The following is a 223,963-nucleotide window of genomic DNA, read 5'->3' on the forward strand; positions in this document are numbered from 1 at the left end:
AACCCCTTCAACATTTAAATGAATGCTGTGAGTGGACTTCCAATTAAAGAGCAAGCCTTCAATGATACATGTAAATCAGCACGATGATAGCAGCGGTAGAGAGTGGTGCAAAGAAAGATTTCTTCCCTTACATTTATATTTTCACCATGTTTTCAAGTTTTCAAGAGCACCATCTTTAAGTGCCGTTCAGTCTGTTTCTCTCCTGATCAGAACCTAAAGAAAAGCCCCAAAGGAAGGCTAGACACTTAAATACTACATGACAAATAGTAGCCACTGCTGTTGGTGTGTGTATTAGTCAGAGATGCAGGCCATTCAGGTGAGCTGTAGATGTTGGGATATAAGAGCTGGATGCCATTTTTTTTTGTTTTTGTTTTAAAGAATCACAGTTGATGATGTTGGTTTTTAAGCTGTGTGCGATTTTAGAAGAAGGGTGACTACACGTTGGCTTTCGCGTTTGACTGTGCACTGGTTTTGTGAAACACATGCAAACAATCAAAACACAGTATGAATGCACTGAGAGCACAGAATGCTTTTTTTTTTTTAAAAACACATCCTATTTGGTAAAAAAGGCACAGTAGTCCAAGAGACCAATCATAAGATTTCACGTCCTTTTTGTTTTGCCCTCCTCACGATAGCAATAAAAACCACAAAAAAATGTCAACAGCATCTTCCCAGTCACCTCAAAAGAACTGTAGGCCAAACTATGCAAGCGCACAGCAGGTGATAAGCTGCCCAATAAATACAAACAATAAATAGATGCAGTATCAGATCAACACATGAATAAATTAACTGTGTAATTGAATCAATAGACATGTCTTTTAGTGGTCCTTGTTAACTCCATACGCTGGTCTATTAAAAGTCTCGGATTGTAATGAGACTGATTGCCAGTCGGTTTGCCGTCGGAAACATCTGATCCACGGCACGACAGGAAAAGTTATGTGACCACCGGTCGCTGCGATGTCACTCCTGCTCGATGCTGATGATCTGCCAGCCGAGTGTCTAAACAATTCTTGGATTACATTCGTGAGTTGTGATGTCATTTTTCCACCGTCTCCAATGGCTCCGACACGGCGCACACTACACCTCATTTCTCACATCACTAGCAACAAGATTTTTTTAGTTACCCCCAGTGTCGCTTTTTCCTCTTCAAACCATTCAAAAGAATGTAGAGAAAAATGTGTCTTCTGCTGCAAGACTAGAATCAGCTCACTCATCAACCACATCAAAATAAACACTGGAAGGTTTTATTTTGATTACTGACATCGGCTGTTCCATTTTCGAACAGTTTCTTTCAAGTTAGATGTCTGTTGAAACAGTCACCTACATAAATATTTCTTCTTTTTGTATTGATTGCCTTCATGCTGAAGAGGAGCGATCATTTACTCCTCTAAATACTCTAGAATGTCTCTCGTTACCTGTACATTGCTTTTGAACCTTGACAACCACCTTTCCGCACGAGTTTCGATTATAAGTGTGATAACGGTTCTTGTTTATGTCCTGTTGTTTGAAATGTCTGTTTTAACTGTGGTCTGGATGATAGGTTATGTTTTTTATCCGTCATTGTTTTCAACATCTATCACCAACAATTCTTTCCTCACTTCCTCTCATTAATGCAAGTATAATCACAGGCCTTCAGCCTCTTCCCTTCTTCCTGTCGCAGCAGCTTTTAGCCCAGTGGTGTAACAAAGCAAGGCTGCCAGTTCTTTTGCTGATTCAGTACATCAGGTCTTCAAGCTGGTGGGACACGCCCCAGGCAAAGGCTTAAGTGTAACAGGAGGAGACTGGCTCTCACCCGGAGTTGCCTCGGTGGTCCCCCTCTCACTCTGCTGTCCAGCAACAGGCTGGCTTTGGCACCGGATTGGCTTCTTCACATTTTTGGGGTGCTTGTAAGGTGTGGTGGAGGAGATGGAGCTGTCTTGTGTAGCCGGGCTCAACCTCCTGCTGGCTGTGAGGGCATCGTGTGAGAGGCAGGTATTTCGTGGGGACAGGATGGGCGCAACATGAACCCACGTGAGGCTCGGCTTAGAGCTCTGACCCGCTTGGTACTTCGACACCTTCACTGGTTCCTTGCCGTCTCCGTCTTTTCCGTCATTTTTGTCATCAGTTAGCTGACTGCTGCTGGCTGCATGGGCCAAACTCTGATTTGCATCAGCTGCTAGTGATGGGGAGGAAGAAGGTCCACCTTCTCTGCAATCAGACTTCACCCTGTTTTCTCCTGTGCTGATATGGGGGGACTTGAGAGGTACAGGGGAAGCCGTGGGAGAGTCTGTACCCGTCCAGCTGAGTCTGCGCTTCTGGAAAATAAACAGGAGAGTAATTTTCAGAATATGAACGGGAGGTTTTTGTAAAATTTGTGGTGCTGGTGGGGTGGAGAAATGTTTATGTGTATTAGCAGCAAGAAGTCAGAAATGTATGTCCTCACCTTAACGGGAATATGTAACTGATCCCTGTGTTTGTGCGGCGGGGTGGAGCCGAAAGCTTCCTGGAGGGATCGGGCAGGGGATGTGGCGACACTGGAGGCTGTAGACACAGGCTGAGTGAGAATTTGGGGAAACCAAAGTTTTAGCATCATCTCCACCTGGAGCAGAGTGTTCAGATACTTCTCCCTATGATGTAGAAAGAGGAACAAAATTTAGGTGAGGAGCAGATAGGAATACGACTTTGCTGCTGAGTAGGAACAGGCGTGGATATTTATGATCCTGCACAGAGATCTAGGTAAAATTTCATCTGAAGTTTGGTGTTTCTCTGCACTGACAGTGAAAGCTGTAACTCTACCTGCCTGAGGACTGTTCAATAAAACATCCTGCCTCACCGTGCACTGCATATCTAAGATCAACTCACAGTTTAATAAAGATAATAATTCTTAAATGCAGCTAAAACATCTCATGATGGCAGGACTTGATAAGAGTGAGAAAAAGAGGGCTGATGGATGGTGGGACAATTTGGATGACATCCTACCCGCAGTCAGGTCTCTGTAAAACCCCCACAATCCTCTGGATACGATCCATCGCCACGCTCTGCTGGAAACTACTCAAGCCTGTCAATCAAAAGAACATAATCCTTCAGTCAGCATTCACACTGAATGAATGCATATGTGGGCATGCACGGTCTCACACATGCACACACGCTCTAACTCATGATATCGGTAAACTCTTGCAAGCTACTGAGTCAGCGAGAAGACTCGCTTCACACATACACACACACACAGCACTGTGGACTGCATTGATAGGCTACATCAATACAGACTACTGCTTGAAGGAAAACTTACTATTTCAATGGACTGAGGCCACTTAGATCATGTAAACCTGTGTTCAGCCTCAACAACTGCAGAAGCCAGCGAGCGCACACACACACTTGCCTCCCAGAAGACAGTGAAGAAAGGATGCTTACCCCGGTCGAATCGGCCCCTCTTCAGTCCATTCAGCAGCTCTAGCAGGGGCCTGATGAAACCCTGCAGCTCAGCACACTGACAGAGGAGGAGGGAAGACAGATTACGAGTTGGTTTTGGTTAGGCTTGGCTGTCTGAGGCTATCTGCTGGGCTTTCCTTTGCACGCACACTGCTATGTCAGCCCTCTTCTCATCACTCTCCTTTTCTGCCCATCACCTTTCTTACCTTCTGAGCAAACAGCAGATCTCCTTGTGATTTTGCAGTCTGCCTCGCCGGATCAGTCTTCCCCAGGCTGACGTGAGCCGCTTTGCCGCCACTCTGTGACCTGTACGAGTCCTCCTCTTCCTCTTTGTCGGTGAAGCCGTCACACGTCCACTGTGACCCGGGACTGTCTGACCCCCCATTTCCACTTGCTGACGCGCTGCCCGACCCCCCGATGATGACAGATGGAGAGCTGTCTGTCAGGAAGACGTCTGTGTCGTCCTCTGCCTGCTCTGAATCGCTGAACAAGAGGCTGTCACTGGAGCTCAGGGAATCAAAGGAGGGCTGAGAGGAGGTGCTGCCCTGCGACTGCATCCCTATCGGGACAGAAAGAAAGCTCAAAGATTAGGATGACGGAAAGAAACACAAGTGTGGCTTAAGGGAACATTGAAAACCAACACATCTGAAGTGAGAGGAAGTTCAGTTCTTAGCATTTGGCAATACTCCATTTTCCTACCTCGCTACCAAAAATTATAACCCCTATTACTCAAAATGGTGGGTATAGCACTGCCCTAGTTTGGGACTGGGGGTAGGCAGTAGGCACACAATAGTAGTGCATGTCTGGCTTCCATTGAGGAGATTGGAGGCTGTAGGAGAGTAAAATGTGTGAGGGGGATGGGAGCTTGTAGAGTAGTGAAATCGGAATAGGCCTGCTCTCTCTCTTTGCCACAGCCTCCAGTGCTCTCTCTAGCCCCTCCTCTCCGTCTCAGGCTTGCGCTCCATCCCCCCTTGGATTCACACACACACACACACACACACACACACACACACACACACACACACACATGCAAACCACTCTCTTTCCTCTCGGCTGTATTTCTGTATGCTTCTCATCCCTCTCCGCTCTGCCTTCAGCTCATCCTGTTCGTTATGCACACAAGCCCGGTGCCCCCTCTTCCTTTCCTCTCCAAACCAAGCCCTCTTCCTCCTCCTTTTTCTCACATTTTCACATTCTGCATTTCTGGCCATGTGCCTTTCTCTCATCTGTTTGTTTTTCTCCCCCTTTCTTTCTCAGCTTGTTCAATCTCTGATCCCACCAATACTGAGGGGGAGATTTCAGGGGAAACTGAGAAATGCTCAGCAATGAAATACACCAACAGAACTCTTTATCAGCGTCAGAAAAATAAAGTCAAAAGTCACTCACAAATGAAGGAGACTGACACAAACGCAAAAGGAGAAAGAAACGCTCAGACAGCGTGCTTTGCCATTTACATTTTATGTCTGGTGGCTGTCAAACCAAATGGCACGTTGTTAACGTGAAAGAGTCAACAGCTTCAAATACTGTGAGGCAATCTGATGCTATTTCTGTTTATGTACAACCCCTTACTTAGTTTATAGCCCCAGCTGGATGGAGATGCGGTAGGATTGGATTGGTGGATGTGTTGCCACAGCCTGCACAGGTAGACCATGAGGCTGCGACTCAGGTGTTTTCTGCCGGCCTGTGTCTGTGCCCACCACCACCACGCCAGCAAGAGAAACTAATAGAACTGTACATTCAGGCCATCTAAAGCCGTTCAGTCTATCAGACACTAACATAAATCCATAGCAGTTACTTGTCTTAAACATGAAGGAAAATCTGAGCAATCATTATAACGTTTAAAAGCAATTTATCGTTAGGCAACACAGCTTTAGGATATATTAAAATTATACCGGGATGGTACGCACAGGACAGGAAATTCCTTCAGGCTAAGCTGCCAACTTCGGCAAACAAAAAAGATAAAAATGCTTTTGAAAATTCTTACCTTCAGTAAAGCGCTTTTAAAAATAACAGCTGATTCTAATAATAGTGGAGGATGGCTCTGTCTTCTACTTTTGGTCCGTCAGTCCACACTCCGAGGCTGGAGCAGCATCGGGACGCCGAGCATCACCTCTCTGTCACACACACATATACACACACACACACACACACCACCCGGCCTGCCGTTCATCGGTCTGTGCCTGTGCTGCCTCTTTCTCTCGGCAGTTTACAAGCGTCAACATGTGCGCAAATCCACGTGCCCACGCTCTGCGCGCACTCCATTGGCTGCCGTGTCGACGGCGGCGCGCGCCATTGGCTGAACCTTTCAGCCAGTGATCGCAGTGATCTCCGCTGACTGGACGGCGGCCCCGGCACTCACGGTCCTGCCCACTCATGTGTCGCCCGTGAGTGTGGCGTCTGGGCTGGGCTGCTCTACTATAGCGAGCGGGTGTAAACACACGCAGGCACGCACGTCGGCCCGAGATGTGCACAGTATGTTCTATGCACGAGATGTGCGCAAAAATTACTCATACCGAGAGCGTAAGAACGCACGTTGATAACTAAATATAACAAGGGACTTGAGAGGTTTAGCAGAAGGCACGCATGGAGCACGAAAACCGCTTACAAATAAGGCCTCTCAAAGGTAAAATAATAACTAAATAAACAGTGGGCGACGTTTTTCATTATATTGCCCAGAACAGACTAGAAAATCACATTTTTTATAATGATGGTCACTCTGCCTGGACAAGGCTTTGCAATTCTTTCACCCTAAGTTATCTTGGGTTACATAACTTGCAATATTAGACGGATATTGTTTATTTGCTAAATTTCTTGCAGTTTTACATAATCTCATGTGAACATTTTTGTATTTTCCTCAGTTTAAAGCTTACCAACTCGTTTGTCTAGTGTCACAAACTGGAATTCAGAGGATGAAAGTAGGAAGGAGAGCTGAGGTGATAAATTTTCCAAACAATGAAATATCGTATTTAAAGTGTGATTGCCTGCTTTGTGTCAGTGTCATTTCATGTTTAAGTTAAAAACACACACTGCTGCATGCAATCATACAGATAACAAATCACCTCCCAGTACCATGATATATAGCCTTACAGCAGCGAACTCACTGACCCTCCCTCTGAAACTTGCAATGCATTATACCAACGTACATGGATCATACACATGATCTTGTCACATGCTACATACTTATCTTATTGCTGGTCTCTCTCCTCATTGGGCTTTATTGTAAGGCCACGATTTTACTGGCTTTGACTAGTATTTTTAGATCCGAAATCCCCAGCATGTTTCAGCCTATGATAAACGGCCTACCCTTCCCCCACTCCCATGCTTAACATACACATGAACCCACTGACCCTCCTCAACGTACACAACAGGCTGTGTCCTTGTTAGATTGACAATTACCATCTTCGAGGCCTGCAACTATGTCAAGTCCCTCAGTATTTAGTAACCTTAACATCAGGTGCGCAAACAGGACCCTCTTATTGTCAGGATACAATAACAGGTGAACTTTGGCAAAAAATAAACCAGGGGAAAGGTCGTATGTGTGCTACGTGAGCATTCCTCTACAGCACATGAACTCACTGAACCTACTTTGAGTTCATGCTTGCTGAAGACCATCCCCTTCAAATCCCATCCTCCACTTGGCTTCCATGTTTTTTTTTTCTCTTTTCTCATTATCAGTCCTTGTATTGACAAGCTGAAGTATCATCTATGGAAGATGTGTTTGTCAATTAAGTGGGTCAAAGTTCAGTGTATCAAACTGGTCCCTGAGGTGGAAATCAGAGCATTGCTCCATTGGGTTGATTGTAGTAAAAACTGACTATTGCATGAATGTAATAAAAAGGATTCAGCAGATGATTTAGAGGGAAACAAAGAGGGATGTGAGAGCGCTTAATTATAGAAGCTAAATTAAACATTTACACGATTACTTTACGTAGAAGACATTTCTACATACATTCTTACTCAGTGTGAAAGCATTTAAATGTTTAGGTAATGAAAGTTGAAGTTCCTGTTTGGTGAGGTGAGAATCAGACACTAGGACTGAAAAGTCATTGGTCTAATGGAAGACAAAGACACAAAGAGCTGCAATATAAAGTGGAGACAGTTTGCAGTATACACTCTTTGTGCTCTTTGTATCTTTGTCCTCCATCAGAAAGACAAAGATTCAGACCATGTCAGGATAGCTGGGAAACTACTACACACTGCTGCTTTACCCTGCCCTACCTTCTCCTTCAGCTTCCTCTGATTTAGAGGAAATGTCGATCATGTTGCCATATCACAATGAAATAATATCCATAAAGGAACTTGATGAAACACACTGTACATCCCTCTTGTAATTATTATGTGTTTGGGTGCACGTACCTGAGTGTCTAAACAGTATATTTCTTTTCATTGCAGAACAGGCAGAAACTGCTTAGTACTACTAAACTTTGTTTCAAATTTTAAATAAGTTACTATTTGGTTTGAAGCCTGGTACTTTAGCGCCTGCCTCACAATTATTAACTACTATATCTGCTCCTCAGTGATAGTGCACTCACCTTTGGGCAAATCAGACATGCTTTTTGGAATCAGTTCCAAAGTATCACGCAAACTCTTTCACAATGTATTTTGCAACTACAGTGCGATTACAGCTTCCAATGTCAGTTTCAAAAACACTGGCACACTGAGTAAAATGTAAATAAAAACAGGATGCAGTGATTCACAAATCTCATGAACCCTTGTTCTATTCACAGTGGAACACAGAAAACATATCAAATATTTCAACCCAAGAATAATATCAGCTCATTTTGAATTTGATAGCAGCAACATGTCTCAAAAAAGTTGGGATGGGGTGCCATGTTTACAACAGTGTGTAAACCTCTGGGAACTAAGGAGACCAGTTTTTGGACTTCTGGGAGAGGAATAACGTCCCTTTCTCGTCTGATATAGGATTCTAGCTGCTCAAAAAGTCCTGGATCTTCTTTGTTGTACTTTTAATTTCATGATGTATTGACTATTTGTAGAAGGCAGGACTGCAGGCAGGCAAGTTTAAAAACTAGAGTCTTCTACTACAAAGTCACGTTGCTTCTCCTTCTCTGGAGTAGATGTGGTCTGGATGGAAGTATATGGTGCTCTAAAACCTTTATATGTCTTTCAGCATTGATGGTGCCTTTCCAGATTTGCAAGCTCTCAATTCCATAGGCACCAATGCACCCACCATCAGAGATGCAGGATTTTTTGACTGACTGCTGATAACGAACTGGATGTTCTCTCTCCTCTTTAGTTGTGGGATGCTGTGTTCATTTTTCCAAACAGAACTTCAAATTTTGATTTGTCCAACATCCTTGCCTGAGTACATTTTAAATGAGGGTTAGCACAGAGAAGATAGCAGTGTTTCTGGATTATGTTCACATATAAGCCATATGTGGGGGTTTTTTTAAAGAAAAAAAGAAAATTTGTGGATGTGAACAGACAATAATTTGTGGAAGTGTTCCTGAGCTGATGCAGTAATTTCTGTGAAAGGATCACACCTGTTTTTAATGAATTGCTCCCCGAGGGCTCAAAGATCACCGACATCCAACAGTTATTTTAAGCCTCCTGCCTTTAACACGGACATTTCTCTAGACTCCTTTTCATATGTTACTATCACACAAGTGCTAAAGGACACCATTATGGTAGTAATATTTGTTGCTGTTACCACAAACATTACAGTTTCATTCTGAACTAGTCAGAATCCATCTTCTGTTCAGGCTGCAGGCGTACATCTGCGGAGCAGACATGTGTGCCACAGAATAAGCAGAGGGATCTTCACATGTCGGAGAGACGCTCCGCTGCTAGATTTGTGAATGAAACCGGCAGACACGCCCTCGGCACAGACTTGGCAAATGGCAGGTGGAAGCACTTTAGCCACACCTCCAAGTGGAAGACTCAACAGCCAATGGGAGAGCGGCAAGTGTTACCAGTGTTGCATAATTTGGCTGAAGTGCTTCACGTTTGAGCGCTCCGGTGCACTGTGTGAAAGGATGGAGCTGAGAGACAGACAGAGGAGGTGGAGAAAACTAAAATCGCGAGATCAGTGCCAGAGATGTTAGAAACAATAGTCACGAGTCACACAAACCGCTGTCAACAACCCGAGGAAGAGAACAGATCAGAGTTTCACGAAAAAACAACAACAAACATAAATAGCAAATAATTCAAACACTTATGAGCAGACCTGGTGGGATTTTTCCCCCCACACTTTTGTTTATCTTAAGGGATAAATAGTTGCAATCAGTGATTTTATTAATTAAATTCTATATCCTGTTGTTTCTATGCTTGATGCAGTAAGTGATGTAACCTTTTCAGTTTTATCTTTGAAGTTTATCCTTGAATCCACAATGTGATGTAATCTAGATCAAAAGACTCTTGCTTGGATTGACTCTGAGGTTTTAAAGGGAACTGTTCCCTAAAGGGCGATTTATATCCAGTTTAAAAGTAGTTGCGCAGCTAATCAGTGCGTGGAGACTTTAATTGGTGGCGCTTGCGGTTCACAGTGAAGCAGTGGATTCACGTGGGCTCAGTCTTTCTGTTTTCACTAGTTTATTTATTTATTTTTGTGATTCGCTATTTTTCACCTAAATAAATGTCGATGTTTCCTTATTCGGCATCTTTGGAGCAGTTCCAAGATTGTAACGATCTTTCCAGTGTTGCAGGAAGAAGTGACGATAACATTTACTTTTAGGGTGTATTTTCTGCTCGTTAAGCCCAAAATATGTCACATGGATAGGGCTCCCCCTGGTGTTCACACCGAAGATCTTTATTTAATGACAGTTTTTATTGATCATTTTGACGCCATTCTCAATGGCGTGTCCAGCGGGGTGGCCTGGGGGGGCACAGGCCACCCCCCCAACCAGACTGGCCACCCCAGGTGCCACCCCAAAGGCAAAACAATAAAATTCAATCAAATATCAAATGTCCGATTATGTTTTCACGGTGACGCTCAGATATCCGAGTGTAAGTGAATGCAGCATCGGCTTCTGCGCTATGTGCATCACGTTAGCAAAGGTAGGAGAGCCAAGCACGAAAGACGTCACTGCAGGAAACAATTTTTCGGTGAAAGAAAATGAGGACAGAATAAATGTCCCGGTAAGTAATATTAAGTTTGTTGAGTTTAGTAAACTTCGGCGAAATTAGAATACCAAGGAAAAAATAACACTTAAAGAATTATTGCAGCCGTCGAATATTTCAGACAGTATGCTACAGAGGGCAGCTAACATAAGAGTTATGCGTTATAAGATATAATCTAAGTCGTAACATTGCTGTATGGAGCTGCAGATTTGGTTGCAGGTTAACATAGCTGGACTGGCCATCGGGCTTATTTGACTTATTTTTTATTTTTTTTGTAATGGCATGAACAATGAGAGGTGGTGGATTGGCCAGATGCAGGTCGATGTGTAGAAATAACTCCGTTGTTTGGTGGTGGCTATGGCGGGGCTTCCACAGAGGCAGCAGGTGGATGAGGGAAGGGGAGGCAGGAGGAGAGCCCCGAGGCAGCCACCAGTCCGAGTGTCAGGTGAACTGAACTTCAGGTAAGAAGTCATGACCTGCAGTCTATCTGGGTCAGATATAAACTAAGTTTAGGTGGAGTTTATTTTCGTTGTGCTGACTTTTTACTGTCAGTTGCAATAACTCATACTGCGTTCTAGCCAGCTTGACGGAGTTTTTATACAGCTGTTCGGTTGCTATGATGTTACTGATAGTGAACTTTATTTTATTCATAAGGTTAGTTAGTAGAGTTGCCAACGGCTCCTTAAAAAAATGGAATGGTCCCTCAATCAGAGAAAATATTACACGTTTCGTATTGAGCTGAGAAGAGACGCAGTTTGTCCCGAACTTCAGCTAGAATGGAAAAAGACACAAAGCTGGATTTATTCTGTCTTTACGCTGCACAGCTGCCTCTTCTCTCATCCTGCCTCTCCTGTTGCTACTTCAATCATGAAACTGATCGATGATCAGCTGATCGGCTTTTCTCTCTTGTTTGTTTATCGCCCACTTTGCGCCAGAAAGACGAAACCAGCAGATGTTGCGCTAAACAACAGCAGCACGTTTAAGCTTGATCGGCTGTTGTTAGAATTTATTTAATATTAATTTCTAGTATCAGCTGATGTTTGCTGGAGCCACAGCTGTAAAGCTGCTGGTCATGATGTCGGTTTGGATATCTGGTGAGAGGGAAACGTGAAGACCACCCACCAGGATCCTTTTTTATGTAGCTGACAGCTGGTAACTGTGCAGGGGCGGGTCTAGCAAAGTTTTGCCAGGGGGCCAGGTAGGGCATTAACAGGGAAAGGGGGCACAAAGAAATACTTTTCTTTCTTATTCTCATTTAAAATATCTAGCTTTTATTAAATAATTATCTAAATCTTACAACCAAAGTTTTTATCTGACGTAAAATGTATAGAAATCATACATATACCAAAAAGACTGTACATCACTGTCACAACAGGGTTTGTTTTCATTCAAAGGCTTTATGGCTTTAATACCTGGTGGGTCGGTCTGTAGTCAAAATGCCCGATTTTCTGTCCCAGTCCAGCCCTGCAGGTTATACTGGCAGTGTCACCATGCCAGCTGAATGTATTTCATCATCAGCCAGTGTTGTTCTTTATCAATATTACCAAAGTTTACCATAAGGCAGCATAGAAAGTATTTACTTGCTTTCAGGTTTTATTCAAATATTAGTCTTTTCAGTTGTTTCTCCACTTTTTTCCTGTTTCAAAATCAAACACCAGTTTGTGAGAAGATTATCTTCTTTTTTTAACAGGCAGAGAAAGTTTTACATTGGAACTGGCTAATTTGTCAATTGTTTGCTACAAATGTTCGTATTTTAATATTCAAAAATGTTTTTGCCCAAAACATATGTGCAGTATATATCAGTAAAAATACTATGCAAATATTGCTGTCCTTGAATGCTGAGTAAACACTGACAAAGCACTGACTGTATCTCTTGTACTTTATCAACGCAGTATCTAAAAACTTTGCACCGTAGTGGTTAAAATCTCATTCTAATAAGAGTTAAAAGTGCATTTGGTTATTAGGTTTATACACAGCAAATTCAAAAGTGTTAAATGTTTTGGTGTTAATAGTCTTCTTGCAAAAGTAGAGTTAATTTTACTCTAAGCAGAGTCACATTCTTTTAATGTAACTCTGAGGTGTAAAATGATAGTAGTTAAAATCGAGTGTTAAAAATGAGTGTTTCTCTGTCAAATCTGGAGGTGTTACAATGGAAACATTAACTCTTGACCTCTTAACTCTGAACTCCTACAGGGGCTATGACACCAACAGAGTAAATTCACAGACTCCGCCCCCAGCACGGCTCCAATCGAAGCTGAAGTGAAGCCGTTTCGGAACATTTTGCTCTACATATTTGAGTTGTTTGCCATGCTTGGTAAGTCATTCTTTCAAACATTGTTTCAATTATTATTATGAGCTTTTACTTCTGTGGCTCTTTGGAGTTGAGACAAAGCTGTGTGAAAGGCATTAGCCATGTTGCTCGCTGATAGCATAATATTCTGTTTTAGCTAGCTGAAAGGTATTGTTAGCGGGCAAATACCACAGCCTTGAAAAAAGCTTGCATGTGAATTTTCAGTCAAACTTTTGGTCAAATACACCTAAAACAATGTGTAGAATGTGAAATGTTGGTATAATGGTGCTACTTGAAGCCTGAAAACGATCGCCCATAAAAATAAAACAAAAAACGAGCAAACAGCAGTAGCAGACGTCCTGACTGGATTCTACGGTAGCATTTAGATCCCTCCAGAGTTTTGTGCACACGGTTTAGGTAAAAATGAAAAAGGTTGAGGTTTTACATTTAGTTCAGTATTACCTGTTGCCTGTGTATTTGTCTTTTGGGAAAATACTTTACACAAGTAATGGCTCAAAGAGGATTCCTTTTTTTTTTTTTTACTGTGCTGCAATTGTTTACTGGATTATTTGTGCCATTAATTAGTGTCAACTAATTTTTATTCAATCTCTGCACAGGATATGCTTGTGAAGATGGAATATGGGGGAGAGCAGAAGTGCGTTGAAGTTCCACAAAGGGATGAATGAAGGACATGCATATTGTATTGAAGAAATAAGTGATGAGAATGCTGTTATTTGCATTTACCAGCTCACCCATGTCAGACCTTTTGATAAACACAATTCTAATGAAAGTGAGAACATGTATACTGTTACATCTTTCAGAAAATGTTTTGAAATTGTGGTGCACAGTTCAGAATAAATGTTTTTCAAAAACCATTGCGTCTTTTTAGTAAATGTTTATTTCCAAAAGAAATTTCTAGAAGTTCAGAACAGTAAAATTCCCGCTTTTTAGAATGAATTAGAAGATAACTCTTACGTAGTTAAACTAAAATACTCTTTGAGAGTTAATATATAAACTCTTAACACCAAGTGTTAAATTATCAACTCCTGAACAGATTTGGTGTTTAACACTAAATCAGAGTTAACGTACCAACTCTCCAAAAAGAGTTAAATTAACACTCTCTGGTGTGGACCCATATAGACACTTTAATAGTGTTGAAATCAAATCCGACAGTGTTAATTTGGACATGCTGGATTTGCTGTGTAGGATTATTGAATTATGGTTAAGGGTTGGTAGAATTTTTTTTTTAAACATTATCTGCCAATTAAATCTGCCACCCTTCTCCAAATCTGTGCCCCTACCTGGCCCCCCCAACAAAAATTTTCTAGACACGCCACTGGCCATTCTCACATCAATCTCACACCAGTGAGAACCCACATCAGGCTTTCTCATAGTATTTGTACACACTGCTATTGGTTTTACACATACTTCACTGCTAAAGGTGATAGTCATTGTGTGATGTGTTTCTCATTTGAATGGCACAACTGATCAAATTGTTATTTTCCAGAAAGAAATACAGATCTCTCGCTTATGAAACAACGCTGTGAAGCATTGCATTAGTGTTTTCAATCAAATCACTTCTCAAGTTTTTAAAGTATGCATGAAACAGCAAGGCCGTTAAATGCTGTCAGTGGTAGCAGTGAATATGCTCTTCAGTTGAAAGCAAATATAAACGCGGTCTCAGAAGAGGTTCAGTCGAAGCAGCTACAAACACATATTCTCAGTCTTGTGTCACACGTGCAGGTTATGACACTGTTATTACATGCAAGCATGAACTACACACATATGTAGTGTGACTTTGTCATACTATTCAGTAATTGTTTCTGTGTATATAGTATATTTTTGTCTTTGTTTATTTTCTGATGCACATAGTATCAGGACTGATTTACAACAAAAAAGGGATGATTTTTTAAAAATTGCAGTGACTAATATGATGTTACTCTTAGAAAAAACTAGAGGTGTCTAGGTTGATATGATGGGTTGCATTAAATTTTGTATTTTTCTATAAATTTGACAGCTTTTCCTGCTGATAAAGATACTACACCAAAATAGTTACCTAAAAGATAAACAGGAAAAGGTCCAGTTTTTTACTGTCTAATATAAAAATGTCAGTATAAAAAAGAGAAAATGTTCATCAATCAACGAAAACTTGTTCTTTTAAAGCTACAGGATAGTAGTTTACATTTCATACATTTACACATTTGTCATGAAGATAAACCAAGACCTGCTGTAGATACTGCACTTATTTATCTTATACTAAAAGATCTCAGGGATTAAATGTATAATTAAAGATGTTTACACTGACAGAAAGAGTAGTTTCACTCATCTGCCCCACTGAAGATCCAAGTGGGCTGTATGTGGCCCTCATTGTAAAAGGAGTTTGACATCCTTTGTTTAGACTGTTTTACTGACTTGCACAGATGAGACTGTGATATGAGATGTGGTGACAGTGACACTCCTGATGTGAGACTTACACCAACGTGATGAAGAAACACAGTAAAGTCAGAAAGACCCCAGATGAGAAATGGGAATTTTGTGTTCTGGTTTTTAAAAGATGTTTTTCTATTTAAAATTAGAATCCATGAGAGAACCACAAATAAATTACTTAACCTTGAAGTTAATGCTTGGAAATGGATCCAGGAGACCTCCGGGGGTTAAGTTTATTGACCATAACAAAGCAGTCATGTGGGCCTTGAGTGGTCTCTTCAAGTTTATTAGGGGCTTGTAACCAGATCGGCAGATATGGAAACACAGACAAGCCTTGAAACTTTTTTTTTTAGTTCCAAAATGTGTATAACTTTAATATCTTTAAAAGTAAAGATCGCACTGGGATGCTTTTAGCTTGGTTATCTTTTCATGTGGGACATAGAGATAACTCTTTTATACATATATTTTCTTTGCAGTAACATTGAATCTGTTTCTGGTTTAAGAAATTTTACTGGTCATTTTTTTTCAAAGTAGCCAATCTACTCAAAGTGTGTCCACTGACATACTGGGTTGCTGTGGCATTTATGACGAAACAATAAACAAAAGTTTTCTTTACTTTTATCTGCACCTTACTGACTTTGGATGGAGTGCAGCAAAAATGTAGCCCTAATGTAGAGTAAAAACATTTTAGGCACAAAAAATGAAATGTGAACAATGTACTTGAAATTTTACAAAATTGCTTAAATGGAGAAAAGCAAAATGATACTCGTGAAACTATATGCATCAGAAAATAGACAAAGAAAATATGTAGAATCCATGAACATAGCAGCAGCCACTGTATGGTCCATTGCAGTCACACCACATACAGTCAGCAGCCACTTTATACTCATTAATGCAAATACCTAATCAACCAATCACAGGTCAGAAATTCAAATTCAGGCATGTAGACATGGTCAGTAGAGTGATCAAGTTCAAACCAAGCATCAAGAAGAAAGGGGAATAAAAGTGACACAGCTACTGGTCTAATTGTTTCGAATACTGCTGGCCTGCTGGCATTGGGAATGGTCTGAAATGAGAAAATATCAAGCGAGCAGCAGCTGGGTGAAAATATCTTGTTGATGTCAGAGGTCAGAGAAGAACGGCCAGAAGATTTTAAGCAGAACAGCAACAGTAAGTCAGTCAACCACTCGTTACAAACATGAGTGGTTGTGCAGGAGCGCATCTCTCAAATCATAACACATCTGACTTTGAAGCAGATCTGCTACAGCAACAGAAGAGCACAGTGGAGGCCACTCCTGTCTGCCAAGAACAGGAAACAGCTGTCGGTTATATATTGGACGAACATTTGAAAATCAATGGCCCCCAATGTCACCTGCACTGTGAATGACCTCCAAGATGTGACTGATAAAAGTACAAAGCAGAGTTGCATCAATTGCACCTCAATAACAAATATTGTTTGTAGTGAAGCACGAGTAAGTTATTTTAAAAAAGGGCATTATTATTATTATTTCATAACAAAAGTCAGAGTATCAGTTCCAAAGAACTGACAGTGTTGAGAGTAGATTGCATTCAAAGAGAGGCCTTGCAAACCAAAAAAAATCTGTAATTTTCCTATAATTTTGCTGCAGCAGGTGAAAGAACCAGTTTTTTCGTTGTTTGTAATTTAGTTTTGTAATGGATTTGTTGTTGATTCAGTTTGTGATAGGCATTCTTCTATGAAGAAATCATCGAACTTCATGTTTTTTCATGCTCAGAGAAACACTGTGCTACTGTTGCTATTCAAGTCAATCAAGAAGAAATTAATAGAAAACAATAAAACGCATAAATCTGACACCATATTGTTAATAAACTGCAGAGCCTTTAGAGGGTGACCTCCAGTCAAGTATTTGACTGTGGTTAAACCTCATATATGACATGCACATACATACCACACAGTCATGCATGCAGTCACATGTGAACAAAGTCACAAAGACAAGAAAATTGATCACACCTGCAGGCTTCTGACACACACAGTCACAGCTGAGGAAAAAGCAAAAGTGGACGACAACGCTTGACCGGAGTCAAAGAGGAAAGGAGGGAAGAGGATAAAAGAACGAGTGCGGAGTGCGAGGGTGGAGAGGCAGAGTCGTAGGATGGGAGAAGATGGAGGGGTGATGCAATAAAATCAGAACTGCACTTTTATTGACATTTTTGGGGGTTTTTGATAAACGAAACATAGAAGAAGGTTGACTAGCAATACTAGTATGAGAACCAGCGCTTGTTTGTCTTCTCAGCTTTCTGTTTTTCACTCATCCACATCTTCTGACTGTACTAAACACCTTTATTCTTTGCCTGTATGACCTCCTTTTTCTCCTTTCTTCTTCTTTTTAATTTTTTCTTGTCATCTATATTCTTGCCCAAGCAGCTCAACATCATTCATTTCATACAATGTGGTTTTACAGCTGATGTGGGATCATAAAGTTTGTGAACAATGGCATAGCTCTTGTCATTTTGCCTCCTATAGATCATCACAACATCACTAACCCTGTAATGCCATGAAATTTAGCATGGGGAAAAAAAGTTTTGTTAAACACGTTTTTGACAGATTTCTAAAATATTTGTGGTTTCTTGTTTTTATCCTAGTACATCTGGGGGTGGTGGTAGTTTACAATTAGGTCTTACTTTGATATTTTGGGCTTTGAATCTTATTCTTTTTGGTCATTTTTGGACTTTATCTCGTACAATTTGTATATTTTTCATCTGTATTTTCACAGTGTGTATTTGTGTCTGTGGAAACACTGTTGATTGTCCTGCATTAGGCAGGGTATTTTTGCAAAAGAGAGTCACGCTATAACAGATAAATAAAAGTTTCATCATAGAAAGGAAATATTGGTATTATTGACACTATTGATTAAAGTTCAGTAACTAAATGCATCAGAATCTTTACAAGTTTCAGTAGCAAGATCAGTTTAATGTTTGATTAGATGTGCTAAGTAGAAACGTGATTATCAGGCCTCTGGTGAATTTTACATGTTCAAATCAGCTGTTCAAAGAGTTTTCATCTTGCCTAATGACACCAGAGGAAGTTCTTCTGCATCAACAAGGAACTCCACAGACCTGCGTGTTCAGCTAACTGTTGATTCTAAATTGCCTCTGTATGTGACGTAGAATAAAATACTAGTTCATACACAAGCGTGCATGCAGAAGGTGTGGTTAAATGACTCAAATTCAACTCACAGAAGTTCTTCCTACCAAAAAAACTTATGTTTAAAACAGCAGACATCTTTTTTTCCTTCACATATTTCCATTTCTCCTCTTCCCTAATCAGTTAGGTCTTTCATTCTTTTATTTATTTATTTATTTATTTATTTTTTATTTTATTTTTTTTTTCTAAATGACATCAGAAACAGCAGTATGCGACATTACGTGATGGCAGAGCTTCAGTTCATCCTTTGTCTTTTTTTTTTTTTTTTTAATAAATAGGACAGGGGGAATGAATGAGAGAAAGAGGGGGAGAGAAAGAAAGAAAACCAAAGGGGAGAAGAGACGGTGAGAAGGGGGGGGAAGAGAGAGAAAAAAAAAAAGAACTCCTGGGTCACCTGTATGGAGAAAAAAAACAAACAAACAAAAAAAACAAACAGAGGAGACAGCAAACAACAAAGAGCAACATAATAATAGAGAAAACAAAGCACCATCACAATAAACTAGCTGGTCATAGATATCAATATTTACTAAATAATAAACGATATTGTGCAGCACGCAAGATAGACAGCGCACAGTGTGCTTTGAGGCAGCAGCCAAGAAAGCTTTAGTCCGCGTCTGTGAATACCCATGTGTGCATACCTGTGTGGATCAGCATGCTTGCATTCCAAAGGTTTCTCCATGTAATGATCTGCTAGGGAGTGTGGGGGGGCCACAGCCCCGTCCTCCAGGGTGTGAAGCGGGTATGGAGGAGATCAAAACTCCAGACATCCAGAGGCCCCCAGAACACAAGAGACCATGGAAGACCAACAGAGGGGCAGCCGCGCCACTGTTCCAGTAAGAGCTGAGGAGAGTCCCAGATGAGGGCTCGCCCAGCAGCCGCGGAGCAGAAGTCAGGGGGAGTTGCAGTGACGCGCCCGTGAGCTCCGCCGGCCCCCAGCTGTGCCTGAGTGACCGAGCCCCAGGCCGAGAGGCCGGGGGCACCCCACCTCCAAAGGGGCCCGAGCGAGCCCCAGGCCCCAGGCCCCGACAGGCGGCCGCCAAGGAGTGAGCCGGTGTGTACCCGGATGCCCACCCCCAGACACAAAGAACCACCAACACACCGACACCTGAGGGAGTCCGCCACCGGCAGGGGAAGTGGTGGTGGGTGGAGATAGGCCTCCAAACCTTGGAGGGCCTGAGGTGTCCCCAATTTAACCCAATTTCCTCCATCCTGTCTTTTTGTCTTTTTCCGCCTCCAACTCTGAATGAATTCTCACTAACTGATCCCTAAACCGGGCCTTGTCTCGCCCCTGATTTTCTCGTTTTGTCTTCTTTCATACTTTCTGTTCATCTCTCTCTTGCTGAGACCAGTGCACTGTGTGCCTGAGTGGATTCAGCATGTGACATCAACACTCTGGCTGTTAAACAGAGCTGTGGCAGGTGGGATTGCTGGAGCCCGTCACTTTCTCTCCTCTCTTTCTCACTCTCTCTCTTGCTCGTTCCTCATCTCTCAGTCTGCTCTTATTCACTGTGTATGGGCAAAGCGGGATAACATGGACACTTTGGGTCTTTTTATGCTGCTAATACTTCTGTTTTTCCAGTGGATGCCTGCCCTTGCTGCTGGTAAGGTGAAAATTAACATAATAACGGGCATCATGTGAGATTTTTGGCTTTGATTCTGGTATTTGATGGTTTGGGTTTTCCAGTTTGAGCCTTAGTAGAAGAAAAGTAGTAATTTCCTGATCTATCTTTTATCCTCTGCCTTTTCTTTTTTCAAAGTGAATTTTTAAATTTGGTTTAACCAAAACAGAAATTTCAGGAATTTTTTCTCTTTTGTTTGTTTTTGTTTTTTTTCAGAGGAAATCACCTGGACTTACTCTGGTAAGTTCAAGTTCCCAATGTAGCTCATTAAAAAACAGATTATTTTATTGAGTGATAGTTAGCACAACATTGTCTAGATTTATGGTTAGAGTATGTTAGATATCTGGGGCAATTGTTTTTTGTTTGTTTTTTGTTGTTTTTTTAGCACTTTAAAAAAAAGGAGCAAAGTCCTGAAGTCAATTTTGTAATGACCTGAAAACAAATAGAGACATTTCGTACAGTTTAATGTGTAATCCATTACGCAATCTAATCTGATAACATCAAAGACTTGCACAAGTTTTGCATGAAACAACTAAGCAGGGTTTTCACCTGCTTGGCTGCACATGTTAAATCTGGATCTCTAAAATGTTAAAATTCTGGTAAAAGCTTCTGTAACTGGGGTAGGATTTAGGTCTTCCCCTCCCATATCTTCCACCCTTTCTCCCTCTGTTTTTCCCCTTCTCTGTATTAGTTACAGTTCAGCAAACTGGCACGAGGGCAGCAGCCACACAGAGATGATGAAGGGGTGGGTGGAGGCCGGTTGAAAGGAAGAAAGCTAGAAAAAGCCTGAGAGAGAGGCTGACTGGGAGAGAGGCAGGTGCACGAAGATGAGTGTGTTGGACAGAGCAAGGGAGATGGGACGGAATGAAGCTAAAGCAAAGCAAATCGCACAGTGTATTGTTGCAGCGCACAATATCCTATGTGTTTATTGTGTTGTTGAGGCACACTGGCTGCCTATGCTGCAGACAAAGACATTGTGGGAATGAATGGGGTGCACAGATTAGCACCCTTTGCATGTATTCAGGAGAGCAGCACTGATATACAGTACATGCAGAATACACAGCAAACTTTAGAGTCTGTACCAGGAGGCAGATAGTGTATATACATGTGTGTCTAGGTCTTATTATACTGGATATAGAGGCAGACGACTGTAAGATTGTGTTGCAGTACATACGGTGTGTTTACTAATGCAGAAAATCAGTTTTTATTAAGCACAAGGTTGTGAAGTGGAGAATCACTTGATGTCAGAGATTTGTCTTCACAGGAGTTTAGAGACAATTAAGGGAAAGTCGGTGATCTCCTCATCACCCTCTCAATGTGTCTTTGTTTTTAGCTGCATTCAGGCCGGTTGTAGCATGCTTTGAGAGGTAGGGTGGGTGCATGGGGGTCATAATTTTCGCCTCCAGTCACCATGGAGACCTCCATGACAACCAGTTAGGGGGCTGCAAGACTTTGAAGTTCTTTGCTGTGAAGAGTAGCTAGTGAGGGGCAGTGGGCATTTGGCAGATTAGAGAGGGCAAGGTGGGGGTTACATGGAGACATGGAGAAAGCAGTGGGAGTGGACATGTGGTATGCGTTTACATAATTAATGTCAAGTCCCCTCCTCAATTCCTCAATTTCTGTGTGTTTGAGTGTAAACAAAGCCTTCTGAATTTACTGTGTCTATGCAGAGGAAGTGTTGGTTTTGCAGAGGTATAATGTGCTTTTAAACACAGAATCAGTGAACCTACAGCTGCAAATAACATGACAGACCTTGCATTTTTGTGTGTAAAAGGTGTCAGTGGTGTGCCTGTTTTCTAAAGCATTCCTCGCTTTGCAATTGAAATTCAGGTTCTTTGACTCACATGTCGCTCTTTCTCTTTCCTCTTTTCTAAGTTTCTTTTATCGTGCAATAGAATAGACCAGTCTCTTTTTAATTCAGTGAACCCAGGCCTCAACTACCCTCCTCTCCCTCAGTTTCTTTCTCAGCGTATCTCTGTCCATCTTTCCATTAAATTCTTTAAAAATAATTAATCTTAATACTCTTTAATCTTTTATACATTAACAGATATTACATATTAGATATTATGTGAGCAGGGGACCAACATTTCATAGTAATTTCCTATGGAAGCCAGCAAAAATATCTGAATCTTGTACAGGTTATTATATACTTTGTTTTTCATGCTCATCAGGTTATAATTATATAAAATACTGACACTGTCATTCAATAATCAAGTCAGTAATTATCAGTGCCACAACAATGGTTTTTCCAGAATTTACCATCATCTGCGTTAACCATCCAAAATTAAGCATCACATTTTATAAAAAAAAAAAGAAGCAATTTTAATGGGTTTTTTTACATAGCTGTAGGAATTTACTCATAGTACAAATATAGTATTTATGTTTTTTAAAAAGCACTGTATTTTATGAAAAAATGGACTCTCATCAACAATCATAATGCACTTTGTTAAATTAGAAGTAATTTTATAATCTTATCTATCATTGCACATCTATTGTACATGGTTTATTTGTTTATTTATGTTTTGTGTCTCTTTGACCACAGATATCTGCATTAACTAGCTGTTTAGTAGCAAATATCATCAACACATATCATTAGTAATCAGAAAACACATATTACTGCTTTTGTGTTTTTTAATGTTGATATTTTAAATCTACTAAGTAATAAACAGAGTAGCCCCTCAGTAACCTTTGTATTAATATGTTTTGATCAATTTGAGCCTTACGAGGCACCAGCATCACTAGAATAACATTATTTATGCTACAAGAACCAACACTAACACTAAGAAACACACACAAAGCAAAGGTCTAAGAGTCCAAAAAACTAAAAACAAGTCTTTCCAACTCCTCACTCATTCCTCATTCAATATGCGATCATGCCCACACTGATTTATGAGGAGTCTGACAAGTAAGAGCCCAACATGGTTAATGTGGTCATGCAAAATATGAAAAAAGACACTGCGCTACTATTATTTGTGTTAATTAAACAACTACGTAATGTTAAACGAGTGACAAATAAATATATTAGGACAAATAAATATTACCAGACATTCAAAGTTGGGTTAGAATATATCCCCTCAGGTGACAACCAACGTTGATTAAGCAGTTGATCCACTGCTCTGGTTAATAAAAATTAATGCGGTGCTGATTTCTTTGATTCATTGCTTAGATCCATTTCCCTGCATGTTTGGATGTGTGCATGTTTTTGCCACGAGCCTGTGAACCTAAAGAGCACATAGAGGAATAATTGTTCTGCATAATTAGAGATACATCAATAGAAGCTTTTCACTGAGCCAGTGAGCTGTGTGATTGAATGACATCAGTGTAACGGTCTTTCCTCTGTCAAAGGCTTAGTCGGCCAGAGTGAGTGGTCAGAGTATTTCCCGGATTGTGGTGGTACCTCACAGTCTCCAGTTGATGTGATGACCACGCAGGCTAAATACGACCCCAGTTTGATCCCTGTGACTCCGCTGGGCTACAGCCAGCACGGCAACCAACCCTTCACTATGTACAATAACGGACACACAGGTAACTTTGGCAGCCAGCTCATTTCCCGTTCCAGTTTTACGGTCTGCCTGTTTATACTGGAGTCAGATGTGGTCAGCAAACTTTTATAGCTCATTAATTACTTTAGGAGATTAATAAGAGATGACTTGCAACTTTCCATTTTTATATCCACTTTTAAAATTGTAGATTCTCATTATACACTTTCCTAGAAACAAGTCACCAGTGTTGTTTATTTCTCCATCAGTGGTGATTGAACTGCCAGAATGGATGGGACTCGGGGGGCTGCCGTGGTTCTTTACAGCCATACAAATGCACCTCCACTGGGGCAATGACGGCCCAAGTCCCGGAGGCAGTGAACACACCATTAACGGACTGAGTGCAGATGCAGAGGTACATTTAAACACATCTGACTGTTAACTACCAGTAACCACACACATACAGTTAAAGTAAATATGAAACTCACCCACAATACATGATGCGTCACTTAACATAGCATGGACTAAACAGATTTGTAATATAAAAATTAATAATAATAAATAAATGAATAAATAAACAACAAGGACCAGTATAAAGATGTTTATTCATTCATTTATAAATATAAAGACAAATATTTTTATAAATATAAAAGTTTTTTTCAGCTGATTTAACATGTATGTAAGACACACTTGTGTAAAAAGGTTTTCTTGGAATCTGCCATTACATGTGTGACATACACAATTAAGCAATGTGCATGTCACACCAAATTCCGTGGCAGCATGACGGCAGGCAGATTTCTTGGTTACAAATATGTGACTACACACAATATGTATCAACAATTACAGCAGTAAATGTGTGAATTTGCAGATGGAAATAGTCACAAAGAAATTCATCGCTTCCTCTCGCGTGCATAAAACTATGTAAAACGGCTGTGCTACAACTATTACTTTTTAATTAAGTAATAGTCAAAAAGACAGACAAAGATTGATAGAAAAACACTTTGAGAATTAGCAGTCAATTCAGTTATTTTTCTATCAAAAGTGAAAAAAACCCAACTCTCTTTTTAAAAATGTATCTATTTATCTTTGGCACATGCAGTAAATGCAGTAAGCATTTAACTAAAAATTGACACAATTAAATGAGAGACTTTTTATATTCTCTGATAAACTATTTTTGATTGTGTTTTTCATTTTTTAGTGATGATTGAGATTATATAAATATTTGTTTAAATATAACATATTAATAACAAATATATAATATACCCTCCTATAAAGATAAATGTTATTTTAACAAATACAATTATTTATTTTTGGAATTGCATCGGTATATTTAAAGATCTTCTTATATTTTATATTTAAATCTTTGTGTCACTTTTTTGTTGATTTAATTTTGGTTTACTGTGATAATGAAACAGCCCACTGACGAGAAGCTAAGGGGGGAAATGACATCCAAGAAACATTTGTGTTGATTTAATGTTAATTAAAAAAAAAATACAGAATTTAAAAGAGGGAACGACACGAGTAGGTGACCGAATAAAATTTGGAAAGAGTGAACAAGGTAGAAGAAAGAAGGTAAAAGAGTGGAGTAAGGATGAAGGTGAGCTGAATATAGATACACCTTTAAGAAAAGGACAATTATCATTTTTTAAAAATGAACTTGGCATTTGGGCTTTTACAGCATAATGAGACATTTCAGTGCTTTTCAGGACTGAGTTTGCATCCAGCTTTTTCTGTCTGTCAGTTTTAAACCCAAGCCTCTCTTTGCCCCCTTCTTCCTTGTCAGAGTGAATTTTTAAAAATACTGCGTGTCCTCCTACTCCCTCCAGCTCCATGTGGTGCACTACAACTCTGAGCTCTACCCAAACATGTCTGCAGCGATGACCCAGAAAGACGGTTTGGCTGTTTTAGGAATTCTCATTGTGGTAATGAAACAATTTTGTCACACAGCAGCTATCCATATAATCATAAAAAAGTAAAAGGTGTAAATCTTACACTCATTAGCTGGAATATTTTTGAGCATTTTAGTGATCATTTAAGCCCGACTTTTCCCAGACAGGTGAGGAGACAAACCCGGCGTTTAACAACATCCTCAACTATCTGAGTCGCATCAGGCACGCAGGTAAGTCTTCTTCCACTTCCACTTTATTCCTAAAGCACTTTAAAACAAGAAAACAGCTAACCAAAGGGCTTTACAAAAAATACGAGAACAAAAATAAAACAATAAATCAGCTATAAGTGAATACATAGGAGCTGAAGAACATTAGAAATAGTACAGGTGCATACAAAGGGTAAAAGTTTAAGAGAGAAACTCACACTGGGTCAAAGCCAAGGAGAAAAGGTGTGTTTTTAAAAACAGCGAGAGATGGAGCCTGCCTGGCCTCCAGCTATAGCTCATTCCACATTTTAGGAGCAAAAGCTGCAAAGGGTATTTACACATTTCTTCTTCTCCTTTCATCCATAATCAGACCAGAAAGCGTTCATCCCAGCCTTTGACGTGCAGTCTTTGCTTCCTGAGGATCTTGGGCGATACTATCGATACAACGGCTCCCTGACAACACCGCCGTGCCACCAGAGTGTTATCTGGACCCTTTTCCATAAAAGGGTTCAAATCTCAGTAGCCCAGGTCTGCACATCTAAAATCTCTAATCTCTAAACAGTGCAAAAAGAGAACAAACATGCCTCATTTTTTGCCCAGCTAGTTATGTTTTTCCTCACTAATATGAAACAGGTCGATTGAGCATATTGAGTACAACATTAATCCTATTTTTACTTTAAAATCAAAGTGAAATGTATTATTTTTTCATGAGGCGACCGTGGCTCAGGGGGTTGGGAAGCGTATCTGTAACCGGAAGGTCACCGGTTCGATCCCTGGGCTCTCTGTCCTGGTCGTTGTGTCCTTGGGCAAGACACTTTACCCTACCGCCTACTGGTGTTGGCCAGAGGGGCCGATGGCGCGATATGGCAGCCTCGCTTCTGTCAGTCTGCCCCAGAGCAGCTGTGGCTACAACTGTAGCTTGCCTCCACCAGTGTGTGAATGAATAGTGGCATTGTAAAGCGCTTTGGGTGCCTTGAAAAGCGCTATATAAAATCCAATCCATTATTTATTTATTTTTTTTTATCATGATAAATATATGTAAAAACATATCTCACAGAACTTATTATCCCTTTAAGATAACAAAACATTATCTTACCAACAACATATTTACCTGTTTAGACATGTTATGGCTTCCTGTGGATGTGACGAGTGCATCCTGCAGCTGTGCAATGCTCATTGGTTGTATCTGCCTCTGATGAGAACATCAACCCAGCATGTCCCAGGCAGACATATCAGCACTAAATACTGGCCGAGGAGCTGCCTGCATATGGTCCAGAAAATCCTGTCCTACTCCAGCAGTGTTATATTTTCTTTATTTGTAACAGAAAGTGTAAACTTGGAATGTTTTTGTGACTTTGACTTAACTTTCAGCACTACACTATAACTGACAGCTTTTATTCTACCAGAAGGATATAAACTTGCTTTCCGCGTGCAGTCTAGAACTCAGTGTAACTGCTCTTCTTCTCCTTTTTATCTCTCCACTCCAGCTGCTGAAGTTGGAGAAAATCCTTTACTCCAGTAAAGCTGAAGAACCAGACAGGATGCTGCTGCAGGACAACTACCGTGCAACACAGCCACTCAACCACAGAGTCATCTTCACCTCCTTTTCTGCAGGTCAGACAGAGTAACTACAACCAGATAATTAAAAGAGACATGAAATTCTCTCTTTCATGTTGCTGTGGTGCACAGGAAGTCACATATTTGCATATGAGCACTTAGAAAAATGGTACTTGGTTAGAATATTAGCAGAATATTCTTTTTAGCCTTTCAGACTGAAGAAATGCAGATTTGGGACAGGTCGCAGCCAGTCTGCTTTGAAGTGTTACCACACTTTAGCCCTTCTACACTGAGTGATTGTAATGCCAATCTGCTGCTCGTGATACAAAGAACAATGAGTACAATAAAGTCAGTGGGTGACCATGTAGAGCAAAGCAAGCAATTAGTACAATGTATTTAAAGCGTGAAAAGTGAGGAGAAATGTGGGAATACTAATGATTGCCGGTGATTTTGTTTGAGAGACAATAACCTTAGGATGGCATGATTAAAGAGAAAAAGAGAGAGAATAAGGGGAAGTGATGGAAAAGGAAAAAGTGTTTCTTTGCAAGCTTATTGGAGAAAAGGATTTTTTAGAAACTGAACACTGTCTCTATTGTAATCGCAAGAGAAGAGGGAAGAGGAAAAAGAGACAGAGAGAGAAGTGAAAGAGAGAGACAGAGTGGCAGACAAAAACAAAGGAGAAAGAATTTGTGTAAAATGCTCATTGTAATGAGTGGCTGAACTGGAAAGCCTGTGATATCAGCACTCTTGAAAAGGCAGCAAGACTGAGTGGACATAACATTTCACAACACTACGAGTTGAACAGCAGATACTGTCAAGATAAACCGATTGGTTGCTCCGTGTGAGACGAAAAATAACAAAATGATTATTTATTCTGTATTTTGTAGAATCGGGGAAGGAGCTCTCGTCTGGTAAGACTAGCAGTTATTTCCATGCATATCTTTGCTGTCACTTTTTGTAGAATTGCTTTTTTAATTCGCTGAATTGCTTTATTTCTGTATTTCTGTTCACTTTTTATTGCTTTCCTGTTTGTCTCTGTGGTCATCCCTGCAGGAGAAGTAACAGCCATAGTGATAGGAGTGATGTGTGGCTGTGTAGGCCTGGCGGTTATCGTTCGCTTCATCGTGAAGACAATACGGTAAAAGGTTTTTACTGCATTGCTTCGTGATTTCCATAGTCTCGTTGCTGTTTTTTCTTTCCACTCTTTCAAAAGCACATTGTGGTCTTTCTGTTTTTCTTTTTGGTTTCACTTTACTGTTTACCTGTAGAAACTTTGGGGGGGATCGCCTCACTCCAACTCCTTTCTCTTGGCAGATTTTTTAAACTCCTCCAATTTGAAGCAGTCGTGGTAAACAGGTGCTTTACCTGACCTGAATACTGACAGAGCTTTTGGATAGCACTGACTGTGTCGGGCGTCCTCAGCGCAGATCTTGGATCGGCTTATAGACATATTCATTCTGTTTTCGATCCCTGTGAATGAAAACAATGGTGATCTCATAGTAATCTACATATAAATCATTAATTACAGTATGCTGACAAGCAGACATAAATTAGAGTCCAACGAATACACTGGCATGGACAAAACTGTGGATATATTTTGATTTAGTTACAATATCAGATGGTTTTAACTTAAATATGATCATTTTTACCATTACCAGTGTTGGTTGGGCTGTAATAGAAATGTAAAGAAAGAAATGAAAAGATAAAATTAGCACTAAGATCAGTGCTGGGAATAATCCGATCCTTTGACCTCTGCTGCAATAACATGCCTATTTCATAATTCGCTGCCTTCTCTCATGATTACCACTGATTAATGAAAGTATGAGCTCTTCCCATGCCCGAGCGATTTAACTCTTTTCCCCTTGGATGCCTACTATGTGTAAACACTGTCTCTCTTTTTTGTGCTGAACAGTTTCTGTCATATTTGAGGGCTTTCCTCCAGGATGACTGGGTGTTTGTGTCGGCGGTGGTGGTGGTGGTGGTGGTGGTGGTGGTGGGGGGGGGGTGTATATAAATAATATGCACTCAGGTGTCAAACCTCATCAACGATGGTACAGCGGAAGTCGTCAAATGTTGTCTTCATGGGGGAAAGAGCTAACATCTTCACTGCTTTCTTCAGCGCTTCTCAAAATGGATTATTAGATCCCTCGAGGAGTTTGGGAAACCATCAGCTTTCATTTTGTTAATCTGCTTTAAACTTTACATTAAAATCTCATCTCCGGTCCCTCAGACTAACGAGAGCACAGTGGGAAGAAAACACTTGCATACAGCCTCTTTGAAATGTTAACTCTCTGTTTTGTTCTTCTGTTCCTGTCATGTGATTCCATCTTTTGATCTTGTGACAGCTCTACCTCTAGCTGGGATGTCCTGCACAATAACCGGCCTGCTCCCATGCCAAGGTCACTGTTCAAAATTATGACCCCTGACCTCAAAACTTTAATTTCAACCTCTCAGACGTAGTTTATTCTTTTTTTAACCACCTATTCACAATAACTTATCCTCATGAGTTAGACATTCTTAGAGTACCTACTAAAGACTGTGAGACATTTTAACTTCCAAGAAAGCCTCCAGAGTACAGTTAGAATTTCTTAAACATCTGTCATTAGTAAGAAGAGTAGTCCTTAATCCTAAAGTTTTAGGTGTTAGAGTTCTGTCCTCTGTCTTCTAATGTACTCAGTGCTCACTGGATACATACGTGACTGTGTTGGACTGTCTCTTAAACTGTAAATTTACATGGGAAGGAATAATAATATCTGTCTCTACTGGCTAAAGTTTAGTTGATTTAAAGTGGCAACAGGAAACTTTTCATCATTCGCTGCTCTTGCGAATAGCTGATAGCTTTCCATTTTTAAATACTCTTGTGTTTTAAACCAGTGTAACAACGTGAGAACACAAGGATCCACTAGAGTCTGAATGGCACATCAAGGCTTTCTGGGGACACAACCTCTGATTTCTTCTAAATGCACTGACATTTCTGCACAGAAGCTATAAGGGGGCCGACTGTGCATGTTTTTCTAGGCTGGACCAGATTTTTCTCTGCATTATGGTAGGCTCCTTACCTTACGATATAAATCGCCATGAGGCAACTACTGTTGTGATCTGATACTTTATAAATAAACCTGAACTGAACTGAAATGCATTTTACTGAAAGGTGTTAATAGTATTTTGTCAGCCCCAGCAACCTGCTTCAGTAACCTGACACAGCTTCTGTGTTGGATTGCATTAGATCACATGTTTAATGTTTCCCAAACAGAGTAAAGCTGGAAGGAAATGAAAAAAAAAAGACAATACATTTTTATACCATAACTTTTCAACTCTATGAATGCGTTTTATAGTATTACATGGCAGTTGATATGACATGACCAACCTGAAAGACAGGATATATATCCACAGATTCTTAAAGCTTCTGTTACGACATCTGAATGAACTGCCAGGACATTTATATGAATGGGGGCTTGTTTACTCCACCTCTTTCCCTATGACAGCTGCAATAGGCTCCAGCTCCTTCCTGTGACCCTGAACTCAAGTGGAAAAAATGGATAAGGATAGAAGGATATTTATATACATTTAAAGCAAAATGTCATTAGTATATCCAAAATATGTGATGAAAAAAATGTACTCTTGCTGTACTGAAACATGACAATGACACAGTAAATCCAGTGGGCATCCTTTGTTACATGTCATCCTCTGCTAGTTTATTTTCTCTTGACTCTACTAATTTATCCCCTGCCCTCATAGGTTCCTAAAACACCCGTGTTTGATCATTTTTAGTTTTCTTTTTTTGTTTTTTAATCATATAATGGAGCCTTACCGGGGCTGAGCTGTATTTTTGGACAAGGAGCGACCTCTTCTGGATAAACTACACTGACATTTAAAAAAAAAAAAAACTGTCTGAGAAGTTTTGAAGTATGTGCGATTAATCGGTGGGGATAACTCTTCGCTTTGACGTTTCAGGACAAAGGATTCAGAGAAGGAAAAAGAGGAAAAACAAGACATGGCTATGAACTCGACTTCAGAAGCAGAAAATAAAGAAGAGTCCTTGCTGTCACCTCAGAGTGTGCCCTAGCTCACAGCAACATCAAACACTGTCCCTCTCATCAGTGAGTTTATTGCTGATCCACATCTCCTCAGGGGAGAGGAAGCAACATGTTTTTACTTTATCATTTACAAAACGCTAAAAGAAGAAGGAGCAGCTTATGAAAAAAGCGAAGGGACTTGGACACAGGAGAAGCCACCTGCTGCCCGGACCATTTCTGTCTGGCGTATGACATTTCCTCAGTTTGCACAGGGAGCAGTTGGTGTAAATATGCAGTTTTGCTGGGGGGTTTTCAGGTATGGCTCATGCATGGCTGGAATATATGACCGACTCATGTAAATACTTTGGGGGATAAACATTCTGTTGTTTTTATCACAGTGGGGCGGTATTTTATCTGTTCACTTTGTTCTTTGAACTGTAAGCACACGTCACTTGGCACATTAATAATCCTAATTAAAATTATTTTATTTTTCACTAAAACCTAAGAATTGAAGAAAATTTGATAACAATGCACACGAGAGTTGAAGCAGGTTTTATTTGTATAAAATACACGATATCGGAACATTTCTGGCTCTGAACTGAAATCAGCAGATTTTGTTGTAAATCAGTTTTATTTATGTGCATTTAGTTATTCCATCGAGGGTTTGGGTGCTATACGTCCTCTTTATGTGTTTGTTTTCAGCTAACTTGTCAACATGGACACCACATTAAAACACCTGAATGTCAAACTTGCCGATTCTTGATTACATATGACCGCGTGTTAATATCTGGCTCACAAAGTGGTTTTGCATGATTGCATGTGATCAAGTAAGAAGTGTTGAGAGCTGTGGAAGTTTGAGGATGCTGCTTGACATAAAGTTTTCCCTATTCATTCACCTTAACCCTAACCTTAAAAAGTGAATTCCTAACCCAAAATATCATGGCCATTGTGTGTCTTATCTGAAATCATGAGATGGAGCAGTGGGCCAGGACAAAACTGTTCATGATGCAGCAGAGCCACGTGTCATATTCATGTCATACAACCTGACAGCTGCGAGGCAAGGCTGTCTAATTTTGTTTCCTCTGCCTTTCCTACTTGAGGTGGAGGGTGCTTTCACATCTGCAGAGAAAAAATAAAAAGACTGAAGAGGCACTTTTGATATTTGATACCGAAATGTAACAAACTTATTTAGGCATTTTTCTTAAATGAAGTAACATATCAGCAAAAAGAGTAACGTGTGTGTTCATGATGCAAAATACTACACCAGTAAAACACTTAAAGCTGGAGGTGTCTCTGGATTGTAGTGGTTAACATGGTTGCTTAGTAAGCAGAAGGACACTGGGTTGATTCCTGCTGGAGACACAAACCTGCTTCCTGGGCCTTGTGTGTTAAACTCAAACGTGCTGACGAGATCATGATGAGGGTGCAATCCAACGGAGCTTTATTATGAAAGCATACCGTACACGTGACCAGCTGCACATGACATAGATCATTCCTGAAGACTGCAGTGACAACATATGACACCTATGATTTGTTTAAGAGTCATGACTGATACCAGTACTGATACTGGTAGTACCAGTAAATTAGAGGAGATTATGGTCCCCATGTTTTCACTATGGCCTGCTCTCTTTGTGGAACCACAGCAAAATCAGCTGAAAAGACCTTCTTAGCTTTATGTGTATTAATCAGATTTGAATGAACATAAACGTGTGTTTAATGTCACAGTTGTTTTGTGCTCTGGAGGCCTGAAGATTAGATCACAACTCAGATGAAAGCGAGAAAAGACAATGAGGAAGTTTGGTTACACTTCACTTACGAAAGCGAAGCCATTCAAACATCTTCTGATCTCATTAACCCCTTTTCTTTATTTGATGTTAAATTTCATGGATTTAATATAAAAATATAAATGATTTATTTCAATCACATATACAGTGGCTTGCAAAAGTATTCGGCCCCCTTGAACTTTTCCAAATTTTGTCACATTACAGCCACAAACATGAATCAATTTTAATGGAATTCCATGTGAAAGACCAACACAAAGTGTTGTACATGTGAGAAGTGGAACGAAAAACATACATGATTCCAAAACATTTTTTACAAATAAATAACTGAAAAGTGGGGTGTGCGTAATTATTCAGCTGGAGCTGTTTTGCAAAGAAGAATGGGCAAGGATTTCAGTCTCTAGATGTGTAAAGCTGGTAGAGACATACCCCAAAAGACTGGCAGCTGTGGTTGAAGCAAAGGTGGTTCTACAAAGTATTGACTGAGGGGGCTGAATAATTACGCACACCCCACTTTCCAGTTATTTATTTGTAAAAAATGTTTGGTATCATGTATGATTTTCGTTCCACTTCTCACGTGTACACCACTTTGTATTGATCTTTCACGTGGAATTACAATCAAATTTATTCATGTTTGTGGCTGTAATGTGACAAAATGAGGAAACGTTCAAGGGGGCAGAATACTTTTTGCAAGCCACTGTATATGAGATATGATTTCTTCATTTGTAACATATTCTGACTTTTGATGACATCTCAAGCAATTTTAAGTATTCCTGTGTTTCAATCTTAACTATAATTTACGCTGACTATGATGTCAGCTGATTTATAATTGAAAGGTCACGTCTGCAGGAACATAGGCTAGGCTATCAAAACAGAGACAGTGATGTATCGGTTGAAACATGATAATAATCTGCATAATTAAATTAACGTGTTACAAAAAGCAGCCCTTCAATACAGCAGACTCAGACAGTGAGTAGCCAAAATAGCTCACTGGACCTTTAGTATTTATAGCAGTCACTGGATCACCTTCCTCTCCACAATCACTGCTCTGTGGTCGGCCTTATGTAATGCACAAGTTCTGGCCACTCCTACTCCTACGGCACAGAGAACTGAAAGACAGCGCAGTCGTCTCACATCTGGAGCTCTTTCACTTCTATATCTCACAGAAGAACCAGCAGCTGCCAAAGGTAGGAAGTTGTCTCAAATAAGCAGCGGTTTTCTACTTCTGCTCCCGTTTTCATGTTTTAAAAACTGCACAGACAGTCAGCTGTGGCTCTGTCGCTAATTCAGCTGCTTTTTATGTACTGTTCAGCGAAAAGCTGTAACGTGTTTGTTCACGACTTCTTTATAGCTGCTTGATAACTCTTCTCGCTCTCTGCAGGACCGCTGGGTAATGGCTGCTCCCAGGACTTACCTCTCGCTTGCCGTCTGTCTTTTTCTGGGACATCAAACTGTTGCCATAAGCGATGCTCCCTGCCAGCTCTCCACTTGGAAAAAAGGCTTCAAAACCTTCATGGATCGCCACGTTCGCAATGGAACTCCTACGACCCTTGATCAAAATGAGTGGTTTAGTTACATTAAGAATATCGGGGACTGTAGCAGACCCACACAGTCCTTCCTTGATCCAAAGGAACTGAAGAGGGTGAAGGCCGTCTGCTCAAAGAATGGAGGAAAGACGTACAAGGATAACCTGTGCATCAGCCAGCAGCCTTTCACCTTTGTCACAGTGAGAAGTGTTAAGGACACCTGTGGTATCAAAAGTGTCCAAAAGGACACCAAACACCTGATCCTGGCCTGTGAAGTGTTGGACAACGAGTGTGTGCCGGTCCATTTTGAGGGAAACCCCACGAACCTGAAGCCTGATAACAATGCCAAAGCCTGCCAGGACCCCAGGATAAGCCATGCTCCCAGCTTAAAAACGACATGGCTCTGGTTGTTGTTTACTTTGTTATTCCTTATAAGCTTTTTTTAAATTGATTAATTAAATGTTATGGATTTGTTTTTGTTTTTTTATCTGAAGGCTTTTCAATTCAGTTCACATTTCAGTCATGAAATTTGATTTGGAGTTTCTGACTTCAAAGCAATATTAAAACAAACCAAAAAAGTCAAGTATTCAGTTATTTAAAGATGGATTTTTGTAACAAATGTTGCTACTTTTTTATGCATGTACTGCTCAGGTGAGTCTGTCTATGAGTTTGATTTGAATAATTTGATTGTGGACATGGCAGACATGGTGTGCAGGGTTTGAATAACAACAGTGGTCTCTTGAGACTGACTCAAAAATAAAATTATTGGTGCTAAATTATGAGCCCATGAAGAGTAAATTTAATAAAAATTCTCAAAAAGCAACTGCAGGAATTTTTCTTTCATCTTTCTCTGACACAAACTCAACGAATCGCCCCAATCCATCCACGTCTTTTATTTTAATCCACCAGTAGTTAGTGATTCATGTTTACAAATGAGGTAGATGACAACCATGTGAAGATTGTGTCTCTAGATTTGTCTTGTTTTAACTGATTTGCCTGCTAATTAGTCCACAAAAGCTACAGTGAAAGTGCAGCAATTAGACAGCAAACCCATTCAAGCTGCACAGAAGACTGATAATAACTATTGTTTGGGTGAGCTTTGTTTGGAGCAGCTGATATATTTATTATACATTCATAACAAGAAGTCTCGTCACACCAGTAGTTCAGTTTCAAAATTCAAGAAATTAATATTTGCTTTGTTCTTCCTTCCAGCAAATTAACCAAATGGGTTTGTCGTCTGTCAGTGATGAAAGTATCGGTACCTCACTGTGTGTACACTTATTGCATGCGATGCAAAAACCACAGGAAATATCAGACCATGAAGACGCGTGCACTTGAAACTCAAATTGCTCATCACTATGCTGAATAGCTTAACATGCACATGATGGCAGTTTAACTAAATGAAATAAGAGTTTTCAGGTGTGGTTAAATACAGATGTAGTCTGAGATTAAGAAAAAAAAATCAGCATATGAGCTGCTTTCAATCACAATCTTAACACATCTTTGCCACAGTGCCTCTCTGGTCTCTGCTGATTCAGATTAGCACCCTCTGCTGGTTTCTTCTTACGTTCGACCTCCTGAGATGAGAAGTGGATCCATAGGTTTGCCAAGCTGACTTCTTTCTACCTCTTCAGGGGTTTTTTATACTTTTGAGGATGTAGTCAGTGAAGTGACGTATCTTAGACGCAGCTTGTTAATGAAAAGGGAGAAAGGTGTCACAGAAATCTAAAATAAATTGATTTTACACACAAATGGGTTGAGGGGTTCTCAAAAAGAGAACAAGAAGAACCACAAGCACAGAATCATTTATAGGCACGTTATTTACAAGTTCACAGGTTGCAATAGAGATTGTTACAGTTCACAGGCACTGCTATTTTTTGCGAGTGTGTTTGTGCATTTGGTTATGATCTCTGCAATTTGAGTTCTTGGTGTTGCCCTCTGATAATAAAGGAGGGTTGTGGCTATTTATGTGGCCTTCTCTTTAGCGCTGCCCTTCCTTGGCGTCTCTCATCTCATTACGTGTGATGGCTGCACTTACAGCCACACAGTGGTAATATCACCATGTTAGTGTAGAGGCTTATAAGTAATATTGCATTCACATTTCTTTCTTTAAATATAGGAATTTATTTACAGAACAATAAATAACTGGTTTTGGTTTAGTTAATTCATATATCCACATAACACTGCATTCTAAAATAAGTGCGCACATTTTAGTTTACACTGTTATGTATGATTAATCTTTTGTTTTCTGAGTTACCTTAGTTGCAGCTGTTCCAGTCCCTTGATTAAGGAGCCAAGAGGTGGAAAAGGGGCGGAGCGAGGTTTAAAGGAAGGCTACAAATTGGTTCACGCCATAACTCGGGACCATGGGGGGGGAATTGGAGTTCATTATGTTTGGTTTAGTTAGGTTTTGTGTGTTTTACCCCTTTTCCTGTTTTTGTGGGCTGATCAGCCACTATTTAAGTTTCCCCTTTGTCTCGTTAAGTTAGGTCAGCTTGTTTGAGTTATCAGTTGTGTTGTCAACTTTGAGTAGAGTTTTGTTAGTTTGACCTCTTTTTTGGGCCCAAGATTTTGATTCTTTTTGCATGAGTTAACCAATTATGTTTTTTGGGTTAAATAAAAAATCATTTTTTGGACTTTAACCTGTGCCTAAGTTTCCTTCACTGCTCGGTCCATCACATTACGTCTGTGCACTAGACCTCTGTTTTTTCCGGTTGCGTGTTTTCTTTTTTTTGTTACTAAGTGATGTTCATCAGGCAGGCAGTAGCTGTCATTTATGTGTTAGGGCCTTACAAGCCAGCTGTAATAAGTCGATTACATGTTGCATTAAAAGATTACAGGGAATCAAAATGAGACACTATGGAGCCTCCCATTCAGCCAGGTCAGCTTGGCACAGAGATGAGAAGAATGTTAAAAGTTTCCATTACAAAGAGGCACTGCTGCATTTTTACTGCACTTATACTGACATGGGTGTTTGCAAGGGAAAGGTTTAAAGATGGGAAAAGAATAAAGACACTACAGTCCTTGAGTCAGTGATACAAAAGTAGACCGTTTCCTTTTCTTCATTTTTATTTGACTTGTTATCCACCCTCATATGAGACCTTGTGTATTTAATTTAAGATGCACCTTTTCAGCTCTGTCATTAAACATATTTACAACAGGGTGGGTGTTCCAAAATGATACAATATACAGCAACACCAATATTAAATATTGCAAGCATGTATCTCCACTCTGAACTAAACTATGCAGAATAAATATGAAATAGAAACTTACTGAAATAAGATACTTTGTGATATACGAGTCATTGTTGGTGTTGAGGGGTCACCATTTTCCTGAGTTTGCATTAGAATTTCCCCAAATTGCCCATTCAGCAACAAATGCTGTGCCCACGTGTGCACCATATTTACAGTTTTCTACTAAGCCAGTTCACTGACAGTGTTAACTCAGGCTGATGAAGGTTGAGTGGGCTGAAAGCCTGTCTCAAGTCAACCACAGGCCCCGCTGCATGAGCCAACTGTCAGGTATATTGTGGCACATGGCCCACATAAAACCTGTCACAACCAAAGCCTGGCTCAGCTCAATATTTTTGTGCCAGCATTGGCAAACAACACTTTTCCCATAATAGAGCCAGAAATGCCAAGTAGCTCGGATTCAGCTCAAATCTGTCTACCAGCTTTGTGGTGATTGGAGCTGACCTTTTATTATTCGCATTTTGCACTTTGTGGTGTTAAATGAACATTAACAGCATAGGAGCTAACTCGCAGCTTTGACATAGCCTTCTTAAGAAGCTCTTCAACAAATTAAGGCCTGGGTGAACTGCTGCCACTCTGTATCACATTAAAACTGGTTCTCAGAGAGACAAAAACACAAACAAAATTATCAGGATGACTTGTGGGGGTTGGGACTCCACCTGTCCCTGCAGGCGCATGAGCAGGCCTGCAGTCACGCAAAGCCGAGGGCACTAAACTCCTGTAAACACTAATAACAATAGTTTGATTAGTTACAGTAGGCTCACATGCCCAGACATCTTCTACGTGTGGAGCCAAAAGGTTATAAAGAGTTTGAAGACTTAGACACAGCACCGTCAGTTTGCCACCACCAGATGGCAGGAGAGTTGCTCATTAGGCTACTCACCAAAATCCCAGGATCCAAGCAAAGCCTGAGCATAACAGTACAAACAGCCTTCAGGCTTAAATTCATTTAAAAATATATATGGTTCCTTCATCTTTTATTCTAAAAGAGAAAGACTTTTAGTTGTTTAGAGTCTTTTTAGGCACCTACAGCTACATCCTGTGAGATTTCATCGGTCATGTATTTTATTGCAAGTCACATCGTATGAGCCTAATAAACTTGGTTAGAATATAAAGTTTGATGGTAAACTGCAGAATGACAATACTTAAAAAGTCATCTGCAACTCTGCTTGGTTTTTCCCATGCTATGTCTACTTTGTCATGGTCATTATAACGGCCGGCACATGATACATCATACAAACAAATCTTCCAACACACATGCATTTTACTCTTTGCTAGAATTTCGTTTTGGCTCATTTTCGCTTGCTGTTGGTGAGACTAGATTGTTGCAGCGGTCTCTGTGAGATGATCGTCCTAAACTTCCAACATTTGTTTGCAAATTAGTCTTGAAGAGTTTTTAAAGTGCAACAACCTTTTTGGATCAAAGAATCCCACAAATATAAGTAAGATAACAGGTAATATGATACGTTGGGACAGTACAGATCAGATTGTGAATAAACAACTTTGGGATTTTTTTTGTCTTCATTTATTTTTTTATTGTTCAGTTGAATGTCCCCTCTTGTTTTGGGCTCTGTGCAAAAAATAAAAAAATAAATAAAAATAAAAAATTGAACTCTGACCTGGAGACCACCTGACCCCTTTTAAAAGAATGACATAGAATAAAACTTTACTTATATAGCACCTTTCAGGATAAAAATTACAATGTGAATCACAACAAGATACTAAAAACATACAGACAGAACGTTTCTGAAAAACAAGGTGACAAAGACGAGCGTTTAGCTGCTTTTTAAACCACTGAGTCCACAGATCTCAGGCTCAGTAGGGAAGAGCTCCAGAATCTGGGGACCACTGCAAACACTCCTAGTTATGCTGCACAGCAAGCAGGGCCTGAACAAATGACCCCAGGGCCCTGCTGCTATTTTTAAAAACGGTTCCTGATAGAAGATTTAGGAAAAGTCGCGAGGAAACCTGGTGTTTCCATATGTTGGAGGACACAAACAAGGACTTCTGTTTGTAACCTCTCATTATTAAGTTTGAGAACACTGTCAGCCACCCATCTTTTAATAGAGTCTATTATAAACTATGCAGAATTTGTCATTTTAAAACATCTTTGGGCTTAAAAGAGGTATATAACTGAACATAATCTGTGTAGCAGTGATAATAAAAGCCCTTTAAAAAGCTTAAAATGAGCTAAAGAGGGAGTGGATATACAAGAAACTGTAAAGTGCCAGAAACAGAACCTTGTGCCACACAGCAGGCAAGAGATGCAGACGAGGAGGTTAATTTATAAGCCACAGAACCACTCCAACACAGAACCCAGTACACTCACCCAGTATGTCAAGCTATCAAGCTAAAATGACAGTCACGTATAGTATCAAATGTGGAGGTCAGGTACTACGCCAGCAAAAACTTTGTGCTGCTGAGCCATTTACAGTAAAACATGATGAAAAACACTGAACTTTTAGCACCTCTAAAGTGTAAGCATTAGACTCAAATAGCGAAATAAGCAGGATGGAGGTGTTATTATCAAGAGAAAATATTTCTTGCATACTTTAAAAAGTTATGGAGTTCTTATTGAGCTTATTTTGTATACATCTGCTTGTACAAAGCCACACTACACTGATATGAATGAATAGAAGTGCGAATGAAACAATAGGCTCATTGATTTGCAGAAAAGTTAATCAAAAATAAAAGAAGTGATGACTTGCTTGGAATTTGACAAGAAATGACAATTCTTCACTTGGTTTTCTTGTACAGCAACACCGAAAGTATCACAGATGACTCCATCTCTATGCACTGCACCTCGTAAAATTTCATCACACCTTTCCATTTCATGTATAGCTATCTCTCGTAGCTTTCTTCCCCATCATGTTTTTGCAAAGGCAGGTGAATAAAAGCTTTTTAAACCTTATATTGAGCATTTATTTTCTCACACGTCTTTGGCAAAGTCAGAGGATCAGTGAAGAAATCACAGAGCTTAATGCCATTTTCCAGTTTTCTGCCTCAAACTCACTGATATGCAGATCTACTGCTATTCAAAGCAATCGAGAGAACAATAAAGCATAAATCTGACACTGTGTCAGTTAATTGTAGAGTCTTTGGGGACACACTGTGGTCACGTACAGCAACAGTGACCAGAGGGTGACCTGCGCCAAGTATTTAACTATAGCAATTCTTCATCTATGACATCATCGCATGCACACATACTGTCCAGTCGTGCATGCATCCATATGTGCACAAATGCACAGACAAACTTAAACAGATGAGAACATTGCCTTCTGGAGACACTACTGACACACAATCGTGGCTGAGGAAAAAGCAAAAGTGGACAACAATCGTTGACTCGGGTCAAAGAGGAAAGGCAGCGGGAGAATAAAAGAATGAGTGCGGAGTGAGAGGCAGAGCGAGGGTGGAGGGGCAGAGTCGTAGGATGCAAGAAGAAGGAGGGCTGATACGATAAAAGCAGGGATGGACTTTTATTGAACTTTTTTGGGGTTTTCAGGAAAACAAAACAAATAAAATAAGGTGAAAAGCAATAAAAGTATGGGAACCAGCTCTTGTTTGTCTTCTCAGCTTCCCATTTTTCTCCAGTCCACATATGTTAGCTGTATTTCACAAAACCTTCTTCATGAACACCTCAGCCTCCCTCAGTTCCTTTCTTTGCCTCTCTGACCTCACTGTTCTCCTCTTTTCTTCTTCATCCTTCTCATCTGCTGTCTTCTGTTGGCTGCACGACAATTCAGCATCACTCAGTGCAGTTGTCACCTCAGATTAAGTGCAGGTGACAGTGTACACAGGGAAACACAGGGAAAACTTCAAGCATTGAACACACAAGGAGGACCAAATAAAGACAAGCTCGACGTAATCTATTTCTCCAGCTCCTTTTCATTCAGTGCTCACAGTCACAGCCATCTCCTCCCCTTCCTAATCAACCTCTCCCTGCTCTTGCTCTCCTGCTGTCCAGACCGGCTCATAACAAATGTGATAATTAGAAGCACAAAGACGAGGGGGGAGAGAAGAAGAGAAGAGGGGGTTTTGGGAGCGGGGCGAAAGCAGGGAGGAGCTCTGAAGGACAATACGAATAGAGTGTGAGTAATACAGGCGTCTGGCTGCAACTGCAAAGGCATCTAGAGGTTCAGTCTCATGTATGCAACACATAGGCGCACACACACAGTGTCCATTAGTGATACTTTAAATGCAAAACTCCTTGCACGATGATGTGGTGTGTGTGTGTGTGTGTGTGTGTGTGTGTGTGTGTGTGTGTGTGTGTGTGTGTGTCAGGAACAATCTGTGTCTGATGATTTCCATTACCAAGAAAAATAATAAGGAAAGAGTAACCGTTATGTGGGGAAACACACACACACACACACACACACACACACACACACACACACACACACACACACACACACACACACACACACACACACACACACACACAAACTTGTTTTCATGTTTTGACATAATGCTTTCCCTAGCTGCTGCTCCTAACCATCAAAAGTGAACGCTTAACCCTAACCCTTAAACCCTTAAACTGTTGGTCCCCACAAGGATAGTAGAATTCCAATTTTTGGTCCTCACAAAGATATCTAAACATGCTACACACACAGACGTGCGCTCTTAACTTTTCTAATTTCTTATCTTTCCTCTGCTCTTTGGTTTGATCTCTCTGCCTCTCTTCCATGTACACAGTTAAATACTGCCATCTCTAATCAGCCCCATATGGATTGCTGGGTCAGCATGCCAGCAGCCAACAGTGCTGCACACACTTTTGGCTGCGAACATGTGTGTCTGCAACTGTTGTGAAAGTCACACAGAGCAGGGGTTCGCAAATGTTTTAATGCTGTGACCCCCTTTAAACGTATTTATGTCTCGGCATGTAATTTTTAGAGGCTGGAAGAGGTTCAGCTGTCATGCATTTTGTGCAAAAAGTGAAAAGATTACAGAAAAAGACACAGTCTTGTGTCACGTAAATGTTTTGTGTTCTTTCCTGTTCTATTAGTCATCTAAAAGGCGCCTGATTCATCTCATGACTCTTTGGGGAGGTCTCAAGCCCACACGGACCCAGGGTTAAATCATAAAAGAGAGATACGGTAATTTGGGGAATGTTAGTCTGCAGGCATGTGCACTTCTTGCCCAGTGGTTTCCTGTGAGGGTAAAGGCCAGTAATAATGACTTCCAGGAGCTGGCAGTTTGGAAGGCCTGGGTCAAGTTCACATCTGGGATTACTAAGATTAGTGGGTGAGAATTTTTACTGGAGGTCATCGGCATTATAAAGTGGAGAATGCCACTGAAGTGTGGCTTTAACCCGACTGATCGCATTCACACGCACAGGCTCCAACTTGTGCATACATGTCGCTATATTTTTTTATTCTTATTGCAACACAAATACGATAAGGCATCTGAAATAGGACACCCACATTTTAGACATACTTTAGATACAATTTGCATTAAATCTAATATGGTGTGAGCTTTTTTCCTGTTTTCTTTCATGACCACATGAGGAAACTTTGGAACAGTAAATAGTCTGTAGATTGTAACTTTCACAGATATGGCTCAAATCTGTGTCATTTGAATGAGGAGAGGAAATAGGAAACAATACGCAGCATAAGAGGAAGTGAGTGTGGAGATATGGTACAGGTCACCCTAGGGAGGGTGTTGATACAAGGCTCAGTCTGTTTTAAATGTAACACAGAGAAGGAAATACAGCTGGAAATTCTCTGCTGCCAGCGACACAACTGTGAGGATTGCAGGGTATAGAGTGTTTAACCAAATGATTTCGTTTAACTGTTTCATGGTATCACCAAGGATGTCAGTGTCACAGTCGGCCCAGTTTTGTTCTAATTAAACAACTGTGTAAAGGATTCAGATTAATTGTGCTTCTCATCACAGAAATGAACAAACCTTCCTTAATAATAGCATTTGGCAAAGTGCAGCAGGCTCCACATAACCAATTATTTAGCATCCTCATTCCTTTCTGTGTGATCCAATTTCAAGCCATTGAAGTATTAAACTGAACCCATCACTACCTCTGAAACCGCACATCTCCAAATGTTTCCCTTTCTATTAGTTCAAAGAAGTACAAGTACATTCTGAAAAGGTTCTCATTTAAAGAAAGATTAATTTGGAAAACAGGTTTATTATATTATCATGATTATTCACAACCTTTGATGTCCTACAAACTTTGCAGAATTTTTCAAATACGTCAGTTTTCCTGCATTCTTGCTGTCTGTTGTCAAGGCAAAGAAACACTAGTGTCATAAATCAAAGAAATTCTTCAGAACAACCCTTTAGCTAAACTGGTTTACTGGTGCAGCATGGTTAATGTCCTGATCGATAAGAAGGTTGCAGATGAGCAATGTCTCAAAGGTGTCTGCAGGACAAGAGACAGCTAAAACTCCAGTGATGCGTCTGTTCTATGTCTCTGCAGTTTTTACTTTGCAGAGACACAAGACACACAGCCAAGGGGACCTACTGGACCCTTAGTGGCCTGGAAGCTGCATGTGTGTCACCCCTGCTGCTGCTGCTGCATTTGATTTGATGAAAACACTGGCTTAGTTATTATCAGCTTTTGCTGATGTCATTTAGTCACATTAGTTAGAAAGTTTGAAAAATCTGATTGTGCATAAGCTGGAAATAGTAAATATTTTCATTGTCAAAACGAATTGTATGATTATTTCTCAAACAGAACCCCGAATTTTTTTCTGCGTTGTACTCTTCTTCTATGGTATTATTGCTGCTTTATGTTATTGTTTCTATAAATGCTGAATGTTTGTAGCCATGCTGATAAGAGCCAAAAATGACTGTAAACAGGACACAAGAGATTCTGTTTAGATTGCACATGGTGCAGCCTGCCTGTCAGTCTCTGTGATGGCAGTTGGTGATATCGGTTACCAATAATAATCTTGGTATGAGAAAGAACACAGAAAGATGAAGATGACAGAACAAAAGAAGTAAACAGTATATGTGAGGATAATAGCTGGAACATAAGGAAATAGCTTAGATAAAGTTGGCGCAGGAGCAGGAAAATAATACTTCTTACACCTCCGAAGACAGATCTTAATCTGTCGCCTTCATTCATCCACTGCTCTTAACCTCTCCATCGCTGTTGGCTTTTGATCTCCTTGCTCTCTCTTGCTGACTCACTCTCCCTATCCTTCTCCCCACAACAAAGAGACAAAAACTGACATGCACTTCAGTCTCTAACTTTCTCACTAACTAGCCCCCCCTCCTTTTTTCTTCTCCTTTCCATCCTCTCCCCTTCTGTCTTTGCCTCTTCCCTCTCCTCAACATGCTTGAGGAATGTGTCAAAGCAGAACAAAAGAACAAAAGCTTGACAGGAGGAGGAGGAGGTGGAGAAGGTCGAAAAAGAGAAGAAAGGGGGGGAGAAAGTAGCATGAGGTAAAGGAGAGACAGAAAGGAAAAGAGGAATGGAGGGAAGGAATGGGGGGCAAGAGAGAGGCTGAGAGGAGCGGGGCACGGTTGAGTGGATCTGAATGTTGAGCTTTGCTTTGTCATCACGTGCTGACATGCAGCATCACACACATTTCAGAGCTCTTTATCAACCCCCCCATCTGAACAGCACACACACAACATGGGTGAGGCTATCGTCCTATACTGCATGACTGTCTGTTTCATTCAGTGGCTTTTGATGCATTTCTTGTTATGTCATGCTAAAGCGGTAATGGCCTGTGATGACGCTGAAGACGAATTACTCCATGGTAGCCAGCTGTCCTTTGTAACCTTGGTGGTTTGAATCAGCCACCTTTAAACTGGGGGCGTGATCATGTCCTCTTTTCTTAACCATAGACCACCACAGATGCTGTGCTTTAATATAAAGATTCCCATGTGGATTTCGATTGATCTCAGTAATAAACTTCACTTTTTTACTTCACTATCAGGTGTTTTGATTTAATAATATAAGAGAAAACTGTTAAAGAGTTTAAAAAAAGAAGAAGAGGTAAGCCAGCTTACAAAAAACATGAGTGACATAGAAGAAGAAAAAGAGAAGACTGGAGTGCAAATTACACCTCTAATATGGCTGTCTTGTGAGGACATGCTGTGATTGTGACATGGTGTGTGGCCAGTGACTTAGATGTTAGGTGTGTGTGTGTGTGTGTGTGTGTGTGTGTGTGTAGATGAAGGAAACAATGAGAGCAAGCTTTGTTCACATCAAACAGACCCGCCGGGCCCGATGCAAACTGAACGCAGAGCTGTGCGCAAAAGCGCATATCAGGTTACCAAATATCAATCTGACACTGTTATTGACCTCTGTTAGTCACTGTGTCTTTGTTATAACACTGACACTGAGCCGGTGTGTGCGTGAAGCTTATATCCTAAGCCGTGGGGGTATGGGGGCTAATGCCCGCGCCTTAAAGTCGCCCGGGTTACCTCGCGCTAATTCGCCGTGCAGAATTAGCGGATGGGATCATCCATCAAGAGTCAATAGTTAACGTCTGCTTTGTCCAGTTGCCATCCATCATCAGCGCGTGCGTGAGCGCGCATACATACGGTGTGTGTGCGTGTGCATTTCCGTGTGTTCTTTATAGGACTACCTTCCGACCCCGCAGGGCCCCTGACCCCGCCTGACGCGTCTCCTCCCCTCCTCTTTCTTCCGCCAGCGGGGGGCGAAAAACTTTAATAAGGAGAGCCACCGCTGACCTGCGCCAATAATACCTCTTATTTTTAATCCCAGCCCCACGTAATATATTTCCCTCATGGGTTCGGGTTGTTTTTTCCTCTGACGCAGGCTAGCCCACCAGTTGCAGCCGTTAGATGTATCCCATTACCTCTGCTTATATTTTTATGACACAGAACCAGGGCGTACTGGAGGCTGGGAGATGAACTTGGCCCCTCTCTCACTCTCTCTTTCTCTCTCTCTCGCTCTCATCACACACCCACACAAACCGCTCCGCCATCTCTTCAGGTTGGCAGTTGACTTGTTCTTCCTTTGCGCCGCCCTGCCAAGACGACATGTTCTGTCAATACTGACCTGGTTACATCCTTTCTGTTTTGCAATGACAACATTGATGGTAATATGTAGTTAATGTAATTGCCTAAAGTAAGTGGCTAAACACCTAATAAACAGAGCACGCGGGAGTTTCGGGGAGTGGTTAGTTTGGGTGGTGACAGGTGCGCGTATGGATGAGAGGGGTCTCCAAACGGCGTCTCCCTGGGCCGAAGTGCACAGAGTGCTTGCTGGGGTGTTCTCAGGTTAAAGCACTGTTGGCCTGTGCCTGTAATCTGTCGGCCTCCGGGGCGTGTCCGTTCAGAAAGGGGCGTGTGCATCCCTACACAAGTATCTTTGCGCTCCGTGTCATTCATTTGAAGTGCAAATGCTTATAACGTGCACTGCTAGATAGATGAGATAAGAGCTGCTGTCAGTAGGTCTCTCATCCCGGGAAGAAGGCAAAACCAAGTCACGGACAGATCCAAGCCATCTGGCGCACACACAACTTGTTCATTTTTGACGCACAGACGCGCACTGACTGCAGCCCAGGACCTGACAGCTTATCTAGTCCACACCACTAAGCAAACTATCGCCGAACATGGAGCGCAAAATCCCAGATTTCTCCGGCACTTGGGAGATGAAGAGCTCTGAAAATTTTGAGGAACTCTTGAAAGTGTTAGGTAAGTAATGTGAAGCAAGGTTTGTTTGTTTTTTTCTTAAATCATCATCACTGTAAGTGGCAGTTTGAACGTTTTTATGCGTCAGTGGTTCCTGGTGAAGCTTTTAGTTCTGTTCATAGAGACAGATCAGATGTGTCAGCTCAAACTGTAGCTTTCTCAGCACATTGTGAGTCTACCTCTGCGTCCGTGCACCAGCGTACTGCATGGGTGGGGGGTCTTTGTCATTCTGCTGCAGAACCCCAAACTCCGTTCTTGGCCCCCAGCCAGCCCCCCCCCCCCCCCCTCTTTTTTATCCTCTCTCATCTCCCCTTTTGGCCTCCCCTGCTAACACAATAGCGACAAACGGCGACACATCTGTCTGTGTCTCAACCTCAGATTGTTTGCGTGTGTTTTTAAAGAGGACCGTTATGACACAATACAGTGCAGGACAGTGGCATCGTTATCCGAAGTGACAGTCCGAGAGAAGAACAAATACCTGCCGCTGAGATCCACGCTGTTTTTTTGTCTGGCTCATTTGTAAACCGGCCAGTGTGTGCGTGAGCGCGCCTGTAGGGCGCACTACAGGCGCGCATCTGTCGTTAGTAGCCAATTTTCATTAGATGACTTGGCAGTGCACACCTGGAATCCGTTTTATCGCAAAGCGCCAACAACACCGCCTTTATCTTAGTCTCTTAGCTACCTACACATATAGAGGTAACTGAACTACATGAATCCCGTACCACCACTACACAAATGAAAGACCACCGGTTAGTTTTAACGTCTGTTTGATCCAGATTATTCTGACCAAAGGCAAATATGGCACCGTGCGCAATAATGCGAGGACAGGATATTTTATGGTATACTGTCTGTCTAAAAGGACGTTTCTATGACTTTTCGATGAAAAGAAAGGTCTGAGCGCCTGTAGCAACCTTTAAATCTCCTCTTAAGATATACTTTCATCACCTGATTTTTTAAATACTCTTCTTTTTCTTTTATTTCTCCTTAAATGGTTTTAGCATATGTTCTAAAATGCATTGTTCTTGCGATGCGCCTGCTTTGTGCACTTTGTATTTGAATTATTTTATCTCTTGTTATTATTATAAGACAACATTCCAACAGCAGGAATGCTGTGTAACTACCACACACAAACACACACACATCCACACCCTTTACTGCATGTGTTCCTTTAATTTACCTCTACATTGGGATGACTCACATAGGGGAATGGGCTCTGATCCCTGGTTTCATTGGAGGCAAAGCACAGCTGGATGCATACTGTCATCACCTACTACCCTATTCCCTCCATCTATCCTCTCTTCCTTTCCTCATTCCAGCTCTCCTCCCTCTACCCTCGTCTCTCCATGTCCCAAATGCTTCCTCTGCCCTATGATCTTTGACCTCTGACCCTGACCGTCTGTCTGAAATTGTGTTTGTCCCCCAGTGGTGAAACTTGTGTGAATTAAAGAATTTCGGTCACAAAAATTAACAGCGGGGAATACCTTGAGAACCTTCGTATCCCTCTGTGGCTTCCAAAGGTTTTGGCAGGCCAGCAGCGTCTAAGACAAAAAACTGATGGGGGCCACATTTTCACTTCTAGGCTTTTATCCTTGGTCGTGCACAAGGAGTCATTACATATGGTATCTGTGGGGGAAAAAACTGAAAATAGGCTACATTGTGAGTAAAGCTATAAAGCACATGTATAAATGCACAGTAGCAGCTATGATGTGCAGTGATTTACAATAATAAAAAGTAAATAAATAATCACATTTTCAAACTTTTGCCACCCCGTCACAGCATGGAGGAAAAAAGTATTTATATAACCAAATTAAATAAAGCAAGTCGTTCCACAATGTAAACACACACATACTGCAAATGCCCCCTGAAATGTTGAGAATTATTAGCATAACATAATATTTAAGTACTTGGAAGTATTAATAATTACCTGGAGCAAAAAAGGTATAAGTAATTCCTGCAAAATAATGTCTTTCCAATGAGTGGACATTCATCTGCACACCACAAGCTCACAATGCATTTATATATATGAAGCTGCTTGTACAGTGCATACAAATTATACACAGGGCATAGGCTGGACAACCCAATGCATGGCAAATGACTGTGCATTTCTCTCTGTATATATTTACACTTGGTGACAGGTGGGAATGTGTGAGAGGTGAGAAGTGTGAAACCCAACTCGCAGCAGATACACACTGGGCGGCATACACACACTTCCCCTCACACTTGGACAGAGATCTTCGCACACCACACGCAGACCGCTGCCCCTCGTCTGCCCAGGCCCCCAACCTCCCTCCCCCATACCGGTCTTCTCCTTGTTCCCTCTCTTTTCCCACGGGGTAACATCATTTTTTTCCTCCTTCCCCTTTTCAGATAATCACTATTGGACAAACCTTTTCCTCCTTCACATTTTTTAAAACTTTTAAGCACATTTCAGTGGGAAAAAAGGCTGGGGAAATTAATTTTATTAAAAGTAATACTGCAGATTAGTTTATAAATGTGGCTAAAGTTACCAAACACTAACATTAGTTAGATTTTACGTGACTTGTCTTTTTTTTGGGAGTGCTGTTCTGGTCACTCTTTTGTGAAATCATTGTGAAATACAGATGACCAACATACCACAAACTGCCCCCGTATGGAGAAGCCTTTTACAGTCACACAAAATATTGAATGAGTTATGCTTTTTCCCTAGAAACAGAAAAAAGGGGAATAACTGAGATTACACTTCAGGAAGTGCAAATCGCAATCACGGTGTGAGTGTTAAAGTCAGTAAGCGTGTGTTTGCATGGCCGCAACGATGATTAAGTCTGTGGAGGGGGATTGAGGCATGCTTTGTCATATGACCTCATTGTTTCCTGTGCAATCATTATTGGAAAGCACTGTGCATTTCAAGTCTGCTCCAAATTTTGCCCCGTGTGTGCAGAAAGACATTGCAGATAAGCAGCAACACAACAACACTCAAACACAACCACACAGCCGATACAGGGCTTGCTTGTCTTTGTTTGCTTGTGTTTTTGTTTACACTCTAATACACAAGCACAGGAAAAAAAAAGATCCATCTCCATGAACTGAGTTTACCAATGTCCCAGGGAATATTTTTAGTTTTAGTGGAAGCAGTAGTGTTAATTCAAGGCACCGCATTTAGCTGTGGAAGAGCATTGGCACTATGTTTTTTTGTCATTATGTGTTGTCTTTTCTGGAAATCTCTTCTCACACATGCTCTTTCGCATTTTCTGTTGCTTGTTTGTGTAGGTGTGAACGTGATGCTACGCAAGATTGCAGTGAAGGCAGCCTCCAAGCCCCTGGTGGAGATTACTCAGGATGGAGAAACGCTCTCTATTAAAACATCGACCACAGTCCGAACCACCCACATCACCTTCACTGTTGGGCAGGAGTTCAATGAGACCACTGTGGATGGGCGTCCCTGCACGGTACACAAAATATGGACATGAATATATTACTAAATGCACTTCATCTCTTCTTGGACTACACATGGACACACACATACATAACCAAATACACAGTAGATATGGGTGGGAGCTGTGTAGATTACATCAATCTGTTTAATTTGGCTTTTCATCATATTTGGACTGATAGCACAGCTTTACCCCTCCCTTGGTCTCTGAAGGCCTATCATGCTACACTGCACTCCTTCACACACTTTACAATCCCTTTCAACTTCCCATCTTCCCTCCGTTCCCCCTACTTGCCCTTTGCTACCCTCTGTCCCTCCCTAATTCTCCCCGCTACTCTCTCCAATTTCCCATAGATGGCCTCTGTTCAGCCGTTTCCAAAGCAAACACATGCAACCCAGCCAGCGCTTCGCTCTACTAACGATGAGCGCATCACGAGTTATCACCTCTCAGTGATCACCCTGCTAAAGCCTTTTTGTGCTCTCTCTCTATTAGACACTCCCTCATTAAGTTCCCTTCCCTACAAATGGCATCGTATTTATTCGTGTCCATTTATTTGTGCATTCATTCGTGGGTCTAATGGCTTTTCAGAGTTTTCCACGTTGGGAAACAGACAGCAAGATCAGCTGTGAGCAGACTCTGCAGAAAGGAGAGGGGCCTAAGACATCTTGGACCCGAGAGATCACCAGTGACAGCAAGCTGATCTTGGTAAAACACACAAACTATCACCTGAGCAAGAGTTTAGATTTGGAGACTAACAAGTGCAAAGCTTTACCATAGATTATAGTTCACAAATTATTGTACACTATCCACTACTGATCTACTACTAAACTGAATTTTCAGACTTGAAATTAACTAATTTTTTTTTTTTTAAAGTGTGTTTTAAAGATCATTATTAAAAAAGTGGCTAAGGAGTAAATCTTAAAATGAACTATGAACTGTATATAAAAAATGGACATTGCCACTGTGCTGCCTCCAATGTACACTTTGAAGCCTTGACCTTAGCGTTGTGAACATCCCCATTTATCATTTTATAGCCATAAATAATTGCAATTGGACCATAGGACGAGGTGCGAAGTTGTCAGCTAATTTCAGGAAATTTGACATCCCTAATTTATACAGGATCACACACACACAGACATTTGCTAACTGCTGTGCAGCATATAGCACAAGAAACACAGTGACATGGTCCAATTCAGTAACCCAGCAGTCACCAACCAGCAACATCTGCATGAGCTACCAGTCACCTGTCAGTCGAAGAAGCTACACCCTTAACATAGTGGCCATGAAGGGGGAAATTAGCTTGAGAGACCAGTTTGTAAACGTGTTTATTTTGTCCATGTGGATCAACTACAGGCTGTATAAAATAGATGCTCATCAGTTCTAGGACTCGTAAACCAAGTGCAGAAATGCTTTAACCCTGCATTTTTTTTCTAATACCTAATAGCTCATGACTCCTCTGGCTACAAAAAGAAGTCCAGCTGTGTAGAAGTCTATGGGTGCAACAGCTCTTGAGCTCACATGATCTATGACATCATTAAATGCTTCCCCAATAAGTTTATGCGCTCAGTTCGCACTTTTAACTTTAATACACAATAATTATGTTATATCTAAATCATGGTCCTCATTCGAGTCAAAAATGAAGATAAGAAGGTTATCTTCACGTTGGCTATGCCCATCTTTTAATTACAGTCTGTGGGGATTGGCTTACTTTTGGTTCCAGCCTCAAGTGCCCAATCAAAGTACTGCAGTTTGGGGGGGGTTGGGCGCTTGTCCTTTAGTCCAGGTTGTTTCCCCTTATTTAAACTCTGCCATCAGCAAAATTTTATTCAGCTGTCGTGAAGACAGTTCAGTTGTCATCACATGAACAAAGTGTGTACTCCGTGTCACAGCAAGACAACTGGCTGACAAACAGACCACGACAAAAGCTGCTACGTGGATCTTGTTTTACTTGTGAAACCTAGAAATATTCTTTTGTTTATAGCAACGAGGGCTGCATGGGCTGTAGCATTGCACTTCTGACATTAGCTGCATGTGTTTGCAAGACACTCACCACACAGAGTTGAGTTATTGTGCTCAAATAACCTTTTTGGAGTCCACTTATATCTGCTGCCTTCTTACAATAAACTACTAATCTAATGAAAAAATAAACACAGAAGCATAATTGCACTTAATGGGGAACCCCACCCAGCTAGCACTTCATGTTGATTAAAACAAACTTTCTGATGTAATTAAATTAAATTACATTAATTAAAATTCTTATTTGACCCAGTAAACCAGTTCAGCTAGAGATAAGATACCACGCAGGCTTCAGTCTGGAGTGAACTGTTTTTAAAGTGCAGAAATTGCAAACACAGTAAGTATTTATGGGGAGATGCTAGCTTGAGGGCTGGCAGTAAATAGTTCACATTTAAGACTCCTGAAGTCTTGTTAAGCACCAAACCCACAACTGGTTTTTAGAAGCCAGCGTAGTTGTGGTGTTTGTGTGTGTGTAAGAGAGAGAGGGAAAGCAAGCAAAGTGTGTTTACTCTTTGCATACACAGTGATTGGTCAAAACAGTTTGGCACAGTGACATTATGTTAGTCATAACTGCTGGAGGCAATAAAAACTGGACTTTTAGGGTGGATTAACATGAATGGCTGTTCTGTGAAAGCTTTAACTTTTTAAAAATGAATTTATGGCTAACTCCATGCCAGTACTTTCGCCTCAGTGTGTGCGAGTATCCTCATTAACTGCCCTCATTGCCCTGTCTTTCTTTTCAGACCATGAGAGCAGATGATGTGATATGCACCAGAGTCTACGAACGACAACAATGAACAAGAGCACTTCTCACTTTTCGCCCTTTCAGCGCGCCCCGTGTCTACAGCATCACCGCTTTGTGTCATTGCTCCTCTTTGTCAGAGCTGGGAAATAGCAGCCTATAGTTTTATTCCAGCATCCATGTTAGCTTCACTATATAATAGGTGTGGTAATTATATCTAGCATGTCGCATGTGCACTATAGTCTTAGCTACTGTGCTATCCGTCTGTCTTTCCAGACCCATCAAACGTGACCAGCTGAAGATTTGAACATGAACATGTCTTCTGCATTGTATTAGACTTGCTAAGGAACATCTTGTGTATTTGGCATTGTGTGTGTTTGAGTGTGAGTGTGTGTGTGGAAGGAGATGGGCTGTGAGACTATATTTGTAGACGTGTAAACCAATCTATGAGCTCTTCCAGTCTCCGGGTCAGTTTTGATGTGTCCCTCTGTCCTCTCTGTTGCCCTGCCCTCACAACTTTAACCTTTTTCTATCTCATGATGACATTTTATATTTATTACTACGCTAGAGTCGGTTTTTACATTGTGTCTCTTTTATACGAAATGTGATCGTAGGAAACAACACTTTCTATGGGAAAACAATAAACTACGACATTAACTCAGCTCGACTCTTTGCTCTCCTGTGTTGAAAACCATTAGGAGCAGAAGCGCATTTAACAGTGCCAGCAGTGTTTTATGGTTTGTGAGTGTAGCTGCAGAAGGTGTGCCCATTAGACGGCTCCATCTTATTTTGGGTTTGCTGTCAGCTGTCTGCAACTAGAATAACTTGTCTGTCCCCTCCCGTTTAGTCTTGCTTCCTCCCAACCTCCCTTCCCTCTCTCTGTCAGTCATCTCGGTGCAACATGTCCTCCTTATTCTTCTCTCACAGTTTCATCTTGCAATGTTTCCCCGGCAGCTGGCTCTCATTTCTTTTATTTCCATATTATTTGCCAGTTGGTTAAATGATTCATACTTTTAAAGCCCTAAAAGGCTGCTTGACTTCAGGGATATGTTGTGTTTTTAATCCACTTACTCACTTTCCAGTCAAGAGTTAGATGAGAAGATTGATTCCACCTTTACATATTTAAGGCCTAGACATGTGGCCACTATATGGGCAAAAGTACTGGGTCACACCACACCTGGTATGCACCAATCCAAGAGTATAATAATGAGCTGTAAGTGATATTATGGCAAAGGGGAAGCATTTAGGAACAAATTCAATTAAATTCAAGTTGATTTAAATAGCACCAAATCATGACAACAGTTGCCTCAAGTCATTTTTCACTGTAAGGTAAAGACACTACAGTACTGGAGAAAACCCCAACCACAACGAGCAAGCACTTTGCAATAGTGGGAAGGAAAAACTCCCTTTTACCAGGAAGAAAGTTCCAGCAGCATCCAATTCGAGGGGGGGGCAGCCATCCACCATGACTGGACAGGAGAAAGAGAAGAGAAAAAACATAGAATAAAGAAGAGAAATTACAAAAATATAGCGACATGCTGCAGTCGTATATAAACACACAGGCAGTGAAAAAAGTGCTCAGTGCACCATGGGAAAGGCTCGCAGCATGCTTGGGCCTCCAGTAGTGTAACTAAAGGATAACTAACAAAACTAACTACATGCTTTATCAAAAAGGCAGGTTTTAAGCCTCATTTGGAATGTAAAGAGAGTGTCTTTCTCCAAAATCCAAAATTGGAGTTGACCCCACAAGAAAGTTGCCGGATAGCCGGAGACTCAGCCTCCCATTCTACTTTTAAATATCCCAGGAAACACAAGAAAGCCAGCAGTCTGAGAGTGAAGTGCTCTATTACAATAAAAATCTACAGTGAGTCCTGAGTTGATCATTCAAGACCTTGTATGAAAGGAGAAGGATTTTAGATTTGATTCAGGATTTAACAGGGAGGCAATAAAGAGAGGCCAGTATGGGAGAAATATGCTCTGTCTTTCTGATCCCTGTCCATACTCACTGCAGCATTTTGGATCAGGTGAAAGCTTTTCAGAGAGCTTTAAGAGCAACCTGACGGTAGTGAATTATAATTTTCCAGCATAAAAGTAACAAATGCACAAACTAGCTTTTCAGAATTAATCTGAGACACAGAATAAAGAAAGCAGTCCTACGTATTTGTTTGATATGCATCTTCAAGGACGTATCCTGCTCAAAATAGACACATTGTTTCTAAGGTTTTTCAGACAGAGGGTAAGCTCAGTTATGTTTGAATTTAGGAGAAGAAAATTACAGGAAATCCCGGCCTTCACGTATGTCTTTATTATATGTGTTTGGCTTGACACATTGATTTAAGTAATCTGGCTTCCAGGCCTCTGCTGATTCAATAACGTATATAATATAAGTTATATACCCAGTCTGGCAGTAACAGCAATGCAAAAGCTGCACCAGGAGTGGATGGATTTCCATAACCAAGCAGCTCCTGTAGGTGTAAGATTTAGATGGCCAACTACTTTTGTCCACGTAATGTGTCTGCATATAAAAATGCAGAATCTGTAGACAACAGGTTTCTACTGTAGTTCGAGTTCTATTGACCAATTCGATTTGCATAGGCTTTGGTTGCATGTGCAGGTAAACAGTCGACGTGGAGTTTCACCTGGTTTCACCTGATGATTATTTAGCTTTTTATTATTAAAAAAACATATTTATTTGTAAACAATGACCAGAGGACGAAACAGATATCTCCTCACCAATTGTTAAAGCCTTTAAAATTGTTTATAGTCAGAGGCAGCAAAATTGCCCAAACCAGCACAACTAGTTAATGTGATATACTAAAAAAAAAAAAAAAGTCTATAAATACCAAATGTTAGGACCTTACCTACTTATTTACATGTGTTTTTTTTTTTAAATCTTACACTTCATGTTTAGAGGTGTTGGTAGCTGGGTGTTTCTGCCTGTACAAAGAGCAGGGTTGTTGAAGCTAACTAATTATCCATTTGAGGTAGATGAGACCCAGACACAAGAGTGGTATTGATCTTCTTGGAAAAAAGGTTAAAAGGAATCTCTGACAGGTCAGCCTAATCCATTAAATGTCCTCATTTATGGATTTTATATTATTGCAACTGTGGAGCGTTACTGGACAAATAGAGGTCAGCCCGAGATCTTTTTGGGCCAGACGTTGAACCTCTTGACCAATCGTCAGATGGTCAGAGTTCGGGCAGTGGGCGTGCCTCTAATGGCAGGAAATGCCACTTGGATTACAGGGTACAGCTGATTGACAGCAGATGTGCTTAACAACAAGCAGGCCATTAAGGGTCCTGGAAATGGAAGAGGCAGGGGGGGGGAATTGACAAAACAATATCCCACACACATTTACGGTCATGTAATAAGTGAAAAAAAGTACAGATGGATTCCTGAGGGAGGAATTTAGCGTTGACAAAACTTTTTTCTTTAAAGAACTATCTCATCTTTATTTCTCTTCTTGCCCTGCAGCTGTGTATAGTTACGGTGTGACCCCAATAAAGTCCCTTCCTCTGCCTCCTGCCCTAATAAAAAAGGTAAATAACTGCCCCTCCCTCTCTGTTTATTGCCCCCTGGGGCAGTAAAAGGCAGCTGTCTGGCCCCCTTCAAAACGCCTTCAAAACATGCATTTCACAGAGAAAACTGAAAACACACATTCTGTCAACTTTTCACACACACCATCCAACACCCACACTCTACATGCAGTTTATAAAACACTGTGCACAAAAACAGGTGAAAAAAGCAGTATGGATAACTAAGAAGACACCGAGCGCACTCGTGCCTGCTGATGACATCCTGACAGCATCGTTATTTCTGCAGGTTGTTGGCTTTAGAGAAAACATACCAAGGAAAAGAAGATATGGGAATACCTTGGCAAACTCTGGACAAACATACTGCACGCCAACACTGTAAGAGAAACAGTAACGGATATACTGTAGGAAAAAAATACAGACATGCATATACACAATGATTAACAACTGCTGCTCTTCATCCATCAGATTTAAGTGGAAACTTGACACCACCTGAACATGTCTAACAAGTAACCATGGGCAATCGCAGATAACTGAATAGAAACTAGATGTTGGTGTTGTCGAAGTTTGTGGGGGAGCAGGTTAGTTTAGCTGCCCCGGGGCCATGGCTGACTCAGGGTGGCGTTTGATAAATGACTTACACGCATGCAGGAGTTGAGTGTGTTCTTGCCTGCATACTTGAGTGCGTGTCACAAAAGTCAAGACAGGTGATTTGTGATCTGGTTGAAGGAATTACTGAGGAAAAGGGTCAAGTGCATTCTGGGTTAGATTGTAAAGGAGTGGGAGGCGTCAGAGAAAGAAAAATGTCCTGTGGGTGCTCAGAGAGCACGGCTGGCAAAAAGCAGCACATTCCCACTACATCTTCCTGATACACATATTCATAGGGAAAGTATGCATGTGGCAGTGTGATGACAGGTTAAACACCCTCACACACTACACTGTCACTGTCCGGGATATTGATTTACACTCACACACACACATCTGAAGGTAAAGTGCACCAATCTCCTGTGGCAAACACTATTAGACCACCCAGGAACCTTTGAGGTCTCTTGTAAAAGACTGGTCAAGAATAGTGCACATGACATCATGCCACACACACACCGGACTGGCTGCAGAACATGGAAATCTACAGTTTTAAACACATCCATAAGCTCACAAACAAAAATCAAATTATCCTCCTCCATTAAATTAGAAGTTTGTTATTCAGCCAAGAAAAGGCATGAGAGGGAGAGGAAGGCATGCAGTAAAGGTCAGAGGAAGAAGTCTGGAAATCAAAAGTATTCGGCTGGCGCCCTGACCCACTGACTCAAACCGACAGACTTCAAAATATCCTCACTTTAACATCTGGCCAGAGAGTCCTTCCATTAAGGAAAATAAAATCAAAGAGGAGCACAACCGAGAGACTTGGAGACACTGAGTCAGAGACTGAAGAGGCAGTCTCAGTCCTATTTGTATAAAAGATGACAAATTCACTTATACACAATGAGGCCAAGGATTCAATTTGCTGAGGCTCCTCATGTCTATTCACTGAGGGGAATCTCCAAACTGCAAAATCACAGTGTAGCATGAGCACACTCATCCTTCTCTAAGTATAGGACAATAGTCTTACAGTATGCTGGAGGTGAACTGAATGAAGTCTTTGTAGAGGTGAAGAATGTAATAAATCTGATCACAGACTTAATGGTGAACTCTAGATACACTGCAGGACACAGAGGAGATGGGAGATAGCATCTGAAGACAGATAGAGAGAGGGAGGGTGAACTTTATAGAGACAGGAAGGACAGTCGGGCACATTTTGCTGCAAAGAACTGACACTGCAGGCTAATTATGTGCTTGTGCATCCATTTTCCCCTTCAATAAAGGAAAGCTAAATAGGCACAGAGACAGTAAAGCAGTCATTAAGCTCACCCACCATATGTAAACATCAAGATTTTGCCTTGTGTCCTTTTTATGCCTTAATCCCACCTTAGTTTCATCAGTACACAAAACAGAATGAACAAGCTCCAGTCATTTGCTTATTAATAAAGAGTCATTTAAGCCTTGAGTTGGCAGTCTTGCTTTATTTTTTTTTTATCCTTATTTGGTGTTTAAGAATTCCTTCAGGACATTCGCCTCTTTCTCTTGTGATCTCTTTTTGTGGGGGCACAGTGCATGCAAAGCAAACTGAAAATGTAAGTCAGAGTAGCTCAAATACTCCTGACTCCAGTTATCTTTGTTAATGTGATTAGCCCAAGGATTCGTGCACTTTCCCCAGCTTAGACTGTTAATGTTTAAATGATTAAAAAAGACAGTGCAGTTAAAAAAGTGTGACATTTAAAAACAGATCATGTTTCAGCCTTTAAGCAACCCGTATGTGAATGGAACCCATATGGCCTATCCTCTGGTCTTCTGTCCCCTGTTCCACCGCAACATGTAGATCCATCTATCCACACATCCATGCATTCATACATTCATCCATACATCTGAGGTTTTTTTGTGTCCAGTGCAAAAGAGATGGAGGTGGGGGTGTGAAGGCAGGCGTCCAGAGGGACCATCAGGCATCACAGCTGCTGCAGCTGTTAAATCGACATGACTCACTCCTTGTTTTTAGGATCAGCACTCAGTAAAGTCTCACACATGCATTAATATGCAAAACAACATGCACACAAAAGTGCACATGTAAACTGAAAAAACATATTTCAACCATAATGCTTTTTATGATTGAACTTGTACTTATTATTCATTTTAATTATTAAAGCGGGAAAACCTCATTTCAGTCTATTAACATCCATGTTTATCCACTTCTTCCCCCCCACCCCTATCTCTCCCTTTCTCACTCTCTCCATCTCTTTCCTCGCTCAAGCACACTTGGGAACAGCGAGTCATAGCTGGACGCAGCGTAATGCTGGGTGAGGTGCGCTGTGGTGTCATTTGATTGGTTGCAGAGCACTGTGATTTGAGAAGCAGGGTTGGAGGAAACACACCTTGTGAAAACTTATTGGCTGCCGCATGTGCACGCACACACACATAAAGCATGTGTGTACATGAAAAACTCCCAGAGCTGCTACTCGGAAATTGGTGCATGACTGAAAGAGCAAAAATAGTGCAACTGCTTTCCTCGTGGGAACAAATTAAAGGTGGAGTAATCCATTTTGGAAAAAGACTGTCGATACTTGAACACGGTGACTAAACAAATATGCCACTCCTGTCAGGGCACTTCAGATGATTACACCGAAATACACAGATGCACAAACAAGGCAATGACACAAAGTAACAGTTACAGGCACACTAACTTTGTTTCAAAGTGTTTAGAAAGTTTGCAACACTTGCATTTAGTGCACAACATGCTACTTTTAGCTCTAAAACAGAGGCTTTTGGAGACTCTGCTGACCCAGTTTTACTCTGAAATGCCCAGACGTGTGGTTTAGTCAAGACTGTCAGAAATTGAGACGTTTGGAAGCACTGACACAGACGTCTGCACTTGTTTCCTCATTTAGTCTTAGCAGTCACAAAAATTAAGCCAAATTATTATACCTAGGCTCCCAGATTTCATCATTCTTGTCTGGTTACCCCATTTCCACTGCTTCTTCTGATTATGTACCAATCTGAACATGCCAACAATTCCCAGTCTGTGTTCTGCCTCTATGACTGCCTTCATGTACTACTTTAATTAAGAGTTCCACTTGATCACAAAGAAATTCACGATCTTCTTCCAATTCTTTCTCCCTCATAGTTTGGTCTTCAAGAAACCAAGCCAACACTTTTACAACAGCATGAATACATAATAAATAGTAAACGCAGTGTGTGTAGTGGTGCGTTAGTCATTATAGAACACATTTTGACATTCAAAAGTCTTGAGATGCCCCTCATTTCTTTGACTTTTGCTAGAATAAAAATATTTGGCATGATCACCTTTATTCCTTCCACATTCTGAACTCTGTTAGGTAAGATTTCTTGTCATTTCATTCTTCAGGAATACTTATCCAGACTGCTTCGATATTGTTGATGTCTGGGCTCTGGGAGGCCAATCCATGACTGGTAGTGTATCATTGTATGTTATTCTATCCAGGTATGCTTTTACTGTATGGGCAGTGTTTTGGCGATCACTGTCATGCTGAAAAATGAAGCTGTTCTCAATCAGATGTTTTCCAGATAGTATTGCATGTTGGATGAAAATCTGATGGGACTTTTATGCATTCAAAATTCTCTCAGTTTTTTAAATATCCCCAACACCACTGGCTGAAATGCAACCCAAACCATGACAGAGCCTCCACCGTGTTTTATAAATAGTTGTAGACACTCACTGTTGCACCTCTCTCCTGACCTCCTCAGTACATACTGATGATAATTTAAACTACAAATTTGGCACAACTCAGCCTTTTCTCCCTGTTGTCCTTCTATAAGAATGGCTTATGACAGAAGCCCCTCTACTGAGACCATTTCTGGTGAGGCTTCAGTGAATGGGAGATGGATCAACTGAAGGGTCAACTGCATCTCTCGGGTCCTAAATTTTTTTTCCTTAAGGGCCAGACAGATCCAAAAATACTATTTTATTTCTGTCAAATTTTGTTATTGTTGGAATTTTTCAAAGATTCAATTGAAGAACTTGAATTGAATCTTGAATCCTGAAGACACAATTTAAAATTGGTTCATTGATGAGTCATCGGGCTGTCAGCGTGACACAGAAATGCTCACAACTCTTCTTGCTGCTATAGCTAACACCACAAGAGCATGCTCTTATTCTCTCGTATACACAACACATATGTGCCTCCCAGCTTTATTTGTTTATGATTGGGGTTAGAAGACATAACCACCAACAGAATGAAATATAATCAGGATAGAACTTGACCAACTCATTCAGTGAACAAGGTTTCAAAACATCGAGAGCGTCACGGCACTGAACATCAGCAATGTAAGTCTCATCATCTTTCTGCTCTGTGGCGTGTCTACCTGAAACAGATGGATGCAGCTGTACTTTAACAAAGGTAAGCATGTTTCAACATATTTCCTTTTAAACTAATCCTCTGTCTTTTGTCTGGAATGTGGTTGTGTGGTTGCCATTTATAAAGTTCAGGAGATATTTTCTGATTTTCAAAAATGGAAACATTCCTCAGAGTCTTTGGTCCATATTGACCTGATAGCATTACACAGTTGCTGCAGATTTTGTGGCTGCACATCCATGTAGTGAATCTCCTCTTCCACCACATTCCAACGGCACTGTATTAGATCTGGTGACTGTGGAGGCCATTTGATGACAGTGAACTCATTGTCATGTTGGAAAAAATTATTTGGAGTTTTAATCTGAGCTATGTGACATGGTGCATTATCCTGCTGGAAGCTGCCATCAGAAGATGGGTGCACTGTGGTCATAAAAGGTTGGACATTATCAGCAGTAATACTCAGAGAGGCGGTGCTGTTTAAATGATGCTCAGTGTACTAATGGGCAAAAGCATGCCAAGAAAATATCCCCACACCATTACATCACCACCACCAGTCTGAACTATTGATACCAATCCATGATTTCATAATGCCAAATTCTGACTCTATCATCTAAATGTTGCAGAGGAAATTGAAACTCATCAGACCAGGCAACATTTTTCTAATTTTTTAATGTGTGGTGTTGGTGAACCTCTGTCTCCCATTCTTAGCTGAGGAGCAGTACCTGGTGTGGTCTTCTGCTGTTGTAGCCCATCTGCTTCAAGCTTCAAGTGTGCTCTTGTGCCTTCAGAGATACTCGTCTGATACCTTTGCAGTAACAAGTGTTATCTGAACCGCTTGTTTTCCCATGAGCTCAAAGCAGCCTGGCCATTTTCCTCTGAGCTCTGACAGGTATAACAAGCTATTTTGACTAAGAAAAGTGGCACCCATTGGATATTTTCTCTTTTTCAGACCATTTTCTGTAAACCCTAAATGGCTTTGTGGGAAAATCCCAGTAGATCAGCAGCTTCTGAAATATACAAACCAGTCCATCAATAACTATGCCATATCCATGCAATGAGTTACTGCCATGACATCAGTGTACAGAAGGTAGGAGAAACTGGAAACCCAAAGACCAACAACACCAATTAAAATAACAGGTATCACTAAAATGAAAAGCTTACCTTTCTTTAATAAGCCACGTAGTCACAACCACCAGTATCAAACACTGGCAGAATTCCAACCAAACCCATCAGGGGGGACGCCTCCCTTCCTGATGACAGAAAGGGGAAAAGGCTTGTCTACTAACACCCCACTGTCACTACTGTCTAACTATCCACAAATCACAATTGCTGTACTGTACTGATAAAATTTAACACACTGGTGTTATAGTCTCCTACAGCCCTGCATCTATCTATAGCCAGACTGTAGGTCTGACGTTGATTTACTTATCATTCAACAGGCAAAATATCCCACAGAGCCGCCAACTAAAGTAGTACACCCAGCGGACATTCCATGTTCAGCTCATGCTGAAATGCAGATTTGCCTGGAAAGGGCGAAGCAGACACACTGAGCAGCAGACATCAGTCCAACATAAAGCCTCTGCTGCTGTTTTGTACACTATGAAACTCGCATGCAGTTTGAAACGGTTTCTGCTGGCATATTTCTTATTCTTTGACCAGAAATTACAAGACAACATGGTCATCTAATATACTATCAAGTCTAATAAAATTATGCAAATATGCATGGTATAACTAACCTATAAATATTAAAGTCTAACCAGTTTTCATCTTTAAAGTTGTGGGAAAGATCTAGAAAAAGTAAAACAGTGCTTACTTGTGCATAGAATAAAATAAATACATTATATTTAATGTGCATCAATGGTTGCTAAATGCTGTAAAAGTTATCTGCTCTGCTTTGATTTAACCTGTTTTGTCACAGCAGCGTGACTCTGAAAAGTTTGATTTTATGATTGATGTTAATGGGCTCCTGCATAATGCCAACCGGTGTGAAACAGTTTGTCTGTGGTGTGTGTGTGTGTGTGTGTGTGTGTGTGTGTGTGTGTGTGTGTGTGTGTGTGTGTGTGTGTGTGTGTGTGTGTGTGTGTGTGTGTGTGTGTGTGTGAGACAGACAGAGAGAGTTGGCTCTCGCACAGGTTTCACCTCAGTGCAAGACTCAGCGATTGTCTACAGCGGCGTTTGATTGCGTGTGACATTAAATGCTGCTGCCAGTTAGCACAACTATGTTGCTAGTCGAGTTACAGAACCCAAGATGTGCCAAACACATTAGGATACATAATTGCAAAAATAATATTGGCTTGATGTTTCTTTGAGTCATTGTGCATAGAGCTCATGGGAATATCTGATGCCTCTTGCTGGATTCTGCGTAGGGAGACACTAGATGAAGAAAGAAAGTGGAGGCAATAATGTCAAGGACGCTGATGAAAACCAAAGTCATTTCTGCAGTAAATGAAAGGGGAATGCCGGAGAGGGTGAGGTCAGTTTTCCAATAATCATTAACTTTCCCTCACTGGACTCATGAATCAAAGCAAATGGAGTCCTTCAAGATGTGTTGGCCACTTATGAGTTTACTCTGTAAACCCGGTGCACTGCGTGCTGCCGCTGGCAGAAATCCATCGCCACATGATGACCCTGGAAAAGCCAGAGATAGAAAAAAAAGATGTTCTGCAGCATTCCTTTAAGTGGGAAAGGAGGAATTCAGCATAATATGAATCTGACATCAGCTGACCATCATGAGACATTGTACTGACAACCAGAAGACAAGCTGGCCCCGGATGAGCTATGCAATTAGCTTTAAAAGGAAACCATACAAATTTTGAAGAGAGGTTAGAGAGTGCACACACACCACGAGGCTGCTCTTCCAGGAAATACAGATACAAATACTGAAACACTGCGACACCAAGTGGTAATAAGAGGCATTTGTTATAGCAGCAGCATAGTATTTGCATCCTTTTATCACTACAGCTATATTTTTACACTCTTAAGCAGAAGATATTATATGGAGCTTGACTATTTACAGTCACAAGTCACAGCAGATTGTTAATTTATTTTTGTAAAGTCCAGCGATTGCCATTTTGAGACCTGTTTATGCAAAAGGTCAAAAACTGGGTTCAACTAATCTTTATACATCCTGTGGCAGACAGCATGTCTTCTTTCCACCCAGCCGATGAAGAAAGTCCATTTTTCACAGATTTATTTATGAAAAAATAAAATAAGCAAAGTTTTACTGTTATACTTTGTTCAAGTACCTCAGTCATCGAACAGCTGATGGTGACATTTCATTTTATCCCTTGTGAAAAACACTGTAAATAAGAAAGTCAGTCTTTTTGGACTCTTGTAGGGTGATTTAAAGCAACAAACATGAGTCTCTCTTACAGGACGGAGTCCCTCAAAGGTGAAACCACACTGATAAAGTAAAACTGTAAACATAATATCTCACTGTCATGTGAGCCCACATGGACTTTTTAAATTATTTGGTATAGGAGAACAATTACAAGGCAGGGGAGCCCAGTGCTCACAAGAATATGTGATTAGACATCAATATAGTAAAAAAGTGGTGTGAAAAACACATCCCTGTGCCCTGATATATATGTTTGATGTATTACATAAAAATGTGACTGCACAAGAAATTAAACCTGATTTGACAATTAATAACTTTTTGTGCAAAATTTAGAAATAAGTATTTTGATTTATTACTTAAAAGTCACAATTCTACTTAATCAGCCAACTAGTACGACATATACCGTATTTTTCGGACCATAACGCGCACTGGATTATACGGCGCATTAAGTCAAACTTTACTCAGCTCATTCTTCATTAATGTTGAATTCTCTCACAGCTGCTCTATTCCTATGTTGTTGCAGTATATTAATGACTAACCTCTTACTGTGGATGGATTATCTCAGTTGTTCTCCTGACTGAAGTTTGGTCCGTTTACAGCATCCTGCCATGCGATTGCATTTGTCCCTAACCACCAGGAACCCTCACGTTAACTTTTATCGAGTGGAAAAAGGTTAGCGTTCATCCTTCAGCTACATTGTCGCTGTGTCCCAAAACATAGGCCGCATCCTTCGAAGACCGAGAAGGCCGGAAGTGCGAGGCTGTGAAATAGGACAGTCTAGCCTTCAGACTTGCATCACGGCTGTGTCGGTGGAGTTTAATAAACTTAGCCATCTGCTCCTTGCTATCTAAAATTTAACAGTTCACTGGCGTAAATTCTCGACCGTCTCACACTTCTGTTTAATCAGTTTTCTGTTTGACGTTCATTGTGTGAAAATCCCGGAGGAACCCACCCGATGGATTAATAAAGTTTTATTTAATCAAATCTAATCTAATAACTTTGATCTCAGCCAAACCGATTTACTCCAGAACAAATAAAACACCAAAAAAGTTATCCGAGAGACTTATATATCATGTTTTACCCAAGTAGCGAAAGACAGCGGGGGTCTGGAAACGATGAAGCCGGGAGTCCGCTGCTCTCGCCAGCTCGAGTGACCATTGAACCCCCCGGCTAGCTATCGAGCTAGTGGGTAACAGATGTCTCCAAAAACACTGGAGCACTTTTGCAAATATCCGATGTCTTGATGAACCAAGCAGAACTTTGAAGTTTACAGTTATTTTCTCACCTGAAAATATGTTAAAAGTTTATTTTGTGACCCAGAAAGATTGATAAGAGTAATATTAAAACTTAGTTGCAGCTGCCATTGTTGGAAACTGGAATTGGCTGGGCCGTGCTATGAATTCTGGGATATGGTGGGCCACGAAGGACACACCCGACCCATCCTTCAATTTCGGGGAAAAGAAGGACGCATTTGTGGATGCAGTCTACGTTTTGAGACACAGCCTGTGTTTATGTTATGCTATGTTACGATATATGTTATGTTATGATCACGTAGCAAATCATTATATACTAGCTTGTTATAGTATAGGGTTACTATACTTCAGTAACCCTACAAAAGTCACTACTGTCTAGTTTTCTGTCTTCAGTTATGTTGGAAGTGATAGCAGAGTTGTACGTTTTAATTTTTTCAGAAATCTTTCAGTCATAATACACCAGAACATGCTGTATTATGACTTCTAACTCCATTAAATTTAATAAATTCTGTTTTCATGGATGCCTGGATGTTAAACTTAATTGTTACACCTGATAAAGCAGCAACACTGATCATTTTATTATAGATGAAAGAATTTAGACAATTTTTGACTTTGGGACCTGAAGCGGAGTTTGGACCCAGATGAGGATTCCAACTACGGTAGCCGTAATGCTCCGACGATCCATCAAGCGGTGTGGCTTCGTAGCTTACCAAAGTCCTACTAAAACATTTTTTGACAGATTTTTGAGCGCCATATACCACATAAAATCGGTTCGAGGTCAGTAAGCACAACCAGAGTTCATACATAAGGGGCACCGGATTATAAGGCGCACTGTTGATTTTTGAGAAAATTAAAGAATTTTAAGTGCGCCTTGTAGTCTGAAAAATACGGTACTTAATTTCCCTCAAATTAATGAGTATACTGCTTTAAAGTTGCAGTTGTAAATAATTTTAATTCTGTGCATAATTCTGATCATTAGAGACTAAACTGTTATCATATTTATAGTTTAAAATCTGCAAAATAAAATAAATGAACCTTTAAAAAATGGTGTGGTGTACAAAATACAATATTTACATGCAAAATATCGAAAATGGCATGACACAGAAATATTTATGTACAAATACATTAAACTGTACCTCAGTAAAGTATTTGAGTAAATGTACAGTTAAGTTGCAGAGTCCCAATTCATGCTTTCAGTGCTTAACTCTAACAATCCAGTGTCACCAGTGGTCTTTGGGTGGTGGCCAGTCCTATTTCAGGGGAAGCAGAGGCAGTGCCAACCCATGCACACAGCGGTGTGTCCAAAAGGGGGCAGTCATGTAGAGCAAATGCAGAGCACACAGCTGCAAAGATAGAAGTCCGAGAAAGTATTTCATGAATTTCAAAGAGGAGACGAGAAGCAGAGGGAGGAACACTGGAAAGAAAACAGAACGACAAACCAAATACAACAGCAAACTCAGGAATAATATATGCAAACAGGTAAAACCAATAAAGACATGGCAGGCGTGATCCTCCTGCCCACTCTGCCCTCTCTATCAGACTCTGTCTTTAGGGGATGGTTAGTGTGTGAGGGGAAGCACATCTGTTGGCACTTGGCTAAGGCTTGTTAACATCCTCTCTTCTCCCAGCAGGCATCAGGTTGGTTTGGGTTTGGCTTGGGGTTTAATTTTCTTTCTTTGAAAAAGCCCAATATGCGGTGCGTCCACCAGACCCCCAAAAAGTGACTAACTAACAAAAACATGAACATCTCAGGAGCTATGAAAGAAAAGTGACTGGACTTCTTTAAGTATCTTGAAGATGTTTAAGAAAAGGGGTCAATTTTCTTTTACAAGCTCCTTAGATTACCATGACCTGGATGACTGAGAATCTACACAGACATAAAAACGTGAACACTACACAAGGGTTAAAGTCGCCCTGTTACACTTCATTAGGTGCACAGGTTCATCTGCTCATTAATGCAAAATCACAGGGCGGCAACTCAGTGCAGTGAGGCACATAGTAATGGTCAAAACTGAGCATCAGAATGGGGAAAAGGGTACTTTAAGTGACTGTATATGTGGCATGGTTGTAGGTGTTAGAAGGGCTGGTCTGAAAAACAGAAAATATCCCATGAGCAGCAGTCCTCTGGATGAAAAGGCCTCGCAGATGAAGAAGGTCAGAGAAAAATGGCCAAAATGGGACTTTGAGCTGAAAGTAAGGCAACAGTAAATCAATTAACCATACGTTAACACCAAGGTATGCAGAAGAGCATCTCTAAATGTCAAAAACTGAAGCAGTTGAGCTACAGCAGCAGAAAACCAAACTGGGTACCACTCATGTCCGCTAATAACAAGAAACTTAGTCTACAATTCACCAAAACTGGATAGGAAGATCGGAAAAATAGTCCTTGGACTGAGGAGTTTTGATTACTTCTGCAACATTCAGCTGGTAGGATCAACATTTGGCATAAAAATCGTTGCCAGAAATGACTCCTTGGTACCATCTAAGCATCATTTAAACACCACAGCCTGCCTAAGTATTGTTGCTGACCGTGTCTGTCCCACAGTGTATCCATCTTCTGACGGCTGCTTCCAGCGGGAAGCTACTCATGTCACAAAGCTCAAATCAGCAAGTTAACTGTACTCAAATGGCCTCCATAGTCACCACATTTGAATCCAATAGGCCACTTCTTAGATGTGGTGGGACAGGAGATTGTCATCATGGCACATAAGATAAGTTCAGCATGTGTTTTCCTGCCATTAGTACAACAGTACAGATACCAAATGTCATGGAAGGTGGTTAGCCCAAACCACTGCTCAAAATAATGATCACTGCATGACTGAAATTTAAGGATGTGGTAAACCTGGATAAGCAAGATTTTATGTGAAATTTGCATTTTTATGTGTTCTTACTTTTGATCAGTTAGTTATCAAAAGCCTCAGTGTGATGCATGGCAGAACACACGTGGTGAAATTATATGCTCAAATTACTCTTTTGGGCCACTTTATGCTAGTGTAGCATTGTGAGTTGGATAACAGATGGAAAAACACCATTAAGTAATAAGTCACCACAAGCCTCAAAAGCAACATTAGTGCTCCTTGTTTTGGATTCCCCAAATCTCTGAAAACCTACTGAAGGAATGAGCACCATTCTTGAAAATCTTAATTTGGTGTTTTTATGACATGTTATCCCAAAACCTCTTTCTGTTGCCTGCTGGGGCTGAGATAAGGTAACGGTGAAAACAATAACCGGTGTTTTACGGCATTCCTTTTCTCATGAAAGCATTCATTGACATCTGTTGTCCTGTAGATGGTGCCCTTGTCACGCTTGAAGCGATGCCCACTAGGCTAGAAGAATTTCAACAAAGGGTGACTTTACAGCACTGATTCTAAAGCACAGAATTAAACATTTTATCATTAATTCGTAAATAATTAAGCAGAATTATCTCAAATAACTGCTCCAAAGGTTATGGTAATGTTTATTGTCCACAGTTTTTGTGTTAGCTAATTTAATGTGACTTTTCCCGATTCAGAGCACTTCTGTTTCATTTCCATGTGACTCAGATTCATGTCACCTTTTCATCAGACATTTTGATCTGTCACAGCAGAAGTAGCGCTTGGTACATAAAACCAAATTTGGTTTTAATGAGAGGCCACCTCTTACTCAGCCTCTCTTAAGTCTTATGAAATGATGAGTGCTATAAATCATTATTTCCCCCGTTAGCAGCATTTGATTTGGGAGTTTTGAGCACACCCCCCTGCCAGTGTGACACTTGTTTTGTCTTTTACGGTTTCTGAAAGAAAAAAAGGATTGATTAATGTTGTATTAACTGCAGTCAGTAACTGACTCTGATTCTCACCCGTTGCAGGCACATAGAAACGGTGTCAAAAACAGTGAAATTTGACTCCTTATTCGTAAATCATAAAAAAAGAAGAAAAGTGTACAGGAGAGAGAAACGGTCTGAGTGTTTGAAAAAGAAAAACGAGTGCGAGGAGAGGAGAGAAAGGGGAGATGTGGGTTTGAGGTTTGTGAACCAGTTGCTCAGAGAGGAGTCTGGTGGATGGAGGGAGGGGAGCTGTGAGGATAAATGCACTCTTTCATTTCAACGTGAGAGAAATCCGTTACTAGAGACACATATTTACACGGACAAAGAAGCAGGGGAGCCTAAAATAAGAGAAATAAGCGGAGTGGATCATGGATAACGTGCTGTCAAAGATACCGCTCACGACAGCGCTCCTCAGACTTTGGGACTGATGAGCGGAGTTTCTGTCAGAGGAGTTTGAGCTTCAAAGACGCGCTCCGGAGTCTGGAGGGATAAAGCTGCTGCCTGCCTGTTTGTGAAGGCGTTACACATTTGTAATGGTTTAATGAGTCGGAACTGCGGCCTCTTGTTGGATGGGACAGGTGCAGTTATTGTCACGCCATGGGTCACTGAGACGTCACAAAGTTGATTTTTCATTTTTACATTTTTAAGACGTTTTCGCTCACTTTAACATAAGACGAGAAGAAGAAGAAGAAGAAGAAGAAGAAGAAGAAGAAGAAGAAGAAAATCATAGCCAGATATTTCGTTTTATTCGTTGAATCAGTATTTAAGCTCCTGAAGTTGAACCCCATTCACGCACGTGGCATGCCACCGCGGCACAGTTTGGCCGACTTTTACGCATCTCTTGGAAAGAGAAAAAGCTGAAAACAAGCGTGTCTGTGTATGTGTGCGGTGGGCAACGACGCTCCTCATTTCCACCTAGTAAACGAGGGAAAAGGGGAAAAAAACATTAAAGAGAGACTTCTTTCATTCGGATTCATAAATGGAGCTGCGTAAATACCTGTTGTGCCTGGAGTTTATCCTCCTCCTTAAAGGTAAGAGCCACATCTCAGCCTATATTTCAGACCTTTAAAAAAAACCTGTTACATTTCTTTAAAAAGCCAAACAAAACTGAAGGACAGTTTAAAATAAGGTGAAGTTATTCATTCAGTTAATTCAGTTAACTCAATGCTGTGAACACAAATCTAAGTATATTCATCTCTGTGTAAAATAAGGCTCTGGTGTTGCTCCACTGCCCAGTTCCTTACCCCTCACTCAGCCCTCTCTTACTGGTGATTAACCTCCCTCAACTTTAAAAGACAGCATGTGCCAGTGATGGTGTGGCAGCCTCCCTGAGGCCCACTTAACACTGTGTGACAGTAAACTACTGACCATGAAGACATTCCTCAGATGATTTTGTGCTTAAAGAAGGAAAGCGGGAATCTTAAAACACCTGGACACACTCCATTTGCCAAATAAATCAAAGGTAAAGGAAGCTGTGCCTAAAGAGTACCGGTTCTTGGTTCAAAGTCAGATCCTTTAGTAAATCTATCACTGAGGACATATTTCATTTTTGTTGGTCTCCAGCTACCATCAGATATACGTGTACTCAGAGCCAAAAGGTTACCGGTTCATATCCGCTTATAGCTGACACATACAAACCCTGGCAGCTGTGTAACACGACCTCACCGGCCATATCAGCCATCTCTTAGACTTGATGTCTAAAGTTCCCCTAATAGGGTGCCTGTGCCATGTGTGTTTCTTCATGGAGCATGAACATCAGCTCCCCTTCAGTACTCATGTTCGCTGTGCCACAGAACAAACCGAGACGTTCCCACCCACCAGAAAGAAAGTGAAGAAAAAGGCCATTGTTGTCTGCATACTGATGCGGCTGATAAGCAGTGGTTAACTGCTGCCCTACGCCATGCAACCACGATGCAAAATTAGATCAATAGGCGTTGAGATTATGTTTTGCAAGGCATGTTAAATCTGTACCTGTGTCAAATCACACACAGTCGCTGAGGCTAATCTATAGAAGGAAATGTTGCCATTTGTGGTCATTTGTGGCAATTTGTGGCGTGATTATCCACGCTGCCCATTTTCACCCTTGTTCAGACCCCAAGGAATGAATGAGGAATGCATCAGGTACGAATGTTTCACGCTTTACACTCACCGGCGCATATACCCTTCATAGAAACACCAGCAGCCTGTGGTGTGGTTTTACACATTACACTCCATTACACGTTTCAATAAAGCATGAACAAGCCGACGTTTTTTTTCACCTTTTTAACCATGTAGCCTCTATTTTAATTCGTGCAGTATAGCTTAGTGTTTACGCTCGTCCCTGCGTGTGAGTTTGTAAGCCTAAGCATGTCTCACACAGGAGCATGTAGGTGAGTGAGTATGTGTGTCATGTTAATGGCTTCAGCAGAACTCCCCTGATGTGGTCAGCAGGCATCTCATGTCTGTTACACTCTGCTATGCTTTTACTGAGATGTCAAACACAGGTGTGTTTGCGTGTGTGTGTGTGTGTGTGTGTGTGTGTGTGTGTGTGTGTGTGTGTGTGTGTGTGTGTGTGTGTGTGTGTGTGTGTGCATATTTCACTCTGTTTCACTGCTCATTCATAAATTCTTGCTATTATTCTCCCAGCTATCTTCTTGCGTGTTTTCTTTTACTCTCCCATAATTCGCTGACTTTCATTCCTACTCCCCCTCTTATTCGTCCACCCCCATTCCCCACGAGAGGGTGACAGAGATTAGAACAGAACACGATGGAGATAATGGAGAGAAAATCTGTGGAAGGGTGTAAGAAGAGGTGAAGGAGGGAGAATGAGTGGAGGAACATTATGAGTCACTTCAATACAGATGACAGAAACAGACTGAATAAGACATCTCTGCTCGAGGACATTTCACAGAGGTGCTGTAAGTCAGACGTGTAAATTAAAGAGGACAGGGATATACATCATTGTCTTTAGTTAATGCTCTAAATGCTGGCATGTCTTTGTAGTCCCCCAAACACTATAGTGCTAAGTTCCATTCCTTTTGCCCGACATGTGCACACACATGCACATACATATACTGTACTACACAATCGCAACTATTCACATCAAGCAGCAGTAGCGCCCAGAGCTGAGCGTGTGGTTGAGCGAATCTGGACTTAGTTTGGCTTGATAAATGTTTGCCGGCAGTTGTCATGGCAATGGGTGGTCAGACAGCTTGTGGTAAAGTGTCATATATAAACCAAGATGAAAATACAACCAGAGGAGGGATGGCAGGACAGGGAAAACAGGGAATGATGGTACAGTTTTCTGGAAGCTGCAGGGGTTGAGATGGGAGATTTGTCCTTGTGGTGCATTTATAGCGTGTGTGTCTGCTCATTTTATAGCAGAGTGGGCAAAAAATAAATAAAATGAGCAATTTAAGGCTCATGAGAGAATGAGCTAAACACGAGGATAAAAGAGAACATCAGTAGCAGGAGCTGTTATCAGATCCCTGCTTTGATGTGGGAAGAAATCTGGAGTTGGAGTGTGGGTGACATTGTCTCAAGAAAAGAGAGAAACAGTTTACTGCAGTGTGTAAGACGGGTGGTGGGTGTCAATCTGAAAGAATAGCTAATTGCAAAAAGCCTGGGAAAATGGATTTTCTTTCTCTGGCAAGGGAAATAAAGACTGCAGAATTATTATACTGCTGCCTACGCGGATCCCCAATGCTGAAGCCTGTTAAAACATCTGTGTAGAACTGGATAGATGCATGAGGCTCATCTTAGTCACTGGAGGCTTGGATAAAGAAATACTGGAAGCTTGCGCTGATGTGCAAAATCAGCAGAAACAAGGCTTAAGGGTCTACAACCATGCCAGCAGCTCTGTGAGGCAGTGTTTGAGACAATGCTCATTGGTTCTTCCAGTATAGACGACTAAATATAAACACTTTTAGAATAACATAGTTAGTATAATAGACTTTTTTATTGCATCATTTATATCTCACTCAATCAACTGTAAATGTGTAACCAGAAGATCTAATTATAAATAATTACATTTTATTAACATCACTGCAATGCTATTAATACTTAATGATGAACTAATTGATCAGTTGATCTAAAAATTGGTTGTTGTTTGGTGCAGTTGGAAAAATTATGTGTAAGCTGGTCATCTAACTGTTGGGATTTTCTCTCTAATGTTGTAGGACCGTTACTCTACACTGTAAAGCAGCTTGAGGGAACTGTTGTTGTGATTTGGAGCTACACTGAATCGAATTAAATTGCACGTTTATTTGTACGGGCCAATAATCAGCCTTCTGTTGTTCCAACATCCAGTATATCCCCAAAAGCTGATTCTGTTCATCTGGACATAGCGTTTTCAGTGGGAGAAACGTTTTGTCACTCATCCAAGAGACGAAACGTTTCGGGATTTACCTACCTGGATGATTAAGCATGCATCGAAACATCCAGTATAAGTCTCTGAATTTTTTGTGGTACAGTGAGCTCAGCAGGTTAGGTTTGTGTTACCTATGTTAGGGTCATGTTGGTGAATTGTCTCATCTCACCTTCCCTCCATCTTTTAATCAACAGAAACCTGCTTAGTGAACCATAGTATGACCAACTTTTGTAAAATGCCCATCATTTTATATTTAAAAAAAGAGAAAAAGAGTGAGACTATAAGCTCAGCAGCAAAGTGCTTGCAAAGGCCAAGTCAGGAGTCTTTTTACAACCACATTTATCTTCCCCTCATGGCTATTCTAGGGTCAGAATCAATCACAGGGCTAATGTAGTTTATGGCCAGTTTAGAAAACACAAACAATTTAGCTTTCATGGACATTGGAGGGAGCCCAGAAAGCTACAAGAAGAACATTCAAATGATAAAATCAAGGGAACCCGTTGGCAGCAGGTTTGAACCCGAACCCTTCTTACTGTGAGGTGACAGGTTAACCACTGCGTCACTGCTGTTCTCATCCAGTTGTTGTCAAGGTAAGTTACAACCAATAAAGTCAAACTCAAAGTGGTGACAGACAAAAAGTCTCTGCGTGTAATAATTTATTGACATAACTTAATCTACACCAGAATATCTGCTGTTGCCATGTCTGAAAGCCTCCATCTTTGTAGGTGTATGTGGTGAGTACGTCTATGTAGATAAAACCAGACAAAATGTGTGTGACAATGCAGTCATGTTACAAGAAAGACAATCTGTAGAGAAAAGTGAAGAAGCAGGTAGAAGAAACTACAGTGTGTAAGAAAAGCATGAGCAGGGACGGAAAAGAAACACTGAACATATCTAGTTTCATTCTCTAAACCAAGTGGAATCCCAATCTGATTGGCTTGGCGGAGGTACAATCCTGTGCAAAAGTCTTGATTCACCCCTTGTTTCTTTATATTTTGCTGGGAAACTGAGAAATACGTGCAGCGATTTATTGAAATATGTGCAAGAATACATGGAAATACAGTGTGTAAGGCACAAATGAAGTTTGTCAAATTCTAATGAGTTTGAAGGTCAATATTTGATATGACCACCTTTATTGTTTCCACAGCCTGCGCTCTCTCAGGCAGCTTTCATGTCATTCAAAGCTTTTGTTCTGTTTTCCATCAAGATGATCACTGCTTCACTGATGTTGAGGTCTGGGCTCTGGGGAGGCCAGTCCATGACTCACAGTGCTCCTTTATGAGGTTTTCTATCCAGGTATGCTTTTACTGCATTGACAATGTGATTGGGATCATTTTCATGCTGGAAAATCAGGCTTCTGTCTATCAGATGCTTTCCAGATGGTAATGTGTGGTGGATAAAAATCTGATGGTACTTTTCTGTGTTCATAATTTCATCAGTTTCAAGATCTCCAGCCCTACTCTCTGAAATGCGGCAAATGCAAAAACCTCGCCTCTGACCTTCTCCATACACACTGATGAGAATTTTAACAATAAATTTCAAATTTGGATGATCACTCCATCAGACCTGTTGCCACTGATTTTTCTTCCATTTCTTGTGTAATTTGGTAAAACGCAGACGTGTCTTCAACTGAGACCAACTCTGATGAGGCTTCAGTCATGTGTCTTTGCTGGCTTTAAGATAATGCTGTGGCACTATGACACTACGCTGACACAAAAACAAGTTTTGAGCTAATAGCACTCGGGAATCATTTTGCTGGTACAAAAATATCATTTTATGCCCGTCAGACCTGGCTTATCTTACATTTTTCATTGATTCGAGTAAAAAAATGGAAACAAATAATGCTTGTTCATACAGACTCTTTGCAATAAAGTGCCTAAAGATACAGTTTAACATGAGTGCTTTGCTAAATTGTCCGTTATGTGTTGAGACAACACTGGTTTATCCTTTGGGTTAACCTGAATGATTTATAGGTCAGTGTCAAGTGTTTTAAAAGCAAACAAACAAATATTCTTCTGAAAAAATTGTTAGAGACAAGAACCTGACTAAAAATGAGTGAAAAAGCAGCCAATGTCCAAAGAAAAACTTTGAAAGACCTTCAGAAAGCTCGGAGAACTATTGCTCAACACCATTTTAAAAACTTTAGGAAACTGTGGCTCCTTAGAAGCAAAGTATAAATAATTGAGGAGTGAGGCAAGACTTTTGCACAGAATTGTGACTGTCTGTGTTTAGTTGTGGGAAAGTACCTGGACACAAGTGTGTAAGCAGCTGTTTCATAATCATGCCACCAGTGTTTTGGTCTGCTTCCCAGTCTGGGAGTACTGGAGAAGTTACAGAACTGTTAGGAAGGAACTGTAGATGTTGCTAAACTGCTCAGTAAACTGAAGCCATTCTGAAAGCCCATTTTAGCAACCACATCCAACACACCCTACAAATAACATACAGTAGACACACAAGTGGGACAAGTTAAATACCGACTGTTGAGAGCTGCAGAGCTGTCTCAGTCTGAACTGAAAATAATACACGATGACTCTCTTTAATCTATGGGGAACTGTGTAGGCAAGAAATACCAGCTGGCTCATATCCTATAAGCTACTTTCAACCACTTCAGTGGAAACAGGAAATACATATATATCTGCTTAAATGTTTGCTTGACAACATTTTCTTTAACTTGTATTGTCCATTACATACTCAGTCTATTTATGGGTGTTTGGAAATAACCTGCTATCTGTTACATGTAGCTTGAAATGCAAAAGATGAAGCCAAAATCAGATAAATCTCAGATAAATTGGATTGGTTCACATGTCACGTTCAGCGTATATATGTCACCTGTATGTACACTGAAAAAAGAGAAATGCTGGAACAGCTTAGTTATATTACGTCGATTGGTAATGCATGATTGAATTATTAAATAATAAGTCAACCAGATCAACCCAACACAAAGCATAATACGTGAAGCTTAACTTGGGTGCTTTAAAAATACCAAGTTAAGGGACCAGGCTCTAATTTCAAGTTGACAGAAACCCAAAAAAATACACCAACCTCACTAAAGCATTACCTCAGCTACAACTTAAATACTCCTTGCACAGTGTAACTTAAGAGTCACCAAAATTTGGATCCGTGACAGAATTTTGTTCGAGTCACCACTAAACACAGGCTGAATGAAGAAAAGTGCAGAAAGCCTGGCTTCCACCATTTAAACACAAATTTAGGCATTTGTGAGTTTTTTCATGACTTCTCCAGTACTTCCTGTCCTCCACTACATCTCAAAGGTAACCGTTGCCCTTTCTCCCTCACTATGTGACAGCTAGATACTCAATACTTGCAGTAAATGATGATACTGGCTGTTCTGTTATGAATGAAACAAATATAACTTGCAGTTGGACATGAAATTGCTCACAACAGCTAAATTCTGCTTCTACTGTGACGGCCACAGGGCTGACCTTGTTTTCTTTGTTGCCTTTGTCTATCTCTTCCGGGTAACTGGTGGATGGAGCAGACCTAATTTGGGATGTAACATACCTGAGCAGGCTCGGGGCCGTCTAAAGCAGCCCTGCCAGACCTTCGTGGGGGCTTTTTTTCTGCTCCTCTCTTGCACTCACTCGTACACTTACCCTGCATATACACTAATCTGCTGACAACCACTCCTACTAATCTTTGGTTTCTTTGTTTTATTTAATTAAGCTATTTAATAGCATCCTAAAACGACGTGTGTGCTTTCTCTTTTTGAACCAGGGTAGTATAAAAATCCCAAGATGCGATCTTTCCATTTTAAATAATTTGCTTTAAAAATGTTTTTACATTTTCAATGCAGGACGTTGTGTTTACACCGTAGTATAAGTGTAGACTACAGTGTATAGACTGCAGTGTATAGACTTCTGCTGCCATGAGGTCTCTCTTGGAAATGAGATTTTTAATCTCAATGAGATTATTTACCTAGATAAATAAAGGACTAATAAAAAGTATAAGTAGCTGTATTTAAGTAGAAGATGCGAGTCCTTCCTCCATCACAGTGCTTATGCTGGCATCTGTTGGCATTGAAGATTACAAGTCTGACACTGAAAAACAATGTGAGGGTGTGGTGCTAGAAGTGAGCTATGAGCTCTGTGGTCTCTTCTTCATCTCATCTACATTTGCTGCACCTAGCATAACACACCCGGGTCCCCAGACTGCAAGTCGATTAGCTGTGGGTCACTTATGTGTCAGGTGCTTATGAGGAATAAATGTGTACGAATTAACAGTCCAGGGTCTGTTTTTCTGCTGCACCTAGTTTGATCTTTTTTAATGTTTCCCTTTTAAAAAGGTTCAAATGGATGCTGAAACATCCGTGTTATTTATTTTCAAGCTGTTTGACTCCTAAATCTTTATTCATTTAGTTTAGCTCTGATCATCAGCACCGAGCAGCTCAAACATGCTTCAGCTTACTTACAGATGTAAACAAGTCAGTGAGCTACCATCTCACTGTGTCTCCCTCGCTTCTCCCTGTAAGTATGAAGGGCAGCTTGTGTGTCATAACAGGGAGCTCACTATATTTAAGAGTTTTTCTAACCCACACCCTTCCTTGCTTTGCTTCTTCTCTTCTCTCTCGTCTCCCTCTTTCCCCTTAGACTGAACTCTCTTTTTCCTCAGAGACGGCCTTTGGTCACTTTGTTTATCCATCTTTTTGACACCCCCTACCCGCCACCCCCTGTCCCCTCTAATTCTCTTCTCCAAGGCCAAGACATGAAATAATAATCTTACTCTTCACTGTAGCTCTAACTACACATAGTGCACATAGTTGTCCAAGTTTTTCACTGGCCTTTGACAGCTTATGAATAAAGTTTATGTAAGTGCATTAACTTTAGTGCTCCATGAACAGATGAATAAATAAAAAAGCATAAGTTGGAGAGGTAGATGGAATGATTTATATTTGTACTACCATGTCGATAAGGTTGTGGGTTTGAATCCAGGCCAGGAGTTTGAATGTTCTCCTTGTGTCTGTGGGGGTACTCTCTGGGTACTCCAGCTTTCTCCCACAGTCCAACATGCACGCCAGGCTTTAAGAGCAACTGATTATTCCAAATTGGCTAAAAAGGTGAAAGTGAGCATGAATAGCTGCCTGTCCATTGTGTTAGCCCTGCAACAGATTGGCTGTACCCCACCTCTCACCCTATAACAGTGATACGCTACAGCTCCAAGTGGAAGAGGATGGATGGATGCTTTAAAAGTTATGGTTTTAATACCATTACAATTCCAGCATTTTCCCCAGTTACAGTTTGTATACTAAATCAACCACCTAACTAACGGGTTAGTTTAATATTTAAAATCTAAACTTCAAACTTTTCTTTGAATGCACAGCTTCCCCCCTATAATTTTTTTACGTGAATCTTTAAGAGAAAAAACCCATCTTCCACGCTTTATACACATCACTCAGCCATAACACATGACACAGGAAAATGTAGGGTAGAGGGGTTTCCTCCTGCCAGAAGAAGTTTTACTGGGGCTGTAACATTCGATCTTGTCCTGTGGTGTCTGGTACCCAGATATTGGCAGCTGGCAGTCCTGTTGCTGCTCAATCAGACTGGGATCTGCAACATTTCATGGGGATTTTGTTAGCAATGCCTTGTCCCCAATGACTCTGAACAAGAGGATTAGCATTATCTGTTTGTAGTTTTAATGTTATCCATTAAAGTGTTTTTTTGTTGTTTTTTTTCAGCTTGATTCAGTTGATTTATTGGAGCATGCCACTTTTTTTGTGGTTGTATTATTTAATTGAACAAAATTCAGTTAAGTGAGCACTGTTTTGTTGTCTGTTTTTGTCATCGGTGTTTAAAATGTTCTTTGTCATGTCTTCCAGAGCTTTGTCAGTGTTTCAACATAGATGTAAAGCACCCGCGAATATTCACCGGTCCAGAGGACGCGCTGTTCGGCTTCTCCGTCTTGCAGCATGAAGCAGATGGAGAGAAATCGTAAGTCTGTGAGGGAGACAGTCAAATATAATCTAATGGAACCACACAGTCATAAATAAACTGTCATAACATGTACACAAAGCGGGCGATGGATGACATTTTGATGATGAATGAATTACTCCGTAAAGGATGCTGGTTGGTGCTCCCTGGGACGGGCCGCCCAACAACAGGAAAGGAGATGTGTACAAATGCAGCGTGGGACGGGAGAAGAACTCAAGCTGCAATAAAGTGAATCTAGGTGAGAGAAACTATGAGTTGAAGAAAATATGCAGGAAAAAAAATCCTCAATTCATGTTTGGATTTGTTACTTCAAAGCTAAGATGTTTGTGTCGCTCAGGTGAGACGGCTCTCCAGAACGTTTCTAAAAATCTGAGGAATTCTCACTTGGGAATGACCCTCACACCAACTTCACCTGATGGCTTCCTGGTATGTGGCATCAACACTGGAAAACGGGGCTTTTTATTTTTCCTACATGGGCAGTGGGTTGATGGGTGGGAGCCTGAAGGGATGTGGTCAGACCAGGTTGAGTTTGTTCAACAGAATTCTGATGAATTCGCTCCCTTCGAGTGTTTTTAGTTGAATTTAGATTTGACCACAAGCGGTTCACTGATCCTCCTCTTTCTTTTCTTTAATTTTGGACATGCATTTTGTTAGATTATAATAGTATTTTATGCCATGTTATACCCCTAACTAAAGATTGTGAATTATTATGTAGTTTTAGTTTGCATTATTCTCCTGAATTAGAAGAAGCTGATAACTATTGCATTAGTTAAACTGATTTGCATTACATTAGACTGCTGATTTATTGTGAATGAATGATATTGTTTTATGATGCATTATGCTGCTGAGTTATAAGAAAATACTGTTTGCAGAAAGTCATCACCTTATTTGTCTGATTAGAAGAGAACAGAACATGCTGGAGTTTTCTGCCCCAACTCAGCAGGAGCAGATAAACAGGGAGCCAAGGTCGTAGCTTAGGCGCTGTGTGAGAGAAAGAATGTGAATGTTTAGGCTTTTTATGATAAGGTGGAGGCACCAGAGGCTATAAGAGTTTGAGCAATGCTCCACCATTTTGAGATCTGAGGCTGTCTGCATACAGTGTCCATCTCCCACGCGTGTGACTATTAAAATCATCGTTTGACTTAACCCGGCCGGACCAGTGTTGTTATTGTGGTTTTTCTCTTGTCTCCATCCCCAATATTTTGAACCATAACAATTTGCACATTTACATAGTGTGGGAAGGTGTTTTAAACCCATTTCCAAACAAGTGGAAAACATTCAAGACAGTTACCAATCTTCCCAGGAGTGCAAGTCACAGAAAATTCACTTCAAAGTCAAACTCTACAATGCTCAGAGAAACTGCAAAAAACCCCAGCGCCACATCTCAGACAGTACAGGCCTCAATCAGCGTGTTACACAGTAAAGTAGCTAACCACAAGACTTCTAGAGTAATGTCTATTTAACAGATGAGATCAAAGTGGAACTGTTTGGTCATAAGTCTCAGCAGCATGTTTGGTGAAAACCAAGCACAGCATATCAGCGCAAACACCTCAGACATACTGTCAAGCACAGTGGAGGAGAGGTCATGATTTGATCTTGTTTTGGAGCCACTGGTCAATAGTCAATAACTGCAGTATGTCAGTGGGCTGGTTGTCAGTGTAGGTTGTATTTAAATAGTTTAATCGAACCTCGTGAGGACCACATAATTTATTTTATGTCCTGATAGGTAAAACCTTAGAATTTAAGGAGGGTGTATTTTCTTTTTACCATGACTCTAATTAATGTGAGAACTTACAGAGCTTGTAGTTACTGACACAATAACCAGACATGAATGATTCAAAGTCAAGCTGATGAAGTCAAGTGCAAAGCAACGTTTATGGACAGAATCTAACTCGAGTTTAGGTTTAAGACTTTAGCTTTTAGACAAACTTCTTGAAATCCTAATTTCTGCACTTCTGAGGCTTCTGGCTTGCAGACCCACACACTTATTGCCTTAGCGAGGAGACAGCAGTTTGTGTTACATGCCTTCTTTGTGTAACTCTGTGTGTATGTTGGGCAAGTGTGCTTGCGTGTTTTGGTGTCTGCCAGGTTTTTTACTGCTTCTTCGGGCGTGGAGTCGTGTACAGTTCAAAAAACGCTAGCCAGCTTGGGCGGGTTTTTTGTGTGCGCGTGTGCACAGGCATGTGTGCGGGCATGTGTGTGTGTGTTTATCTTAACCCCAGTGGTCAGGTCTATAACAGGATCGGAATGCGTCTCCGGCCCTTTGTTAATGACAGACCTACCAAAAGCCATAGCACCTCTTTCGCTTTTCTCCATCTTCTCCCTCCATCGTTTCCTCCCATCCCTCTCTCTCCATCCTTTCTTCTCTGCCTGTCTGTGTGCCTGAGGAGAAACCCTTCCATAATGACAGGGCAAGAAAAACCAGGATGTTTCTCTTTCTCTCATTCTACCCCCACTTCACCCCACTTTCAGTCTCCTTCTTTTGTCTTTCTGCTAGCTTCTTTTTTATCTCTTGTCTCTGCACTCGCCCCTGTTCTTTCCTCTTGGTATGGAAAGCCAAATAAATGGCGCGCTTTGAAGGCAGAAATATTTTTTATAGGGTGCCCCCTCCCCAACCTCCTTACTCACCCTCCCTACATTTAGCACAATCAAGTTTAAATCGCTCATACTGGTCTTGTGCTCCAGCTCTGTGAAACCGCTCATGACAACTGTGACTGCCAGCATGTCGACAATAGTCTCCTTCCTTCTCCTGTCCTCCAAACCACACTATTGTAGTTTTTCCATGACTTATTCCCGCTTGTGACTTGTTTTCTTTTTGTTCCCTATCTGCCCTGATTTAATTGTTATCATTTTGTGCGTTTTTGTGTGTGTTTGTGGGTATGTTTGTGTGCACATTTCCATGTTTTAAACTCTTTGATACACATCTTGTGCACGTAAAACAAACAGTGGAAAAGAATAAACTCTGTTCAAATTAATTACAGCTACTTGTGAAATTCACCTGTAAAACAGATGCTTGTGTGTGTGTGTGTGTGTGTGTGTGTGTGTGTGTGTGTGTGTGTGTGTGTGTGTGTGTGTGTGTGTGTGTGTGTGTGCATCTGTTTTGCAGGCATGTGCTCCACTGTGGTCACAAGAGTGTGGTACATCTATGTTCAGCACTGGCATCTGTGCCTCAGTCAGCGATGACCTAGAACCAAGAGAGACAATCGCTCCAACAGCACAAAGTAACTATACTTACACAAACACACTCACAAACACAAAAAACCCACAAAGTGCGGCAAAGAAACATGTTGCAGACCTGCTTCAATCAACCAAACATTTCTAAATGTCCATATCTGGCAGGGTGCTCGACGTACATGGACATCGTGATCGTGCTGGATGGCTCCAACAGCATCTACCCCTGGTACGAGGTCCAAAACTTCCTCAGTAACATCCTCAGCAAGTTCCACATCAGCTCAGACCAGATGCAGGTAAAACTCCAATTCAGTGTGTATTTGCACAGCCGATAAATATTATTTACACTAGTAATGGAAACTTGTGGGTTTAAATTTGAGTGAGTCTCCCACTTAAATATCTGGAACCCCTTAGCTGCAGCCCAGAGCAGTAAGACAAGCTAGTCCCTTGAATGAAAACATGCTGACAGGGACGTATTAGGAACCAGTTTGGCAAATATGTCCAGAAGAATAGTTGGAGTAATGTAAAGGGACATGAGCCCAGCTCACTTGAGGTTGAAGGGGAATGGGAGCTGGGGGTTTTGGTGATGGTGTGTGTGTGTGTGTGTGTGTGTGTGTGTGTGTGTGTGTGTGTGTGTGTGTGTGTGTGTGTGTGTGTGTCTGCATGAGTTGGGGAGGGGAAGTGAGGTTTCTAGTGACATTATTCAAAGCAAAGCAACTAGAAGAGTGAAAGGAGAACTGAGTAATGAAAAGGGGAGGTGGGGGGTAAGGGGTAGCAGGCAATGTGAGGTGAAGAGGAAATACCTCTGGTTTTTGAATGAATTCAGAAATCCCCCAAGTGCACTGTTTGCTTTAAGAACAGGACTGGTACTTAAGGAGATAGTTCAACCCAGAAACAAAAGTCTCAGATGTTGCTTTCCACAATTATGTGCCGGCGCAACCAATAACATGTGGCATTGTTGAAATGCTTGTGTGTTTCTGTACGTGTGTTTGCCCTCGCGTGTCCATATTTAGGTTGGTATTCTGCAGTATGGTGAGGTAGCTGTTCACGAGTGGTCTCTGAAGGACTACCAGACCACACAGGAGGTAGTGGAGGCCGCCAAGAACATCAGCCGACAGGAGGGACGGGAGACGCGCACGGCATATGCGATTGAAACAGCCTGGTAGGCATGGCAGTTTACTAGTCGGGGATGATTTTTCTCATTCTAAAGCATGCTGTAGATTTGGCAGGTTAACTGGAATCTATGTGACGCTTTGGTTTTTGTTTGTAACAATAGTTGGTGCTTATAAATAGATCACTGTATAATTTTCAGTTATAATGGCAATCAGATCTGTTTTCTTCTTCTCTAATTTCCTTTCTAACAATATGCTCCATGTTTAATTTATGGAAAACTATTCGATTTCTCATAATGTATGATCTGTTTCTGTTCAAAATTAGTCAGCGGTAGTGGCAGCACACCACACAAGTATCTTTCAGCCAATAGTTTTAGTTCGGACAGGTTTACTTCTTGAGTTCATTCTCACTGATTTCAGGCAGCTGTTGTAAGCAAAAAAGCTGAAACAAACCACTCTACACTCCCTATACATAAACGCTTAGTGCCCAACAACAATTTCAGAAGTAGCTGGTTTCCAGATGGTATTGCATCTCCAACATAACTAGCTGAAATGCAGTTCCAAACCTCGACGGAGGCTCCACTCAGTGTCCAGGGGTGTCCAACTCCAGGCCTCAAGGGCAGGTTTTGGATGAGTCCTTCATCCATCACAGCTGATTTAAATGGCTAAATAACCTCCTCAACATGTCTTGAAGTTCTCTAGAGGCCTGGTAATGAAATAATCATTTAATTCAGGTGTGTTGGCCCAGGGTGAGATCTAAACCCTGCAGGACACCGGCCCTCGAGGTAAATTGCTAAATTGTTTGTTTGATTGTTTGAAGGGTAAAAGTCATAAGTCAGTGTTAAGCGATTTAACAAAAAACAAAATCCTCTGAAAATGAACAGGTACAAGGACTGAAAATGACTCAAAGATCAACCAGTGAAAAACATTGAAAGACCTTTGCTTAAGACCCCTTCAAAATTAAAATAAAAAATATATAAGGAAATAAGTGGCGGTTCAGTACAGTGTGCAAGATCAAATCCAGATAAAATGCATAAGGGACCTTTGAGGCAGTCTTCTATAACTTCCTCATGGCTGCACTGTCACCCAGTTCCTCCACACATCCATCACTTTGTAGAGGTATGTTGGGGGGCTTTAACGCTGGTAACCCAAGTGTAAAGAAGTTGGCAGGTCAGTGAAAAATCTTTCTTTTCAAAACAAAATTCCTCCTTTATTAAAGTCATACCCACATAGAGCACCACACCCAGACCTGATGTGTGGCCGTGACTGTTATTTTGGTATGTGTGTCTCTGAGCACGCACACACGTTCACACAGGTAATTGGAGGGTTCCTGTTTTCTGGTACATTTAAAGGTAAAAGTTGGACATGTAAACGATAGTGGAAAAGCAGTCCCTGGAAACCAGTATAAGGTCTTAAAGCTTTTTACTTTAAAACGCCAGCGATTGGAAATCCAGTTTTTGCTTTCACTGTAACTGTCATCTTCGCTCCCTGCCCAATGTGATGGTTGGGCTAAGTTATATGCTGTATATGTGTGTCTAAGTGTAAACAAGTAAAATATAGGCATTAACTTGACATTAAGAGGCGGGACTATCAAAAGATAACTTCTAAACTAACTCTCATAAACATATCTACTTCCACTCTCACATACTCATGCACAGATGGACAGATAGCAGCCCTGGCACTGGCAGGAAAGTGACGGGGTAAGAAAAACAACGAGATTAGCTGAGCTGGGCTAGCCGGCTGCTGGCTCAGCACAGCTGCAGGTGTGGCATGACCTGACCCAGACTGGTCAGCCAAGTAGTTCTGCTACAGCTGTAAAAATACACACAGAGACACGTACAGCATGCACGTGCGCACGTACACACACATAATGAGGACTCATGTATAACTTGTTAAATTCACGAACGATGCCTTTTAACTATTCTTTCAAGACTTGACAGTTACAGCATTTGTTCCCTGACCTCCTGACCTCAACGTTAACCTTCTTCACTGTGTGTTTAACTTTCAGCCTTTACCCCAACCATCTCCTTATGAGAAACCTACCCTAAAATGAAGCACTTAGCTAAAATAGCTCCCGAAAGAACAACAGAAGATTTCGAGTTCCTGGGAGAGCGGTCGGTGCAGATTTAAACTGATCTTAGACTTTATTCACATTAATGCCATAAAAATCAGGAATTTCGATTTGACTTGAAGTTGACTGCTCTGAGGCTTGGCATATTTGAGAGCTAACTATTTGAGGAGGAGAACTATTTGGGACTACTGGAAAGAAGGAATGATGGTTTATTCAAATGATTAACATTTCACACCTAATTTGGTAGAAATAATCCGACCAGATCTACTGTGCGTAACTTGATAAGCATGCTATAAAAGTACAGCTGTGGGAAAATGCACAAAGAAACCCCCACAATTAAAGGGATTTTTTGAGCTAAGCTAGCTAGTGTTAGTGAAAACTAATCACAGAGAAGGACTTATTGGTGGCCAAATTCAAGGCAAACGTAGGACAGAAATGCTTCAGTAAGTCCTCCAACTAAAAAAATCATATCAGCTATCATCTGCTATCATGTGACACGACCCATGAAACAAAACATAGCAGTGTTTCCACAAAACACAGTCTGCATTAGGAGCCAAATGATGGGTAGTATCTCACCTGCTGTTACATTATCTGTTGGTTTGTGGAACCCCTGCTTTCAATTGTTGACTTTTTTTTTTTTTTTCAAAAAAGTTGGGTTGCTGACAACAGAATGCAATCATTTGTAAATCTCAAAAATCCACATTTTATTGACAAGAGAACATAGAAAAGGTATCAAATATTCAAACTGAGAAAATATATTTAATTTGAGGAAAAACGAGGCCAGCTCTGTGCCTGAACTCTTACTTTGAAGTCTTGCTGTCTAGTAGCTGCAGTATGGAGTTTATCATTGTCTTGCTGAAATATGCGAAGCCTTCCCTCAAAAAAAAAAAAGAAAGAAAGAAAGAAAGCGTTATATAGGCAAAGGCTTTATTCAAATGTAGCTGAGAACAGGTGAGTCTTCAACCTGGATTTAAATGAACTGAGTGTTTCAGCTGATCTGAGGCTTTCTGGGAGTTTGTTCCAGATATAAGGAGCATAAAAGCTGAATGCAGCTTCTCTGAGTCTGGTTCTGACTCTGGGAACGGATAAAAAACAGGATCCAGATATCCATGAGGGATCTGGAAGGTTCATACTGGGCCAGGAGGTCACTGATGTATTTTGGTCCTAAACCATTCAGAGCTTTATAGACCAGCATCAGAACTTTAAAGTCTATCCTCTGACGGACAGGCAGCCAGTGTAAAGGCCTCAGAGCTGGACTGATGTGGTCCACATTTTTGGTCTTAGTTCTGAATGAGCTGTAGTTGTCTGACTGATTTTTTTTTTAGGTGGACCTGTAAAGATGCTGTTACAGTAATCAAGCCTACTAAAGATGAATGCATGGACTAGTTTTTCCAGGTCCTGTAGAGACATCAGATCTTTTATTCTTGAAATATTCTTGAGATGATAGTTAGCTGACTTTGTTATTGTCTTAATGTGTTTTTCTAAGCTTAGGTTTTTCTAAGTTTAAGTTAAGTCTGCGTCCATCACTATAGCTTTAAGCACTGATGTTATCTTTTCAGATGTGCAAGCTGCCAATGCAATAGATACTCATCCAACCCAATATCATCAGAGATGACATGTTTGATGGACCCTCTCACTGTCAGATTTCACATTTGGATTTGTCTGATCACAGAACAGACAGAATCTTTTAATGCAGTGCTGCCTGAGGCATCACAGGGGTCCTGTTCTGATTTTCAGCCTTGTCCCTTGCACACAGAGATTTCTTCAGATTCTGGAGACACTGCACTCTCATAGAGTAACAACTTATCAATAAATAGACCCATCCCAAAGCATTCTCTGCTTTATTATCTGTTGGACTCTAAATAGGAGAATGAATCACCAAATGAACATCATGTTATGTTAAAAAAGAACTGAAACTGGGAATCGAGGTCATAAACTTCTTATAAAAACTTTAGTGAGGTATTAAATTCAGTGAGGAGTAGGGTAGTTTATTCATAGAGTTCAACACAATCTTACTTCTTTTTGCAGCCAGGAGTCACTCAGCCTCACTCTGTGTTTCAGCTGTGACTGTCTGGAAGTTTCACCCATTGATTGCTTTGGTTTTTACTCTCGATTTTTAGGCACAAAGATGACAACATTTGCAGATTCCATCCCGTATCACAATAATGACACCACCAAACATTATGCATGTGCTTCTTCACTCTGCTAGAAGTACTTTAACTTTAAATCATAAACATAGCTCACAATAACGGCTCGCATGAGGAACATTTTTTGTCTGTGGGAGGAAAGTCAAGGACTTGACCTGAATCTGACTGCCACTTGTATAGTGTAGTTACACACTTTACCTAAAACTTGATTGTTTTGTATTTCCTTGCATAATGAAATGAGACTAGTACCAGACTAGAGTACAATTTGATTGCAGACTAGATGACTGCTTCATTAACATGAAGTAACCCATCTAGAATTGGATTTGCCACTAATTTTTTTTATCGCTCCACCCGTCTGAGACGCACACCATTCCCTTCTACACACACACGCAGAAAAACAACTAAAGTACACACACACAAACCGCTGTGCTGTGTCATTACCACACTGCTATGACTCCATAAAATGGCTAGTAAATACAGCCAGGCCTCCGGAATTAGCTCCCATCACTTTCTCTGCTCTTTCATCTCCCTGTCCTTCTTTCTCATCTGTTTCTTGCTTTTCCTTTTATTTTTCCTTTGTTTCTTGCCTGTTTTTGTGTCTCTTGTATCCTCATTTTCCCCAATCTTGTCTCCACCACTGCCCCCCACTCTTCTGTCGTTCTTTTCAATCTTTCCCATCACATTTGTTCTGCTGTATAATTCACTAAATTTTAACGATAAGCACAACGAAGTGGGTTTTGCACTCATAATGTTTGATGTAATTTTACTGTCTTTATTCTTCTTGTTCTTATAATGAAAACTTATAGTTTGCATTATAGTACCATTATTGTCATTATTCTCCATTCGTGTGTTTGTAGTTTTTCTGTTTGTTGCTTTATTCCCTCATCTTAATGTGACTTTTCTCGTTCATTTGTTCCTTTTCTTTTAACTCCTCTCCTTTCTTTCTCCTCTCCTACTCTGCACCCTATGTAATTTGCAGACTGCATAGGGGAAACTGTTGTTTTTAACTCAGAGTTTCTTGCGGCTGACCACAACGTTATATTTAGTCATGGGCTGGAGTTAGGCCTGAAAATGACTGAGTTCACTAGCAGTGACTTCTCTGCCTCATTCACTCTGTGTGTGTGTGTGTGTGTGTGTGTGTGTGTGTGTGTGTGTGTGTGTGTGTGTGTGTGTGTGTGTGTGTGTGTGTGTGTGTGAGGCTTACCAACCCTATTCAGTGCTTGAATCAGCTCCCACTGAGAACAGGTTTCCTCCAGACAAATGGGGGGGTGCAGCTCGGGTCTGTTTGTGTGTTTGTCAAGTTTTCGTCTGTGTGTCATAGCACAGCTGGACTGGAATGCACAAATGTGGTTCTTGTGTGCAGTGACACATCCACACTGCACGCAGTGACTGGTTGGAGTCAACTGGCAGCTGATGCATGTGTGTCAAGTTGGACTAATAAAGTTGTGGAAAGGTCCAGCTGTGACTTGGGCCACTTATATCGCGCTCGATGAAAGCAACTCAAACTCCGTGTTTTACTAGCTTTTTCTTTTTCTCAGAGAAAGGATTAATGTTGTGTGTTATCTTACAGAGGATGTCTATTTAAATTACTTGATACTCACTGGTAGCCTCCCTTTCATCCATTTCCTAGCTACACTTTGACTCCGTTTTTCTTTCGTTCTCCACGTCTAAGATCTGATTCTGTTTCACAAGATCTGCAGGACCAACTGACGTATATTTTTTTAAAGCTTTATATGTCTCTCTCTCATTCTTTGTAGCACAGAGGCTTTCAGTCCTGAGCGTGGAGCGAGGGAGGGTGCCACCAAGGTGATGATCGTAGTCACAGATGGAGAGTCCCACGATGGCGATGAACTAGAAGGTGCTCTGGAGAAGTGCGAAGAAAGAAACATCACCCGATACGCCATCGCTGTGAGTGCATGTTGTCCAAGCTCAGCAGAACGATAATCTTTGGGGGTTTATTTGACAATTTGTGCGTTTTGTGGTGCTCAAATTGTTGATTCAGAAATTCTTTCTACAATACTAATAAAAAGACAACTAATCGACGCCATATGCAGGATGTGTAGCGCATCCCTGGCATTCCTCACACATTGTGTGAAAGTGGTATAGCAAATATATACACCCCGAATGAACCAGACAATATCAACACCACCCCACCCCAAAATAACTCCAAATTACAAAATGACCCACTTGGGTCTACTAAAATAGCCAACTGGGAACAAAAACTCTTCCTTTCCAGCCCCACCCGACCCCCTCAACACACAGAAAAACACCGAGTGGTGGCGTGGTTTGTTTTTGAGAGCCAGACAGACTCTAGTTGGCAGGACTGGTTGCAGACCCCTCCCTACCCACAAGAGAAGCAAACGAACCTAAAGGCTCCGCTGGAACCGCAGAAGAGGAGAACATGAGCCAAGCATGCAGGAAGAGTGGCAAAGGGCCACTTTGGAAACAGATGTAGATTAGAGAAGATCAGATAAACTGATCACTGACTGGAGAAGCTTATTTACAGTACGAGTCAGTTTCAATAACTTGTTCTGTTGAAACAACGAGTAAGCCCTACCTCTGGAACAATAAATCCCGCAGTTTAATCAAGCCATCATCAGTGAATATTCTCCCATGTCTCCCTGAATCTGCTTCCTTTAATGTTTCGCTACAGGAAAACATCTAAGGAACTAATTTCAGTCTGTTCATTAAGCAGTGGTGGGCCAAGATAGAAATGTTCTTCTAGCAGCTTTTAGTGGTATCAGAGCATGCAGATAAGTCTGTAGCGTTTCTGTGATTGTTAAAGGAAAATGTTAAATATTCTTTATAATAGTTTGAGCTATAATCACAGAAATCTGTTACTTTGAGATAATTATTATTTTCTTAACATGATAAGAAGCTGGATCTTCCACAAAGATTCAAAGCTCTGTACAGAATCACCATATACATTTTTTACTTATTTATTTTACAACAAAATACTTTTTGTTCAACATTTTTTGATCCATGTTTTTCCTCTTATCCACACTCAGCCTGCATTGGCTCTTTGGCCCACCAAGGAGATTCGTTACTCAGCATAACCCCTGGTTTGGTCTGTTAGGACACCAGCAGTTCCCAATTAGGACTAAATTCAAAGCACAACTGATTCTGGTGATACTGATGAATCTTGAAAGTTGTTTGGATTCATCATCCACAAAGCAAATGATGAATTATTTTCATTCAATAGTTTTGAATGAAAATAATTAATCAGCCAAACTAGTGGGCAAACTAACGCCACTCTGAAAATCCAGTAGCAGCTATTACAGCCACTGTTTCTCTGGATAACAGTTTTAATATAGACCATTTACCACACTTAAGGAAAGTGTGTGAATCATAGAGAAAAATGTCTCTTAAAAAAAGACAAAAGGTTTGAGAAGTACAGATGAAATTTTATTGTGTCTATGATACCAGAAACTCTTTGGCTCCAAAAATCACCTGGAGAAAGTAATAAAATATGCTGCAGAAACAAAATACTTTGTGAACCACAGTTTCATGGAGGGAATCAAACAGGTAGTGACAGATATTTAAGGTGCTGCTAGAGCAGACATTTTATACACAGTCACAGACTTAAATATTGAAACAAACAAACAAAAAATGGCTGAAGCAAACGACAGTGAATGGGGTGGGTTTGGTGGTTTGAATGTTTGCCCAAAAAAGTCAAAGTGATGAGAGGTAATTATTGCTTATAACAGCAGCCATGTTTTCATGTTGCTCTCTGTGCTGCAGCCCGTGTGTGTGCGCAGTGAAAATGGCTCGCCAAGGGGGTCGGAGCTCTCAAAACAAGAGCAAAAAAAGCGCCCGGTCACTGAAAACTGTGTTTTTTACATCAGTGCAGCCCAGAGGCTAAAGCATTTAGGCAGCACCGTATGTTTGGAAGCTTGTAAAGTGGAAACAAACCAATCAGAAGAGTTACATTTACTTTACAGTTCTTCTTTCCCTGTTGCCCTTTTATGCCCATGCGAGAGCTCGCAGTATTTGGCAGTCTGCGTGGAATTTCTCAACTTCTACAAGTTCATAATGTACATATTTATACGCAGGCTCGCCTTTATGTTACACACTGCACCCCTGCCCTTTGAAAACAGAGGATTTCCTTAGTTTGCTTGGCAGCTAAAGTCACAGGGGGAGATCTTGGGTTTGGTTTCTCTTATGGAATTTTCTCATTTGTACTTCAGGCGTTAAGCCATAAGCCTTTGCCGCTGCAGTATATTCTCTGGATCAGTCATCTCTTCACCTCGCAGCTAGGCCTGTGCTCCTCATTTACAAATCTCTGGTGGCTGCCTTTTTCTTCCATCTTATGCATTCCACTCGATTTGTTGACTTTGGTATCACTTAATTATTGGTAAATGACACAGAAACTGGCACATCTCCAAACTCAGTCGATTTTACTGATAGTCACAGCAGAAACATGGATGAGCAATTGCGCTGATACCTGCTTGTATACATCAGAATTTCATCTGTGGTCTTTCATCAATACTTTGCTGAGCTTGTGTTATGTGCTCATTCATTTCCCATGTGATCTTTTACCTTTCTGACTTTCTTCAGGTCCTGGGTCATTACATCCGGAGACAGCAAGACCCTGAAACTTTCATTAAGGAGATCAAGTTCATCGCCAGCGACCCTGATGACAAATATTTTTTCAATGTTACGGACGAAGCTGCGCTCAACGACATTGTTGATGCACTGGGAGATCGCATCTTCACTCTTGAAGGTGACTTTCAATCCACATGGTTTTTCAGCAGTTTACCTGCTGTGTTGTGCTGCATAAAATGTGCTAGCTGTTGCTCACAAGCAAGAAAGACTGAATGGTTGCACAGTGCTGTGAAAAAGTCTTGAGTGGCCACTCAGACTTTCTTTTACATTTTCTTGTACATTTTTAAAGTGGTCTTGAGCAATAGTTCTTCAGGGTTTTCAAAGGTCTCTCAAAGTTTTTGTTTGGACATTGGCTGCTCTTTTTACTAATTTTCAGTTCTGCCCATGCACCTGAGGAAAGTTGTTTTGTTTGTGAAGCCAGTTAACACTGAAGCATAAAAAGGGTACCTGACTGAATGGATGAACCAGTGTTGTGTCTACACACAACAGACAAATACATAAAAATGTTTCCCCGTTTCTTTGAATATACAGAAAAAAACTTAGCATAATGTGCAGTGTGTTCTTAAAAGTTTTTAGGAAACTGGACATGTGTAGAGCAAAAGAAGCAGTGCAAGGGAACAGTTTCTGAAAGTCCAGACACAGGACAGGAGAGATCCACCTGATCCACTGAAGCCTCGTTGGAAATCAGAAAGTTTTTCATCCAAATTGTCATCTATGTGTACAAAGCAGACCAGGTGACAATGACCCTCTATAAAATACAATGGAGGCCCTGAACTCCAACATTAGTGAAGCACTGTGGGATCAATGTGCCAGAGAACAGAACAAAAGGCAGAAACATCCAAAGAAGAGCTCCGAATGTCCTTCAAGAAGCCTGGAGAACTATTCCCGAAGACTGCTTACAGAAAACTTGCCTATGAGAGTTCAGACTGTGTTGAAGAATAAATGTGGTGAAATTAAAGAAATGATAGCTTTCTATCTGTCTAATTGGCAAAGAAAATTACATAAGGAAAGAAATGTGTGGGGAGGATGTACATGGATGAACAAAGCAGTGAAAACTGAAAAAGGGCATGTTCAGCTGTCATAGTATTTGTGGGAAGATGATAGGAAGGACGATGAAAAGCGATGCCACCCTTCAATGTTCAGGGAAATCTGAGAGGAAGAGACAGGAAAAAAGGAAATGTCTGCCACCTCCAGTGTCTGTCTTCAGTGTGAGTGAGGATGCCAACAATCAGAAAGAGAGAGGAAAGGGAAGGGAGGAGATGGGCAAAGGAGCACGGAATGACTTGTTTTCCTCCTTTAGGTACGCTGGGTTACAACGAGAGCTCGTTCCACATGGAGATGTCTCAGATCGGCTTCTCCACGCACACTCTAGATGTAAGTCCAACTTTATTTAATTCTTTGTGAGCCAGCAATTAGTTGAGTTTTATCTCTGCACATCATTCATTCCCTGCTCCATTCTTCAGGATGGCATTTTGTTTGGCATGGTGGGGGCCTATGACTGGGATGGGGGTGTGTTGAAAGAAGGGACCAATGGGCGAATCGTGCCATCCAGAGAGGCCTTTGAAAGCGAGTTTCCTCTGGAGCTCAAAAATCATGCTGCTTATTTAGGTAACCACACATCATACCACCAAACATGACACTGAATGCTTTGGTTTTTGCACTTACTGTGTGTGGTATTGAATAAAAAATAGAAAAAATTAAAAAAAAACTATCTTCATTGATGAAACAATCATGTAATGGCTCACACTTACCCTGGTATTACAAACGCAGATGACCATATTAAACCATACTGGAGAGTGTGAGTCGTCCCCACTCTCCTAAAAAGAATGGCAAATATTGGTTTATAAAATATCAAATAACAACTTTTTTCAAACAAAGTAAACATTCCTGGTCTTTCCGTTTAATATAAGATACAGCATTAATGTAACTCTTAAAGAGCCTTAGATTAGGTTTTCAGTGCTGAATGAGGTGTGTTCATACGCGTTTCCAGGTTACACGGTGACCTCTGTGATAATTGGTGACTGGAAGAGGGTGTATGTAGCTGGAGCTCCTCGATTCAAACACAAAGGCAAAGTCATTCTGTTTGAACTCAGCGATGAAGGCGATGTCAACATTGTGCAGGCGCTTAATGGAGAGCAGGTAAAGCCCTTGTTTGAGTCTCCCTTCAGTTTGTTTTTGCTTTTAATATTTCAGCAGCAAACAGTAGGAGTCTGATTTCTCTGGGTTAAAGCAAGCGCTCCCCCTGCTGGCGGTAAGATGAAATAACATGTATCTGTGTTTAGATTGGCTCGTATTTCGGCAGTGAAGTGTGTGGGCTAGACATCGACCAGGATGGCATCACTGATGTCCTTCTGGTTGCTGCTCCAATGTACCTTGGGTCAGGAAACAAGGAGGCTGGACGAGTCTACATCTACACTCTCAATGGAGTAAGACAGCAGCAGCATGGATCGATCACCTTCATATCAGTTATTATGAAAACATTCCTGTCATATACAACAATGAATGATATCCCTGTTTTTCTCCTACAGGGTCTCCTGTTACCATCCACTCATCTTTCTTTGTTTCCTCCTCTTCGTGTCTCACAGGAGGACATTTTTGTATCCAATGGAACGCTGAAGTCAAACAATAAGTCCCAGGATGCCAGGTTTGGTTATGCACTGGCACCCACTCCAGATCTGAACCATGATGGCTTCACGGATCTGCTGGTGGGAGCCCCACTGGAGGATGAACACCGGGGGGCCATCTATGTTTATCACGGAGACGGTATTTATGTCATCCACAACTATAAACAGGTATCCCCCTTTTTACAACTGCAAGTTTTACTGGTGCATCTCAGAACTTAGACTAATTCCTGTCTCTCTCCTTATCACAGCGGATAGCTGCATCATCAGTTTCCCCCTCCCTGCAGTATTTTGGCCGAAGTTTGAATGCTCAATTGGATTTGGATGGAGATGACCTAATAGACTTGGCAGTGGGAGCGCAGGGAAGTGCTGTACTGCTCAGGTGGGTAGGATGGAAAGTGTAACAGGCAGAAAGCAGTGCAAGCAGTGTTAGATAATGGAGCCATATAAAACATAACTTGTGTATCATCTATAAACAACAAGTTCCCACATTTAGAATCATAACAAAAATTTCTACTGGCTATTATAACTGTGCACATAAATGGATAAATACTGCTTTTTGAGACTGTCCCTTCTGTCTCTAGCTCTCGCAGCATCGTCCAGATCAATGTGAGTCTGTCCTTCCAGCCGCACTCCATTAATGTCATTCAGAAGACCTGCCAGAGAGGAGGCAGAGAATCCGCCTGTCTCAATGCCACCGCCTGCTTTACAGCCGTGTCCCGCTCCCCAAGACCACGCAGCAACAGTTTTGGTTGACACATTTATATATATTTTATACATATATGTATATATTTTATAAACCCTACATTAAGTAGCCTATCGATGGAGTTTTTGCCTCAGTTGCATGATTTCTCTTCAGATCTGTGGGTGCGGGCCATGTTGGATGACAGGAAGTTGTCAGCACGGGCGCTGTTTGATGACAGCTCCCACCGACAGACCCAGCTGGCTGTACGAGCCCAGACAGGGAAAACTCTGTGCTACAGACTTCCCTTCCATGTCTATGTGAGTGTCGGTACACACCTTCCATCTTTCATTCATACACAGCAGGATGGGAAAGTCACATTTCTTTGTTTTTTTTTTTACATTTTTTCTGTCTTCAATGTAGGACACAGCAGATTACATTCGTCCTATCAGCTTCTCACTGTGGTTTAAGATCAACAACACAGAAAGTGGTCCCGTGCTGGATGAAGGGTGGCCGACTACTATCAACAAATCTGTGAGTGGCACAAAAATTAGCGCTATATATCCTTGTTGTTGTCCACATTCGTTCAACATGCTGCTCCTGCCTCCCATACCTGTCCAGATCCCATTTTTTAAAGACTGTGGTGAGGATGATGTGTGTACAACTGACCTGGTGCTACAGGCACACATGGACATCTCTGGGACAAGGTACAGAACTGAGATATTCTGGTGTTCCCTCTCTTCCCTTTTTTTGGTCTCAGTGAGTTTTCATTGTGTTTCCTCCACAGACAAAAGCCTTATGTGATTCGCAGCCCTCGTAGGCGTCTGGCAGTGGAGGTGCAGCTTCAGAACAGACTGGAAAACGCCTACAACACCAGCCTGACGCTGCACTACTCACGCAACCTCCACTTCTCCAGCCTTAGCATCAGGGTAAATACAGCACATGTACTGCTATTACATGAGGGACCATGTAACCATAAACATCTATCTACATGCACAGATCCTCTCTTTCTTCGTGTCTTTTCTTTCATCGTAGGAGGTTGCCCACTTCAAGATCGAGTGCACAGCTCTTAGCGCCAACAGCCACTCATGCAATGTCAGTTATCCAGTATTTCGCTCCCAGTCAAAGGTACGTTCGTGCTGAGGAAATAGCTCCATCAATCACTCAACTCAGCCCACACATACTTCTCTTCCTCCAGGTTAGATGTGGCACTTCAGCAAGTTGCTGCTCTCTTTTTTGTTTGCAGGTTAACTTCCTGTTGGAGTTTGAATTCAGCTGTACATCTTTGCACAATCAAGTGAAAATGAAGCTCCATGCATCCAGGTAGCTGTCTGCAAAGTAGCATGCATGCACACGTGTTGAGATGCTGGAGTATTTACAGATGAGGACAATATTTGAAAAAAATATTAGAAAAACTGACTGTTTTTTTTTTTTTAATTGAGCCATAGCACCAATCAGTGCTGTTCAGTGATGTGCTTTAACTTTGTAATGGTCAAAACTTGTAAAATTAAAGGTTATCTTTCAATTTGCACACAATATAAAACCTACAGCAAAGGTTTGAGCTGTCACTTGAGAAAACAGCATGCAACAAACAAAATACCTCAGTTTAGACTTGAGAAAAAGAATTATTGCTGCTCACAAGTAAGAAGTATCATCACAAAATTCAAATAGAGCCAAACAGTACAGAACAGAAAAGACTGGCAGAGGTAGGAAGTGAAAGATTTCAAATGTTCTGGAAAGAAAACTAGTGAGAGATGTGTAAAAAAAAAAACCCCAGAACAACTGCCAAGAGACTATTGAATGACTTAGCCAAGTCAAGATATGTAATCTCAAAGAAGATAGTCAACGCCACCCTGGGCAGGAATGGACTGCAAGAAAGCACAAAAAACGCCACTTCTACATAAGAGACATCTTCAAGCCAGACTAAAGTATGCTAAGAACAACCTGCAGAAATATTTCATACTGGGATAAACTGGAGTAATATAGAATAAACTGGAATAAGCTGGAATTTTATGTGTACTGGAAGTACGTCCTGTGGTCAGTTAAGACGAAAACTAGAGTTCTTTGGCCACAGAGATGCTGCTTGTGTTTGGAGAAAGAAGGACGAAGCGTACAACCCAACAAACATCGTCCCCACAGTGAAACAGGTGGTGGGTGTATTATGCTGTTGGGATGCTTCAGTGTGCCTGAAACTGAGAACCTCATCAAAGTGGAAAGCATTATGAAGAAAGAAGGATATGTGAAGTTTTTAAACAAGCTTCACGCAGTCAGCAGCTAAACTGGGTTTGGGCTGTCACTTGGTCTTCCAACACTACAGCGACCCAAAACATACGCTGCTGGTGAATCACTGGCTCCAGAAGACCAACGTGAACTTTACTGACTGGGCTGCTTAAAGCTATTGCTTGGATCCCACTGTAAATCTGTGGGGTGAACTAAAGACCAAGGTCCATGCCAGAGGACATCAAATGTTGAGAGATTGGGCAAAGAAGAATGTGCTGGGATTGTTCAGGAGATGCATGCGAGACTGACTCCAGCTTGTTTTACAGCAAAAAAACTGGTATTTTTTGGTTTTTGTGAAATAATTTTATCTATGTGTGCAAAGTAAAATATTGTAAGCATTCAAAATAAAAGTAAGATGTTTGGAAAAACCGTGTAAAAAAAAAAAATCCTTACTCTGTTTAACAGCACTTGGGAAACACTTAAAAAAAGAAAATTTAATAGGGGGGCTAATAATTCTGTCTTCATCTGTTTGCATCCACGTTTTGAGATGCTGGAGTATTTAGGAGACATTTAAACTGAGACGCTTTCGTAACCCTTCTTTTGTCTTACAGTGACAGTGTGGAGAGACAAGACACTTTGGGGGACAACAGTGTTCAGCTCCAGACTTTTGTTCAGTATGAACCAGACCTTTTTGTTAGCAGGTGTGTTTGTACAGCATCGATCTAGTTAAGCTCAACTCATGAACTGGTTTATCTCTGCATTTATGTGCTGATCTTTTCCCTGTTTTTGCAGTGAATCTAATTTGAACCGCTATGAGGTCCATCCTACTCGGACAATGTCGGAAGCAATTGGACCAGAATTCTACACACATCTCAGGGTAAATGTATATCCTCTATATAGGTCCCAATAAAAACATATAATTATAATCACAGTAAGAAAAATAAGACAAGGCAAACTTTTTAGCTTTGTTTGTGTTTATAGCTGCAGAATCTCGGCTGTTACTCTGTGAGTAATCTGGAGCTGCGTCTGCATCTGCCCTCTGTGGCTGCAGGTGACAGAGTCTTCATGACTGTCACCGATGTCTTCTCAATAAACGTGAGTACTGCTTCTGTGTATTCTTATCATGCTTTAAAATCGTACCTGACATATGTAAATTACCCCGTAGGTCACGGTGAACTGCAGCGTGCTCAGTGATGCAGCACAGCTGAAGGCCAGACAGGGAGATGTGCGCCCCCTTCATCCTGAAGACATGATGCAGGATGACATGTTGGTAAGGGCCTAAATTGCCACAGAGCTGCTGGTGAACACTGCAAAAGCAAGGATGTTAATATGGCTCATGTTTACATGTTTTCGTGTGTAGAACTGCAGCAGGTCATGGTGCACAGAGGTCGTGTGCCAAGTCAAGCAGCTTCCGAGAGGAAAGGATGCCATCATTCGGGTCAGCCGCAGAGTTCATGATGATTTTTTCAGAAATGTGAGTAACAAAACATACGCAGATTTTTAAATTGTGCTCCTGTGGCACAAACATTGGTCATAATCTGTGTGCCTCTTCCTCTAGGCCAAATATAAGTCAGTGAAGATAATAGGCGTATATCGACTCACAGCTCAGGAGACTAACCTCATTACTTTGAGCGCAGGAACAGTCTGGAGGGAGGTAAGACCCAAGAGAATCCTGAGCAGCACAATATGCATAAAATTAATTTCCTCTAATCTCTCCCTTCATCTCTTTTCCTTAGACTGTGCTGGAAGTGCTGAAAGGCCGAGCTATTCCCATCTCGCTCTGGATTCTGATTGGTAGCATCATAGGGGGTTTGCTGCTGCTGGCCCTCATTATTTTCATACTGTGGAAGGTATTTGGAGCTGAAATTTCACATCAGATTCCTTCAAGAAAATATCAGAAAGTAGTAAATCTGTCTCAATTTCTTGTTTTCTGTTTGTTTTTTTATCAGCTTGGATTCTTCACACGCAAACAGAGAGAAGAGGATGAAAACCATGAGGACTGAGCAAAACTTCTGCTGCCAAGAACACACTCATCTGCAATGAAGACTGTCAGATGAGTAGAGCCCTCCTGGCAGACACAAAGATAGTCCCGAGATGGGCCTTCAGGACCAAAGAGTATCGGGGAGGGGGTTCAACAGTAATGCGCTACCCACTGTTTCAAGGGTCAGGGGCACTTATGTAAATAATCTTTTTCTAATTTTAAAGTAATGCAAAGTGTATTAAACCACAGTCCTTCTATTTAACTTGCAGACATTTTTATGGTTTTATATTTCAGTCACTTGATTCTTCAGTTTTTGTTTGTTCTTTAATTAAAACAGTTAAAGACTAATTCTTGTTCTTTATTTATTCACTGCTGATGTAAATGTAATAACAAAAAGGTAAAGCAAAAAAATCTGATTTTATTTCAGTCCAAACAGAAACATCCGAGCTATAAACTATAAAAGTCATACTTGACACGCACGCAGAAATCATACACAAAAATTAACTGCATGGATGAAATATAAAACTCCAAAGTATAAGTCATGAAGATGCATTGGTTGAGTTGATGTAGGACTCTAGAAGAAAGATGGTTTCATCTACTTGGTTTTCTGCAGAATCTAACCTAAAGGAGAAAAAGACAGTGAAAAAAGGACTTGATTAAACCACCGAAGAGCCTTGTCGCCTTTAGAAAAGAGAATTTCTGTTTTGCCTTCCTACTTATTGATGTGAAGCCTTAAGGTATCCAGCTGTTGCTTTTCAGGAGCAGTGATCATCTCCTCGACTTCAGTTAGCTGCTCGGGCTCGGCCCCGCTGACCTGCAGAGATGCCAAGATGGCTTCGATTCGCTGAGATTTCTCCAGCAAGCGCCTGTAAACCAAAAACCGTCAACCCATTTCTTTGTGGCAACGTGCGTGCCAGACAAAAGATTTTATCTGCCTTGCAGTGAGATGCATCAAAATATATCACTAATGAAAAGACTCACTTGCTCTCTTTGGTCTCAAAGAGGCGTCGCTCTATGAGGTTGGCTACGGTCTGCAGAAGGAAAATATTTAGAGATAATGTTACCGGAGGCAAATACCAGAATGAAAGACAATTAGCTGTCTTCTTCTGTTCAGAACTCTAAAGGCTACATGTAATGAGTTTACTGTTTTACCTTGTAGCAGTTCTGGAGCAGCATTCTTGCAGTCGGGAGTTGATTAACAGTGTAAAGATAGAAGGTGCGAGAGGGAGCATAGTCAGGAGTCTTTGGGATTTCCTGAAAAACAAGGGGGGGGGGTTGCATGCCTGTCGCACTTACATGTTTCAGATCATCAAATAATATTAGACAGCTAAGATAAGCTGAGTAAATACAAAATGCAGTTCTAAAGAAGCACCTATATATTACATATCACTTGAACAGAAGCTGTCTCACAAAGTGAAATAGGCTGAAAGTTGTCAAAAAGCAAAGCATCACGATCTAAAGAAACAGCTGAGAAACAAAGTCATTGACTTCAATCATGGAAAAGGTTACAAGACACTTCTAAGGCTTTGGGACTCCAGCGAATCACAGTGAGCGCCATTGAGAGAGATCCAAGAACAAAACACCTGCTGACCAAAAAGAGCACAAACCTTGACTAACATTTGCCAAGAAAACATCTTGATTATCCAAGACTCACTCAGTTTATGCAGTAGCTTGTGCAAAGGTTTAGTCAAAGTCCAGACTTAAATCCAACTGAGATGCTTTTTCATGACCTTAAACTGGCTGTTCGTACTGGAAAAACCTCAAATTTGAATGAATTAAAATATTTCTGTAAAGAACATTGGGCCTCCACAGTGAGGAGGCCCAATGTTGAAAGACTCATTGGCAAATTATTGCAAATGGCTGATTGCAGTTCTTGCTGCCAACAGTGGCACAACCAGTTATGTGGAGTTTGCATGTGTGGGTTCTCTCTGAGTACACCGAAACAACTAACAGTCCATCATCCGCATACCTGTAGCTGGACCAGGTTCTGTGACAGCAGTGTGTACAGCATGTCTTTAGCCTCTTTGGCTGGAATCATAGCAAAGTCCTCCACCTGCTTCTGCTCCAGGTGACGTTTTCTTAGCAACAGACGAAAGATGCGAGCCGACCGGGAGCCAAACCTGATGTCAGATTAAGAGTGACTTCAGTAACACGAAGCTGGTGATAATAGGACACTCACAGCTATATATATTATTTAACATACACACCGGCTTACCTCTCCTGTACTACAGACTCGAGTGTGGCCCGTGCCAGATTGGCCAGTGCTCTGTGCAGATCTGAGAGAGGAGCTTAGAAAAGCAACCGTGATTCCTGAATTAAATCATATCAACCAGTGTGCTGCTTCATAGGAAAATGCTCAGGACCTTTTAAATCTGAAAAAGGATACTGACAACAAACATCCCTCCTCCGCTTTCACCAGCCTTCCCCACAAACTCCATCTTAAAAAAGAGGAGGAAAAGAAGATATAGACATTGTGTTTTTTGTTTATTTAAAAAACAAACAAACAAAAAAGATCAGAAAACATAATATGGTGTTTGCAGATCATACCGGGTCATCCACCAGCAGAGTGAGGTACTGGTCTAAGATGGGTCTGAGGATGTTGTAGCTGGGTGGGAGGGACCTGAAGATCTCATTGGCTGAGAGGGGCTTTGTGCAGGTGGCCATGGGCGAGGTTGTAACCTCACTCATCCTCAGCATGGTCCTCACTATTTCACTGCTAGTCTGCATATTGAGGATTAAGAAGATAATTAGTCATTAAATTCTTAATCAATCACAATAATAAATCATTCTAGTATACGCACATATACTATACTATATATGCATTTATAGTGACTATAACATGCTCTTTCACAATAAGAGCAGGCTCATATCATCACTACTCATAATGACTTCTTCATTAATTGAATTAGTGACATAACAGTGGCATCCATATTTTCTTATGAATGACTAAGCTTCGCACTAAGGACTCTCAGGTCTGGATCTCCCTGCCTGAACTACTAATGCCTGCATAACCAGCAGCAGCTTTAAATGTATGATCAAAATGTACCTTTTATTAATAAACTATTTCTCTCTACTGTGTTTTTTGTGGACATTTGTTATATTTCTAATGTTGTAGCATATTTTGTTTTTCCTTTGTAAACCACATTTTTAAAAGGTGTTGTGTACATAAATGAACAATAATAATCAACAAAATAATCTTCATAACGCAAGAAAGTAAATGAGTGTCCTTAAATTAAAAATTATAATACTTTTTCCCATCACCTGGTCCAGCTTGTTTGCAACAGCACTGATGATGGTCTGATCTCTAAAGTGGAGATGGAACCGTTCAAAATTCACCTGCCAGTAAATCCCCTCGTCACCATGTGTCTGAGCCGAATGAAGCAGAGCATATGAGAGGCAAACAGAGAAATAAAAGGTCACATGAATGATAAGCGGGAAGGTAGATATAATGGACGGAGGACATTGCAAATTTGTTAAAGTAACCAAAAAGGTTAAAAAAACTAACCTGTGGATCCATTTTGGCCCTTTTTGCGCTTCTTTGCTCCTCTCCATCCTCACTGGCGAGCTGGCGTTTGCCCCGCCCTATGAGTGTCACACTAGGTACCTTATAGCATTCTGGGAAGCTCTCTGGTGTGGGTGGGGCAGTGTTAACGGGAGCAGCCGGAGTACCAGGAGTGGCAGGAGTCTCACTTGGAGCAGAACTGTCTTTATTTCCCACTCTTGGCAATGGAGGGCAGCGCTGAAGAAAATGGGTCTCCACCAGTTTGGAAAAAGTCGAGGACACTTCACTGTAATCCATGGTGAGGCCCTCTGCAGCAACAACAGAGAAAAAGTGGTGTTACCCAAGTCATATTTAATTCCCTTTTCACACAGCTAAATTACAAAGACAGTGCAAGTACTAGAGTCTCTAACAAAAGTCCAACATTGATAAAGTCAAAAGAGATATTAGGACTTCTGGTTCACTCACAGGCCTCCAAGTTTTTTGGGAGATATTCATTTGAAACCTTAATTGCTAATCCTGACATTTTTTTTCCACATAAACATTTAAACACTGGTTGTAGCAAATGGCATGTCCATCTACTAGACCAAAATCCAGCTGTCAAAACATCCACTGATAGAAGTATGTGTTCTTTGCTTGATGCCAACACTGACCTGCCATGTTCTGCGTGAGGCGGTCTGCCACCGTCTTAACGGTGCTGCTCATCGTCGTGTGGCCTCTCTGTAGTAACTCCTCTATGATCAGCTCTCCTGTGTCACCATACAGGGTTTTTGCAGTGTAGATGTATCGTGGGTAGCGAAGAATCCTAAGGATTCGGTCACAGCTGGCGTGATACTCTGTGGGGCTCCCGGGTCCTTTGCGGCCTGAACTGAATGTAGAGGCACCGTGTTGCACGAGGACACACAGAGACTTCTTCACCTGGATTTGGAAATAAACAAATGAAAGAAGGGAAAAAGTTTATCGCTTCCTCTGATATTTAATATAACTGACAACGGTCAGGTAAAGACAGAATTCAATGCGATTCAAGTTTCACTAATGCAGAGAACAACAACAAAAAAAGACATTTTCCTTATTTTCATTGTCTGGTTTCCTAGCTTAGATGTTGTTGTTTCTAGATCCACATTTCTTTTGAGAAAGGTAAAATTGACAAAACTTGACTGGAGATTAATAAGAGTGTAAAATATGTGACCAATGGCAGGCTAATACCTATAATCCACATCCAGTGAGTTAGACTATGCACCACAAAGCATGAAGGTCTCTGCAGAAGAACTGCAGCTTAACCATTTTTTTAAAAATCTATTCTAATTAATAAGGTAAAAGTAGGATTTAATGAGGTAACTCCAAATTATGTGCGCTTTTTTGCCTTTTTTCCAGTGTATTATGCTCAGAAAACTACATCTTTGCTTCTGTTCGTTATGCAAAGCTCCATTCAACTTAATTACCATATGCCCTTAAATGCTACTTTGTACTGTTCTACACTTGTTAGACAACTGTGTAACCCCTACACTATGGAGCCATCTATCATATCTAATTAGCTTTTTATAAAATAATAATTCTAACAAATAAAAATGTAAGACGACAGAATTTTCAGATAAATGGCCATAAAGCCATAGCTGTTGGAACACAGTGTTATATAAATAAATACAATAAATATAAACTCAGCAAGCTTAACAAGCCGAGGCAGAGTTGGTGTAGTACTCCTTACCAAGTCCACTGAGAGGCCAGTTTCATGAATGATGGTTCTTAAATTTTGTGCTCCACATTTGAGCAGGTGTGTTCCCACTTTCTCAACCACCTCTCCAAAGTGCTCCCGCAGCAAAAGACCACACAGGCGCACTTCTTGGGCTGTCATCTGCACAAACAAAAGAACAGGAACACACAGGTGATGAAAGGTCTAAAATCTAGTATAGCTGTAAGTAACTACTTATATCAGTACAAAAACAGCATTCCAGTATTCCTCTATATTCCTTTAATATAGTGTCATTTTTCTTAACACCTGGATGTAATAAACCTGAAATTAGAATCATATCAGGATACAAGAGATCTGTAATTTAAGGTTAAATAAGTCGCCCCCTGCAAAAACCAAACTCTTATCTCTGTAAAGACTAACACATTTCTACAGAGAAGTAAATGCTTTTTATGGAGTGTGTGAAATATATTTTTATTATGACGGAGGTGGACTGCTGTTGCTATGTGCAAATCACTGGTTGCTATGTGTTCATATATTAAGATGTACATAAAACCCCATAATAATTTGTGTCCCCTTACTAGAAGGTGCAAACAATATATGGTTTCTATCTACAAGAACACAAAAAAATATAATTCAAAAGGGGAGAATTAAAAAAGGAATGCTAAAATAAGCAATGTAGGATGTGTCTCTAACAGTGGACTTCTCACACGCTTGAATCACATGCATCACTTTTTTTTTAACTTGTTCTATACCAACTTCAGACTCAGAGACTCTGAAGCACAACAGAAACTGAAAACCCTTTTTTAACAACAAAAACAACAAACAACAACAAAAAATGATTAGGAATCAACAAAGACTTGGATCTATAAGCAAAATCTGTGTCACTGCCATCAGCAAAATCTTATCATACTCATCCCTAGTACAGATCAGTAGGCAAAATCCTGAAGCAGCTAACTTCAAACAAACAATAACATCTTACTCATTAATAATGATAATGTTATTAATAATGGGAACCGTATGACCTAAAAATACTCATGATAAGGCCTGAAGCCCTATCAACAAATTGGTCCATTTCCTGGTAATTGTATGAAATTCATCAGCAGCATTAAGACCAACATGGGCAGCAAGTACAGCATAAAAACTACAACATCTGATTTATAGTTAATAATAAATCATTTTAGGCCAATGTTAGCACCATCACCTCACATCAAGCAGGTCCTGGGATTGAATCTACTAGCCAGCTTGGGATTTGAAACAGCTGGGGACTTGAAACACTGTGGGTTCGCTCTGGGTACTCCAGCTTGCTCTCACAGTCCAAAAATTTTGTTCACATTGTAAAACTGATTTAAAATATATTACCTAAATTAGTTTGCCAACAGCATGAACAGACCAAACAATACTTACAGCACTGGCATGTAATATTGATAATAAAATGCTTGACTTTTTGTACAGTTGTAGCTAAATTAACAATGACAACTCCACAGTTTCTCCCTCCCCTCTGGCTGAAGTCCACATATCTTGCTTGACATGCAATACTTTCTTTCCAAACTCACAGCAGTAATCTCACTCAGTCTTTATAACATTAGTTACCTCTGTATATCTCTCACACTCAATAGTACCACCATCCTGGTTACGTCATCCATCGACATCTTTAACTCCCTTCTCAAGTCCATCCAGAAATTCACTTTCTTACAACATGCCTGTACTTCAGGAGTTTCACTGGCTCACAGTTAAATATCCTATTGATTACAGAACATCACTCTGCAACATCCCTCTGAAATTCTGCACATCAACACACTCATCCACAATCCCAGATTTTCTTCTTCTCTCGATCTCATCGCCCTTTTCCTGTTTGACTACCATGAGGTCTAGAGGCTTCATTTGCTCTGTTCCTCGCCTCTGGACTTGCATCCGACCAGAAATCCACAACACTGACTCTCTTCATTTTTAAATCTCGTCTCAAAACTGGCATATGCACTCTGACTGTCTTCCACCTATCATATTAAACCTCTGCTCTTACTGATTTTATATATTGTTTTATTGACTTGATCGATCTTTTCTTATTTTTATATTGTTTTTCAATTCTTCAGCGTAAAGTAACCTTGGTTGTTTTGAAAGGCGCCTAATATCACGTATTACTGTTATTATTACCGACTGTCTCTCCACACCTCCCTACACTCGTGTTTCCAAGTGTAACTGATTTGTCACAAAAAGAAAATGTGACACAAAATGAACGCAAAAAAATTACTGTTTTATTTTTCAGATTATGTCGATATATTTCGATAGCAACCACATTATTTTTGGTAGTTACAATCTGACAACAGAACTGGGCCCTGTGCTTCGTACGTCGCTTACTACATCCAAGATCAAATGAAACATCCAAGACCAAATCATCGCGCTAACTCTGAGCTCGCTATTCCGGTTCCCCGAACACACCTGTTGTTGACGATTAGTATAGCTGGATGAAGTAATGTGAGATCACTGGGTGGCCCAACAGGGGCTACGCATCGATAGTAGAAACATTGATCGGCAACCCTTTGATTGGTCGGCGAAAATGTCGAAGGAGCGCGCTCGGTATTTTTCGGCAGCAGAGCAAGAACTCTTGAGTGAGGGATTTCAGGAGTTTCAGAGTTTAATTAAAACGCAAGGGAACACTGCAAAGGCTGCAAAAGCAAGGAGAGAGGGCTGGCAGAAAGTTGCTGACAAATCAAACTCGTAAGTAATTCAATAATAACAATAATAATGGAGTGGATTTATATAGCGCTTTTCAAGGCACCCAAAGCGCTTTACAATGCCACTATTCATTCACTCTCACATTCACACACTGGTGGAGGCAGCTACGGTTGTAGCCACAGCTGCCCTGGGGCAGACTGACAGAAGCCAGGCTGCCATATTGCGCCATCGGCCCCTCTGGCCAACACCAGTAGGCGGTAGGGTAGATTTATCATATCACACCATATTATCCAATATTATATTACATTATATTATATTATAATATGTTATATTACAGAGGTGGGACCAAGTCATTGTTTTGCAAGTCTCAAGTAAGTCTCAAGTCTTTATCCTCAAGTCTCAAGTCAAGTCTCAAGTAATGTCAGGCAAGTCAGAGTCGAGTCTCAAGTCACTGGTGTAAAAGTCCGAGTCAAGTCACAAGTCTGAAACTTTGAATTTCAAGTCCTTTCGAGTCTTTAAAAAAAAAAAACGAAAAAATAATGTTGCAGTTATATGCTAAATGTAAATATTAGACCATGTAATTTTTAAATCTGTGTTTTTCTCAACACATGACAAAATAGTGAACTTAGAAAATATACACAAATTGTGAAATTGCACCTCTTTAAAATGCAGCTCAATTAAACCTAGCTCCAAGAATAATTTTCACCGACAGTTCTGAGATAAGCTGCATGTTATTCTTGGATGCGGTTGTAGGACCGGCTTTAAAATCGCATGACAAAAATATCATACACATTAAAAAAAACTGTATCACCAAGGTAGCCTGGACAACATTTGCTAGTTAGATGAAGTCAGCTATCTCATCTTAGCATATTTATATGCATATTTATAATTATACGGTTCTTGGAGTGAGTGCACACACTCATGAAGTTTAGTAACTTCAGGTCACTGCAACAAGCCCAGGTACAGTTTACCGACGGATGGGTGCAGGACCTTGAAACGCACCGTGTAGAACGAAAGACCATCGTACGTATCATAAGTTTACCAGTCTCACAAATTGTCGTCATAAATACACATTCGTTAACCGTTTATTAATAGGACCTTTGAGCTCAACGGTAATTAATTAGTAGTGGAAATAATTTCTGGTAGCGTTACAGAAATGTAGCAGTGACAACAATATTGTATGCTGTAATCACCGCGCGGATAGGAGGCGGCTGGCTTGACCGCGGCTCACAAATGACGGCTCACTTTACCGCAGTCTGTAATCGTACTGGGCAATTAGTGATACAAAAAACCTGTTTTATCCTGTGAATAAAAGTATATGTTTTTGTCAATGTACCATAATAACAGAAGCGAAACGCAATATTGTGTCAGGACAATTCACTATTTATGCACAATAAATAAAGGAGCATAGCGCGACAATTTCTGTTCAGCGCCAGACTTGCTTGTAACCTATATCACTAATTATGTTATGAAAATGATGTATTAATTACTAAAAAACACTGACCTTCGTGTAAATGCTTGGAGCAGACTAACCTGTGAGCTGGAGTGTTCTGGGACGTTATATTTGGTCTTTGAATGGCTGCAATCCAAGCCATCCGTCGCGTCTTTGTTACTTCGGAAACATGGCTTGAACAATTTCTCTTCAACGACGTAATCCGATAACAACCGATCTCTTTACCCGTCGGCTTCCCGTGGCTGTCATGCGACCGGCTATTGCAGTTAATAATACAACGGCTTCTTGACATTTTTGTGTTTCTTTTTATCGCTGTTTAACTGATTTTAATTGAAAGCCTGCGTGCGCTAGTACCGCTTGCCACGAGTTCCCAGAATCCTTTGCGGTTCTACCCGTGAATGACGTCACATTTTCAATCTCTATATAATATGCATGTTAAATTTTATATTTGGGGTAAAATATCAAGTCTTTTCAAGTAAACCGGTTCAAGTCCAATTCAAGTCCCAAGTCATTGGTGTAAAAGTCCAAGTCAAGTCACAAGTCTTAGAACATTTTTTCAAGTCTAAAGTCATAAAATTAATGACTCGAGTCTGACTCGAGTCCAAGTCATGTGACTCGAGTCCACACCTCTGTTATATTATATCCCCTTTCACATTAGAGCCACAACAGGACCCACTAGAACGTGGGAACAAGTAAAAGTGAAATATAAGAATATTCTACAGAATGGTAATATTTATCACTTATATTGCTTGTCGTCTCTTGGAAAGAGACCCTGGAATACTCTGTTTGTTTGTTCATAACAGCAACCAAGAAAAGGGCAGAGCAAAAAAAAAAGACAGGTGGTGGTCCTGCACCCCCTCGTCAACAAGTTGGTTAAGTGAATAATACCCTCACGGGAAAATCGATATCTCTCTATGAGCACACTGTCGCGCTGAGCTAAAGGATCCTGTCTGTCCCGCAATATACGCTGAATTCTGAGGACTCTCCTTATCAATCTTGCACCTTCCGCAATGGGTTGCTCGCGTAAACGGACAGGATATGACTGCGACAGACTTCCCAAATCCACCTTCGCTTTTATAGCCGTGGTCTCTCATCTTGATTACACGAAGTAATTTACAATTACTACTCTGAAATATGAATTACATCTGTAATAATCACATACATGTAATAGAATGTTAATAGTACATTTCCCTTTTTTAGGGAATGACCTGTATGTATCTGTGTGAAATCAATAAAAGGATCAAGTGCTGCATTATCTTTAGTTACATTGATGTTATTTATTTATGGTGAAACAGTGGTGGAATATCGCTGTTGCTTTCGTATGAATGACGCGGACATACCTGCGTGGCCGCGATCTAATCCTGTTTACATAAAGTAAACCTGCTCCCCCCTTGCTATGACAGCAAGTCCCGGATGGGCTTCGGGGAACCGAACGATCCAGGATCACGCGAAATCGTCAACAATCTCATCCAGCTAACTCACTTAGCGCGGTACGAAGAACAGGCCCCTGGTCTTATCTAGGCTAAAAGTTGTACTGCACATTACTGAACAGAAACAACAAGTTTCCACTTAGATTTAAGCGACTGCAGACCTCAGTTATATTTAAACCACTGTTGATGAATTTCTAAGTACATGTGTAAATGACACATTGTGCAGAAGCATCTTTGTCGAGTACAGAAAATAGTTTTGTCTAACCCCAAGTTAACCCTGTGAGCAGTGCATGCTAAGCTAACTGAAAAGCTAACATTTACAGCTGACCATTTCAGCCGTTCTTTAACACTTTAAACAAACCTTTTAAGCTGAGAAGTTTCTGAACATATGCTGCTTTTATTCTCCGTCACCCGCACCGAACACTTCACGTGCGGCTTCTTGACGTCAACACACGAACACTTTTCCTTCCGCTCCTCGGTGAGCTGGGACTCCAGCCAGCGGCGCCGCGGTGCATGCTGGGCTGGAGGTGGACGGCTGCCTTCGGTTTGTGGAGGACCGACGTCAGTGTTTGTGCTGCTCTGGGGAAGATGGCGGAGGCTGCGGCTGTTCCCCCGCATCGGTTTTTCTGTCACTGTTGTAAAGGTGAAGTAAACCCCAAACTACCGGTAAGCAAGAGGCTTTTCTTGTTTATCTGTCAGACTCTTTTAGAATACGTCCGGCTGACAGCTCTGCCTCACCGCTAACGGCCATTTGTTCCGCTTGCTTTCTCGCTACAGCTAAACCCCAGCTAGCCTGTTAGCAGTTAGCGACGTCTGCTGTTGTTAACTCACTAAAATAAACTCCAGCTACGAGCTCCGTCAAAGGAAAGGGGTGGGGGGAAAAAACTGACATTAAAAGCAAATATCGACAGGTTTTGTTAGACTTTCCTAGACGTTTCTGTCAAAGCAGTGTACTCGAAGCTCTGCTGTGACAGTTCGGGGGATGTTGTGTTTTTCCTCAAAACAACAAGGACTTGTCGAAAACATTTGCGTTACTGCTGCCTTTGTTTAGTGCTTCACACTTAACTTTAGTTGCCTGACAGCTGGTTAGTTTTTAATTTCCGATAAAAACGCAGTGTTGACAGGACGAGTTGGGGGATTTTTGGAAACATAGTTAAACATGTCGTATTCAGTTTCAGTTTTGAAGTTAAAAGTAGAAGCTAAACTCTGGACTCAATGCTGACCTAAACCGTGACATACTTAGCAACTTTAACGTGTTTGAAACATGTCATCCACGTCTTAAATAGTATGGCGTGTGTTTGTATTCAGTGTGTTACAAGTATATTAAATACAACAACCTAAAATTAACCTACTCCAATACAAGGTTAGGGTCAGCTGTAGCTTTCTCACAGTTCTCAGTGGCACTGTTTACTACTGTGGTGTTTTGTAGGTGAAATCTCAGATCCCCCCCCCCCCCAATAAAAAAAAATAAAAAAAAATTGCTGGTTGTCATAGTCCTTTAAGAAAGTATTTTTTGTTTGGACAAAAATAATCTTATACTGTGGACAAACTCTGCCCTGTTTAAAAAAAAAAAATTACAATATTCACAATGAACTGTTGACTGGTTTTATATCACCACTAGAGACACATCAATCTTTTATTTTTATGATCCAGCTGAGGGTAATTCCAGTCCTCCTTGTCACTGACTCTAAAGTGTCCCAGGCACAGTCAGTCCTATGGCATGTCTTCACTGAGCTAAGTGACTCCAACACCTAAGATTGTCGACCTGTGCTACTACAGTACAGCCCAGGCACCAGTCCTCAGTCATCTGTCCGTTTTATTCAACAAACTGTATAATCTGTGAGGTTGTCCAATTTGACACTCAACTGATACAAACTGTTTTGCTTACGGCAAAGTTTCTTAACACGTTTTAACCACAAAATTCATTTTAGATCCCCAAATTTCTCTATGCTGTGCGAATATGAGTTTTAAAATTGTCATGTGAACTTAAGCATGGTATAAGCATAATACAAAAGGCTGGTATTTTTGTGACCTACTTTTAATACACATATGCTGTTCAACAAGGGTATCGCTTTAATCTCTCATAACCCTATCTGTATATTAAATGACCCCGCTTCTATCCTGTTTTCATGGTTTATAAGTCTGTGCTTTTAGTGTACAACTGCACCAGCTGCACAAATAAACTGGTAGCAGTGTTTTCCTCATTCTGTTACACAGGTTTTCTATAACGCCTCTCTTTAGGTGTGGTTGGCAGACCAGCTCTACCTACTTGGTTGCATTCACAAAATACAGGCCGTCACACTTCTTACTGATATTATCTGGCTGTACTTCTTTGTGTGCCATATTAGGCCGCAAAATGTCTTTACGTGCTGTAATTATTTTGTGGAATGGATGCTGATTTGACAGTGATGGAATATTACCTTTTGTCACATCTCATTTTCACACATGCAAAGTGGTGTATAGTTAACCAACACAAACAAATACTTTCAGTTGATAGTGTAATTGAATTTTAATGTAAAAAATTCCAGGTATTTATTGATTCCTGATTTTATTTTATTTTTCTGTGAGAATTGATATAATTGAGAATAGAATATTTAAATTACTGGATAGTTTATGTAGTATGAATAGTTTGAATAGTAGGGTCTAGGAAATTAAAAAAATAAATAAATAAATAAAATGAATTTTTCCTCTTCTATTTGACTCTTACATGGCTCAATCTATTTCTAGGAGTACATCTGTCCGAGATGTGACTCGGGTTTCATTGAGGAAGTAACAGAAGACTCCAGGTAAGAGGTTTTTGTATTATCGTCACTATCCATTTCACTTCTCTAGACAGCATATGATGTCTACACACACACAGGCTTTAGCTGGAACAAGAGCATGGACATGTACTGAAGAACGCTGATGTTGCACTGTTGTAACTTGTAGGCTCACTCTGCAGTTTTGTTCCAGGCTTACGCTACAGCTGAACAGTGCATGTTGCTAATAATGAGTCTTTTGTCCCCTTGTGCGCTGTTTCCCTCAGTCTCCTAGAGGTCGGCGCCAATGGGCTAGATGACACAGCCACACAGTTTGCAGAGGTATGACATGATCTGAAAGGTTTGGGGAGTTGAGGAAGGAATACGGGATAAAGAGGTTTAATTAACATGATTGTATGTTTTACTTTACTTAATCTTTTCCTTTTCTTCTGTTACTGTTCTTTTCTTTATTATTATTTCATCAAGCTATGGCACCTCTTGTTAGTCGAGCGGCCATTTACAAGAGACATTGACAGCCCAGACTCAGAACCTAGGCTCCCTGGTGGGCGCCTGGGGAGTTTCGGTGACCTAGGAGGGTTAGGAGGGGGACCAATTGGGGGATCTGTCCCAGCAGGCCTAGGAGGATCTATGGGGGGCCTACTAGGAGCTGGGGAACACTGGGGACCAGGACGCCCCCCTCGTCTGAGCAGCCAGAGGAGATACCGGTCTAGAGGCAGCAGTAGGCCAGACCGCTCGCCTGCTGTGGAAGGGTGAGTAACACACTAGTTCATCATTTTTCCTGGCTCTATTCTCTGCCTTGAATACTCCCACTTATAATGACAGTGCTATTTATGCTTTCCCCCGAACCGATCTTATTTTTGGTAATGACATTAACTCCTGTACATTTTCTGTTTGTCAGGATTGTACAACAATTTCTTGCTGGTCTTTTTGCCAACTCTGGAATCCCTGGCTCCCCTCCCCTGTCATGGTAATATGACATTATAGAGGAACAAGGTGTTACTACAATTTAAAATAACATTATTATTATTAAAAAGGTCTATTTGTGTTTCGTTCAGGACAGGGATGCTGCACTCTAACCCTGGGGATTATGCATGGGGGCAGGGAGGATTAGATGCTGTGATAACACAGGTAAACAAACTATAAAATAGTCTACAAAATTTGTGTTCTTCTCATGTATTTACATATGTGCCCGTGTCTGTGTAGTTACTAGGTCAGCTGGAGAACACAGGACCTCCGCCAGCAGAAAAGGAGAAGATCTCTTCACTCCCAACTGTCAATATTTCTCAGGAACAAGCCGGTCAGTCACCTCTGATTATCTTTTTTCCTTCACTGTCCCCTGATGTTTCTTTATTCTGTCCTTGAAATACAAATTGCAGTTTTGCCATTGCTCGAGTTGTCAGGTCAAACCCCTATTTATTACTACTACAACTAAGTTTGTGTTTTAAATAGTGGTCGCACTATTCATACCTCTTGAAGTCAGTGTGTTGTATGCTGTCCGCTTACAAAATAATCAGTAATGCATTCCAGAAAAATGTTAAACCAAGTATTACTTTGCTTTAGTTGTATATGTGCACTCATTGACATGTTTCCATATAATGTTTTATTTTTACTTGTTTTCAGCTTTGAAAAAAAATAGCTAAGGACAAAGTGTCCATTTTGTTGATACATAGTTGTTTCAAAATCTTCACAGCACTTAAATGTCTTGTATACACTTGCTGCCTGTTAGAAGGAGCTTCTGAAACTGTGCCTGTTAGGGACGAAATGCCCAGTAGCCATGACAATATATATATTTTTGCTTCCTGGTCTTTCACCTCCCCAATTTTCTTTCCTCTTTTGGCTCTGTTCTTCTTGACTTCCTCTTCTTGGTATGCTGTCCTATTTTACCCACTCAGCTGTAACTGTGTGACTAGTTATGCTGTCCAGTTGCTGCAGGACTGTTGATAGCTGACTTTAAGGCATAGATGAATGTCCAGGTGCATTCTCAGGACTTTGTGTTATTCTCTGTTGAGAAGTGTAATGTATATCTCCTCAAGAAACGTAGCTGTACCACTTTGTAAACATGTGTGAAGCTGTCTCAATCAAAAATGACAAGGGTGTTGATGTCAGGAAAAGATTTAAAAACACATATCCTCTTCAATAGATTGCTGTATGGAATGCCCTGTATGCAAAGAGGACTTTAGAGTTGGAGAGCCCGTCAGACAGCTACCCTGTAACCACTTCTTTCACTCAGACTGTATAGTACCGTGGCTGGAAATGGTGAGTCACATCAAAAACGTTGAATTTTTATTAAATATAACCATACCAGAGACCATACATGACATTGAGGATTCTATGTGTTATTTATTCACTTTGCATTTGAGAGCATTCAGATCTACAGGAACCTCAAATATGTGATTTGATTATCTGAGTCATGATGGAAATGCCATGTAGGTGGGACCTGAGTAACACTTAGCTTAAATTGATGATAATGGAGTGGAACTGATGAAGTGTTGTTTTAATGCCACTTCTGTATGCTGAATAATGCTTCCCGATAGTTTATTTATTGCAATGATACAGTCAGTGTTTTTATTATTGCATGGTGCTTTTAGTATGTTATCCTCCTCTGTGAATGTGTTATTTTGAAAATCTACCTGGAATTTGCATGGGACAAAAGGTTAAAAAAAAAATTACAAATCTGAAAATTTGTTTGCATTCATCTTCGAGTTATTTGATATTAGCAGTGGATAGCACATAATTGGCTGAGCAGATTGAAACATTTTTAAAAATGAGTCACAATCAAAGACAAAGAGCAGACTGACGTCATTTAAAACAGGCCCGAAATAATGTTCCACTTATTAAAACTCTTCTCAGACACTTGTGAGAAAACTGTGCTTAGCAACTGTTTTCTGCATTTTGTTCTGTGGCCGTGCAGCATGACACATGTCCAGTGTGTAGGAAGAGTTTGAACGGAGAAGACAGCAGCAGCCAGCCCCCATCAGAGTCCCCCTCGCTCTCCACGGACCCTCGCACACAGGAGAGATGGTCCTTCTGAGACACCCACCTGTCGCATCCCTTTAGTTCTCCTCGCCTACATCAAGCAGCCCACTGAGAAGACAAAATGCTTCTCATTTCCCTCTGTTCATCTCCGTTGCAGTCATAATCATCTCTGTCTGAGTTTTTGTATTTTTACTTTTTATTATAATGCCTTTCTCCTCACCTGTGTACCAATGCAGACGTCTTAAGAGTCAGTTAAGTTCTGATTTATCTTTTTTTTTATTGCCTAATAACAAACCAGCCTAGATTGTTTATCAAGCCCATATCCTCTGTACTTTGAACCCCCCAGGAAACTGCTTTCAAATCTTTTCTTTAAATATACTGCTGCAATAGACTATGGTGGAGAAATACCAGACTTCTTCATGCTTTTCCCTCTTTATTCATCTTAAGATTACCTAAATCCTGCAACTGAGCCCTGTAAGCATATGAAAAGACTGTAGGTGATTTTTTTTTCACTCTACGCATGCACAGAGGCAACCCATAACAGCATGAACACCTTTATCCCTGAAATAAATGCTGTTTATGAAGGGTCTGTATAATGTTCTTTGTTGAGATTGTGTCAGGAAGATGTCGAGTGACTGTTGATATGTTAGTGTTTAATTGGATTGGACTGTAAAGGTGTTTATGTTTTTGTGTGCACACTCTGCAGTGTTTCAGGAGCACGACAGTCTTGTATAGGAATCATGTGGAGTTGCTGCTGTAAAATGGTCACAAACAGGTCGGACTAACTACAGAGGAAAGTAAGGGATTCAAGACACCTTTCAGAACTCTTCTAAATCAGAAGAAAACAAAACAATTACCCATAGTACCAGCAAGGGAATAAAAATAAATCCTCAGAGCTTGGCCCCATATACAATGCTTCATATTTCAACATGCTCCTCCTGGTGTGTATAGTATAAACAGCTGGCATCCCTCTGTCATTTTATTCCTGTTTACGACTGTCTTTTGTTTCACATTTTATCACTGTTTGATGTAAATAATTTTAGTCCAACAACTTAAAATTTGCAAAGAAATAAACATGAGAATGGAGGCCCAAATGTGAAATACTTGGTAATGAAACTGTATATTATATATATGAAAAAAATGTCTATGATAAACTGTCTATGATGTATTAATAAACTGAAAAAAAAGTCATTGTTTCATTTTCATTGCTCACAATCCATGTAATAGTTGTTCCTCCAAATTTCAAACATTGTTTTATTTAGCAAATATGATTAAATAGCAACAACTTAAATTATTTACAGATTCAGTGCATTACATGATTTGATCAGAGCCATGTCAAGCATGTTATTAAAAGGAAATCAAGGCACCAGTGATTACGTAGCACAGGCTAATGTGTATATTCTTTTCAGGCATCATTTTTCCCCCCCCAAGACATTTGAAAGGGGAAATAATGTGTTGAATGTCTGGTTTCCTGTGGTTATTTTAAATGAATACAGGAATTACTCAAGTTATGTTTAAAAAAAAAAAAAATCACAGCAAAACAAAATAATATGTCTGTGTGATGAAACTTAAAACAGCTTTTGTATTAGGGGTTTTTGGACCAAACAGTTGTGGAGACTCCCAAAGCCACACTGAAATCTTTCTCAAGAACTAGGGGCTTATAAGGGCTTTTTTCCTGTTTGTATTCACACTGCCAAAAGGAATGCTGAAGTGATGCAATCGCCCTACATTTATGTCAGAGGTTCCTCTTGCTTGCTTGGTCCAGAGGTAGGAGCTAAACAAAAATTAAGGCCCTAAAATCAGGAGGTTTTATGATCATCCTGTGTGCAAATTCGCAGAGAAATGCTTTTAATGTGGTTCAGCTGAAACAAATATGCAGTCTGAGAAACTGCTTTAATGATCACTGCCTTTTCCAAGCAAGTGTGAGCAGAGAATGAGCTGGAGCAGTGGAGGGGATGTAACCCACAGGAGGGTCCCAGACTTCAAACAGGATGTCTGATGATGATCTAAAAAAGAAAAACAAAGCATAGAAACAGTTCAGTGTTTACCCATCATGCCACATTTCCTACAACAGATTAAATATGCCTTACCTGTTGAGTATGATGAGCACTAGTGAGCCATCAGGTCGGATGAAGGCAGAAAATTCCAGGTGTGTCTCTCCACTGGCAGACACCCCCACTCTCTGAGACCCCTCCCACAGAAACTTGCTGTGTAGAAAGATCATGTAAGAAGATCTCAGTGAAGTAATGGAACGGGTGAAATGTAGCATTCAGTGTGAGCAGAGATCCTGACTACCTGAAGTGGGCCATGCTGTAGAAAGACGGCTGCTTGTAGAAGACATCACGCGTCGCATCCACTATAACAGGGCTGTCCACTAAGTTTTTAACCCAGTTTGGTCCACCGTTCGGGTCCAGCGCCAGGTTCCAATCAGTCCAGCCGACCACATAATGATTCAAGTCCTGCCGTGGAGAAAAACACCCACAGTTTACTATCTGCTACCTCCTCTGTGTTTTGTAGTAAGATGTGTAATTTAGTCAGCCTGCTGAACTAGCATTTTGTTTAACTATCGCAGGGATTGCACGTCTACATAAACAAATTCCTCTGGACTCTCAGAGCGTCTGCAGCCTGAATTCACCCATGCAAAAGAGAGAGAATGGAAGGAGTCCAATTTCCCTTGAAAGAGAGTGAAGAAAGAAGAAACTAAACACCAGTTCCAGCTTGCTTTGATGGCCTGCAGTCTCTCGAGTGTGTGCACAACCTGCACTGCAGCACGAAGGGAGGTGACTCACCTTTCTGGAACAGCTCACAGCTTGTCAAATTCTCTTTTTGCAGTGGATCTGACTGAACAAGCACAAACCTCCACGCATCAGATAATATGATCTTACCTCTATAATGTCATGTGCATACTGTTCAGCTCTGTCCCAGCTTCCCAGCATCACTCCTTTGTTTAGCGGGTTCCAACCAGCGCAGGCCTCTGTGCCAAACAGGTAATACTCCGGGTAGAGGTCATGGGTGGTTCCCAGGCTGATGTCAGGTGGCACAACGCTGTCTAAGTACCAGTGGACTGCCACACCATGGATGTACCTTCCTGCATGAATATCACTTAAGACCTGGAGGGACAAGAGGGAAAAAATAATAACGAAAACAAGAAGCACTCAGAGAGCACAAACCTCTGCTAGGGCAGCTCAGTCGCTGGACAGTATTTACTATTAAGGGGAACCTTTCGCATTTTTACATATTCATTTTGTTTTCTTTGTTATTTTGAAATGTAAGAAGTTTTGTAGTGCAGTTAAAACCAATAGCTAATTTTAATATACTTCACATAATTTTGATTGTTTATTGTTTAGTACATTTGTTTAAATGTACACTAATAAATATCAAGTGAAAAAAGTTTTGCTTTGTTTTTAAAAAAAAAAACACTTATTCATAAAACATTGTAAATGTACTCAAATTGGTATTTATTTAAAAGCTATAAGCTTTTACTGTAAAGTAAATAACAATGTCGTAATATATTAACATATTTAGAATCCCCACATATCCCTATAAGCGTATGTTGTCAGGTCAGAGGTCAAACGTGACGTGACATTTTAAATCCTTATATGGTACTTTCTGTGTGTTGACAATACACCATACTTGTAAGAATCATAGTTTCTAAGCATTAAGACTTTTTGTCGATTTTATCAATAAATCATTCAATTTTATCAGAATTCACTCATAACTTCACAGATAGAAAGATGACACACACGTGCAAACCTCCTTGGCAGAGATAAGGAATAAAACTTTCCACGTGGTTAAAGTAACAGCGCCACAATTTTCCAGATCAGTCCTAGAAAAGTATACACAAAATACTGGATTTATTTCCTCCCAAAAGGTTTCAGTAAAGTCTTTAAATATACGTTTCCTCACAGCCGCTGTAGACACTGAGTAAAGTAAATGTCCTTTTATGTGATTCCAATTCCAGTCACGACTCATTTTACCACTATAAACTCTCCTCTGGACTTTCATCGAGTGACACCAAGTTTTTTTTCTTAAAGTCCTTCCCCTAGCTTCAATAGGCTAACTGGAAGCTAATTATAGCATAATGGGTAAATACTGATTTTAATAAGTTATTTGGTTAAATTAGACTACAGGGCCACAGTTTTGCCTGTTGCTTGCATTTTTCTTTTGCAGATCCAACAACTTCCCTATTTTTTGGTGTAAATCAGTCTTTGGAGTTTGTAAGTGGCTAATTCATCCATATATACTTTAATATCCCTCCACAAGTCATGTTAATGGAAATTATGGTTGAAACAGTGATTAACAAGACCTTGAAAAGGAAAAATAATGCACTTCACTCAACATAATTGTGAAAGATGCCTTACAGTGTTAGTGGTTTTGACTTTATTTGTTGAACCACTGCAGAACATTTGCATTAATCTGCTTTTAGCCTGGTTTCATCTGATTCTTAACTGTCGTGAAATAGCAAGACAAGCGTCGTTCTTTGGGTTGATTTCTATCAACAGCTTATCAGATTGACATTTTTTCCTTTGCTGAACAGTTTGGACACCAAGTTTGTGAGACTTGAAGTCAAAAAAAGTTCTTTATTCCCTCTTCCCCTTCTTGTATTTCACTACATTAGGCTTTCAAGTTATCTTGTTAAGATGTTTTGGATTCATTTATTCTCCTAAAACTGATTCATTTTTAATTTCTTATTTGCCTCAGGTAAAATAAAGTTTGCCATGACCTTTCCTGCTACCCTTCTGTTTACTGACTCACCACTTTGGCCCAGTGGGGCAGCAGAATGCGGCTGTCATCCAGTATGAGGATGTGTGTGTGTGGGTATGACGAAGCGTGCAGGGCAGGGCCCAGGTCCAGAGACACCCAGTCCCTCTGCTCCTCAGGAGTGAAGCCCAGGGCTTGAAAACTGCAGTGAGACAAATATGCTTGTCAGTCTGCTGCAAAATTTAGAATCCACAGCTCAATGCTTAACATTTTTTATATGAAAAAAAACTTTTAATGCATCTGAGTAGACCTGTAGTTTGTCATCATTCCTGCAGAGGGCTCGTTTCCTGTCGTCAGTGCCCAGAAGGTCAAGTTATATTTAGCATATTCCTCCAGGAACCTGACAGGAAATGATTAAAGCACCAAACAGAATACATTTCTCTTGAATCATGCTCCTCCAATATCTGATATCAATCTGATTTTAAGCCACAGAAGTCACCTGACATAGTACTGAGCCCAGGTTTTATGCTCCTTGCCCCCTGGCTGGCCCTTCAGGGAGCCCTTTCCTGTGAGTGCACCGTTCGTTTTCATCCAGGCGGGGGCACTCCAGGCACTGGCCAGCAGAGACAGAGGACGAGGAGACAAGGCCTGCGCACGCTGCAAGAGAGGGATCTGGAACACAAAGGAGGTAAGATGAGACATGGGCGACAACGGCCGTGTCAGCGTGCGAGACAAAAGACAGACACCTTCATGTTGATGTCTTCTGGGGCCAGAGTGAAATTGTGCAGATCATAGTCTCCAGGTGTGTCAGCATAGGTGTACAGACGTGTGGAGAAGTCACAGCTGGCCATGGGGACACGCACTACACTGTAGCCGATACCTGCCACAAAACACATCAACACAACCAAAGCTGGGGGATAAATCAGTATTATTACTCAACAATTATAGCATTTTATTCCACGGTGTAAAAACTCTTTAAAGAATATGTTTTAGAAGACTGGTGAACAAGCCATGCAATAGATTTCCAGAAATCTGAGGCATCAATAACAACGTCCAAGGAAGCTGTTCTGGCAGGATGCCCTTCATAGTAGCTGAGTCATGGCTGTAGTTGTAGTTTTTGGGCAAGAAAAGAACTCTGCAGGTGTGCTCAACTTTCACAGTCTTTCAACCTCCTCACCAGGAGAAGGCTCTTTCAGCGTTTTCTGCCGACCTACGCCATTGTACTCTCGTCCTAGTGAGCAGCCTCCACACAGAGAGGGGAATCCCAGACAGCCCACTTCCAATGGAGAAGAAAAGAAAAGAAAAAACCCAGGTACCACCCTTTTTGTCCTTACATTTGCCAGGCAGCTGTTGGTGTTTACTGGTCGACCGCTTTCCCACAGTGCAGTCAGCTTCACTAAAATGATTTCCTCCTTTCAGTTAACCAGATAAACACATCTGGCCTCAGCTTAGGAGGGAAGCAGGACATCTGGGAAGTGGAAAATAATTGAACTAAGGCCATTTTTGGTTAAAATCGTTTTTTCCTTCCTGAATGAAGGTAATTGTGTTGAATGACTGTTGGTTTTGATCTGCTTTTTTTCTTCCTTTTTGGCTGCTCTAAGACATCTACAAGTGTCAATAATCCTGTAATCATGGCACCATCTATTACTTGCCTCAGGCCAGTGATGTCAATGATCAGGGCTTGGCAGGATGTGCACCGTTTTTTGTTCTTCATGTCCTCAGGTTTTATATTTCTAACCAAACTGTAACTGAATTAGATGAGACTCTACTTTATAGAGGGCCCTAATACTAATTTCCAGCTCTATAGCTTTAAACTTTGACTCTACTAGAACAGCTTTGCGTTACAGTTCACCACACTTGCATTTTACTGGGCCTGGGTGCAGTTTCATCCACTGTGAAACAAGCTTTTTTTTTTAGCTCCCTTGCCCCATTCTTTAATGACACTTTCTTCTGATTGGCTGCCCTTCATACACACCAGGTCTAAACAGCAGGTGAGTGGGTTTGCTGTGCTAAGTACCCTTCAGATCACTGGGGACATGCTGTCTCACTGATGTCGTACTACCATTGTAACAGTGTAACAGTAAATGTATAGAGAAAATAAAAAAGGAGACACAATTAGACACAAAACCCTTTTCTAGTTATTCTGCATATATTTGTTACATCTGTGTATATCATTGGGGAATAATTTTATTTTTTAATCACTCAGTCAATTATAACTGGTGCTGATACTGGGCTATGACATGTTTTGATGATCATCATGCTGCTGATGCAAGTTAAAAAAAAGTGCCTTTTAATACCCCAAACTGTCTAACATCTCCTCGTTTCTGTTACCCTTCTTATACCTATTAGTATTATTTTACTGCCTGACTTTGTATCGCCCTTTCGTAGGCTGTAAGGCTATGTCTCCCCGGTACAGTGGCAGTGTACCTTCACTGGAGAAGTACTGCCTCAGCAGCTGTTCCTGTGCACCAGCAGAAAGAGAGAGTATATTGATGGCTGCTGCATCTGTCATCGCCCCTCCAAATCCCCTGGTCTTCTGGTACTTCTGATAGGGAACGATAGTCAACCTGAGCCCTGAAAGAAACACAAAAGCAGACAGAAATGCTCTGCACCTGCTCCAGCATCACTGATGGTATCTTAAAATGCCACTCCTCTACCCACTTTCTCCAGTGCTGTTAGCCCGAACTTCACCCTGACTGGCCTCCAGTCTGCTGCCTGCAATGTTGCTCAGGTAGGACGAGAACTGGCCCAGTGGAGGTAGGCTGACAGATCCAATGCTGTCACAATATGTCGAATTACATTCACACACCACAGAGTCATAGCCAAAGTTTCTGGCAACACATTTATTGTAACCTGGGAGAAGAATAAATCTAGTTAACAATTATTCTTCTGCAGTAATAAAAGACACACAAGCTGTGTGTGTGTGTGTGTGTGTGTGTGTGTGTGTGTGTGTGTGTGTGTTTTCCTGGTTACCTGCAGAGAGGATCACTTGTGTTGCCACGAAAAGGAGCGCCCACAGGACAGATGACAGAGATGAAAGGGCCATTTTATCTACAAACAGAGTAGTTTTAAACATAGAAGTGCGAGTTTTTATTTAGAAAAACACACGTATCAGACAGAGGTGCGTGCTTTTACTAATATCCTTGTCATACGGCGCACTTTGTAAACGTAGAAGAAGATGTGCTCACCTTAGACGCTCCTGCAGTTTACCTCATGTCCTACAGAGTTACTAGAAAGGTCAGTCCTCCTCACGTTTCTCCAATTTGATCAAATGTCATCCCAAACAACTTTCCCCACTTCCTCCCTATTAGCCAGTCATGTGACGTTACATATGATCACGTGAACAACTATGCAATATTCCGCATCGGCAGCCAGGTGGTGCTATACCTTCATTTTTTCCCCACTTTTTTTTTAGATCAACTTTATTGCAACATAGAGAGCAAGAAGTGCAAAGGAAGAAAATACTAAGCCAATTACGTAACTGCACGATTGGGCAATAGAACAATATACGGAAAATTACAAAAATAAATATTTTTAAATATTTTGTAAATATATTAATAACCTCAGAAAGGTTTTCAGTTCAGCTGATTTTAATTTATATAGCCCCAATTCACAGCAAGCTACCTCAATGCGCTATATTTGAGAAATTATGAACCTGAAAGCTTTGAAAAAAACAATTTAAAATAAATAAATAACAACAGATTACTGCTGTTACTAACATCTTGTAAGGAATAAAAGCTATTTTATTTGAACGACTTTTTCCGATTTCTTCACTGATCAAATAGGCTTTACGCATAAATGTCAAGTTCTTCCTCCATTTCTGTATTGTAATGTCTTTTTCTGTTACGCTAGCTTTTCAGCGGCTTTTCCATTTGGTTATCATATCTGGGTTTCGGGGAGGATGCATCTCTAGGTCTGCGTGATTCTTTTTGTGTCACACGTGTGTTGTGAGACATGACTTCACGTTTGGAAACCTGAGCCAATTAAAATGTGGGACATTGTCGTAATATGTGGGACAAGGGCACGAGGGATAAAAATGCAGTGCAGGCCAACAGGAAATGGGACACGTGGTCTCCAAGCTGGTGAATGTATGAAACTAGACTAGTAGTAAATTTACTAGTACTGCATTTTGAACCAGCTTGCTTTTATTCACCGACATTCGTAGTAGATCATAATAAATCAACAAACAACTTTGGACCATAAAAGTAAGCCAGTGATGTTTGGTTACAGTTTTTAAAATTATTAATTAAAATTTGTAAAATTCAACCCCAGTGAATTATTTATCAACTAGTCAAAGTCCTGATGACTGCCATTTATCAAATGTTCAGAGAGGCTGCTATATTCTCTTGTAGAATTTACCTCATTAAGTAAATCCCAGAGATATATAGGTGTAGACACTTAATGACTGAAATTACAATTTTCTATTTGCTAGCTGGTTGGTATTGGGGAATACACACTTTTTCCCAGCATATGGTGATCAGCAACCCTTTCCTATGCCTGTGTGAATCCAGTAATCCTGCTCGGTATAGCAGATCCACCTGGACTTTGGTCCTGGTTTTTGAAAAGTGTGTTTCTGACTGTACCTGAAACCCAAACTCCGGGGTGTGAAACAAAAGTCCTGGGGGCCAGAATCACCCTGAGAAAGACTGGACTTTTAACTGCATCCAATTTTAAAGCTTTTCCTAACACCTTCCCCATGGCCACTCACAATATACCAAAGTAATTAAACTTAGATTTCTGTAATTTTACACATTACAGTATCCTATATTAAGATATCTAATTGATTAAATGTGTAGTTAAACTATTTACACTGACAGAAATTGAGGATTTCGGACCACATAAGATCAAAGTGCTGACAAAACCAAAAGCACTATTTTCTTTATTTTAACATTTTATTATCAAAGTAGCACGCATGCATCATAGTTTACAACAGTATACATATTACAGACATGGACACATGTATGTTTTTGTATTTCTAGTAGACCGATACTGTGTGTGTGTGTGTGTGTGTGTGTGTGTGTGTGTGTGTGTGTGTGTGTGTGTGTGTGTGTGTGTGTGTGTGAGAGATTTTAATCTGTTTGCATCCTCATAAGAAGCCACAAATTCTGTCCAACATTGATGGATTCTTGTTGCTCAAGAAGACGAGTTCTTTTTTCCCTTCCTCAGTTCGACCTGATTAGAGGAAAAAAATTAAAATATTAGAAACACAGCCTAAATTACGTGTTATTAGTGTCACCATCACCATCCTCGCTCACTCTGTGGGTGCTGCAGCCAGTGGCGGTCCATATAGTAGAGGCAACAGCTCTCAAACTCCTTCTCGCTGTAGTTGGGCACAGAAACTGGAATGAATGGATCCATGCTGTCAAACCCCCTCTGATGATGAAAACACAAACAGAACACAAAACATCAAATCTCACTTTCAACCATGTTTAAAGCCTTTCAATACAGCTGATGATCACTTACATACTGACAATAACTTACAATAGAAAAATAGAGAACGTATGAATCATCATAAAAATGCAAAACATGCACTGCAGGCTCTAACAAATATCAGTCTTTACATAAGATAGATGCACTAAAGGGGAAAAAAAATCAATAATGCACATTTCTAAATATGAATTAATGCATTTAAAAGAAAAGAAAAAGTTCAGGTCAAGCCCACACAGTGTGAACTTACATCACCAACACTTTTTAATGGGGGGGGGATCAGAATGTTTTACGAGCCTGCTTTGAGTTTTATTGTTTAATCGTTATCCAAAGTAAGAAGTGGGCGACAGAGATGGATTTATCGGTCCATCTGCAAATGAATCTTGTGACACGCATACATCAGACAAATATGGCTGTGATGAACAGAACGGACTGCATTGGCACAGTCACGCTGTATAACTGCAAAACTGAACCCAGCGAGCAGAATGGGAACAGTAACAGAAGCATTCACATTCATGCTGCTGCATAGAAGAGCCAGCTTACTAAAGAAAGAGGGCGTGTATGCACTAAACAAAGAATAAGATTCATCCTTTGTTGACAAATGTCACAAGAAATCTGTTTTCTGACAATATTGCTGGTTATGCAGCATGATTTGATGCTCACAGACAACAAAATGTTGCTCAGTCTGCAATTTCCTGACTAATAGCCGAAACTGAAAATGACAAGCAAAGACTAATCTGCCGTCACTGCTTGAGGGCGAGTGCTACAGATAATAAAGCACAATCAAATGACCTCTAACCTCTCCGAGCAGCTCTTGAGGCAAGTAGGCAGATTTGGGGGTGTAGAGCGATCCCGTCTGGGACAGAGTGGCGATAATGGCGCCTCCAGTCTAAAACGAGAGAGAGAGAGAGCGTTAATGGAAAATCTCTTCAACGTAATATTCTCGTAAACACCTTGTGCTCTTCTCACCCAGTCGTTCCTCATGAGCTTCCTCAGGTTATAAATCAAAGTGAGCTCCTCTGGATCGACCTGATAACAGTGAGAAAGTGAGACGCATGAGATTTTCCATCTGTGGCAAACGTAGAAGAAGCCTGAAAACATCTTTGAGGAATAACAGGACTCTATATGTGTCTTCTCACAGCACTCTTATCCTCCTTCTTGATGGTGGATCTTCCCCACAGGCCATTGACACCATCCACTGCCACGGCCAAGTGGAAGTCTGAACCCGGTTGCCCGCTTTGCAGCCTCAGCTCCTTCATCACCGCCCCCACAACATCACTGCTGCTCTTCACACGAGATATACCCTAGAGTGATGCAATACCATTTGTTATGGAAGCAAAATCAAGAATATAAATAACAGTAACTCTGCAGCAGAAGAAAATCTGAGTTATTGTAGCGTGTGGGTGGGACGGGGAAGCCTGTAAACATCCAGCTGTTTGATACAGAAGCCAAAAGAAGAAAGGAAAAAAAACCTGGCTACCCATCTGTCTACTCGCTGTTGTAGGATAATTGCTTAATATAAGCTTTATCCATATATATGACAAGCTTACCCCTACATTTAAAGAAAAAAAAAAAAAAAGAAGAAGAAAAAAAAAAAAAAAAAAAAAAAAAATAATAATAATATATATATATATATATATATATATATATATATATGCACCATCTTTTAAAGAAATGGGAATAATGAGACAACTGATACAAGTGGGAAATTGACAAGCTGCATATAAATTCCTGCAGCATTTGTCAGCATGCATGGTGCAAAAGTATTGTTCTGATCCATCAGTGCTCAGTTCATTCACTATTGATCTCCAGCAAGCACAGGCAAGGTGAAAGATGAAACTTTAATGACCTGTGTGTTGGGAATCAGTCAGGCAGGACAAAAGAATCAGTAACAGGATGATGAAAATGTTTTGGAGGGTAAACACAAATCCTCTAAACAACAGAACTCCCACTTATTTGTACAGAGGGAGGACTCACCTGATCCACCAGCTCTCCTAGCAGACTTCCCTCCTCGGTGAACTCTCTCTTTGTCCACATGTAGCGATGCTTTGTCTTTATCTGGCAAAGAAACAGAAACATTAAACTCTCATCATTTCTATTTGAATTCCTCACCAGACTTTTACCCAACCCTTTCAATGTTTCTCATAGTTTTAGATTTGCTACCTTGAACTACTTTTATGCCCACTTGCATATGTGCACCTGCAATATATACTGAATCTCCTCCAGTGTGTTCAAATGGCAACCTTAGGGTTTTATTTTGAGAAAGAAGTGAAAGTCAGAGGAGAACAGATCTGGTGTGTAGGGTAGATGAGGAGCCAAGATTGTGTTAGTGTAGACAGAAACTTCCTGCCATGGTGAAATCACAGATTCATAAGTACAAGTAGTCAGAACAGAACATCGTAAAAATGGAAGTGGTCTGGACGTGCATAAGGAGAAGACTTGAAGACGGAATCTAACGAAGGAAAATTTAAGCCAGTTATAGTAATTTTCAAGTTTGGTGGTTACATATGGGTACATACATTTACTATTTATAGACATTTTTTTTCTAGGGGGGTGCATTTAGTAGAAAGGACAGTATAGATTAGCCATTAAAGTAGGGACAGAAAGAGGGCGAGTGGCTGGAAGTGAATGAAGTGGACTGGGATCCAAACTACTGGATCAATAATGATCACAGTTTATGGCACACGGGTCGTCTGCTCAACCAGGTGTGCTATTGGTGGAACATTTTTTCTTTAAAATGTTACACAAGTTTGGATGAAGACCATCGCTGAAATTTACATGCTACAGGAACCTGTGTCTCCATGTCAAACATACCATTTTCCGGGGTAAAGACGGGTAGATTTAAATGGTGTCATTTAATAACTTAAGTTAGTCCTAAACTACATCAAAGCCAGTACTTGTCCAGCTTATTGATAAGCCTTTATCTCACTTTGAATACTCAAAGTACTCTAAATACTGCGTATTACTGTGTCCATATTGTTACCTTTGAAAGGAAGCGTTCGTTGGTGAGCCTGAAGTTGCGTAACCATGTCGTGGCTTGTAATGGCTGATCAAAGCGAGACGCGTTATAGGATGAAGGCAGCAGCTCCTTACAGTTCTTCACCCATTGATGAGCTGCGCGAGCAAAGAAGATACTGATCGTTAACTTCTCACGAAGGAGATGCAGCGATTGTGAAATAATATATTCATCATTAAAAATAAATAAATAGGTTTAAAGACCTTTAAACCGACACCACACTCTTTCTGAACGACTAATACATTTATCATTGGATTTGCAAGCAGGGTGGTTGAAAGTTGATCGCATACAACAGAAAAACATCACTAAAGGTCATTTTATTTGCTGACAGGTTGATGCCAGTCAACGAGCCACATAACAGGCCATTGAATCAGCGCATCCCAAACACTTTCTTACTGTTTACTAATCAGACATTTAGCCGGTGTGTCTGTCTCACCATCAGGAATATGAAGCACCAGCCATCCCTGTGTGTAGCAGAAGTGGACAGCGTGACAGAGAGAAATCGTCTTCCCAGTACCCTTCTGCCCATCTGAACACCTTGATAAGGACAACGACTGCTTTAATCAGGATCAAGAGCTAGAGTGCGTTCACTTTTCTGTAAGCGGCAGCGCAGGTGTGTTTCTGAAGGATACAAAATAAATATCGCAGAGCAGGTTTGCTGTAGTCTGTTTTTTTCAGGTAAGAGATGACCTCAAGGCTTGGCTGCCTCACCATGATGCAAGCTTCGTTAAATGTCTTCACCTAAAACCATGGAGAAGAATTTATCAGTGCTGCTTAAATCATTTAAGAAAAACTACACTGTAATCTACAAACAAGGTCACATTTGTAACTTTTCTATGTAGATCTCACATCCAAGGATGAACTTACCTGTTGCTGATAGCGCCAAGGGAGGCCTGAAGGGAACAGCGTGCGGATATGTGCAGAGGGCAGAGTGTAGTACTGTCCGATGTGCGTCTCTGAATGACATGCCTGGAAGGAAACGCAGGTCAAACTCATAAGCTTTTTTCAGTCATTTCAATTAAAGGGACAACAAATTCCAAATATCTGATTTAAGAATAAGCAATGCAGTCGCATTTCTATAAAAGCTGCAACAAAATGTTTTTAAATTGGATCTTTGTCAGTTGCTCAGCAACCCTCAGATTGCCCTAAACAGAAATATATACTCGTCCTCTATATAACAACATTTTATCCACCATCCTGTAACCATTTTCACCGTATAAATCTCAATCTGGCTGTAATGGTCACGAACGAGTTCTCATGCAGTTCATGCAGCACAAACAAAAATCTTCAGGACAGCAGAAGAAAGAATGAAACACCGTAAAATGAAGACTGACAATGCTCACTGACAAATCTTTTGAACAGACACCAAATTCTGTGAGTGCGTCGCTTTTCAAGGCAACACATTTATGCAACATAACCTGAACGTAAAAGAAATTCAGCTAGATCAAACACAATTTCCTCTATTCAGAAAAATAACAACTTATAGTAAAAAAAAAAAAAGGAAAAAAAGGAACAAACACTAATAAATGTAAAGTCTAACATGTGGCTTTTGACCTGAAATAGAAGATAATGCGTTTTCTTTTTGTTTGTTTTTTCATTTTGGTAAGTTTGGACCTTTTGTTTGCTATAGCTGATTTTTAGTCTTAAAAAAATTTTTAAAATAAAGATTTGTGTTTAAATAATTTTCCCTTCAGTGTGTTGAACGGCAGTGGTGGTTTGTTCATCTGTTTTGCTTTTCTTTGTTAAGTTAATGTTGGGCAGGTACATGTTTAATAGACTAATGATTCAACACTTATCCCAACAACACGAGTATGAATCCAGCTTTGCCTCATGTCTTGCTTACCGGGTCGCTCTCCGGTGTCCTGAAGACTGAGAAAGGTTCCGGTTCCGAGTCTACAGCCACAGCCTCCTGCTGCTGCCTGCGTCCACCGCTGTGAAGGGACCTTACGTGGGTTACCTGCAACATTTTGCCACAACAGCTGTTAGTAAAAACATTTTTGACCTGACAGTTTTGACAATAAAGTGAAATATTTAAGTACTGTCCAGGTTACGAAGAAGCAGCTTCTAAAGCCTATCCTCACCGTTGGCCGTAGCCTTGAGGACAATCTGTGAAGAGCCATGACCTGAAACAGGGTGGACAGAGAGAAACAATTCAAAACGCCAGGATATATAAACACACACCAGTGTCCTGTAACCTTGCATAAACAGTTAGCTAACAGCTAGCTGTGTCGTCCTGCAGACACGTATGTAATAAGTAACGGGAACGAACCCAGAGCCGCGCGGACGCTGAAAGCTGCTCACCTGCGACTCACTTCATTAAATGTTCAGTGAGGAAGATTTCGACAAACGTCATCTGCTGAAAAGGCTCTCCAGACTCCGGTCACGGAAAGTAAATACTGCACAAACCGAGCCGATGTCAATGTGCCAGACCTGTCATGGACACCGCCATCATGCTGCACACAAAGGAAGTGACGTGACGCGGTGGTTTAGCCAATCAGACCGCACGAGGCGAGGCGACAACAAATGAGGAAAATGGAGTTTATCAGACTTTGGCGTTTGGCCTCTGATAATTACGGTACAGTTATTATGACTGTTTAATACATTATAAAGGGTAAAGACAGTGATCTTTAAAGCATTAGATATATCCCTGTTCTCCGGATTTAGGTAAGATTAACAGCAACGGTACAGTAATCTCAGTTAACCATCAGATTAGTTGCCTGGAGATTAAACAAAAAAAGTTACAAGGCTCGTGATGAATATTCATGATGAGAAATTAATCAGCTAAATGTCTTTGCTCATGCAATATACTTCGTGTTCTTCTTTAGGGATCACCTCTGCAGATCATCTGTCTCCATCTCAACCTATCCTTAGCATCCTCCTCTGTCACATCAACCCTCTGCGTGTACTCCTTCACTACATCCACCAATCTTGAGGTCTTCCTCTTTTCCTCCTGCCTGGCAGCTTCATACTCTGCATCCTTTGTCCAGTATATCCCTCCTCTGCACATGTTCGAACCATCTCAGCCTTGTCTCTCTAACGTTGTCTCCACCTGCTCAACCTGAGCTTTCCTGTTTATATACTCATTTCTGATCTTTTTCATTCTTCAGTGAAAATCTGAGCATCTGCAACTCTCCCACCTCCAGCTGTCTTTTTGTCACTGCTACCATACATCATAAGAGATAAAGATAAAAATGTGTATTTGCAATTTGGAGACATACACTAAGGTCTAGGTAACTCTTAGAGATTAGAGTCAAAGTCAAATAAATACTCTATAAATATATATCTCTTTATGGTGTATAAAACAGTGCACACTAAGGTTTTTGTTTGTTGTTGTTGTGTTTGTTTAAAAAAAATATATATAGAAAAGAAGTAACATGTAAATTAGTTTCAGCTATGAGACGGTAGTTCCCAAATTCCAGTGTAGTATGAGAAAAATATTGCACAGTCATTTAGATATTTACTCCACATTGAAATGTGTATTGCATAGGAATATATATTGCACTAAGTAAATGAGATTTTGTATGTTTTAGTTTGTCTCTATGTTTGCTTTGCCATCAGTCTCATTACTATCTTCTAAACCTTCCCTTTCACTCTTGCTGCTGTCCTTCTGTCACAAATCACCCCAGAGACTCATCTCCCCTCACTCCATCCTCTCTGCATGCTATTCTTCACCTCTCTTGTGCACTGTCTGTGGCTTTGAATCATTGATCCCATGTATTTCAATTCACCAAGTCACCACCTTGACTACCTCTGCTCCTTGCAGCATCATCTTTCCTTCTATTGCCCTCTCATCCACACACATCTATTTTGTCTTGTTTCTACTGGCTTTCATTCCTCTTTTCTCCAGAGCACACTTGCACCACTCTAGACTCTCTTTCCCCTGCTCCATGCTCTATAAACCACAGTGTTGCCTGCAAACATCAGTCCACAGAGACTTCTGTCTTACCTTATTTTTCAGCCTGTCCATCCAAACTACAAACAAAAAAGGGCCTCAGAGATGATTTCCGATGTTATTCCTCCGACACCCCGAACCCATTTGTCACCTACTCCACACCTCATCATTGTCTTGCTGTCCTCGTGCTTGTCCTGCGTGAGGATATGCCTCCTTCTCCTCTCTTGACAACCTATCGTATACTTTCTCTAGATCTACAAAGATACAGTAAAACTCCTTCTGACCTTCTCTATACTTCTTCATCAACACCCTCAAAGCAAACATCATGTCCCCACCTCTCCTCTTAACCTAGCTTCAGCAACTCTTTCCCGTAACTTTATGGTGCATTTCATCAGCTTTAACCCTCTGTGGTTACTACAGTTCTGCACTTCACCTTTGTTCTTGAAAATCAGTACCAATGCACTTCTCTGTTTCTCAGTCATCCTCTCACTCTCCAAGATTGCGTTAAAGAATCTGGTAAAAAAAAAAAAAAGAAAGAAAAAAGTCCACTCTCATCTTTCCTAGACATCCCATACTTTTACAGGCTTGTCATCTGGACCAACCACCTTTCTACTCTTCATCCTCTTTATAGCAGCTCTTCTGAAATCTAATCTTCTGAAATTCCTGATCCACTAACTTTCCTCCATCTGTCCTCCTCTCTCTCTCATTTCCGTTATTCACAAGCTTCTCAAAGTACTTCTTCCATCATCTCAACACTCTGTCTTCACTCTTAAATAAATTTTTATCTCTGACTTTATTTCTTCTGTATGTTTTATCCTTTAGGTCAGAGTATCAGAGTCCTCCCCTGGACACAGTTTCACTAATTTGCCCTTGTATTTTGTGTCTGTTTGTATAACATTAAAAAAAAATATTATTTTCTTAGTTTTATTAATTGGACTTGCAATTAGTATGCTGATTTTTTTTTTTTTTTGCTCTATGGTCTACTGTGTGCAGATTTGCGTCTACCCACAATCACAGGAAAATTGCTCCCATGAAAGACCAAATTTTCTGTACGGCAATGCTCATTTCTTTAGTAATTAACTAAGAATGCCCTGCATTATCACCTATTTTATAATGTGTTTGACAATGAAAGGTTCTGAACATTTAGAACTTATGCAGGTGTTTGAAACGGATCAAGTATTCACTTTTTATCGCAACGACAGCAACAAAACCTTATTGCTGATTAAATTAAGTGTGCAAAGGATATCTCTCTTATCTTTAGTGCTCGTTGTGAATAATCTTGAAAGCTTACGCTCTCATTATGCATACATGCTATAGGCATCTTATAGACATGGATGTTTGTGTCTCTAAGCATCTCTAGGACTCTGATATTTGTCTATCTCAATGTGATCAAAGTTTTTATGCGACTTTTTGAGCATAAATTCAGTTCCGCATTGATTTTCTTTTGCTCTCGTTTTTTTCTAGTCATTCGCACCAATGCAGGTATTTAATGAGCATTTCAATTGTTAAACTTTAATCACTTTGATCGACTTTAGTTCGACTTTATTTTCCCAGTTGTTCACGTTATAACGAGTACACTGATCCTAAAATAGACGAGCGCTGTCGTTAACATTTAAAATAAGGTTGCGTTGAAACTGACTGACATACAGAGATCCTGGCTTCAGTATCAGTCGAATAAATCTGGACCCTTTTTATTCGAAATAATGTTTGACAGAGAATTAAAAAAAAAACAAAGCAAACAACAAGCAAAACTCGGTTGTGTCACAAGGGTTAGACAACAACTTTTTCCCAGGAGGCCCAGAGAGCCTGAAGGACTTTTTGGTTTGTAAAAATTTGCGTGCTTGTTAATTGGACTTAAAACTTACGGGGGCAAACATCTATCTGCTTTTTGTCACATATTCCTTACATGGTGCGTGTTTTCAGGACTTTTAGTGCTACTAACAAATTCAGGATCATACAGACGTGCGCGGTCAGGTGCAGTCTGCAGTGTGTTTAATGGTTATTTAGAGGTCACGGTGTAAACAGTGTGTAGCGAATAGGAGGCACGGGGGCTCCCCAAATCTTATATGCGTATCAGGACCTAACAGTGGACTAAACTCTTTGGAGAATATACCGCTTCTACTGCCAAATAAATCATTACTATACTGTAATTATATATCTGTGACTGTTGTTTTTAGCACTACTAATTATGACTGTGTTCTCATATTAACACACTTCTGCAAATGTTTCATGTTCAAATTGTGTGCTTTTTATTATTTGGGGGAAATGTTACCAAACGCGCGGTAAACAGCTCTCACGTATCAACTTTTACCATCCCCGCGTGCCTCTCCCACTCGCGTAAAGCCGAATCTTGTATTGCATGACGCGACGCAACTTTTCGGCTGCTCCCCAAAATCCTACCAGCAGCCTACTTTCGCCAAGTCGTCGCCATTTTATTAAGCGCCTAAATAGCCCTCCCCGATCGCCTGTTATGAACCGCAATGAGATCCTGTGCTGTATCCACCGTTTTATCTCTTCCTCTGGCCACATGAAAATGGCCACGCAGTTGCATTCCCGCACATCCAACAACCCCTCTGCGCTGCCAGCCCTGTACCCCGAGCGCGCACACACACACACACACACACACACACACACACACACACACACACACACACGCAGCTGCAGCCTTCAGCCCGTCGCCACGACACGTTAGCAGGCTGTGCGCATACGAGAGCACAATCTGAGCCATTATAACTGGCGGGAGCGGTGTAACTCCCCCCCCCCTCCCCCCGAGAGAGAGAGAGAGCGAGAAAGAGAGAGGGGGTAGAGAGAGAAGTAGGCAAAAAAAAAAAAAAAATAAGATCCAGCGTAACCAGTCCGCCACCTAGCTGCGGAGACGCGCCGACGGAGATCCGTCGACTGTATGATTATGAAAACACCCGCGCCAATGTTGTTGCACAGTAGGCTCTGCGCTCTGATGGGACTGAAACTCGGTTTTAGGGGGTGTTTTAACCTCCGCTGGCCTTAGTTATGTAATCAAAGCAACATCTAATGCACCAAAAAGCCGTGGATCGCCGCTGGTGCGAAAGGGGAGAGCAGGACAGCAACACCTTAACCTCCTGCCTAAACGCAGTTGGCTCTGGGACGCGCTCTCGGGGTAAGTAGCCTACGTAGCCTTATTACTGCTTGTCATGGCAGTCCGTATTAATGCGTGCAGGCCTGTCATCATCAGCGGGCTCAAAGCGCAGCAGGTTAAGAATTTTGTGCATCCGCTTTGCGCTAATTTTATCCCTTGTTGCCGAGTGTGTTTCCCTCCCCTCTGTTCTCCCCGCACGGTGATATTTCTTATTTCAATGTTGCTGACACCAGCAGAAGGACTGGCAGAGGACAGATAGAAGAGAGAGAGAGCGAGAGAGAGGAGAGGCGGGGAGGGGGGGCTGAGGAAAAAGGTGGCTCGGTACTAATCCGCACCAGCACAAACACTACCAGCAAGCACATTTTTTCGTGCTACGTAGCCTCCCACTTCCATGTTGAGTTTGAAACGTGCCATGAAACGGGTCATGTTTTAGGGCGCGTAGATGTGCGATATGTCTCAAAATAGGAGACAGGAGTGACGACAACAACAACACGTGCATGTGTGTATCATTTGTAAGTGCGACAGCATCAGGCGGGTAGTGATTTTCCGAGGTGCGCAAAGTCATTATGGAGAAGGAAGCTCCTGTTGACGTCCTCGGTAAACCAGTGATAGGTTGCTCCAGTGCGGTAACACCCCCACTGCCCATACTGTATCTACAGTAGCAACATCAGTGAGCCTACGCAGCTGCGACCCGGGTACACAATGTACGGCCAACGCACTAACTAGAGGGAAAGTGTGTGTGCGTGTGCGCGTCTGAGGAGGGGGACTCACGTGAGAAACTTCCCCGTACGCTTACCGCGAGGCTTCGTGGTTCAGTGATTTCAGATGCCATCACAGGGGCCCAATTTCCAGCTGGGCTCATGCTGTTGTCAGGCAGATGATAATAGTGTTGTAGTTATCGATGATAACGCTGTCATGGGATGGTGATGATGGCTGGAAATATGGTGGGCCATTATCATGATTTAATCGTTGCTTCGGCGCTCCCGAGCCACCGCACTGACTACAGTGTCAAGTCAACCCATCATCCTGTCACTGGAAATAGCTTCTGGTCTAATGTTAGAATAATTTTGAGTTATGTGTGAGAGGTATAGTTCTGGAGACTATAAAAAGCCATTAGTATGCACTCTGACTGATGCTGAATGGGCTTGCCCTTTTAAGTCTGAAAACCTGCCACTCTGGCTCTCCTCTTATGGCGAGTTTTCACAAACAGGTTTGTAACTCATACTGCTTGTGCTCACGGCCCCTCCGCACAGGCTTCTGGAGTGGACTTGATAATAAAAGTTGCCGCAGTTAAGTTCAAGAGGACCACTGTCCACCTCTACGCTCATTTTCTTTCATTGTAAGGAGGACTGGTCTTGGAAATGCTTTCCAAAACTGTTACATAACAGCGGTTACTGAAACAGATGTTGATTTGAGCTTCTATGATTTGGGTGTGGAGGGAGGGACCAAGAGGCACGAGAGATAGCCCACTGAGCTCTTAAATGAAAACATTATCTGAGATGCTCTCGTAAGTCTAAAGGGGCAGTTCAGAGCGCTGAGAGACAGATGAGCTATTTCATAAGAGGCGCTCAGGAGAGAGCTGCAAGAATGCTTGCCCGGGTGTGTTTTATTAGAAAATGGATGAGTGTCTCCCTTAATGAGGGAGAGCGAATAATGAAGGAAGCATGACAGAAAGATGCTGCTTCCCTTCGACACGTTGAAAAGCGGTCTGGAAACACCACGAATGAGAGTGAAAGTTTTTTCCTGGTGAGGAGAATGTTATTTTAGGGTGTGTTACTTGACTATAATGTCACATTAAAAGGCCATTTACAATGGGGGTCAATGAAAAGCTTACTTGACTTAGAGGAAGCAATGGGAGGAGGAGGAATTTGCGCTCCTTTCCAAAAATAAGTTTTACCCTTTCCTACGGATTTGTGTTACCACTACTGAAAGGGGAGGAGGGGAACAGTCGGACTGTGAATGGAGAGATTTAAGTTGGAGAGAAGGAAAAGAACGACAAGGAAGAGGAAATATGGTTCTGATTAACATGGATACAGTGTATGAGTTGACCATTTTACTGTGTGGTCTACACACACACACACACACACACAGAGTGAGAGAGAGAGAGAGAGTGGAGGGACTAATAGAGAATGCATGCAAAAGCTTACTGCCAAACATGAAAAGGGGAGTTTCGGAGAGAAAAGAAAGTACAGCAGCGGGAAGGGTGGGAGGAGGAGTGCTTGTGGGAGTAGCTGAGAACAGAAGGCGCAAAGACAGTGGAGGGAGCAGGGGAGGAGACTGGATCAAGTGTTTGAATTAGCCAGAAGCTGATTGATTGATAGATTGATTTGCGGAGAGACACGGGAAGGATTACGACATAAGTGAAAAGTGTAGAGGTTTGGGGTGTGTTCGCTGTCTTTTAGCTCCATCGATATTTGCGGATTGTCGGAGCGAACTAGCCCAGGCTGTTTTTTTGGGGGGAATGTAAGTCAGTCTTCCAGCTAATGCCGACATTCTGGGAATCAGCAACGTTGATTGGCCTCCTGGGTTTTCTGGATGATGAGATCATCTCTGTGGACACAGACTTTAGCACCTCGCTACAGCTGCCTGAAGGAAGGGGACTTTCCCCTCAATTCCTGTACTGCTGCTGTTCAACATCTTAGCTCACTGAAATGACTAATCACTGGCCTCTCTATCTTTCTGTCTTTTCTTCCACTTTCCTTCTGCCTTTTACTCTGTCTCAGTGTAACTGTAAAGGACATCAGAGAGACCTTCCCTTGCCGGATGAAGGTACAGAGCTGCACTTGGACTCTTACTGGATCTTTTTTTTTTGTGACCCTTGTGATCGACACCTGCATTCTGCTCTTCACCCTTGACCCCACCAACCCCACTGGAGTCGTTTTAAAGTGTTGTACTGGTAACCTCACAGCATCCTACTTCTCCCCCCGACTTCTCTGATGGACCAGAGAGTGAAGGGGGGAACCCCTCCGACCACAGCCTCCACTCTGGACCCCGCCTCTGCACCTGAAGACTCTGAGCAGGACCAAGTGGCAGAGAAAAAGAGGAGAGGGGAAGTAGAGAATGGCGAGGCAGTGGGAAAAAAGGAGGAGGACAAAAAGGGAGGAGGAAGAAAGAGAGAAGGAGACAAGGGGGCAGTGCTGGAGCTGCTCATCGAGGGGCGCTGTGGCAGCGTGGGGCAGCAACAGCTTCAGCTCTCTGGCAGAGAGGCCAGCTGCCCCGAGGGGAATGTAAGAGTCCGAATTGGTCTCCAAACCAAGCGCACCAAGAAACCGCCCAAGATCTTGGAGAGCTACGTCTGCAAGCCCACCATCAGGACCTATCAGAGACAAGGCAGGGGGGGTTTGCTAAAGGGCGATGGAGAAGGAGGGGGAGCGGGCCAGCAGAGTAAAACCAGCTCTGCCCCAGACGAAGCAAACAGGGAGCAACACTCAGGCTTGGATGCTGTCCAGACCACATCCAAACAAACTGCATCTGCTGCTTCACCACCAGTTACATCATCAATACCGTTGTTGTCTTCGTCATCACAGTCACTGTCGCTGTCACCGACATTTTCTACAGCTTCCAGCCCGGCCTCTGTCCCTGTCGTAACCAGCCAAGGGACGAAGTCTGCCAAACAGGTAAGTTAAGGACAAGGCCTCACATATGTACAGCGTTCCTCATGTCAGTTGCCAACAGATTGCCCTTTTTTAGGGGGATTAATAAAGTTGATCTGAATCTGAATAAATCTGCAATTAGCTGAAGTTAGCTTGAGAAATGGCACCTTTGTGCTTTGTTTAGGCTTTTTACAGCTAACCACCATTCTCATAGAGTCTTTGATGTGGTGCAAAATCACCCAGCATTGAGCTCACTTGTAATATCTATCTAACAGCCATTGTCTCAATCCTGAAACTCAAGCAGTGCATTTTAAAAACAGACCTATAAATAGGACAACAGCACGGCAACCGCTTGGAGTTATTACAGACACTGGCCCATCAGTCCTTATGACAATCACCCAAGGGAAAGCTTATAGCTTTAGCTGCACAAACGCCACTCAAGCTACAGCATACCAAAATTACAGAACAAGTATGAAATGTCAAGCCTTCTCATCTGTATTAGTGGCAATTTATAGCCACCAATAGCAAGGCTTTCTCTCCCTCTCTTTCTGTCTCTGCTTGGCTCTCTATATCTGTCCCTCTCTTCTATTTTTACATCCCCTCTTTTCTCTACCTGCTCTCATTTATCTTTCACTCCCCCTCGGTCCCTGTCCCACTCCCTTCCTCTCCGTTTCTCTGCCTTTGTATTTCTCCTCTCTTTGTCAACCCCATTCCTGTTTCCACTCTCTCCTCCTCAGTGTGCCCTCGTTTCTCTGCTTGATTGAGTCGTTTTTATCTTCACTGTCCTTTTTAATGGGGAACAATAACAAAAGAATTTCAGTTACTGTCTCTTTTTCATTGTCCGTCACTGTTGTTGACAGCAAACTAAAAGATGCCTATGACAGAGATTTGCTTTTTTCTTTCTTTCTTTTTTCTCTGTTTTTCATCTCTCAGGTTCCTATCAAGCTGGCCGATAAGACAGAGGGGAATTCATCTGAGAGAGTGAAGAAAGACAAATCTCAGAGCGTCAATGGCCAGCCCGTCCTTGCAGGACCCAAACCCTGCTCACCCACAACAGACCAGGCAGCTTCAACTACTCCTTCCAGCCCATGCATCCAGACGCAGTCTCCACTGGAAACCAGGAATGATGAAAACACCTCCAAGAAGCATAATGGTTTGGTACAGACAACCAAACAGAAGGGCCTGTCCAATGGGAAAGGCTCCTCTAACATTCTTGGCACTCCTACTTCATCCAAAGTCAAAGTTGGAAAACACAGCACTTCCACCTCTACTTCTTCCATGGACTCTTCAACAAGACCTCTAGTCTCCACTGGTTCCCATAAAGAACTTAGCCTTTCCAATAAGAGCAGGCCAGAATCTCCCTCCTATCCCTCAATTACCCCAAAACCGCAGTCATCCCCCGCTGTGGAACTCTCTGTCCAATCCCAAGGTCACGATCCCTCTGTAGAGCACCCGCTGGAGAAAAAGAGAGAGAAAGAGAGAAAAGCAAAAAAAGAGAAACGCAAAGACAAGAAGTCGAAGCGAGATAGGCTGGAGGCTGATAAAGCAAAAAACGAGGGCAGAAAGGAGGAGGGTAAGAAGAAGAAAAAGGAAAAAGGGAAGGATGGGAAATCGAGACATGGAAAAGAAAAGGATGAACGACATAGAAGTGATGATATACGGAAGGATGATCTAAAGAGTGACAGAGGAAAGGTTGAGAAAAAGAGGGATAAGCTCAGCCCAGACAGACAAAGAATAGAGGATAACAGTGCAAAATGTGGGGAAACTGCTGACAACGGCAAGCTAGATAAAACCTGCAAATTAGTGAATACAGGCAGACCAGATGAGAAAGAGAAGACAGATAACAGTTGCAAGTCAGTTACACAAGCTGAGGCAGCAACAACAACAGGTGACACGAGTAAATCAAAAGAACAGGACGTCTCGAGACATTCAACAGTGCCTCCAAACCACCCCTCCTCTTCTGCTCCTCCCCCTGTGCCCACGCCTTCTGCCCATTCTCCCATTTCTCCCCCTTCTTCCCCACAAGAGCAGGATAGCCGACCGCTCAAAAAACGTAAAGCCAGAAGGCCCAGCTGGACCAAGCTGGTGCACCGGGCTCAGAGAGTGGAAAATCAGGAAGCTCCTTCTGATTCACTACAAAATCCTTTACTGAGTTTCACCCAGAACACCAAGACGCCCCTTCCTGCCAAAGCCACTATTCAGCAGAGTGATGAGTCACACCCAGCAACCTCTGGCTCCCTAACCAGCAGCTCCTCCCCAGTGTCTTCTGCAACCAAACCTCCAACCCCAAAGCAGAATCACCCCACATCAGAATCCAGCCCCCCTTCTTCCAGAAACCCCATAAACACGGCCCGAAAAAGGGGTCGTCCTAAATCCTACAGCTCTAGTTTAGACGAACCTCCCCCTCAGCTTACACCAAACGATATCGCAACTGAGGTGCCTCTCCGGGGCTGTGACGGAGTTCCGAAAGCCCCTGTGCTGGAGCCAAGTGCAATACTACAGTGTGTGGCTCAGTCTAAATCCAGCCCCAAGAAGCGTGGCCGGCCTCCCAAACGACCTTTCCCCGAGGAGGCGAGTGGAGATGCACTAAATCACGCTGATCATACAGTGAGTGGTAAAGATTTTCACCCCCCTGAAAAGGGAAACAGGCAGCTAAAGCTCAGGAGGCTGATTAATGAGATGAAGAAAAGAAAGAAGAGGAGATTTCACAAAGTAATGCTGTCTGGGTATTTAGGAAAGGAAGGAAGGGCAGGAGAGGCAGCAGATGGTGAGACTTCTCAGAGAATGTGTAAATCGATAGAGGCTACAACAGTACACACACTCTCAGCCCTGTCCTCCTCCTTTGGAAGTAAGCTAGGCCCTCAGATCAATGTGAGCAAGAGGGGGACCATCTACATGGGCAAGAGGCGAGGACGCAAGCCTAAATCCCAAACCGCCAACCTAAATTCAAACTCCCAGAACTCCACTCACTCCTCTCTGTTTACCAGTCCCTCAGAAACTTCTCTCTTCTCGACTAACCAACCCCAGCCTCCTCCGTCTCACCCGTTTCCCTCCCCATCTCTTACTCACTCCAGTGGGGCCCAGAGTCCTTACAGTGAGGGCAGCCTCGCAGAACCAACATCCTCCCTACTTTTTCCTCACCCCTTCTACCTCCCCTCCCCATCCTCCTCCTGTACCTCCCCCCGTCCTCCCTCCTCCTCATCGCTCTCTCCCTTTGTGAAGAAGAGCTGTCCATGTCAGGGAAGGCATCACTTCCCCTTTCACCAGTCTTCATGTAAGCTCTCTTGCCCCACCCCTCCACTGCATCACACACCTGGCTCTCCTGGCCACCTGAAAGAGGCCACCCCGTCCCCGAGGAGTGAATCACACAGCGAAGAGACCCTGCCCAGCGACAGCGGGATCGGAACAGACAACAACAGCGTCTCTGAGCGAGGGGAGATGAGGGGACCTCGGGGCGTGTTGAGGATGGGTCAGGGGTCAGGAGCGATTCTAGGTGGTCAAAGGCACCTTTCTTCCATCATGGACTGTCCCTCTCCAGTCTCTTTGCCTCTGTCTCACATCCCCAGACACACCAACCCCATGGCCAACTCAAATACCATGGAGCGGCACAGAGACCGACATCGACACAGGCGCAGGGATTACGATTGTTCTCCTTCCTGTACCTGCTTGTGTCCCTGCCCCTGTCCAGGACACAACAAGTGCACTCATTCGGACTATTATTCCTGTGTTGGGCACAATGCACTGAAGAGACAGAAAAATAAACACAAGAAGAAGCACCAGCAGCTGCACATGCAGGACCCAGAGTTTCTGGCCGAACTCGAAGACTTAATCAGTCAGTTCAGCGAGGTACATATCGGACGGCGTAGCTGGGCGAGGACAGGACTGGGACAAGGCTTTGATGGGAGTGCGAATGCTGCCGGAGGAAGGCGACATCATTCCTCCTCTTCCCACCGCTCCAACATTTTCAGGATCAATCTAAATGGCTTCTACTCTCCTCACCCGTCATCTTTCTCTGCTAATCCCACGTTCTCCCCGCAGCCTTTCTACCCTTGCCACTGCAACAGAAAGCCAGACCGCAGGCAATGCGGCTGCCCTTCAAAGTTTCAGGAGACCATTGAGAATATGGGCTTCTACAACAGCTATCCCACAACCACAACACTTTACCACCACCTCCCCTCCTACACGCTTCCATCTCCCCACCAGTATGCCCCTCATCAGCCCCACCACGCCCACTTTCTCCTTAATCCACCTAGGTTTCACAGGCGGAGGAGTAGGCTGCTGAGGGAGGGAGCTTTAGGAGGGGAAATCGAAGGGGATATCGGGGTAGGCAGTGGAGGACGGCCACACCTCGGCTCAGGGTTCGCATCCGGCTTCTCTTACGGCTGCGGGAGGAGTGAACACAAACACAAACATAAACATCGTCACAGGCACTGCGAACGAGACGTGGACGAGGAGGAGGAGATACACGAGGACGAGGAGGAAGATGGAGTGGAACGAGAGGGGCTGGCCTGCTCAAAGTCAAGGTTGGGGTTCGTTTTGGGGCAAGGAGAAGGAGGAAGGAAAGTGGCAAGGGGAACAGGGAGCATGCTGGGTAAAGAATCAACTTGGCTGCGTGAGAATGGAAATGATTCCTTTTCCGCTGTCGCTGCTGCCGCTGCCTCATCGTCATCGTCCGCAGACAGGTACAAACACACTTCGCTCACGTCACTGGGGCTGGGATCCTCTCACCTGTCTTCATTCGGAGGAGGATGGGGCGGCCTGGGTCAGAGCTGGGCGAAATTTGGGAGTCTGGGAGCTACAGCGTTCGGAAACTCAAACCCCAGCTGGAGAGGCTTCACCGGAGACCAGCATGCAGGAAGACTGATCGCGTCGGACGGCGAGGACGAAGATGGGGACGAGGATGTTCAAGAGTCGCATCTGTACAGGACGTCCCCATCGCCGACACACACCAACCTGTTCACGTCTGCTGCCATAGCAACAGGAGGGAGGGGTCTGAGCAGTGGATTGGCCATTAGGAATCAAGGAAATGTAGAGAGGTCGTGGAGGAGACACGAACCGGCGTGGACAGAGAGGAGAGACGCAGGTGAGGGTGCATGAATGATTTGATCTCTGACAAGTCTTTGCTTTCACCCGATCGATCAGTGCGAGGCTGCGATCGCATGACAGCGTGACTGTGCTGATGAATGCTACAGAAATCTCCACTGAGAGCATTTTGAGTTTTGCGAATAGGCTGTTGTGTTCTGCTACTGTGTCAACGGCGGAGAATATGAATATATAGGATACTGACAGTAATCTAGATAAAGCAGGGAATCTATCATCAAATGTACCTACCACTGAAATATGACAGCAGCGAGCAAATCATGACAGCTAGCTGAGTGAATAAGATTTATGCCAAGAGCTTCTTTCCACTTGCACGGTATGACAGATTTTTATATTTGTGCAATGTGGAGATGAAACTGTGCTATCAGTAGTGTCCCCAGTATAGGGACAGCGCTGCTTTTTCTCAGGTGTTGTTAAGCCATGCATCAAAAGCCTGGAGGGTGTTTGAGAGGAAATCAGACTCCTTTCTTTTTATAGCTAATTTCAGACTCTCTCTGCTGTGCGAGAGACGATGCCTGACACAAACACACAGCCTCTCAGCAACCACTATCTGCTGGAATTTTTATAAAGTGTTATAGCAGGAGAGCAGCGTCTTGATGGGAATCTGCCAGAAAATCTTTGAAATCTTCCTGGTCGGCAGTGAACCACACGCTGTTGCAGCCTAGGGCTACCCAGTGAGAACAGTCATTAGTTAACCACCAGATTGGCTATTTAAAGATTGGCCTATCCCTCACTGCTGCCCAACAAGGCCTATTTGACTTGGAAAAATCCAATAAGGAAAGAGTGGTCAGTCTTGTCACTGGCAGTGGAAAATGGAACAAAAAGACGAATGACCTCAGAGAGATGGATAAAGGAATAGCACAGAGGTCAGACGGGGGGCAAAGGAAAAATGTTTTTGCAAGCGGAGGAATACATTTGACATCCGTTCGCCGTCTGTAGCTGCTGAGCTTTCTGGGGTTGTATTTCACAGTAACCGAATTTGTAAAAAATAAATAGTGTGCTTAGTGCATATTTGTGCATGCTCACTGAAAAAGTATGCATGATGCACAGTGTTTATGTCTGTTTTTCTTTTCCTTGTTTTTTGTGGCGTGCATAAATCACTTTTTAATGTGTTTCCCAGAAGTGAAATGGTCAGAGGAAATGTTGTGACTCACCTAATGTGCGGCCTATGTGCATGACTCAGCCTAGACTAGCCTCACCTCACACCTCCTGCCGGCTCAATCACAGATCCACATCTGTCTCATTTCCTCTCCACCACTTACACCCCACCCTCCCCTCATGCCTCCGACTGCCCCCCCCCTTGTTATTTCGATGACTTCAGGTTTACAAGGTGACTCGAGAAGCCGAGGGCAGCAGAAAAGTGTGCCAACGTCAGACAGCGCGGCGCTGAAGAACAAAAGAAGGCCAGGACGGCCCAGGAAGCACCCGCTGCCCTCCTCTGTGTCCTCCCTCGCGCACTTATCTGCAACGCCGTCCATGTCCTCACCTGAAATCTTGCCAGGACACAGCCACGTCAGAGATGAGAGAGAAGTGGGAGGGAGAACAGAAGAAAGACTGCCAGAGAGAGACAGGGGAGGAGGCGACACGGCGCAGCAGGTGACGGAGTCGGAGCTGCAGGCCAAGAGGAAGAGAGGACGGAAGAGAAAACACAGTGACTCGCCCTGTCATCAGAGGTAAACACCTGAGCTGGTTGACTTGAAAATTCAATACAACCACTCACTACTGTCCTATTAACCCATCGTTTTCAGCACTGTGTGCTAAACCAGTGCCTTTCTCTCTTTCTTTTCCCTCTCTATCATTCTATCTCTCTCTTTGTGCTTTCCTTTTTAGTGTCGCTGAGGATAAATCCGAGTGCGACGCCCTCCCTGAATGTTTTAGCCAGTCAGACGTCGACCAGGCTCCGCCCCAACCCGTAACCATCCAAAGAGAGGAAAAGGCCGATGGTCCTCCCAGGAAGAAATTCCTGAGGGCAGGTCTTTACTCTGATGATTACAAAACTACAGAGTGAGTTGACTGAATCCATAAACAAACTATTATAATGGGTTTTTTTTTCCGTTATCTGTTTTTTATTTTTTGTTTGTTTGTTTAAATATTTATTATGCATCTTTCCTAGCCCCCCCTCCCAAACCCAGAAGAACTGCAAAGAGAACATGGAGTACACGCCAGGGGAGAACGAGTACAGCCTTTTACCTGCTCCCATCCATGTCGGTGAGTATATAAGAAAATGTAAACACTGCTAGTGTGTACTATGTTCTTGTAGTAATGCAGCTAAGCTCACTTTATCTTCTTCAGGGAAGTACCTGAGGCTAAAAAGAATTAATTTCCAGCTGCCCTATGATGTGATGTGGCTCTGGCAGCACAACCAGGTACAGTCACACCAGATCAGACTTTGCAGGGCACAAGCTTTTAAAAAAATGTCCTTGGATCTAACTTTCATGTTGTTTGGTTACAGCTTCACCGACAGCCTGCTGTCCCCCTGAAGAGGAAGCGGCGTTACTGTGAGTCGCCGCTATTACAGTGTTACAGCAGTTGTTAGATGTCGTCAGGTTTAGCTGACTTGCCGGATAATTTCTTTCTTACCGTGTTTCTTTCTCTCTGATTCACTCAGGCCGGCTGAAAGAGAGGACTGCATCATATCAGCAGACAGCGGTGAGTTTTTTGTGGCTCGTGGTTATTTGATTCCAGTGATGAATGTTTTTGCAATAATCTGTCCCGAAGCTTACGCGCGTCTCTGCATTTATTGTAAAGGAGGAGAGCTCCAGTGACATTACCAGCTTGTTCCCGCACCTCGACATGGAGCCTTTGACCAGCAGCGAGAGGTACGGAAAGTACACGACGATTCGCGTTTCACATTAAACTATTTGTTGCGATATTATTGAACTAATGTCAGCAGTTCATGTTTCTCCATTTGTGCCGGGCCAGGAGCTTTGTGGTGAAGCACCATGTGTTCCTTGTGAGGAACTGGGAGCTGGTGAGAGACAGACAAATCCGGATGAGAATAGAGAGGGAGAGAGAACGAGACGCAGAGGGGGAGGGAGAGGAGGGCGACTCACGACATCTGTCCTGTGAAGGAGCCAATGGGGACGACAGCCACATCAAGTCAGGTCCATGAAGCAAGTGTGTGTGTTAGTTTTTGTTTCTGTAGGTGTTCGTGTATGCCCCCGTGTATGTGGTTTAAACTATACATTTTCATTTCTACCGACTTCTTTCGGCGTCTTGTGTTGTGTCTTTTCCTCCACGTGTGCATGTATGTGTACGTGTGTGCCGTACAGACCGCCGTCCTCACAACTGGCTTGTCTCTGCATATCATACTCAGCAACAAAAACTAAGTGGTTTTCCAACCACAGAATTCAGCCTGCAGAAATGTTTCCCCATTTCTGTCATCCACCGCTGGTGTCCAAGAACCCAGCAGGCATCAACTTTCCCCATTAACAGTGAAACCACACACAGTTTCCATCAAAGACTCCATGACTGATTGCAGATAGAAATCAAGGGGAAATAAGGACACTTGCATAATTACAGACATTTCTGTAAAAGAAACGAGCGCAGTTTTCATTTCCTCCTACGTCGCCTTCACTAACATACAGAAAACTCTTTGGCCTTTGACCCTCAGATCATCCAGTGGGGGTGGAAGTGACGGTTATCAGCAGTGACCTCCCCCACCAAAGTCAGGACACCTCCAGCTCGTTCACTGCCAGCCCCTGTGTGAGTCAACAAATCTACAAACATTAAAATATATATATATATATTAACAATGCAAAAATTCCACAAGGATAAAAAATCTGCTTTTGAAATTAACTGTGCATACTTGTTCACTCCAGCCCACCAAAACCCACAGCAGACATGAGGAGGAGGGAGAGGAAGAAAAACAAGGGGAAGGAGAAGTTTGCAGCAGAGAACAGAGGAGGAAACGGCTGAATGATTTACTTTTGAACCTGCAGCATTCATAAGCTAAAAAGAGGGGGTAAGTGAAACGTCTGCCGCTGAAGCAGAAGCCAGAAGTATGTGTACTATTTAGCTGACAGTATCTTTTCTTTTGTGTAGGTGGGACCACTCTGAGAAAGGGACCAGGACCCACCACTGGACAGATGAACTGATGTCACAACGCTGCTGTTAACAATGGCAGTCCCGCAGAGAAGAAGCGAGAAAAAGGAGACGAGATCTGGCGAATTATACCAGCTGAAAATGCAAAAGAAAGACATCTCAAACGCTGACAGATGAGTGTGTTGATCCTAGCTTTCTGAAGGGCATCCACATCAAGGATGAAACCATGGCAACACATCTTTTGTCCGAGCGGTGAGGGATGAGAGAAACAGAGATAGACTGTCCCGTATGAAAGAAAGAAAGAAAAAGAAAGAAAGAAACAGACCAGCTGAAATGAATTTGCACTAGTGCTGATTGAACAAGCACACTAAAGACTGTATGTATGCTGAGTGGACACACTATAAACACACACATACTGTACACTTTGATTGCTCTTACTTCAGCACCTTAAGCAAATTTGGGAAAGACGGACATTGCAGGGGAGTTTGGATATGGACTTATATGGTACGCAGCATTTCAGCTCCGACGTTTCCAAGAGACGAGGAGCTCGCAGGCTGCCCAGAGCAATACAAAATGTAGCCTGGGCCCTAAGTAGGTCAAAATTGAACGCTCATTTAGTTGGTAAGCTTTCAAAGTCACATTGCACCTTTGGGAAAATGACACGAGAGGAGACGTGAGCCAGTTAAAAGCTGTTGAGACAGTGTTAGGGGGTTTTCTTCACTTTATCAAGACAGTGTCTGCTATGTACCAGTGAATAGGCAGGGGAGGGGGTGGGCTTAGTGATAGGAATTTTGGCATCGTTGCAAGAGAATTTCTAATGAGGTTTTAAGAAAGAAGTTATTTTTTGGAGAAAAAACAAAGACAGCTCGAGTCGTGTCCGCTAAAAGAAATGGACGAAATATATTCACGATAGGAATGTTTATTGTTAACTATTTTCAGTATTGCTTCTGAGGGAGGAGAGGTGGACGTGTAAAAAGTGTTTTTGTTTACTTCAGACTGCCTTTGAGAATGTTTCACTCTTTGCTTCAGAGCATTGACAATCAGAATGTCCTCGGCAGGAGGGAGGAAGGAGAGCGGAAAGGGAATGAGAATCGATTTGCCCCAAATGCTCTGTAGAAGTGCCATGTTGTCTTGTGTACGTACCTAAGCGAACTCATGCAGTCTTTAAAAGCAATATCTCCTCTGATAAGGACTATATAAGAACTTCCTTTTTAAGATAAACTAAGAAAAAGAAAAAAAAAAGTTGTGAATATTTGAAGATTGGAGGTCATTTTTCTGTACAGATGCAAAGTAGTTTGTTCTCATCTTAGGAACATCGGGCTAATCCACTTATTGGAAGTAACATAAGCGTTTAGTTACGTGTGAATGTACAGTACATCGAGAGACCTGTTTTCTTTCTGTCAGCAGTAGCGTGTAAAATTAGTATTATACACAATACAGTCTGGATTATACATGAAAGTTAATAAACCTTTCATTTTACTAAGATGTTTTTAAGAAACTATACAGCTGACCAATATATCAGACATTTTCCCTTAAAGTTGACTATGATTGTATATGATTTATTTTGTTTTTTGTAGGACATAACTTGTCTGTTTGGTTTGTTTGGGTTTTCTTTTATTGGTTGTTTTTATTTGATTTTCTTTAGCCGAGCGTTACTTTTGTTTTTGGTCAGACAATCAGTGACAGTGACTTAGTTTTTCCAGTGTTACATTTCTGCTCTCTTTCAGTAGTGTGGCTTCTAATAACAAGCCAAGAAAGTGCAATTTCTTTGACTGTTTACATACTGTATGTATATTTTTCCCTCTTTCCTTTTTTAAACTAAGAGCACTACATTATTGCCAGTGGATGATTAACTTTATAGCAAAGGTACACGTAAAGAGTTATTTATCTAGTTTGCATGACATGTAACCTTTGCCTGTTGCCTCTGATAATGTGCTTAAAAAAACAAACAAAAAAAAACAGTGATAACTCAACGCCATAGAATGTCAGCTCAAACTTTTTGCCTCTGTATCCATAATAATAAAAGCATTTTATGTCTACTAGTACTAAACCCTGAATGCTCGTGGTGTCTCAGCTTAAAGACCTCCTTCTTGCTTTGTTTACTATAAGGGGACGGGGGTTAGCTCAAGCTGATTAACATCAGCTTGAGCTAACAGTGCTATCTAGTGGCGTTAGATTGTATATCTCACAATGTGTTGTCCTCCATAATGACCCACAAAGGAGGACGCTACCACAGAAACGGTTACAAGATGGGGGAGGGCTGCAGCTCGCCCTGGAGACGTTTTCTCCTCTTTCTGCCCTTCAGAACGTCCAAAAGACACCCAGAGATCTTGATCTGAGTAAATAAAGTGGGAAGATTATGATTTCTCAGGAGCTTAAAAAAGTTTTTGTGTTTTTTTTATTATTGTTGTTTTTACAGGATACTACATTATGAGCTTTCCTCATTTCCTCTGTAATCTTGCACATTTCAGACATCAACAAATAAATGAAATGCAATCGATATTAAGAAACATGCAAAGTCCATGGCTCAGAGTTCAAAATAATCCTTATTTATCTTACACTGGACCTTGTTTAGATGGACTGCTGTCCTCACAGTCAGAGCTGTGTCCCTGAGATGTCTTAATTAAGGGCATCCCCTCTCCATGACAACATGAAGATCCAAGAAAGATCCAGAAAAACCTGACTGAACTGAGATTATGGCTCATTCACTACCTCCACATAAAATAATCTCATTATTTTAAACTTTAGCATGCTTACTTTGAGCATCCACCATTGTAACACATAAACAGGTTCTCTTCAGTATAGAGCTGAGGTTCTGGCTTAATAGGGGATTTTACATGAACTATAGTGCAAAAAAAAAATGACTCCAACAGGTGATCATGTTTGGTTTATACATATTTTATTTGGTGTATTTACAAACAAGCACATGCAGGAGCTGAACAGTGACTGACACTAGAGGGGCACTCTATACGCAACAGTAGGACAACGGGATGTCTACGGGCTACATGACACCAGAGAGGAGAGGGAGGAACAGAACTAACTGTCACTCACACACACAAGTGAAAGTGCAGGATGCGCTGACAGAGAAGTGCTCGAACTCATCTCTGCTTTCACTTCACATACACGCACATACACACGGCCATGCGTGCATTTTCGCACACGAAAAACCCGGATAATTAGCGAGCTATTCCTTTCAGAAACCTCAAGATCAATAAATAATACATCCCATAAATAAATAGCTTTTAAACAAATGCATTTAATCTCACATCGGAAAGAAACAAACTAAATGTGTCTACTGATATTTTATCTGTATCTAGACTTTGTTTCTTTTATTTCTTTTAATCACTTGTGTTGGCATTTTTTTTTCCTGAAAATGAGTTATGACACTGGTTTAAGTTAATGCTACTGGACTGTTGCCAGCAATCGCATGCTACACTGAAACTCTGCAGAACTGATCTTTTCCCTGATTGATCAATAGCAATGGAACTTTCCTGCTGATTGAATAGAGGTCCTTTAGCGTTAGCCTTTCCTGGCCGCTTAAAAATCGCCCTCCTTCTTTTTTTAATTTAAGCACTTATCGTTTTATGCTTCCGGTTTCCTCTTGCATGATAACATCAAATTAAAATCGACTTTATAACAAACTAAACACACTTCTAGTTGCGCATTTAAATATATGCATAGTCATAGATACAGATAACTAATAATTATGTGACACAAAACAACAGGTTTTTTTTTCTTTTCATTTAAGCAACAACAAAACAAACGAATCACTTCCACTGCTACCACTACCATTAATATCAATGATTATGATCGGCAAACATGGGGTTAAGATAAATACAAAAGCTGAGGTACGAGGTGAAGACCAGCCACCAAACCCACAGACTTGTAGCATTTATGAATCGACATCACATCTGGGGTTTTTCTCACTGCGTTCATTTGAAATTCAGACAGTGCCGAGAAAGCGGGGCAGACTTTTGTGAGGGTTTTTGCTAAAACCCACGGAGGCTCTGTGAGATTCTGGCTACAGGTCGCTGTCGTCTATAACTTTGTGGGATATCTAAGATGTTTTCATTCAGAGCATTCGTGGTACATTACAGTGCATACAGAGTTTAAAAGGTATGAGCTCAATTTAATCATGTTATGAATATGATGACAATGGCAATACATAAAGCGCACAATAGGGAAGATACTGGATTGCATACTTAAAATAAACACATATTCATTTGTTTTTGCATGTATGACATCCGCTTCATGTTGTTGCAAATGTAAAGATGAATAATCACTCCATCAATACGGCTGCAGCCTTAAGCTGCTACTTTCTCATATTTATCTACCTTTCTATCTATCTTGGTAATATCAATCTCGTTTTATATAGCTATATATTTATATATATATATTTTTATATGTATATTTATACAGTCAAATACAGTAGCAGAAACATGTCAAACACACATAAACTAGGTGAGAAAGATGAGAGGTCAATAAGGGTAAAAGGTCAATAGAACGGGTCTACACAGCTACAGTTCACTACATTACTACGCAGTATGCAACAGGAGCTACGGCCCACTACTCCGACATGCTTTCCCCACTCGACGACCTGCAGCCAGGCTGTCGACCGCCGCCTCCTCGCGACAGATAGCCGCTGATTTGAACGCACTCGAGTGTGACAGACTGCAAAGAATTTTGGCGATCGCTTTCAGATCAGCGGCCGGCAAGCAAGGCGGAAATGGAGAAAAAAGGCATTTGAAGGGATAATTCACTCGAGGATCAAAGGTCTTCTGGTTTGAAATGATCCAAGTTTGAGTCGAGTCATTATTTCGCACCATCTGCTCAATTCCTGCTGCTAAAATCTATTAGTTGAACGCTACCAAACTGAAATGATTGTGATGGGAAAAGCTCCAATATGTTCATAACGAGGGGGGGGGGGCTGCAGATTGCCTCTGATGCACATAAAGCACAACAGATGGTGTTATGCCCTTAACTCAAACTGTAACCGAGCCTGTGTGAAATATCCCTTTCAGAGTAGTGCAGCCTTACCATAACCTCTCAATACTCACCTAAATTATATATATATATATTTTTCATAATTATTTATTGATTTTTTTAGTGTTGATTAAGTGCAGCAGTTATGGTCACATGATGAGAGAGGTGTAGCCAATAGGTACCAGCCCCTCTTTGTCTCCCTGACGACAGCGAATCCAGTCTTGATCGACGCCTCCTAACACCACGAGCTCCTCCCCTTTGCGGAAGCTGAGCTCGGAACCGGATCCAGCGTGGTCACACAGCGTTCGCACCGACCTGGGACAGAAGACACTGTCTCAGCCGCAGTGATCGACGTTTACACCAGCCACAAAGAGTAACGTCAGCGTATAATGTCAGACGGGATGAGTCACCGTTTACAAGACTTCAGACTGATAACAGCAGCTATTCTGGTGTCTCTGGTATAACCCCTGCCGCCCTTATCAGTGGGGAAAAATATTGATTTGCAAAAGAAAAGACATAAAAATAACTGTGTCACCCACTGTGACCATATTAGTCTTTTGAAACCAGATCTGGGTGAAAAATAGAGGACACTGCACACTCACAAGGCAGACAAACCCTATCATCTAATTTACTCTGGATGGAAATGTAAAATTTGACTTGAAACCAGCGATTGAGACCATAAAATCATTGGGACAACTTACTGACATCACGGGTCAATTTTTTTTGTCACAGGTGTGTAAACAATGGGGCTTCTCAGATGAGAAGAGAGCATGCAGATTTGAGGCACTAGCTTGGTATCACTACTCATACCTTGAAGTTGGATCCATCTTTCATATGCAGACTAGGATCCCACTTGTGTAAAGGTCTGACCCAAAATTACACTGCTGTCATCTGATTTTTGCCAGTTTTGGGCTTTGAGATGTTACCATTCACTTAACAAAGACAGTCTACATCAGGGGTGTCCAACTCCAGTCCTCGACAGCTACTGTCCTGCAGCTTTTAGACGCATCCTTGCTCCGACACACCTCAATCAAATGGATGGCTTGTTATCACCTTTGCCAAACTTGATGGCGTGCTGAAGAGGTAATCCAACCATTTGATTCAGCTGTGTTGGAGTAGGGACGCATCTAAAAGCTGCAGGACAGTAGCTCTCGAGGACTGGAGTTGGAGACCCCTGGTCTACATTATAAAGGCCAATATAGGTCATATAAATGTATTTAAAACTTGGAAACAGAATCAGCGCTTGCAACAGTAACAGTGAGAAAACAGCAATGCTGTGTCATTGCTCCTTATCCATCATTGCCATCACTTTATGTCTGCTGTACCTGAGTGGTCTGGGTTTGTCCTTCATCTCCAGTGTGTCGACATCTTTCTCGGACTCTGATCCGGTCTCTCCCAGAGTCTCGGGGATCTTTCTCAGCATTGGTGTGGAGCTGCTGCTCACCATTCGGGTCAGCGCAGTGACACCGGGTGCAAACCACTGAGAGGGACGTCTGAGGAAAATTACAGAAACTTGGAAAATTACAAACAGGCATGAGTCACAGACAATTGTCTTCAGAAGCTGATTTAATTTAATTTATTCAATTGATTGATTATCAGTAAAACCAATTTCTGTAGTCTAGACTACATAATAACTATTACATATTTAATGACTGACCTGGTTGGTTGTGTGTGACCTGTCGGGCTGGTGGGAGTTTTGGAGGCTCCAAAGAGCCGGCCCAGACCCCAGGGAACCTGAGTACTACCGCTGACTGGAGTGTAGTCGCTTCCTGCCTGAGCCTGGAGATCTGGCAGATCTGTGTTCATCTCATCCTTCTTCACTGCAGAGAGGCTCAACTCAGCCAGATTCTGACTCAGTCGGCCTCCCCAGCGCACCACAGCACCCCATCCTTGTTGAATTACCTGTAAATAAAAAAAACAGATAAATTAATTTCTGCATAATCACACAATCATCATTGAATAGAAAGGCAGAGGAGTTGAACAGTTGTGGCTACCTGTCCTGCCTGCTGAGCGAGGCTGTCTTCCTCAACGTTAGGAGGAGGCAAATCTTCAATTTCTTTTTCCTGGACCCACAACAGTTGAGGACTCGTCTCCTCCTGAGTGACTGAAGCCTTTGTGGGTCCAAAACTGGTATCTGTTGACGCTGCCGATCCTCCATTATCTGAATTAGTCACAGGTGATGATTTAGCATCTTTAGCTGCCTGATGATCTGGGCTTCCAAAGTCTACTTCTGAGAGGCTTTCACTGTATCTGCTGTCTGGAGTTTTGGATTGAGACCCATTTATTGCTGTCTCATTTGTTGAAAGCTGGGATCCAGGATCCGGAAAGGGAGGGCTGGGGATCTCTGGCCTGTGACTCTCTGGCTCTAAATGGTGGTGCTGGAAGAGCAGGTCGAGGTTGAAGGTGAGCAGGCTCAGAGGCTGCAACACAAGGAGCAGCTCCTCAAACAGAGGCTGGCAGGCGGTCTGCGACAGACGCATAAAAGAGGTGGGGTGGTAATAGGTCTCCAGCACATCTGAGAAAAGAGAGCGCGCGAGAGAGAGAGAGAGAGAGAGAGGTCAGTTTCAGTATTTACATTTATGCTTGTAACCAGATTTGCACCACGACATGAAAATAATGGCATTTATCGCTGCTGTCAATGTATCGTTTAGAGAATCCAACTAAACAAATTCAGGACGTAAACACATGTCCACAGCTTTTACAAGAATATTCTCATGAATTCTTTTCAATGAAATTAATATGAGGAATATTAACAGCCTCTAGAGAAATATTAATGTTTACGTCTCGATCAAATGCAGCCGTATAAAAGGTTTGACATGCAAGAATAAGGTCCCAAATCCAATTAATAGTATTTTGCCATTAAGCTTCAATATTTGAAAAGAAATACGTACAAATTTCAACAGAACAAAATGCTGCATTTGAAAAATATTAATTAGTCCTGTATAGCATATACCTACATCAAGAAAACAGCCTGATTTGATGAAAGAGTTTTTCTGCTTTCCCGCGTCATCTGAAGTGCTTCGCTTTCCTTCTCTCTGGATGATTCATTTACTGAATCAATTGGAGATCTTCGAGTTTGAGAGTTAAAAAATGTGTAAAAATGAGTCTGGTTGCTCAGCAGGTGACCACGTACCCTATGGTCAGTGTTCGGTGGCACAGGTTGAGTCTGACCCACAGCCCTTTGCTGAGTGTCTTCCCCCTTTCTCTCTCAACACTTACCTGTTTTCTTCTGTAACCTCGTCTTACAGTGTCGCAAATCACCTGCTCTAACTTTGAACTGTGGACAGGTTCTTTTTACATGAACGCGTGACTGCTCTTCTCAATCAGCCCGTCACAGCAGCTGCTGTGGAGCTCACCTTTGCAGGAAATTCTGAAGTCACTGATCAGGCAAGCGGTCTCCTGATACTCTGAGTTCATTTCATTTATTCATCAAACAGGGGAAAATCCCCTGCATTTGCATCCCCACCCTGGCAAACTGCACCCTGCTCATAACTGCAACAACTGCTAGAAGAGAGGAAAACTTACCACTGCAAGACTGAAGGTAAGACAGCCAGAAGTCAAGAAGCTTGGTACTACGAGACAAAAACAGAAAGAAGATGAGTAACGAGGATACAAAGAAGATACGTGCACAGAAATTATTATGCAGTTTAGGCCGGATTTACTAAGTGGAGCAAATTACCAAATGCAGAAATGCGCCCATGGGAGTGGAAAGTTATGTGGGTGATCTACTAACAATGTGCTAATTTATAAACAAGAATGCAGGCAGTTGATTTCAGCATTCTGCAAGAGCAGCACAAATTAGCAGGTTAAAAACAAGCAGCCTCGATGAGGGTGTAGTAAAACAGTGCAAGTACAGGTTTTACTCAAGTGTTTCTCTCTGAAAACAGTGAGAGAATTCAGGAAAATGACAAGCAGTTGGAGGAGAGACAATATCTTTAATATAAGGTTGAACTCCACTGTTAGAAATGACTGAAGACTGAGTGTGAACCTGAGGACTGAGACTCCGGTGCAGCGCAGACGAGAGCTGCGTTACTACACACTATGTGTAACAGCTGACCTGCACCATGTGTAGGAGAACACAAATCACTATTTATTGTTGGTGTCTTACTGAAGATACTGTTACTGTGCCGCTATGCAAGTGCATGATCTGCTTTTTTGTTTCCTGCAGGCTGTATGAAGCGCTAAATACCTATTTCAGTCAATATTACATATTGTAAGATGAAGACATTTTTCTAACACATTAACAAAGATCCCGTTTTCATTTCAGCTCCACATTCCAATATGGTATGTAACAGCTCTGATAGAGAGGAGCAAAAATAAATAAATAAACTGAAATGAGACTAAATGCCTGAAACACTGAAAACCATCAGCTCACTCTAAAATATAACCCTGTTGCCTATTTAACATCAGGACTCTTCAGTTCACTTCAGTTTGGTTAAGTTAGGCTCCACTTCATCAAAATACCAGTATTACTACGGACCACAAATATGTGGAGCTCAGATCTAAGCGTGCAGAGTTAAGACCGAGCGAAGAGTTACAGGATGTAGTCGAACCTTTTACACACACTCACAACTTTGACCCATCCACCCATGTCGTTACGTACTCACACTGGTATCCTGTCATTCCAAATAAATGAACACTGCTAATGCAACTATCACAACAACACCAGGCACAAAATGTAACAAGTCTTTTTTCTATGTTCAATTTACTGCAATTTGAGGTATATGAGGTAAATGAATGCCACAAAATGGTTTTGTGGTTGCGCAGAACCATTAGTAAATCTGGCCTTGTGAGTGCAATAATAAAATGAATAGCATGCTCTTAAACGAGTCGTCAGTGGAGATCAAGGATTGTTAATAGCCACTGCTTACTTCAGTAGGCCGAGGAGGAATGCGTTGAACCTGTGTTTGCTCTGTCTGAGCTGGGGTAGCTCTCCAACTCGAACTTGCAGACTGAACAAGGCATGAGTTTTAGGACCTTGGAAGATCGGTTGGGAGGAAGAGGATAAAATGCACAGAGAGAGAGAGAGAGAGAGAGAGAGAGAGAGAGAGAGAGAGAGAGAGAGAGAGAGAGATCAATGAAGGACCTTACAGAAGTGAGTGAAAAATTGCTGTGAAGCTTGGCACTCGTAGGCCAATCAATATCTGTGTCCTGGTGTTCACTTTATTCAGCATTTTAGACGATAAACTCAACAAGTATTGACTGATGTGGGAGAAAAGTGGAGACAGACGAATTGCAGAGTTTATCACTATCAACCAGGAAACCAAACCTCAAGAGGAACAACAGGATAATATCTGATTTTTAATATCCACGGCTATGATGCATGATATGCTACCTGCCCTGGTTGAAGCCTGGACCAGACTCCAAGCAGAGTTTGGCCTTCTGCCTGCAATCAGGTCACTCTGGTAGGGTTTCAAGCCATCAGTCAGCAAGCTGTGGAGGGCGGGGCAGAGGCACTGCAGCACCAGACGGCCCAGTGATGGATTTATAGCGCTGTCTCCTGATAAGGCCTGAGGAGAGGAGAAGAAAGGAAGGGAGCACGGTTTGGGGGGGAAAAAAAATGGGTGTTTGGTGAGAAGGAAGATGTGCAGCGATTGGACAAGAAGATGAAAAGGATGACTCAAAGAGAGAGGGAGGGGTGGAAAAGGGGGATTGTGTGATGATGATCAACATGATGTAATGAGGGATGATTTGGGTGGTGAGTGAGCAGCAAGTTGACAAAGAAATTCTTGTGACTAAGAAACTGGGTTATCTTAAGATACTCTAGTACCCGATTAACTGAGGAAGACTGGAGGAAGGCACACAATAGTCAAAACAAGAAGGAAGAGGGGAAATATTTTCAAAGGTACATAATGAATTTAATACACCATGAAGTTTAGCCAAAAAAACATAGATTATAAAGGGTGACTAAAAATGAAAAAGCACACAGTCCTTCTAGCTACTGTCATCAAACCAGCAGGTACTGACCTTCTGAACCACAGTCCTTGAAGAACTGAACTGGGCCAATATGGCTTCCACTGCCACACTAACTGCGCCTACCAGGGCTAGAGAGGAGAACCGGGTGTAAAGCTGGTTAGAAGAGCGTGCACAGACAAACAAACGCACATCCTGCACATGTACATCCAACCCCACCTTTCTTTTCCTGTAGGCACAGAGAGGATAGGCCAAGACCTCTCATTGGATGCTTCACATCCTCGCCCATCCAGGGTGTGTCTGTCTTCAGCACAGAGCCAGCGAATGAGACACTGCGAACAGCTGACAGCGATGGTAAACAAAACCCCAAATAAATATATATCGCAATTACTTTGTATGCAAGTGATAAAAAAATACAAATTAACAAACTTAAAAAAAAATGAATCGCCACCAAAAGAAACAAAACAACTAAAATATTAGCATTATTAGCAGGAGCAGTTAAGCAATGAAGAAGCCAGATAGAAGCAGATGGAAGCAGTCGTTACTGCTGACGACAAACAGTGAGCGAGCACATCCTGTAGGATTACTGTGATGAGGTTTTCACAACTGGATCTGTGAACACAACTTTTTGTCTGCTTCAGGGCTAAACAGGATCCCATGCAATTAACCTCAACTCACACAAACACAGTTATACAAATACTCACATACTTAATATAGGCATACACGGAGGAACTGCAGAGCTAGGAACAAACAAGGGTAGGAACTACCACAAGAACCAGGTCAGAAGAAAGTACATCCATGTGCAAAGGGTAGGTGTAAAGTACATTTTGCTGTTTATATAAATGTATTTATATAAACTAGATCGATAAATGCAAATGTGTACAATGGACAGGATGCCGTGGATCTTAACCGAACACAGAACAAATAAAAATGAAAACTTTATTTATTTATTAGCATCACATCATCATCAAGCAGCTACTTAAGGTTCGCTTTGCATGAAATGCACGTGTCTGTGTGGGTACACCATGCAAAAACAAAAAGACGACAAGAACAATATCGGGACAAAGAGACAGACAGGTGAGGAAAGACAGACAGAGAGAGAGAGACAGTGATGAGAGTGACTCTAGACACCTTGTGACAGAAACAGCTGTTACCCTTCTGAAGGCCCTTTGCGGATTTGAAAGGACAGAGCAGATAAGACGTATCAGATGGCCTGCAGGGACACACCTTCTGATATATAAAACAGCTACAGTTACCTAGTTCTTTCAAATCTGCAAACCCCCGGGGCCATAGGTGACACAAGCGTGTAGGCCACCACATCCAGACGAGAGAAGAGAGACAGAAATAGAGACAGACAGAGAGATAGACAGACATGCGAGATGTCAGACAAGGAGAAAAAGTGTAAGATGTATGGAGAGAGAGAGAGATCTTACTCGCCACGCGTGACTGCAGAGGAGCCTGGTGGAGTTTTGGGGGTAGGGGGGGCGCCCTGGGCGGTATAGGAGGGTAGAGGTTTGGATAGTAGAGGGGAGCAGCGAGGGCAGGCAAGGTGTGCGAGCGGGGGAAAAGCGGGGAGCTGAGGGAGGAGCTTGCTGCACCGGGAGGGGGTGCTCCGGAGCGATGGGGAGGGGAGAGGGCTCCGATAGGAGAGAGGCGGGGGGGAGCCCCCCTGTGAAGAGGGCAGTTCTTAGGGTGGTACAGGTAATAGGTGGGGAGGGGAGGGAGATCTTTGGATGTCCTAGCCTTGATGCTGACCTGGTCTGTGTGTGAGAGTGAGCGCTTCTCTGAATACATCGAATCCCTAGCACCAATGCTGTTTGAATACATCATCATAACATCGATATTCTTATACGGTGTGGTGCAACCTGGAGCTTCAGCGGTGCTGCTAACAGACACGGCGTTGGCATCATTCTGCTTCTCTGAATCACTTTGGTAAAGGGAGTCAAGATTGCAGATTGACTCAGTTGCAAAGTCCCTTTCATTGGTTTTGGGATCGCTGTTATATTGGTAAGCTGAATGTGTGTTTTGCTTAAACTTATCCCCACAGTCACGTGGAGACTCTACACCAAAAGCAGCCGGGGATTCATCTTTAAACCCAGAGCTCGATTCATCTCTGTGGATACAAGCTGAGTGGACAGCAGGAGTCCACCGTGTGTTTCTGTGTGTGTCTGTGGGCCCTTGGCCTACATGACTGCGGGGCCTGGGATCTGCAAGGGGGTGGGAGTAACAGTAGCCTGGGCGAAAGGAAGGGATAGCGGTGTGGAGGAAGTAGGGTTGGGAGGACTGGGCGAGGGAGAGCGGGGGTGAGGAAACTGCTCGGTTCAAAGGGAGAGCAAGGCCAAAAAGTGCAGGAGTTCGGGTGGAGAGGGCAGACGCACAAGCATAAATGGTAATGAGGGAGCGATGATGCCAAAATGGAGACAACCGAATGGAAACAAACCAAACAGGATGGATAAGTGAGAAAAACAAGGAAGATAAAAGTAAGAAAGAGGCGGCAAAGAAATGGGAAGGAGAGAGAGATGCAGAACATGTTAGTGTCTGTTGAGAGAAAAAATGCACATGTGTATTCTAGCAGTCATCTTCAAAACACCATGCAGTATTTATTCCAGTCAAACGTCTGATTGACAGTTACACACCGACGGTGCATAGAAGTCAATGGAGCTGATTTATGAAGAGCAATAAACACAGTCTTTCGCTTAGGAGGGGTCTGACATGACAGGAAATGACACGGAGGCTGTAAAAGAATAATTACGGAGCAGTCTCACAGCTGCACGGTAGAAGGACTCGGTCTGTCATTCACTCGCTTAATTCATCATAATTAAAATGCCATTCCTGAAGAGTCATCCTACTACAACACGTGTTAAGAATCCACGTTTTCTTTGTGACATCAGATTTCTGTTTGACACCTGAGAGTTATGAGTGATAACCACAGTCAGTGACTGGTGTTGCTAAACGTTTTGTACTTTACTGCAGTGCGTGCTGTCATCACCTCCGGATCACCTTCTCTCTCACTCTCTGCTTTTAGTTTCTATCTCTCTCTACCTTCTTCCCCACCACCCCTCCCTTCTCCACCAGTACAGCAAAAACTGTACTGCTGAGTCAGTCAACAGATAACAGATTTCTGTTCCTTTCTGCTCAATCATCAGGCCCGCCTTTGTGGAAATTCAGAGTGGCACCCCGACTCTCGTTACACTGTATTTACCTTAAACTAAAAAAGGAGCTAGAAAGCAACCATACCTTGGTTAGACTTGAGCTGTGTCTGAACTGCAACAAATACATGATACTTCCTAGTTTTCTGACCCTGGCTGGCAGTAATTGGTCCATGTACTAAGATCCACCCCTTCAGCTCTTAAAGGTGTATACACCTATCCCCCAAACCTACCTCACTGCAGTGGTTTTGAGAAAAGATCTGAAACTTTTAACCTATAAATTTTTAACCTATAAATCATTTAGAAAAAATTATCCAGTCTTGGTTTTAAACACCCTGCTGTACATGAACAACTTAGTTTTAATGTAGCCTAATGTAGGACCATATGAGCTACGTAACCTGATCTGAGCTATCTGTGCTGCAGGGAGCAAAGGGTGGGGTGTTGGGGTGGAGACAGCATAAGTAAAAACACATAAATGTCCCAAAACTGGGATTCAAAACTATTAAAGAAGCAGAGAGAGGGGGGAGAAGGAAAATATTTCAGGATGCCAACAAAGAAAGAAAAAAACAAAAACAGGAAACAGGAAAAAGTCTGATTTAAAGTGAGTGAGCTCCATTATTCCTCTCCCCCTCAATCTGAAGAGTGGATGAATAATTGAATAAGTCTGTGATGACATCACACACTGATAACCCGTACAGGAAATACTGGCTGGAAAGTTTCCAACCTCCCCTTTCTCCTCATATTACCTTCACTAGCCTCACTATATTCTTCCATCTCTCACTGTTGTGTTCACATTTCTTACTCCCCTATCTAAAATCACCCTGTTTATCCCCTGCCATCGCATCATTGCATCATCCTTTTCAGTGACTCATGTTCCCGCTCCATCTCTCTTCCGTGGCTCCATTTATCATTTCCACAAATGAGTGTACTTTTTTTTTCATTTCCCTTGGCTTTCTGTTTCTTTTCATTGTAATGTCAAAGGATATTATTTGTGCATCACTGAAGAACTGAGCAAGACGACTGTGAGCGTGCCTTTTCCCCATCTGTTCCTCTCCATCATCTGCCCGTCCCAGATCTGTTCTGTCATCCAATTTGCTCTGACTTATTTTTGTGTGTTTACTTTCTTCTATGCACATGCACAGGCAGGACTGTACTTTGTGTTATTGAATATAACTTCCAATTTACTACCACTAAAATCACACTCACCTGAAGTTCTTGATTCAAAAGTCCGTCCTCCATCAGCTTGTCCTCTCACCTCCACCTCCTCCTTTAGTTTGTCCTTCCCTTCTTTTTCTTCCTTCTTAATTTCTTCCCCCTCCCACTCTCTGCCCAAGGTCCACAGGCTGCTGTCACTGACTGAGCAGCCAATCTTCTGTGATGGGCACAACTCTAGTTGCCCCCCCTCCTTATCAGCTCTCTGGAGCATTTCCTGCAGAGCAGCCATTGAGGTGAGGGCTGGCGGCGGCTGCATGAAGAGGGCCTGAGCCTGAGAGGTGTACTCCCACTGGCTGCCATCACTTCCCTCCTTATGTTTCCTCCACTTTAAGTTGTAGAGTATATCTGGATCTGGAGTGATTATTGTGGGGTCAGGATCGGGCTCAATGATCACCTTAGTCGGAGGAGAGGAGCTCTTGTTGCGGAAACGCAACTCTTTAAAGGTTGTGACCTTTGGAGCTGACCCTGGAGAGGTACCTGACGAATTGGGCTTCTTTTGGGTTTCCACATATGCCTTTCTCTTTTCTAGGGGTGGCAGCTGTGGTGGGGCTTCACACTCAGGTGTGAATGCTATCAGCCAATCAAAACGCTCAGGTTGTTCAGAGTTGGCGGGCAGAGTGCTGACTTTGAGGGATGGCAAACATGGAGGAATGGGTGGCAGAGGGCGAGGGGGAGGAGGAGGCGGCGGTGACTCTGGTGGCTCAGCAGAATAACGGGAAGCCCCAAAGCTCACATTCTTTGCTTTATCTTCATGTGTATTGCTTAAACTGTAGTACTGGTCGAATGCCAAGCCAGTGTTTTTCTTCCTTCTCCTTGCCATCTCAGTAAATGACGTTGTTCTCTGTGTGTCTCTGCCCTCCTCTTTCTTTTTGCCTTCTTCAGCTATATCTGCTTTTTGATCTCCCTCCAACTTTTCAGTGCCAACCCATTGATCTCTGGCCACCAGCTGTGTGTCAGGCTCACTTTCCTCTTCTCTGTACCGCAGACTGAACTCTTGCGACTCCAGAGATTTCGGTTTCATGAAATTATCTCCATCTCCCTCGTCTTCTAACCCCCCGACACAGACACCAAGCTCAGGGCTGAGTTTGAGGAGCTCAGCTTGGGTAAGTCCAGCAAGCATGAGCAGTTTCCGAATCTCTACATCCAATGCGTGGAAGGATGGTGGAGGAGGCAGCGCAGGTGGAGGTGGTATGGCAGGAGGAGAGGAAGAGGAGACTGAGATAACAGGTGGAGGAGGGAGTGGTGGGGGGCGGGTGGTAGGTGGGGGGAGGGACATGGGGGTCTTTTCCTGTTCGGCTTGAAGAGCCGCGAGGCGCTGCGCTTCCTTCCGTGCGAGGTGTCGCTTTCGAGGTGGAGGGATAGGAGGTGTTGGGGTGGGGATAGAGTGAGGTGGAGAAGGGGTGGTATACAGAGTGAGGTAAGGAACTGGCTTAGAAGCAGGGAGAGGAGGAATGGATGGTGGAGATGAAGGTAGGGATTTCTCACACCTAAAAGTGGTGAATGTGGGGGATGAGGAGTTAGGTGAGAAGGTAGACAATGTAGGAGAGGTGGAAACAGCAATGGAGGTGGTCTCTCTGCTGATATTTATGTAGGTGTGGAGGTCCGAGCTCACGCTGGCATGTCGCGCTGGAGGTTTTGGGGGTCTAGGTGGCGGTTCAACAGGGGAAGGTGTGAGGGAATCTGGAACGAGGGGATCTTCACAGTCTGACGGAGCGGTTAAGTCGACCCCGGCATCGGAAAACTCCTGAGATTCTCCCATCGTTCCATCATGTGTTTTATACAGCTTCCAGGGAATGTCAATGTTGCCCATTTCATCCATGACATCCGAAAGGTCCTGCTCATCCAGATCTCCAAGATCAAGTCCCTTCTCGTGGAGTCTGGCAATGTAGGTCAGTTTTACTTCCCTGTTCACCTTTTCCAAACGATCCAGGTGATCTAAGCGATCCCGCAGAACATCCCAGTGCTGTTCCCCGTCCAGATCCCAGCGAGCCACTTGGATCACCTGGCTGAACCGCTCCATTTTCCCAAATTCTCCGACCGATTCTAGAAAGTCAAGCAAGCCTAATTTGGTGACCTCAGAATCATCTTTGACTCCTAAGTAGTCAGGGGAAGGTGAGTCAAGCGCAGAAGGGTAACCCTCATCTGGGGAGCAAGGTGGACTCGGGGAATGAGATGTTAAACAGAAGGGATTTCGGTTCAGAGGGAGGGATGGAGGTGAGCGAGCAGGAGGCTTGCTATCAGGGCCTTGTAGGAGAGAGTGGTCTTTGGAGGAAAGAGAGACGGACAGATTGTCTTGATCTTGGGAAGAGCAGATGGAGGCAGATTGATCGGCACAGTCAGACTCCAGATCAGAACAGGAGCTGATGGAAGTGGAGGAAGAGGAGGTAGAAGAGGAGAGCGAGAACTCCAGGAGGGAGGGAGGACAGTCGCAGCACGAGGGGACCAGGGTGTCATCATCTTCATCGTCATCGTTATCGTCCTCTTCATCATCAATCTCAATATCCCCGCTGCTCTCTTCCTCATCATCTTCCTCCACCTTTGCATTTTTCTTATTGTCTACTTCAGTGTTTTCATCTGAAATCTTCTCTTCATTTTCCAGACTGGCAGCAGGGCAGGCAGAAATTTCCATCTGGGCCTTTGCCTGTGCCTGCTCCTTGGCCCCGGTCCCATCCTGCCTCAGGGGCATCGGGGCCGGTGGAGGCGGTAGCTGCAGTTGATGTCTGAGGGAGATGGTGTTGTTGTTGTTGTGGTTGTGGTTGAACATGCTGTTGTTGTCCTGCGGGGATCGGCCATCACAGCATAGACACGGGAGGCTCGGCTCGTTGCAGTTCGGGTCAACAGGAAGAACCGAGGGAAGCGGAGGAGGCGGATCCGCTGCGGGTACAATTTGAGTTGCTGCAGATGCACGGGCATTCTTGGGTTTGGGTTTAGCTAGTTTAGAGACAGTAGAACCCTGTTTCTGTGAGCTTAACCTGGACTGGCTTACTGGAGCTCGAGGCTGTACGCCCACTCTGGTCCTGGAGGGAGCAGTGGGACCCTTGGTGGCCCGGCGTGGGGACGGCGTGGTGATTGTGTTCATGTTTTTATCCTCCCTCTGAAACCCAGGGCCGTGAGACTTTGGTGCAGCTAAGTTATTGGTCCGTCTGCTGACGTCAAAGCGCCGCGGTTTCGGCGGCTGAGAGGACTGCATTGTGGGAATGGGACTTTTTTGGATATTCTGATATTTCTGTTGCTATGGAAACAAGTATTGTAGAGCCTCCAAACTATGACGCGCCGTGACAGTCACATCTTGGCGTGACTCCCAAGATCCTGTAACATCAAAGAAGACACACAGTGAATAACAAATACGAGCAGCTTCTGCTCATCGCAGAGCGATTTCTTACTCTACACATGTTTGCATATTAGGTTTAAGCTTTGAAGCGAACCCATCATCGAGACTATTCATTAAAAGGCAACTGCTTTTGAGGGTTTTCTGTTCTGTAATTATCACAGCCCGGGAAGTCACACACTGTGACTCACAGTTAGAGTAGCACATTGTCAAGCATTGCCCCTTAAAATAAATACGTTGAGAACTCTTAGTAGTTAATTTTAATTCCTCTGTGTGTGTGTGTGTTGAGGTGGGATTTTTTCTTTTAGTATTAAAGGTGAGCATACCAATCCAAACAATAAATGCAAAACCAACCAAAAGTGAAAAACAAACAAACAAATAAAATATTTAAAACCAAGTGCAGCAGATTACACTGCTGTGTAACACGGTGTTAAATTATAACTGTACACTTTCACACAAAGTCTGGTTTACATTGTTTGAATTTTTATTATTATTTACTACATCCTTTCAAGCATTTATCAAATATAAACAGGTCAAATAAAGGTTAGTTTTTCCTGCAGGAAGTCAAACAAATCTGCTAACACATGCAGAGCAACCAGGATCATTACAGGTTTGATAGAAATATATAAGCCGGTGTGATGGTACTTAAATATAAGATTTGAAAACTAGATATCCAAATGCCATTCTGTCCTATCGTCAAAAAAAAATATGGAAAAGATTTGCTCTTTCCATCCCACAGCCTCTCCAGCAGTCAGTTTCACTGAAAGTGAATCAGCAAGAGTCATAATCAAATAATCATTTAACCCTGTGAGGTCTTAGTCATCATTGATAAGCCCTGACCATATGCTGTGGATACAAATCAAAGGGACTTTTTCTTGAGAAAAAATGCAAATAATTTTTTAGACTTTTTTTATACTGGCAAACTGGCTCTCTAATGTGGCAGTGGTTTACATCTTTGCCTAAAAAAATGAAAGATTTCCGGTTTGATCCTGGAAGGAAATCTGCCAAATTAAACATGAAGAGCTACTCACTGTGTCGGCCCCTTGTGAATGAGAGAGCAGCTAAAAGTAGCTCTATTATTTAGACTAGCAGAATTATTCTTAAAGCCAAAAATTAAATATTCTGATAGCTTTAGATATTAAATATTATATAAATATATTTAGATATTAAAATATTAAATATTCTGACACCTTAGGAATAAGATTTAGAGGTACTATGGTAGGTACTGAGACCTCTAAAGACCACAGCTGGGACTCATCTGTTTGGAAAAATGTAGCCCTAACATATAAAATGTATGTTAGGGCTTAAAATGACTATTAATATGATCAAAAATATTATTCAGATCTGGGCACCTGTCCAGAGTGAACCCTACAATATCTGGGATAAGCTCCAGCGTCCCTGGGAATAATAATATCCACATAAACAAAAAATTACATTGTCATAATGGTGAGATGATGCAAACGGTGATAATAGTGTAATACAGAAGGTGGTGTCTTCCATACAAAATTTCGAATACTTAATTTCTGCAATCTTGCAGCTAAATAGATACTTTTAGAGCTTCTCTATTTGTATGCAGTGCTTCTGCAAGATACCTTCACGGCTCCTTTCATCTGCTGGTGTCACACAACACCCAACTATTCAAACACCCACCCACACACATGAAATGATTCTCCTTGTAATAATAATTGTCAGCTAATTTATAGTCTGATAACTGTCATCAGTTATGCTCGTCTTCACTGGGCTATGATATTCATGGAAATCTGGATCAAAAGAAACAAATAACAAAGAAAACACACATACATTTAAGTGGAGCATGAAATAATCACTCAGCGGTAGAGAACAACACCCAGTCTGCTTTTTAAAAGCCCATCTACTGAAGGCTATTGCTCATATATTCCTCCACAGTGCCCTTCACATCACTGAAGAATATAAATCACTGGAGTGCCTGTTTACACTGCTGGGCCTCCGTCGGGATGGCCCTTAGCAAACTAAGCCTTGAAATAAAATATAAAACACAGCATACCGTCATATGTAATGCAATCCGTCCTGTGCTCAGAGTTTAACCCTGTATCTATTGATCCCACTGAGCTGATGGAGACAGGGGTGGATGGGTGGAGGAGGGAGGAGGGGAGTACCTCCAACCCGCATCGCTCTGATAAACGGGCCCATACGCCCCTATTACAACTCAGACAAAAACCATCATTTTCACACTACAATTAGAACAGACAAAACAGTTATTTGCGTATTTACGCAAAGCTATCTAATCCGACAAATGCCACCGCGAACAGAGGAATTTATTGTCTTATCCTACGCAGTCTCGGGGGGGTAAGAGGAGGATTTTCTTACCCGATCGTCTCATGCAGGTTCGCTTGAAAGACATCTACATGCACGATAAAGCTGATAAAAATGCACTTGACTCACATTCAGATAAAGATGGATGAAGGTCTCCATCTCGTCGGGCTCTCTCACATCCCCAGTCCGTGAGAATGTGAATCTCGAATAGCCTCAGCATCTGTCTTCTCGCGAGCATCCAGAAATCCCCCCACCTCCCCCGATCAAACCACACCCCTTACCCCTCGCCTTATCATCACATTCAGTTAATCTATAGTCCTTTTTAGCTTTGCCTCCTTAAAATAATGAGTCTCAAGTGTTCACCGCCCAATTATCATGATTTATGCATTTGGTGATTTCTTTAACAGAAAATTAACTCATATAAAAAAGTCATATTTAATTGCGTTTAACTGCAATTTAAATACATATAGAAAAGGACAAAATTATTATCCTATCCACACACACACACACACACACACACACACACACACACAATTATTTCTATTTGTACATAATAACAAAATTATTTCAGAAACAAATACCATGACCAAAATTATTAGCCCGCTGAAAAACGGATCTTTTTATTGAGCTATATCATGAACCACTGCTGTGCAATGACATGCTATTATTTTGTAGTGCTCAAAGCTCAAGCTGACGGTTATCCTCCAAGTTAAACACAGTATAAAAATGTCAGCAAGGGTTTGAGTCGTCACTTGAGTAAAAATCATGCCAAAAACAGAAGATATCAGTTATGAGTCGAGAAAAAGACTTATTCATGCTGATAAAGCAGTAGATGGATATAAAACAGTATCACAGCATATCCAAGTGTCAAGAACTGGAGTGAGAAGTATCATCAAGAAATTCAAAGGGAGCCACACAATACAGACCAAGTCTCGTAGACGTAGGAAGCAAAAGATTTCAAACACTCTGGAAAGAAAAACTGAGAAATTTTGAAGTCAGACTAAAGTATGCTAAATATGCTGAGTGCTTTCCTCAGATGAGCTGAATCTAGAGCAGGGATGCTGCTTATGTTTGGAGAAAGAAGGGAGAGAAATACAACCCAAAGAACACCCGTATTGGGGGTACATCATGGTGGGGATGCTTCAGTGCATTTGGAATTGGGAATCTCATGAAAGTGGAAGGAATCACAAAGAAATAAGGATATGTGAAGATTCTGGAAGAAAACCTCAAGCAGTCATCGCTTTGTTTTCCAAGGTGACAGTGACTTAAAACATTTGTTGCCTCTGTTGAAGAACTGCTTCCAGATGGCCAAAGTGAACATTACAGACTGGTCTGCACAAAGCCCTGACTTTGTAAATCTGTCGGGAAGACCATCAAATCTGGAGGAGCTTGAGAGCTGGGCTGAGATTGCTCAGACGTATGTGAGGCTTTGTGAAAACTAGAACTGACTACAGGCTGCAAATTGGACACACCATTGACTATTAGCATCATGGTGGTTAATAATTTTGATTTGTGTGAGGAAAGTAAAATAACGCAAGCATACAAAATAAAACCAGGATGTTTGGAAAAGCTGTGCTAAAAAAAAAAAAAAAATCCTGTCTCTTTAAACAACATAACACCACACAAAAAGATGAAATGTACACAACCATGTTTGTTCATACACTATATATTATTTATTAAAAGCAATAAATTCTTGGCTAGTACGGACTTTAAACACTATAAAACATATGGAACAGTTTGTCAGTTTTCATCATCTGTCCTCTGCCATCAGCATTCACCCATTTATTATGCAATCAAAAAAACATTAATCCATCATCCCTCTCATGTGTTCCTCAGTTCAGGCACACTGAAGTTAAATCAGACCCTTTGTGATTCACTCCAAAGTTATCCTTCTATCAGTCAGATTCCTCTGACAGAGGACATCGTCTATTAAACAAAGTCCTGACTGAGTTACACTGCTGAAGTCTGAAACACTTTATTTAAATAAGTGAGGACCTGCTTGTGCGTATTCATAAGAGTCACCAGACTTGTGTATTTGATGCTGTTAACATATTTTCTACAAAGCAGCAAGCCCTCTCACTTGTTTCTCTTGTAGATTTTTTGGGCAAAATTGAAGAAAACAGAGTGAGGAAGGTTTTGTGCGTGGCTGGCGATGAGTTTCTGGAGGCGCTGGTAGCTTTCCTCTTCATATTTTTGGTACAATGATGGCATCTGCAGGCTGTTGTACAGTGCTTTGACCTTTTCCACACTGGCTTCATCATGTTGTCCATAACATCCCTGAGGAGGAGATCAAAATGAACTTGTTAACACTAACAAATGACTCTAGTCATGAGTCTAAACAAGGTGGGAACAGATGAACGTCAAAGAATTAAAGGTGTAGACGTTTTAATACCGACTTAAACTGTACCAATGATCACATACGTCAGGGGAATTTTCTGGATGCCCAGAACATTGAATATCTGCTAGTAAGAAAAGTTAAGGGTAAGATTAGCAATTTTATATCATATGACGCAAACAGAGCTGAACCACTACTCCACCAGAAACTAGTATTGATTTCTTATAGAAGACGCAAGCCAGCAATGCGAGCTTTAGAGCATAGAGCTGCATAACTGCCAGCACTAAATCAAGTTGCTGTGTAGTTTGTTGTAGTTGGATGTATCTCAACTTGTTGTACAACAAGCAGACAATAGAGTGTAACCGTTGACTGGTCTCTATGGCATGTGACTGAGGCCCTAGCAACATCTGGCGATGCCAAGGACTAATTTCTGCAACCAGCTGACATGAATAATGAAGCTACCCCGGCAGCAGATCTAGATGTTTATTCTATCCTACTGCAGAGTCTAACGACAGTATACACAAACAGTGGTTACTCTCTTGTCCGTATGAAAATTCTCTCTAGATGAGATGCTATGTTAACTCAAAATCCCCCCCTTAATTACAAAGTAATATTACAAGAATGTAAGGGACAGGGCTAGATAGAGAGATTGCTACTTTCTCTGCAACATAATGTATTAATACGGTTAATATTATTATTTTGCTCATTATATCAGTTGATTTAAAAACGAAAAGTTTTAAAACTAACAACCATACAAATGCACATTTAAAGGATAAAAAACAAGAGCACGTACAGCTAAGCATCATCAAAATGAAAATTCTACACAGTGGCAACCCAACTCTGCCACATATTTATAAATTTTACGTGATCAGAAGAGAAGCATTTATTTAATGAGGCCCAACCTCTAGTTCTTCTCTCTGCTTAGGAGTCATGATTTCCAAGGCTGTCACAACCAGCCAGCTGCATTTGTTGTCCTGAATGTCTGTGCCAATCTTTCCTGTCACAGCAGGGTCACCGTAACAGTCCAAGTAATCATCCTGTGACAGAATACATCAGATGGTCATTAAAACAGAATAGTCAGCAGCGTATTATGCAACACGTGCAGCTAACGAATGGGAAATATTATGCTATGAAGGTCAATGATGAGGAAAAGTAGCTACTTGTATTTGAAAGAACTCCCCCATCTCAAGTAAGATGTGCTTGGCGTTGCTGTGCTCTTCTTCACTGTTGATTCCTGCCTGGAAAAGAAAAAAGGTACAAAGAGTGTTTTAAAGCTGTATTATTTTACCTCCATTTTTATGCAACATGAAGTTGACACACTCACCATATACATCGCAGCTGCCACTGGGAGGTAAAATGAATAAAAGGCAGTCTTATATTTTACGATTGCTTTATACCTTAAAGACAAAAAAAAGAAAAAGAAATAAATACTTATTGCAATAAACAACACTCATCTTTCAACACTCTCTCCCCTTCTGACCTTTCGATGGTGAATCTGTTGAGGTCAATTTGTCTGGGTGGAGCAGTCATGAGATCCAGAGCCTGACCGAGTTCTGTCTGGAAAGTGACCTGAGGGGAAAAGAAAGAAGAAAACACACAAGGTAAGTAAAAACTCACAAGTACTTGAGTTTCTGAAATAACTGTTCGGTCACTTAATAAGCAAATGTTTTGACAGCTGATGAATAATTTGAGAGATTTTAATTAAAGAATTAGGAAACTGTGTTGAAAATGTTGTGGTTAGTTTGTATGACAATCTAAATATGCAGGCTGATTAAATTGGTTGGCTGAACAAAACACACATCAGCAAGATGACAGTGTTGGCTTGAGGAAAATGTTGTAAAGGACATTTTTTCCTCTTCCCTCTATGGCAGCTGGGAAAGGCTCCAGCCACCTCCCCACTGCCACGAACGGGATAAGCGGTAAAGAAAATGGATTGAAGGATGTTTTGCATTTTCTGAGGAGTAGTTTGTGGACAGTGGACAATGCTGAAGATGACTAAGTGTTGAGCCGGATTTAACTATGCAATAATATATTGCTCAAGCTGGACATTTGAGTGAAATCATGCGTAACCACAGTCATAACCTCTTCAGCAGTCTCTCAGTTGGCTTTTAAGAGCCGTTACTGCATACATTTTATGAACGAAGTGATGAATTTGCTGCCAGATGCACAAGCACACTTTCAGCCAAGAAGACTCACTTCGTTGAACAGCTCCAGGAGGTGAATATAGTAGGGCTGATCTCTGCAATATCTGCGAAGCAGTCTGTAGATTGACCCCTCTAACAGAAAGGAATCATTAATGGCATCCAGACCTATACCATCCTAAAAAAAACAAAAACAAGCAAACCAATAGGTAGGATTTATATAGGTAACCAGAGGGAAGTGGGAAAATAACCACAGCACAAACTCATACTAGTCTCCTTTTCTGGAATATATTAAGTCTCACCTTCTTGTACCAGCAGGGTTGCCCTCTCCGAGTGACAGATCCATCCATGATGTCATCTGCCACGAGGAAAAACGCTTGAAGCTGCAAGTATCAGACACACAGCGGCAACACCTAAATTAGAAAACGTAGCACTTGTGCAAAGTGTTAAAAGCTACAGTCAAGAGTCTGCTCGTGAGAGAAAGTTTTAAAGACACACAACCTGCATATTCCAGCTACCTTCCTGTCAATTTAGTAAAATCCAGCCTCAACAATGATTAAAGATAAATCACGATTAAACATGATTGCAGATGAGGATAGTGTAAAGTTACTGGTTAAAGTAGTAATGATATTGTTTGTACTGCTTATTGTGGTCCCAAGCCCCTACTGAAGATTGCAGACTTTAAAGGAGGTCATAACTATGTAGTGCAATCTTTTAAAGCAGCTTAACATCTTAATGCTTAATTAGGTTGGAACAGAATTAAAATCACCTGTGACCGACACTGACTTTTAATGGGTAAAAAATTAATGAAATACGGTCAGACTTTTAATTTAGCACGCCATACCAAACCCTCACCAGTTCAATGCACCAGCCGACCAACAGAGCCCGCTGCACGGTGTCCTGGGTAAGCTGGGAGGGCGGGACAAGCTCCCTGAGTGAGCCAATCACAGAAAGGCCTCGGTTCCTCTTTCCTCCAGGAGTGTTGTATACCAAAACCTCAAACAAAAACACATATGAACATCTACATATCATTGTCCCCCTCTGCTAAATGAAAAAAAGAGACCAGTCATACATACTTACCTCTCTCAGTCTTTTCAATGCGTCTGCCAGCACGGGATCTGTAAAGTCTCTCTCTGTGAGCTCTGTGACGAGCTCCTCAAACTGGTCTTCAAACAGCTGAGGGTCTGAAAGCAGAGCCTTCTTGTTGTGCGTCCCATTGCAAACTCTGTCTCCCTGCAAAGACGAGATGCACAGCAGGTGAGAGGTGTTTCTTGGCCCGAGGGGGGACACGGTCAGCCAAACGGTCCGGATAATTTTATGGGCACTGGAGACCCAGCTCAGCAAGCGTCTCATTACCCTTCAACCGTGCAATTGTGCCGACCAGTAACAAACGTTTCTATAGGTAAAGGTAAATCACATGGTTGCTCCAGATGAGGATCAACCAGGTGACTGTAACACTACCAGGTTACTTTAACACTACTAGGCAATGGTCTATCCGGCAGAGTGGATTAAGCTAAAGAGAAACTATTATTAGCTAGCTAGTTCCGTTATCATGAAAAGAAGCGTTTGCTGACTTTAGCTTACATCGTTTTCCTTCATTCACTCTGCCTTCTAGGCTAGTTATAACATAACGAATGAAAATGTTTCTTATTCATACAAATGCCTTTACTCACCATAATAACGCCGCCCTGTAATCCCAGACTGCACGATGTAATACAGTATAAAATGCCGGTCTTCACTTTCTCAGTCTTGTCAAACTGGAGTCTGTGAACGTCTCCTAAAACCAGGATATCAGACTGTAGTTTGCTATCACGCTGCTGTCTGTTTTATTACACCGCAGTCGAACTAAATGTCCCAGTGTTCCTTGCGAGTGGTTAAATATGGGCGGAGATTTTAAAAGGCTCCATTTGACATTAAGGGGTTTCATTGGTTTGGTGCATCGAACCAGGATGGGCTTTCACAATGGCTAACCAATAGGACTTGAGAAGAGGCGGAGCTTAAGTGGGGTGGCAAGAGTGGAGAGAGGAGTATGATAAAGCAAATGAAGAAATTTCTATACTGTATTATAGTACACAGTAGTATACAGTATATAAGAAAATTATATGATCCTATTCAGTACATAGATAATTTCTATACTGTATTTTTAAAATAATATATTATATCCTAGTTTGTACTTATATACAACACAGGTATTTTACAGTGTCTTGAGCCACTCCTCATTTCTTTCTATTTTGCTTGCATGGAGCAAGTAATTTTTTAAAGTGATCTTGAGCAATAGCTGAAGCTTTTTTAAAGGTTTGTTTTTCCTTGGACATTGACCACCTTTTCATTAATTTTCAGTCCAGTCATTGTATCTTGCCATTTTGAGATTATTATTATTATAAGTGGGCGATTGTGGCTCAAGAGTTGGGAGTTCGCCTTGTAATTGGAAGGTTGCCGGTTCGAGCCCCGGCTTGGACAGTCTCGGTCGTTGTGTCCTTGGGCAAGACACTTCACCCGTTGCCTACTGGTGGTGGTCAGAGGGCCCGGTGGCGCCAGTGTCCGGCAGCCTCGCCTCTGTCAGTGCGCCCCAGGGTGGCTGTGGCTACAATGTAGCTTGCCATCACCAGTGTGTGAATGAATGGGTGAATGACTGGATATGTAAAGCGCCTTGGGGTCCTTAGGGACTAGTAAAGCGCTATATAAATACAGGCCATTTACCATAAATATTACTTTATTTTATTGTTTGTTAATCCAATTTAATCTGACAGAATTCAAGCATAAAAATGCACCTAACGCATGAGATGAACCAATGTTGTGTCTACACATACCAGACAACTTGGTAAAGAAACAGTTTTAAATTGTATCTTGAGGCTCTTTGTTACTTGCAGTCTCTTGGAAAAAAACACAATTTGTTCTTATTTCTTAAGCTGAATCTGGAAAACAGGTCTTTTGATCCAACATTCAATACCATTTGGAAAGTATCTGATTTGGTTAAAAACTTATTTTTTTCAGCACGACAGTGAAACCAAATACACTGCCAATGCATTAAAAGCATACCTGGATAAAAAAACACACACATGATTAGTCATGGACTGGCCTCCTCAGAGCCGTGGCTTTATGTTGATAGAGAATTAAATGAAAAAGCAGCCAACACCCAAAGAAAAGATTTGATTGTACTTCTAGAAGCATGGATAACAATCCTTCAAGACTACATAAGAAATTATAAGAAATCTTGCCTAAGAGAGTTCTGGCGCTGTTGTACATTTAATATTAGCTAAATAATAGCTGCTTAAAATTGACCTTATACACTGTATTTCCATTTATGTTTGCATATATTTCAATAAAACACTGAAGCTACTTTACAGTTTACTAGCAAAATCTAAATAAATGAGGAGTTGCTGAAGACTTTTGCACAACACTGCATTTTGTCTATCATTTATTTCATTTCATGAAATACATTGACACTGCATTTAAAATCTGGAATAGGTGTCATACTTAGATTACATTTATTGTTCAGATCTCAAGGCTCTGTCCTGTTAAGCCTGCAATACAGATATACATTTCTTGAAATAAATTATGTTTTATGCAAGACAGGAGGTAGAAACACAGCTCAGTGCCTTTATAGGTGTATGCATGTGCCTGTAAGTGTGTATGTGTGTAAATCTTTAAACTTAGATACATACGTATGAGTGTATCCAAAATGTGCCTTTACTGATACGTATTCAGTATCATCACTTGGTGAGCACACCAGAAAGTCTTTCTAAAGAAAAAAAGAAATCCAATCTGATACAAATATATTATTACACTTCAAAATTCAGTACCCAGAGCTGCCAGACCCATCATAAATTCCCTGTCATGAGAGTATCTGGAAGATTTTCTTTTTGTTTTGTCATTCAACTAACCATCAGCAACCCGTAGAGTCCACAGGGACATGTGCTAACACATTTTGTGAAGCCTGACCACTTAATCAATTCATCTGTACATTTACTGCGAGAGACTCTTCATATCATCGGAGTACAAGTTACACCTATTTATCTTACAGGATCAAGCTGCTTTAGCCAGTGTCACATATTGAAACTCGATTAAAATCAAATTGGATACAGAGGCATGTTTGGAGCCCGTGGGAGCGCTGCAGATCCTTGTCCTTAGAGCTAGCTATTAAAACAAATACATTGTAACTGCCGACTATCACAGGTCTTGGGTGCAAGGGGAGGAAAAAAAAGGAAGCATAGTCAAAACATGCAGATAAAGACATTCTGAAGGACATGTTACTTAATTACACAGACAGTCAGGATTCAATGCACAAGGTTTCTGCTGTATCGCCGGTTGTAGCAAAACATGCGCACGGGCAAATGAAATGACCGTGTCCAGGGGCCACCCACAGAGAGTACATTTCACAGGCTGAGCCTGTGTCTGTGGCGTGCACTAATGTCAGTGTCTGAATGCTGGCTGCCTTATTTTTCGAAGGCCATCGTGTAGGTGGAAAAAGTGTGACTGAATTAGAAAAACACAAAATTAGCAACTCAGTAATGTGAAAGCATTTCTCATGTGTTGTCTGTTTATCTTACATTGTACTCAGCTGACTATATGATGATGCATTTTGTTTAATCAATGGAAGACAAAGTAAGAGCTTTCCTTGATCACTTCACCTGAGCGATCCCGTGAATGAATAGCAATGTACAAAAGGGCCAGAAGCATATTGCAACCCATTGTGTAACAGACTGAGATTAAAAGTAAGTGTAAGTAAATCTGAATGCTAGTTGAGTTCCATTTCCAGTCAGAGTTAGGAGCTCATTGGTGTGGCAGAAAAGATGCTTCTGGTAGGTTGATCTTGGCCAATAGGTTCTCTAAAGAGAGCCCATCAGAAATAAACATCTACAGAGCACTGCACTGCTGTTGATCTGTGAGGGAGCTCTAAGATGTTGTTCACATGATAAAGAGCACCACTAAGTAAGGCCATTTGCACAGCTTGCTCCAAGAAACGGAAGTGAATAAGAGACAAAGGAGGGAATAATATCTCAATAGGCTTCTAGATATTTCCCCCTACAGCCTTGTCATCTTGCGTGCCACCTATTTTCCTCCTCCACCCCTCCTTCACTCTCCTCTTCTTTTCACAGTGCAGACTCTGAGTAGAGAGCTCCCGATGACCCATGTGGTGCATGAGGTGTCACTAATCGACGCAGTGACGCTGAGGAGGAGAAGCTTAAATCTCCACAGCTGCGCAGGTGGATCCCTTCAGGCGCCCGGCTGCTGTAGTGTCGGTTGTGACGACTGTCACTGTGGGAATGGTGATGTCCGCGTCGATGAGGATGATGGGAATGATGGTTGGCTTGTCCGCGGCTTGTGCTCCAAGGCGTTCGCAACACCTGAAGATATTTTTATGAAGTTGTGAGAAAGGGCAGAAGGTTTGCTGCAAAGTGACATAACAGCGTAATCAGGACTTCTTTTTATACCTGCTCCAAGGGCAAGTGGTTGGCACCCTCAGCTCCACTCCTTCTCTTAGGTCCCTGCCCTGCGCTGCCAGCATGCTCAGATGGGGGTGCCAGGTTACGTTTGGAGCGCTGCAAGAAGCGAGCCACCAGAACCCGAGTGACCTGACGGAAACACAAGGAGATCAGAGAATGAGCAGACTGCACAGCCGTTCATATTTGCCACCTTACTGCTCCTGTAACTTCCTTCAAGAATTTTTTTTGACTTGCCTTAAGGTCTCCGAGAGAACGGTGGCAGTCTTTAGGTAAACGTAACGGTGAAGTGGGTGCAGGTTTGGAGGGGACCTGCACCCCCGTGGCTGCTAATTTGATGCTGCCTTTTCTGGGCAGAGCAGCAACCGGAGGCACAGAAGTGCGGGGCAACAGACACGCTTCAGAGGATGGGCCTTTGCATAAGAAGAAAAAGAAAATGTTACATGCAGAGCTATAATATCCTTTTAGCTGATCCAGCAGCAGAGTTGCCAGGTCTGTGTGACAAAACAAGCCCAATGCCAAGTCAAAAATATCCTTAAAAAACAGACACAGGCACAGAGCTGTGCAGACCATTATAGCAACTTGCATAATGCTGATCTGCAGGGGGCTAAGTATGAATAAATTATCTATCTATCCATCCTCCCATCCAATCCCAGCTGTCATAGGGCAAAAGGCAAGGTACACCTTAGAAAAGTTGCCAGGGGCAGGCCCATTTCCTTGATTTAAAATATGGATCTTTGTTCACTCTAGACATTCAGCTAATTTCACCCAACCAGCAGACAGAAAAAAAATGTGACTGCAGCAGTATATAGTAGTTGCAGTCTGATTGGGGAGATGCCACAGGAAAACTGTAGATCCCTCCACATTACAGTACAATATGTGTTGATATTTTTATTCTTGCTGTATAATCTATATAAATAAAGATGTAGGCCGAGTCCAAGACAAAATTGCAAACCAAAAAGTCCTGAGCTGATAGAAAAACAAAATGGTGAAAAACAACCTTAACATATACTTAGAAAGGTTGGAAGTGAGGGAAACAACATACAGGTAGACATAGCTGAAATTTAACAGCTAAATTACAAACATTCTGACTTTTGCTGCATAAAAAAGCAGATGAAACAGCTGCAAAAACACAAATATTGCTGCTGATGATTCAAAGAGGTATATAGACTGTAGGAAGTGCTGCATGGTATTACAGAATGTACCAGACTGTCCCCCTGACTAGACAGTAAAGAGCATACTATTTAGTGTGTCTGATGGAATAATCTCCCATAATAAATTAGGCTACCTAAAATCTTATGCCTGTGATAGTGACATTAAGGCCTGTATCATGGATAATCATGGATTATTGCATTTTTCCATGACGTACTGTATCCATGACTTTGCTGCTTGAGCATCCATCCATTGGGGTCTGTCCTTTGAAAAAGAAAATGCAGATAAGAAGGCACATTACTGTTTCCACAAAGTGATGTCATTTATCAATATGTAATCAAATCACTGCTAATTTTGATGTTCTGGAAAAGTTTCATAAATCACGTGCACATGGGGCTGGATCTCCATGTCTCCTCTGAAGCGTACGTTTCCAGTCGTTGCTAAGAGGCTTTGATGAATGAGGGCAATTAGCGGTAAATGAGCTGAGCTATGTCTGATCAAAACAACTGAGACATGATCTCTTTTGGGGTTTCTCCTTCTAATTAGACAATCTCAAGTAAAGAGGAAGAAAGGATGACAGAGGTGGTGATGAAATGCAGCAAAGGTTCAGCTCTTTAACTAAGAACATTTGTACATCACACTGCCTGATAAAGTTTATCTCATCTTTAAGGTCCATAGGAGTGAGCTCTTACCTGTGTCTATAGATGCCTTGCTGCTTCCAGAGCCAAAGTCAACTAGAGAAATGTAAGTTCAGACAGGTTATGGGATCTATAAAGCTAGTTTAAGACATGTGTTTACGTTGGTGTCTGACTTACCTCTCTCAGTTGAGGAGCCCAGACCTGGCTCACTGTGTGACCTCACAAGGCGTAGGAAGCCTTCCCGGTCTTTTTGTACATTCTCTCCATCTCTTTCATTCTTCCCAGCTCTCCGGTGAAGACACAGGGGTTGGTGCGGATGGGGTTGCTCACTGGTAGCAGAGGAGGATGAGGTAAGGGGAGCAGAAGAGGCTGGGATGGCTCCTTGGACTGAAGGGGTGGAGGGGCGAACTCGAATCTCTGGGATCGAGGATTGGTGTTGAGAGGTGCAACTCCCTTCCAGCTGGGAACAGCTACTAGCCAGGATGGTCTGGCGCCGCAACACTGGAGACCTGGATGACAAAACCGGAAAATGCCAAAACATATGTTGGCATGTGTTTGCAGTTTCAACTTCTGATTTTAACCCGGCATCGGACGTTTGCACTCACCTGTATGTGGTGGTGGCTGTGCTGGGTGAGGAGCAGGAGTTGGACCGCTCTCCTCTGAGGAATCGCCTGGATCTCGGCCCTCCTGCCAGAGGACTCTCTGGTGTTTGACACGGTGGGCCACCTAAGTTGATATACTCCCTACCATCTCCTCCGTCTCCACCCTCACTAGCGTTCCTGTTACGCCTCTCCCCTTGGTTTCTCAGCCCAACCTCCAAGAGGCAGGAGTCCTCAGAGGGGGAGGAATCATCAGGGATGTCCACAATCTCTGACATTAACAGAGATCCACTGTCCATAGACACTAAGAAAAAAAGGTAATCCTTTATTATGTAGGGAAAATGTTACATTTTGATTTCATTTATAGGACTTTTTAAGTAATCTAAGAAAACTCCTTACTATACCTCAGCAATAATATTGTCAGTAAAAATTATGACTTAATGCTTTTTTGTTTTCTGTTGTACAACACTGCACAGAGTTTGTGGAGTTTTAATGAGCTTGAAAGCGAAAATTTGATATGACCACCTTACTTCTTCAACATAGCCTGAAATCTTTTTATGTGAGCTTTCTTGGCATTTATTTAAGTAGTGTTCAGGAATAGTTCTAGGATTTTTGAGGGACATTCAAAGCTCTTCTTTGGCTGTTGGCTGCCTTTTGATCCATTTACTGTTGAGATGATCCCAAACTGCTTCAGTAATGTTGAGTTCTGGGCTCTGAGGAGGTCAGCCTGCAATTGAGTGTTCCCTTGTGTGTTTTTCTATCCAGGTGTGGTTTCACTCCATTGGCAGTGTGTTTGAGATCATTGTCATGCTGGAGAATGAGCCGTTACCAATCAGAGGTTTCCAGTTGGTGTTGCATGGTGGATCAAAATTCTAGGGTACTTCTGTGTGATCATATTTTCATTAGTTTTGGGAAGATCACCAACACCTGTGGCTGAACTGCAGCTCCAAACCATCGCAGAGCTTCAACCATAATTTACAGGCAGCTGTAGATCATTGTACCCAACCTCCTCTGTACATATTATTGATGATTTGAACCAACGACTTCACATTTGGATTCATCACTCAATAAGACCTAATGCCACTGATTTTCTGTCCAGTTCTTGTGTAACTTGGCATACCTCAGCCTTTTGTCCCTGTTTCCCTTGCTTAACAATGACTTCTTGACAGCCAGACTTCCACTGAGACCATTTCTGATGAGGCTTCACTTCTCTTTGGGAATCACCTTGTTGGTGGAAAAATATTGTGTGAACAAATGATCAGTTTTTTTGTGTCAGGCTGTTAATAACAAAGTGTCTAAAGACACAGTTAAAAATGGATTCTTTGTTAAGTTCTCTGTTATGTGCAGATACAACACTAGTTCATCCCTTGAATTAGGAGGCTTTTCATGCCTGAATGGTCAGTCTTAAGAGGCATGATAAGCATAACCTTAACCCTTACCCCATAAATAAACATTAATCTGAAAATGGTCAGGTAGAAACTGGACTGAAAATAAGTGGCAAAGGAACCAATCCTCAAATAAACACTTTGCAAGAACTTCAGAAAGCCTGGAGAAATATTCCTTATGATCACTGAAAAAAAAAAGAGACAATATGTGGCTCCTTGGAGCAAAATATAAAGAAATGAGAGGTGGTGCAAGACTTTTACACACTGCTTTATGTTTCATTTTCAGTTTGTCTTAATTTGAAATATAGATCTGATTAATTCAATATATTTACTGTCAGTGAATACTGATTTTAGTACATTGCTGACATTTGAAAAAAGTCACTGGCAGATGAGGTTTAACACTTGTGTTTAATCCAATATAAAATTAACCACACTTTATTTTTATTTTTATTTATTTCTTTACTCTAGCATGTAGTTTAAAAAAAAGTATCTGTCCATCTTGTGGCTGTAGAGATGTCGACCTTTCTGTTGAATTGCACTAGATGGCACTTGGCTTGCAGTGTACAAAGGAACAAAAAATGGAAGAAAAGAAAAAAACAACCCAAAAATTATGTAATGTCATAACAACAGTACTGTCCCATTTCTGAAATTATGACGAACAAAAAAAGAAAAAGATAGACAGAGTTCACACCAGTCATATTTTTTAATAGCAGGTTAACACTGGTGTACCTAAATCATCTGTTTGTGTACCGGTTTAGAACAGAGTATTATTAATATGATTAGTAACACCTATATTAAAATGCTACCTTGTATGGCTTGAAAATTGCTTTAATTAAAATATGTGTATTAATGTTTTGGTCTTTTTACAATCATGTAAGCAAGGTGTTACATCCTGTGAGGACGTGGGAGTGTGTGGGCGTGGTGTTGTCCTCTCCCTTTCCTCCTCCTTCTTTCTTGCCCCTCCCCTTGTCTCTCTCTGTCCCTGCCTTCTCCTTTAGGACACACCTGCTGCTCATTTGCCCTTGTTGACCACCAATTACCCTCAGAGGTGATATAAGCTGGAGGAGAGCAGTGTGGATGTGGGAGAGACTTCTGGTGGTTTTCCCCTCTGTGCTGGTCAGTGTGTGATACTGGTCAGTGTGTGATACTGGTCAGTGTGTGATACTGGTCAGTGTGTGATACTGGTCTGTGTGTGATACTGGTCTAGGTGTGGAAAAGGCCTGCTGTGTGTGGCTCTTTGTGAGTAGCTCTTAACCGAGCAGTGGTTTTCCTTAAGTGTCGGTGGCCTCCATTATTTTGTTTGGCCTGCCTAGTAATTGCTAATAGCAGCGTTGCTGTCTTTTTCTGTTGAAGCCTTATAGTTGTTTTCTTTGTTGAAGTGGTCACCATCTCTTTGGGTTGGACTGTCTGATTTATCATTAAAGCAGCGTTGCTGTCTCTTTTTGTTGTTACTGTTTATATGAATATTGAGTTAATTGATTATAATAAAGATTTATTTTGTGTTAAATACCTCTGCCTGGCGTTCTTTTCATTTCAACCCGGATCCAATTGTTACCGTCCCCCACCCTCTTCGCCTACACAAGGCTAAATAAAAATCTGTATATTTGGTTTGGGAGTGAAGTACCCCTTCAAGTTTGGAACTAGTTTTTAAAATGATAATTATGTTGATTTTTAGTAACTTTTTCTAATAATTTTTTAATAATAGTTGTTTTTTAATATTCCAAATGCAAATGGCTCCATAAAACATATATTCCATTAGCTAACCTTCTCCACTGAAGGCGGTGGAAGTTCCTCTCTCTCCAGACAGCTCAGTGCCGTGGGGGTCAAACACTGTGGCCTTGATAGTCACAAAAGACAAAGATCAGCTTCTCACTAAGTCCATCACACAAACACATAAAAGTACACACATACTTACCTGACTGGCAGCTCTCTGTCCCATCACAGCTTCATAAGGAGGAGGGCAGTCAGTGGGGTAGAGGGGAACGGGGCTCTCCATGGAGCCATTATAGGTGATGCTAAATGTGAATTCAAAAATATCAATCATTTGGTTTTACAAAATGTAGCCTAATCATGTAAGTGAATGGCTACTAAACGTCGAACACAAGTGATATTGATGCATTTTAAGTGCATGTTTAGTACCTCTGAGCATCTGTCTCAGAGCTGCAGGTGTACTCAGGAGGATAATAGGGGGGTGGAGGGATGGGTGGAACAAACTCCTCAAAGTCCATGATGTTGGTCAGGAAGGCATCCTGAGGAGTGGTGCATTCTGGGTTGACAGACCGAGAGCGATGTGGGGCCAGCTGGACAGGAATAAAAAATTGGGTACATCTTTAAAAGATACAGTGTTGTGAAAAAGTATCTTCTATCTTTCTGATCTCTTATTTTTTGGCATATTTGTCACACTTACATGTTTCAGATCAGCAAACAAATTTTAAAATTAGACAAAGATAACCTGAGTAAATACAAAATGCAGTTTTTAAAGGATGAATTCTGTTATTAAGGGAAAAAAATATGCAAACCTACCTGCCCTACGTGAAAAATTTGCTGCAGTATTTGGACGACTTGCCTTAGCTGAATGAACCATGAACTCTGCTCTCTATCAGAAAATCCTGAAGGACAATGTCCAACCATCATTTCATGCCCTGAAACTCAATCACACTTGGCTTATGCAGGAGCACAATGATCCAAAACACACCTTAATGTCCATCTTTGAATGGCTAAAAATGACAAAATTAAGGTTTTGGAGTTGCCTAGTCAAAGTCCAGACTTAAACAGGACTTATCTTAAACAGGCTGTGCATGCTGGAAAAACCTCCAGTGTGGGTGAATTAAAACATTTCTGCAAAGAACAGTTGGGTCTGATGGCGAGTTTGAAAAACTCATTGCCTATTACTGCAAACTGTTGATTGCGGTTCTTGCTGCCAATGGTGGCACAACCAGTTATTAGGTTTCAGGCAATTACTTTTTCATAGAGGGCCAGGTGGGTTTGGACGTTTTATTCCCTTAATAAATCATTTAAAAACTGAATTTTGTATTTGTTTGAGTTATCTTTATCTAAATGTTTAAACATTTTTCAAAATCAGAAACAGGTAAGTGTGACAAATATGCAAGAAAAGAAATCAGGAAGGGAGCAAATGCTTCTTCACAGCACTATATATTTTCTAATCTCTTAAGGCAGCAGTCCAGCACATTTGCAGGGTCCACATTTTAAATGTAAAATGTGCTGAATCTGTTCCTACCAGGTGCAGGAGGTCCAGGGAGAATATGTGGATACTGCAGGTCACGGTGGACAGGGTACAAATGATGGTGGAGAGAATGCTGAGACCACACGCACTGAACAAAAGGTCCTGTATAGACGATGCATTCAAAAGAAAACAAAATCTTGGTTTATGTAATCTTTTATGTGGAAAATGGATTTCCAGTGTGGTCAAAAAATATTCTACCTACCTTCAGCTGTTTTCTGACTGAGTGGCACCCATTATCCTGGTTGAGGACCAGCTTTTCCTCATCTGTGGAGCAGGGGTCTGTGCGTGCACAGCACACACACAGACCATTTTCCACCTAAACACATTGGATTGGTGTAAAGCACTAATCGGTAGACCAAAAGTGGATATTTGCAGCTATTCCTGTCACGTTTTCCATGCATCTAAGCATGAAGGTAGAAGACGAAGCTTGCATAATATTGCTCACTGTACCTGGCAGGTGAGCATGGACTTGACCATCTGTGCATTCTGACAGGACAGCATTGAGCCAGCTAGACTGAGTATCACACACACTGCAGACAGCAGCATAAACAGTGACACCTGTGGAGATACACAGAGATGACGTTTGAGTTAGAGTGTGGCATTCAACCAAAGACCACAGCAGGATATCTCATGGTTCAAGATGCTTTCAACCAGAGTAAAGAACATGTTCAATGAAAGTGCCTGTTTTAGATCCTGGTCCTGTTTTCTGTCCTGAATGCACTGAAATCTTAAGCCTGCTAAGTGTTTTACTTCATGTGCACAGTGTAATCAAAATATAAAATATGATAGATTTTTTCATGCAGATATAGAATTGTTTAAACCACATAGTGACAAAACACCCCAGTACAAAGACCCTCAATTATCAGTTATGTAAGAATGCACATTTTAAACTCCCACTTTTATGCCAAAAAGGATGAAAAGTTTGAAATTCTCAGAAAGATTTGATGCAATGTGCTACACATACCACCAGCGTCAGAGGTCTCCTCCATGAGATTATTCCAACAATCCCCGATGCCACCACCTGGAAACAAAAAGCATGTGCACCATGAAATACCTCCTTTAGTATATCTGCTGTAACATACTGTTGTTTGTTTTCAGTACGAGTTACACTTACAAAGAAACCAGCCCAGAATGGACAGGACTGCCTTACGCGGGGAGTGGTGGTGAAGGCCATGCTGGTGAAAGAGAAGGCCAGGACCATTGCTCCCAAGCCCAGGTGGCAGAGCCCCAGGTAAAGGAGCAGTCGGGCTCCACCAGGCCCCCGGCCAGACATGCCCCTGCGGCTGTCTGACCAACCCCGGGACCCAGAGGCTGAAGCCACGCTGCTAGAGTCTGAAGGTGAAGGCATGTTTGGCTTGTGGAGGAGGCAGGGAAAGGGTTTACGCTTACAGCGGGTTCATAAGACAAGTTGTGTGGGCAGAAGCACAGGAGAGCAGGAGAGAGAGAGACATAAATGCTGGCTTCAGAGCTCTGCTCTGTCACAGTTATGCACCAAATTCTCCACTGGCAGGTTCTGCGCAATGTCCCATGGTGCACACTGTAGTCCAGCCAGTGAGTCCAATAACTTTGTCAGCAGAAAGTTGAAAAAATGAGCTGCTACCACACAGTCGCAGGCACCATACTCACCTCATCTGATGTTTCAGCTTTTATACTTTTAAGTCCACACAGCGTCTCTTTCACCCCACTCAGTTCAGAAGCCAATGTAGCTTATATAGTACAGTCTACGCCATTCTGCTGCCCAGCCATTCTTTGATTATAACGCTAACAGGCAAACTGGGCAATTCGTTTTCCTTTTAAATCTTCACATTATTGCTATTATTACTCATTTGCTTTTTGCTGCTTCCTCCTCTCCACCTCCTCTCGTCCCTCTCTCCCTCCTCTAGCCCGTGGCATTGCGGTAACTGGAGACCCGAGCAGGCCGCAAATTCTAAAGCATCTCAGAGATAGCAGCTGTTCGCTTGTAGTTTTACTCCCAGCAGAGGCGGCATGTGGGGGTCAGTCCGTGCGTCCAGTCTTGAGGAACATCATCTGAACATGTGCGCTCCCCTCCCGCGACCTTTTTATCAGCTCCTTATCCTGTCACGGAAGAGAAAAAAAGACGGCGAGGAGATCAAAACCCTAAGATCACCCTAAGACTAATTAGCTATCCCGGCATGAACAGGAAATAAATGTTCCATCGATTTTCAAACTGCACCAAAATAGCAGCCAGGCTGGAATATTTACCAGCAGACTATCTATCTTTGTTAACTCCACCTCGGAGGTTTTTGCGGCGGTCCACACAAGCACCTAGACTCCCCTCCTCCTCTTGTTCTTCCTCCTCCGCCGCCTCTTTCCTCCCTGCAGTCACGCGGGCATCCCGTTCAGCCCGTGTGTTTGTGAATGTGTGTATGTACCACCGACGTTTACCTCACAGCCTTTCACCAGACATCACACCAATACAGCCGCTTAGCCTTCCCGTGCCCCCTCATAGCACAGCAACTTAAGTTTATCTTTCATTATCGTGTTTGCTCGCCCCTCCCCTCTGCTGCCCTCGCATCTCTTCCTCTGTTTCCAAGCCGAGCTGTGACTCTGGCAGAGGAACGGATCGTGTTTGCAAACCACAACCTGCCCTATACGTGATGACAAGGCACGCAGAACGTGCAGCCAACTCGGTGATGCGGCAGAGAGCGTTAACACAGTCCTGGTGCTGATGCTGGGAAGGAGGGGTGGTTGCCTAGCGACAGGATCCAGCTTTTACTGCTGCAGCGACGATTAAAACAACAACAACAACACACACAAAAACAGCAGTTGCTGTTGGCAGGAGAGTTAAAAAAGAAAGAAAGAGAAATAGACGGTGGCAGAGATTCTTTGTAGTGAGAATGTGTGTCCTGTAGGTGGCTCGTCTAAAACAACCAGCGATGTGTCTATCATATGTAATGTTTCTTGTTCGTTCAAAGACCCTCATAGTGACTAACAGATCTCGGTGTCAGATTCTCAAAATAAATACTACGGGACTTACAGGACGTTACCATTATACTTGGATGATAGATTTTCACAGTAAAAGCCCTAATTTTTTTGTGTGTGGAATGTCCAGTATGCTTTAACCACAGACAAAATAAAAGATGGATATATCTTCCAGGTCGGAAAAACAAAGCCCATGTGGAAGTGTTGAATACTCTGAGAAGGTGATAACTTTCAAAAACACTTCCAGTTCTATAGAAGTCACAAAACTGCTTTCTAACTTGAACTCTGCCAACAGTTTCCTGCTGAGTTTAAAGGCTTGGCCACTCATGTGGGGTCGTATTGAATAATAATAATTTTTAATGAGTGTATTTTGTAAATCGTTGTCATATTATGTCTCAAAATAAATCTATGGTGTGAAACCACAGCTCATTGGCAAACAATGAGCACAGTTTCACAGTCAGTCATCACATCACATCATTTTTCTTTTTCTTTTGGAAACCAAGATGGTGATAGCAAATCTCAAGGCTTCACAAACCGGTGGGTGATGTTATGGTAGCTATGTGCATCTTTTATACTCACTATGGCTTAAATGCATTTGAAATTTCCAAAATAAAAGCCCCCCCACTCAGGTATGTCAGACAGTGCCCCCCCAAAAAACCCCTAAAATAAATAAATTAATTAAGTCCCCCAATTTTAAAGAATGCTTTAAAATGTGCTTTTGAAAAATTAAAGCCACCACTTACTTGTTGAATATCATGAAATTGCTTTCACACTGAAGAATTTTCAAAACAAAACAAAAAACCCCACAACACAGTTTTATAACCTATGTCCCTCTTTTCTATGAAGTCTATGGACTAGGACACAGAGTTTAACATCGCTTAATTGATGTCATTTAAGGTATTTAATTAAAGAAAAAAAGATGTTCTGCCTAGCTAAGTCTTTCACAATACAACACTGTATCCATATTTTTCCTAATTGATAACATTATGATTTTCAGTATTGAAATTGTGCAGCTGTCATTTCACTATTTCACATATCTGGGATCACTGCTCTGTTCCTGAGGTTTCCTTCATTTTTTCCCTTTAAATGGATTCTGAGGGGAGCTTTTCCCTTATCGAGATTGAGAATCTAAAGATAGAGGATGTTGGATGCTGTACAAACTGTAAAGCCCTTTAAGGCAAATGTGAATACAGAGAATAACATTTATGACAATGCTAAACCAGGAAAGAAAAACTATTGCGTCACTGTACCAACAGGAACTTAAAAAAATACAACAAACAATATATTTATAGTTTTGCAATTTTATTCATCAAGCGTCAGGTCTTGCATACAATCTGGCAGGTGTAAGAAAACTAACAATGTGGAGGAAATTACAAAAGAAAACAGAAATTTAGAGCGTGTGTGTAGAGAAAAAAAAGATCTGTCAGAATCAGATGAAGACCTGCAATCGGTTATTTTGAACGATCATCAAACTGCCTGAACAGAGAGGCTGCCATGTCAGATGTCGCTAATATGTGGTAGCGTTTAGTAAGAGCTTTCCCAGGCACTTCAGATAAAAGGCAAGACCCACTAAATCAATTCGCTATGAGGGACACATGAACACGCTGCTGCTTCCTAGGCTTTTACATCCTGCCCATTCACTTGCTTAATCCATCTTTTTTTTTCCCATCTCTCCACTCATCTTCTCATATTGCACTTATCACTGTCCATATCTAATATCTATATCCACATTCTCAATCCATTCATCTATTAAAACAAGGCGTTGTTTTACACAGAACTTGTTTCACATTCAAGTCCAGCGACCAACTTGTTTCATCATTAATGTGTACGTCATGTTTTTACCTTCGCTCTAACAATTCTGGTCATTTTATCATTTATAACTTAAAGCAGACCTATCATGCTTTTCCTTTTTGTTATGCATATGCCACTGTGCTAATGCCAAAACTTATAATAATGAGGTCACTGTTTTTGCAAGCAATTCATGTGAGCCAAAAACTCAGTTTTATACATGTCAGAGCCCACATATTCCTTATGTGGGCTTAAAGGGAAGGTCTGCACAAAGGTCACACATTTAAAAAAAGGTGTGAATCATGTAAAGCTACTTTAGCAGAGACCAAGACTAAAAAATATGAATTTGGAAATTTGCATAATAGGTCCTCTTTAATAAATTTGAATTCCCCAGTAGTATTTAAACCTCAATTTCTCAGATGCTTATGACCACTTGAACTCTAAATAAAACCCTGTGTCCATCAAGTGAATCAAAACAGACCACATTAGTGTTTTACGGCCAACTGAGCTCCATAAAGCTACTCCTGCACATGCTCACACATTAGAAATGAATGAAATGGTAGCATTAAGAGACAGCTGCAGTTCTTTTAAGTGCTGGTGTGCTGTTGTAGGAACGATAACGTAAGCGAGAAAGATATACGGTCAGTGACAGCAATGTGTGCCATGGTGGGGACCTTTTTTTTTTTTTTTTTTAAAGGTCTCGGAGTCAGACTCCAACTTTTTGTGGAATCATGTTTATCGCAGTAGATGTCACATAAAGGATATGTTCAGTCTGAAAAACTGGGGCTGCTTTATCCATATATTATTTTGGAGACAGCAGAATTCTTGTGGAAGAACTTATAAAGGGAGTATAGTGTAGTTTAACAGAGCTTTAGCACCTCTCTGTCGTTGATATTTGCAAACCCTGCCACATTTTTCCTTGTCAACACAGGCGCTCCTAAGTTTCTATGTTCTTTCTTCCATACACTAGTGAAATCATGTCTAGAGAAGAACGCACTTGGAGGATTTTTTCTCTGTGCTGCTGGTGATTTTCACCTGTTGACCTCTGGGGCCCTGACAAACAAACAGACGAAAAAATTACGTTACCGTCATACAGTATGTAGAGCATGCAAAATTACTCTTTATAGCGCTGCATTACTGATCTTGTGTTTTGACTTACTGGCTTCTTGCTGGATTGTTGTAGTATGTCTCGTGCCAAAGCCAGAAAAGACTGCAGGACAGATAGATTGAAACACAGAAAGAGAGAAAATATAGGTCTGTTGCATATTAACACACAACAAACATTAACAAAAGAGCTATAATAAAACAAGCTCAATGTATGGAGAAACTGCTCACCTCCTCGACATTAATGCTGGACTTCGCACTGGTCTCAAAGAACCTGATGCCGTGATCTTTGGCCAGCTGTTAACATTAGGAACAGAGATGGTTACAGGAGGACAGGATATGGGTAATAATCACTTCCTGGGTTTTATCTCGAGTAAATTTAGCAACTTTGACCATTTCCCAAGCATTTCTGTCCGCTAAAGTTTAACAGGGAGGAATCCATGCAATATTCTTTCTCAAAATGAAATCTTTGCAAAGTAGCCCCACAAATGATTAATTTTGAATCCATCTACTCATGTGTATCTTACCCTGGATGATAGTTTAACTACCATCAAAGTAAACCTACACCTCTGCTGTTTCATTACAAGTAAAAAAACCGCAAGCGACATCTTACCTTTTCTCCTGTCTCCTTGGAAACTTTCCGCTTTGTCTCAATGTCACACTTATTACCTAGTAACATCCGACTGACCCCAGCTGATGCATTCTGGGAAAGAGGGAATGTGATTAACTGATCAAAATGACTTCAACAAAGTGAAAGAGAGCACAGAGAGCAAAAACCTCAACAGAGACACTAATAGCAGCTGTTTGTCAGCAGAGCGGTTTCTCCCTTTAAACCAAGACCATTTCCCTGAAATGCTCCATTGCCATCTTTCCGCAGTTCGTCAGTGCTGCCGTCTACAGTTTGTTTACAGGCAAAACAAGCAAAACAAATCTCTCAGAGTCGCTGACAACTTGCGGGCCACAAATACATGAAATCATAACAGTTGCTTTATGAAAATGTGACTGAATCATTCATATGTTTAACAGCTGTGAACAGACTGAAAACAGCTATAAAAGCGATTTTCAGTTCAGCTCAGTTGTGATGCTTACATGAAAGTGTTTAAAAAAAACAAAAAGAAAATGAAGAAGGTAAGCAAGTGCCATGTATATCTGTAAACAATGACACTGGTTACGCATTTATAGCTATAATATGTTCTTAATTTTACTTGATGTACAGATATTGAACACCACGTGTTTGCATATTGTCTGTTTAATTGGAATATTAAAATGGGCAGCATTCACTTATTGAAAAAGCTTCTTATAGTTTTGTAATTAGTCTCATTAGGTTTTATTTTTATTTCATTTTGAGTTTTTGCTTCTAAATCAGTTTAGTTTCAGTCGGTTTGCCCATTTCAGTTCATTTTTTATTTATGGAAAAGTTTCTATTCATTTCAGTTTTACTTTTAGTCTTTGTTATTATTCCTGTGTGTGGAGGGCATATGCCAGTGTCAATAAACACATCTCTCAAGGCAAGTTTTTATATCTTTTTTTAACCAAAGTAACACTCAAGTTCACAAAATCATTTGTTAGCTTTAGCTTGTTTCAAAAGTCTAGTTTTTATTTTACTTTAGTTAATTGATTTTTTTAACATCTAGTTTTAGTTCAGTTTTAATAATCTTGCTTCCTGCATTATCTTTAGTTTTTCTTGAATATCTGAGCAACATTAAAAATCCAACTAAGAGTTCCCGGGTGCGGTGCCTATCCCCAGCTGCCACTGGGTGGGCAGAGGTCCAGCATGGGGCTAACAAAAACACATATACACATGCTTGGTCAAATCTACACCTATGTCCAATTAACAACCATCGGTCAACCTTATTTCAAAGGACCAGAAATCTGTGGACTGTGGGAGAAAGCTGGAGCCACAGGGAGAAGATGTAAACTCCACACAGAAAGGTCCCAGTCGACCAGGAGGTTCAAAGCACCTTCTTGCTGTGAGACAACAGCGGTAACTTTCCTTTCATGTTATGCCCTTGTTAGCGTGGCTCCTAGCTGCTAGCCAGGACTTTAGAAAGTTTTACATTTATCTGAGGTCTCCCACACAGCGTGACACCTAGCCAACATGTGAGTAGAAAACCTCTTCAGTCCTTAATCAACTAAAAGTTTTACTTTGGTTGAAAAACATCATTAACAAAGTGAGCACAAGAGGCCATGCTGGATAGTTTTATGCTGGTTTATGAACAAGAAAGGTTATCCTGAGAACAATCCACATACATAATGGTGTAGAGATTACTGTTTCCTCAGTAGAAGATACAGGAATTTTGCTTCTTTGATTTAAATGAACTGACCAGATAAACTCATTAGCTTTGCAGTCTTGGTCTTTCCTAGTTATCTTTGTCACGGCTAATAGAAAACCGGCTTACTTCTCTGATGCTCTTCATCCAGTTCTGAATGTTTTCAAAGGACTTCTCGTCAGTGATGTCGTACACCAGGATGATGCCCTGATGAACAGAGAACAGACAGGAGAGAGAGCATTTACGGAGTCAGTCAAAGGTGCAGACTGAGCACAAAGAGGCAGTGATGTCAGCCTGATTATCCAGGCCTGATTGTCCTGGAGGCATACTGCGCTCACCATGGCTCCTCTGTAGTAGGCTGTTGTAATGGTCTTGAATCTCTCCTGCCCTGCTGTGTCCCTAGAAAAAGCACACACTTAGAATCAAAAAGGTGCTGCAAGGTCTTTAAAATACTTCTATCATATGAAAAAAACCTGGAGTATAGCAGAATGCAGAAAGATTCATTTGAGGTGAGACACTACAGGCTACAAGCTACAGGGTAAGTTTGCACTAACAGATACATTTTCCCACTAAAATACTTCCACTAAGAATTTTTTTTTTTTGCATCACAGGTTTTCTGAAACTATGTGTTAATATCAAAATGTATAAATTTAAACTTTTTTGCAAACTTTTACAGGTGAGAAATGTAAACATTCGATGAAGCCAGGATCAAAGTTCTTGTTTGTGTTTTGCTGGCATCCCAGAGCCGACGGTTTTTATAGAGGGGATTTTGGATCTCTCATTTTTTGTACTCCATAAATCAGAAAGATCTGTCAACAGTCATAAAAGGTTTATTTTCACCGTGTCTTCAGAAAAAAACTTCTATAAATTTGGTTCTGAATTATATATGAGCAAACCTCTCTTTAAAACAAGAAGAAAAACAGCAGAATAAAGAGAATCGCTCAGCAATGATTGGTGTCTGTAGGTGCTGCTGAAAAGGAGAGTTTAGGCTCTAAAATGAGGGGAAAAAAATCATTTTTGAGAAACTGTTTTGTAAAAATCCATACGTTTCTTTGCTGTAATTGTAGACAGATTACCTGCATGCATTAAGAGGAATTTATAGCAAGATTAAACACATTTACGTTTGTATTTCAAATACTTCCTTTATATTGATGTGAAAGAAGGAATCAAAACAGGCCAAATCTGACCAAAAAACCAACAAAAAATAAACGTGTTTTTGTCTGTGCTGGTATTTGACGCTGCTATATCTTCTCTAGCAGCACCCTTAAATGACATGGAGTAGCTCTCTGTGGTGGCCGTGTGTGATGGACTTGGACATGAACCCTGTCATAAAATCCTGATTTGGACAAGAAGAGGGAGGTTCCTCCTTCCTCTCAGGAAAACGAGCCGGAGGCAGTCAGAGGGCAGAGAAAGATAACTCAACAAATCAGGGTTTATCTGCCTCACCATATCACAAACCGTTTGCAGACAAACAACCACATGCCACTTCTTACCAGACTTGCAGTTTCACTTTCTTTCCATCCACTTCAATGGTTTTTACTTTAAAGTCGATTCCTGGGAGACAACAAGGGGGGGGGGGGGGGGGGGGGGCAAAGACTGCATTAAATACCCCTATTGGAGACAAAAACTCATACATTGCAGTTGATATGAGTCACCCTCACTAAGGTGGCGACACTGAACATACACCCCCTACCCCCCAGGGTGTTGCCATCCACAAGCAGACATAAAGATCAGACATACAGACCTGCAAACTGCTACAGACTGCTGTGTTTTTGTGTTTTTCTGCTGGATGGACAAGCTGACAGACACATAGACAGTGCGGGGCAGAAGAGGGGGTTGACTGTGCAAAACTGTGCATGCCAGAAAGCCAGCCATTCTTCTGGGAACGTAGAGATGGTAAAAGAGATAGGAATGAGGGTGGGTGGACCCTCTGTGAGCCAAATGAGAGGAATGAGATCTGAGGGAGAGATGGGGGAGAGGGTCAGGGAAGAGAGAGCACACACATTCAGCAGGGAGAAAAGAAAAAAAAGGAGAGAGAGACTAAATAAAGAAAAAGAAAATAAGAGAGCGCAGACTAGTTGGGACATGAAAGCAGTCCGGGAAACCAGCTCTTACAGTAAACAGAGGCAAAACGGAGCTTGAAATGTCAGCAAACATTTGTCTTGCTCATATCCCAAGTTTCACAGAAGCCAATCATAAGCTGAAGCAGAAATGTCGCAGACTGTAATTCAAACATTAAACGTACCGATGGTGGAAATGTACGTAGAGTTGAAATTGTCCTCAGCAAAACGAATGATCAGACACGTTTTTCCCACTCCGCTGTCCCCGATGAGTAACAGTTTGAAAAGGAAATCATACTTTTTCGCCATGGTCGAAGTTGTTCTTCAAGCAGAAGTCAAAGCAGGAGCGGGGAAAGTTTGGTCTGTCTCTTCACCGGAGATCTTCTCATCCACCACCAAACGCGTTAAATCTAGATTTCTTTTCCTTGTGACTTAAAATAAGCAATCTCCTGCGAGTGGATCCTCTTCTTTTTCCTCTTTTCACTCTCAGACTTGTCACCGGTAAATTCCGATCCTCCTCCGTGTTGTGTTTGGACTGCGCAGGATAAAGTTGTACAGACTCTTTCAGATCAGCCCTCATGTATTAGAGAGTCGTTATTATCCCGTTTACAAGCATATCGGGGTGGAAACAAGTTTATCCAGTCTGCAGAAATACCACTTAAAAAAAAAAAGAAAACGGAACTTGCTGTCGGCCCCAATCCCACAGCAGCTACGTGTGGGAGAGCTTTATGGGAGTGAACGGTTCACAGTTCGCAGGCACTCACTCAGCACGGACACTAGGTGGCACCATTTGATCAGTAAACACGTGTGTATGGACCGATACAAGTGAAAAAGTTGGTTTAAACAACATGTGCTCTTTCCTTACATCCTCCATGAAATAAAATGATATTAATAAATCTATAATCTATAATCATGGGGTTTTCTTGTTGAGAAATGCTCTTGGATAACTCTAACAGCATTGCTCAACTTTGATTCCTTCTCAGTCATTTGATTATTAAAGGAAATAATCAGGAATTGAGGTTGAAGTAAAAAATATTCAAAAACAGTAAAATGCTGCTTAAAGTCCTTCTGCATTCATGTAATTCTCCCTCACTGAAGAGTACTTTTACTTAAACCTTTACTTAAGTAACATAATGCAGGGCCTTTACTTGGAGTACGTTTTAAGTGAATACTTTGTACCCTTAATAAGACAAAGCAATACAAAGCTAACATTGTTTATGAAGCTTAATCAAATAACAACTAATGTTCTACATCCCTGCAAGAAAGAGACTGTTGGATATCAGAGTCATCGTTTAAAATGTGACCACCAAGCATGAAAGTTGGCCTCGACAGAAGAATATATGTAAAATGACACTTTCTTAATTCTGCTCAGTGCTTTTGTAGCTCCAGTCTAACCTGCACCACCTACAGGAAGAGAAGCACACTGTAACTTTCCCCAGGTGTCACCTGCAGGTAACAACAGTTCCCCTCTGACTTTCTCGGGTGTTTATGTCTCTAGACCGGAGGTCATTTTAGTTCATACAGGCCGGACCACTAAAGCCAACTTAGATTTATTTATCTAATATCTCTGTTTGTGTGTTACCATCCAACCCTGCAGATCACAGCGGGTTCACAGAGGCACACTTTTTACATGTAAAGTATTTTGGAACATAACAAATTATATTTTTACTGTCCTTTATTTTCCACTCCTAGTGGATGCTGACATCATTACATTGAATTTATTTTACTGAGTGAAAAACAAACAAACAAACATGTTTTTAAAGACTTCTTTATAACGACACTTTGAAAAATCGTGCAGATGGTCGATTTGGGGCATTTGATAGCCCAGTCCTTGCTCCCCTGACTTATAACAAAAATTGTTAACTTGAGCATATTCAGACGGACACACTTAAGGATTTAAGCTCCCGTGTTTCACGTGTAGATGATGAGGGGTCTGACCTACTTTTCAACAATTCTAATTGTTGAAAAAAGTATTTAAATTACAGGATAATCGTCTGCTTTGTCAAGAAAACGCTATACAGTTAGAAGATTTAATCAAATGCGACAGAAAAACATGAAAATTGTATTCACGGTGTATTTACACGATTAAGTTATTTTCAAGCATTCATTTGATGTTATCTAACGAATAATTTCACGTAAACACCGACGAGTATTTTTTATTTTTTCTTCCTCCAGGTCTTCCTCCCAGTCAGTCAGCAGTTTCCGGTACGTGGACAGCGGGTCTTTTTCCGGTGAGAGTCCAAACACGCAGACATGCCTGTAAGTAACAAAAGCGTCTTTGTACCTACTAACTTGCCTCAGTCGATAAAGTGTGCTTTTATAACGCGGTTAAAATATTTTACAGCTTAAAAAGTGCGTTTAAAAAAAATCCGTCAGCAGTTTTTTTTTCCTTTAATGTAAACGTAAAGATGTGAACGAGCGCAATATGGCGAAACACGTGCTCAACGAGCAACCCACGAGGCTCGCTGACAGCACACGGTATCGCTTTAAGTCTCAGCATTGTGTATTTAATGTCTTTATTGGGGAGGAAGCTGGTTAATGTCGCGCATTAATGTTAGTCAGCAGTCTGATAACTGGGTGTCGTGCTCGTCTGATTACCTGTGACATATGTTGGGTGTTGTGGGGGTTAATTAAACTCTTAACGATGTTTCATCTGATTGCTTTTTTTTTTAACGGCATCGCTGCGATTGCTTCAAGAGTATTCCGATAATTTCATTTTAACACTTTCCAGTTTCCTTATCCGAGAAGTGTATCGAGGTCTCGACCTTTGCCTCGCTGTAACTGAGGCCTACAACCGCAGCAGTTTAATTACATGTTAAAGCACCTTCCGGTTAATTTTTTTATTAATAATTTATTTATTTATTTTCAAAGCTCGTGTTTAAAATAAAATAAAATGAAAAAAAAATGTTGCTTTCCTCCCCCAGCTCGCGAAGGATCTTTTGCACCCAACCCCCGAGCAGGAAAAGAGACGACACAAGAAAAAGCGTCTTGTTCAGAGTCCTAACTCCTATTTTATGGATGTCAAGTGTCCAGGTCAGTTTACTTATGAGTTGTACTTAAGATTTAAATGGAAACATGTCCACTAACAATAAGCACATTTGCTTGAGTTCTGCAGCTAATTACAGTTTTAAATCAAAGTGGTGTATTTCCCATTTGTAAGTCATGGTGCAGGAGAAGTATTTATTTGGGTAATTTAATGTTTTGGAAAACCTTTGAGCACTTCTTCCACTCCTGTGCTACACTTGCCTTTATGTGTTGCCCTTTCATTGCTTCGTTAGTGATTGGGGTGTCAAGTAAGGCATACAGTGACGGTTGTGGCCGTTTGTGACATGAGCTTCAAGTGACTCTTCTACACAAACGGCTGCAACGACACACCAGTCATCAGGAGTACTCCTGACATCATCTTGTTGTTGTTGTTGTTTAACTGGTTTGTGTGCTGTTTGCAGGGTGCTACAAGATCACCACAGTCTTCAGTCATGCTCAGACTGTAGTTCTGTGTGTCGGCTGCTCCACGGTCCTGTGCCAGCCGACAGGAGGGAAAGCTCGCCTGACAGAAGGTACAGGGAAACCAGAAATCTCAACTATATGTGTAGAACTACACAAATGGCGAGAGGGGGGTGGTGCTTAAAGATTTAAATTTGGGATTCTTTTGGAGGATTCTCTAATGGCAACGATAGAGAGGGGAAACAACTTTTAAAAGCTTGTTTTTAAAAACATTTTCAGGAGTTTTTGTCTAAATCTAATATTTTTTGCATTTGATGCAAATTTAGACGGAAGCTACTTTTAGCTGCCCCCATGTTTGTTTCGGCAGAGTTGTGTTGGGTGGTGTTCTTCCTGATGTAATCTAGATTTGTCTCCCCTCTGGGGTGACGGTTGCTCTGGATTGGCACTACGTAAATAAAACTGAATTATATTTTAATGACCCAAGGCAGAAGCTTTTCCCTAAATCCCCAGAGGCCGGAGATGAGTGGTCGAACTTGACTGTACACACGCTCAGTTACTCTTTCACATTTGCCTTTGTGTTGCCCTTTCATTGTTTTCTTCATGAACAGGGTGTCAACTAAGGCATACAGTAACTCTTGTGGTTGTGAGAGGAATTCATCATCACTGATCTATTCCTACACAATCGGCTGCAAGCACAACGTTTCATTTACACACATTTTATTTTATTTTTTTCAGATTAACAGGTAGGCCCAGTATAGATTTAAGGTGATAGGTCTCCTTTAAAGAGGACATGAAATGAAATGGGGAAAATCCAGCTGTTACCTGTAATATTTGGGTTTGTAAAGCACTGTATAAATGAGGAGCGATTGGAGGAGAGCCTGTTTGAGTCACCAGGCCGACAAGTTGGAGTTCAGCATTTCCAGCTTTTCCTCATCAGGCCGGGTGTACCGAGCTGTGCAGTCAAGCAAAGCAGATGTTCGCATGATGCGATCAGCACTTTTTTTGTGCAATAAAATATTTTCTTTTCCCAACACAGCCAAGCAGTTTATAATATTACTCTACACAAGTCACTACATGTGCGTCACACCAAAAACATAACTATTTCTTAACAAATGCAACTGGAAATCCCAACATTCATCAGCATGTACGCAGGGAAAAAATCTCCACCTTATAGTTTCCTTCACTTACATTTCCTCACTTCTAAACTGAAGTAATCCAGTCAGTGAGATGACGTGAGGAAAATACAAAAGATCTCCAAAAAGTATGGCATCTCTTCCTCTGAGCCTCGACTACTTTTTTTTTTCTTCTTCTTTTCCTTCCTTTTGCACACGTTGACCTATTTTCCCTGCAGACGTGATGGGATTCCTGGTCGTGCTTCGCTAAGAAACATAGTTATATTTGTGGTGTGTATGTAGTGGCCTGGATGTGCTTGGGAAGAGGGAAATTATTTTATTGCATAAAATAGCGCTGATCGCATCAGCTGATTGCACCGCTCAGCCCGACACCCGGCCCGATGAGGAAAAATCAGTTTCTGTTGGTCCGTTTAACAACCTGTCACCTGTATGTAAATTAGCCTTTATGTGTAGCGTTTCATGTCCTCGGGGTTCAAGGTTCAATTTTACTGATATTGTCATCGTCACAGCCACCCCACGCTGCTGTGGTAACAGGAGCTTCTTAGCAGGAACTCTGAGCAATAAAACCACGAGTGTGGTGGTGATTCAGCCTTTGTGAAGGCAGATGGTAGCATGAGCTTCACTGTTAGGTGAATGTCTTCTTGTTAGGGAGTCAGTTGATACACCTTGCTGCAAGATTGGCCGTTTTTATAGGCTGTCGATATTTATGGAGGATTATAAGGTTATAATATAACCAAGACTTCTCTAAGTGTTTTATAATAAAGCTGTCTTGTTGATTTCTATCAGTGTCTGAGCCACAATCTCTCGCCTCTTTCTTTAGGATGCTCATTCAGGAGGAAACAGCACTAACCTGATCAGATGGGGTTCGACATCCTTCTGATTCTGATTCTGAAGAGTAAGAACTTGATGGACATCAAGTGACACTGCCATAGAACTGATGCAGGGAATGGGAATGGCTAAATCATGTAATATAAGAGGGAGTCTATCTACTTAATATGCAGAAAAATGCCTGGCCTTGTTGAGAGACCACCAACAGCTTATATGATTCATTGTTCACTTTAAATAAAGTTTCATTTGATAAATAATCTCATTAGGTATCTTTCAACTCACCATTTTATCTGGAAAAAACACAGCTTTTGTCCGCTGGCAACCCTTTAAAGATGACACGATGCATGTGGGGTTTCTGTTTGTCTTGCATTTGTTTGCATTACACCCTTCATCAACTAAGTAATGATTTACAGGAAGGTGTGGTCAGAGATGAGGCCCAGCACTAGATGCAAAGTTCCTCTGGAAACAAGGGGGCCAGCTCTAGAAAAGGAAGCAAACTGTGGCTACGTCTCAAGAAAGTTGACTTGACTGCAGAGTTTTCTTGTGTAAAAAGGGCACTCTGCATGAATAATTATTAATACATTTCTTGTGTCTTATGTTTTAATGCCACAGTGATGTCAGCACTATAAAGTAGGCGATGATGTCAGTGGCATCAGTGCAGGGTTCCCTCAGTCTGAATGAGGGTCTATTCAGGGAAGGACACTGTTTGCTCTGCTTTTTTTTTTTAAAAAAAAAGGAAGTTAATTAAATTTCAATGAACAGTGTGGTTGTGCATTTATGTGTGCTTGCAAGCTTTCTGTGCAAATGATCATGTGGGATGAATTCTTGTCAGGTTGTGAAAAATCAGTTGCTCTGAAAGGGCTGACACTGCAGGAGCAGGTTGTGGCCGCAGGTTACTCTCACCTGTGGTTTACGCTTGCGCGCACGTAGGCCCTGTGCACAGCCTCTGTGACAGCAGTGATTTGTACACTGAATAAATATGAAAATTAAATCAGGAGACGGAGGGATTTGATAACTTTGTTGTTGCTATGGTTACATTTTTATTGTCTTGCTTGTATTGGACACTAACAAATAAAATTATGGTAAACAGGAAATGAGATTCTGGTGTGGCTTGTGTTTATTGAATGACAAACACAGGATAAGATTTGTATTCTATATGATCTCTTTTTAATATTAATGTCACTATCACCATTCTAATTTAATATTTTATTCATACTTTTAATCATATAGTACCCTTATACCACCACTTTTTCACTATTCAAATATAAGGGGTTTAGATTTAATGTGTAGGCTTTTACAAAGGTGCAGTACTTTTTTATTTCACTTTTTTATTTAGCTTTTCTTGTTTGATAAGCTACTTGATACTAACCTATGAATCATTCAATCATAAAATGATACATAACCTGTGGGATTAACCAGTCATGTGTCTGCACAAAACAGACAGCTTTGCAAAGAACCAATTTTAAATAGCATGTTGTTACTAGCAGCAAGTTGAATACCCAATAACCAAATTTCCCTTGTGGGACAATTAAAGGATTATTCTATTCTATTCTAATGAACATGAAACATGCCAAAGATGACATCGTTTGAAAGGAATAAAATAGTATTTCTGCACCAATAAGGTGATTCCCAAAGACCTATCAGTCGTAATCTTGGCGTATCTGTCAGATACTACAGGCAAATTCTGATCCACCATGCAATACTGTTGTGAAAGCATCTTCAATGATCCCAAACAAACTGCCAATTTATTAGAAGCACCCGAATAAGAAAACACACAACAGAACATCATCATTCATGGATCGACCTCACCAGAGCGTAGACCCCAACCGACATTTCAATAAATCGCTGCATCTATTTTCCATTTTCCTGGCAAAACAACTCACAAAAGCCCCAAACCTACATATCCAGGAAAATAAGTCCAGTAACTGAAAGCCTGTGGTTTTACCATACTGTCACACCTGAGCACAGTAATGATAAGCTTACTGGTTTACTGCAGGAGAACCCATGAATCTGACCACGAGGCTGTCATAAGGTCACTGACTATTTTGATGTATGTCTGCTCAGTGTAATTATACTGGGGGAGTGGAGACGGGGTCTGAACTCTACTCGGTGAGGTGGTGACATTCAGTGGATTCAGCTGTGGAAATCTACTCAAGAGAAAGTATGGCTGTCACTATGTGGTCATGTCATAAAAATAAATAGAAAAAGAAGAGCCAAACCTGTCCACGGCTGAAAAAGTTGTTTTAATAACAACTTCTCTGAACTACTGAAATTTAACACTAAATATTGATTTACTCAGAACCTCTTAACAGTAACAGGGAGAGAGAGAGGCTAGACTGACTTATTTCAGACAGGATAAACTGAGATTCTGCGCAAAAGCATGGTGTAAGACAAATAAGGATTACTTTGAACTGTGAGTCATGCAAAGCCACTCTAGTATAGCTCAAAAAATAAAACTATGGAGCAGAAAAAGAGCACCATAGGTTAACTCCAATGAATGTCCAGGTTGCTGAGTTTGGATACTTACCATATAACCTCAGTGTCACCAAAGAAATTTCTGCCCCTCACTTATGTCGGTCTCCAGACTGCAATCAATGAATGGATGAATGAGAGAGAATAATTAACTATTGTTTGGAGCTCAGGCATCCACTGAACACTGACCTATATTTGAAATTTTAACAGCAGGAATTTAAATGTTACATCCACAACAATTCCACTTCTTTCAGCTTCCAAAATGAGTCTTTACTCGAAACAATGGAAGCAGATAATGAATGTCTGTCAAAGAAATTACATGATGTCAAGAAGACTGCAGTTCATCTTCCCTCTGTTTTGATTGATTTTTCACTCACGCTTTAGTTTTTTTTTTCCACAGTGAATTTCATAAATGTCCTAAGTTGTGGGTAAGTACACGAAGGGCTCAAATAATCTATTCTGTGGATGTTTGCGTGACATACCGATGAAAGCATGTTCTTGCTGCCCATCACTGTAAACTCAACCCCAGGCTGAGTGACAGGGAGCAACACAGATCGGTGGAGTGCCAACAGGTCGGGCAGCACCTCTGGGACACCTGAGAGCAGCTCTGACAGAAAGGGAACTGACCCCACAAAGAGAGGCCCCATCAAGAGCAGCTGGTAACAAACCCCTCCTGAGACAGACACAGTGACTGTCCGTAAACAACTGCAGGGAATGAATGACGGGGGAAGAGTTTGTTAGCAGCAAGCCATGAATTGTCAGGGCTGACTGTAAAAATGCAAAATTGAAGGTAGGGGGAGCTAAAGTGCAACACTAACTAAGCTTTCTTACAAGATGGTGCATAAGAGTGACACATTAAGAGTGAAAGGATGGAAAAAGATGCATGCTCATGGTAATTTTTCCTCACATGCTTTAGTTTCATGTGTGCTTGAAACCCTCTCACCACCACCATGACGTGTTTGTCTGCAGAGGTTAAAAGAGTAGGGACTGTGGAAGCTTCCATTTCACCCAGAAGACAGAGGACATGAGCCCATTGATTAGATACTAGCAGCCTAAACTCTACCCATTTGTGCTCATTAAATTTCTCTACCTGTAGCAAACTTTCCCTCTTCCAAGATGCTATAGGTCTGCCCTGTAACGCCTGATTAAATACCCATTGCTGACCCTTTTGCTTATTAAAGAGTGTCATGCATTCTCCTTCTGGACTGATGTAGAGATGGAAAACATTAACATATTGGGGATTATAGTCACTAAGGGAGGTGTTATTGGCCCTGCTGAAAATCTTTGTTCTGCAAAGTCTGGACACCAAAAACGTCTGTCAAAATCTGAAGTAATCAGCGTCAGGTCATCTCTGAGTGGGAGGCAGAGTGGAGGATGGGACAGGAGGATCGATAGAGAAGGGCAGAAAAATCACTGAAAGACATGGCAGATGACTTTTTATAGTATTGATCTGAGCAGTTTGAATTCTCTTTTCAGCGTTAAATTTGGCAAAATGAGAGCTGCAGTAGAATGAAAAATTGACATGAAAGAAGGCTGTTGAGAAAGAAAGAAAAATCCAGAGCCAGAAACTGTGGAGAAATTAAACGAGCGTACAAGAAAGGCTGTGGGGGTGTGTGCGTGTTGTGAGCGTAGCTCTACTGACCAAGGTTATCGCAGAATAGTGACTTATAACAAAGGAAAGACGGGCTGACTGGGCCCTCCCATGCTGTAGCAGAAGCACAAACCACTCTGGTGAGACACAGTTCATCTGTACACATATGTCTCTTTGTTTGAGTTTTCCCTTTGCCAAGGCCAAAGTCATTACACATCATTAGTATACCCTACTTAATTAACTGACCTGAACACTTATGAACAAGGTCTGGCTGACCCTACACCTCCACAGCAACGACCTCCAGCAGAGGAGAGTCAGTGTTTGAGCCACTAGTCAGCATCCCCTGGGAGCCCACAGTGACAAGTCATGTCCTGTCACATGCTGACACAAAGCGTGGCGCACAGGCCAGATGGCATCTCTGGGACACAAGACAACAACAACACACAAGTTATGTCAAACAGACTTCTGGGTATTTTTTTTGTCAGTGTCCAAAATGTATCCCAAGATTTTATTTATTTTTGTTAGCTGAAAGTAACCAGCTGGCACGACTAAAACTCAAAAATGGAAGAACTGTTTATTTCCAGATGAATGTTTTAATTGTGTTTGGCAGAATAACTGGGAGAAACTGTGAGAGAAGCAAGATTAAGAAATGATCCATTCCAAAATGGAGGTAGTAATTGTGCAAAACACAATTGCAAGCACTCTCAGTTTAATTTATTATCATATGGACACTTAATATCGACAAATGATTTTATTATCATCCAGTCTTCCCCACTCCTGATTGTTCTGCCACTATAATAGGGACTGTTTACCTTAAACCTTATAACAAGAGTACCTTAGTCATACTGTGCTACAGAGAGAGCTAAAATCTTTATATGTGAAGGTAAAAATGTGGTAAAGAGGATGAAATGTAAAAGCACAGCCCCCTGCCAGGTCATGTCAGGAAAGCTAGTTTCAGGTGTTGTTGTTCTTTGCTAAATATCTTTTACTATCGCAGAATAGTAACCCCTCACGTCCACAGTCACAAGGTCAATGAATTAGTAAACATATGCTTAATGATACACAGCTTATTTTAAAGTGTTTTATGTAAAGTCAAGTATTGCAATTCTGCATTTGAGCACCAATTTACGCATTTAGGCTCATCGGGCTTCATTAATTTGTTCATTGTTTATGCCCACACGTCACAGATATCTGGGACCTTTCCATGCAGGGAAGCACAAAACACACAACAATAGGCAGTTTACCGTCTCCAGTCCACCTGACCTACATTTGTCTGGAAAGTAAGAGAGCACCACAGCAGCACACCGGCAGAGAGACAAGCATATCAAGAAGAATGCTACAAACAAAACACAACACAGACAAAAATGGTCACAGTCACAGTATACTGTGCAACAAAGACAAGCGTATTCATGTATTTATCCTAAATTTTGATGTCACCCCTCTCAGGAAAATAACTATAACCTATTGTGCAATCCAAAACCTGGAACAGTCACATCTACAATTAAAGGGAACTTTATTACAAAATAATAAGAGAAGTCTTCACATAATCAAGTTCACTTTTCTCACATTACAAAAATTCCATCTGATGAAATGTGAAAGCTCGTGCCCCTGGCAGGTCATGTCAGGAAAGCTGCAGAGGTCTCAGGTGGTTGTGCTCTGCTAAACATCTTTTACTATCTCAGAATAGTAACCCCTTACCTCCACAGTCACAAGGCTGCTAAATTAGTAAACATATGCTTAATGATACACACACATACGCTGGCATTCACACCCACATAAAAACACACACTGAACACATCTCTGCAGGAGTGAGGGTCACCGTGATGGATGCTATCCCTGGATGGCCGTGAGCATTAAAAGCCTGGTGGCCCAGCACCAACAATCGGTCATGTCGGTGTTGTCAGAGCTCAAAATTAATCATTCTTGTCTCGGTGATCATTTCCTGCATTAATTATTCTGACGATGAAGCTGAAATAGTCTGCAAGCTGTGAATGTCCCTGTGTGCGAGAACATTTAGGGAGATGGAGTGGAGCTTGCAGAGTCATTGGGAGGGATCGGAGGTTGTCAAACTGTACCCCCTTCTGGTCACACTCTGCTAACTGCAGCTCTACATCCTTACTACATGACACCAGGAGGAAAAGAGAGAAGAAAGGTGGAGAAAGAAAATATGATTGGCAGAATATCTGTGCAGATATTTGGCAAGGCAACGAGTAGAGTGAGTGAGAGAAATGAGTTGGAGGAAGAAAAACAAGGCGGCAGAGAAGAGATGTAAACACAGGCTGTTTCTGCTTTGTGTCGGCCAATCACAGGCTAGCTCTTAATGGAGGAGACAAATAATGTGCTAGGACTGTTGTCAATACTTAACAAGAGGGAGAAGCTTAGAAAATGTAAATATGTAATCACTCGCCAGATGCCGCTTAGTTGTTTTATGGTTGTCCAAGTCGTTACCAAATACGTTACACAGAGATCAAAATGATTTATTTCCCCTGTCAGAAATGTTCTGCAGTATATTAATGCATATTTCAGTTGGTGTTTTACATAAAGTCAAGTATCGCAATTCTGCATTTGAGCAACAATTTATGCAAAGTGCATTAATGTGAAAATGATGAGTCTGAACGAGCTGGTGCAAAGTTCAGTCTGGCTCGTGGGGCTTCATTAATTTGTTCATTGTTTATGCCCATACATCACAGATATCTGGGACCTTTCCATGCAGGGAAGCACAAAACCCACAACAATAGGCAATTTACAGTCTCCAGTCCACCTGACCTACATTTCTTTGAAAAGTAAGAGAGCACCACAGCAGCACACCAACAGAGAGACGAGCATATCAAGAAGAATGCTACAAACAAAACACAACACAGACAAAAATAGTCACAGTCATAGTTCTGTGCAACAAAGAAAAGAGTATTCATGTATTTATCCCAAAAAAGGAAAATAACTATAACCTACAATTAAAAGGAACTTAGGTGCAAAATAATAAGAGAACTCTTCACACATTCATGTTCACCTTTCTCACATTACACAAAGGGCCACAAAAATTCCATCTGATGTGAATACTCAATTTGTAATATGCTGCGTGTTACTCCTGTTGGAATCACCCAATCAACAGATTGTTCTGAGCTCATTAAAAATAAACAGTGTGAAGGACACGGTGATTGCTAATCAACAGTTTTACGAATGCAAGCATGTGAGTGAGGGAGAGTGTGTGTATTTCCGTGGCTCCCCGTGCTCAACATCGTTTTCAGTCAGCGTGAGGAAACTCCCCTCTAACATAGACACAGGCGGTTACTATAGAAACCAACATTACTTTTTGGGGAAGTAAGCTGAGGAAGGTCGGAAGGAGGCAGCGAGGAGTGGAGCCACGTCAAAGCACTGTTCAAATGAATATGAAATTCTAATGTAATTCTGTCCATGTCTCTGCTCGTGTGTGTGTGTGTGTGTGTGTGTGTGTGTGTGTGTGTGTGTGTGTGTGTGTGTGTGGATGCATGCAGCTCATTGTCTGTCTGTGAGTGCATAACTGTGATAAGCAGACGAAGGTGTAGCAGCTAGCAGCAGGGCGGTAAGATAGAAAAGAGCAGAGGAAATTAAACTAAATGAAAAAAAAACTTGCTGTGCTTGTGGGGTACTGGGACTGAGGGTGGGATTTGGGTCAAACAGAGGAGGAGGAGGAGGGGGAAAGAGACGGAGAAGAAGAAGAAGTTATAGGCCACTTTCAACCTTTTGTTCTATCGGCCAGAAGTTTTAACACTCCGAAAAAACCAAACAGCTATTGGACATACACACAGATATACATGATTTAGATAAATATATTTGATTTATATTTCTAAAAATATCTCATAAGATTTGAACAATATACTAGAGTCCCACACACCCATGTAAATAAAAATGGAAACAGCCTAGGTGTTTTAAAAGCGAAGTCAATCAGCAGAGCTGTCACTAACTAACAAATATGAGAGTATCAGTCTGATCCACTCCTCACTTAAAGCATTTGGCTTCTGGTTATCCCAGCCAAGATGGCTTTGCTTAAAAAGGTGAGTTCACAAAATAATTGGTGGCATAAGGTCCTACCTGGATGCTAAGAATGAGATTCTATCGACATTATACAGGCTTCAGCTGAAGCTGCAGCAAGAGTACTGTCAATGTCTAGAAAGTAGACCATATTAATCCCTCATAGTATCATAGTGTCCTAATAAACCTTTTTGATAAAGCTTATAGTTAGAGCTGGATGAGGTAACCCTGAATCCTCCCTTAGTTATGCTGCACTAGGCTTAGACTGCTGGTGGCTTCCCATGATGCACTGAGCATTTCTTCTTCACTCAACTCTTCATGAGATTCCTCTTCATTGGGTTTATAAATCACTATTCAATTTAACTATTAAAAGCTGATTTAAAACTCTCTCTCTGCCTTGACTCTCTTCCTGCTCTCTCTCTCTTCTCACCCCCTCCACTCTCAGAAGATGTCTGCTTCTTCCTGAGCCAGAATCTGCAGTTTCTTCCTCTTAAAAGGGGTTTTTCCTTCCCACTGTTGCCAAGTGCTTTCTCATAGCGGGTTGTCTCCTTGTTGGGGGTTGTTTCTCATTCTGTAAGATCTTTACCCTATAATATAAAGGACCTTGTGGTGACAGTTGTGATTTACTGCTATATAAATGAAATGAAATTGAATTGAAATCGAATGAGTACCAGTTTACTGCTGGCTATTCCTAGCCTCCAATTAGCTGACTGTCTCCACCTTCACCAAGAACACTCTCACCCCTAAGGGTTTGGAGTCACCAGCTTGAGACATGCCTCATATACAATGAGGGCTGACACACACACACACACACACACACACACACACACACACACACACACACACACACACACACACGCACAAAGTCAAATAAGACCCACAGAGAGAAAAAGTGAACTGGGACTTACAAGTGGGTCTGGGTCTTCACTGTGGGTATAATATGCAGAGGGTTTACAAGTAGCCCAGTTATGTCAGTTATGTCAGTGGAAGTCGTATCAGAGGAGGAAGCAATGCACAAGTCCCCTGCGGCATCATTAAAAACCCCATCACTTCTCCCTTCATCCCAATTCATACAAACAGCCTGAAAATAGGTCAATCAGCAACCTCTGCTCTCATACCCCCCTTCTCTCTCACACGCACATATGCAGCACAGGCAAGTCCCCTGAATGCAGGCTGAGCGAAGTGTGGGAGGCCAGCGTTACCATGGAGCCGATATTGTACCGGTCCACTTCTGTGGTGACAATGGCATTGCCTTGCTTCACTGCTTCTACCTGCACATCAACCTGAACAACGATCATCACGGTTTACAGACATGCAGACATCATTTTTACTTCCTCGCCACACTGAATAGGTTTATCACACATTCAGGACAAGAAAAAAGACAACTCATGCATAGCAGCCTGCCGCCTAGAGAATAAAGCATTTCAACTTTGCCAGTTCTTTCTAAGAACAATAATCCCCTTTTTAAGTGCCTGACTGAAAATATATATGTAGTCCACATTACTGTATAAATTTCTCTTTGGGTACCGGCCAGTCTTCTTATTTGTACATAAAACATTAATAGACTTTGAAAATAAAATCACTGTTGTATAGTCAGGGTGTGTTAGTCAGATTTTAATGTAGAGGAAGCTAAAGCTTGAATGGACCAGGCAGACATTTAAGAGCCCGTAATCTGATCTGAAATACCAACAAAACAACTCATTAATAATTCAAACACATTACTCCTAAGATTGAATGTGTATTATAGAACCTGCTGATCTAGTTATATTTGTAATGGATTTAGTGTGAGAAAGGTTAATTGAAAAGAAAAGGCTGGACGTATATTGCTCTTAAGTAATATATTTTATGCAGCAAGCATGAAAAAATAATGCTCATACAGGTGTCTATGAAATGAGGGCTTGAGAGTAAGTAGGTGAGGGATGGCGATGTACTTCCACAACTCTTTCTTTGGCTTACTCGGGCCAATCTGATGACCAAACACACCCACCACTAATGTAAGATGTTAAAGTGCTGAGGTAACTAAGAGATGTGGAGGTGTTGGGCAGATGCTGAGTCAGAGAAAAAAAGCAGGCTGGGCTAACACAGATGAGTTCAAAGGTTCACAGGAAGAACACAAAGGCAGTATGGCGCATAAAGATGGGAAAATGGTTGGTATGAATATATAATCTCAATAAGTGAATTTGTGACCACTAAAAAGAAAACATTACAGGATCTATTTACTCATGCCAGTGGCAGTGCCTAATCTAGAAATGGCTCCATTCAATTCAGCGAAAAAGCATTGATGTCGGTGCCAAAAGAGCTGGCTTGAGCAGAGCGCTGACTAATTGCTGGGCCCAAAGTTGGAACCGCTGACGTCACTGGCTATGAGAGGGGCTAATGTAAAAAGATTCACAGATGATTTGCGCACGAAGCATCAGATTTGGTCGAGCATGATTTTCTTCAAACAAATTATCCCTAACTTTGTCTTCATCTTCAAATTAGCCAGCATTTGCACTGTGTAAGTGGGAAAGTGTTATATAGTGAGAAAAAGAGCCACAAAGAAAGGTGTCACTATGAGACAAGAGCTAAGTGCGTATTTCGCTTTTGTTTATACAGCTTTATTTGAATTTGTATCTGTGCATTTGTGCGTGTATCTGTGTGTCATTCATCTTCTCTGAGGTGGTGTTTTAATGTTTAACTGTATCAACTTTCTGAACTGCAGTCTTGCCCAGCTTCTTTCGCAGCTATTGCAGTATTTTTCCTTTGATCATCACCACAGCAACATCACTGTCCAGGCTCAGAGTAAAGGCTCCCCGCATCTACCTGCTCACACATTTAGACACATACACGCATGCAACAAACACACTGGCTGTGAAGTCAATACTGCCTCTACTAGTAAATATGCAAAGCACACATGTGCACTGTGTAATATATTTTCCTGTGGTTATCAGGTAAACACCTGGACGGAGCATGAAAATGATCTGCACATGAGTCTGCACATCAGCCCTTTGCAGTCACCTGAAGGGCACTAATGTCATGAAAAGTAGTAGTAATTCAACAGTATGTGCACATATATGTCCTTTCTCACATAAATCCATATGATGTGTGTTTCTGACCTGCAGAGGCTCCCAGTACAGAACAGCTTATCTCTAAGAAGCTGGAGATAACAGATTCGGCCATAAGTCTCCTGCTGACAGAACCTGGTGATATTTGACCCGACTCTAAAATGATGACATTACATTTGACAGGTATACCAGTACAGCATGGACCAGTCCAGACCTCCAGCAACTTTTCCACTTACAAAGCTCCATGTCGTGCACACTCATTAGTCATCTTCGCTGATACAGAAGTGTAGTGTTAGGTGACCGTTTTTTATTCTTAATGAGGCAGCTGGTGTTCATTATGCAGAAGCAGCAGTAGAATCAGTTAGGATGGAGAAAAAAGACATGAATAAACTAACATATTCATGAATAGAGCATAGTATATATATATGTGTGTGTGTGTGTGTCTGTGTGTATATATATGCTTGGTTAATGCTGGGTACGTAAGCCAAGCACATTCTTGTAAAAGACCACTATTACAGTCTAGGTGAGTCAAACAGACTCCTTTAAACTACTAAAAACCCAGATGACACCTGATATACTCAACATTATAGTGATATAGTGATTTTGTAAAGTTACATACCACCTACTAAGCACACACAAGGCTTGGAACCTTAAATTGGTTTTCAGATGGGCATCTTCAAAGAACAGCTCGTAAATCCCAGACACCAGAAGTAAGTGATTTAAAAACATTTCCCCAACAGTCCTGAATATTGCACACATTTGCAACAATTTAATATCCAGCCTTTCGGTTCAATCATTTTGACTAAGGTAAAGCAATCCTGAAACAACCTTTCATGTTGGGGAACCAAACTAAATGTATGTTTTCCCTCACATGAATGGCCTTCAATCAGTTCCAGCTTCCTAAAAACACACCACATAAAAATGCAAATAAGAAACCACTAAAATATATCTAATATTTGAAAGTTCTCTGCGCTGTTATTTTCATCCACTACTTAAGACTATAAATTAAAATCACTCAATGGTATTTCAAGGGTTGACTGCACACAGGAGTTTGGTCCGTCTGCATACACTAATGGTATTAAGTCTGTCTTTCATTCGTTGACAGAAAGCTACTGTTTAATAAAATTCTATGCAGTACTGGATATTGTGTGCAATGCTTCAGCTAATATTCACAAGAGCAACATAACACCTCAAGGTGCTTTATACTGAAAGGTAAAGACCCTATAATATCAGGGAGAACAAACCAACAATCAGATCAGATCTATGAGCAGCACTTTGGCGACAGTGGGAAGGAAAAACTCGCATTTACCAGGAAGAAACCTCCAGCAGAACCAGACTCAGGGTGAAGTAGCTACCTGTTGGGGGGAGGAGGAAAAGAGGAGACAGAAAAGCAGAGTGTAGCAAGACAAAATAAATAGGGAGACTAGGGCAGGCTATAGCAGGATGATTAAGGGATTGTTAAGGCTTACTGGATCCAGCTCTAACTATAAAGCTATAAACCTGGAAACTTCACATGAAAGGCTGCGGTCTGAAAACTGGTGCTCATGATGTCTGAGCAGTAGTATGGATAATGAGATGTAAAACACGTAGATTAGCAGTTCTTGTCTAGACACATTAAATATCAATGTTATCATCTTTTGGGTGCAATATCTGTTGCTCCTATTCAAAGTGATTTATGGTTTTGTTTTGTTGGATTGCATTTATATAGTGCTCTTATTGTAAGTGCTCTACAAGCTGCCTCTCATTCACCCACTGGCAGCACACCTATGGCAGCAAGCCACTATGCAATCCACTAATCAAGGCATCAAAGCCAATGTCTTACTCAACGTGTGGAAAGGAGCCTGGGATTGAACTGCCAACACTGTTATCAATCCACAGCCTGCCTCCAGCAAGTCATTATTTCAGAGGCTGAACACACAGTTCAAAGTGATCAGCTTAAGTATTATGTTTTGTTTTTTTTTAAACTTTAAAAATGCCAGTTTTTCTCACTTCTTTAGCGTGTTCTTTCATGTCCTGTAACGTGTCTCCTTCTTGCCATTTTCTTGCTTTTGCTCTTAGTGAATTACACCTATGTAATAAAATGTCATGCAGACATATTTTCACTATTTTTGGCTAAAAATGAGTGAAAGTATATGTTAAATTTTCAATTTTGTCTATATTCTTTGATACCCTTGGCTCAGACAGAGATCCTGAAAGTGTAATTGGGTTTCCAGAGAAATGGAGAGAAGCAGAGCGACCGGTGGAAAGAGGAAGAGGGAAAAAGACTAGACTACAGACATTACCTTGGCCTTAAAATTATAGAACCCAATCATGAAAATTCACATCGCCTGAGAGAGATGATGAAAGCCCTGGGGGCAGTAGAGCCTGCCAGTAAATAACACAGATAACAAGCTCATCACATCTGGGTATGTGCAGTGCCCGGGGCAGAGCACTGCCTCAGGCTGCCTGGCTTTCACACCTCTGTTGTTCTGCTTTATTTTCACTCTTGGCTAAACACCCAACAGGCCAGTTTATATGAAACCTTTCATGAAAAAATAACAAACACTCTCATATATCAAGGAAACAATGTGTGAATATTGTGACAGATGAATTTATTTATAATCATAATAAGCCATTAGATTAAGGTGTGATCACCTTTGGGACAAGCATCAGTGTGAACTAATTGGAAGGTGTTTAATTTAAACATCTATCACTCATCTGTAATAACGAAGACTTTGAAGCTATGAAGCACATAAAACGTTGCAAAAACAAATCCTCAGTAATCCTCAGTAATCAGTTAAAAAAAGTTAGGTAAGTTTAATAATACAAACACATTTATGTGTCAAACTTAAGCGTATTCAATAGATAAGACAAAACTTGAAAAAGTGAAGTCAAAGAGAAAACGTACTTCTCCTTATTTCCATGTCTATTATGAGCTGAAACTTTACTCCAAACGCACTCTGCTAGGCCTGCAACAGTGAGATTGTAAACCAAACAAAGGATTACACCTAATTAGAACCAATATGCCCGACAAACAATAAGCAAGAAAGACAGAAAAATGTAAAGTAAGACAAACTGTGTCATAGTATGAGTGAATGAGCGACCTGCGAGTCTGTCACCAGGGTTATTTTTACACGTTAATTAGGCAAGGTCCAAGGTCAGTTCTGCTGCTATATCAGCCACTGAAGTAAATACAAGCACGCCGTGGCCTTTCTTCTTGTATTTGTGTGTTTTTGTTCTCATTATTGTCACTGAAGAGTTCCTTCAATCTTTTAAAGCTTTTGTAAGAAGGCAGAGTATGCTACATCCCTGTTTATATTTCATTTGAGTCGTATTTCTCAGCACCAGCAAAAGGTCAGTTGTTTCTTACTTCTGTGATGGAGCAAGTTTAGTGCAAACCTCAGTAGCATCGAAGCCACAAAAAGAATATTTTTTGTTTTAACTGTTTCATTCTGAAAATAAATATAATCTCGAGAATGAGGTCAACTCCCTTAGTCCATGGGCATTTCTCAAGTCACAGCCTGATCATCTGATACAACATACATCCTTTGTACTTGCTAAAGCATCGATATTGTTGTGTTTGTCCATTGCTAATTATTTCACTCTGCACAAATGCAGCCAACTCTTTTTTCTCTCTTCTGAACAGACAGTTTTCTGCACCATCTCTTTAAAGCCCTCATACTTATTCCACACAGTGTATGTGTGCTGAAAATTCTGAAGTGTGTTTTCATTAACTCATCTACACAAGGCATTTTGTAGAGGATCCAGCAGCGATGCACTAATGATACAGTTGGATTTGAAACAACTTTATTCTCAACAATTTAACTTTTGCTTCCCTCAGAATAGTATTTTGTTTTTTTCCTTTTCCCTTTTTTTCTATTGTCTATTCTCCAGCCATTCATGTATTTGCTTCTGCTTATCCAATTCAGGGTTGAGGGATGGCAGGAGCCTATCCCAGCTGTCATAGGATGAGAGGCAGGGTACACACTAGACAGCTTGCCAGTCTATAACAGGGCTAACGCTTCTCTATTCTCAAAATACAATGTTAAACAAAAATCCTTCTAATGCGTATACAGTTGTGGTCACAAGTTTACACTCACTCATCATTGGCATGAGTGTTACAGTAATTTTAGGGGTTTTTATGATTTCTTTCTTCTTTTTCCAGGGCTTAATGATTGTGCATATACATCTTTAATGGCTTTAAAAACAAGAATTGAGTGCACACATTTGAATTTATTTAAAATTTTCTCTAAGTCACAGACTACACATACAGGGTCAAACATATACATACACTCACTTAAATCTTTTGTGATCCTGAAGGTTCTACAATGTCTTTTAACTTGACAAGGCGACAGCTATTAACATCTCATTAGCGATCATGATTGACTACAACTGGTATTTCCTCTTTGCAGCCATATAAAGGACTTGCATGGCTGTTATTGCACTGACCAATGCTCAGAACTCAGAACATATGAAACAATCAGTCAATAAAATTTAAATTAAATTAGAAAATACAATATATATATATATATATATATATATATATATATATGTATGTTTAGAAACAACAAACACAATTGATTTCATATTGCACTAGTCCCCATTTGCCAGTATTACTGTACCAGTGGTAAAATACAGTTGTAAACATGTAAATATGAGACTGTGTTGTAACACTGTAAACATCATACACAAAGATTATATTGGATCATATTAATTTAGCAGCATTTAGCATAGTGATGGTTAAGGGATATAAGCTGTTCCTTAGTCTGTTAGTTTTTTTGTCCTTATGGATCTGAATGGTGAGGCTTTCAAATCTAAAAAGCACGGTGAAGCATGGTGATGGTAGCATCGTGCTCTGGGGCTACTTTGTTCCTTATGATAATAGTACACTGCTCAAAGTTGACAGCAAAATGGAGGAGGACTACCTCCAAATTCTTCAACTCTTAAATCAACAGCTAGATGAAACTTGGACACAGCTGTTTGTTCCAAAAGGACATTGATTCCAAACACATGTCAAAACTGGCTTTGGAGTGGATCAAGAAGGCTAACATAATGCATCTGGAACGGCATTCCCAAAGCCCCAACCTCAGTGCTATTAAAAATTTGTGGACTAGGCTTAAAAGCCAGATCAGCACCAGGAAATGAACCAATTTAAATGCACTGTTCTATTCTGTCAAGAAGAATGATCAAATATCCAGACAGCATTATGCCAGAAGCTTGCTGATGGCTACCAAAAGCATCTGATTGAGGTGTAAGTCATCCAGGTCATCGTAGTCTAAGGAGCTTGGAAAGAAAAGCGTCTGGACTTCTTTAAGTTGCTTGAAGTTTCACCTCTCATCCGAGAAGCTTCTTCAGTTCTAGTTTAAATCTGGGACTCTCCACCATTTGACCCCAGAACTGAAGAAGCTTCTCAGATGAGAGGTGAAACGTCTTCAAGCAATTTAAAGTCCAGACACTTTTCTTTCCAAGCTCCTTAGACTTCCTAAGGAACAATTTACCAAATATTAATAGGGTGTATTTAAGTCCGTATGCATACTTTTAACTCTAACATTTGATTGTTTTTTTAAGTCATTAAAGACGTGTGCTATACAATCATTCCACCTTGAAAAGAGAAATGTTCAAGTAAATCATTAAAAGCCTCAAACTGTCATAACATTCATGCCCATGATGAATGTATGAAAACTTCTGACCTGCACATTTACAATGTGGCTGTAATACTACATACTGTTGTACGACATACAACATAACCCAATTTCCTGCGGGGTCAACCTTCAGGATCAATAAAGTTTTATTGAATTGAAATTGAACAACATTTCTGTGTACTTTAATTGTAACTCAATCTAAAGTAAGAGACAAACCATTATGTATTCGTGCTGAATGCAAAAAAAAGTACGAATGAATGAGGGTTACAGCTGTAGCCCTTATTACCTGGATGACAATATTAAATGTGGCACTTTACTTGGGTTAAACCACAGAAAGAAATAAAACAACAGTTTATACTTACCCTCACCAGAATCCCACATTCATTTATAATGCTGTTGGTGCCAGCATAGAGGACACTGGTAAAGCAGAAAGGAGGACCTGCTTCACACACAGAAATAATGAATAGAGGGAGGCTTGGCCACTGGAAAAGACTGGACACTGAATGTTTACACACCCACTCACCACCCACTAATACATCATGTCTCTTTCTGGTTTTTCTTCCAAACACTGTCCTCTCAGTTAGAATTGGATTCACATATATTCAAAGTCATATATCACAACGCCCACTAACTTTATTAAAACCCAGTGAATGACTTTGCGTTATGCCACAGTACATATTTTGTCTTCAGTACCAATCCGGTATGTTTTAATAACAGTGAGTACTTTTCTAAGTAGACAAGCCACCTCTAATCATATTAATATTGTATTGTGACATCAAAAACATAATTTTTTACACACGACTGATAATGTCACCGTAATTTGGCAAGCTAACAGTATTCAACTAGCCCAAGAAAGCAAAATATACTGCTAAAAAGTGTGCCTGGTTGTAATGGGGTACTTCACAGTAGCTTAATTTTGCAGCATCTTACCATACTGAAGTTAGCCGATCAATACTTATATAATTAAAGGACTTAACAAATGGACAACTTAGCTAGCGTAAAGCTTCCACAAAAAAAGCCCATTTTAATAAAACAAACAAACTTCTAGCTCTCTACTGCCCCCAGAGGTGTGCCCCTGTGCTTAAAGACAGCGTGAAGTTACTGTCCAACGTTGTTTCCAAACATCGCGAGAATGAGCGAGAGAAACGCTGAAATCCAAGTTGGGGGAGATTTTTTCCCCCTTTTGACAGTGAAAGATACAAAGACAACAGAAAAATAAATAAAACGTGGTAGCAATTCTTAAAACTCCTACAGTATTTATATATTTAATAAATTACTGAACAAAACATAATCTCTACAGGGTGAGTTAGTGTTTACAGCTGTTTTAAAATTACATGAATCCCCGAGGAATATGAAGTACCCGAAAAAAGCATACAAACGAAATAAATAAATGATAAAAAATAAATAAAATAAAAACTTAGACTCATTAAACATGAAAGCTGTAATGTTATAGATATATACTTTATTAATTCTCTCTGATAAAATAAAATTACAAAATAATTTCAACCTCAAACGGCACTTTCCTTGTTCGTGATTATTTAACGTATTGATAATACATATATTATAATTGTCATGACGAATGAGAAGAATACTATAGTTTAATAAGGTAAGATATCAGCTATAACTGCTTTTAATCATAATGGTAGAAAAGACTAAGCAATACAAAGCTATATTTCGTTAACAGCATACTGTACAATTTTCCAAGCGTATGTAATTCAGTATTCCGGCCACAGCGTGTCGCTAAAAGATAGTTTTCAATATTGTCTCCAATGTAAAGGTAGGCTTGTCTCTTTTCCCATCACGTCATTATAATTCCTCTCAGATATATCTCAGTCTTTCATTTTATTTATTTCATGAACATCTGTTCCTTCATGGCCATTTATCCTTTGTAAGGTTTATTTGTGTTCCCTTGTGTTCATCCTTAGTCCACCTTCATCTGTTACAGCAGTCCATGTACAGCACTGTAACAAGTCCATGCCGAGATTTTCACAGTTATTCCCTCAGCAATATTGTCAAGATATCTGCAACGCCTCCTGCTATCTTTTGTCCCCAGTGACAGCAGCGTTCCCTGCCTCTTATTGAAGTCCATTTAAGAGAGAGCACTTTGGTTGTCGAGGTGTGTGTGTGTGTGTGTGTGTGTGTGTGTGTGTGTGTGCGTGTGCGTGTGGGTGTCTGTTCCTGTGTCTGTGTGGCAGTTTAAGTGACTGAGCAAGCGAGTTTGAGTGTATTTCTTCACACAGAATACATTCATGATAACAGTGAGCTGTTTTTCGGACCACAAGTTTGACAAAGAATGGCAGTAAAGTACAAGATCTACTTCCCTTTATGAAAGGTCATAAAAAAATCAACTAATAAAAACAACTTAGAGAAATACAGCTAAATCACTGCTGGATTTTAACAAGTGCCAATGACAGACAATATTTATAGAGTTGCATGTAGGTCGGTCTGACTTTAGTCAAGTAAAGGATTTGTTAAAATTGTTTTCATTGTTTTCAGTGCAGTTAGGCCCATAATTTGTTGGATAAAGAGACAACTTTTGTGATTTTGCCTCTGTACACCTCCACAGTGAGTTTTAAACCAAGTAATCAGGATGTGATTGAAGTGCAGACTTTCAGCTTTGACTCACAGCGCTTTCCTGTTTTTGCATTAACTGTTGAGACACAGTCCCCCATTTTCAAAGGCTCAAACTTTAATTGGACAAACTAACATGATTTTAAAAGTAAGGAGTGTTCTAAATACTTGAATGAAAATCCTTTGCAGCCTTGGACATCACTAAACGCTGTGTTTCCTCTCTTGAGATGCCAGGCTTTTACTGGAGCTGCCTTCAGTTGCTGCTTGTTTGTGGGTCTCTCTGCATTCAGTTTTTGTCTTCAGTAACTGAAAAGCTGCTCCGTTGGGCTGAGATCAGGTGAATAACAGTAACAGTATTTCTGGATCTCAAGAAAGCATTCGACACAATCAATCATGACATATTAATTAATAAACTGGAACGGTATGGGATTAGGGGGGTTGTACTGCAATGGGTGAAAAATTATTTAAGTGACCGGAAACAATTTGTGAAGCTGGGTGTCCATTCCTCATCATGCTTGGACATTGCTTGTGGTGTTCCACAAGGCGCTGTACTGGGTCCAAAATTATTTATTATTTATATAAATGATATTTGTAAGGCATCTGATATATTAAAATTAGTATTATTTGCAGATGACACA

General features: G+C 41.4%; 15 protein-coding genes, 1 long non-coding RNA gene and 2 other non-coding genes across 31 annotated transcripts; 10 read left to right on the forward strand and 8 right to left on the reverse strand.

Annotated features, from left to right (window-relative positions):
* Positions 1-1,331: 1,331 nt before the first annotated feature.
* On the reverse strand, positions 1,332-5,603 carry LOC147319231 (uncharacterized). The gene is made up of 6 exons (XM_086311683.1): positions 5,393-5,603; positions 3,615-3,967; positions 3,391-3,466; positions 2,959-3,037; positions 2,423-2,606; positions 1,332-2,294 (listed from the first exon to the last, which is right to left on the reverse strand). Exons 2-6 carry the CDS (start codon positions 3,963-3,965, stop codon positions 1,722-1,724), a joined length of 1,263 nt encoding a protein of 420 aa, XP_086167809.1. The 5' UTR covers positions 3,966-3,967; positions 5,393-5,603; the 3' UTR covers positions 1,332-1,721.
* A 4,713-nt stretch (positions 5,604-10,316) lies between these two features.
* LOC147319232 (uncharacterized) lies at positions 10,317-13,929 on the forward strand. The gene is made up of 3 exons (XR_015131412.1): positions 10,317-10,506; positions 12,682-12,802; positions 13,396-13,929. It is a non-coding gene; the product is annotated as an uncharacterized LOC147319232 (long non-coding RNA).
* Positions 13,930-19,836: 5,907 nt separating this feature from the next.
* On the forward strand, positions 19,837-32,307 carry ca14 (carbonic anhydrase 14). 4 transcript variants are annotated; one of them, XR_015131535.1, is made up of 13 exons: positions 19,837-19,990; positions 20,225-20,248; positions 23,354-23,533; positions 23,757-23,902; positions 25,314-25,409; positions 25,540-25,606; positions 25,953-26,110; positions 27,070-27,196; positions 28,027-28,050; positions 28,193-28,277; positions 28,454-28,495; positions 29,485-30,185; positions 31,094-32,307. XR_015131535.1 is itself a non-coding variant. In XM_086311684.1 (13 exons), exons 1-13 carry the CDS (start codon positions 19,921-19,923, stop codon positions 31,203-31,205), a joined length of 1,185 nt encoding a protein of 394 aa, XP_086167810.1. In that variant the 5' UTR covers positions 19,837-19,920; the 3' UTR covers positions 31,206-32,307. The 4 variants fall into 4 exon arrangements, 3 of the variants coding, with proteins under 3 accessions (XP_086167810.1, XP_086167811.1, XP_086167812.1); XM_086311684.1 differs by having other exon boundaries at positions 29,485-29,538; XM_086311685.1 differs by lacking the exon at positions 28,454-28,495 and having other exon boundaries at positions 19,838-19,990; positions 29,485-29,538.
* A 1,734-nt stretch (positions 32,308-34,041) lies between these two features.
* Positions 34,042-35,285, forward strand: LOC147319234 (uncharacterized). The gene is made up of 2 exons (XM_086309982.1): positions 34,042-34,123; positions 34,318-35,285. The coding sequence occupies exon 2, from the start codon at positions 34,330-34,332 to the stop codon at positions 34,906-34,908; it is 579 nt and encodes a 192-aa protein (XP_086166108.1). The 5' UTR covers positions 34,042-34,123; positions 34,318-34,329; the 3' UTR covers positions 34,909-35,285.
* An 11,730-nt stretch (positions 35,286-47,015) lies between these two features.
* crabp2a (cellular retinoic acid binding protein 2, a) lies at positions 47,016-54,169 on the forward strand. The gene is made up of 4 exons (XM_086311687.1): positions 47,016-47,343; positions 50,587-50,765; positions 51,339-51,455; positions 53,510-54,169. The coding sequence occupies exons 1-4, from the start codon at positions 47,262-47,264 to the stop codon at positions 53,561-53,563; spliced, it is 432 nt and encodes a 143-aa protein (XP_086167813.1). The 5' UTR covers positions 47,016-47,261; the 3' UTR covers positions 53,564-54,169.
* Positions 54,170-70,553: 16,384 nt separating this feature from the next.
* On the forward strand, positions 70,554-101,610 carry itga10 (integrin, alpha 10). Its single transcript, XM_086311688.1, has 30 exons — positions 70,554-71,387; positions 80,541-80,652; positions 80,781-80,890; positions 80,990-81,078; positions 83,759-83,873; positions 83,992-84,119; positions 84,837-84,985; positions 90,911-91,061; positions 93,711-93,876; positions 95,059-95,132; positions 95,222-95,366; positions 95,749-95,897; positions 96,041-96,184; positions 96,344-96,550; positions 96,631-96,761; positions 96,964-97,130; positions 97,239-97,381; positions 97,485-97,595; positions 97,683-97,768; positions 97,849-97,990; positions 98,097-98,189; positions 98,308-98,384; positions 99,893-99,982; positions 100,074-100,158; positions 100,263-100,376; positions 100,447-100,551; positions 100,642-100,755; positions 100,840-100,935; positions 101,018-101,131; positions 101,231-101,610. Exons 1-30 carry the CDS (start codon positions 71,336-71,338, stop codon positions 101,282-101,284), a joined length of 3,513 nt encoding a protein of 1,170 aa, XP_086167814.1. The 5' UTR covers positions 70,554-71,335; the 3' UTR covers positions 101,285-101,610.
* A 50-nt stretch (positions 101,611-101,660) lies between these two features.
* Positions 101,661-112,611, reverse strand: polr3c (polymerase (RNA) III (DNA directed) polypeptide C). The gene is made up of 13 exons (XM_086311689.1): positions 112,369-112,611; positions 106,467-106,613; positions 105,415-105,679; positions 104,768-105,072; positions 104,524-104,628; positions 103,810-103,983; positions 103,649-103,700; positions 103,478-103,538; positions 103,232-103,382; positions 102,415-102,516; positions 102,244-102,293; positions 101,979-102,128; positions 101,661-101,883 (listed from the first exon to the last, which is right to left on the reverse strand). The coding sequence occupies exons 2-13, from the start codon at positions 106,611-106,613 to the stop codon at positions 101,802-101,804; spliced, it is 1,644 nt and encodes a 547-aa protein (XP_086167815.1). The 5' UTR covers positions 112,369-112,611; the 3' UTR covers positions 101,661-101,801.
* rnf115a (ring finger protein 115a) lies at positions 112,472-118,931 on the forward strand. Its single transcript, XM_086311692.1, has 9 exons — positions 112,472-112,673; positions 114,735-114,793; positions 115,033-115,087; positions 115,232-115,515; positions 115,665-115,733; positions 115,822-115,894; positions 115,970-116,063; positions 116,907-117,022; positions 117,678-118,931. The coding sequence occupies exons 1-9, from the start codon at positions 112,521-112,523 to the stop codon at positions 117,795-117,797; spliced, it is 1,023 nt and encodes a 340-aa protein (XP_086167818.1). The 5' UTR covers positions 112,472-112,520; the 3' UTR covers positions 117,798-118,931.
* On the reverse strand, positions 118,503-125,763 carry gba1 (glucosylceramidase beta 1). Its single transcript, XM_086311690.1, has 12 exons — positions 125,632-125,763; positions 125,417-125,494; positions 125,105-125,296; positions 124,871-125,017; positions 123,190-123,323; positions 122,943-123,115; positions 122,754-122,843; positions 122,498-122,645; positions 120,628-120,852; positions 120,038-120,201; positions 119,833-119,949; positions 118,503-119,748 (listed from the first exon to the last, which is right to left on the reverse strand). The coding sequence occupies exons 2-12, from the start codon at positions 125,487-125,489 to the stop codon at positions 119,643-119,645; spliced, it is 1,569 nt and encodes a 522-aa protein (XP_086167816.1). The 5' UTR covers positions 125,490-125,494; positions 125,632-125,763; the 3' UTR covers positions 118,503-119,642.
* Positions 125,764-127,312: 1,549 nt separating this feature from the next.
* On the reverse strand, positions 127,313-133,373 carry dap3 (death associated protein 3). 3 transcript variants are annotated; one of them, XM_086311694.1, is made up of 13 exons: positions 133,199-133,373; positions 132,968-133,009; positions 132,730-132,843; positions 131,754-131,855; positions 131,519-131,627; positions 131,323-131,415; positions 130,854-130,984; positions 129,848-129,928; positions 129,010-129,174; positions 128,840-128,899; positions 128,670-128,759; positions 127,699-127,816; positions 127,313-127,615 (listed from the first exon to the last, which is right to left on the reverse strand). In XM_086311694.1, the coding sequence occupies exons 2-13, from the start codon at positions 133,004-133,006 to the stop codon at positions 127,530-127,532; spliced, it is 1,188 nt and encodes a 395-aa protein (XP_086167820.1). In that variant the 5' UTR covers positions 133,007-133,009; positions 133,199-133,373; the 3' UTR covers positions 127,313-127,529. The 3 variants fall into 3 exon arrangements, with proteins under 3 accessions (XP_086167820.1, XP_086167821.1, XP_086167819.1); XM_086311695.1 differs by having other exon boundaries at positions 133,156-133,373; XM_086311693.1 differs by having other exon boundaries at positions 127,314-127,615; positions 133,188-133,373.
* Positions 133,374-137,471: 4,098 nt separating this feature from the next.
* LOC147319241 (uncharacterized) lies at positions 137,472-152,680 on the forward strand. 4 transcript variants are annotated; one of them, XM_086311696.1, is made up of 14 exons: positions 137,481-137,914; positions 140,617-141,510; positions 142,420-146,569; positions 147,908-148,259; positions 148,417-148,590; positions 148,700-148,794; positions 148,879-148,952; positions 149,039-149,084; positions 149,195-149,235; positions 149,335-149,405; positions 149,509-149,690; positions 150,200-150,291; positions 150,408-150,550; positions 150,631-152,680. In XM_086311696.1, exons 2-13 carry the CDS (start codon positions 140,830-140,832, stop codon positions 150,534-150,536), a joined length of 6,087 nt encoding a protein of 2,028 aa, XP_086167822.1. In that variant the 5' UTR covers positions 137,481-137,914; positions 140,617-140,829; the 3' UTR covers positions 150,537-150,550; positions 150,631-152,680. The 4 variants fall into 4 exon arrangements, 2 of the variants coding, with proteins under 2 accessions (XP_086167823.1, XP_086167822.1); XR_015131537.1 differs by lacking the exon at positions 150,631-152,680 and having other exon boundaries at positions 137,476-137,914; positions 149,509-149,703; positions 150,408-150,449; XR_015131536.1 differs by lacking the exon at positions 150,631-152,680 and having other exon boundaries at positions 137,477-137,914; positions 149,509-149,685; positions 150,408-150,548.
* Positions 152,681-153,493: 813 nt separating this feature from the next.
* rusc1 (RUN and SH3 domain containing 1) lies at positions 153,494-171,741 on the reverse strand. Of its 3 annotated transcripts, none has more exons than XM_086311698.1 (12): positions 171,640-171,741; positions 165,882-169,199; positions 162,960-163,838; positions 161,746-161,868; positions 161,581-161,657; positions 160,949-161,123; positions 160,485-160,590; positions 159,139-159,185; positions 157,608-158,128; positions 157,271-157,515; positions 156,939-157,106; positions 153,494-155,928 (listed from the first exon to the last, which is right to left on the reverse strand). In XM_086311698.1, exons 2-12 carry the CDS (start codon positions 169,078-169,080, stop codon positions 155,763-155,765), a joined length of 5,706 nt encoding a protein of 1,901 aa, XP_086167824.1. In that variant the 5' UTR covers positions 169,081-169,199; positions 171,640-171,741; the 3' UTR covers positions 153,494-155,762. The 3 variants fall into 3 exon arrangements, with proteins under 3 accessions (XP_086167824.1, XP_086167825.1, XP_086167827.1); XM_086311699.1 differs by having other exon boundaries at positions 171,565-171,693; XM_086311701.1 differs by lacking the exon at positions 162,960-163,838.
* Positions 171,742-173,160: 1,419 nt separating this feature from the next.
* On the reverse strand, positions 173,161-177,836 carry fdps (farnesyl diphosphate synthase (farnesyl pyrophosphate synthetase, dimethylallyltranstransferase, geranyltranstransferase)). 2 transcript variants are annotated; one of them, XM_086311703.1, is made up of 10 exons: positions 177,660-177,836; positions 177,067-177,219; positions 176,842-176,982; positions 176,289-176,369; positions 176,042-176,164; positions 175,326-175,414; positions 175,170-175,242; positions 175,006-175,083; positions 174,748-174,882; positions 173,161-173,787 (listed from the first exon to the last, which is right to left on the reverse strand). In XM_086311703.1, exons 1-10 carry the CDS (start codon positions 177,660-177,662, stop codon positions 173,587-173,589), a joined length of 1,077 nt encoding a protein of 358 aa, XP_086167829.1. In that variant the 5' UTR covers positions 177,663-177,836; the 3' UTR covers positions 173,161-173,586. The 2 variants fall into 2 exon arrangements, with proteins under 2 accessions (XP_086167829.1, XP_086167828.1); XM_086311702.1 differs by lacking the exon at positions 177,660-177,836 and having other exon boundaries at positions 177,067-177,511.
* Positions 177,837-179,841: 2,005 nt separating this feature from the next.
* Positions 179,842-191,053, reverse strand: entrep3 (endosomal transmembrane epsin interactor 3). 3 transcript variants are annotated; one of them, XM_086311707.1, is made up of 15 exons: positions 190,702-191,053; positions 189,563-190,524; positions 189,413-189,469; positions 188,899-189,006; positions 188,651-188,764; positions 188,443-188,550; positions 187,344-187,504; positions 187,120-187,219; positions 186,969-187,041; positions 183,826-184,123; positions 183,398-183,729; positions 183,275-183,316; positions 181,668-181,843; positions 181,422-181,562; positions 179,842-181,334 (listed from the first exon to the last, which is right to left on the reverse strand). In XM_086311707.1, the coding sequence occupies exons 2-15, from the start codon at positions 189,794-189,796 to the stop codon at positions 181,080-181,082; spliced, it is 2,199 nt and encodes a 732-aa protein (XP_086167833.1). In that variant the 5' UTR covers positions 189,797-190,524; positions 190,702-191,053; the 3' UTR covers positions 179,842-181,079. The 3 variants fall into 3 exon arrangements, with proteins under 3 accessions (XP_086167833.1, XP_086167832.1, XP_086167830.1); XM_086311706.1 differs by having other exon boundaries at positions 190,672-191,053; XM_086311704.1 differs by having other exon boundaries at positions 189,563-191,053.
* Positions 191,054-192,682: 1,629 nt separating this feature from the next.
* Positions 192,683-199,334, reverse strand: rab13 (RAB13, member RAS oncogene family). Its single transcript, XM_086311708.1, has 8 exons — positions 198,799-199,334; positions 198,047-198,107; positions 196,892-196,952; positions 196,683-196,760; positions 194,897-194,986; positions 194,515-194,580; positions 194,339-194,389; positions 192,683-194,232 (listed from the first exon to the last, which is right to left on the reverse strand). Exons 1-8 carry the CDS (start codon positions 198,920-198,922, stop codon positions 194,161-194,163), a joined length of 603 nt encoding a protein of 200 aa, XP_086167834.1. The 5' UTR covers positions 198,923-199,334; the 3' UTR covers positions 192,683-194,160.
* Positions 199,335-200,788: 1,454 nt separating this feature from the next.
* rps27.2 (ribosomal protein S27, isoform 2) lies at positions 200,789-205,117 on the forward strand. The gene is made up of 4 exons (XM_086311709.1): positions 200,789-200,872; positions 201,538-201,646; positions 202,060-202,170; positions 204,011-205,117. The coding sequence occupies exons 1-4, from the start codon at positions 200,867-200,869 to the stop codon at positions 204,037-204,039; spliced, it is 255 nt and encodes an 84-aa protein (XP_086167835.1). The 5' UTR covers positions 200,789-200,866; the 3' UTR covers positions 204,040-205,117.
* LOC147319247 (small nucleolar RNA SNORA13) lies at positions 201,857-201,988 on the forward strand. Its single transcript, XR_015131625.1, has one exon. It is a non-coding gene; the product is annotated as a small nucleolar RNA SNORA13 (small nucleolar RNA).
* On the forward strand, positions 202,626-202,757 carry LOC147319248 (small nucleolar RNA SNORA13). The gene has a single exon (XR_015131633.1). It is a non-coding gene; the product is annotated as a small nucleolar RNA SNORA13 (small nucleolar RNA).
* Positions 205,118-223,963: the final 18,846 nt, after the last annotated feature.

The sequence above is a fragment of the Aulonocara sp. 'chitande type north' Nkhata Bay genome, linkage group LG11 (assembly GCF_057382095.1).
Source record: "Aulonocara sp. 'chitande type north' Nkhata Bay isolate Kocher_YH1m ecotype deep benthic linkage group LG11, A_spYH_male_GT1.1, whole genome shotgun sequence".
Classification (NCBI taxonomy): Eukaryota; Metazoa; Chordata; class Actinopteri; order Cichliformes; family Cichlidae; genus Aulonocara; species Aulonocara sp. 'chitande type north' Nkhata Bay.

Bases quoted from the DNA above. Each gene is read 5' to 3' on its own strand.
- ca14 (XM_086311684.1), top strand. From the start codon at position 19,921: ATGGACACTTTGGGTCTTTTTATGCTGCTAATACTTCTGTTTTTCCAG. The intron at 25,410-25,539 runs GTAATGAAACAA...GACTTTTCCCAG, and splicing joins TTTTAGGAATTCTCATTGTG to ACAGGTGAGGAGACAAACCC. The intron at 29,539-31,093 runs GTCACTGTTCAA...TTGACGTTTCAG, and splicing joins CGGCCTGCTCCCATGCCAAG to GACAAAGGATTCAGAGAAGG.
- itga10 (XM_086311688.1), top strand. From the start codon at position 71,336: ATGGAGCTGCGTAAATACCTGTTGTGCCTGGAGTTTATCCTCCTCCTT. The intron at 91,062-93,710 runs GTGAGTGCATGT...GACTTTCTTCAG, and splicing joins TCACCCGATACGCCATCGCT to GTCCTGGGTCATTACATCCG. The intron at 96,185-96,343 runs GTAAGACAGCAG...CGTGTCTCACAG, and splicing joins ACATCTACACTCTCAATGGA to GAGGACATTTTTGTATCCAA.
- LOC147319234 (XM_086309982.1), top strand. From the start codon at position 34,330: ATGGCTGCTCCCAGGACTTACCTCTCGCTTGCCGTCTGTCTTTTTCTG.
- gba1 (XM_086311690.1), bottom strand. From the start codon at position 125,489: ATGGCCCTTTCATCTCTGTCATCTGTCCTGTGGGCGCTCCTTTTCGTG. The intron at 125,018-125,104 runs GTGGGTAGAGGA...TGTTTCTTTCAG, and splicing joins GGCTAACAGCACTGGAGAAA to GGCTCAGGTTGACTATCGTT. The intron at 120,202-120,627 runs GTAAGATCATAT...TCTCCACGGCAG, and splicing joins ATGCACATGACATTATAGAG to GACTTGAATCATTATGTGGT.
- crabp2a (XM_086311687.1), top strand. From the start codon at position 47,262: ATGGAGCGCAAAATCCCAGATTTCTCCGGCACTTGGGAGATGAAGAGC. The intron at 50,766-51,338 runs GTACACAAAATA...ATGGCTTTTCAG, and splicing joins TGGATGGGCGTCCCTGCACG to AGTTTTCCACGTTGGGAAAC. The intron at 51,456-53,509 runs GTAAAACACACA...CTTTCTTTTCAG, and splicing joins GTGACAGCAAGCTGATCTTG to ACCATGAGAGCAGATGATGT.
- LOC147319241 (XM_086311696.1), top strand. From the start codon at position 140,830: ATGGACCAGAGAGTGAAGGGGGGAACCCCTCCGACCACAGCCTCCACT. The intron at 141,511-142,419 runs GTAAGTTAAGGA...TTCATCTCTCAG, and splicing joins GGACGAAGTCTGCCAAACAG to GTTCCTATCAAGCTGGCCGA. The intron at 149,691-150,199 runs GTCCATGAAGCA...TTTGACCCTCAG, and splicing joins CGACAGCCACATCAAGTCAG to ATCATCCAGTGGGGGTGGAA.
- rps27.2 (XM_086311709.1), top strand. The intron at 201,647-202,059 runs GTCAGTTTACTT...TGCTGTTTGCAG, and splicing joins TATGGATGTCAAGTGTCCAG to GGTGCTACAAGATCACCACA. The intron at 202,171-204,010 runs GTACAGGGAAAC...CTCTTTCTTTAG, and splicing joins GAAAGCTCGCCTGACAGAAG to GATGCTCATTCAGGAGGAAA.
- fdps (XM_086311702.1), bottom strand. From the start codon at position 177,339: ATGAGACGCTTGCTGAGCTGGGTCTCCAGTGCCCATAAAATTATCCGG. The intron at 176,165-176,288 runs GTGAGACTTAAT...TGTTTTTTTTAG, and splicing joins AACCCTGCTGGTACAAGAAG to GATGGTATAGGTCTGGATGC. The intron at 175,243-175,325 runs GTCAGAAGGGGA...TTTGTCTTTAAG, and splicing joins AACAGATTCACCATCGAAAG to GTATAAAGCAATCGTAAAAT.
- LOC147319231 (XM_086311683.1), bottom strand. From the start codon at position 3,965: ATGCAGTCGCAGGGCAGCACCTCCTCTCAGCCCTCCTTTGATTCCCTG. The intron at 3,467-3,614 runs GTAAGAAAGGTG...CTCCTCTGTCAG, and splicing joins ATCTGCTGTTTGCTCAGAAG to TGTGCTGAGCTGCAGGGTTT. The intron at 2,607-2,958 runs GTAGGATGTCAT...TCTACATCATAG, and splicing joins TTACAGAGACCTGACTGCGG to GGAGAAGTATCTGAACACTC.
- rab13 (XM_086311708.1), bottom strand. From the start codon at position 198,922: ATGGCGAAAAAGTATGATTTCCTTTTCAAACTGTTACTCATCGGGGAC. The intron at 196,953-198,046 runs GTAAGAAGTGGC...TGCTTTTTCTAG, and splicing joins AAAGTGAAACTGCAAGTCTG to GGACACAGCAGGGCAGGAGA. The intron at 196,761-196,891 runs GTGAGCGCAGTA...TCTGTTCATCAG, and splicing joins CCTACTACAGAGGAGCCATG to GGCATCATCCTGGTGTACGA.
- dap3 (XM_086311694.1), bottom strand. From the start codon at position 133,006: ATGGCTCTTCACAGATTGTCCTCAAGGCTACGGCCAACG. The intron at 128,760-128,839 runs GTGAGAAGAGCA...CTCTCGTTTTAG, and splicing joins AGCTCATGAGGAACGACTGG to ACTGGAGGCGCCATTATCGC. The intron at 127,817-128,669 runs GTTAGAGGTCAT...TTTCATCATCAG, and splicing joins CTCAAGAGCTGCTCGGAGAG to AGGGGGTTTGACAGCATGGA.
- entrep3 (XM_086311707.1), bottom strand. From the start codon at position 189,796: ATGCCTTCACCTTCAGACTCTAGCAGCGTGGCTTCAGCCTCTGGGTCC. The intron at 187,505-188,442 runs GTAGGAACAGAT...ATTCCTGTCCAG, and splicing joins CCCTGGACCTCCTGCACCTG to CTGGCCCCACATCGCTCTCG. The intron at 187,220-187,343 runs GTACTAAACATG...ATTCACATTTAG, and splicing joins TCTGAGACAGATGCTCAGAG to CATCACCTATAATGGCTCCA.
- rusc1 (XM_086311698.1), bottom strand. From the start codon at position 169,080: ATGCAGTCCTCTCAGCCGCCGAAACCGCGGCGCTTTGACGTCAGCAGA. The intron at 161,658-161,745 runs GTGGGGTTGGAT...TCTCCTCTCTAG, and splicing joins GTGCCTACAGGAAAAGAAAG to CCCTGGTAGGCGCAGTTAGT. The intron at 159,186-160,484 runs GTAAGCAGTGGC...TTTGTCTCGTAG, and splicing joins TTCCTCCTCGGCCTACTGAA to TACCAAGCTTCTTGACTTCT.
- rnf115a (XM_086311692.1), top strand. From the start codon at position 112,521: ATGCTGGGCTGGAGGTGGACGGCTGCCTTCGGTTTGTGGAGGACCGAC. The intron at 112,674-114,734 runs GTAAGCAAGAGG...ATCTATTTCTAG, and splicing joins AAGTAAACCCCAAACTACCG to GAGTACATCTGTCCGAGATG. The intron at 115,895-115,969 runs GTAAACAAACTA...GTGTCTGTGTAG, and splicing joins TAGATGCTGTGATAACACAG to TTACTAGGTCAGCTGGAGAA.
- polr3c (XM_086311689.1), bottom strand. From the start codon at position 106,613: ATGACAGCCCAAGAAGTGCGCCTGTGTGGTCTTTTGCTGCGGGAGCAC. The intron at 103,539-103,648 runs GTATCCTTTTTC...CTCCTCTCTCAG, and splicing joins AGGAGGGATGTTTGTTGTCA to ATCTGCACAGAGCACTGGCC. The intron at 101,884-101,978 runs GTAGGAAGGCAA...TTTCTCCTTTAG, and splicing joins TTAAGGCTTCACATCAATAA to GTTAGATTCTGCAGAAAACC.